Raw genomic sequence first — 288,358 nt, forward strand, 5'->3', positions numbered from 1 at the left:
TACATTATCAATGGTACGTCGATATTTGTGGTGTATATTTAAAGTTCATATTTTTTACAGAGAGAAGGTGAAAATTGTGGCAACCCTACAAATCTTTTCTGCCTAAGTGCGTGACGCTGCACGACGCCGACCGTTATGTTATTGGTTGAAATGCCGGCTCCTCAGATTGTGAGGCATCTGATTGGTCGTCTGGAGCTGTGGGGGTATCTAATTGGTCGGGTGTAGCTAGGGGGTATCTGATTGGTCGGATGGAGCAATGGGGGCGTGTCGCCATGCGGATGGTGTAGCCGGAGAGACGCCGCGGCTGTTTGTTATTGAAAGAAAATCGTTTTTATGTGGCGATATTCCTACTTAGCACACGAAAAAAATTATTTATATGTTTTAATAATTTGTTAACTTATTTAGACTTTATTAGCATGTAATTACGTAGCTTTTAACAGCTTTCAATGTTTAGGTTCTAGTTACAACTCTGAGTTAAAGGTCTAACGTTAGGCCTTGAGCAGGCGCCGGTGGTCGATTTTAACAATAGCCGAGGAACAGTCTCTTAGAAGCGGACACACTTCCTCCATGAGACGAGCCCCCAGAAACTTACCTCCATTGAAGCAGTAAACAAACAAAAGAAACAGAAACTACAGGAACCCTGCCCGGATGGTGCCCGGCGTTTGAAGCGTTTTGGACAGTTCCTGATTGTTTTTCTGGGCTAAACAATAGAAAATGTCTAACGGTGCAGCGGGAAGCGGGGGCTTAACCTGGGTGGTAAGTCGTATACGATTACTAACGTAGTAATTCATGTGTTATTACACAAAGGCATCGCATATTACGTATTACAACCGGTTTGTGTCCGCATACATGTGCTTTAGCGTTTTGGCTGCAAGATTAATTTAGCTCAACACGAATGAGCTCACAGAGACTCATCCTCATCTCTCTATTATTCATTCAGTGCTCAATATATAGCATCTGTATTTTAATACTGCACTTTAATCTTCATTTTGTGTATTAAAATGATGCTTTTTGAAGCTCTTCATGGTGATGTGGAGGAAAGCTCTTTTGTGTTGATTCTCATCAGCTGTGAACGAGACTTTCCACTGATTTCAACTTTTTCCTCTTTATTAGAGTCAAACTCACAGATTTGATGTTTAACAGACACAGACCATTGCTTTATTACAGCCAAAAGCCCAAGATGCTTAACCCGGGACAGGGTGGAAGGGTTTATATGAGTCTGATCTGTATTTAAAACCACTCAAAGCCACAACAAAAGAGCAGCCCATACATGTTAATTATGAGAACTGGCCAGTACTAATGCTTTGTTACACATTAGTAACTGGATTTGCTAGTTTCACTTGTTTGTTGTATATATATATATATATATATATACGCCAGAAAGACACTTATAAAGACAGAAAGACACATTATACAGACACACTTCCAGGATTTACAGAGAGTATCCATTTTGCACGTCATATACTCAAAACGGTTGTAATGCAGCTATAAATCTAGATGATTCACCAAATATTTCGGTCACCCTCTTTGTCTGTAAAATAATTACAACATTAAAGGAAGCAAAAAGTTGATTTGATAGCCGCAGACAAGTTTAACAAAGTTGCATGTATGGATGTATCTAACAACAGACCCTCTTTGACAAGAACAATGGTGCGAAAAAAGAGGAAGTGAACGGCCGGGGAGATGCAGGGAAGAGCGAGGCGGTCAAGAAAGAAAGCTCAAAGAAGATGTCAGTGGAGAGGATCTACCAGAAGAAGACGCAGCTCGAGCACATCCTCCTCCGTCCAGACACCTACATCGGCTCGGTGGAGTCCGTCACTCAGGTGAGACAGAAGGTTTGAGCAGGACTGAGATTAGAGACACTGACTCTGACATTCAGGAAAATGTGAATCCAACCTGTTAATGTGAAAATCATCTGTAGTAGAGTCAATGTTGTAAACTGACTGATTTCTGACTCCTTAAAAGCCTCACTCTTTTCATTTCTTTACTTAACACTTGTTTGTATGTTTTGTAGCAAATGTGGGTTTTTGATGAAGAAATCGGAATGAACTTGAGGGAGATCACGTTTGTCCCTGGATTATATAAAATCTTTGACGAGATCCTTGGTAAGAATACTTTTATGTTCCTTTCAGTGACTTTGACAGACTTTATCAATCATAATTGCTTTGTAATTTATTTTATTTCATTGTACAGTATTATTTATTAAACTTCGATTTGTAGCAGACATGATTGGATTTTTGCAGTATGTTAAAGATATTTGCAAAGATTCATATTATAGATATTAAATAAATATTATGCAATATTTAAAAAATCGCAGTGGTTTTAAATAAAAGTAATTTTTATTGCTTTAAAAAATATTATAAATAATAAAATCTGCCTTCATTTAAAATATTGGTAGTGCTTTAGATTAGGGAACACATATCCACTATTAACTAAGAGTTTTTCCTCAATAAACACCTAATTTGCTGCTTATTGGTAGTAAGTCTGGTAGTTGTTGCAGAAGGTTTGTTTAGGCATTAGGTAGGGTTAATTCATCTAGAACATGGTCATGCAGAATAAGGCTTTATAAGTATTAATAAACAGCCAATATGCTAGTACTATGCATGCTAATAAGCAACTAGTTAGTAGTGAACAGTGTAAGTATAAGTTCCATACCATAATATCTCTTTTTACCATTCATTTTGTGGAAAATTGCTGTATTTGCTGTAGTCATGTAAAAAACTTTTGAGAGAATTATGAATTTTATTGCTGATAAATGCAGTTTTGTTTTTAATAGAAGAGTTCCGTAAAACTATCATCGTAACAAGCGATGGCACCAAAATCACTAGCACTAAAAATGTAGTTGTCATCGCTTGTTATAGTGGTAGTTTTATTGGTAAATCTGCTATTTTCAAAAATGATATCTGAATAATAAATATCTGTGATATGTCATGCTCTAACATCTGATTTTCTGTCCCATCAGTAAATGGAGCTGATAACAAACAGAGAGACAAAAACATGACCACCATCAAAATCACCATTGACCCGTGAGTGCTGCTTTAAAAGTCAGAGCAATGTATTTTATGTGAAATATGTAACATAACAATGTATTTCACAATATAGTTGTTTTTGTTCATTTTTATCTTTGTTATTAAAAATAAGGACAAAGATACAAACAACAAACAGGACTAATACAATTTAAGAAAAAAATAATGAAATCTACAGCACTTTAAGCACAAGAAGTGTTTATTTGCAAAAACAGATAGCTCTCATGTAAAAATCATGTTTTTTATTATGTTATCATGTTTTTATTGTATTTTGTGTTAGTTAGCTGTATTTTGTAGTTATTTTTTAAACTAATCTAAATAACCCAACTGCAGTTTGATTGAGATGAATTGGAATGCACAACGAAAAAACACGATTTTTTAAAATGTATAAAATTCTCAAACGTTATCTGTTTTTGCAAATAAACTCTTAATATACATACTTCTTTCTCTTTGGGTTGTAATGTCCTGTCCTGTCTGTTTTAATAGAGAGTCCAACACCATCTCTGTGTGGAATAATGGGAAGGGAATTCCTGTGGTGGAACACAAGGATGAGAAGATGTTTGTGCCTGCGATGATCTTTGGACATCTCCTCACCTCTAGCAACTATGATGACAATGAAAAGAAAGTCACAGGTAATGCATGCACTTTAATTAAATACTGCAATTATGTAATGGTGCATCTTCAGAAACTTCCCTGTGATGGAGTTAGTTTTTGTAGGTAGTGTTTTGCTAATTTTCTGCTCATTATTGAATTTGTTGTCTAAAGCCCCTTTCACACTGCACGCTGGTCCTGGAAAACTGACAGAGTGCCTTCTATGTGAACGCAAACACGTCCTGGGATTAATTCCAGGATCGATCCTGGGTTGGGGACCTAGTAACATTGCCGGGTTCAGTCCCGGAACGAGCTCTGTGTGAACAAAAGCCAGAACCAATGCCGTAAAGGCTGATGACGCGCGTTATCATGCGACTCTTACCGGGTGTTTTGAAGGCAGATCAAAGATCACACGATGAAAAATGGGCAAACTGGAATGAAATGTCACGTGTCTTTATGGGATCTTTGCGCGTTGTGTGTGAACGCACGCACAGATTCCGGAAAATCACTGGCAGTGTGAAGGAACCAAAATCAAACGATCCCGGGGTGATTCCCGGAACACATTACCTGTGTATTTTCCGGAATCTCTGTGTGAAAGAGGCTTTAGTCACAGAATGGGCAAGCAGTATTTTATGCGATCATGATTTCTGCCTTTCATAGGTAAAAAATAGTATGTAGTATTAGTGTGCTAGCGAACCAAAAATATTGCAAAATATATTGGTGTATATGCCTTACATTGGCATTTTAAGCCTTGTTAAATCTTGATTTTTGCAGTTGTGGCTCAGTCTGTGCAGACAACATATTGTCAACACGAGTCAGTACAAAATGGACTCTTTTCACAAAACTGATGACGCATTTCAATGTAAATCCTCGAAAGTTTTTAATATTTTGATATTTATATTTTTGATATATTTTGGCCAGATTTGGCCAGCATAGACCCTGCTTTGATCTATGCTGTTTCAGATGATGCATGAGGATTTACATTTACATTTAGTCATTTAGCAGACACTTTTATCCAAAGCGACGTACAAATTAGCACAATAGAAGCAATCAAAACCAACACAAGAGCAAGAATATGCAAGTGCTATGACAAATCTCGGTTAGCCTAACTGTCACGAATCTGGTCCATGCTCTCCCGGTTAACCACCACCAGAGGTCACCCGTTCACCACATTGACTTTCACTCACAACACACTGGACTCCATTTCCCACAATGCATTGCACAGATCACAGCTGTCACCATTCACACATCACACACACCTGATGCTCATTTCACAATCACTCACTTTCTATTTAAGCCTGGGACTTGCTCTTGCTCAGGGCCGAGTATTGTCTGCATTTAGTGCTCTCCTAGCGCTAGCTGCTTTACCGTGCCTTCCGTGTTTCTGTAATTGTTAGCGTTTATCACTCATTCAGCGATAGCAACTTTACAGAGCCATTCTTATTGTCTTGTCTTATAGTCTCCTGCCTATTTCTGACCATGTTTTATAATAAAGCCTGGCATATGGATCCGCACGTCTCACGTCTCGTCAGCCCCGTAACACTAACGCAGTACACGTAGGAAGGTGTTTTTTTTTTATAATAAATAAAAAGAAAACAAGTAGTAGAATAGAAAAAGAACAGAGAAAGCTAGTGTTAGAGGCCTTTTTTTAAATAACAAAGAAAACAAATAGATAAAATAGAATTAGAATAGAGAGTGCTAGAGTTAGAAGGTCAAAAAAAGTTTACTGCAGAGTTAGACACTCCTAACTGATTAAGCAAAAATTTGGGGGGCTCCGTAGTACAACTAGGGCTGCAACTGACGATTATTTTGATAATCAATTAGTTGGCCGATTATTTTTTAGATGAATCCAGGGGTAGGCAACCTGGAGTGCCCGATGTCCTGCAGAGTTCAGCTCCAACCCTGAAAAAACCTCACCTGCCTGTAGGCCAAGTAATTCTGAAGACCTTGATTAGCTTGTTCAGGTGTGTTTGCTTAGGGGTGGAGCTAAACTCTACAGGACAGCGGCTCTCCAGGACCGATGTTGCCTACCCCTGGATTAATTGATTAATCGGATAAAAGAAGATAAAAAAACAACAACACACTATTGCACATTCTGCCCAGTGTCCTTCAGACAAACGTGCCAACTGAAAGCTATGATAACACAGTACTTAACAATTTATTAGACCACCTGTCATAATAAAGAGAAAACAAATATTTTCGGAATCTGTCAAAACATTTTTTTATCTAAAAATGTTATTGTCATTTATTTGGGTGTGGGCGGAGCTAAAGAGTGATGAGCACTTGCGTCGATCGCCAACAAAACAGAGACTTTTGACGCCGTTTCACTTACCGTCTGCAGTTCTGAATCATGACCGGGATCTTTTATAGCTGGGACTGCTTCATCTTTCAGTATTAAACGATTTGCAAATCCATCGTCGAACTGGGCCTTGCTTATAAAATGTTCGTCAACAAACACCTTTGAGAAACTCCATTGCTGCCCCGAAAAAACAAACTGTATCCACTGTTCACGTAACGGTGGGTTCTTTAGGGAAGCTGAACAAGGTTATCTTTCCCTCACAACCAACAACACACTTCTTTAGAGACATTCTTCCTGAGCGAGTCCCGTGCAGTGCAGCCAAATGAAACGCATTGATGAGCGCGCTCTCATTCTCTCTCTGGTCGATTTCTTTTCTTCCGGGAGAAATGCCCATATAAGGAGTTCCACCGTCGTTTACGTCAGCAAGAAAAAAACTCTTTATTATGAGTGTTTACTTTATTATGAGTCCATTGCGGACAATGAAATGGAGTACTGCCTGACAAAAGGTTATTATTGTGGAAAATAAGCGAATGCCTATGCCATTTTGTAGCTAGTTGTGAATGTCTTTCAACATCCCTCCATGTGGAGATGAGATGGGTTAAAATGGGACCAAACCGAGATTTACACTGCCTAAGCGGAACTCCCGAAAAAACAAGATGCTTCAATTTATACGGCTAAACGATAGATTCCTCAATTGCTCTCCAAGACACAGAAGCGTCAGGATCAAACCAAACTGATAAAGGGTGGACGGAAAAGGCTTGAGCATACAGTCTAAAATTAGGGAAAGAAAGGCCTCCATGTAATCTACATCATTGTAAGGTAGTCAGTTTAATACGAGGACGTTTCCCATCCCATATATACCGTGAAACACATGCATCTAGTTTATTCCAGTAGCTAACTGGTGGAGCGAGAGGAATCATGGAAGAAAAGAAATTAGAAAATTAATTTTAATCACTGATATACGGTCCTGAAAAGAAGTAGGAAGACGAGACCAATTTCCAATTTTCCCTGAGGATACTTTGGATAGAATACCATTATAGTTTTTTGAGACGATTTCCTGCAGGGAAGGAAAAACATCTATCCCCAAGTACTTAAAGTTTTGAACCAATGGAATAGATATAGAAAGGGACGTGGAATCAATTTTAGAATTGAGGGGAAGTAAACATGACTTACTCCAATCAATTTTAAACTAGGGATGCACGATATGAAAAATTTTAACCGATACCGATAACTGTTAATTAAGTCCTTCTCATGGCCGATACAATAAGTTCATATTTTTATATTATAATTTTCATAAAATCTGCAGTTTGTGCACCCAGGAGAATACAAAATCTAAGATTCACTGATTAAACTGATATTTTAGTAGCTCTGGCCTAACTATAGCAAACATAAGGCACCACAATACTTTGTAACAGAAATGGTTTAACAGAATTATGACAAAACTATGGTTTATCTGCAATTAACAACTCATTAACAACAAATTTATATTCAAATATTTCATGCATAAAGAAATGCATCTATTCAACGTTTTTAGTGCACGAGGATGAGAAAGTTATATAGTCTTTAAGCAGTGTTGGGAGTAAGGCAGTAACGTATTACTTTTTGCTGTAACGCAGTAGTGTAAGGCATTACTAATCAATTTTCAGTAATATTTTGCTCAGTACATGTTCAGTAACGCTTGTGTTACAACACACTTTTAGCCCCAATTTTTTTATATTTAATTTAAAGTCGGGTTCCTACTTTTTTACGTCCCTAGGGCCGGGCTTCGGGCCAATTTTAACATCATAGTTCAGACGCGGCCGGGCCTCGGGCCTGTTTTAGGCTTCTCCTTATCTTTATATTTTAGACATCCATCAATTATTGATGAAAAAATTGCCGCGCTGGTGGAAAAAACATGAGTCCGTGCTGCCTACACTCAATAAAGCAAAAGCCCCAGCAAAAGTAATTACCATGAATGTGTCCGGGGGGAAATAGTAAGGATTCACCATCTCCTCGTTAGACGCGCCTTTAGAGAGAAGTGAATCTTCACGGATAACGATTATATTAAATAGTTTTTGTTTTCGTTTTTATTTATTTCGTTAAGTAGCAATTTAAAGCTTTCTTTAGATATATTTATCATGTCTGTGAGGCATGTATTTCAGTTCATTTTTGTGAACGAACGACAGTCGCGCATCACAGATCACATTTGATTTATCACCTGAGTCGAGCTGACTGACAAGAGTGAGGTGAAAAAGACAAGACGATGGCAGAAGAGTTTCAAAACGAAATGTAAAAGCGCCTGCTTTAAAAATATTTTTGGATTTTGAAAAGCCTGTTGACCTGCCATTTATCTAAGGTGATATTGGAAGGTCTATTTATTTATTAAATATTCGTTTCTCATTTAGCCTATTTGGTTCCACAGTATTTGCTGATTTTTATTTTATTTAAACTGTGATATTTTTCCCATTATTTTACATCAAGGTGTATGCAGTCCGTGCCTCAAAACTTTCCATCTCACTAATAAACACTCTACGTTTTATAAATATTTGTTCCTCAGTCCTGGGAAAAACTGATTTTAAGTTTTGTATAGGCCTACCATGCATATTTAAAATTTGTAAGTTATCTGTTATTTTATATTAGGCATATAGCATGGTGCATTTTTATTCGTTTTGTTAATAAAAGTTAGCTATATGTTCTATGTTGTATTTTGTAATTGATGCCGAATTGCCGTTAATTTAAAAGTGAAAATAAAATACGCACGGTGCTTTTACAAGCTATTTAAGCAAAGGAAAGTGAGAAAACTCAAGCGAACTAAAAACAAACAACTGCTTGACACCGAATTGCCACTAATTTAAAAGTGAAAATAAAACGCGCACAGAGCTTACAAGCTATTTAAAACTGAAGGAAAGCGAGGAAAAGAGAGAAGACGCAAACGACGTCCACCCCCCCCCCCATCCACCGAGGTGATACCGGTAAGGTGTTGACACACGTCGATTAACCAGTGGGAAAATTTCCTCACTGTCACAACCCTACTTGATGCCTTTTTTCCTCCTTTCGGAATCCTTGTTGAACACGCGCTGGAAATAGCAATGGCATTGTCCTCCTCTGCCACCGAGAAAAACTTCCAGACCGGCGAAGGCATGTTCGCAAATGATGACGTAATGAGCACAACACATGCTGAGAGTCACTGCAGTTTAAAGCTGCTGATGAGTACCTCGATGTATAAAGAATGGGTTAGAGCGAGCAGCACCTGTGAGAACAGTGGCTGCTGGATTAACATACAGAACTTTTATCATATTTATGAAACTCAATCCCAGACCCAGATGCTGTAGAATCGCCCATAAATAGTTCCATTCTAGCTTGTCGAAAGCTTTCATCACATCTAGAGATAATACTGCGCAAGGGGAGGACAAACTATTATTTGAATTAATAATATGATATAACCTGTGTAAATTATCCGAAGCTGAGCGAGATTTAATGAATCCTGTTTGGTCATGATGAACTAGCCTATTCATAAATTTCTCTAGACGACGAGATAGTACTTTAGCATACAATTTAACATCAGTCCCTATCAAAGAAAGTGGCCGGTAAATAGAACAGGAAGTCGGATCTTTATCTTTTTTTAACAAGAGAGAAATAACAGCTATATTAATAGATGGGTGAAATGAGCCTCGAGTAACTGAAAAAATTATTATATCTAAGGGTGCTTTCGCACCTGCCTCGTTTAGTTCACTAGAGTTCGTTTTCCCTTTTGGTGCAATTCGTTTGGGCAGGTGAGAAAGTAGCAATCGCACTCGGGTGCGCACCAAAAGCAGACCAAACAAGCGTACTGAGACCTCCTTGAAGAGCGGTTCGTTTGTGGTGAGAACGCGATCCGACCTTAAACAGACCCAACCGCAAAAAGAACTGTGCATTTTTGGACTAAACCAGCTGCCGTAGTCAGCTGCGCTGTGCATTATAGGATGAGGAAGTGTTTGTTGACAGTTTGCAGTTTAGCATGGCAGGTCGCGGACAAACTTGGGGTTGTGAGGAGGTGCGGAGCCTCAAAATAGCAGTGTGCTGTCTGCTGCATTTTACCCTGTCTTTGTTTACTTCCGGGAGCACCGTTGGAATTTTCCCGCACGCTCTTTCTGACCAATCGAAAAGCAGTTTATGATAAGCAGGAATGCGTTCAAAGACACATCTAGCCAACAAGTGAAGCGGATGTTGTCACGTGACTGCATTTTGGTTTGTTTCAGCTGGTTCGGACCAGAGCAAACAGTGTGGTGTGAAAAGGAACCAAAACGGCTAAAAATAGCTACAATGTATATTTTTTTGCCTTTGGTCCGGACCAAATGAACCGAACTACAGATGTGAAAGCACCCTAATATGAGGGGACCTAAATCCGACCAAAAGTAGCATGCAATTAGATTGGAATGCCATCTATGCCTGGGGAAGAAGTATATCAGCAGAAGACGCATATAGGTTAGAGTAAAAAGAGTGAAAGGCGATATTAATGTCTTCTGGGTCTGTCAAAATGAGCCCAGATTGGGATTTCACTGCTGAAATATTAGCAAACTTTTCATTGTTGCGTAATCTTAATCTAAAAGGTGGCTTGGTCTACTCCCTTGAAAATAATAATTCTGCCTGCATCTTTGGATCAAGAATTCTGCCCTGGATCTCAGTAATGAATTGAGTTCGGACCTAACCGCCATGATTTTACTGAGTTTATTGTCTGACAAACAATGCTGGTTATCTCTAGTCAGATTCTGGAGCTGTGATTCCAGTTCAACTATCTTTTTGTGTCGGTTTTTCTGAAGGAAAGAGGCATATGAAATTGAGTTATTCCTTATAAATCCTTTAACTGCATTCCAAAGTGTTCGAGGATCATCCACTGAACCTTGGTTAATTTCAATAAACTCAGCTAATTTATTTCTGAATTGACTGCAAAAATTTTAATCCTGTAACAATTTAGGGTTAAATCGCCATCTAGTGGCACAAAATGGCCGAGGGATCAAAGATAATCTGCACAAATTTCCATCATGATCCGATAAAGATAAGGAACAGATATCGGCATCACAAACAGCTGAAGATAAGAGCTTAGCAGAAGGATTTAATAAACACCAACTATCCACCAAGAGGATGAGGTTACACATTGCTGAAGTTTGTTAGAACACAAAGCTTGAGAGTGTGCTTCCTTTGGTCCAGATCTATCAGGGGACAGGGGTGTCCAAACTACAGCCCGCAGGCCATCTGCGGCCCACTATCACTCCTGTGGCGGCCCATGAGAGATTAAAAAAAAAAATGATACGAATCTGCAGAGGTGGGCAAACTACGGGTGTCTTCATCCAGCCGTGAGGCAGTTGTTCCAATATGCAATATCAGTACAATCCAATAGATGGCGCTGTAGCCTGTAGTGCAGTATATAACCCCTGATTTACACCATCCCGCCGCTCCGACTTGGCTACCGGAGCTGATCGCGCCCACTCCAGTAAATCCGCGGCATGTTTCAGAAGCGGCTCTCAGCGCGGCTTCGCCAAAGATAGGTGCCTATTTTTGATGGACGCCGCGTTCTAGCCGCACAGCAAATACAAAGTAAAAAGTCAAAATAGCTATATACAGTACACTAAAAAACTGGCACAATTGTAAATAAGTTACATGTTTTAAAAATGTGAAAGTGTTCATTTGTTTTGAAAAATGCCTTGTATTGGAACTGTTTTAAAAATGCTTAAGACTTTCCAGTATCAAAACAAATGCCAGTGTTAGCCTCCTGCTCACGGGTGCTGTAATTTTGTGGGGAAAACATGGAAATAATTTGTCGTTTTATCTTGCAAAGATATGATTTCTTCTTCTGTTTTCCACACACATTTTTATGAAAATGGATATAGTACTGTTTTTCTGGATTATACATTGCGTTTTTTCATCTGAAACGTGCTGCGATTTCCAAGGCGACTTATATAAAGCAATCAAGGTCAAGCGCAAAGCAACCACATTAGGATTGGTGACGAATGAGAATAGGCAAGTGAGTTTGTTTTGAGTTTGTATTGTGCATTTTCCAGCAGCCACGCCGCTCGTTTCAGTTACATTTACATTTAGTCTTACAATTGGGGAATACAAAAAGCGATTCATCTTGAAGAGGCAATCAGACAGAGGAAGTGCTCGTAACACCAAGTCTCAGTCATTGTTCAAATAAGTACAAACTATTAAGCGAGGGAGAGAAAGATAGAGGGAAAGAGTGAGTTTTTTTTTTTTTTTTGAGGATGAAGTCAAGTACTGTCGAAAGAGATGAGTTTTCAGTTGTTGCTTGAAGATTGACAGGGATCTGGCATTCCGGATAAGGGTGGGAAGATTATTCCACCAGCCAGGAATGGTGAACGAGAATGTTCTGGAGAGTGATTTTGAGCCTCTCTGTGATGGTACCACAAGGCATCGCTTACTAGCAGATCTCAGACTTCTGGAGGGGATGTAGGTTCGTAATAGTGAGTGGAAGTAGGAGGGTGCTGAGCCTGTGGTAGTTCTGTATGCAAGCATCAGTGTCTTGAACTTGATGCGAGCTGCCACTGGTAGCCAGTGCAAGGAGAGGAAGAGAGGTGTAACATGCGCTCTTTTGGGCTCGTTGAAGATCAGTCGTGCCGCTGCATTCTGAATCATTTGTAGAGGTTTGATTGTGTTTGATGGCAGACCAGCCAGAAGAGCATTGCAGTAGTCCAGTCTAGAAACGACAAGGGCCTGGACAAGAAGTTGCGCAGCATGCTCTGTCAGAAAGGGCCTGATCTTTCTGATGTTGTGTAGTGCAAACCTGCAGGATCGAGCAGTCTTTGCAATGTGCTCTTTGAAGGTCAGCTGGTCATCAAAGATTACACCAAGATTTTTGACCGAAGTTGATGAGGTAATCATTGATGAGCCTAACTGAATCGTGAAGTCAAGCTGTAGAGTCGGAGTGGCAGGGAAGACAAGAAGTTCCGTCTTTGCCAGGTTGAGCTGTAGGTGATGTTCTTTCATCCATGCCGAGATGTCCGCCAGGCAGCCTGAGATCCGCGCAGCTACCATTGGGTCATCTGGTTGAAAAGAGAGATAGAGCTGTGTGTCATCGGCGTAGCAGTGATAGGAGAAGCCATGTGCATGTATGATGGGACCCAGGACCCAGCGATGTAGTGTATGTGGAGAAGAGGAGGGGTCCAAGAACCGATCCCTGAGGAACTCCAGTGACCAGTTGATGTGCTCCCCTCCCCAGGCCACCCTGAAGGATCTACCGGTGAGATAGGATTCAAACCAGCGAAGTGGAATCCCAGTGATGCCCAGTGATGAGAGGGTAGACAGGAGAATCTGATGATTGACAGTGTCAAAAGCAGCAGAAAGATCCAGCAGAATGAGGACTGATGATTTGGAATCGGCCTTTGCAATTCGCAGGGCTTCAGTGACTGAGAGTAGCGCAGTCTCTGTTGAATGGCCACTCCTGAAACCTGACTGTTTAACATCCAGTTTGTTGTACTGTGAAAGAAACCGTGAAAGAAACCGTGAGAGCTGGTTGAAGACAACTCGTTCGAGTGTTTTCCCTACGAATGGAAGGAGAGAGACAGGTCTGTAGTTTTCTAAAAGAGAAGTGTTTAATGTAGGTTTCTTGATCAGTGGGGTTACCCGAGCCTGCTTGAATGCTGTGGGGAAGATGCCTGTGAGGAGAGATGTGTTGATAATGTGTGTGAGTGCCGGTAAGAGTGTGGGAGAGATTGTTTGGAGAAGGTGTGAGGGGATTGGGTCGAGAGGACATGTTGTAGGATGGAGAGGAGAAGTTTGGATACTTCTGCCTCGGTGAGGGGACAGAAGGAGAAGATGGGAGTTAGAGCAGTGGATGTGGTTGATTGGAGGTCCTGTGGAGTTGAGAACTGGTTAATGATTGTTCTAGTTTTGTCTGTGAAAAAAGAGGCAAAGTCGTCAGCAGTTATCGAAGTGGTGGGAGGTGGAGGAGGGGGACACAGGAGAGAATGAAATGTTCTGAAGAGATTACGCATGTCTGGAGCGCTGTTGATCTTGTTGTGGAAATGTGAGGATTTGGCAGTGTGGACTTCAGTAGAGAAAGATGAAAGCAAAGACTGATACCTACTCAGGTCCGACGGATCGTTTGATTTGCGCCATTGTCTCTCTGCCACTCTGAGTTTGGTCCGATTCTCACGAAGAACATCGGATAACCAGGGGTTATAAGGGGCAGCCCGTGCTGGCCTGGAGGAGAGAGGACAGATGTCGTCTAGACAAGAGGTTAAGGTAGAGCATAAAGTGTCAGTAGCTGCATTCACATCCAGAGAAGAGAAATGGGTAGGCGAGGGAAGAGAGGAGGATACTACAAAGGAAAGAAGGGAGGGGGAAAGGGAGCGTAGGTTGCGTCTGAAAGTAACCGGTAAGGGAGATGGTGGCACCTGGGTAGCAAAATGTAAAGTAAATGTAATGAAGAAATTGCCAGAGATATGTAGTGGTTGTACCAGAATGTTATCTGTAGAACAATTGCGTGTGTAAATTAAGTCGAGTTGGTTGCCTGATTTGTGCGTGCTAGTAGTGGTGAGGCGTTTGAGATCAAATGAAGCTAGGAGTGAATGGAAGTCTGTAGCATAAGGCCTGTCTAGGTGAATGTTGACATCGCCGAAGACTAAGAGTGGAGTGCCATCCTCCATGAAAGAGGACAGCAGTCCGTCCAGCTCATCTAGGAAGGTTGGTAGAATTTGGACAGGGGGACGGTAGATTACCACAATCTGGAGTCTTATAGGAGCTGTTACAGTAACGGCATGAGATTCAAAGGAGTTGAGATTGCCTAGGGGAGAGTGGGTAGAGTATTTCCAATTGTTAGAAATGAGCAAACCAGTGCCCCCACCCCGGCCAACTTGCCTAGGGGTGTGAGAGAGAGCAACTGGGGTTGCTGAGTCTTCTGGACGAATCCAGGTCTCAGTCAAGCCCAGGATGCTGAGTGTGGAAAGTAAGGAAAAAGCAGAAATGAAGTTGGCTTTGTTGACAGCTGACTGGCAATTCCAAAGACCTACAGAGAAAGAAAGAGGTGCAGTGGAAGATGTAGAGATAGGGCGCAGGTTAGCAGGGTTACGTAACCTTCTGCGTGTGTTTTTAAAGCGAGGTTGAGAGAGAACCGGAATGGTTTGGAAACATGATAGACGTGGAAGGATAGAGGATAGGAAAGTGTGAGGGAAGATAAAAACGATACTTAAGTGTGTGCTCGGTGTCGTTGCTCGGTCAAAGTCCCGCAGGAAAAAGTCGTCTGTCTTTACACTCGTTGGTCTTCACACGAGGAGGCTGAACGCTTCCGCGTCAGCGCTCTGACATCAAATAAATACAGTCTAAGAAACTAGAGTGAAAACAGCTGTGGCCGGCTTCTGATCAGCCCAGCCAATAAGGTAGGACTGCTAATAGCTCAAGACAAAACTAACACTTTGCACAATCACACAGGCTCGTTCTCAGCTGAGGCGCAAATTATTCTAATTACCAGTAAGTGCAATCAAACATAAAAACCCCAACGAAAATGCAGAGTAGAAATAGGTAGGAAACAAACTATTCCTTCCTAGCAGCAAGTAAATAATTTAAACAGAACTGCGACCAAGTTATTCAAAACACTTACGCGAGCTGCCGTTCATCTCTTCTGGTGACTAATCGGCCAGTTTTGCTTTAAATATTTAAAGGCTGGGCATTTATAATATATGTTTATGGTGAATGCCACTATAATTTGTGTTTGTTTTTTACTTATTTTCGTTCTTTTTTCTATTCTGAACACTGCTCAATTTAAAGGATTTTTTGTGGAGTGTAGGGAATATAAATACATGTTTCTAATGTTTGCAAACATTTCGTTTATTTTACATTATTTCTGAATTAAATGATAAAATATATCTTATACATCAATCGACTTGTCATAAAGTGCTCATAAAAATAGGTAGAGATGGTACAAGAATAGAACTGCCATGTATTGTATGAGTCAAAAAGTTTGCCCACCCCTGATCTAGGATATGCGACATTACAGAATTTGTATCTGCACCCAATACAATTTCAAAATGTGAAAACTTCAAGAGATAGGTTGACAAAACAGAGAAAAAAGTAGGGTCAGGAGTACAAGGGGCATAAACTGAAAGAAAACAATATTCCTATTCTCCACTATTGTTTTTATATGTGTTACTCTACCATCTGTATCACAACCTTTATCTAAAATAGTAATATTTAAAGTCATTGATAATATTAGGACACCCTTGGTTTTAGTATCCAAACATGAGTGAGATACCGCTTCATAAAACTTATTATTACACCTGTGTATATCCTCATCTTTCAAATGGGATTCTTGAACTAACACTATATCAATCTTTCTTCTTCGCAAAAAATCCAGAAAACCTGTACGTTTGTGAGGGCCATTTAGCCCATTAATATTACAACTCAGAATATTAAGGTCAGTCATAGGTGTCAAACAGAATTACTGCATAATAGGACAAAATACAAGTGTGAGAATAAAACCAGTTGAGTCTACCATTAAACCCCCCCCCCCCCACCCTCCCCGTTACCATTCAAAAAAACAAACACATTCCCATGAACTATGGCAGATCAAACCAAGAACAAACCTTGATCTGCCAGCACCTCTTAATATGGTCCGTGGCGTCAACAAAAACCTGCACATTACTGAAGCACCAACATTTGACCCCATAGTCACATATTGACTAGGTAGTATCTCTATTTAAAACAAGATAAATAAAAAATATATATATAATTATTTAAACTTGATTTAGTTACTGACTGTTTTCAATCAATTTTAAATTTTCAGTCAGTGGAAGTTAAAAGCAGCGTGTTTTTATACAGTATATATATATATATATATATATATATATATATACTGTATATAAACACCTTCCTATGTGTACTGTATTAGGCTAACCGAGACTTGTCATAGCACTTGCATATTATTTGCTCATTTGTTTGTTTTGATTGCTTCTATTTTCCTCATTTGTAAGTCGCTTTGCAAAAAGTGTCTGCTAAATGACTAAATAGAAATGGAAATGTTTTGGTTTTGCTAGCTCTGCATTCACAAGCTGTTGACAGTGTCAATAAGAGATTTATTCTACAGTGTAGACAGGACATTGATTATTTCAGGATTGTTTGTGAGAGTGCATATGGTCTCAAACAATCACGTGAAACTGTAAACCTGCAGTGAGTGAATTTAAGTGATAATAACAGATTAAAAGTGTTCTAAATTACAGTGTTTCTTGCTTTCTGTGTATAATTTATTCACAGTTTAAATAACTTAAAACTCCACAGTTTAAATAATAAGCTTTTGTTTTTTATATTTTTAAGAGGAATTTGTAGTTGAATGTTTAGGTACTGTCTTAATACTTTTATGTGTTCAACTGCAATAATGTTATGAATATTGTAGCTGCATAAAGAATATGACACACAGTTGCATCTTACAAATTAATTTTCTTAATTGCCATTAATAATCAAGATTACAGTATCAAGAGAAATAATCAACAGTTATGATTTGGTCATAATTAGATGCGTTTGTGCTGTTTGTTCAACTGAAGTGTTGAAATTAATTTAACGCATTAATCTGGTGTTCATCAGGCGGCAGGAATGGATATGGCGCAAAACTGTGTAACATATTCAGCACAAAGTTTACAGTGGAGACAGCCTGCAAAGAGTATAAACGGAGCTTCAAACAGGTACAGCCATTTCTTGAATTTGTAATACAGGAAATCTGTGTTGGCTGTCATAAAACAGCAGCTATCTTGATGTCTTATACATTTACCTAAAGTTTTTCTCGTCCCAATTCTTCCAAAGACATGGCAGGACAACATGGGAAAGACCAGTGAGGCGAAGATCAAGTACTTTGATGGTGAAGACTTCACATGTGTCACGTTCCAGCCTGATCTGGCCAAATTCAAGATGGAGAAACTGGACAAGGACATTGTGGCTCTGCTCACACGCAGGGCGTATGATGTGGCTGGCTCTTGTAAGGGCGTTAAAGTCATGCTCAACGGAAAGAAACTACCTGTAAGTCACCTGACATTTCCATATATAAAAAAAAAAAGCTTATGTGCTTTCTTGACAACAATGTGGCAAGATTCTTCTTTAAAGGGGTCATGACATGGATTTTATTTATTAATATGTTCCTTGAGGTTTACTTATAATGTTAATAAAGTTTTTTGCACAAAAAACCCCAAATAAATATGTGGGAAAAAAATTATTATTTTCAACCCTAATTCTGACCGTCTCTCTAAAACGACCTGTTTTAAGGGGCGGGTCCTTTAAGGCTTCTCAGTAATTGGCCACTGTTATGGTTGGCTAACATCATTGCATAAGAAACAGTATCAACGCCTCCTCGCTATTGCGTGTTTTGACAACATAATCAAAATATGATGGTAATTTCCAGACAAAGCAATATGAAATCATTTACTTACGGTTGAATCAGTCAGATCTAGTACCGCTTCATCTTTCAACAAATGTTTCTTTGTGAACTCTCCATGACACTGTGCCTCGTTTACAAAACAAAATCCTCCGATCAATCCTCTGACATGATCTGGGATGCCATTGAAAATAAACTATCCACTTGTTCCTTACCCTGGGATCCTTCTGATGTCTGTACAAAGACGCGAACGTTAATATAAATGTAAATACGCAAACATAAACCAAACGTGTCAAAACGTTCTTTCACTCCATTTGTTTTCTGAGGGTTATCACATAAATGCTTTTTTATTGATAATGAGGACATTTAAGTTATGAAACTTGCAGGATGTATTAAGCATACAAAGACCTCTTCTGCATCAAAAGATCAAGGGAAATTTGGTTTCTCATGTCATGACCCCTTTAAATCTAATAGACAGAAACGTTTTAGACAGCCGTCTCCCTCATGAGCATCTGCGTTTGTGTCTCGTGCTGCAGGTGACTGGTTTCCGCAGTTATGTGGATCTGTATGTGAAGGATAAACTGGATGAGACGGGCGTTGCTCTGAAGGTGGTGAATGAGATGGTGAATGAGCGCTGGGAAGTGTGTCTCACCATGAGTGAGAAGGGCTTCCAGCAAATCAGCTTCGTCAACAGCATTGCCACCACCAAGGTTTCTGAAACACTGTTACTTATTAGTGAAATTAGAGATAGCAGTTGTGCTTTAAAGGGGTTGAATTTAAAGGTGTAACTTTTAGAGGGTTGTAACACTAAACCGTAAAAACGATCAAATTGCATGCCCTGCTATAGTCTTCTCAGCACTTCTGCTGCACTTGTGATTTCTGATTACTGCTCTGGTGTTACGATGCTTCTTTTAAAGTCATGTGATACTCATGAGCTGTGTGATATGTTAGGGAGGAAGACATGTTGACTATGTTGTGGACCAGATAGTGTCGAAACTGATTGAAGTGGTCAAGAAGAAGAACAAAGCTGGAGTCACTGTGAAACCATTCCAGGTGTATATTCACAGTTCAACACACTGATATGATAAAATATCTGTCCAGACACTTGAATGTTTGGTTCTTTGGTCTCTTAATAGATCTAAGAGAATCTTTTTAATTTCAGGTTAAAAACCATGTGTGGGTATTTGTGAATGCCCTGATCGAGAACCCAACCTTTGATTCCCAGACCAAGGAGAACATGACTCTGCAGACCAAAAGCTTTGGCTCCAAATGTGTTCTGTCTGAGAAATTCGTCAGAGCTGTAAGTGTGTGATGATCTCCTATCATGATTCTGACACATAGCTTACATTAAATGTAGCACTTATTGTAACAATAAAACTTTGCTCTTAATGTATCACCTTTTAATTTAGAGTTCCTCTCATCATTAAGAGCTTCTGGCTTTATAGACATAACAAAAACAGTTGCATGCTTTGAATCAACATGAATCTGAAGCTGTGACCAGTGAATTGTGTATGAGAAAACAAGTAAATAAAAACAATGTCAGTTCTGATTTAATGCTGACTTTAATATGTGTTTAATATGTGTGGGATGTCTGATTGATTTGTCCCATCGTAGGCTACAAACTGTGGTATTGTGGAGAGCATTCTGAACTGGGTGAAGTTTAAGGCCCAGATACAGCTAAACAAGAAATGCTCCTCTGTCAAACACAGCAAGATTAAAGGGATCCCCAAACTAGATGACGCCAATGATGCTGGTAAGTCCATGACAGATAAAACACTGTCACATCTGTATCAGCAGATCTCAAAGATCATGGTCTGCTCGTTAGGGTGAGTGGGTGATATGGACCAAAAATCATCTGTATTTTGTTTTAGGCTGAATGGCAATATACGGTATACATCTCAGTATATTTTATGAAGTGATTTCTTTTTATAAGGCACACAATAAAACCAAGCTTGAGAAGCATGGTTAAAAGACTTTTCAAGCTGTAAAAACTTCACGGTTGGATTTTGAGCAGTCCAAAAACTGTAATAAATGTTAAAAGAGATTTGAGGTATTTCCATATTTGGATGCAATCTCTTTCCTCCTTAATAGTTTAACTAGGGCTTCAACTTACTGTTTATTTTGATAATCTGTTGATTATTTATTTGCTAAATGGACTAATGCAATGCGATTTTTATTTCAATTATCTGAATGTTTGCTAGTGTTATTTGAATGTTTGGTTAAATTTTGTATGTAGAAATTTTGTTATAGAACATATAATATCTTGCATAAAGAATATTATGCCTTTTTGACTTGTTCACACCAAGCCGAGTGAAAAAACGAGACTGTTTGACTTTTGAAGTGTTTCTTTTGAAGTACTCTGTGTCAAGCAAGTGTCATAAATGGAAAGTTGCAACAGCTATCAGTCACATATCAGCTCATAGCAAATTAAATACTGACATCAACATAAGAATATTATTAAAATAGAAAAAATACAAATAAATCAGCATCTTGATAAGCAAATGGCATATTATATGTACCATGTGAAAATTTGCCAAACATTTGTGTCGGTGTGAAAACATTCATGTCTTTTACGTTAATGTGAAAAAATCTTCATTTGGTATTTGCAGTTTTATTTTAGCAGCTTCTGTGTTTGGCAGATGAATACTTACTGTAAACATGAAAAAGCTGTTTGAAAAGCTTGATTGATCCGTGAGTAACTGTCTCTCTGTCGTGCAGGGGGGAAACACTCCTCAGAGTGCACTCTGATCCTGACTGAGGGAGACTCAGCCAAGTCCCTGGCTGTGTCTGGTTTAGGAGTGATCGGGAGAGATCGATATGGAGTGTTTCCACTCAGAGGAAAGATCCTCAACGTGAGGGAGGCCACACACAAACAGGTGAGCTCCAGGAACCTTGACACGGAAAGATAAACCATAATAAAAAATTACATTAGGGAGATAGATGTTGCACCACATTATGTAAACTTTGGTAATGCTGCCCTCTTGTTCATTGATCGGCTAACAGCCATGTTATGCTCACATGTTCTGATAATAATAGCTTTCTAGGACTAAACAATATTTGGATAACTAGTAAAAAATAAATAAAAATCTTTTAAAAATCTTTTAATAGCCCTACTGTTAGACATACCTGAAAAACGAAAAAGCAATTTATTTCATTTGTATCATTATTAGGCTAATTATTTGTGCTATCATTAATAATTTGTTCATTTGTTCTTATTTTATTACTGACTGCTTACTTGTCATTTTGTATTCAATTCAAAGTTTGAAATCATCTTGCAACAAAATTACTTCACTGTAAAATCAGAAATACACAGAGTGAGCAAAAATTTGTGAGATTATAATGGTAATTAAACAATGTGTACATATGAATAAAAGTCTACATTTAAATCTGTCATATAAATTAGTCTCTTATTAGACCATTGATGGACAAAAAATGTAATAATATTAAAAATATCTATATGACAGTATATTCTGCAGTTCTTCCCTGCTGTACCGAATAGCTATACTTTTCAAGGTTAGAAATTCAAGTATTGTGACAAAATACATTTAGTAGGGTGCCACAAATTTGTTAAAATTTCCAAAGGATGCCGCGACTGAAAAAAATGTTGAGAAACACTGCTTTAATCTATGTAACCACTGAAGTATTAATTATTTAAATTGCTAAACTGGCATCATGTGTTTTGTGTGTGTGTATGTTACTGTATGTTTTAATGGTGCAGTGATGTTAAACGTATTTAAATAAAGAAGAAGGAAAAAAGGAAGAAAAAAAAATGTAGAGCAGAGGATGAATATTGACAGGATTTTAAAATGTCTCATCGTTAAATCGTTTCGGTTCAGCGTGCATGCTCTGAACAAGTGCGACACTGTTTTACCCAGAACTTCTGTGTGTGTAACATTATTTGAAACTCCATGTTTCCCCCTCTAGAATGGGACAATACTGTTTATACTTTGATATTTAATAAAAAAAGAAAATAAAAAAGTTTTTTCATCCCACTGTACCAAAAAATATTTAATTAGTTAGAAATTGCTTTTTGAGAATACAAATGGTATAAAATAATAATTTTTTGTGTTGACCTCGTTTCGATTGTAGATCATGGAGAACGCAGAAATCAACAACATCATTAAAATTGTGGGTCTCCAGTACAAGAAGAGCTACGACGACCCAGACTCCCTGAAGAGCTTACGCTACGGAAAGATTATGATCATGACCGATCAGGTGCGATTAACTGCTTTAGTTTGTCTTCATCTGACTATTTTGTCTTTTCTATCCATTAAGTATGCAGAGATGTTCCCTATACCTGTATGCATCATTTCTATTTGTGTACTATCAGGATCAAGATGGCTCTCACATCAAGGGTCTTCTCATTAACTTCTTCCATCACAACTGGCCATCTCTGCTCAAGCACACCTTCCTGGAGGAGTTCATCACACCCATTGTAAAGGTATAATCATCCAGTAAAGAAAATGTTCTGTTCATCAGTGCTGCCGCAGGTTTTTTAACTTGTTTCTGAAATTTTCTCTTTAGGTCAGTAAGAATAAACAGGAATTATCATTCTACAGCATCCCAGAATTTGACGAATGGAAGAAGCACACAGAAAACTATAAAACGTGGCACATAAAGTACTACAAAGGTTTGTTTTCTGCTTACTACTCACTTGAAACGGTTTCCATCTAAAAACAAGCAGCATTCATGACTATATGTTTACTGCATATTTGTCAGGTTTGGGTACCAGTACAAGCAAAGAAGCAAAGGAATATTTTGCTGAGATGGAGAGACATCGAATTATGTTCAAGTACAATGGCACTGAAGATGACGCAGCCATCACACTGGTTAGTTGGTCACTACTGGTCTTGTTTGTACTGCTTCTGGTGCAACATTACTTTTATTCAGATATTACTTTGACATATTGGGTAACATTGTGTATGAACTCTTGCTCAGGCCTTCAGTAAGAAGAAAACGGATGACAGGAAAGAGTGGCTGACTAATTTTATGGAGGACAGACGGCAGAGGAGGATGCATGGGCTGCCTGAGGTACAGCTCTCAATTACACAGCAATGAAAGAGAAATGTTTCTTAAAGGTCCCATGAGATCGAAATTGAAGTTAGAATCAATATGTTAGTCTTAAGGTTATCTGTATGCCAGTGTGCTCCAAAACTGTGACAAAATTCGCATTTAGAAGATATAAGCATTCAAAGTCTGCTACGATTTTTTGGACGTCACATGGTACTGCATCTTTTCATCAAACTTTCGGTCCAATCAAATGCTCTCTAGAATTGAAGGCGGGCTGCTTGATATGTCCTGCCCTGTCTTCCTGTTTCAGTTAAAATGACGTCAACACATAGAATAACGCTGCGTGTTTCAAAGCATTTCAGGGGACCTTTAATGTGAACATATCACTTTTAAAGCAGAAATAGTGAAGCTAAGTACTACCCTGCATCTTGGGTACTGTTTGAATGCCCCCTTTAAATCTGAATGGATTTCTATCTGTGAATGATTCACTGTACAATCTAAACAAGGGTCCTGGAGGGACTGTGTCCTGCAGAGTTTAGTTCCGTCCCTAAACAGACACACCAGCCTATAGTTTTACTTGTAAACTACCTGTAAACTACTTTAAAAAATGAGTAACACTAGTGTTCTCTATTCTGGTTTTGTTCTATCGACTTGTTCTTTTTTTTTATTATAAAAAATTACCCACTAATACTAGCATTATCTTATTCTTTTTTATTATTTCGACTTATTTTCTTTTTATTTATTTAAAACAAATAAAAGAACATCTAACACTAGTAGTGTTCTCTATACTTTTTCTATTCTATCTACTAAAACCTTGTTATGTGTCTTGCATTAGACTAACAAAAACTTGTCACAGCATTTACATATTATTGCTCTTTTGTAGGTTTAATTGCTTGTATTGCTTTGGATAAAAGCGTCTGCTGAATGACTAAATGTAAACTTTCAGGAAATTCTGAAGAAATTCTAAAATCTGCTGAACATTGACCTTTAGATGCAAACTCCTCACCTTTAGGTGACAACTTACTTTTTGAGATCAAAATAGGTTACCTATGAGATTTGCTTGGATCCAATGAGAAAGTGTTTTTATTTTTTTGGGGGGGGGTCTTACAAGGGTACTTATAGGAGTAAATAAAGAACTGGGGCCGGTTGTTGACTGGTCATAACTTTTTATATTCAGTTATGAAAAGGTAGACTGGTCTTATTTGTATTGGAAAAGTAAGACTGATAACCACTTGGCATCTGCTAGTAAGTTTTGTATAGTATTTTCTTTACTCTTTACTAAACTATGTCTAAAAAGGGTAATATTTGATGTATTTGAGGTATGAGATGTGGGAACAGTGAAGAGAGAGAGGGCAAACATTTTGCATTTTAGATCAGCATTGCCATTTAATCAGCCAATATTGTCTTAAATAGAACTGCATAGCACTTCATCTTTTATAACATGGGATTTTGACCAAATGTATTCAATCTTGATTTTTGTAAAATGTTATTTCTTTAAAAAAAAATTTAGTGAAAAAAGTTTTTCATATAAGGTAATAAAACATATCTTAAAGTAACTACAAATGAGCATGTAAAACAAATATCTTTAAAACAATTTCATGTGGAGCAGGCCCCCGGTTCTCACTTTTCCCCCCTTACCTGTTTGCATCACTGCTCTTAAAAGATGTTAGCATTGTTATTTCAGGAAACGGAAAAATGGATGTTGTAAAATAACATTTGTGTAAAATAACAAATGTTAATCACAGAAATTAACTTAAACTTTGTGTCACGACTGTTTGAGGTTCTTTTAAACATTCACAGTTTGTCTTAACCAACTTGTGTTTCCTTTAAACTGAATTTTTATTTATTTTCTTTCTTCTTCTTACTGTCAAGTGTGAGTGACCACTTTAATAATTAATGATTGTCTGATCATTCATTGTGCACGTCTTTGTTGTCTCATCACAGCAATTCCTATATGGCACATCAACACGATACCTGTCCTACAATGACTTCATCAATAAAGAACTCATCCTCTTCTCCAATTCTGACAATGAGCGTTCGATCCCATCGCTTGTTGATGGTGTGTAATCTTTAGTTATGTTTTTACATGTTGAAACATGTTGAACTGCGTTTCTCTTCGTCCTGATTATGTTTGACTGGAATGATATTGATGTAGATTAGCTGCTTGTCTGTGGTTTAGCTGGGCTTCTGTACTTAATGTCTGCTTTCATCTGATGTATGCAGGTATGAAGCCAGGTGCGAGGAAGGTGTTGTTCACCTGTATGAAGAGGAATGATAAAAGGGAAGTCAAGGTGGCCCAGCTGGCTGGATCCGTGGCTGAGATGTCTGCATACCATCACGGCGAAGTTTGTAGCAAACTTTTCTTTGCCTTTCTGCTTTTATTCATTCTTGGTTCTTACTGATGTAGCGATTTACAGTGGTTTTCTTGATGCATTGATTAACGATAAATCATATGCAATAACAGTCAGGAATCAAAAGCCATGATTCGATTTATTTATTTGAAAATGTTCAATTATAATAATTATAATACATTTATTGAAAAACAAATATATATGAAATTGAACAGAATGAATGATTTATGACAAAAAATTTTATGTTTTCTGCAGCAAGCCCTGATGATGACTATCGTGAATTTGGCCCAGAACTTTGTGGGCAGCAACAATATCAACATCCTTCAGCCTCTCGGTCAGTTTGGTACCCGTATCAACGGCGGCAAAGATGCTGCCAGCCCTCGTTACATCTTCACTATGCTTAGGTAATGTTTTAATTGTTTTGTGCCATACCTCCAAACAATGTGCAGTAGGCTATTCTATACATTATGTGCAAAAAAAGGTTAAAATATTGGCATTACATTCTAAACCAAAAAATCAATTGATAATTTTAAAGCAAAAGTGAACAGCTCTCAGCCTCACCCTGCTCATCACATCATATTTAATGTCTAACAAGATAAATTATAGTAAAATGTGTATTTTAGTCATAATTACTGTGCTCTTATTCTGTTGCGCTGGTGTGCTTCAAGAAGACTCGCTTACTGTCACGACGAGCCTTTATGCAAAATGGAAATAATCATGTGACATTCTAACATGTAGATAAGGCTGTTAAATGTTATGTGTTGAGTTTCATACACTTTAAACTACACATGTATCTGTCTCCATTCATTGTCAATTATGTTCATTAACAGTTTATTTTATTGATTAGTTGTGGCAGCCCTAATGCTTTTAATACATACGGTATAATTTCATTCATCACATAGTTTGACGTTAATCCTAGTAACTATATTTTGCTTAATAACTTTATTTATTTTTTAACTTTATCTGAATGGTCTTTATCTAAAGAAATCAGTTTTTATCTTTTCTTACAGTCCTCTGGCCAAACTGCTGTTTCCTGCTGTGGACTCCAGCCTGCTGAAGTTTCTGTATGATGACAACCAGAAGGTGGAGCCAGAGTGGTACATACCCATAATTCCCATGGTACTGGTGAACGGAGCTGAGGGTATCGGGACCGGTTGGGCCTGCAAGATCCCCAACTATGACCCGCGAGAAATCGTCAACAACATTAACCGTATGCTCAACCACCAGGACCCTCTTCCCATGGTAAGACCTCATCCTTGCTCTTGTCCTGACCTCTGCATGTTTACCAGGCATGTGACGGAAAAACATATTTATAACATGATATCTGCAGAAACTTTAATGTTGATATCCACCTTATTTTTGGATACTTGTTTTCAGATTTTTTAACTTGAATGTGCAAGGCTTAAGATGTCCATTGCGTTTTGTTATTTTAACTGTTCAAAAACAGTACGTTATTCTTGTTAATATTGCAAACTTTATAAAACTTAAGGGTTTATGTAAATTTCAGGGTTTGTGATGTCACCAAAGCTCGTTGTAGTCCCCACCAGCCGTTTGTTGTAGGCCTTAAAAAGCTACTTCTGTAAAAGAAAATATCTCTCTTTGCATTGAACTTTGAGTGTCATAACTTTGCAGATTCACATTTACATTTAGCAGATGCTTTTATCCAAAGCGACTTAAAAATGAGGACAATGGAAGCAATCGAAATCAACAAAAGAGCAATGATACTCAAGTGCTATGACAAGTCTCAGTTAGCCTAACACAGTACACTTAGCAAGTTTTTTAATTTTTTATTATATAATAAATAAAAAGAAATAATAAAATAGAATAGAAAAAGAATAGAGCAAGCTAGTGTTACAGGCCATTTTTGCTTTTGTTAATTGTATAATAAAACAAATAGGTCACTTGTAAAAAACAAATGGATAGAATACAAAAAGATTAGAAAAGCTAGTGCTAGTTTTAAAAAGAAAACAAGCAGTTTGTAAATGAATAGAGTGCAAGTTTAAAAGGGACAAGTTTTTTGTTTTTGTTTTTAAGAATAGAATTAGACTAGAGATTGCTAGAGTTAGAGGGTTAAATAAAGATGGAAGAGATGTGTTTTTAGCCGTTTCTTGAAGATGGCTAAGGACTGCTGGGATTGAGTTGGGCAGGTCATTCCACCAGGAGGGAACATTTAATTTAAAAGTCCATGAAAGTGATTTTGTGCCTCTTTGGGATGTTGTTTATGCTCAAACAGCAACATTACACACTAACTTGAGTTGTCAGAAGTTGTGAATGATACCAAAATAGCGAACCGTACCGTACCACTTTTTTGGTACCCTTCTGTTGGGGTACTTAGCACAGCAAAGGGTACCAAAAGGGTGGAGCTAAACTCACTGCAGAAGTTGATTGGTTGACTAGAATCATCACTTTTGCGTGATACAAGGGGATAAAGCTTCTCCTTCACTCGTTCCACTCTGCTGTCCACGAGTGTTGGGCTTATTTACATCAGAGTGCGCAAATATACAAAAAACGGTGTATTCTATAATTTTATATTTCCACACAGACAATTAGAGCCCTGCATTTCGGCCCGGGCCCGATGGGCCCCGACTTTTTTACGCCTCTAGGGCCGGGCTTCGGGCCAATTTTCACATCATAGTTCAGACGCGGGCCAGGCCTCAGGCCTGTTTTGGGTTTCTCCTTATTTTATATTGTAGACATCCATCGATTAGTGATGAAAAAAATTTCTGCGCTGTTGGAAACAACAGGAGACCGTGCCGTGACTGAGAGCAGCTCGATGGTGTTTAGTGTCCCGCAGCAGCAGCAGGTGCTCAAGTGACTTCAGCGCAGCAGAATAGTTCTGCGTTCAAATGCATGCAATAGGCTAAAGCTTGCTGCAAAACCCCAGCAAACATAACCATGAATGTGTCTGCGGGAAATAGTAAGGAGATATTTGAACTATTTACTAATAAACTAATGTTTTCTGAGTCTGTGTCGCAAGGATGAAGTTGCTGATCCTGACTCGCCGTCTCCTCATTAGACGCGCCTTTAGAGAGAAATATGCATCTTTATTGATTAAGATTATAATAATAGAGTTAGATTATAATAATAGAGTTTTCGATTTTTTTTTATTTTGTTAAGTAATAATTTAAAGCTTTCTATAGATATATTTATCATGTCTGTGAGGCATGTATTCGCTCAGCTTCGGTTCATTTTTGTGAATCGCTCCTGTTCAAGACGGCAAAAAGCACATCATGTTTGTTTTCTTTGTTTTATAAAAGAACTACCTTTTGTTGGTATTGTGAGTGCACACAAATACAAGTAGACCCTTTACAGGTCCCAATGATGTATTACTCTTACCTTTATCAAAAAAAAAAAAATGACGGCAAAAATCCAAAGCTGGTGCCTTCATGTCCTGCTTTAGCTTCCACTCGCAGGTTTAACGTTTAAACATTGTTATATACTTGAACTGTTTTAGTATATCTATAGATTTTATTTTAGGCAAGTCGTGATGATATGAGAAGGCTAAATTGATCAAACATAGGCTATGATCAGCTCATGCCGCTGGCCGCTTGGTCGTTACTTTAAAAAAACAAAAACTTATAGGCTATTTAATGAACAAAAATGCTCCAAACGTTTTTCTAAATTAACTTAATAAAAAAACAAAACGAAATATAATAATTTTGCCATTACACACAAAACTGAACTATTTTAATAGCCGAAACAGTAGTATAAACTGTTTTAGGAGAAGGGGGAAAAAAGACGGGCTCGGGTCGGACTCGGGCCGGTAATTCTGATAAGCTGTCGGACGTGGGCCGGGCTAGGGCCTGAGCGTCTCGGGCTAGGGCCTAAATTTGAGGCCTGTGCAGGGCTCTACAGACAATAGCCGTGTCTTAACGTTCTTGTCTGTTCTTGTGGACTTGTGAAACGTCATTGCCCAAAAACCCGCATCATTTTCAAAATATTACTCATTCTGTCATGGAATGTAGTTTTAAGAGTTTTTCAGGCGAGAATGTAGTTGTTTAAAACTCAAATCTGCGGTTTATTTATAAAGATATAGCGCCTATTTGGATAATTTGCTTCGCCGATTTCGGAGCTCCAGGCGCTCAGTGCTCATGTATCCGCCTCGAGCAGCCTTAGCTCGGCTAGTCCTTCTGACATTTGCCGCTGGTTCTGATGTCTCTGCAGTGATTAAACATGAGATACAATTCATTTTGGGTATATTTATCAGGCATTCGTGGTCTCATGAATCTATTATTTGTTCCTGGTCATATCATTTTGGCTGAGCACAAAGTTATGATTATGATTTGAAATTTCGTAGCCTAATGGAAAGTCGTGGCCTAATGGTTAGAGAGTCGGACTCATAATCCAAAGGTTGTGGGTTCGAGTCTCGGGCCGGCAGGGATTGTAGGTGGGGGTAGTGAATGTCCAGCGCTCTCTCCACCCTCAATACCACGACTGAGGTGCCCTTGAGCAAGGCACCGAACCCCCAACTGCTCCCCGGGCGCCGCAGCATAAATGCTGCCCACTGCTCCGGGTGTGTGTTCACGGTGTGTGTGTGTGTTCACTGCTGTGTGTGTGTGTGTGTTCACTGCTGTGTGTGTGTGTGTTCATTGCTGTGTGTGTGTGTGTGTGTGTGTGTTCACTGCTGTGTGTGTGTGTGTGTTCACTGCTGTGTGTGTGTGTGTTCACGGTGTGTGTGTGTGTTCACTGCTCTGTGTGTGTGTGTGTGTGTTCACGGTGTGTGTGTGTGTTCACTGCTGTGTGTGTGCACGTTGGATGGGTTAAATGCAGAGCACGAATTCCGAGTATGGGTCACCATACTTGCCAGTATGTCACTTCACCACTTCACTTCACCTTCACTTCATTTTGGCTGAGCACAAAGTTATGATTAACTTTATATATTTATTTTGAAATTTACTGTACAGCACTGACTTTGTAGCATACGTTTGACTTAATTGTTTGCTTTTGTCTTTATTTCCTCTTATATAAGCCCCTTCTACTTTGTACTTACTTTTGTAATGGCTATTATTGTTCATTGTCGCGCTTTATCGTCGATCGCTACTTTCCAGCATACACCACGCCTATCAATCTGGGTGTTCGGTCCCGTACCGTACTGTACTGTACTGCACTGTACTGACCCGTACCGCTCGGTGCAAACAAGCCATTTGTTCTGTTAAATTTACTTGTTCTATTGCTCGTAATTAGTTTCTTTGTTCTTCTTTTATTACTGTTTACTTTTCTTTTTCATTAAGCTTAAGAGCTTTTTACTTATTTTTTTCTTTCCTTTTTATTTAGCCATATCACCCGCCCCTACTTTACAGTATTTTGTATAATACCTGTATGTTCATTACTGACACGTCTAATGTTGAACAATTCAGATGCTATTTTTATAAGAGGAATTTGGCCTAATTTGCAGAGCTATTGATAATTAATAGCTATTAGTAGCCTAATTGATAATTAAAAGGTATTGATAATTTTTGATAACTATTGATTTCGCAAAATAAATGTTTGGGAAAGGTTTACACAATTTTTGAAATGTCTCTGCAACAGACAGGTGCAAGTGCCATTCTGTCTGTGTTGTTATTATAGTAAAACTAAAGGAAGTTAAAACGTTAAGCAGCCAGTGTTTTCCATTTTTAGCGTGTTTGTTTCTTGAGACCTTATCTAGGAGTGATATTAACAGCTGCTACTAGTGCTTATGGAAACATCTGATACCATATCTTTGGATGGATGGAGGGATCTTCAAACTCAGAATCAGAATTCTCTGCATCTCTTCATGTTTTTGTTAGCTGCCCAGGTACAAGAACTTCAAAGGTGCCATTCATGAGCTGGGACAGAACCAATATTTGGTCAGCGGAGAAGTGTCTGTCCTGGACAAAAATACCATTGAGATTATTGAACTTCCTGTTCGCACCTGGACTCAGGTAAGATCACTTGTAGAAGTCTTGATTTTATAAAGCTGGATCTCTTTACTGGAACGCTGGTGATCTTTTTTCTCTTCCAGGCATATAAGGAGTCGGTTCTGGAGCCCATGCTCCAAGGAACAGATAAAACTCCTCCTCTGATCAGCGACTATAAGGAATACCACACCGATACCACAGTGAAGTTTGTGGTGCGCATGACAGAGGAGAAGCTTGCACAAGCAGAGGCGGCCGGTCTGCACAAGGTCTTCAAACTGCAGTCGCCCCTCACCTGCAACTCAATGGTACGAACCTCCCCTCCTGAAGCTCCCGAATCAAGCTATTGAGATTTCACACCTCGATTAATAATAAGGCCAGAAACAATCTGAGGAAACATAAACCACTGCGGAGTAGCCCAGTACCTGTGTGACTCGTCATATACATAAACAGAGCGAAGTAGCTGTAGCTACAGAACAACCGCTAGAGTGCCAAAAGCGTACCTTTTAAAGGGATAGTTCACCCAAAAATGGAAATTCTGTCATTAATTACTCACCCTCATGTCGTTCCAAACCCGTAAGACCTTCATTCATCTTCGGAACACAAATTAAAATATTTTTGATGCATTCCGGGAGCTCTCTGACCCTCTATAGACAGCAAGGGTCCTAACGTGATCAAGGTCCAGAAAAGTAACAAGGATATCGTTAAAATAATCCACGTGACATCAGTGGTTCAACCGTAATTTTACAAAGCTGCGAGAATACTTTTTGTGCGCAAAGAAGACAATAATAACGACTTTATTCAACAATTCGTCTCCACTGCGTCACCCTATAGCGCCATTTCGTGGCCTAATGGTTAGAGATTCGGACTCGTAATCCAAAGGTTGCGGGTTTGAGTCTCCGGCCGGCAGGGATTGTAGGTGGAGGGAGTGAATGTCCAGTACTCTCTCCACCCTCAATACCACGACTGAGGTGCCCTTGAGCAAGGCACCGAACCCCCAACTGCTCCCCGGGTGCCGCAGCATAAATGGCTGCCCACTGCTCCGGGTGTGTGTTCACAGTGTGTGTGTGTGTTCACTGCTGTGTGTGTGTGTGTGTTCACTGCTGTGTGTGTGCACGTTGGATGGGTTAAATGCAGAGCACGAATTCCGAGTATGGGTCACCATACTTGGCCGTACGTCACTTTCATTTTGGGAGAGTATCACATACGTAAACAAAGTATGCAACGTATAAACGCGTACGGTGCTGCTGACACAGACGTTGTTTACAGCATACTTCGTAAAATTACGGTTGACCCACTGATGTCACATGGATTATTTTAACGATATCCTTGCTATATTTCTGAGCCTTGATCGTGTAAGGATCCTTGCTGTCTATGGAGCGTCAGAGAGCTCTCGGAGTTCATCAATAATATCTTAATTTCTATTCCGAAGATGAACAAATGTCTTATGGGTTTGGAACGATGTAGGTGAGTAATTAATGACAGAATTTTCATTTTTGGGTGAACTATCCCTTTAATCAGAATCAGAAAGAGCTTTATTGCCAAGTGTGTTTGCACACACAAGGAATTGTCTTGGTGTTAGGAGCATCCAGTGCAGAAAGTACAAACATATAATTAAGGTGATAAAGAACACTAATAATGAAGAGAATAGACAATAATTAAGAATAACAATAGTAATAAAGAATAAAAATATACAGAAAAGAGACATGACCATAGACAGAACTGTGAATGTGCATGTGTCCTATGTACAGATGAAGGTTTGATGAGTTATTTACAGATGTACAGTACCGGGGTGTGTTATGTGTTGTTCAGGTGGGATACGGCCTGGGGGAAAAAACTGTTCTTGTGTCTGGCTGTTCTGGTGCTCAGTGATCTGTAGCGCCGGCCAGAGGGCAACAGTACAAAGAGAGAGTGAGCTGGGTGTGAGGGGTCCAGAGTGACTTTCTTAGCCCTTTTCCTCACTCTGGAGGTGTAAAGTTCTTGGAGGCTGGGCAGAGGGGCACCGATAATCCTCTCAGCAGTCCTAACTGTCCGTTGTAGTCTTCTGATGTCTGTTTTGGTAGCTGAACCAAACCAAACAGTTATAGAAGAACATAGGACAGACTCGATGATTGCAGAGTAGAACTGTTTCAGCAGCTCCTGAGGCAGGTTGAACTTCCTTAGCTGGCGGAGGAAATACAGCCTCTGCTGGGCCTTTTTCGCAATAGAGTCAATGTGATTGTCCCACTTCAGGTCCTGGGAGATGGTGGTGCCCAGGAATCTGAATGACTCTACTGAAGTCACAGTGCTGTTCATGATGGTGAGTGGGGGGAGAGCAGGGGGGTTTCTCCTGAAGTCCACTATCATCTCCACAGTTTTGAGCGTGTTAAGCTCCAGGCTATAATAATCTAGGCTCCAGGTTGTTAAGACTGCACCAGACAGCCAGCTGCTCAACCTTATGTCTGTAAGCAGACTCGTCACCGTCCTTGATGAGGCCTATGACTGTAGTGTCGTCCGCAAACTTCAAATGCACGCAATAGGCTAAAGCTTGCTGCAAAACCCCAGCAAACATAACCATGAATGTGTCTGCGGGAAATAGTAAGGAGATATTTGATATTTTTGTGAATCACTCCTGTTCAAGACGGCAAAATCATGTTTGTTTTCTTTGTTTTATAAAAGAACTACCTTTTGTTGGTATTGTGAGTGCACACAAATACAAGTAGACCCTTTACAGGTCCGAATGATGTATTACTCTTACCTTTATCAAAAAATTAAAAAATGACATCGTAGGCTATTAAAAAAAAATCCAAAGCTGGTGCCTCCATGTCCTGCAGAGCGCGCTTTAGCTTCCACTCTCCGCACAAACTTAGATATAGCGCACATTATTATTATAGCGCAGGTTTAATGTTTAAACATTGTTATATGCTTGAACTGTTTTAGTATAGCTATAGATTTTATTTTAGGCAAGTCGTGATGATATGAGAAGGCTAAATTGATCAAACATAGGCTATGATCAGCTCATGCCGCTGGCCGCTTGGTCGTTACTTAAAAAAACTAAAACTTATAGGCTATTTAACGAACAAAAATGCTCCCAACGTTTTTCTAAATTAACTTAATAAAAAAACAAAACGAAATATAATAATTTTGCCATTACACACTAAACTATTTTAATAGCCGAAACAGTAGTATAAACTGTTTTAGGAGAAGGGGGAAAAAAGACGGGCTCGGGTTGGACTCGGGCCGGCAATTCTGATAAGCTGTCGGACGTGGGCTGGGCTAGGGCCTGAGCGTCTCGGGCCAGGGCCTGGCTAGGGCCTAAATTTGAGGCCCGGGCAGGGCTCTACTGTAGGCAAACTGAAGAGGATCCAGCAAGGGTTTAGTGATGTCCTATAGGTAGGCCAGGACCAGTCTCTCAAGTGACTTCATGACCACAGACGTGAGTGCGACAGGTCTGTAGTCATTAAGTCCAGTGATTTTGGGCTTTTTGGGGACGGGAATGATGGTGGAGCGTTTGAAGCAGCAGGGAACTTCACACAGCTCCAGAGATCTGTTGAAGATTTGTGTAAAGATGGGGGCCAATTGGTCAGCACAGACTTTTAGACAGGCAGGTGAAATACCGTCTGGTCCTGAAGCTTTCCTAGATTTCTGTTTTCTGAAGACCCGGTTCACATCCTCTACACAGACTTTAAACGCAGGTAGAATGGTGGGGGAGGGAGTAAGGGGGGTTGCAGGGGGGGAAGGTGAATGTGTGAAGTGCAGATCAGAGCGGGTGCTGGGTGTCAGTCTGGCCTTTTCAAATCTGCAGTAAAACACATTGAGATCGTCAGCCAGTTGTTGATTCTCCACAGACTGTGGGGGTGGTGTCTTGTACATGGTGATGTTCCTCAGACCAGTCCATACCGACGCCGGATCGTTTTTTGCTGAAAGTTCTTTTTTCAACTTCTCAGAGTTAAAGATGGCACCATGTGGCCATGAGAGCTAAAAGTTCTCCTAGTGCAGGTTTTAATGGACACAAACTTAAGTAAGCAAACCAAATTTGCAAATGAGCAAAAGGGCTGGTAAAATCACTCTGGACCCCTCACATCCAGCACACTCCCTCTTTGAACTGTTACCGTCTGGTCGACGCTACAGAGCTCTGAGCACCAGAACGACCAGACACAGGAACAGTTTCTTCCCTCAGGCAATACATCTCATGAACATTTGACAATAAACGTGGAACACACAACTCTATTATACATTATTTATTCACCACACATTCACACATTCAAATTTGCACATATCAGACCTGTACATACATAATTGTCTGTATTATATGTTGTGTTTTTGCTGCTTTGTACATTGACTATTTGTATATTATTCTTTTATTATCTGTGTCCTGCCCTGTTGCTGTCTTTCTGTTGCACTCTGGAGCTTCTGTCACTATAACAAATTCCTCATATGTGTAAACATACTTGGCCAATAAAGCTCATTCTGATTCTGATATAGAAATAAACCAACACTAAGCGATGTGCATGTAAGAAGAATACTACCACATTAGGGATGTATTAAGCATTTTTGTCATTTTTCCCTTTTGAGTACTCAGTAGGTCTAAACACAAAAGCTTTAACAGCATTGTATTACAATAGTGTTGACACTATTGACAGCTTAGCGCTGTACAACTTGCACTTTATTTTCATCTACTTTATCAAATGATTCCTGACATCGCTGCATGTTTTCAAAGCCATGACGAAAAATTCTTTTAAAATGCTATCCACCAAATAATGATAAAACAAATGGAAAACTCTGCTAGATTATTAATAGCGTGTTATCCGTGTATCGCTGTGGTTTGTTGTGAAACTAGTAATGTGATTTCTGTTTGCCTCACACTTTTCTTATCTGGTCTGTAGGTGCTGTTTGATCACATGGGCTGTCTGAAGCGCTATGAGTCCGTGCAGGATATCTTGAAGGAGTTCTTTGAGCTGCGCTTGCACTATTATAAACTGAGGAAGGACTGGCTGGTGGGTAGTCTGGGCGCTGAGGCAGCCAAACTCTCCAACCAGGCACGATTTGTGCTAGAGAAGATTGAAGGAAAAATATCAATCGGTGAGATGTTTATCCATATGTCTGTCAGTTCTTTTTCGCCTGCATCCTCTTCTGCAGAGGTGGGTAGAGTACGCAAAAACTGTACTCAAGTAAAAGAAATAGTCTAAATTGTTACTTGAGTAAGAGTAAAAAAGTATTGGATAAAAAAACTACTCAAGTAGTTAGTTACTAGTTACTTTGGATCATATACTGTATATCTATAGTCTATTTTTGTTTAGATATATAGATACATTTATGTAATGAGTGTGAGTGTGTGTGTGTGTCTGTCTGTCTGTCTGTCTGTCTGTCTAGCTATCTATATATATATACACACACACACACACACTTGTTCAAATTTGTAAGGTTTTTTTAAATTTTTTAAATGTAATTTATTTCAGTGATGCAAATCAGAATTTTCATCAGCCTTTACCCCAGTCTTCAGAGTCACATAATCCTTCAGAAATCATGTTGATTTATTATCAGTGCTGCTCTGTTTAGCTTTCTATTCATCAAAGAATACTGAACAAAATCTCACAGGTTCCAAAAAAGATTACGCAGCAAATGGGTAATAAAATTATTACCAACACTGGTAATAAATCAATATATTAGAATGATTTCAGAAGGATCATATGACTCCGAAAACTGGAGTAACAGCTGATGAAATTTCTGATTTGCATGCATCACTGAATAAAATTATATTTCAAAGTATATTAATTATGTATTATAGCCTATAAAACCTCTGACACGGAAAAGAGTGAAAACTCCTCACATGACCGCTACCGAACGTCTGAACATAACAAAACAAATGGACATTGACGGATCTTCTTCCGTCTGTTCTGCAAAATGTAAACAAATGTAGCATATTCTGCAAGCGTAAATATTGTGAAAATATCAATATGAATTGTGTCTAGACAAAGGCATTCCTCCTGGAACAGGTCGCGTGCCGCTGCGCTCAACGCTCTTGATGTTCTTAAACTCTGTACAACTCTGAGTGAGAACCTCTTCAGATTCAGAGACTCAGCGCGTGCGGCAGGGAATGGAACGAATCATTCAAACTGATTCTCCAACCGATTCACTGGTTTACCAGCTGGTTTGATCAAGACTTTGAACAGAATCGACTCAAAAGAATGAATCATTCGTGAATGGGCATCTCTCATTGCCCAGAGAAAAGTAGACGGCGCGTTTGGAATAAACCGAAGCATTTTTAACTTGTATTGCATTAAGATACAGTAACGAGAGGAGAGTCGCCCACAGTAACGAAGTAAAAGTACAGTTTTTTCACTAAAAATGTACTTGAGTAAGAGTAAAAGTACTCATTTTTAAATATACTCTAAAAGTATTAGTTACCCAAAAAAATTCCTCAAGTAAATGTAACTCGTTACTACCCTCTTCTGAAATATGTTTTTTCTCGTCTCTGGTTGGTAAATCTGAATCTGTACTTCAGTCTAACTGCTAATAACGGCCTTACTGCAGAGGACAAATTAATGAAGATCCATTTAAAATCACTTTAAAATAATAATAATAATAAACGTGCACTCAGTGTGTTTTAATGGTTTGTATTAATTTACCAGAGAACAAGTCAAAAAGAGATTTGATCCGAATGCTGGTGCAAAGAGGATACGAATCCGACCCCATTGCAGCCTGGAACAAAGCCCAGGAGAAGGTATGTGAGGAAACACTGATGGTAGATACAGCTTTGTGTATGTATGCATCTGTTAGAGGTCAGCTCATGGCTTAAGATAAAGTCTATGCATTAGGACCAAACCCACTAAAATAAAAAAATAAAATAATGCACGGCATAGAAAATTATGGTTTACAAAAAAAAACCATATGCTATTTTTTCAGTAAAATTATTAACTGTACTTCATAATGCACTTTCAGAAAATTTAATATCTCTACATAATGTTTAACTTTATTCCTGTTATACTTATTATTTATTCTTATCATTTATTATCTTTATTCATTAATTTCTTTTAAATTTGAAAAGGTTATTAAAAAATGGAACATGGAATACACACTATCTTTAAATCTATCCAAGAAATGTTTGACATTAAAAAAAAAAGGTTGACGATATGATCTGATGTTGTTCTGCCAAACTACTTCTTTTGTTTACTAAATGCCTCTAAATTGTGCATGCAGTCAGTGGACAGTCACGTGCGGGTCTAGGTGAAAGTATAGACAGTGCTTTAGATATGAACAATCCTGAGCCTGACCATTAGTGATGTGATGGCTTTTTTGTCATTTTTTTATATTTACAGTATTATAGTAAGCTGGATGATATAGTTTCTAGTGTCTGTAATGCTTGAACTTTTACTGACTGTTATTATCTTGCTGGTTCTCTCTGTTTGGTCGGATGATGGTGATGTTAGTCTTTGGAGGAAGAGGATGGCGATGGTAACGACAGTGACAGCTCAGTGGACTCTGACTCTTCCTCTGGGCCGAATTTTAACTACATTCTGAACATGCCTCTGTGGTGTCTGACCAAGGAGAAGGTCGAGGAACTCCTCAAGCAGAGAGACCTTAAGGTACTTTTATCTACAGCCATCAGTGTTACATTCAATGTTTCATATCAGCTTTATATTGTAAGGGATAATCCACGGTTTGCTGTGCATTAAACACGATGTGGAGGCAAAGAACCACCCGACACGAAGCGGTTGTGATTTATCACACTTATATTTATATTGTGCCTGTCTGTCGAGCCCACCCCTATTCTATCTATTCTTCTGAAATCATATAATAGCTTTGTGTGAGGAAAAGACCACATTTTAAGTTGTTATTAATTAAACAGGGTTTCCGCGGGGCATTGAAAAGCATAAAACATTATTAAATGGATTTTGTGAAAATTAAGGTCTTAAATAGCATTAAAAGTCATTTTAGATGGTTTTGAAAAAAACTTTTTAATGTTGCGCCTTCATAATTACTAACTTTTTATTTGCTGTCACAAAATGTGTATATGTATGTCATTAAAAAAATTCAAAATGGCATTAAAAAGTATTGTGATAGCAAAATTGTCTTGATATTATCATGGTCACATGACGATATGAAACGATAGGTCTTCCAGGCAAAAAGTGTAGTTTTTAAAATATATTTTGGGCCATTATGCTTTGGCACAATATCTGTCAAACGAACTAAAACTGAAAGCACAATATGGCTTAATCCCTTCATCAAGTCTGTTTTTGCTGTTTTAAAGAGAAGCGCATTGTTCATGCGATCAGCTCGTTCACACTGAATGACTGCAGTGAACTCGTTTATTGCACTTGCTGTGAGTTTAGCGCGTGTTTAGGAACACTACGGCCATCAGTTATGCTTTATTTGCAGGGGGAGATGATTACAGCATTTTACTAGATTTGTAGTGAAATGTGTTTTTTGTTTTTGTAAGCCTGTTTTCACCGAAGCTGGGCTTTTCCGTCAAAATAAAAACTTAAAAGTGCAGTATGAATTGCTGACAGCTAGCGGATAAAATGCAGTCCAAATTCAAAATATCTCTTTGAAGTGTTGAAGTTAGGAAAGAAGTATTGTAATTTCCCTACTGTAGTGTACAGCAAAAAAACAAAAACAACAACTATGAAATATTCGTTTTTATTTATTTTACAGTGCAATTGTTTTACAATATATGGCTACTGCTGTCATTATTATTATTATTATTATTATTATATTCTAATTAGTTTGTCTTCCTAAAACACCAGTGTGAATGTAATTTAGACTGAGACAGTATATCACAAATAAAAAGAGGGTTGAGTCCACTTTTAAGTTCAGGTACAAGTCAATTCACTGACTTTTTTCTGACTTAAGTTTTCTTAGTTAAGAACATGGGTTGAACTCTTAATTTTGAACGCTCAAAGTGCATTAGATAGAATAATTTAACTTTTAAAATGTAAAAAATTTTTTTTTCTTTTATACACAAAATATATAAATACATATCACAATAAATATCGTATCGTGGACTTCATATCGTATTGTGAGATTTTGATATTGTTACATCCCTATTAAAGAGTCATTAAAGCATTAAATTAGATTTGATGATACCGTCACAAACCCTGTTAAAAATCATGTGGTGAGCTATTTGCTTGAACAGCAGCGGGGTAAGAATCTTCAGTCTTAAAGGGCATATTGCAGGTTAGAGACTCCAGTGAGTCAATGTATAGAAAAATACTATAGGAACTAGATTTTCTTTAAAATATACGTTAAAATACGCTATTAAGGCTTCTGGAGTCGTTTTTGTGAGAGAATTTTACTTCCGCATCTGAAACGCGCCAAAACCGGAAGTGACGCATCAAAAGGGAGAGCGGTCCATTTAAACCACAGGAAAACAATGGATCCAATGACAGTTCGGACGCTGAGGAAATTTTAAATGTGTATTTACACTCGTATGACGGACCACAGATAAAATGATGAGCCTGCTGTGCAGCCAAGAGAGCAGGACAGGCCAGGATTAGACAGAACAACGGTCAGAGAAGACAAATTGAGTTGATGTGAGGAGAACAGGGCAGGTGTTTGGTGAGAGATCAGTGTTAGCTTACAGATATACACACTTTAGCTAATGTAATCAGGCAATAGCAATGCTAGTATTGATACTACCAGTAATAGAAACTAATAAGTGTTGATCAGGCGTGTCACACTCGTTAATATCCCACACTAACGTTACGTGATAGTGGTTTCTTATCACCGCAGGAGAGAGAGATAAACACGTTTTTGATTCATAGGTGCTTGTGTGGGAAATACGAGGAAAGCATAGACCTCTCCAGGCCAGCAGACACGTCGTAGGGCAGAAATCATTTATTACTCTAAGATAAATACTTGTATACATGCATAAATACATTGTTAAAGATTTTAATATTAAAACACAATCAATAATGACAGAATACAGACAAGTTGTCCGCTGGGCCTATGGTGCATGTGTTGTGTCAGCCATTAGAAGATAGTTTACAGAGGAAGGAGGACTTTATAAAGGTTTTGAATGGCCCCATTTTGTTGACAATCAATAAAAAATAAATCACAATCAAGCAGATCTGCATTTATGGTTAATTCAATTCAGTTTTATTTATACAGCACTAAATCATAAATATTATTTCATAGCACTGTTAATACCCAACTCAAAACACAACATTTCAACTGTTAATATATATATATATATATATATATATGTAGATGTACCAAACATATACTACCAAAAGAAATACCATCTGACCCGTTTAAAAACATTTAACAATCTTTCAGTCTGGGTATCACACTAATGTGATGTTAAAGTGTGTTAAATGGTGAAGGCTGTGCTAGATATACACCAACAGCCTCATCATGTTGATCCTCTGACTGGAGGGATCTGGAGAGAGGAGCAGGTGTAGTGGACATGACTGGAGGGATCTGGAGAGAGGAGCAGGTGTAGTGGACATGACTGGAGGGATCTGGAGAGAGGAGCAGGTGTAGTGGACATGACTGGAGGGATCTGGAGAGAGGAGCAGGTGTAGTGGACATGACTGGAGAGATCTGGAAAGAGGAGCAGGTGTAGTGGACATGACTGGAGAGATCTGGAGAGAGGAGCAGGTGTAGTGGACATGACTGGAGAGATCTGGAGAGAGGAGCAGGTGTAGTGGACATGACTGTAGGGATCTGGAGAGAGGAGCAGGTGTAGTGGACATGACTGGAGGGATCTGGAGAGAGGAGCAGGTGTAGTGGACATGACTGGAGGGATCTGGAGAGAGGAGCAGGTGTAGTGGACATGACTGGAGAGATCTGGAGAGAGGAGCAGGTGTAGTGGACATGACTGTAGGGATCTGGAGAGAGGAGCAGGTGTAGTGGACATGACTGGAGGGATCTGGAGAGAGGAGCAGGTGTAGTGGACATGACTGGAGGGATCTGGAGAGAGGAGCAGGTGTAGTGGACATGACTGGAGGGATCTGGAGAGAGGAGCAGGTGTAGTGGACATGACTGGAGAGATCTGGAGAGAGGAGCAGGTGTAGTGGACATGACTGTAGGGATCTGGAGAGAGGAGCAGGTGTAGTGGACATGACTGTAGGGATCTGGAGAGAGGAGCAGGTGTAGTGGACATGACTGTAGGGATTTGGAGAGAGGAGCAGGTGTAGTGGACATGACTGTAGGGATCTGGAGAGAGGAGCAGGTGTAGTGGACATGACTGGAGGGATCTGGTGAGAGGAGCAGGTGTAGTGGACATGACTGGAGAGATCTGGAGAGAGGAGCAGGTGTAGTGGACATGACTGTAGGGATCTGGAGAGAGGAGCAGGTGTAGTGGACATGACTGGAGGGATCTGGAGAGAGGAGCAGGTGTAGTGGACATGACTGGAGGGATCTGGGAAGAGGAGCAGGTATAGTGGACATGACTGGAGGGATCTGGAAAGAGGAGCAGGTATAGTGGACATGACTGTAGGGATCTGGAGAGAGGAACAGGTGTAGTGCACATGACAGTGCTGTGTTCTCCTGGAGCCTGTGGTGACCTGCAGTATTCCTCTCTCAGACGGCATATGCTGGGAGAAGCAAACACAATTTAGATCACATTCACTGCTGCCCATGCTTTTCCACTTGGCCTCCATCACATCTGTTAAGTTACACACCACCGCGGTGTTTGAAGCAGATGCATTAGTGAAGTCCAGTCTCTTCAGCTGCACAAACACACTGAGGCCCGGAAGATACCGTCCTATTTCTTGTTAGGAAACCTGTGGACTCGATGTCCTGACAGGCTGGAGTTTGATTGGAGACAATGATAAATTGAAATAAAAATAACTACCGAACTACCGACTCGCGCGCTCAAAGCAGAGTGCGGCACACGACTCCCTTATGTGACGTAATATGACGCGATGTTGAAAAAAATAGGTTTTTGAGAACTGTCAAGGAAAGCCTCACTTTTTTATCTAAATTTGTGCCCTCGCGTCTTGTAAAACATTTAACGGTTCAAAAGGTTATATATTAATTTGAAAAAAAAAATTAACCTGCAATATGCACTTTAACTGTGAGTGTTGCTCTTCAATGTTTTATATAGAAAGCAGAGCTGAATGAACTCCAGAGGAAGAATTCAGAAGGTCTGTGGAGGGAAGATCTGGCCGTCTTCATCGAGGAGCTGGATGTGAGTCTCAGCTTTAGGATCAGGTTGAGTCGAGATGCGTGTGATGAAATGTGTGAGAGTTTTCTCTCTGTCTTTCTTCCAGCGTGTGGAGGAGCTGGAGAAGGAGAGTGTGAACTCTGGGAAGGCCGTGAAGCTGGTGAAAGGGAAGGTGGGCAAACCTAAAGTGAAGAAGATGCATCTGGAGGAAACTCTGCCCTCTCCGTTTGGCCGCAGGATAGAGCCACAGGTCACACTCGCTATGAAAGCCGACGCCTCCAAGAAACTCAGCAAGAAGAAGAAGGTAATGATGAGTAAATCTATATCTGTCAACAAAAAAAATTATGTTATGATTTTACCTGTGGTTATCATGATAATGTTGGTGTAAGCCAACACCATTCACATTGCAGGGGTTACAAACAATATTCCCTCTAAGCTGCGATTGTGCATGGCTGCGCAGAAGAAATAATATACCGCGCACAGGACAAACGTAGTGCAAACCACTATAGAGTTGGTGTTGTTATAGAGTTAGAGCCGGTGAATGCGGTTTACAGGTTTCATAGAAAGAGAATGATGTGCGCCAAAGGTGTCGCTGTAGAAATCAAATGCTTTAATGGTTGCAGACGAAATAGCTCAAGACAAGATCCAGCGCAATCGCAATGATGAAATAAAACATCATGTTTTAAAGAAGAGTGGCTTCAAATAATTGACCTCAAAAAGGGAATTCATGAGCAATATCTGCTTCATTTTTTTATATTATATTATATTATATTATATTATATTATAATGAATTGTTTCGTTCTGCATGATATAAAAAAAGAAAAGAAAAGATGTTTAATATAATGTCTTGGTAGCAGCTCTGCAGTGTTAATTTAATCTTGAGACGAAAATGCTTAATAGTCTTAGTCACATTTTAGTCATTTGAGTCTTTCATAGTTTTAGTCTAGTTTTAATCGACAAAAAGTCATTGCATTTTTGTTAACTTTTAGTCATACTTTTAGTCAAACTGCAGTTACCAACATTTATTTTGGTAGCTATTTTATATGTAGTATTCAAACAAAAATAGTCATCAATACTTCTCTCTTTAGACCAAAACAATTAAGCTTAGTTATGAGAAATTTGAATCAAGGTTTGAATTTGGAAAAACTGGCATTTTTCAGATACAGTAGGTTTACTTAACAAGTATACATTTATTTAACATCTTTTGTTGGTTAACATTTATGACAGATAATTAGGAATGCTGTCGATTTAAGATGGAAGGTATGTATGTAATAGCCTACTGACATACATTCAGTTTTCACCCACCTGTTTAGCTCACTTAAACCATAACGGACTGCATTTCCGTGAGATACTCTACATGAGAGACATGTGGACTGCTGTGTGTGTATTTGAGCGCTGAGAACTGATCGCGCGCTGTATGAGAACTGAAGAAGTGGAGCGTGCGCGAGAGAGAGCACTTCTATCAGCGCGTTTCCACCTATCGCACCTTCACTAACTTTAAGTTAATCGACAATGAATTGTGACTCCCGGGAAAAACGGGACGTCTGGTCACCCACTCCCTAACCCTTCGGGTGCTGAGGCCATTGTTTCAGATCGCTAGTTCGCGTTTTGGTAGCCTATCCGTCCACCGCGGCTGCCATGCAAACGCACCTTATCCAATGACAGAGACGCACATTTTGAAAGACAAGGCAGTTAACTTAGCCTATAGGATGTATTTTGAATGTCCGGTAGTCCTCAAATAACATTTTAGTCCCGTCTCGTCTTGTTAACAAAGACGCGCATAAATTTCGTCATAGTTTTTATCATCAGATATTAGTTTTAGCTCGTCAACGTCTTGTCTTAGTCACAGAAAAAATGTTCGTTGACGAATATTTTTCGTTGTCGTCTTCGTCAACGAAATTAACACTGCAGCACTGTAAAAATGTTTTCTCAGGTAACCTAAAATGTGCATCATTTAGTTACATCAAGGGTCAAATCAAATATAAATAGCTCATTAAAGTTAAAAGTTGCACACTTTTTTGCGCGCGCTGTACAGGTCTGGTATAAAGAATGTTTTTGCTCAGGTGGCCGAAATGTCCGCCCAATAGAGAAAAGTTTTGCTCAGCAAGAAAAAAAAATAGAGGGAACATTGGTTACAAACCTACATTTATTAAGAACTGAATTGCTCCTGACATCATAACAAGTGAATCTGACTTCAGTGAACATTACGAGTCATCTGGAGTCTCTCTGTACATTCAGTGCAAATGAAATGCTTTATTTAAGTCAGGAATTTCCCCAGCTTATTAAAAGTGTGAGCGAGCTACATGTCCTTCAGATGTCAAAGTGCTCATTCTGAAATCTGAATACAGATTTATGTTTTGTCTTTAAGTGGTGTGCATACAACTTAATTCACCTTGTACTGTTATACTCTGTGGTTATGTAATTGCATAATATAGTTTTTATTAGGACAGTAAATTATTTTAAATAATTCAACAGTGGTTTGATTAACAGCATGTATTTCAAAGTTAATGCCATGACTTAAACATTTAATTAAACAACATATATACAAATGACACTTAATTCCTTGGCAAACTGTAATGCAAATAAAAAGCCTACGAATTTGTGCTGTCATGCCTGCAGCCCTTTAATTATTATTTCTCGTATTCTCCAAGAGTCCAAAGAGGATTCGCAATTTAGTCAGAAACATATTGCTGGTTGTAAATGGACTCACTGAAAAAAATGCTTTTCTTAATGTTTTGTCTTGTTTCCAGCCAAAATATAAAACAATTCTTAAATCAAGTAAAAATTATTGTCTTGTTTTCAGAAAAAAACGTCAAAATTAAGCGAGTTTTTGCTTAGAACAAGCAAAATAATCTGCCAATGGGGTAAGCAAAATAATCTTATTTCAAACAGAAAACAAGATTATTTTGCTTGTCTCACTTAATTTTGACTTGTTTTTTCTGAAAACAAGACAATAATTTTTTACTTGTCTAGAAAATCCTTCTTGATTTAAGAATTATTTAGATATTTTGGCTGGAAACAAGACAAAAAGTCTTAGTAAGAAAGGTATTTTTTACAGTGTATCACTTATCCTGTGCAAATTAACAGTAAATATTACAGTTCATTACACTTCACATCTGTTTTACGTAGCACTACATCTATTTGGTGCAACAGGTGCAATTCTATGCAGGACTTAAGGTGCATTTTATATCCAGACCAGTCTTATAACTGGTGTATGTCCAGCTGGTGCAGAACTCTTTTACATTTTTTCTTAATAACTATGAGTTTTTTACATTTACAGACATTGTTATCGTTAATGTAAGTAAAGTTACGTCAGCACCTCAACTCACACTCACTCTGTGCTTTACTGTCAAATAAACTAAAGTGAGACAAATTAGTATTATTAATAATAACTGCACTTATTTGTGAAAAACAATAGTAATATTGCTATTGTTATTAGTTTATTTAATAGTCTGGAGCCCTATATCAATTATACCTTATAGGCTGAAGCACAGCTAATAAATGTCAAGTCTGTGCATGTCTAAAGATGTGTTTGTGTTTGTGTTCCTGTCAGGTTGAGATAGACGCTGCCTTGAAGCTGGAGTTTGATGAGGACAGCGTGCTGGGCTCCAATGAAGGAGAGAATTCCCTCATTTCTCCATCCGGCCTTCCCAATCCAGGAGCCAAACCCAAAGCTCCTCGGGTGAAGAGAGAGAAGAAGGAACCTGGTAACAATAAATACTGGCACTCTATTTAAAGCTGCAGTCCTTAACTTTTTTTGGTTAAAAATGATCCAAAATCAATATTTGAGGAAGTACATAACCAGCCAGTGTTCGAAACTATCGCCTTACTTTAGCCCGATTCACAACGGTTATCTTATAATAATGTTTTCTAATTTGAGTGGTACGGGTAGGTTTTCGTGGGAAATCCGAGCATGGCACTGCATCATTACGTCACGTCTGTAAACATAGAGAAGTTTTCCCGGCTAGTAGGCTATCACATGTGAGGATGCTGCAGGTGACGCTTCGTTTATAGTCTTTTCTCACAGCAGCTGGAATAATTAGATTTATCATTTTGATGGCGGGTTGTAATCCAGAAAGGATCATGTGATCATGAAACACATGTGAATGAAATTATATTCCAGTTTTAAATGTGCTGATTACAGATAACCTGGGATTACACAAGATTTGTATTTTAAAGAAAACCAGTTCAAAGGGAGCATAATTTGCTTTTTGGGTTAAAATAATTTCTTAATATGAAATTCGAATGGAATGACAATTAGAGATTAGACTGTACAGAAATTGAAATCTACATGCTAATACACACTATACTCAGTCACGCAATGCTGATATTGTTAACATTAATAATTTGAGATCAAAGTATAACAATAATAATACTTTGCACGGTTTGGTGTGATATGAGCTAACCGATCTTTAGATTTAATCACTATTGGTAGCACGATTTATGGTAATGCTTTTTCCTCAGTTGGTCGTAACAAATGTGGCAGACTTGTTCAGATGCAATATACAGTGAACATTCTTATTTGGGTCATATATTCCAAGACATAGGCTAGAATCTGTGATTGTGAAGTACAGTGACTATCCACACAGTCCGCAGTGACTGACAGCTACACATTCACCTCAAAACATTAGATTCATCCGCGCTGGAGCCGTGCCGGAGCACATCCCACGCAAACAAGATAATTCCACACACAGCTGCAATTCCAGGTTTTAAAACAGAGATGGCGACAAAGAGGCAAAACTTACAGCAATAACTTCAGTTTATTTTTAAATGTGGCTTTCGTTTTTAATATTTTTGTATTTGTAATATAATCTTTCAGGTGCTCCAAGACAAAGGAAGCCAGCAGCTCCTAAAGGTCCAGCTAAGAAAGTGAAGAAGAGGAATCCATGGTCAGATGATGAAGTTGATGATCAGTCTGACAACGAGCTGGATGAAAGTGAACCTATTATTCCCAGAGACACCTCGTCCAGGAGAGCCTCAGGTGTGTGTGTGCTTCTGTACTGCTAATGTTTTTGTCATTTAAGTCAGGCCTTGGTGATATGACGGTTCATGTCATGTAGGCCTGTACAGAATATGTTTTATTTCAGCGTATATATTTGCATGGCTATCAGTGGGCTGGACTGTTATATACACATGAAGGGTGATTGAAAAAACATTTTGTGTCAACTCAACCAGATACATCTCTAGTTTCAACATTATTTGTTCTTCAGAGCCACATTTGGATGTGTACAATTTAACGAATTACTCCTGGAGCCGTATTGAGATTCCCACATCTCTGGAACTGAACCATAAAGGGCCTTAAAAATTAAGATGCCAAAAGGAAAGTTTGTTAAGAAAGACCCAATATCTAAAAGGGCATTAAGATATCTTTAAAGGGTAACTAAACCCCTGTTCAGAGCCTAACTCCACCCACTGGCAATATTTGAAAAATGCTAGAAAAGTGGGCAGAGCCCAGCAGAGACAGAGGGGACGTGGTGAGCTCGCGCAGGGGCGTGGTTAGTAAGTGCCATCATACATCACAGGGGTATGCAACGTCCAATAGGAAAATTCAACTGCAGTAGCCACCGTTCAACCTGAAGAGGCCAGCACTCAAACGTTTTTACACCATATATTGTAGAATTAAAAAACATTATAACCAAATGTCAAAACATTTACTCGAATCAATGCACAGCACTAATAAAGACACAGTCTTACAGATCATTAACTCAAAAAAGTTGTTTTAGGGTTTAGTTACCCTTTAATACTTCTTGAGTTATGGGCATGCAACTTTGGAAAAACAAAAACTTGAAAAGTGCTGTTTCCCAATTTTTGAATAGCCACTAATGGCACATAATGCAACAAAGACAGCTAAAGTCAAAAGATTTTACTACCAATCTCTGTGTGAAAGTAACATTAATGATGCTGCAATCTTTCTGAAGTCATTTTTAGACCCCTGTAATTTGACTCTTAATCTCAGGTGAAAATGGCTTTTTTGACCCCCCTCTACAAAATAGTGGATTACTCAGTAAATATTCATCCACGACATTTAATATTTTGGCTTTCATCACTATACATGTTTATCTTTCTTCAGAACAAATATTAGCAAAATCAAAAATTTGAGTGGAATGACCCATTCAACATCTATGGAAGAAGTAATTGACCAGCTCCTGAAATATTATATTGAATTTTTGAAAATAGTGCAGAGGTGGTAGTGTATATGTGAACACATTAACTTACTCGTGTCGTGTTAAAATGGCGCTCCACAAATGTATAGCCTGAAATGTGTTGTGTTGTTTCACAGCTGTGAAGGCCAAGTACACCTTTGACTTCTCTGAGGAGGAAGAGGAAGAGGAGGATGGTGATGAAGAACAGGAGAATGATGCTCCAGCATCACCAGTTCGCTCCAGTAAAGACACAGAGCAACACAACGACGATGAAGATGATGATGACGAGGACGTCATTTTCCCGCCAAAAACTACATTTACTAATTTGTACGTTGTGTCTATATATTCACTTTTGGGTGAATCTCAAAAAAAAGCCTGTCACAAACATTTTTTTCAAAGAAAATTGCTTTTTTTTGTGTGTAAACAAAATAGGACCATTACGAGCTTTGCATTGTGACATTATTTTCATGACAAGTAAACACATTTCTTTTTACTGTAATGCAAAAAAAAACCTTCATAATCAAATCTGTACTGTAAAAATTCAACTCATTGTCAAATTTCTATAGTGCTTCATACAATACAGATTGTTTACTTTTACAATTTAAATTTGACTATATTTTAAGGTGTCCTTGTTACAGTGTAATTATACATTTAAGTACTGAGTAATATTAATTAACTACATGCACTTACTATATGGTTAGGGTTAGGATTAGGGTTTGGCTCAGAGTTACTTGCATGTAATTATGCATCATTTATTGTTATTACATAGATGGAACGTGTTACAAGGACACCTTAAAATAAAGTTTTACCCATTTATATATTAGTTGAACTACCTTTATGCTGATTTAAATATAAATGTAATTGTATTGAACAAATGTAGTTTTACAATAACGATAGGCTAACAGGAATTTGAGAATAATGACAATGGTATGTTTTTGATAGGTTTTGGGAGATCCACCCATTTAGTGAAACTATGCATTTACTCTTATGCTGAAGGTGACAATCAAATATGAATGCAGCTCATTTCAGTTTTAATGAATTCATTTTCAGGTCCACTTCACCAGCGAAGAAAAGGGATCCAGAGACGGTGTTGTCGTCTAAAGCTGTCTTTGCTGACAAGAGCAGTGATGACGGTATGTGTCCGGTGGAGGTTTATCGTGTCTCTACCAACAATGAACTAAACTAAACATGTGTTAATAATGTGTGTTTGTTCATCAGATGTGAAGTCAGACAGCGATGACGACAGGGGTCCAGTGTTCTCATCATACTCCAGCGGTTCTGCTTTTGACAAACCTCCAGCTAAAAAAGGTACTGTTGTAGTAATGCTGAAAAGTCAACATGAACTCCAAATTGAACTTTTTACTTCATTTATGTGTGTTTTAAACAACTCATCAGTGCCAAAGAAAAATGTTACAAGTACTCACTATTGCAATAACAATGAATTATGCATAATTACATGCATGTCCAAAATACATGCAAAGCCAAACCCGGTAACACTTTATTTTAAGTTGTCCATAATACAGAGTAATTACCTAGTTACGTACTTAGTAGTAGTCATTGTACTTACATGAAACAAAATGTACTTACCATGTAACTAAGTTATGGAACAGCCTGTACTTACAGTTTGTAATTATGTAGACCTGTAATAAGCAGCAACTGTTACACATACTGTATATAACAGACCGAGTCTGTTACACAGCTACTTATGTCACCAAAATATTGTTAAATATGTGTTGCAGACTTTATACAACGTAATTATAAATGTAAGTACACATACATAAGCTACTTAAAATAAAGTGTATCAAGATAGTACTTAAGTGTACTTCATGTGTATCTATACTGTACACCTTATCCAGCTGCACCTTAGTTTGATTTAACCCACACAGCTAAACTACATGTAATACGTTTCTAATTACATTATAATTACATAATATTACACAGGCATAAGCTACTTAAAATAAAGTGTATCAAGATTGTACTTAAGTGTACAAGTAGCTGTGTAACAGACTAGGCCTATTATATATGTGTAACAGTTGCTGCTTATTACAGGTCTACATAATTACAAACTGTAAGTACAGGCTGTTCCATAACTTAGTTACATAAGTACATGTTGTTTAATGTAAGTACAACTGCTACTACTAAGCACTTAACTAGGTAATTACTCTTTATTTTAAGGTGTCCATAATACAGTGTTACCCCAAACCCTAATCCTAAATCTAACCATAGAGTAAGTACATGTAGTTAATTAATATTACTCAGTATGTAAATGTATAATTACACTGTAAAAGTTCGTCCTATCAGTATCTCATCAAAATGTAATAACTTATGGAATGATTGCATTTTCTGAAATGAAGTCTTGTCTTCTAAAATAATTTCACAATCCACAGAATCACAGTAACAGCACAAGCACTATGTACAAGCCAGTCGATTCCTGATGGAGAAAATCTGTGGCCGGTTGCATAAACTGCTTAGACTCGTCTTAAAATGTAGACACCTCATTTTTATTTTTAAAGACTGGTCATAACTTTTAAAGTCAGTTACATAAAAATGTAGATTGATCTAATTTGCATCTGAGAAGTAAGACTGATAACCACTTGGTTAACTGCCAGTTAGTTAAACTAGTCCTTAAGGCACAGTCTTAACATGGCGACTATGTTTATGCAACTGGCCCCTGGTCTCACCCAACATTTTTTTTTTATTCAACATACTTTACTAGCATGTTTGTACAGTGGCCATGTAGCTCACTAGCTCAGATCTTAACGAGTACATGTGAATAGCTCATTTCCAGTCTGTTGAAATCATGTTGTTGTGTTGCTCCAGCTAAGAAACCTGCAGACACAGCACCTAAACAGAGGAAAGCTCCAGCAAAAGCCAAGAAGCCTGAAACCGCTCGCTGGGACTCGGACTCAGACACAGGCACTAAAAAAGCACCAGCAGCACCGAAAGGGGGCGGCAAAGGCCGAGGCAGGAAGAGGAAGCAGTCGAGCTCAGAGGAGGATGAGTATAGTCCTGTGAAGAAGCCTGGAAAGACTGCCACTAGCAGGGTGAGTGATTTATGCTCTACTGAAAACACTAGAAGCTACGTCTGTGTAACTCGGATAATATAATCCATTTCAAATCATTTGTTTGAATATGTTTATTATAAAGAAATTAAGGGTGGGAAAAAATATTATTAAATTAATATTTGCCATTTAATTTTTTTTAACATTTTGATTTAAAAAATGTAATTTTCCTGAAGTTACAGTATAGAATCATATATGACCCTGGACCACAAAACAAGTCATAAGGGTCCATTTGTTTTAAATTGAAATTTGTACATTATCTGAAAGCTGAATAAATAATAGTTTCATTAATGTATGGTTTGTTATGAGAACAATATTTGGCCGAGATACAACTATTTGAAAATCAGGAATCTGAGGGTGCAAAAAAGAAAATTAAATATTGAGAAAATCACCTTTAAAGTTGTCCAAATGAGCAATGCAGATTATTAAGCAAAAATTATGTTTTGATATATTTACGGTAGGAAATTTACTAAATATCTTCATGGAACATGATCTAATATCCTAATGATTTTGTGCCATAAAAATAGTTTTTTATAATTTTGTCCCATACAATGTATTGTTGTCTATTGCTACAAATATACCTGTGCTACTGATGACTGCTTTTGTGCTGCAGGGTCACAGATAATCTGTACAATTGCTCATAGTTGTTTCCACATTAATTTGGAAAGTAAATTTATGGTTACAACTTTTAATGTTAAGTGTGCTTATTCACGATAAATTACAGAAATTTGTATGATTATTTGTTTAATCAGTTGACAGCCCTGAAAATAATAATGCAAAACCCTTTGACCCATTATTGAAACGAATGGAATAGGAAATATGGTTTTATTACATCCATTAAAACACAGCACAAATGTTTGGATTTGGTAACATGCTTAGTATTAGTTACAATGGCTTTTCATGTGAATAAACTCTTATAGTTCACATGGATCTACTTTAAATACTTTGCATGATTAGTTTTTTATTAAAGCATTTAGAGTCAAAAAGTCAGATTTTTAATTGATCTTCACTTGTAATGAGAACTATGCTAATAAAAGGCAGATGAACTTTTGTCCTGCAGAGAGCGCCAGCGGTCAGGCGATTGTTATACTTTACAGCACAATATTAAAATTAAATCCAGGCTTGTGCTCAAACCAGTAGCAGGTAAAGCCTCAAAATAACAGCAATACCGCAATATTTTCGAAACTATAGGACTGTGATGCACATTGGTTTTTGCACACTGTTACTCCAGTAAGAACTGTGTTTGTGACTAAATGTCTAAATATATCAATTCTAGAGCTTGCAGTTAGCCATGAGGAGAAGTGCAGTGTCTTACAATGTTGTGTGTGTGTGTGTGTGTGTGTGTTGACATGTAGAAACCAAAGAAGGCAGCGTCTGACGATGAAGATGATGACGATGCAGGCATGAACAGCTTCAGCCGTCTGGACTCGGGCAGAGATCGGTCCGGTCGAGCCAAGAAGGAAGTCAAATACTTTGTAGAATCTGATAACGACGATGATGACGATATGTTTGACTAGAAAACACACACAAACACACACACTCTCTCTCAGTCCAGAAGAATGCTTGTTGAAGAACAGGTTCACTGTCCTCTGCCCAGCAGAATTTTGTACATTTTACCCTCCGTTTTATTTTTTCTTCACTTGTGATGTTGAATTCTTTCTACTGTGTAGCTGTTTTACTCTTTTTATTATTGTTATTGCTATATAATTATTATTATTGGTATTATTGTTATGATGCATTGACAATGTTGTTTTTTATCATTAAATTGTATTTGTCCTGAGCAGCTTTTAGAAGTTTAGACTGCTGTGCTTTAGCACATTTTAATGGTTCAGAGTTAGAGACGACTTACCTTTTTGAGACGACTTGGAAATAAACATGAAATGTAAATTATTTGTTGGTCTTCAAAACTTTTTTCAGCATTTCAGTGGTGTTGGTTTCAAGACAAGTTTAGCTTTGTGACATGCTGTTTATTTCCACGTCAGCTGTTGACGGTTAAATGGTGTTTTCAATAACAAACTTACACGATTAAATATGAATTGTGTACAGTTAGATCCAATTGATCAACTCCTAACAGGAAAGTGTAAGCCAAGGACATAAGGGCATTTTATATGGATAATACTCTAGTGACGCATAACCAGAAATCTGCATAGGAAAGTTCTCCAAAGACACAAAAACATTGCTTTAGACATCTTCAACCTTCTGTTTTTTTGTTTTTTTTTCTGAAGAGAAGAATTGAACAAAAACAGCATATAAATTTGTAATGTGTGAAATGACTAAACCCAGTATATACAGTATATATATATACACACACACACACACACACACACACACACACACATACATAAAAGAAATGCAGAGTATGGAAAACTAATTGTATTTCCAGATTTTTTACAGTAGAAAATTAAGAATCTAATGAAAATAAATGTATCATACAGCTCTTGTGATTCTTTAGTGATTGTTAAACACGACTGAATGACTTCAAGGTGCACTTTTTAATCATGCAAAATGCAGGTTATAAGCATTTTGAGTTTCTTCTCATGATATTCGTATTACATAGCCTCAAAGACATTTGCAAAAATATAAAATGTACAAACTTTTGTGTGTGTTAAATTGAAACCATTCAATTTAGAATATAGGACAGTGCACACTGAGCCATCGTGTGGTTCCTTGGCCGCCACAGAGTATGCATTAAAGAAACCCAACGCTTTGAAATATGACATACTGCCCTGACGAAAGCCAAGTTTTGAACACTTGAACTTTGTTTATTATTAGATCCTCGATTCATTTTTGGCAAATAGGACACTGCACACAGCCGTATTATGACATCAGCCCATTTCATGTCATGGTTTCTGTGCCGCCACAGAGGATGTGTTAAATTGTACATTAAGCCTTGACATTAGAGGTACTACCCTTAAGAATCTTAATTCTCTATTACAGTTTTTTACGATTGCTTACACAATAAAATGAAAAATAACACACAGTTAGTGAAACCTTACACTCAAGGAACACCTCAGCCCAAATATGCACAACAATAAGCACATTCTCAGCCTCACACTTTTTGCAAAACATTACACATTGTATTGCAAAACACTAAACACACTTCTCTACATTAGACACAGAAATCAAACATAATGTCACTTCTTTGCCATTTCAAGGCACTGCTTTCCAAAATACTCCACATATGAACCGATTGATCAAACGCGGCCGTCAGGTGTGCAGACACTTAGGTGCTTAACTGTAAACCCAACAATCAGGTGTAAGCACTAGGAAAAGGCAACAGGTGAATTTGTGTATTCAACATAAATGAAAGGCAGTGTTGCAGTAAGAGGAAGAGGAATACTGGAAGAAGAAATATCTTTGGCCACAGAGCTGTTTTGAATGTCCCGGGTCAACATGGTGGTAACATCACTTTATGTGCTGCGATCACGCAGAATGGGGTCCTCATGACAAAATAGCTCCTTACAACACCGACCACATCACGTTTTTAGACAGACTACAGTAGGTATCTGTTTCCATTATTCCAGTACCTCCAACGACACTCACCCTTCCTTTCCTTTTCCACCTTCTGCATGGCAGTGGAAGGTTTATGACCTCTGACCCTATTGAAGCTATGGAGGAGGCCTGTGACCTAATATAACAGATGCAGGGTCTGTGTAAGTCACCATTCAAGAAGATTCTTTGCCTGGACATTGCCTGTAATGTGGATGAAGTGGCCATATCCAGCTATACGAAGAGATGATGAGAAGGTGTTTTTGTCTCGACAAATGTTTATGTGCTATATTGTAATTAGAATATGTTCTGATTTTCAGCCTAATTGCAATGATGTACTGAAGGATTTTACAATGCGGTGAGAAATAAATACTTTCATCAGTGTGCAACACTGGTCTCGTGTATTGTTTGGTCAATTCATGTTCTTTAACAGTATCTAAAAAAAAAAAAAAAATTCAAACCCAGACTGTATCATTAGAAAGGTAGAAATGTTACAAGTGTTTAATATTGAGCACAGCAGTGTGTAAGTGGTTCAAACAGAATCCGACTGTATGAACCATGTGTGTATCATACGGTACTGAAACTGGGTTTTGTTAAATTATTGTAAAGTTTTGAAAGAAGTGTTTAATTTTGCAAAAGATCTGAGATGGTGTGCTACTTGTGTGTGTAGATGTGTGAACTGTGTGTAGTGTTTTGACAAAATGAGCCTTGTTTTGAAAATCGTGCCTAAGCAATCGTACAAAACTGTAATTCATGTGCATCCACGCGCTTGTTTTATTCATAGTAAGATGGCAAATAGGTTATTTTTAAGCATGCAAAAAAATCAATGAAAAAAATCCTAAGAAAATAAAATATTTACAGCTGACTGAACTATATACCAAATATAAAGCTGAAAATAATGCTATATGAACCATTATGTTAAAATGGTCTGAAAATCTACTGAGAGGTTTGGAAATTTTGAATGGAAAATGTGTAGGAACCCCATATGCTTGCATCCTCGCCGTGGGCCATTTATATACTAGTGACCATCCAAATACCTCCCCAAAACATTTTAAAATAAATACATTTTTATTGTTTTGCCAGAAGGGTTCATGTAAAGGCAATGGTAAACATGAACAAAAGCATCGTTAATGTCCAAACAAGACAGAAGCAAAACAGAGGAATTTACAAATGGTTACAAACACTTGTGGTTCTGAGAAATACATTGTTCTTGAATTGTCATTATCCAAACTCCTCGAGTCCACAGGTTTTAAAAACAAGCAGATGATTTCATGCTTCAAGATGATTCCAAGAGCTGCTTCTTTTATTTATTTACTCGAATTGTTGAAGGATTGTTCCATCAGAGGATAAATTAGGCCTTGGAGTCAAGAGTGTTTGACTGCCAGTTGACTGGGCTTCAATGAAAGTCTTGATGATTTGAACATTTCCCATCTGAAATGTGTAGTGTATGTTGGTTTTGATATTTCTGCTCTTTCACTGGGTTCAGAGCTCATGTCAGCTCATAAAGAGATCTAAAATCATTCAAACTGGATGATAATTGACTGCTATAATTGCATCGCTTGTTTCTCTGTACAAAGGCCAGCAAAACAAATGCGGTAAAAACTGTATCGCATACAGTATGAACGATGTTTCCTGTTATTAAAGGATAGAAAATAACACATAAGCACACTGGTGCATGTCTGCCATGACACATGACAAGCTTAGAACAAGATCACATTCAGCTTAAAGCATTATTGAACAATCCAGATGAGATGGCCGGACCCTCTGCGATCGAGCCGGTCCATGCGAGGTAATTTTAACAAAGAAAAACAAGACACATTTGATAACCCTTGTTTCCGAATGAGATTTTTAAAAGCAAGTTTTAAACTTGGATTCTGAAAATCTCTCGTGACAGTTATGCTAGATATATTCTAACTCAATCAAACACAATGTTAACTAGTTTTGCAAAAATCGGTTGTCTGTTGCATTTTTTTCTGTGTAGCAAAGCATAATGTTTACATAATTGAAAGGATACAGCTTCCATAGAGTTCAATGAGTGCAGATTGTAGACGTGAGAGGGAATCGTGGGTGGCGTGGGTTTTAATAAAGACATTCATGAGCTGTTTCATTTGTTAACTTCAAAGACACATGCTGCTCCAACAAAAACAAAGCACTTTCCCTCAATTTCTTTTTAAGACACGAGACATAGCACAACATTCGTGCTTTCTAATCTACATGTAGTGAAAATGAAAGAAAAAGAAAAAAAAAGATAAATACTGCATATCATCTAGAGGTTTGTCATTCTGATATGTTTTCAGAGCAGATGCGTAGTGAGACAGTATGAGGAGGTGAATGTGTTCACATAAAACGGTCAGTTCACCCACAAATGAAAATTCTGTCATCATTTACCTTTTGAGACTTACGTAATATACAAATCTCACGTCAATCCAAAACCGTTTGATGTATTTCCCTCCATGGAACGCAAACGGAATGTTCATGCTGAAAATTCTATGTCCTTGAAATGACATGAGGACGAGTAAATAGCAGATTTTTCATTTTTGGTGAACTGTCCCTTTAAGAACAAAAGTAAACAAAGACGTATCTGACCCTACGGGAATAAATGATTAGATACATGATTACAGTTTAGTTCCAAGTTAGAATTTACAAAATTACACACAATTACCCACCCATACAAGGAACATAAATGGATAGCAATTCATGAAAAATAATATGACAGTAACATCTGTCTCCTGTACTCTCAGGAGGGCAGTTTATAAGTGCAATGAGAGTTTAAAAACTAAAACGTCTTTATGCAGACAAGCTGCTTTACAAGCAGACAAACAGCCGGCACTTGAAGCCTTTATATTTCACTCTAGCATTGGATTTGATCAGTAATCAGCCAAAGACAGTGTCCCGTCGTGAAGACGGTAATCCAGTAAGAGGTATTTTACTCAGGATCAGTTTAAATGAAGCTCTTCAGAGCTACAGCTTACTGATCAGAGCTGAAGGCCATCATATCACCCTGTCAAAGAAAAAAACTTGTTTTAGTTGAAAAAATAATAATATCTGTACACAAAAACAAAGTTCCCTAATGAGTGCACGCAGAGATGAATGTCCAATGTGCTCGCTGCAGAGCAACTGGCTTGTCAGTCGCTCTGTACAAAATTGCAAAGTCCCGTTGAGTTACTGCAAAAAAAGATGCAATATGTAAAAGAGTTTGATAATTCTGGTCACTTGGTCCTGAATCAGTGTACGTTTGAGAGAACCATTCTCACTGATATCAAAAAATCACTCTCATATCAGCATATGATTATCAATTTGACCCAGACGGGACAGATAGTTTTACTGCTTTAAATTCTCTTCAAATGAAAGGTTTGTCATTTTTACTCTTCCTCATGTCATTTAACCCTGTGTGACTCTGAAGAAAGTACTTGTTGCTCTGTTCTACACAGTGAACAGGGACTGAGGCTGCAGAAGATCACCATAAATGTAGCACAGAAGTAGTTCTTGCTATTTTCCAAGTCTTCTGATGATAGCTTTGTGATCGAAACTGAATGAAACTATAGTGCTGCAGGGATAATGTCATTTTGTAGGCTAACTTTGTAAGCTAGTTTGGTGTGTGTGTATATACCGCCGTTCAAAAGTTTGGGATCAGTACGATTTTTCATGTTTTTTAATGGAGTCTCTTATGCGCATCAAGGCTGTATCTATTTGATCAAAGATACAGAAAAAACAGAAATATTGTGAAATATTATTGCCATTTTTAATATTGGTTTCCTATTTTAATATACTTAAAATTCAGCTTTGATCACAGAAATAAATGACATTTTAAAGTATATTAAAATAGAAAACAGTTATTTTAAATTGCAATAATATTTCACAAAATTACTCTTTTTTTCTTCATTTTGGATGAAATGGATACAGCCTTGATGAGCATAAGAAACTTTGGAATGGCAGTTTATAAATATGTATGCATATATACAGTGGATGGAGTTTGACAACTGAGCAACAGTTTGAGAGCAACACGAGGGTGAGTAGACAGAGCGTGGTTGAAGTCAATTACTAAAGCCTTCTTTCGTATGAAGGCCTGAAATCAGATTACTGATCATCACACCCTACACAGAGAAGTGAACATAGAGATTGATTTTTTAAAAATCTGAATCGAAACAGCTTTAAATATACAAACCAATGTAAAATATTAGAGTTCCATACAGTCTATATGCAAAAACATTCTATATAAGTGTATTTTAAAGGACTTCGGCTCCTTTATAAATGAGCATGTTAGACAATGTAAAAAGCACCAACAAATGCATCATAGAAACATACAATGATATGTACAATGAATGCATCGGCTTGAATGAAAGAGAAAGTGTGGAAATCAATTAATAAAAAGTAACAGCTTATCATGCACATGAAGAAATCCATACAGGAGACCTGAGGAGCTTCACATCTGTCACAGGTGGGACACACACACACACACACACACACACATGAACTGCAGGGTGTGTGTGATTCTTCCAAGCTGTTTTGATTGTACACCAGCCATCGTCTATTCTTAAAGCAGAAATCCAGCTTACTGGAGAGGTCCAGTCTCTCAGTCTGAGGCTTCCTGAGCCGCTTGGGCTCTAGGGCTCCTCGCTGGAGGAGGTGGCTCCATCTGTGGGCTCCGGGGAGGGGGCCGAGGCTTTGGGCACCGTGGAGCTGCTGCTGTTTTTGTCCGAGCCGCTGCGCTCTGAGGAGCTCTGTCCATCCTGACCCTCCGAGTTCTCCAGCATCTCCTGGATGAGAGGAGGCATTGATCCCGGGATCTCCATCTTCAGAGAGATCACTCGCTCTGCACCTGCAGGAGACAGTCACTGTCAGCTCCATCTGTTTTTTTTTTTACAAATTTAAATATCATTCTATAACATGCATTTATGTAGGATCCCTGCAATTTTGTGTTCAATCCAGTTTTGCTGTAATATTAGTTTTTTAAAAAATATTAGCACATAGAGGTGCCAACACTGCAAAAAATGCTTTTCTTGGATTTTTTTTTCTTGTTCCAGCCAAAATCAAGAAGGTAAGCAAAATAATCTTGTTTTCTGTTTGTAAATAAGATTATTTTGCTTACCCCATTGGCAGATTATTTTGCTTGTTTCAAGCAAAAACTCACTTAATTTTGACATGTTTTTCTGAAAACAAGACAATAATTTTTTACATGTCTAGAAAATATTTTTTTTTTTAGAATTTTTAGATACTTTGGCTGAAAACAAGACAAAAACAGTAAGTAAGAAAAGCATTCTTTGCAGTGAATGAGGTGAATGAGAAAGAACATTGTCACATTCCAAGGTAAGAAAGGCAATAAGGAATAAAGAAGGAGCTTCGGAAGGAATAATGATCAATTTTATAATAGCTACTATTCTGAAATTAATTATCCTGCGGCTGACTCTGGAGGGCGAAGACTTTAAAATGAGACACAGCTTCAGTCTTAAGTAATTATGTTTACACTTGCTTGAAGAAAAAAATTATAATTATAAAGGAATTATAAAATTATAACTGCCACATGAAAAAACAAAAACAAAAAAAACCAACAGATTTTAGCACAAAGAAAAACAGCATTTTCAACTTTGATATATTTTGAATGCAAAAAATTTGAAATATTAATGCTATTGGATAATATTTTTTAATTATAAAAAATGTAATATTTTTTATAATTAAAAAACATTATCCAATAGCATTAATATTTCATTTTTTTTGCATTCAAAATGCAAAATGATATTATTATATAATTTTGCATGGTTATATTATAATCCATATATTATAATCCATTATAATAATTAAATTTTAAGGCACAGCCACCACAAAATCAGACGTCATCACCTCTTTTTAATTTGAGATCATTCTGAGGTTAAATGCAGATTTAAAACCATAACAAGAAATATTTTAATAGCTACTGTTTTTGAAATCAAATATTTGCATAGCTACGACAGGAAAAAACAGTTAATCTAAAAAAAAAAAAAAAAGCATTAAACTTAAACCTACCAAATAGGAAATAATACAGTTATCGAAATATGTGTCCTAAACTCTTGAAACATTGGTGTCTCATATTTTAAAGGAGTCACAGCAATTTATTAAATAAATCTGTATGTGGGTATGTGTGAAAAAAATTCAGAAGTAATAATAATAATAATAATTCATTACATTTATATAGCGCTTTTCTAAGCACTCAAAGCGCTCTACATTGTGAGGGGTGGTGTCTCCTCGTCCACCACCAGTGTGCAGCATCCACCTGGATGATGCGACGGCAGCCATAGTGCGCCAGAACGCCCACCACACACCAGCTTACTGGTGGAGAGGAGACAAGTAACTCCCTTTGTAATCATTAACATTTAATAAGTAACTGTAATTTAACTGATTACAATTACATTTGTTTTGTAATTAAATTGCGTAATATTGTTACATGTAACTTCCCAATGCTGGAAACAACTATACTGTCACAACAAATTTAGGATTAGGGGTCAGGGATTAAGAATCATCCCAATTCTAATCAGCCATTCACCCGTATTTTATAAAACACATCTTTGGATTCGAGAGATGCTGGTCCTCTATTGTCTATGCCAGTTACTTTAAAAGTTCAGTAGTCACTGAAGACCCTGAAGTTACTACACATCAGTGTTGACCTAATGAAGAATCAGTGTTCATGCTGACCTTTAGCACTGATACTGCGCAGGTCTGTGATCTTCATCAGGGTCTTGGGGAACATGTGTGGTTTGCTAGGTCTGCGCTTTCGCACGTAGATTTTCAGAGCCTCTAGCAGGGGCTCCTGGAGCTGGTCCACTTTTGAAGGCTCTTCCAAATCCTGACGATCTACAGAGACGGCATATGATCGGAGACATTATAAATGAATAAGATATCACAAACAGTCCAGCCCTCAGAGTGCTGTTGAACAGAATATGAACCCTCTAAATGTGCCATGCTCAGTGAGGAAGGGCAGTGTTATCACTCTCACTTTCTGTTAGGGGTGTAACGGTACACAAACATGATGGCTTTGACGTCACGTTTCGGTATGGTTTCGGTACAGCAGGGGAAAAACTAAATATAAAATTATTATAATTTTTTTTTTTTAATTAAACAAATTGATCTTTCTTTAAATAAATTTAATTATAATTAACATTTTCTTAGCTTCTCATCTTATGTTCTAAACTATAGGGAGCCCTTTTACATTACTATAAGGTTACAATTAACAACCCCAAACATGTAAACATGTAAATTGCACATAATGCAGTTTTTAAAATAACTTCTAAATTATATTTTTTATTTGTTGTTGAAATATATTAATTTACACAGTGCCTGTCATAACCTGTTTCATAACAGATTTATTTAAACATGCACTAAATAATTAAGACATCACTAACAGGTTAAGTAAAATATAATATGAATATATAGTCTAATATTCCCCCGAAATGCTCTTTGTTTCAAATGCTTTTTGTTTGTGACGAGTTGAAACACTAATGACTTGCCTGATGTAAATGAAATGCTACTGTGACGTTTTGTTTTATTGACGCCTTTCCACAGTTGAAACACTGATTGAGTGATTACATGACATGTTCATTCATGTTTATTTCATGTTAAAACTAGTGGTAAAGAGGAAGGGATGATTGTGCCTCCACAGGCGTTTACACAGCGATCGTTGCGGGACATCAAAGAGCATCAAAATGGCATTTATTGTTTGAATTTCCTTGATTTAACATAAATTAAAAGATGAGACTTTGTTTCCTATCAAAAGTAACAATAATATATAAACGGAAGATTCCAGTAAAATTCCACTCGTGCAGTGATTAAAACAATGCTGCATTTGCTTGGTACACATGCGTACTAAACCGAAAAACACATACCAAAAATTTTCGGTACAAATACGTAGGGGCGCCGCTATTGTTTGTGGCCCCCTGACCAGCATATTTACTCGGGTAGAAATATGTGCACCATTACACCCCTACTTTCTGCACTAGTTCTACTAGGCTATTTGAAATAATATGCAGTATGTAAGGTGTTCAATAAACAGTTGATTTCTCCATGCATTTTGCAAACCAAGTAGTAGGTTATCTGGGTATTCTGAACTACAATGACATAAGAAGTTAAAACTTTTGTGGTTGCATCTAATATAAATGACAACAACAACAAAAAAACTTCACTCAAACTAACTGAAAGACATTTGTAGTAGTGCAGGGGTGTCCAAATTCAGTCCTAGAGGGCCACTGTCCTGCAGAGTTTAGCTCCAATTTGCCTCAACACACCTGTCTGGATGTTTCTATTATGCCTTGTAAGACATTGATTAGCAGTTTCTGGTGTGTTTTATTGGGGCTGGAGCTAAACTCTACAGGACAGTGGCCCTCCAGGAGTAGGGTTGAACACCCCTGTACTGGTGCTTCTAATGCCAATCTAAATAGGGATTGGCAATCTATGACATGTGTACTAACATTGGCACAGGGAGGGTTAATCACAGGCATGCCGATCTAAATTCATTCCTCATAGTCATACTGCCTGTTTCATTGAGAATCGAATTGTGCAAGTCAACAAAAGTGCACAGCTCTGACAAACTGTTTGTGCAATTAAGGCAACTAAGGTGATCAAGGCAGCAGAGCCAAGCTTTAAATGTGAATCAAACAAATTAAGCTAGTTTTGCAGCAGTTGCCCTGTGAGATTTAGTGAATGACAGCTCAGTCTGTTCTGCATAGTTGTTGCTCTTAAAGCAACTGTATGTTTTTTTTTTTTTTTTTACCTTGAAATATCAGTTTCAAAAACATTCTGATGCCACACTGACTTCTAATAAGGACGTCTATGTTTACAACAGTGAATTCCACTCAAGTCACAAAAATCACATAAATACTCAAAACAGTACATTCCCAAAATCGCAATGACTGTGATGCCCAACATACATACAACAGGGGGGAGGGTCACATTAGAAATCTGGGCTTCTTAAGGCTAAAAGTAGGGAGAAACTCTTAAAAATAATGAGATCATTTTATAATTTTAGGGATGGGATAATTTTAACCTAAATGTTTGCTCTAAGAAAAGCATTTTAGTGTTAAAGCCAGCTCCTAAATCTGTGAAAAGTTAGGGGTAGTCAAAAGAACACCTAAACCACAAAGACCAAATCATAAACAATCCTAAAATGCCTGTTGCCCGTAATCTGCCTTGGAGTGTAAACATTTTACAATAATTCCTTTTAATTTAATTCTGTACAAATTGGGCAAGAACTAACAGCTGTTCCCTATCAGTCGGTCACTCCGAGTCACGTCGGTGACTGACGAATTGGGATCTCGCTTAGAGAAACCAATCCACTTCGAGTGTAACTAAACGCGCCAATGCACATTGGCATGTGATTATTGCATCCAGCTGCCGCTAATCACAGCATGAGTATAAGTAGGCAGCAGGTGCAGCGCATATTCAGCTTTTCGCTTTGGAGCCGAGCGGTTATATTGTTCTGCTCCTGTCTTCTGCTGACGAGTGAATTCAACGAGTTAAGCACGCTCTTTGGGAGACTCTCGTGCTGGCAGTACGGCGCTTCAGCGGTGGTGGTTCTTCCTGTGTCGAGTGGATTGCACACATCAGGTTGCACTACCCTGATTGTGTTGCAAGCGGCCATCTCCCCTGTGCGCTTCAGCACACATTTCTCTAAAAGAGCATTCACGGGTGCGTCTTTTTAAAAACGACGTTGCGTCTGGCAAACTCGACGTTACGTCTTTGTAAAGACGAGTTGGGTCTTGCTACAGACAACGTGTCACCCGTGCGTTTCTGGATGCGGTCGTTCCCTGGTGCCGGGTGATGGTCATGATCGCTGCCTCACATGCCTGGGCAGTAAGCATGCTGAGGTGGCGTTTGTGGATGAGGCATCTTCTCATGGTGGGTAGATGATCGTCTTGGAGTTGCGGGCCAGGTGCTGTCCTTTTTGCAGCAGGGGTTGGAGCGAAGGCTGTCTCCCTCCACCCTTAAAGTCTATGTGGCTGCGATTGTTGCCAACTACGACCCTGTGGAAGGGTAAGCATGACTTGGTCATCAGGTTCCTTAGGGCGGCAAGAAGGTTAAATCCTCCACGGCCCCCCTCTATACCCCCTTGGGACCTGTCTGTAGTGCTCAAAGCACTACAACAGGGCCCATTTGAGCCTTTGCAGACAGTTGAGCTGCAGTTTCTTTCAATGAAGACTCAATAATTGCTCCTGCTTGCATTGGCCTCCATCAAGAGGGTAGGGGACCTGCACGCATTTTCGGTCGACGACTCGTGCCTAGAGTTTGGGCCGGCTGACTCCCAGGTAATCTTGAGGCCCCGGCCTGGCTATGTGCCCAAGGTTCCCACTACTCCCTTCAGGGACCAGGCGGTGAGCCTGCAAGCGCTGCTCTCAGAGGAGGCAGACCCAGCCCTGGCATTGCTTTGTCCCATCCGAGCATTAAGATGCTACGTTGACAGGACGCGAAGCTTCAGGACCTCAGACCAGCTCTTTATCTGTCACAGAGGTCGGCAGAAGGGGAATGCCGTCTCCAAGCAGAGGATGACATTACCCTGGCTTATCAGGCACAGGGTGTGCCCTGCCCATTCAGGTTGAGAGCCCACTCTACTAGAAGTGTTGCATCTTCCTGGGCGTTGGCTCGAGGCACCTCGCTGGCAGATATTTGTAGAGCTGCGGGCTGGGCGACCGCTAACACGTTCGCTAGGTTCTATAGCCTGCGTGCGGAACCGGTTTCCTCCTGTGTTCTCACCTCAAACGGATAGAAGCACTGAGAGGCTCCGGTTTCGGGTCGGCTTGCTAAAACTGCTCCAGAGAGTCCGTACGGTAGACCCTGTCGAGCTCCTCCATTCCCTCGGCGGTCAGACGGAGCGGAGCGTCTGACGCTAGGCCCTTGCTCGATGAATCCGTGAGAACCGGTAGAGGGCTGGGTTCCATATGTAAGGCCTAATTGGATCCCATATGTGTAAAGTCCACGGTATAGCCTGAGAGCCCGTGTTTCCCCAGCAGATGTTCTGCCATTGTTCAAGAGGCTTCTATCTCCTCTAAATTTTCCATTTGCGCCTAAACGGTTGATTCATATGCGTAAGTGCTTCTGAACCTCCTTCGGGAAGGGTGGGCTTCTGCAGCGTCCGGTTCCAAGTGGAACGGGTACGTTTTCCCAGTGCTATCCAGTCTTACTGAGTGGGTAGTGCCGTAGCAACAGTAACTGGTCTTCTGTGCTAAGCCCTTACCTGCGCCAAAAAATAGGGGCGCAGGAGGCTTCCACAGGACACTGGAAGGGGCAGTATCCGTCTCGGTTACGTATGTAACCCTCATTCCCTGAAGGAGGGAATGGAGACGTCACGTCCTGTCGCCACGGCTGCTGTACCACCGCTGAGCGGCCGGGTCACCGGCTCGGCTCCTCAGCGAAAACCTGAATATGCGCTGCACCTGCTGCCTACTTATACTCACGCTGTGATTAGCGGCAATAATCGCATGCCAATGTGCATTGGCTCGTTTAGTTACACTCGAAGTGGATTGGTCTCTCTAAGCGAGATCCCAATTCGTCGGTCGCCGACGTGACGTCTCCGTTCCCTCCTTCAGGGAACGAGGGTTAATCCGTGTATCATTCGTCCTTTCCATTTTCAATTGATAAATGAAAATCAAAAAATGAAAATCTGATTGTTTTTTTTGTTATTTGATTTTGAATCAGAAACGAAAAATGAAAACTGTCTTGTATTTCATATTTTAAAATTTCGTTTTGGATCAAAAATACAAAATTGAAAAGGGTCCACACAACAGAATCTGTTTTTAATATTTAATTGCTGGGTTGTGCGTCACCCGGAAATTTTTCTGCGAGCAAATAGGCGGGCTTGTGTACCCCCTGGCAGTTTTTCTGTTATTGTATTACGCTATAATTGTTAATAAAGCTTAAAAAAAAGAAAAAAAGTTAGCGACACTATGGCAGCGCTGGAGCCACACTCCACATTAATCATGGAGTTGTTCAAAACCGGTATGACACACGCTGAAATTTCCTGCACACTGAAGCAGATGAATATCGTAGACTGCTCGGAAAGAAGCGTCAGAAGATTTTGTGCTGGACACGACCTAAAGAGAAAACGACTTTTGTCAGACACAGCATTAGAGAGGATTTTGGCTGGGTCGATTTACGAAGTAAGTGTATATTTCGATTCCCACCGCTTATTTAGCAAATATTTCCATTAATAATGTGACAATTCCGTGACAGACTGGACCATCGTATGGCCGGAAGTTCATGACTGGCTATCTGGCATCAATAGGGCTTCATGCAGGAGAAGGTCGGGTCGGAAGATTCCTGAAGGAGCTCCATCAGCCATACCATGAATTCCGGCGTCAGGTAGGATGACTAGTAGGTAATACATGTCAATATATTATGTTAAGCTGATTAAAAGCACTAATTTTAGCTACGACACATCCCTTGCTAGTTAGTTCATGCTATGAATAAACCCATTTTTTTTAACATTTCTGTACAGAACTTTACTGCTGCTTTTCACATATTTGAAAGAAATATTTATTGCTACAATAAACACAGCCAGGTCAGAGGTCAGGGAGGGTCTGACAGGTGAAAAGCTGAGAAAAAATATCTGTGGAATAAGTATGACATGCAGACATGTAAGAGGCTGACAATTACCTGAAAATATAGGTCCTGTGGATAATTTTACACAATTACAAAATTGGTGTCATTTTTAAAAAGATTTCTATTTAATGAAAAATTAGCCTTATTAAATTAACTTATGAAAGTTTTTTTTTTCTTCTGGGGCCTGAAATAGAGGAATTATGGTCAATATTGATAATTAAACAATATTTAGCTGAATGTGTTTTTGTGCTGGCACCTTGGCTGAGTTAGGTCTGTCATGGATAAATAAATATGACAATAAAACTGCCAGTAGGTGGCAGCAAGTCCCTGTTTTAATAAATGACTGAATCATTCATATCAAATGATTTGTTCAAAATGGCTGATTCAATAGAAAGGAAACAAGTCAATGGACCATTGAATCACTGGCTCACTCGATTCGTTCAAAAACTGATTCATTCACCATGCTGTTATATAAAACTAATAGTATATTAGTGCTTGCGGCCTCGTGCACTTGTGCTGATATACAGAAAAGTACATTGCTTGTGCAATGAATATAAAAACGTAAAAAACTCATACATTGGTATTTTTTGTTTCATTGCTGAAATTATAAGGACATTCTAACCAGGGCTCGAATTGAGTGGGGATGCGGGGGGATGGCATCCCTCTGGTGGAAAAAAATGACAAAAAGCATCCCCTTCTGTAAAACCATAATACACTAAATTATTAATTTTGTGTATTATGTAAAACTTAACATGCACATGAAATGTAAAAATGTTCTACTTATGATCATTTATGAACTAAATAACGGCGATTTGCCAATCAGAACTTGGTAATGTAACAAGCTGCGCACAAGCAGAAGCAATATCGTAATGTTTCGCACAAAATGGTTAAAGCGCAACTTTTGAAGTTTTTTAAGACAACAGAAGGTATGATTTTTCCTTGATTAGAATTTAAAGACATTCTCCTGACATAATGTATGTGTGACTGTGAGGGACCGAGAGACGATAGGAGAACTGATATTGTCCAATTTTGATATAATGGGCGATATATTGTATCACCAAAAATGATTGAGGTCATGTGCATATATTGTGCAATAAGTCGATATATTGATTATTGTGATAGGCCTATCTGCTGTGGTGTGTGTGCAGGAGCATCACCTCCAGAGATGAGGCAGATGGCAGACAGCAGTCCCGTCTCCGTGTCGTCCATCTCGATGGGCAGGAGCTGGTTGGCGAAGGTGAACACCAGCTCTGTCAGCGGGCCGAAGCCAGCGTTGTGCATCTGTGTGCGGTTCAGTGTGAGACCGTCAGAGAACGTCATTGTGTCCTGGCCAGGGGTGTAACGTGTGCAGATACGCAGTATCTAGAGAGTAAGCATCAAATCACTGTAACAATAGACCAGACTACCTATTATAGATCAGCTTCACTTCTCTTTATGACAAATAATTTGGGGGAAACTGACCCAAGATGAGCATCACCTTTCTGAGACACTGAAAGCTGAAAGTGTGTAGACATGAGTATAAGAGAGAAATGTTTGTGATGAAAAGCAATAGCCACAAATCAAAAATTAGATCTATGGCTGGATGAAACGGACCGAAAATGTTGGATTATTTTTGGGCTGAATACTAATACATGATATACATCTCTGCTCTTTTTTTTATAGTGGGCTAAATGTTTATTTGTCTTTTTATAAGTCACACCATAGGTACATGATGTTTGACATTTTGAAGTCTTTGCAGCGCGGTTGAAGCAGCGGCACAAAGTTGAACAAATTCTTGGCGATGCAGTTTGGTGCTGCTGGAAATGTAAATCTGTAGTACTTCCACTTTTGGATGCAACCTGTTTATGAAATAATTTGTTGATTATTTCATCAATGAATCAATTAATATCATAATAATAACAAATATCATGCCACATCCTGCCTAAATGTTGTGCTCTAAACAATATTCAAATGGAAAGCATTTGCACAGGAATCTTGTTTTTTTTTGTGGTGAATAGCCAATGGTATAGTGCTTGTTTGTTGTGTGGCATAAATGGATATTCTCCATTTTTAAGTCTACTAACTGCTAAGAAATCTGGACCTAATGAAAAATAAAAAAGATGAACATGCTGATGCAGTACTTCAGACCTACATTTATGTCTGGAGGAGGACCATTTACATCAAAATGTTATTCGATTCACATACTTTATAGCAAATAAACTGCTTAATCATCCATTTTCAGTGAGATTTACTAAATATATAGTGTTTGTGCATCTGCCATTGTGCATTTAACTACAATAATGCCCAACAGATGTCTGTGGGTGAGTAATTCACTTCTTGATTTGCTTTGTAAAAATTACTTTGTGTTGATTAAATATTGTTATGGTGCATTATTATCAATGTGTTTATTGCTAAGTTTAGCATGGCAAAAACAGACATAGGGCAGAGCTTACAAGTAATTCATGACAACCTCACAGAGTGAGGTCAACAATGTCAAAAGTCTGTAAAAGTCATATATGAACTCGAACAATTGACTTGTTATTGTTCTTAAGGAATTGTACGAGAAACATCTGACATAAAGTTACAAGAAACATAACTGAGAACTCCATTAAATCACCTCGGCTGTGAAACAACAACACCTGAGCAATACAATTTACTTCTGCGTGTGTATATGTATAATAAGAGTGCATATCAAGTCACTATTATTTGTATAGCGCTTTTAACAATACAAATTATGTCAAAGCATATGGTATGTGTGTGGTTCTACAGCACAAACTGTGGCTTGCTGACAGTGATTGGCAGCACTGTCAAGAAGATGAAACAGAATAAAACATGACTGCTGCTGACAGCAGGCTGCTCTCTCTCTATACACTACACACACACACACACACACACACGCACACACACACACAGAGGCGCGTTTGATCCTCCTCCTCATAACGGTGAGCTGCTATCACAGGACACACACTCTGACCTTTGGAGCTGGAATCAGTGTGTGTGTGTGTGTTTTGAGACAGACAGACAGACAAAGTATAAGACTTCACTGTCTTTAAAGGGGTCATACTGTATAAGTTTGTTTTTCACTGATGTTCACCTATAATGTCAGTCAAGGTTGTATGCACCAAAAACATTTATAAAACAATTTATAGAGATATTTGTTCAGTCTATTTCATTTCCACAACAATTACTGCATGGCTACTTATCAAATAAATAAATAAAAAAGGACAGGAAATATTTAGTTGGAATTATTTAGAATATGTTACTGTACATGCGTTGTAATGTATCGTGTGAGATAAAGATGGAGAGACAAGAATGGCAAAACTGCAGTGTTTATGTGAACAGTATGTTTTGTTTTCCTTGTACATCAAACTCCTATTTCAAGAAAAAGTAATTGTGTGTGTTAGATGAAGGTCTATCAATCGGTTGTTGGTCTATCTATTTTTTCTCTCTCTCTCTTGTTGTCTCTGTCATCTCCAGCTCGCTGAGTGTCGACCGCTCTCGTTCTGTCTCATTACTGCAGGAAAGACAACTCGGCTCTCACACAAACAACAAAGAAATATCTGAAACTAAATACAAAGTACAGTGTAACCGTGGAAGTTTACTGAGAAAACTAGAGCTGAAATACTACTGTACATCATATTATTATAGGACAAAACATGAGCAGACTGACCCACTGAAACCATGATCCGAGCTCAAACTGTACCATTCATTTATGAATTAGCCTAATAGAAAACAATTAATCAAACAGACTGACATCAATAATTCATCTAAACTAATCTTACAAGACAACCAGTGACAACTCTTCACAAGAACGCTTCATCCTCTTACTTGTTAAATATTCATTAGATAAGTCACATTTTTGCAACCCACTATTTTCAATAGGAGTCATCCATTGCCTACATGTCAATTAGTAGTTTATTTAAGCAGATCAGTCTATTCCTGCTTTTGGTTTTCATTGCAGCAAATGAAGGAAATCCTGATTGTTTTGCAAAGATATGAGGTGCTAAACGGCAAAAGAAATGAATAAATAGGAACTACAACATTTGCATCACTATCATCTATTGAAAAAGGATTGAGATTCCAAAGTAAGAAGAAAAGAAAGCCTGCATTAGATGACAAATGCTAAAATAATTCTGTTCATGTTCAGTTTGCCACCTTTACAAAAGTATAAATCATTTTTGAAGCCTTTTCTCCAATATGACAGGAAAGAAAATCCAAACATTCAATTGCAGGTGTTTACTGTATTCATTAAATTCACCCATTCAAGAAAAAAAACCTCAAGCAAATATTTACATTTTCATTTTAAAAGGAAGTAATTAAAGAAAAGTTCCCTTTCAGTCGGTCACTCCGAGTCACGTCGGGTGACTGACGAATTGGGATCTTGCTTAGAGAGACCAATCCACTTCGAGTGTAACTAAATGAGCAAATGCACATTTGCATGCGATTGTTGCATCCAGCTGCCGCTGATCACAATGTGAGTATAAGTAGGCAGCAGGTGCAACGCATATTCAGCTTTTCGCTTCAGAGCAGAGTGGCTCCTCACTTCTGTTGACGAGTGAATTCAATGAGTTGAGCAGGCTCTTCGGAAGACTCTCGTGCTGGTGGTACAGCGCTACAGCGGCGGTGGTTCTTACCGTGTCAAGTGGATTACACACATCAGGTTGCACTACCCCGTTTGTGTTGCAGGCGACCATCTCCCCTGTGCGCTTAAGCACACTAAAAGAGCTTTTTCCCTAAAAGAGCATTCACGGGTGTGTCTTTTTAAAGATGATGTTGCATCTGGCAAAGTCGACGTTGCGTCTTTGTAAAGACGAGTTGGGTCTTGCTACAGACGACGTGTCACCTGTGCGTTTCTGGATGCGGTCGTTACCTGGCGCCAGGTGATGGTCACGATCGCTGCCTCATGTGCCTGGGCAGTAAGCATGCTGGGGTGGTGTTCGTGGATGAGTCATCTTCTCATTGTGGGAATGCTCCGTTACCTCGACAAAGGGACGGAGCTCTGCTGCCTCTGCCTCGATCTGGTTCTCCTTCTGTCTGCAGACAGATGAGGACTACTTCAGGTGGTGGCACGGGTGGTCTGAGGATTACAGTGGTGGCAAACCCTCCAAGGAACCAACCCTCGAGGGACCATCGCTCCTCTTGCGCTCCGAAACCAGTTGAGCTGCCAGTGGAACGTGCTGGGCCCTCTACAAGGGTGTAAAGAATGAGCCCTTATTTTAATTGAGCTTTTAGGGAATCTATTCTTAAGATTCGATATTGATATTTACATGATTAATCGATATTAATCAAAACGTCCAACTTATACCTTGTTAACGATACCTCATTAACGACTTTTCCAGCAAGCGTTAAAATCAGTACGTTATCTCTTAACAATTCAGTTTTATTACCGTGGCCACAATAATAACACAGAATTGATTAGGTAATTTTGAGCATAGGTAACGCAATCTTTGGCAAATAGTTTAAGACTTGAAAATCACATAGCACCAGACAAAGATTTCTTAATAAATCAAAGTTTATTTGCTACTCTACACACTACTAAGCTAAATAACACCAAACAGATTACGTACACACAAACACACACATTGCAGGCAATGAATTGTTTTGATCTGAAGAGAGTTTAAGGTTCTAATGCTCGTTTTCAAGAATGCTCTAACTTCAACCTGAGGGAGTCACAAGCAAGGAACTTTACTATCTTTACTCTTAAAGATGAATGCAACCAGTTTCCAGCAGAATTAAGGAGATTTATTTGATATTACTTGCTTTAAGTTGAGTTTCCGTTCCTTTCCTGGTCGAGGGAACCCCGGGTGCAGATTGGCTGCTGAAATCGCTGTTGTGTGATGTCACTGGGAATGCCCTCTTGCGATTGGTTGGTTTCTCTGTGACGTGATTACGCTCTTAGGAAGTCTGTTTCAGTTATTACGGTTTCAGATGTTAAAGTTTCTTTAGAGGTTTGACTAAGTCTTGATAGTTATTCAATGCTCGGCCAGATGTTAATGGCTGGGAGCGCTTTGGCGATGAGGAGCCGAAGTTTCACCAGGTCAGCGCGCGAGCAAGCAAAAGAGAGCCACACACCAAAGTTGGGTGTCTGTCTTTAACGGGCTGATTTCAGTCTGCCCCTTTTGCTGTTTGATCCAATCACAAGTGTTTCTGTAGGGTGGAGCTCCCCCCCACACGGTTCAGTTTTCCGTGCATAAATTCTTTGCTGCATTATTTAATAAAATAAAGAGCATATCCTAGTAGATTCCTATAAGTGTTTTAATAATACATTATGATGAAAAAGGTAAATTATCATCAGAGGTGGGTAGAGTACCCAAAAACTGTACTCAAGTAAAAGTAAAAGTACTTCTAGAAATATTTACTCAAGTAAAAGTAAAAGTAATAGTCTGAATAGTTACTTGAGTAAGAGTAAAAAAGTATCGGATAAAAAAACTACTCAAGTAGTTAGTTACTAGTTACTTTGGATCATATAGGTACTGAATATAGACTATTTTTATTTAGATATATAGATTAAATTTATGTAATGTGTGTGTACACACACACACTGCCGTTCAATATATATATATATATATATTTTAATGTAATTTATTTCAGTGCAAATCAGAATTTTCATCAGCCTTTACCCCAGTCTTCAGAGTCACATAATCCTTCAGAAATCATGTTGATTTATTATCAGTGCTGCTCTTTTTAGCTTTCTATTCATCAAAGAATACTGAACAAAATCTCACAGGTTCCAAAAAATATTAAACAGCAAAATTGTTTCCAACACTGGTAATAAATCGATATATTATAATGATTTCTGAAGGATCATATGACTCCGAAAACTGGAGTAACAGCTGATGAAAATTCTGATTTGCATCACTGAATTAAATTATATTTTAAAGTAAATTAATTATGTATTATCCTATAACCTATGACACTGAAACCTCTGAAAACACCTCACATGACTGCTCTGAACATAACAAAACAAATGCATATTGACGGATCTTCTGTTCTGCAAAATGTAAACAAATGTAGCCTGTATTTTTGCAAGCGTAAATATAGTAAAAATATGAATATTAATTGTGTCTAGAACAGGCCGCGCGCCGCTGCGCAGAGCTAACGCGGGTTCCGCGGGTGTTCATTTCATACTCTGTGACAGCTTATTTAATGTATAAATTATACATTGTATTTAATGTAAGGTACCTGTACAACAAACTGGTAATGTCATAGTGGTATCGTGGCCTATACCTGTGGAACAGTAGACAGCACACACGGTGTTCATCTAATAAAGATCTTTATATAGCTCTAGCAAACAAGCCTTTGCAGATTTGCTTTCAACTGACTGTAGATCCAAAGCCACGTCTTCAGCGCTCTTGATGTTCTTAAACTCTCTGTTATCTGAGTGAGAACCGCTTCAGAGACTCAGCGCGTGCCGCAGGGAACTGAACGAATCATTCAAACTGATTCGCGAACCGATTCACTGGTTTGCCAACAGGTTTGATAAAGCCTTTAAACAGAATCGACTCAAAAGAATGAATCATTCGCGAATGGGCATCGTTCATTGCCCAGAGAAAAGTAGACGGCGCGTTTGGAATAAACTGAAGCATTTTTAACTTGGATTGCATTAAGATACAGTAACGAGAGGAGAGTCGCCCACAGTAACGAAGTAAAAGTACAGTTTTTTCTCTAAAAATATACTTGAGTAAGAGTAAAAGTACCCATTTTAAAATATACTCTAAAAGTATTAGTTACCCAAAAAATGTACTCAAGTAAATATAACGAAGTAAATGTAACTCGTTACTTCCCACCTCTGATTTTCATCTACACCAAATTATTGCTGACGCAACTAGCTTTCATTCGAAATCAAACACCAAGTATTTTGCATACCCAAAGTACATATATCAATTTGATCTATTACAAGGTTAAGGCATAGATTAAACGATCCTAAATTCTAAATGATCACACCAAGCATGTGAAACTAAACAATAGTGATCGAGAAAAATTAGACATCAAAAAATTACAACAGTACCATAGATTCCAATAAGACAGCAAGCTTAATTTAATGAAATACAACCTGAATATATATTGTAAATATATTGTATATATTGCTTTTGAGTATATTGCTTTAATAGTAGGAACAATTATAATTTGTTCTTTTTGGAATCTTTAAGCAAAAGACTTGAGTCTCTTTGTCTGTTAATAAGAAGAAAAGGCACATTTCCTTTGGAATGTGAGGAGGAGAGTTGTCCAGGGGTCATGAGTGTCCCGTTGGGCATGTATCTGTGAGACTTCAACGCCCAGTCTCATCATAAAACATCTCTCCTGGTTGACACAATCATTGAATTTATGCGTTAATGGTCAGGAGATATCAGGGGGGGTCTGTGCTGGAGCCTTTCCAGATGCCAAGGTCTTCGTCCTGTTTCTGGTTGAATTATGATTAAGTGATAAGAAACAACTGTGAAATCCTGTTTTAAATACGTTCCAGATTTTTCCACACACATATCCTTTGTTTTAGGGGTCTCGTGAGACGTTAAGGAGAGCAGAGCAGGATGCTTGGGCGCGGTGCTGGTCGTTAATTAATTTTACGGCCACAGATAGTGAAAAGAGCAAATTTCTCCGGAATGTGCTGTCCTGTTAATAGTTGTGTGTGTGTGTTCTTGTTTCGACAAAGTTCTACAAGGGGCATACCAGCAGTATCCTTGGCGCTCCTCCCGGCGACCGGATGTCGATCACTGCATCGGAGGGTGAGCCGGAGCTTTCTGGGGAAGAAGATTCGGCTGCGCTGCTGTTCCGGCAGTAGCAATGCCTGAGTTGAATCCAGAAATAATGGCTATGATTTCCCGGGCCGCTCTCCACCATGTCCCGGGCTCTCGAGGTTGGATGACTGGTTTCTCAGGGTAGCTTGCACTGGTTCTCAGCACCCTGCCCCGGTGCTTCTCTTCCCAGAGGTGCATGGGGAGCTTACCAGGTCGTGGACGGCACCTTTTACTGCCAGAACCTGACCTGCTAGCTCCTCCTCCCTCACCACCCTCGATGGTGGTGCAGCTAGGGCGTATACGGGGGTCCTACCGGTGGAACGGTCGGTTGCGATGCAGTTGTGTCCTAATACTGCCTTCACCTTGCCTCCTCTTCCAGGCCTGTAGGTACTCTTCTGGTCTGTCCAGCGATGCTTATGTGGCCTGTGGAGAAGCTGCCTCCACCTTACGCTACGGCGTTACCGCAGGTTCTTCAGGCTAAAAAAACTGAAGGACATGCACGGGGTTCGTCACGATCCGGAAGTTCTGAAAGAGCTTCGTGCCACTACTGACCTCATGCTACGAGCGACGAAGGTCACTACTTGGTCTCTGGGTCGTGTGATGTCCACACTTGTTGTCCAGGAGCGTCACCTCTGGCTGTGTCTGGTCGACATGGGGATGCTGACAAAGTTTGGTTCCTCAAGGTCCCTGTGTTCTAGACTGGCTTCTTCGGCGACACAGTCGAGAACATGTCCCAGCAGTTCTCGGCTGCACAGGAGCAGACTGAGGAGATCCAACACATCCTGCTGCCATCTGCAGCAGCCTCCAGAAGTGGTGCCGTTGAGCTGGGTGTAGGCAGGCCGCCCCGTCCGTTCTGGCCCCGTCAAACCTGGTGGTGAGTGGGAGAGCAAGAGGCTCTCTGGGACAGGCGACCCAGAGAGAGAGAGGACTGCTTCGGGAGATGGTGGATGCATCTCTCCCTCCCCCGGAGGAGGACCGGGTGGAGAATAATTTGTTTAAAAAAAATCTCGGCAAGAAGCGGTTGTCTCTGCCTCTGGGTCCCAAGAGGGTATGGAGAGTCACAGACAGTCCACACTCATCCCCCTCTCTCGCCAGCAGGCAGCAGTGGGCGGTTCGAGAGCGTCATCAAAGGCCCTACTCACGCAACCTCTGCCAAACTGTGGAACCAGGTAAGCGTTGCACCGCACACTCAGACCCCTCTTTGGTCCGCCATGGGCCGGGCCCCTGCGTTCCACCTCGCTGCCCCACCGTGGGTAAGTCGGTGGTCCTGCTAGTCCCGCTTGTACGGTGTCTAGGTGCCTGGTAGCGCTACTCAGCCCGTCTCGATGGTTCCTGTGGACCATCTGACTCGGCTATGCGATTCAGTTCGCCCGGCGTCCTCCCAAGTTCAGGGGCATCCACCTTACAGCAGTGAAGGCAGCAGATGCTCATGTCTTGTGTGGGGAGATCACTGTCCTACTGGCGAATGACATGGTCCCTCCAGCCGATATGAAGACAGGGTTTTACAAACCTTACTTCATTGTGCCCAAGAAAGGTGGTGGGTTGAGACCAATCTTGGATCTGCGTGTCTTGAACCGGGTCCTTCACAAGGTTCCGTTCAAGATGCTCACGCAGAAATGCATCTTCGGGTGCGTCCGTCCCAGAGATTGGTTTGCAGCGATCGACCTGAAGGACGCGTACTTCCATGTGACGATCCTTCCACACCACAGGCCATTCCTGCGGATTGCGTTCGAAGGACAGGCATATCAGTACAAGGTCCTGCCCTTCGGGCTGTCCCTGTCGCCCCGTGTCTTCACGAAAGTTGCGGCGGCAGCCCTTGTTCCCCTGAGAGAACAGGGCATTCGCATTCTCAACTACCTCGATGACTGGCTCATACTGGCTCAGTCTCAGGACCAGTTGTGCGAACACAGGGACCTGGTGCTCTGGCACCTCGGCCAGTTGGGCCTTCGGGTCAACTGGGAAAAGAGCAAACTCTCCCCGACGCAGAGGATCTCTTTTCTCAGTATGAAGTTGGATTCGGTCGATCAGACAGCACACCTCACGCAGGAACGTGCTCAGTCGGTGTTGAACTGCTTGAATACGTTCAAGAGCAGGACGGGGCTTATGGCCGCTGCAGCGGCAGTCACACCGCTGGGGCTGCTTCATATGAGACCGCTTCAACACTGGTTTCATGGCCGAGTCCCGAGGTGGGTGGGGCAACGCGGCACTCACCGGGTCAGAGTCACACCGGCCTGCCGCCAAACCTTCACCCCGTGGTCAGACCTCTCGTTTCTCCGGGCAGGAGTGCCCCTGGAACAGGTCAAGTCACTGCACAGGCTCATCAATTGCCTAGAGTTGCTGGCAGTACGCCTGGCCTTGAACCGTCTCAAGACGCACTTACGAGGCAAGCACGTACTGGTCCGCATGGACAACAATGCGACCTTTGCATATATCAACCGACAAGGTGGTCTACGCTTCCATCGCATGTCGCAACTCGCCCGCCACCTCCTCCTCTGGAGGTCGCTTCGTGCCATTCACATTCTGGGCTTGCTCAACCAGGCAGCCAACGAGCTGTCACGAGCTGTGCTCCTTGGAGAGTGGAGACTCCATCCCCAGACGGTCCAGCTGATTGAAGAAGTTTCAGACTCACTCAGGTAGACCTGTTTGCTTCTCTTGAGACCTCTCATTGCCAGTTGTTTTACTCCTTGCCCGAGGGAACACTCTGTACGGACGCACTGGCACACAGCTGGCCGCGGGGCCTTCGCAAGTATGCGTTTCCCCCAGTGAGCCTTCTCGCACAGACACAGATCAGGGAGGACGAGGAGCAGGTCCTGCTCGTGGCACGGTACTGGCCCCCTCGGACTGGGTTCCCAGAACTAATGCTCCTTGAGACAGCCCCTCCTTGGCAGATTCCTCTGAGGAAGGATCTACTGACTCAGAGACGGGGCACCTTATGGCACCCATGTCCAGACCTCTGGAAACTTCATGTCTGGTCTCTGGATGGGACGCGGAGGTTCTAGATGACCTACCCCAAGAGGTAGTTGACACCATCATTATAAGACATGCTTACGCCTTGAAGCGGAACCTGTTCGTCGAATGGTGCTCTTCTCACCGAGAAGACCCCCTGAAGTGCCCGATCAAAGTCATGCTGTCCTTTTTGCAGCAAGGGCTGGAGCGAAGGCTGTCTCCCTCCACCCTTAAAGTCTATGTGGCTGCGATTGCTGCCAACCACGACCCCGTGAAAGGGAAGTCTTTGGGGAAGCATGACTTGGTCATCAGGTTCCTTAGGGGGCGAGAAGGTTAAATCCTCCACGGCCTACCCTCTTGGGACCTGTCGCTAGAGCTTAGAGCACTACAGCAGGGCCCATTTGAGCCTTTGCAGACAGTTTAGCTGAAGTTTCTTTCAATGAAGACTCTGCTCCTGCTTGCATTGATTTCCATCAAGAGGGTAGGGGGCCTGCATGCAATTTCAGTCGACGATTCATGCCTAGAGTTTGGGCCAGCTGACTCCCATATAACCCTGTGGCCCCGGCCCGGCTATGTGCCCAAGGTTCCCACTACTTCCTTCAGGGATCAGGTGGGGAGCCTGCAAGCGCTGCCTTCGGTGCCTTGCTCAAGGGTCTCACCTCCGTCATGGTATTGAGGGTGGAGAGAGTGTTGGTTATTCACTCCCCGCCTACAATCCCTGCCAGACCTGAGACTCAAACCCACGACCTTCGGGTTACAAGTCCGACTCTCTAGCCACACACGCACGCAGATACATACACACTCACACACACGCGCATACATACATGCACACACGCACACACACGCACTTACCAATATGTCGAGGCAGGCGGCTTTGAGCAGTGTGATCTGATCGGCGATTGTGAGTCCAGTGAAACCAGGAACTCGTTTGGCAAATTCCACGATTTTAATAATGCACTTAGTGGCCAGTTCACTGAACTTGTCCCAGAGACCCAGATCCAGACGCACGCGGTGATCCGCACTGGAGTTCTGCAGAAGACACACACACACAGAGTTAAAACTAAATCTTCTGTCTAAACATGCATCACTTCAAAACATACATGTTTATGGGTTGTGGTTGTCAATGTCTTTGGCTAAGACCTAGAATCCTCAAAAGATACTCAATACTCTAAGATGAGCTACAGATTGAGTAAGGCACGACTGACTCTGAGGAGCGTCTGCTTTGAGAGCAGCTGATGCTAATGTGTTTGTTTTCCAAGAGTTTACATTAAACAGCCCATCTGTTTCAGATCAGCAGTCTCACTCCTCCAGACCTCCCATGTTCACACAGCAGTAACATCAACAGAAAGAGAGGCAGAGGAATAATGCTCTTGAGCACTTAAACATTTATTGTTTGCAATGTTATTATTACTTACAATTGTTACAGTAGAAAAAAACACAAAAATATTTAATTAAATAACAAGAATTGTGGTGAGAAATGCCCCATGCCACCAATATATATTATTTATTTATTTTTTTGTGACCGAAATGTGTTTTAATTATATGGCAAATAGTGAAGCTCAATTAAATATATTTTAGAAATAGAATATATTTAGTTTAAATATTTAGTTTCAACCCTCATATATCAAAATGTTTTGCAAAATGTATTTCAGGGGCAATAAAATACATTTCCAATCTTATAGTAGCCTACATTAAGAGTAAATGCAAATGTGGAAGGAATATATTTTAATAGAATTTTATTCAAATGTGTTATATGTTCATGCATATTACAGACAACAAATAAAGTTTTTCTTCAAATGTGACATACATTTCTTGGATTGAAATATATAGCACAAAATATATATTTTTATTTATACATATATATTTATATTTTCAATATGAATGAATGAATGAGGCATTTATATAGCACTTTCATTGTGCATTGCTGTACACCCAAAGCATTTTATAGTCATATGAGGGGATATTCAAAAATATACAAAAAATATATTGGTAGAACATTTGTTGCAAATATATTTTGAAGCATATTTTAACTATATTTAAACTCATGTTTAAAATATTTATTTGAACACACACACACACACACATATATATATATATATATATATATATATATATACAGTATCTCACAGAAGTGAGTTCACCCCTCACATTTTTGTAAATATTTTTTTTAATCTTTTCATGTGACAACACTGAAGAAATGACACTTTGCGACAATGTAAAGTAGTGAGTGTACAGCTTGTATAACAGTGTAAATTTGCTGTCCCCTCAAAATAACTCAACACACAGCCATTAATGTCTAAACCGCTGGCCACACAACTGAGTACGCCCCTAAGTGAAAATGTCCAAATTGGGCCCAATTAGCCATTTTCTCTCCCCGGTGTCATGTGACTAGTTAGTGTTACAAGGTCTCAGGTGTGAATGGGAAGCAGGTGTGTTAAATTTGGTCTCACTCTCTCATACTGGCCACTGGAAGTTCAACATGGCACCTCATGGCAAATAACTCTCTGAGGATCTGGAAAAAACAATTGTTGCTCTACATAAAGATGGTGTAGGCTATATGAAGATTGCCAAGACCCTGAAACTGAGCTGCAGCACGTTGGCCAAGACCATACAGCGGTTTAACAGGACAGGTTCCACTCAGAACAGGCCTCGCCATGGTCGACCAAAGAAGTTGAGTGCACGTGCTCAGTGTCATATCCAGAGGTTGTGTTTGGGAAAAAGACGTATGCCAAAATTGCTGCAGAGGTTGAAGGGGTGGGGGGTCAGCCTGTCAGTGCTCAGACTATACGCCGCACACTGCATCAAATTGGTCTGCATGGCTGTCGTCCAAGAAGGAAGCCTCTTCTAAAGATGATGCACAATAAAGACCGCAAACAGTTTGCTGAAGACAAGCAGACTAAGGACATGGATTACTGCAACCATGTCTTGTGGTCTGATGAGACTAAGATAAACTTATTTGTTTCAAATAAGGTGAGGAGTACAAAGACAAATGTGTCTTGCCTACAGTCAAGCATGGTGGTGGGAGTGTCATGGTCTGGGGCTGCATGAGTGCTGCAGGCACTGGGGAGCTACAGTTCACTGAGGGAACCATGAATGCCAACATGTACTACTGTGACATACTGAAGCACAGACTGCGCCGCAGGGCAGTATTCCAACATGATAACGACCCCAAACACACCTCCAAGACGACCGCTGCCTTGCTAAAGAAGCTGAGGGTAAAGGAGATAGACTGCCAAGCATGTCTCCAGACCTAAACCCTATTGAGCATCTGTGGGGCATTCTCAAACAGAAGGTGGAGGAGCGCAAGGTCTCTAACATCCACCAGCTCCAGTGAAGAAGAGGACTCCAGTGGCAACCTGTAAAGCTCTGGTGAACTCCATGCCCAAGAGGGTTAAGGCAGTGCTGGAAAATAATGCTGGCCACACAAAATATTGACACTTTGGGCCCAATTTGGACATTTTCACTTAGGAGTGTACTCACTTTTGTGGGCAGCGGTTTAGACATTAATGGCTTTGTGTTGAGTTATTTTGAGTGGACAGCAAATTTACACTGTTATACAAGCTGTACACTCACTACTTTAAATTGTAGCAAAGTATAATTTCTTCATTGTTGTCAAATGAAAAATATAATAAAATATTTACAAAAATGTGAGGGGTGTACTCACTTCTGTGAGATACTGTATATATATATATATATATATATCTGTATATATAGAAGTAATATATAATTCTATTTTAATTTGTTCTTTTATTTCTTTTCTTTTCTTTTCTTTTATTATAATTATAATTTTTTATTTTATTATAATTTTTTTTTTGCATATTCATTCTTGCTCTTTGTATACTTTCCCCTTTATTATTACTCTAAAGCAATTTTTCTGAGTTGTGTGTATAATTAAGCAAGTAGTTATCAGTTAAGGGCAAATGGAAAATATACCATGTTCATTTGATAGAATGACAAATTACAGAGTTTTGTTTGTTGTGTTTGGACAAATGGTTCATAAATGTTTGTGATTTGTGTAAAACCTTTTTTCAGATATTTTAAAGTATTGGTTGGTTGTATTAACGATTGTGAAAACATTTGAGAGTTTTGTGCACATCGTTTTGAGAAAATTATTTGCATGTTTTGTAATTTGTATGAAATGAATGAAAACGTACAATCTGTTTAGGACAATTACAAAGTGTTCAGCTCACTGTGTTAACTGTTCTGAGAACAGTGACCTGAGTTTGAGAAATGTGTCAAATCGATTGAGAAAAACTGTAAATTGCACATAAACTAGCATTCTAAATAAACAGTCATGGCCAAAAATATTGGCAAATATTATCAAAGAAAGCTGTGAAAATTAATCTGCATTGTTAATATAAAATTTAAAATTCACAAAAATCTAACCTTTCATTGGATAATAAGAATTTAAAATGGGGGCAAATATCATTATGAAATAAATGTTTTTTCTCAAACACACATTGGACACAATTATTGGCACCCCTAGAAATTAAAAAAATATCTAGTTTAATTTAGTAAAATATCTCTGAAGTATATTCCCATTCATATGCACAATTCTGAGCACTCCAGGGTGATTATTAACATGAAATTATCCAGCAATGGCTTCCTGTTTCACAGAAATATAAATAGGAGGGAAAACAAAGCCCAAATTCCCTTAATTCATTTATACTGCTGTATTTTTGATGTTGTGGGCCTATATTTCTGCTGGAGGTCCTGGACATCTTGTTTAGACACATGGCATCATGGATTCTATCAAATACCAACAGATAAAAAATTCAATAAGTGACTGACTCTGTAAGAAATCATATAATGGGCCATGTTTGGATCTTCCAACCGGACAATAATCCAAACACAAACCTCAAAAACAACACAAAAATGGGTCACTGAGCACAAAAGCAAGCTTCTGCTATGGCCATTCCAGTCCTCTGACCTGAACCCTGTAGAAAATGAGTGAGGTGAACTGAAGAGAAGAAGCACCAACATGGAATCTGAAGGATCTGGAGTGATTCTGGATGAAGGAATGGTCTCTGATCTCTTGTCAGGTGTTCTCTAACCTCATCAGGCATTATAGGAGAAAATTTAGAGCTGTTAAACTGGCAAATGGAGGATTCAAAAAGTATTGAATAAAAGGGTGCTGTTAATTGTGGCCAATGTGTATTAGAGAAAAAACATTTATTTCATAATGATATTTCCCGCCCATTTTAAATTGTTATTATACAATGAAAGGTTAGATTTTTGTGAATTTTTTAAATAAAAGTATTAACAATGCAGATAAAATTTCACAGCCTTCTTTGATCATATTTACCAATGGTGCCGATATTTTTGGCCATGACTTTATTTGAAAAATCATATGATGTTTAAAATGATCGCTTTCTGTCAATTCTGAGATATCCCAAAAAGAAATAGCCAGGATCATTCCTGCTGGCCCCGGGTTCGATTCTGTCACTAGCCTTATTCATCAAAGAGAATGGTTTCCTATGGTCTGGACTGAAAGCCGCAGGCTGTGAGATGCTCTGCGTGGATCTATTGTCTCGGGCTCAGATCAGTAAATATGATCTCTGCTTCAGAGAAAAGCACATCACAGCTGCCATTAAATCACTCTAAGAGAGTGGCGGCACATTTCGCTGAGAGACCTCACCAATGATTGGCAAACTAACCGCAGAAAGACAAGTGGCCAGACTTTGATATTAAACCTACTTGTCTTCTTCCTCCCCGGGGCAAAGTCGACGCTGTTTGATTTCCCTTCCAATCTCAGTCAATTACTACACGGTCATAATTCAATAGAACCAAACAAGGAAGTGGCCAGGGAATTCTAATTTCATTTAGCTACATTTATCCTAACAAATTAGACAACTTGCGACATTAGAAAATAAGCTGGCGATGTTAGAACGAGCGCAGCGGCATCGATCACACAAACCGTGCTAACAATGATGTAAAAGAGCACATGCTGCCTATGCAGCTAATATCCAGTCATCTCAAAACCACCTCCTTGAACCGAAGGCCACATATCAGCACTGTTTTATTTTATCTTTAAAGCTGCCAGGGTCATTTCTCATAATCATCACTGTCAATAAAGCATTATTCATTGTAGGATGGAAGCGCAGCTATATCTCTCTCACCCGCCTGTGAACTCCTCAATCACTGAAGGACGAGATTTGAATATTTTACGGCATAATTGGAGCTTTGACCTAATCTGAGAGAGCGCGGCTTCTTTTCTGTTGCTTACTAAAAGCATGTCGGGAACCAGTCATGTGTAATAATGAGGAACTTCTCTCAGACTGAGAGTGAGGATAATTAGCCCTGATCCAGATTTAAGCCGTGTTTAAACACTCCTCGCTGCTGTTCAGGCAAACATCACCGCTAAGCGTGGCATATCTGTGCTTAAAGTTAGAAAAGGAAAGATATAATCATCCATAGCTTTTATCAATGCAAAATGACAGAAAATCATGCCAGCAGAAATTACTTCCTAAGCTAACATACGCAGGGCTTAACATTAACTTTTTTTTCATAAAATTTTGTTGCTAAGGAAATTACGTTTTATATGATTAAATTTACTGCATACTGAAATTGACTTAAATTGATTTCGAGGTTATTTTTTGTCTGTATAAATGGCAGTTTTATTACTAACCTTATTAAATGTTTGTGTCATCTTTCATATCAAATTCTTACTTTTATTAATAATTTCAGTTATTATAATTAGACACTATAGGTTAATGGCATTTAGATGCATTTACACAGAGAGCTTAATGATTTTGAAATGCATTAACAATGCAAAGTTACATCTGCATAAATGTTATGAGCCTAAGTATTTTTTTAAATATACAAATATAAAATGTTTGAAAAAAATTCAATGATAGGCTACTTTTACATTTGAAAATAAATCACCAGTAGGTGGCAGCACGTGTCTGTCTTAAAGAGTGAGTCATTGAGTCATTAATATAAACTATTTGTTTTAGACGGCTGATTCGTTCTAGAATGAAGCAAGTGCCTGTCTTTATGACTGGGTTATTTAATCATTAATCATTCAGTAAGGAAAGGTGCGTTGCTCAGAGATGCGCAGCTGTGCTGTGATCTTTGTTTGGAACTGTTTTTGTTAACCAAATCGAGCAAAAACAGTCAACATTGACAACGTGTCTAAAATGTAGGTCATTTAATATTAACTACTCGTTTGAACTCTTGCATAAAACAAATGTCTAATATTTAACCGGTTTTAAGGAAAAATGCACTTTCTTGGTCATGTCATGTTGCGTAACTAGGCTATATTTTATGTTATAAATATAAAAACTACCTTTTTTAGTAGTTTTAGTAGTTAGTAGTATGTTTCTTCTGTGTGCCGCTGTGTTCATTTGTTTTGATTTCTCTTTCACTTGCCCCTTCAAACAAACACTTGTCTTAATGTTGAGCTCTGTTAAAGTACATAAAATTCAGCCCGCCAAAGTGGGAGTGACTGTGTAAGACACCACTGCTGAAATCCACCCGCTTTTGGAGGGTTGGAGGTGTTAATGTCAAGCTCTGAACATACATACACTATATTGCCAAAAGTATTGGGACTTGCCAGCGGCCAAGAGACTGCGGTTGGAAGACGCAATGCCGCTCCATGCATCTCTGGCCAGTCCCTCTGGGGACAAGGGGAGTTCTGCTGTGGTCAGTCAGAATGCGGTGCTTTCTGTGTTATCCAGCTCGACCCCCCCCCCCCCTCCGCTGCACCACCCTGTACATCGATTGTTCCTTTGGTGCCACTTGTATGGAGTTTGGGGGTGTGGCTTGCGCTGCCCAACCCATCCCGCTGGGTCATTCGCACAATCCGACTCGGCTATGCGATTCCGTTCACCAGGCAACCTCCCAAATTCAGCGGTGTTCGAAACTTCGGTGGCAGTCCGAGACACACCTGTCTTGCACGAGGAGATTGCTATCCTCCTGGCAAAGGATGCAATCGGGCCGGTCCCTCCAGCCGAGAAGAAGTAGGGGTTACTTCATCGTACCCAAGACAGGTGCTCAATCGTGCAGCCGATGTGCTCTCACGACAGCTCACATTCCCGGAGAATGGCGACTCCATCCCGAGACAATCCGACTGTTCTGGAGTCAATTTGGGGAAGCTTGGGTAAACCTGGTTGCCTCCCATGAGTCCTCCCACAGCCAGTTGTATGACTCCCTGACCGAGGCCTCCTCGGCATGGACGCACTGGCGCACAGCTGGCCTTCCCCCAATGAGCCTTCACTCACAGACACTGTGCAAGTTCAGGGAGGACGAGGAACAGGTCCTGCCGGTTGCGCCGTTTGGCCCATCCAGACCTGGTTTTCGGAACTCATGCTCCTCGTGACAGCCCCTCCTGGCGCATCGCTCTGGGGTCCGGCACCATCTAGCACTCGCATCCAGATCTTGGAACCTCCATGTGTGGTTCCTGGATGAGATGCGGCAGACTTGAGTGTTTTGTCCACCGGCAGTGGAAGGCACTTTCACTCAGGCCAAATCCCTCTCTACGAGGCGAGCTCTTGCCTTGGAGTGGAGTCTGTTAGCGATCTGGTGTTCTTCTCGCCGAGAAGACCCCTGAAGATTCACGATTGGAGTAGTGCTTTCTTTCCCGCAAGAAAGGTTGGACTGTAGGCTGTCCCCCTCCACCTTCAAAACATATGTGGCTGCTATCGCAGCGCATCACGATGCAGTGAAAGCTACATTTTCAGCATCATTACTCCAGTCTTCAGTGTCACATGATCCTTCAGAAATCATTCTTATATGCTGATTTATTATCAATGTTGGAAACAGCTTTCTATACACTCCCGTCTCCCAGGCTGCATTGTTTGGCGACACTGTCAAGAACTGTGCCCAGCAGTTCTCAGTTCTCAGCAGTACAGAAGCAGACTGGGGCCAACACATCTTGCCCCGGCGTGATGCACCGTCTGCCACCGCTCCGTCGCGGGCCAGCCCCCAGACTGCTCGTCGCTGTGGGCTGCTCTGCCCCGTGCTGAATCATCACCTAGGCAGGCGCGTCGAGCCTCTTGCAGGAAAGCGGCTCTGACACGGGCAACCCGGAGATGTGGGAAGCTGCTCTTTCTCAGGAGACGGCAAGGACAGCACCACTCCTTCCCCCAGAGGAGGTTCGGGTGGAGAATCATTTATTCTGTTCTGCTGCTGGCTCAAGGGCCAGCGGTAACCACATAGTCAAAGAAAGAGCAATTTCCTTTTCCTCCGGGTTCTCAGGCTCACGGGCTGACAGTGTGCGATGCACTGCCTCCTCACTCTCGCCCATGACGCCACACTCTTGCCACTCTTACCAAGAGACTGCGGTTGGAAGACGCAATGCCTCTCCATGCATCTCTGGCCAGTCCCTCTGGGGACAAGGGGAGTTCTGCTGTGGTCAGTCAGAATGCGGTGCTTTCTGTGTTATCCAGCTCGACCCCCCCCCCCCCCCCCCCGCTGCACCACCCTGTACATCGATTGTTCCTTTGGTGCCACTTGTATGGAGTTTGGGGGTGTGGCTTGCGCTGCCCAACCCATCCCGCTGGGTCATTCGCACAATCCGACTCGGCTATGCGATTCAGTTCACCAGGCAACCTCCCAAATTCAGCGGTGTTCGAAACTTCGGTGGCAGTCCGAGACGCACCTGTCTTGCACGAGGAGATTGCTGTCCTCCTGGCAAAGGATGCAATCGGGCCGGTCCCTCCAGCCGAGAAGAAGTAGGGGTTACTTCATCGTACCCAAGACAGGTGCTCAATCGTGCAGCCGATGTGCTCTCACGACAGCTCACATTCCCGGAGAATGGCAACTCCATCCCGAGACAATCCGACTGTTCTGGAGTCAATTTGGGGAAGCTTGGGTAAACCTGGTTGCCTCCCATGAGTCCTCCCACAGCCAGTTGTATGACTCCTTGACCGAGGCCCCCTCGGCATGGAAGCACTGGCGCACAGCTGGCCTTCCCCCAATGAGCCTTCACTCACAGACACTGTGCAAGTTCAGGGAGGACGAGGAACAGGTCCTGCCGGTTGCGCCGTTTGGCCCATCCAGACCTGGTTTTCGGAACTCATGCTCCTCGTGACAGCCCCTCCTGGCGCATCGCTCTGGGGTCCGGCACCATCTAGCACTCGCATCCAGATCTTGGAACCTCCATGTGTGGTTCCTGGATGAGATGCGGCAGACTTGAGTGTTTTGTCCACCGGCAGTGGAAGGCACTTTCACTCAGGCCAAATCCCTCTCTACGAGGCGAGCTCTTGCCTTGGAGTGGAGTCTGTTAGCGATCTGGTGTTCTTCTCGCCGAGAAGACCCCTGAAGATTCACGATTGGAGTAGTGCTTTCTTTCCCGCAAGAAAGGTTGGACTGTAGGCTGTCCCCCTCCACCTTCAAAACATATGTGGCTGCTATCGCAGTGCATCACGATGCAGTGAAAGCTACATTTTCAGCATCATTACTCCAGTCTTCAGTGTCACATGTTCCTTCAGAAATCATTCTTATATGCTGATTTATTATCAATGTTGGAAACAGTTGTGCTGCTTTATATATTTTTTGGAACCTGTGATACTTTTTCAGGATTTGTTTTGATGAATAAAAAGGTTAAAAGAACAGCATTTATTCAAAATATAAATCTTTTCTAACAATATAATCTTTATTATCACTTAGTATGAATTTAACACGTCCTTACTGAATAAAGGTTTTCACTTCTTTAAAAAAAAGGTTTTTATTTGAAATAAATGATGCGCAGAAGAGACACTACAAACCTTACTGATCCCAAACTTCTGAACGGCAGTGTATACACATTTATCTGGAGTGCATGATCTCAGATTGTTTATTGGTATATACCTTCCAAATAACACGTTATATTACAGATGGACCTTAAAGTCAACAAAGGTATTAAAGAAAAGAACATTTGGATATCTCAATTGCACATTTAACAAAAAAGTGGCCCACTTCACACAATATATACCTTGCAGTTGGATGCCACCAGAAAGTTCTCTAGAATCAGGAATGCAATCACTTCTGAAGCTCTTTCTCATGAGATATGTTCATTATTAGATAACATTGTCAGTCAGATGGCTGGGTTTTATTCAGGTAAGCATTTCAAAAAAGGATAGAGATTTTAACCCCATTCTTATTCCTATACAATGTTAGGATTAGGGGTAATGCTAAAGTGCTAGTAGACTCTTACCTGGAGATGTAACTCTATTGGAATCGTCTCCTTATTTTTGCAGAGTCTCATTTTTGCTGTTATTTGATCAGCTGCTGCTGAGGCTTCCCTTGCATTTTTGCATGGCTCTACCGAGTCATAGCTGTAGCTGCATCTCTTCTGTGAATTATGCACAGTTGTCAGAGTTTTCTGTCATCCAGAATGTGCTAGACAAGAAAAAGGCTGAGTGCCGAGCCACTGCGGTGTATATTTATCATAATTTGGCCACCATTACTGCTTGACTTTGTTTTTATATGCTCTCAGCTTACCAGACTGAAGAAGCAGATTTTCATTATAACTATCCATATCCATGCTAAGACCTGCCTGCAGAATTCAGTTATCTACATGACCAGCGTTTTTATTCTTGGACCAACAGCATTTACTCTTTTGCGTGTGTGTGTGTGTTTGTACATCTCTCTCTTCACCTGACTGTACAACCAACACTCATCACTCCAGTTATAGTCCTGCTGTTCTGTGATGTTTCACCGCACTGACCTTTTTTTCTCAGATTCAAATCCCTGCTGACAGCAGTTCGGCTTCAACATTTCTCACTATATCATCATAACTTTATCACACTCTTGGGGTGTGTAGTGAAGCCAATATCTGTAGCAATGCCAATTTTATTGTATCTGTGTCTGTATTTAAAGAAAAACAGATATGGGTGGGGCTTTAAACAAAAATTTGTCAAAACTACTGTAAATTTTTAAAATAAAAAAGTAAATTTTAAAAATAAATGTTAAATGTTCCATTCATAGTTTTCACATAACAAATATGCCTTGTATAATTCATAAAATGGTTATTTTTTATTATTCAACTTCTGTAAATGCCTTACAATTATAACAATAATACTGAATTGTAAATACAAGGAAAACATTTTTTAGTAGAGTACATGGGTGTCATTTGTATGCGGGACGTTCCACCACCACTTTTTGCCAAATTGCACAGAAAAGCATACCCAATCCCTCATACTTCATAGCTTAAATCATACATGTAACATGCAATACATTTGTGCCAGACTTGTTCTGTTATGTACAGAACAGGACATCTAATTACTGTACATATTTGGGTTGGTATAGATGCATGTATTTAGGTTGATTAAGCAATATTAATTAATATTTTGACTTGATTAAAGCCAGTTAGATGTTAAGTTGCTATTAATGTTAATTTTTCAGGGCAACCTACATTGCACGCTGATTTCCTATAAGGGCTGTGCAGAAAAGCTCACTTGAAACTTCACTTGAAATCAGGTAGAAATAGCTCTCTAAGGTAACAATCCCAGGTAACAACATTTTGTGGTGTGTATCAGGGGCGTCAATAAATCAGGGACGGTTCCTCCAAGGAGGCAAGACAGGCAGTGTCTCCTCAAAAAATTGGATGAGAAAATAATAGACATTACAAAAATAAAACAACGCAAATATTACTAAATATGACATTAAAATCATAACATCACACATTTTTATAATGTAACACTGTCCAACAGCGACACTCACAGCTAAAGTTGCCTTGCAAGTTACAGAGGAGGCATTGACTTTCTACAGAGACCCCTTAGTGTGTGACTTTTCTGGAGGCTCATTGAGATGAATGGGGGAAAATCAAGTGAGAGGAGGCAATGCCTCCATCGCGCTATAACAACTCACCTGCTTAGATATCACTGTTCACGCTTTGTGCCACGTCAAAATATATTGACGCTTTGTGTCACGTCAAAATAAAACTTGAAATGGCCTGAAAACGTGATGATTGCGTTTTTAGTGAGCATTCAGCTTGATGAAATGAAAGATGTATCTTCGTGTCTGTAACTGTTTTGATGACGATGACCCGAAAATAAGTTGACTATTAAAAAGAACAGCTGAACATCAGTTCACAAATAAAAAATATTGGTAACACTTTACAATAAGGTGTCATTTGTTAACATTAGTTAGTGTTAACTAACATGAACAAACAATGAACATTAGCTACAGTAGCTATTTATTAAACGTTAGGTAATAAAAATACAGTTGTTCATTGTTAGTTAATGTTAATTCACAGTGCATTAACTAATGTTAAATAACACAACTTTTGATTTTAATAATGCATTAGTAAATGTAGAAATGAATATGAACTAATATTACTAACATTAAATACTGTAGAAATATTGTTCATTCTTTGTTTATGTAACTAAAGTAGTTAACTAATGTTAACTAATGATACCTTATTGTTTTATTTATTTATTTAGTCATTTAGCAGACGCTTTTATCCAAAGCGACTTACAAATGAGGACATAAGAAGTAATCAAAACCAACAAAAGAGCAACAACGTGCAAGTGCTATTACAAGTCTTGGTTAGCCTAACACAGTACAGATAATTATTAGATTATTAATTATTACAGATATTATTGTAAAGTGTTTCCAAAATATTGTTCAAATTGTTACCGCCTATAGTTATTATTCTGGAATAAATGTAAAAAAAATGCACAAAAACACTACAAAATGTAATAATAATAATAATAATATACACAGTGTATATATATATATATATATATATATATATATACTGAACACAATTATAAACGCAACACTTTTGTTTTTGCCCCCATTTTTCATGAGCTGAACTCAAAGATCTAAGATTTTTTCTATGTACACAAAAGGCCTATTTCCCTCAAATATTGTTCACAAATCTGTCTAAATCTGTGTTAGTGAGCACCTCTACTTTGCCGAGATAATCCATCCGCCTCACAGGTCTGGCATATCAAGATGCTGATTAGACAGCATGATTATTGCACAGGTGTGCCTTAATAAATAAAAGGCTACTCTAAAATGTGCAGTTTTACTGTATTGGGGGGGTCGGAGGGGTCCGAAAACCAGTCAGTATCTGGTGTGACCACCATTTTCCTCACGCAATGCAACACATCTTTCACATAGAGTTGATCCAGAGCATCCCAAACATGCTCAATGGATGACATGTCCGGTGAGTATGCTGGCCGTGCAAGAACTGGGATGTTTTCAGCTTCCAGGAATTGTGTACAGATCCTTGCAACATGGGGCCGTGCATTATAATGCTGCAACATGAGGTGATGGTCGTGGATGAATGGCACAACAATGGGCCTCAGGATCTCGTCACGGTATCTCTGTGCATTCAAAACGCCATCAATAAAATGCACCTGTGTTCATTGTCCATAACATACGCCTGCTCATACCATAACCCTACCGCCACCATGGGCCACTCGATCCACAACATTGACATCAGCAAACCGCTCAAACAGAAACAGGCCTTTTGTGTACATAGGAAAAGTCTTAGATCTTTGAATTCAGCTCATGAAAAATGGGGGCAAAAACAAAATTGTTGCATTTATAATTTTGTTCAGTGTATATATTAGGGGTGTAACGATACTGTCACGAACTGTCACGGTACAGACATCACGGTCACGAACTTTCACGGTACAGACATATCGGTTCGGTGCATGAGGCCTTACAACGAATACAGGCAATTCACCATCAATTCAGAAGGGGGCGCCTGCAGTAATGCAACGCTGTTTGATAACCGCCAGCAGAAGAACAGCGAATGCGCACTTGACAACAAAGCCCACAAGACAATGACCGTGTTCTGATTCTGAATGCGTCTCTCATATAGACTGACAAAGGAATATACTTTAAAGGCTTGGACACTCAACTGTTTGCGAATTGGAGCTTTGTGCTCGTGTATCCTACCTCTCTCATTTGGCACAAGTCCAAATATTACATATTATTTCCATATTTGCGATGTATCTGAGTGCAAAACTATTATTTATTATTTAAATAATAGGCTTTTTACTTCAGTCACGTTCCAACGGTGACACAGGCACGCGCGCTGATGTTTGTATTTTATATTATATATATATATATATATACAGTGGTGTGAAAAAGTGTTGGACCCCTTCCTGATTTTTTATTTTTTTGCATGTTTGTCACACTTTAATGTTTCAGATCATCAAACAAATTTAAATATTAATAACACAAGTAAACACAACATTCCTGTCACTACACGTATTCGCTGATTTGTGACTGTGTGTTTTGAGTTTGAGCTCCATCAAGTTGATTCTTTATCGTCTATTTTCTATCTTTCTATCTTTTAACAATTTTACACTATCATTTTCGTTTCTATAACGTGTGAATATATCCCCTATAGCATTCTAAAACAAAACCAATCACAGCGCCTTGTTATCACTAGTTTTATTTTGATTTCTCGAGTCTGCTATTAGCTTAAAAGCTGTTAGCATCGGCAGCGTGGCTGCCGCTAATCTCGCTTACATTGCTAATACTCTATTCACACACATTACCATTGTTTCACTGTTACTTGCTTAAATGGCGGATTTGTGTCTACCTTTGAGTGCAGGTGAGGACACATTCGAGCTGCATTCGGTGCAGCTGGTGCTGGAGGCCGTGGAGAAGCAGATCCGTGACCTGGTGGAGAAGTAGGCCCAGTTGAGAGAGCGGAGAGCCGTGCTGGAAACATCCCGCGCTGACGCTCACAAGTCCGGGGTAAGTATACAGCACGCTACTAACACTCCCACCACCTCTACTCCATGTGTTTTTCTGCACAGACCCTGTGCACCCAGGACTAGGGATGGGTATCGTTAAGGTTTTAACGGTATTACTACTCTTACCGATACTGCTTATCGATCCGGTACTTTAACGGTATTCTTATCGGTACTTTTTGTTTTACTTTGTTTCTTTGTTCATATTCTTACAGTATCTTATCTTATGTATATAAAACACTAAAAATGCCTGCACTTCATCAATTTGTAAATGCACCAGTGTGCAGGTATTTTTAGTGTTTTATATACATAAGATAAGATACAGTAACAACATGAACAAAGAAACAAAGTAAAACAAACTGACAAATACAATAAAACAAACACACAAACGAAATGAAATAAACAGTGCTTTCATTTTTCCATGAAGGTCTACTAATATTAATGTTCAGGTAAGTAATAACTACAAAATAAATCTAAAAGTAATCAGATGTAAATGAGCACTGCATAGTTTTCACTGTATGTACTGATAGATTTATGTTTATTAAAGCTATAACGTTGTTCAGATTAAGAGCTGTGGGTGATTTTCTCTTTGCATTTGGTTCTTTGATTAACATTGATGGCTCAAGCTCCAGTCTGACACTTTAAGACAATATACTGACACGCAACGCATTTTTTGGCATATTTTTGTGTGTTATTTCGACGCGCCCGAAGCTCAAAGTGTACTTTGCTTGTCCGTTTTGGAGCACGCCGCCGCGCAGGCACACGCGCGCACACACATTTCAGCCTGGGGAACAGCATCACTTGTGCAGATTGTACTTTCAACATTTTACTATCAAATATGTCCTGCAATGTAGCAACAGTAAAGACGGCATTTTATAACAATTACTTTGAGCTGATTCAGATGTTAAGTTTTGGTTCGGAGGAACGAATCCGCGCTGCTATGAAGGGAAGGAAGTTGTGCTAGAAGAAATGCGGCTATAATCCTTGGAAGCCAAAATCGAAAAAAAAAAAAATACTTAGCTTAATATAACAGCCACAGGCCTAAAGTGTGAGCAGATGTTTGAATAGTTGGTTCTCTCTTCTATCATAATGAAACAGGACTTTCATGTTGCGTGTGCTGAAGCTCCTCCGCGTGAGCGCGATCTCGCTTCTGAATTGCGAATAGCAAAAATGCATCATAGACAAATGTTTGAATATTATTGCACATAAAAACAGCTGGCGACATTATATATATATATATATATATATATATATAGAGAGAGAGAGAGAGAGAGAGAGAGAGCAACAATAAATGTATATGTGTTTTCTTAATTTCTCCAATACCGACAGAAGTACCGAATAACGTCAGAGCTTATCGATACTTCGGTCTTTCATAATTTAGCCCCGAGACCGATTTAATACCGAGTTTCGGTACCCATCCCTACCCAGGACGCGATCTTCCCAGATGTCCTTCACTCCAGCGCCGGGACGCCACGGATCCTGGGTGCACCAGCAGCGGAAGACGCGAGCCAGGCCCCGGGCGACGGCCTCTCCGCCTCCGGTCTTCGAGATCTCCACCCGGAACCGCTTCGCTCCCCTCCTTGAGATGGAACGCGACGCTGTGATCGTCGGAGACTCCATCGTCCGGCACGTCCGTGCTACGTTAGCTGAAGGTAAAGTGCACACTTTAGTGTTTCCCCGGTGCTCGTGTTCTCGATGTTTCTGCGCAGATACCCGTGATCCTGAAGGGCGACGAGAGCATCGGTGCTGTCATGCTGTACGCGGGGGTTAACAACACCAAGCTGCGGCAGACGGAGACACTGAAGAGGGACTTCAGGAGCCTGATCGAGACGGTACACAGCACATCGCCCGCGACAACGATCATTGTGTCAGGACCGCTTCCCATGTATCGACGAGGACACGAAAGGTTCAGTAGACTTTTTGCTTTAAACCAATGGTTATTGTCATGGTGTAAAGAACAGAAACTGCTCTTTGTTAATAATTGGAATATTTTCTGGGAGCGTCCTAGGCTTTTCCGTGCTGATGGCCTGCACCCCAGCAGAGTCTGAGCGGAACTCCTGTCGGACAACATCTCCAGGACGCTACGCTCCATATGACTAGTAAGCCATTTCTCAAATAACTACTATTATGACTTTTGTTCTACCCACTTAAAAGATAGAAGTACTTGCGTTGTCCAATCTATACAGACTGTGTCTGTTCCCCGAATAGCGAGGTCAAAATATAAATTTAATGCAGGATCTAGAAAAAATCTGATCGTGATTAAACCAGAAAAACACACAATAAATGAACAAAAACAATTTTTAAAGCTTGGGCTCCTAAACATTAGATCACTCGCACCCAAAGCAGTTATTGTAAATGAAATGATCACAGATAATAATTTTGATGTACTCTGCCTGAATGAAACCTGGCTTAAACCAAATGAATATTTTGGTCTAAATGAGTTTACTCCACCAAGCTACTGTTATAAACATGAGCCCCGTCAGACTGGTCGTGGTAGCGGTGTTGTAACAATATATAGTGATATTCTCAATGTTACTCAGAAAACAGGATACAGGAGGTTTAACTCATTCGAACTACTTCTGCTTAATGTTACACTGTTAGATATGCAAAGGAAATCTCTCCTATCTCTTGCTCTGGCTACTGTGTATAGACCGCCAGGGCCATATACAGAGGGCCATATACAGATTTCCTAAAAGAATTTGCAGATTTCCTCTCAGATTTATCAATGTTGATAAAGTGCTAATTGTCGGAGATTTTAACATTCACGTTGATAATACAAATGATGCGTTAGGACATGCGTTTACTGACCTAATAAACTCTTTTGGAGTCAAGTAAAATGTCACCGGGCCCACTCATCGTTTTAATCATACGCTAGATTTAATTATATTGCATGGAATTGATCTTACCGATATAGATATCGTACCTCAAAGTGATGATGTTACTGATCATTTCCTTGTATCGTGCATGCTGCGTATTACTGATATTAGTTATATGGCTCCGCGTTATCGTCCGGGCAGAACTATTGTTCCAGCCACCAAAGACAGATTCACAAATAACCTTCCTGATTTATCTCAACTGCTCTGTGTCCCCATAAATACACATGAACTAGACGAAATGACTAGCAACATGGGCACTATCTTCTCTAATACATTAGAAGCTGTTGCCCCCTCAAATTGAAAAAGGTTAGAGAAAAACGTACTGCGCCATGGTACAACAGTTATACCCATTCTCTCAAGAAAGAAACTCGTAATCTTGAGCGCAAATGGAGAAAAACTAACTTAGAAGTTTTTAGAATTGCGTGGAAAAACAGTATATCCAGCTATAAACAGGCTCTAAAAGCTGCCAGGGCAAAGCATATCCGCAAACTCATAGATAATAACCAAAACAATCCAAGGTTCTTATTTAGCACAGTGGCTAGATTAACAAATAAACACATGCCACCTGATCTAAATATTCCCTCACAGTTCAACAGTAATGACTTTATGAATTTCTTTACTGATAAGACAGATAACATCAGAAATACAATATCAAATGTAGATTCTACTGCGTCTAGTATTTCAGTTTCATTCATCGCACCCAAAGAAAAACTGCAGTGCTTTACAACTATAGGACAGGAAGAGCTAAATAAACTTATCAGTGCATCTAAACCAACAACGTGTTTATTAGATCCTGTACCCACTAAACTACTGAACGAGTTGTTACCTGCAGCAGAAGAACCGCTTCTCAATATTATTAACTCATCGTTATATTTAGGTCACGTCCCAAAATTGTCACGAGTCCGGGCTCGGCAGTTCTTCCCTGTCGCCACCAGAGGTCACCATCTCCCTTCCTCCCGGACTCATCTACGTAATCACATACACCTGCCACATCACATACACCTGCTTAACCACACACACCTGTACACTTAACACTCCCAGCTGTTCTCCGTTTGCCACAGACTATATAGTCTCCCCTTTCCCACCACTCTGCCTGGTTCGTTAATTGTAATTTGTGATTTGCAAATGCGTGGTTGTGTTTAATTTCTTGTGTTTTGCTCTGGGATACATGCACTGTATTGCCGTCTGGTATCCCAGATCTTTTCTGTTTAGTTTTTTGCCGTGTTGGCTTGTTGTTTTTTGAAATTAAAGAGCACTTCCCTGCACTTGGACCCTGACCTCATCTTTTCGCGGCGCTTCTTCGCCGTGCCGTGACAGAACGAACCAGCAGACATGGGTCCAGCAGGGAAGCTCCTCAATATCCGCCAGGGAGACCGGAGCATGGAGGAATGCGCCAGGGATTTTATTGGAGTGGCTCGGCGGGTGGATATGGAGAAGACCTGCCTCATGGTCTTCTTTTACGGAGGCCTGGCCGAGCCCTTCAAGTCCCTGGTGCCATACTGGGACCCCGAGGAGTCGCTGGAGGACTACATTGACCTGGCTCTGCAGGTGAGCGGCTCAGCCTTCAGGGTGGAGTTAGCTGCGGAGCCTGTTCACCGTTCTCCCGAGGCGGCAATCCGGGGGGCGGCGGAGGCATCGGTGGCCGCGCCCTGTGCCTCGCACCCGCTTCTGGAGCATCCTGGGCTGATGCACAGCGTGCAGGATCCCCCACTGATGTCGGTGCGAGCAGCGTGGTCTGCTCGTGGTCTTTCCAGGGTGGCGGTGCCCGCTCTCAAGGCTTCCGAGGCGGCGGTGCACGCTCACAAGGCTTCCGAAGCGGCGGTGCACGCTCACAAGGCTTCCGAAGCGGTGGTGCCTGCTCACAACCCTTCGGAAGGGGCGGTGCACGCTCACAAGGCTTCCGAGGCGCCGGTGCCCGCTCACAAGGCTTTTGAAGCGGCGGTGCCCGCTCACGATCCTCTCGAGGCGGCGGTGCACGCTCACAAGGCTTCCGAGGCGGCGGTGCCCGCTCACAGGACTTCCAAGGCGGCGGTGTCCACTCGCAGGGCTTCCGAGGCGGCGGTGCCCGCTCGCAAGGTTTCCGAGGCGGCGGTGCCCGCTCGCAAGGTTTCCGAGGCGGCGGTGCCCGCTCGCAAGGCTTCCGAAGCGGCGGTGCCCGCTCACGATCCTCTCGAGGCAGCGGTGCACGCTCACAAGGCTTCCGAAGCGGTGGTGCCTGCTCACAACCCTTCGGAAGGGGCGGTGCACGCTCACAAGGCTTCCGAGGCGCCGGTGCCCGCTCACAAGGCTTTTGAAGCGGCGGTGCCCGCTCACGATCCTCTCGAGGCGGCGGTGCACGCTCACAAGGCTTCCGAGGCTGCAGTGCACACTAACAAGGCTTCCCAGACGGCGGTGTCCGCTCACAAGGCTTCCGAAGCGGCGGTGCCCGCTCACGATCCTCTCGAGGCGGCGGTGCACGTTCACAAGGCTTCCGAAGCGGCAGTGCCCGCTCACGATCCTCTCGAGGCGGCAGTGCCCTCTCACAAGGCTTCCGAGGCGGCGGTGCCTGCTCACGACCCTTCGGAAGGGGCGGTGCACGCTCACAAGGCTTCCGAGGCGCCGGTGCCCGCTCACAAGGCTTTTGAAGCGGCGGTGCCCGCTCACGATCCTCTCGAGGCGGCGGTGCACGCTCACAAGGCTTACGAGGCGGCAGTGCACGCTCACAAGTCTTCCCAGACGGCGGTGTCCGCTCACAAGGCTTCCGAAGCGGCGGTGCCTGCTCACGATCCTCTCGAGGCGGCGGTGCACGCTCACAAGGCTTCCGAAGCGGCGGTGCCCGCTCACGAGCCTCTCGAGGCGGCGGTGCCCGCTCACAGGGCTTCCGAGGCGGCGGCGGCGGTGCCCGCTCACAGGGCTTCCGAGGCAGCGGTGCCCGCTCACAAGGCTTCCGAGGCGGCGGTGCCTGCTCACAGGACTTCCGAGGCGGCGGTGTCCACTCGCAGGGCTTCCGAGGCGGCGGTGCCCGCTCGCAAGGTTTCCGAGGCGGCGGTGCCCGCTCGCAAGGTTTCCGAGGCGGCGGTGCCCGCTTGCAAGGCTTCCGAAGCGGCGGTGCCCGCTCACGATCCTCTCGAGGCCGCGGTGCACGCTCACAAGGCTTCCCAGACGGCAGTGCACGCTCACAAGGCTTCCCAGACGGCGGTATCCGCTCACAAGGCTTCCGAAGCGGCGGTGCCCGCTCACGATCCTCTCGAGGCGGCGGTGCACGCTCACAAGGCTTCCGAAGCGGCGGTGCCCGCTCACGATCCTCTCGAGGCGGCGGTGCCCTCTCACAAGGCTTCCGAGGCGGCGGTGCCCGCTCACAAGTCTTCCGAGGCGGCGGTGCCCGCTCACAAGGTTTCCGAGGCGGCGGTGCCTGCTCACAAGGCTTCCGAAGCGGCGATGCCCGCTCACGATCCTCTCGAGGCGGCGGTGCCCGCTCACAGGGCTTCCGAGGCGGCGGCGGCGGTCCCCGCTCACAGGGCTTCCGTCTCTGCCTCCGTCTCACAAGGCTTCCGAGGCGGCGGTGCACGCCCACAAGGCTTCCGAGGCGGCGGTGCACGCCCACAAGGCTTCCGAGGCGGCGGTGTGCGCCCACAAGGCTTCCGAGGCAGCAGTGTCCGCATGCGAGCTTCCCCGGATGAATCCACCGTGTCCGCCCTGGCCTCCTGTTCTGCCGGCGCCATCCTGGCACCCGTGTCTGCCTCCGTCTCTGGGCCCTCTTCCGCTGCACGTGCCTGGCCCACCATCCCTCCCCCTGTTCCACCTCCCTCCGGACTATTGGGGGTGTTGGTGGAACGTCTGGAAGCCGCTCCTTAAGGGAGGGGTCATTTCACGAGTCCAGGCTCGGCAGTTCTTCCCTGTCGCCACCAGAGGTCACCATCTCCCTTCCTCCCGGACTCATCTACGTAACCACATACACCTGCCACATCACATACACCTGCTTAACCACACACACCTGTACACTTAACACTCCCAGCTGTTCTCCGTTTGCCACAGACTATATAGTCTCCCCTTTCCCACCACTCTGCCTGGTTCGTTAATTGTAATTTGTGATTTGCAAATGCGTGGTTGTTTCATTTCTTGTGCTTTGCTCTGGTCTGGGATACATGCACTGTATTGCCGTCTGGTATCCCAGATCTTTTCTGTTTAGTTTTTTGCCGTGTTGGCTTGTTGTTTTTTTAAATTAAAGAGCACTTCCCTGCACTTGGACCCTGACCTCATCTTTTCGCGGCGCTTCTTCGCCGTGCCATGACAAAAATCATTTAAGCTGGTGGTTATTAAGCCTCTTATTAAGAAACCACAACTAGATTCTAACGAACTGGCAAATTACAGACCCATTTCAAATCTTCCGTTTATGTCTAAAATTTTAGAAAAAGTTGTGTCTGCTCAATTGTGTTCCTACTTGCAAAAAAAATTATCTCTATGAAGGATTTCAGTCAGGTTTCAGGCCTCACCATAGCATAGAAACTGCACTTGTTAAAATTACAAATGACTTGCTTCTTGCTTCAGACCAAGGCTGTATCTCATTGCTAGTATTACTTGATCTTAGTGCTGCGTTCGAGACTATAGACCATGACACACTCATAGATCGATTACAAAACTATACTGGTATTCAAGGGCAGGCTTTAAGATGGTTTAGATCCTACCTGTCCGATCGCTACCACTTTGTTCATTTAAATGGGGAGTCATCTCAATTATGACCAGTAAAGTATGGAGTACCACAAGGATCTGTCCTAGGTCTTCTGCTATTTTCAATATACATGTTACCTCTTGGTAATATTATTAGAAAATACGGGATTAGTTTTCATTGTTATGCTGATGATACTCAACTATATATCTCAACAAGACCAGATGAAACTTCTCAACTATCTAAGCTAATAGACTGTGTAAAATTTTTTTTTGGATAATTGGATGACCAATAATTTCCTCCTATTAAATTCAGATAAGACAGAGATATTACTTATTGGACCAAAAAACAGTACACAGAATCTCTTGGAATACAATTTGCAACTAGACGGATGCGCCGTCAGATCCTCTGAAGTCAAAAATCTGGGTGTTATATTAGACAGCAACTTGTCCTTTGAAAATCATATTTCCCAAGTTACAAAAACAGCATTCTTCCATCTTAGAAACATTGCCAAGCTTCGAAACATGCTACCTGTTTCTGATGCAGAAAAGCTAGTTCATGCATTCGTGACCTCTAGACTGGACTATTGTAATGCACTGCTAGTTGGTTGTCCTGCATCTTCAATAAACAAGTTACAGATAGTCCAAAATGCAGCGGCTAGAGTTCTTACCAGGTCAAGAAAATATGATCATATTACCCCAATTTTACAGTCTCTGCACTGGCTACCTATTAAGTTCTGTATCATTTACAAAATATTATTACTTGCCTATTAGGCCCTAAATGGTTTAGCTCCTGCGTACCTAACTCGTCTTCTACCACGCTATAATCCAACCCGCTCCCTAAGGTCGCAAAACTCTGTTTTATTGGTAGTACCTAGGATAGCAAAGTCCACTAAAGGAGGTAGAGCTTTTTCACATTTGGCTCCCAAATTCTGGAATAGCCTTCCTGATAACGTTCGGGGTTCAGACACTCTCTCTGTTTAAATCTAGATTAAAGACACATCTCTTTAGCCAAGCATTCACATAATGCATCTTATAATCTTGTACTGCAGTTATATCTGATCAAATGTACATTTGTATTATTCTTTAGCTTGGGTTGAACAAATCATTTTTGCTAATTATGTCTCTATTTGTTTCTCTGTTTCTGCCTCGGGATTAACATCCTGTTATTAAAAGACGAGTGTTTGTGTATGTTAACACAAACCATGATTACCCACAATCCACTGCAGCCGCTGAACTCCTGTTCAGAGCTCAGTTAATGGAGCAGTCATGTCAATCTGAGTCACCTCACACTGAACGAATGCTATATTTACACACACTGCAGCTGCCAGCCATCTCCACATGGAGCATACACCTGCTCAATCTCATCTGAAGTGGCTGTCATTCAGACTATTCTCCCCTACATCTAGTGTTTACATGTCAGGGACTTTGCAGAACTATCTGAGACAGGATCTACATGTCAGTCTGAATTACAATATCAAGTTCTCACAAGTGAAATGAGGGATTAATTATTATTTTTTTTAATTATACAAGTGATAAATCATAGTGAAATGGGGTGGGGGTGGGGAAATAACCCATGACATTTCACTTTCAAAACAATCCTGCAAAATTTAAAATAGTTGGTTACACTTTATTTCGATAGTCCACTTTAGACATTCTAATAACCATAAGTAACTTTGTAACTACATGTCAACTAATTCTCATTAATTTGCAACTACATGTCTACTAACTCTCAGTAGGGTAGGTTTAGGGTTAGTAGAATAAGTTGACATATACTTGCAAAGTTTATCATACTCTGTATGTTGCATGTTGTGGACCCATCAGAATAAAGTGTTAGAAGATATTAAGCAGACAGTCTACTGATTCTCTAATGACTGCTAGTCGACATGTAGTTGCAAAGTTACTTACTGTTAGTAGAATGTCTAAAGTGGACTATCGAAATAAAGTGTTACCAAATATTTTGGTATTTGAAATATTACATGGTGGAAGACTGTAGAAAATATTGGCACCAATAGTTATTGTAAAACATTTCTATGTTGTGCTGCTCAAAGCATATTTGTTATATGTGGTCAATGCTGAGTCTGAATATTTGTAAATACTATATTTTTATAAATATTTGTTGAGAGTGTTTCTTCTCCTTACATACCCCTATTTTTCTTTGCATTATTATGTCAATTCCAGCACCCCTCTGCACTATTCATAACAAAAGCATTATTGTATACGAGACCCGTGTGAGCTTATCACGTCCCCTTTGACCCTGACCCTCATGATAGTGTGACTTTAGCACTGAAATACGTTTCGGGCCGCTGTACAAATTCTTTAAGTTAGTGAGTGAGAGTGACTCACCGTGGTGTACTTGCCCAGCTGGCAGAGTGAGGGAAACGTCTCTTGGTGAGCTTTCCGTATCTTCTCGATGATGGTCTCTAGTTCTACTGTCAGCACATAACTCTCGGCCAACTCCTGCTTTGGAATCTCTTTTTTTTTCTTATTCCTGTCATTCCGGACAGCTGAAAATGCAAAACAAAATCAAGGGAGGTCACTAATACTTTTTGGTCTGTTTATATTTCAGTGATAATATTCATTCATATATATATATATATACAGAGTTGAACCAAAAATTATTCAGACACCAGATATAATTCAGATTTTTTTTTTTTTAACTAAACTGTGACATATTATACCCCAAAAAATCTTCATACAGTGAGTAGTAAAATTTATATAAATTTGGGACCAAAATTATTCAGACCTAACCATGTTTTGCTTAAGTGTTTTTTTTTTTATTGTTAATGCAAACTTTTTACAGCACAGACTGAACAAAATGAAGCATTGCTAGGTAATTGGTTGACCTAAAGCGGTATTATTTAATTGTGTACTTAAATTTAATAGCTGACAGCTATCCAACCAAATTCATAACATACCTTTCTATCAAAGTTATCTGACATTATCAAGATGAATTTCTTCTGACACAGTTTAACTCTGAGTTCTTGTCATATTTTATTACCATTTTCTAAACTATAACAAATAAACTGTGATAATGTGAGAAATGTTGAAGGTGTCTGTGGTGAGTGGGGCGGGGCCGAGAGCCGTGGGAACGGAGCGAGGTCGGTGGAGTTAATGATAATGAGCGACACCTGCGACACTCACCGGTCTCGAGTCCCACGGAGGAGCTCCGGAAGGATAAAAGGAGGAGTGACGACAGTGGAAGACGAGAGAGGACCAGGCCTGGATTTTATTTTGTGTTTTGTGTGCGGCAGTCGTCCGTGAGGGGCTGCCGCTTTACTTTCGTGTTTGTTTATTTTGTTATTAAATTCTTTAAATGTTTGCCGGTTCCCGCCTCCTTCTTCCCGACCTACGAACGTTGTTACATTGTCTGATTAAATTTTGGTTTGACTATATGTATATACTGTATATAAAGCAATTCTACAACCAACTAACTTGATGATTTCTTCAGATGTGGCCATAATGAGGTATCATAACTATGCTGCCTACTGCATATTTTGCCCATATGTCTTTATGCCAGCAGTATACTTATGATACTTTATTAAAATGCTGCCTAGGATGTTGCTAGCTAGATTTATGGAAAAGAGCTAAAATGTATAAAATAAGATACACAGTACACAAATTATTTTATTAAAATGCCTCACCTTTATTAATAGGGCAAACTTTCAGCAAAAGTTTTGTTTTATTTATTATTATTATTATTATTATTATTATTATGTAGTCATTTAGCAGACGCTTTTATCAGAATCAGAATCAGCTTTATTGCCAGGTACGTTTGCACATACAAGGAATTTGTTTTAGTGACAGTAGCTCCACAGTGCGACAGAATGACAGCAACAGCACAGGATACAGATTGTAAAAAAAAATTAATAAATAAAATAAAAATAAAATATATAAGGTACATATATACAAAAATGTAAAATGTGCCAAATAGCACAAACACAATATACAAAATAGACAATTCAGTATGTTAGGTGCAAATTTGAAATGTAATAAATATGTGTGTAAAATAAACATAAAAATATGATAGTGTTGTGTGTTTCATGTTTATTGTTAAGAGTTCAAGTGTTCATGAGATGGATTGCCTGAGGGAAGAAACTGTTCCTATGTCTGGTCGTTCTGGTGCTCAGAGCTCTGTAGCGTCGACCAGACGGCAACAGTTCAAAGAGGGAGTGTGCTTGGTGTGAGGGGTCCAGAGTGATTTTACCAGCCCTTTTGCTCACTCTGGATAAGAACAGTACTTGGAGAGTACCATTGTACCAATGATTCGCTCAGCAGTCCGGACTACCCTCTGTAGTCTTCTGAGGTCAGATTTGGTAGCTGAGCTGAACCAGACAGTTATTAAAGTGCAGAGGATGGATTCAATGATGGCAGAGTAGAACTGTTTCAGCAAGTCCTGTGGCAGATTGAACTTCCTCAGCTGGCGAAGGAAGTACAACCTCTGCTGGGCCTTTTTCACAATAGAGTCAATGTGAATGTCCCACTTCAGGTCCAGAGAAATTGTGGTGCCCAGGAATCTGAATGACTCCACTGCAGCCACAGTGCTGTTCATGATGGTGAGTGGGAGGAGAGCAGGGGGGTTTCTCCTGAAGTCCACGATCATCTCCACAGTTTTGAGCATGTTGAGCTCCAGGTTGTTAAGACTGCACCAGACAGCCAGCTCCTTAACCTACTGTCTGTAAGCAGACTCGTCACCATCCTGAATGAGGCCGATCAGTGTGATGTCGTCTGCAAACTTCAGGAGCTTGACAGAGGTGTCTTTAGATGTGCAGTCATTGGTGTAGAGGGAGAAGAGCATTGGGGAGAGAACGCTGCCCTGAGGAGCTCTAGTGCTGATGGTGCGGGTGCTGGATGAAAATTTTCCCAGCCTCACTAGCTGCTGCTGTCAGACGGAGGTGGGGACGGACAGCTGAGTTAGTTTGGGCAGGAGGAGGTCTGGAATGATAGTGTTAAAGGTCGAGCTGAAGTCCATAAACAGGATCCTCACATGAGTCCCTGGTCTGTCTAGGTGTTGCAGTGTGTAATGAAGTCCCATGTTGACTGCATTATCCACAGACCTGTTTGCTCTGTAGGCAAACTGCAGGGGGTCCAGTGATGTCCTTCAGATAAACCAAAACCAGTTTTTCAAATGACTTCATGACCACAGACGTTAGAGCCACAGGTCTGTAGTCGTTAAGTCCTGTAATCTTGGGTTTCTTTGGGATTATGGTGGAGTATTTGAAGCATGAGGGGACTTCACACAGTTCCAGTGATCTGTTGAAGATCTGTGTGAAGATGGGGGCCAGCTGGTCAGCACAGCATTTCAGACAGGCTGGTGTCACACCGTCTGGGCCTGGTGCCTTCCTTCTCTTGTTCTTTTTGAAGACCTGGAGCACGTCATCTTCTCTTATCTGCAGTTCAGGTTTGGGGGAGAGGGGGGTTGCAGGAGGTGTGAATGGTGTTTTTTCAAACCTACAATAGAACTCATTAAGATCGTCTACCAGTTGTTGATTCTCCACAGTGCTGGGGGATGGTGTCTTGTAATTGGTGATGTCTTTCAGACCTTTCCACACTGAAGCCGTGTCACTGGAAGAGAATTGGATCCTTAACTTATCGAAATAATTCCTCTTTGCCACTCTGATCTCCTTTTCCAGTGTGTATTTGGCCTGTTTATACAAGACTCTGTCCCCATTCCTGTAAGCATCTTCTTTGGCCTGACAGAGCGGTCTGAGTTTAGCAGTGAACCATGGTTTGTCGTTGTTATAATTTAGATGAGTCCTGGTAGGAATGCACATATCCTCACAGAAACTGATATAGGATGTTACAGTCTCTGTGAGCTCATCCAGATCATCAGCAGCTTCAAAAACACTTCAATCAGTAAGGTTGAGACAGGCTTGTAAAACCCGCTCTGTCTCATTAGTCCATCTCTTTACAGTCCTTAATACAGGTTTAACCGATTTAAGTTTTTGCCTGTAGATTGGAATAAGATGAACCAAACAGTGATCAGAGAGTCCTAAAGCTGCTCGTGGAACAGAATGATATGTTTTCCTTTATCGCTGTGTAACAGTGATCCAATATATTACTGTCTCTGGTGGGACATGTAAAATGCTGTCTGTATTTTGGCAGTTCGCGGGAGAGATTTGCTTTATTAAAGTCCCCGAGAATGATTTAAAACAGATAAAGAAGAATGATAAATTTATTTATAATAATAATAATGATATTTAGTTATTCATTGAAGACTCAATGAAAATCTACACCTACTGTACATGGGAAATGACAGTATATGAAACATGAGCATTACAGGGATTTAAAAGAGAAAAATAAACTCTTCAGTAATAGTTGTCAACCTCACTATTGTTATACTGTGTCAGCACATAGTCACATAATATCAGCAATGGAACATTCTTGCAGAATCGAACAGAAATGGTCTGCGCAGTTATAAATATGCTTCAATCCAAAGACTTCAGTAGGCTGATCCCCACTTCAAAAGAAGCATCTCTGTCAATGAAAGTGCAGCGTTTGGTCACGTCACATCATATTAGAGGCGTATTATGAGACAGCCTTGATCTAGCCGAGGCGTTAAAGCTTCTATCTGTTAACACTGTGTATAAATTCAATGCCACGCCAGAAACAGTGCAAGTGAATGTTGTTGGACTGTAGCGGGATATTCAGTCAGTGTTGGAAAGGTTACTTTGGAAAAGTAATAGGATACAGATTACAAGTTACCCCATTTAAAATATAATAGGTAGTGTAACTATTTCAATTACTTTATTGTAATTGATTACTTTACTTTTTGATTGCTTTTCCAAATTTCTAATGAATGTTGTCAATTGTTAATCATTCTGAAACATTTAAAGCAGGCAGGGTTAACATTACAGTAGGACTCAACACTGATTACTGTCAGACTTCTCAAAATCCTTCTTCGCTTGAATTAAAATTATAATAATTTAATTTTAAAGCACAGCCACCATGAAATCAGAAACCATTCTGAAATTAAATACAGATTTAAAATCAAAACAAGAAATAGTTTAATAGCTATGGTACTTTTTTAAATCGAATCTTTGCATAGCTATGACAAGAATCACTGGCATCTAACAATGCCTTGGAAAAAACAGTTAATCTTAAAAAACAAAGCACATACATCAACCCTATTCTGTCCTATTCTCTGTCCTAAACTCCTGAAACATTGGTGTCTCATATTTTAAAGCAGTCAATGCAATTTGGAAAATAAATCAATCAAATCTGTATGTGTGAAAATATTCAGATGTAACCCACTTTGTATTCTTTAACATTTTCACAAGTAACTGTAATTTAATTACACATTTTGTCTCTGTAACAAATTTTGTAATTAAATTACGTAATTCTGTTACATGTAACTAGTTAATCCCCAACACTGTTTACAGTGATGTTGCCCATATTTCCTTAGTACTGGGTCAATTCAAGTTCAACAATTCAACTGTGCCATGGGAAAACTGATGTACCCCTAATGTGTATAACAATTATTGTCCCTTAAACATTTTTTAAAAAATTATACCTTTTTTAAAGAACAAATGGCTTTTAATGAGAATGACGTATAGCACAAATATTGTATTCATACTCCTCTAACATATCCAATACTGTAGCGTTCTTTTGCGCTAAACCAAAGACTCCTACAGCAATATGGGAACGTAACAAATACTGTGGCTTCCATCCCGTCGGCACAGCATCAAACCGCATCTGCAGATGTATGTCAAGGTCGATGAAGCACACTGCTCTATTATTCAGCTACAAGCTGGAGCCCAGTCATCGGCCAGCATTATTAATACAGAAGAGGCTGATGAAGTTCGCACTGCTGCATGAGATCATTAAGGAGAAAACACCTGGTGTTGTGGAGGGCCATCTGGGGACCGTCCTGTTTCATTAAGCCTCGGAGGGGCTCATCTTTGAAGCTGCTCTCTGCAGGAGAGGAGTCTCAGACAATACCCCCAATCAAGGCAAAGATCTTTATCAACAACGCCAACCCTAAATCAGACCTCTGCAAACAATCCCGATGAAATTCAAAGCAAGTTCGGTTGGTCGCTGTTGTTACTGCAGTCCCCCAGAGAGACTGTAGCAGCCATGGCTGATAATGAAACCGATACCAATTTTCTCATACATATGCACTAGCAAAATGCACATCCTTTTCATATTTAAAAAGCAAAGGTCCTTAAAAAGATTTTTATTAGATGAGATTTATTTATAAGGGCTCTAACAAGTACTGACCTAATTAAAACAAATTATTCAAATGGTCCTTTAAATAGGAAGATCGTTGCATTGTTAAAAGTATAAAAAAAGTGCAGACTCATATAATTGTATACAGTGGATTCGGAAAGTATTCAGACCCTTCATTTTTAGGTTATATTGCAGCCTTCTGCTAAAATGCTTTCAATTATTATTATTATTATTATTTATTTTATTTTTTTTGTCTACACTCCATACTCCACTCCAAAACCAGACTTTAAGAAAGAAACTGACACTGGAAAATGTATTAAACTTCTTTGCAATGACATTTTAACATTTAACTCCACTGATCTATAGTAGAGAACTTGATTGCTCATAACATCATAACAAGTGAAGATCATCTGATTTTAATTAGTAAACTTGGTAACACTTTATTTTATGGGCCAATTCTCACTATTAAAAACCATATGAATTTTGCTTCAATAAACTCCTAATTAGCTTCTTATTGATAGTTAGTAAGGTAGTTGTTAAGTTTAGCTATTGGGTAGGATAAGGGAATATGGTCATGCAGAATATGTGTTGTATAAGAACTAATAAACAGTACTAATATTATGTTCATAATAGGCATGCTAATAAGCAACTAGATAAGAGTGAGAATTGGCCCCTATACTAAAGTGGGTTACACTTTATTTTAAGGTGTCCTTGTTACTGTCACGGTGCACACACGAGGGAGGAACCAGGAACACGCAGACGAGGATATAAACTCAAATAACACTTTACTGACATCAAAGCAGGGCAAGACAAGGCAAGGCAAGGCAGGGTAAGACACAGACATCCAACACCGGGGATAACGAGTAGACCAGACGAAGTTTAACTGAACAGACAGGACTAATATACACACGCAAATCATAGATAATGAGACGAACACGGCTAGACAAGAATTAACTAATGATATGACAGGAAACAAACCAAATATGGGCACAAGAGGCAGGAACACATGACACACACACCACAGTTCCCTGACAGTTCATTCTACATTTAAGTATTGAGTAATATTAATTAACTACATGTACTTACTATTGTCAGACCTCTGTTGTGTGTGTCTTGTGTTTCCACATGCTCCCTGTGTTTCCGTGCCCATATTTGGTTTGTTTCCTGTCCTTGTCTGATGTGATTAGTAGTTTATTCTGTTCCAGGTGTGTTTGAGTTAATTATCCTGTGTAGTTATAGTCCTGTCTGTTCTGTGTTATTTCGTCTGGTCTACTCGTTACCCCCGGTGTTTGATGTCTGTGAGTTTGCCTTGTCCTGCCCTGTCTCCAGTAAAGTCTGTTATTTGAGTTACATCCTCATCTCCGTGTTCCTCGTTCCTCCCTGCTGTGTGCACCGTGACAACTATATGGTTAGGGTTAGGATTAAGGTTTGGTTTAGGGTTACTTGCATGTAATTATGCATAATTTATTGTTATTATAACAGTATGTACATGTAACGAGTAACAAGGACACCTTAAAATAAAATGTTACCCTAAAGTGTTAATGTAAACTTGACATAACAAGTCACCGTTTGTCATTCATATTTATTATAGTAGTGAACACCAGATCAGAAGATGTGTGAGACTCCTCAACACATGTATTAAAAATGTCAAAGTGTTTACTGAACTTGCTTACTCCACTTACTTACCCTTAAACATACCCAGGTATGTCACATCATAGGTGCCGATTTATGTTTCTGCCGGTGGGTGCTCAACCACCCACCAAACGTAAAGTAAAAAAAAATATATATATTATTTATAACACATTTTCACCGCAAGAGCAACAAAATTTGCAACAAATGTAATATTTTCTAATATTTAATTCTCATTACTCAGTATTAATTATACTGGGTGTTAGTTTTTTTTATAGAGTTTACTCCGTTGGATGGTGCATTTACTACAAACAAAATATTATAATAATATTTTTATTTATTATTATAATAATATATATAATTATTTATTTAGTAACAAAATATATTTTGGTCAAATTTATTTTTATTTTTTTATGACCACTTAGCCTGCTCGAATCATGCCCTCAGTTTTTTTTGTGTGTTCACATACCAATTGCCATGAAAGTCACAGGGTTTCGTACCATTCTGGTGAAGCTATGATTTTTGAAAATTCAAAATGTTAAATTCTCCAGTCAGAAATAACCGAAGACCGCACAATGGTTAACTGAAAATGGAGTGTTTAATCTTGTCATTTTACATTACTGACACACTATTTTTCTATTTTGATATTGGAAAGTTGCTTTGACACAATCTGTATTGATAAAGGTGACTTGACTTGACCAAATAGGCCTGTTTACAGTAAGCACTTATTAGCGCGTACACAGGACAAAGTTTGAGGGCAGACACATAATATCTGAGCGAGTGCAGAGCTATGATCACTATATAACGTTATATGGGAGAACAAGCCTGCTGCAAGTCGAGAGATTCATGCTGGCACCCTCTCGTATTACAATAATGAACTCTCAACATTTGCCATTAAAATAACTCCAAAACTACCTCAAATGAATACCCCCCAGGATGGAGACGGTCTGTGTGATGAAAACTGGAATCTGGACAGGAAGTTTGAATTTAAGCATCTTTGCTTCCATCTGGACATTCCATTTGATGAGACGTCATGGGGAGGGGAAAACTCTCTCTTCATTAATTGTTTTTTTTTAGTTGTATGATTTTGTTATTGCTTTACATTCATCTATATTTATTCCTGGGTTGACGTTTGTTTATTTATTTGATCTTGTTTTAATTTTGTAATGTCATATGTTAGGTGTGAAGTGTTTGTCTCCCCTCTTGTGTTATGATGGGCCTGTCCTTTCCTTTAAAAGCTGATGCTTTGTTCCCTGTGTTAGGTCAGTTTGGTTCTGTTAGTTTGCTTTGAATGTTTGTTGTTTTGACCTCATTATTTCCCTTATGTTAATTTATGTTAACTGATCGTTTGTTTGGGTTCAATTAAACCTTCATTTGGAATCTTCATATCCCACAAGTTGAGATCTTTAACCACCTTACCACAGCATTTCTTCTAGGTTCAGCTGTTATTTCTGATTATTCTGATATTTGTCTTTCTCTTTCACCTGGTGTCATGGTGTCCTTCAGAGCACAATCGTGTGTGTTGTGGTATTATTAATGAGACATGACCAGCACACTCTCTCACTCTAGCAGTGCGGCTGGCCATCTGTGCATGTCCAGTATTGTGGTGACCTTACAGATGCAGCAGCAAATAACTGCAATATTTCTGAAACCCAGAATGCATTGCTGTGGAGAGTTGAGTGTCATGTTTATGTTCTGTTCCATTTGACTCTTATTTTAATATGTATTTCTATTTCCTTTAGGCTCTGGGTTTCCACTGTTTAGTCTCTCTGTTTCGCTCTCTTGTTTAGTTGGCTCATTTTCCTGTGTATTTAATTCCTTGTGTTTTCAGTTCAGTTTGTTTGTTTTGTTTCCCTTTATTAAAGTTAAACGGCTGCAGACAGATCCTTTTCTCACTTTGTTTGAACCCGCTGTGACACTGAGGTCCAAGCAAGGTTATTACATTTTTTAATTAGTCTTATTTTAATACCATTTCAGGATTACTCTACATTGGAATGTAGCTTTAGTCAGTTTTAATTGTTTAGTTGTGGTAATTATGGTGAAGAAGTCAGTCGAGGATTGCGTGCAGCCAGTGCGACTGATCAAGCATCGGTGTAATGATGATGGTGGTCGGGGAAAGATAAAGCGCTGGCCATCTCCTCATGGATCTAAACGCGAACAGCTGGAGTTCTGCTGCTCAAGTGCTCTGTGTATCAGTCTATCTTTCAGCTGTGAAATGCTACAGATAATCTCAGTGAGGTCATTACAGGCTCTTGACGGCTGCTAATACTAGCGGTGTAAATCTGCAGCCTGTCTCCAAGACAGAGAGAGTAAAATAACAAGGTGGGAGGGAGATTATGAGCTAATGGCTTGACTGTTACTCAGCTTCAGAAGTGTCTCGCTCCTTGACAGTTATACAGTCTTACAGGCCTATTCACATCAAGAGAGGTGCAGCAATGTGAATCTCCAATAAAAATGATGATGATTAATTCAACTAAATTAATGAAAAACATTACTACATAATTTATAACTATATGGATGTGCCTGAAGCTGAATCCAGTACCTTATTCAGAAAGGCACGGAGAATATTTCAAAATGATTTCATACTAACGAACAGAAAACCAACAAGCCACAGCATGAATGCAATGAATACTGTTTATTCTGTTTATAATCTCTTCAAAATGTGTTAATAAGAGCAATGTGTTGTTGACCATTTAGACACTATGCGTTTTGTTTTACTGATGTATAAAACAGCAAAGTAGTTCAGAAATATAATGTTTAGCTTGTTTTAAAATGTAGCTACAAATCCAGTGTTGCTTCACACAAAATAAGTATTGCAGTGCAATTCCATTAATCAAAATGAATAACCGTGATTACAATTTCAAGGGAACATTATTGATAATTTAGGTGAAGTTTTGGTACAATAATTTGGTGCTTAAAATATTTCATTTGAATGAACTTAATACATCTGCTAAGATCGACTTATTCATTTTGCACACTGTCAATGCAACATATTTGTTTTTAACAAAGAGCTTTTTTATTCTCTTTTCCAATGCACAGCAAACAAAACTTGCAAATCCAAAAAGAGTCGTGTTTAGGTCATGTGCCGGAGATGCTGCTGTTGCATAAAACTACGACTTGGTGGCACTATTTTGCTAAGTGACAGTGAATAGCAGAGGAATAAGAATAAACATGAGAATAATACTAAAAAAAATGGTATATCACCATCCTGATATGCAAATAGAATATTATACTACTTTGTGTATGTGCTCTGTCTACTTTTACTGTCAAAGTGTGAAATTGTATTTTTTTTCAGCCAGTCTGCCATATTTTTTCATGCAAAAATTTGAATTTTTGTATCCAATTTTTGTGTTGGTACGACCAGGCCTTAAATTCAACAGCTTCAGTGAGACTACAAACGGTAAGTTAAAGAGCAAAAAATGGAGGGCCAACCGTGATATTGCTGCATTTGTCACTCTTTTGTTCAGAAGAAGAGCGTGAAATAGAATCACCTCTTTTTCCTGCAGCAAATGGAGTGTGAAGTCGACTTGAACCATAAGCGCTGATGCAATCAAACAATGGTAATAATGTGTAAAATGCAAAGAGCTTCAGATGGTTTGAACGGCGGTGTTTGGAATCTAAAGCAATAATGCGTACAACATGCCACGGTGGTACATTTGCGGTGCGACTCCTGAAAGAAGTGAATCACTGAAGTCCTGCTGAGCTGCAACATTTTAATCCTGTTTTTGCCCATTTTTCAACTGAACACATACATTAATTAAATACCCAATCAATGGGACAATGATGCATCTCTAAGAAATCATCACAGACAGATTATTTTGAGGAACTCACTGCATGGAGTGTATTATTCAGGTTCAAATAATCACTTTTATTTATTTTTTCATAACCTCAGAGCACAATTATTGCACAAATTTTGCACTTTTGTTATGTTCTTAGTTATGTTAAATGGTTAAATGATTGGAGGAATATTTTTTAAATTTAACCAATCTATTGACTTTGTTGCAATGGTTTTGAGTGGGACCTTGAGCTTTGCTTCAAACCATCCATCACAATTTAACATGAATAACTAAAATACCTCTAGGAACTCTAGAGGAGACTGATGTGGTCTTATTCTCAGGAGTAACATTTGAAAAGCAAGAGATGTCTTCCATTTTAAAGATATCTCAGTTGTTGTTTTTATATTTTAATGTCACAATGAGACAGTTCCCAATTAGGATTACATAGCTGTTTTTAAGACCTATTTATAATAAATGCACAAATAAAATATTGGTTTCATTGGTGAGTCATATGGAATACGGGACAGTGCACAAAACAGAGCTATCAATATATCTCATCTCTAGGGCTGCCCCGACTAAAGATTTTTCTAGTAGTCAACTAATCACATATTTATATTTATTTAAATAATTACCTCATGGAGCAGTTGCTAACAATTGGTCCATCATGGACACAGATTTTTTTTTTTCTTCCCGTGGCTAACCAATTTATTTTATTATTTTATTCAACTAAGATTATTTTGTCAGAGATGAGTAGGGCAGCCCTACAAAACTGCTGAAACTTCGCATTAGTTGATTTATACTGGGTATAAAAAGGCCAAACAATTAAAGCCCTGATATGAATCTGCCATGATATTGCTCATTGTGATTCAGTGACCAAAACTAATATACACAATTTTAAGGGATAGTTCACCCAAAAATGACAGTTCTGTCATTAATCACTCACCCTCGTGTTGTTTCAAACTTGTAAGACATTTGTTTATCTTCACAAATTACACAAATTAGGATATTGTTGATGAAATCTGAGAGCTTTCTGACCCTCCATAGACAGCAACGCAACTAAAACGCTACTTTCATGAACATGAGGCAGAGACAGGGAAGAGAAGCAATTGTTGTATAAAGTCATTATATTTGTTTTCTTTGCGCACAAACAGTATTCTCGTAGTTTCGTAAAATTACAGTTGAACCACTGGTGTCAAATGAACTATTTTAACGATGTCCTTACTACTGTTTTGGCCTTTGAATGTTTCAGTTGTGTTGCTGTCTATGGAGGGTCAGAAAACTATTTAATCTTAATTTGTATTCCGAAGATGAATGAAGGTCTTTCAGGGTTGGAACGACATGAGCGTGAGTAAATAATGACAGAATTTTCAGTTTTGGGTGAACTATCCCTTTAAAAGCTTATAGACAGGCGTGTAAAGATGTATCTGTTCACAGGACAAAATCCTTAGCTGGAGCATATGTGTGTGTGTAGGATGAAGGTTTATAACACTCACACTCTTTGGACATCCCCACAGCGAAGCACTTCTGCAGCCGGCAGTATTGACAGCGATTCCGAGTCACCTTGTTGATAATGCAGTTCTTCTCCCTGTGGCATGTGTACACCATGTTCTTCTGGATACTTCTGCGGAAAAAACCCTGTGGAGAGAGATCATCTTAATTTTGCAATCCAGAACTTGTTATGGGTCTCCCCTTTTGAAAATCTGGTTGATAAAGGAAGCTAGATAGGATGCACACCAGCATTCAGCATACAGTGGTTACCAGCACTGCTGGTCTTTTTAACAGCACATGTCTCACAATGTAAAGTATTTTACATTGGCTGTAGCTTTCAATTTATGGTTTTTGAGTATTTCTAATGAACTGGTCTCCATTTGTCTCCATTTCCATTTGACGTGAAGCAGATTAAATTCATGCTGGTCAGACGAAGTCTGAAAGAGACACATATAGGATTACTCAATAAACCCTGTTCTTTGTTACAATTGCTTTGTCTCATGCTTTCAAATCTTTCACGGCTTCCTCTGTCAACCTCTTGGCTGACAATCCTGGATATGAGACAAAATACAGTTGTCACGGTTCATAGAATCACTGTCTCAGCCTGTTTGTCTGTTTTGGTGTGTGTGTGTGGTTGAGTGGGTGTGGCCAGCTCGTGATTACGGGCTGAGCGGCTCCGGCTGTTACTCATCACTGGGGACTATTTAAGATCGGCTAACGCATCTCTCACTGTCAGATCCTCAGAGTTTCACTGTGTTCCTGTGTTGCTTCTCGTTGTTCCTGGAGTGTTCCTGTTTCTGTCCTGTCTTCGGAGGATTCTACAGCTGGACTGGCTGCCCATTGCGTCCCTGCGTCAGTCTCCAATCTACGCTGTGCACGAGCTTCGTGGCTTATTGTGACTCTGTTCTTCCCTATAATAAACTGTGATTATCCACTATTGAATCCTTCAATTGATTTCCCCACCGCCTGTTTCCCCAGCTCCTCTTAACATCACGACTCAACGTGAGCCGCGGCTGCCGACACGAGGGACATACAACGGTGAGCCCAATCTATGTCGAGCTTTTCTCGTAAAATGCTCAGTTTTTTTCTCTGCAGCCGCAGACTTTCCCCACGGAGGAGTCCAAGGTGGCGTTAGTTCTCACCTTGCTGTCTGGAAAGGCAGCTTTATGGGGAATGGCGGTGTGGGAGAATCGTCATTCATTCTGGAGAGATGAAGAGGGTCTTCGATCGCGCGATAGTTGGACGTGAGGCGGTGCGCAGACTGGCTGATCTCCGTCAGGGTGAAAGATCTGTCTCTGATTTCTCCATCGAGTTCCGAACACTGGGGGCCGAGTGCAAGTGGAACGAGGAGGCGCAGTGGGACATGTTCCTGCATGGGTTGGATGACCGAGTTCAGAGGGAGATATCCGTGGTGGAGTTGCCCACGGGCTTGGATGAACTGATTGACTTAGCTCTTCGTGTAGATTCGTGGTTGCAACAACGTAACCAGCGAGCTCTACGTCAACTGTTACCAGTATTTCCCGATGATTCTCCTGTTGAATCTGGACGCACGGTCAACCAATTGTCCAGCAGCAAACCCATGCAGGTTGGTAGAGCTCGGCTTTCCCGGGAGGAGAGAGAGCGTCGACGAGTTAGAGGGTTGTGTTTATACTGTGGTGTGTCGGGGCACTTCTTGGCAGGGTGACCGGTAAAAGCACAAGCCCGACAGTAGGACTGAGGTTACTGTCGGGTGGGGTATCATTCAACCAATCCTCAACCACCACGCTTCTCTCGGTAAGACTGCAATGGGGTGAATCTAACGTGCCCATGGAGTATCTCGACCTGAAGGAAGTGTTCAGTAAGTCCAGAGCTGCTTCTCTTCCTCCTCATCGTCCCTATGACTGTGCCATAGATCTAGTTCCAGGTACTTCTCCGCCTAAGGGCAGGTTATACTCGCTTTCGCTTCCTGAAAGGGAGGCCATGGAGAAATATATTTTCTCCATGGGTTCATTGAACCCTTCATTCGGGTTCATTCGCCCTTCTTCTCCAGCGGGGGCAGGATTTTTCTTTGTCGCGAAGAAGGATGGCTCTCTGCGACCTTGTATTGATTACCGGGGCTTGAACAACATCACGGTAAAGAATATATATCCTTTGCCATTGATGTCTTCTGCGTTCGAGAGGTTGCAGGGAGCATCTGTCTTCATCAAATTAGATTTACGTAACGCCTATCATTTGGTTCGCATAAGGGAGGGAGATGAGTGGAAAACTGCCTTTAATACCCCCAGGGGGCACTTTGAGTATCGGGTCATGCCATTTGGGTTATCCAACTGTCCCGCAGTTTTCCAAGCACTCGTCAATGACGTGATGAGAGACATGGTAGATCAGTTCATATGTTTACCTGGATGACATATTGATTTTTTTCTTCGTCTCTCCAGGAACACGTGCAGCACGTCAGGCGAGTGCTCCAGAGGCTGCTTGAGAATGGGCTTTTTGTCAAGGCGGAGAAGTGCGCGTTTCATGCACAGTCGGTTCCCTTTTTAGGGTACATTGTTTCGGTTGAGGGGGTTCGCATGGACCCTGATAAGGTTAAGGCTGTGGTGGATTGGCCAACCCCTGACTCCCGTAAGGCCCTGCAGAGGTTTCTGGGGTTCGCCAATTTCTACCGACGTTTCATTCGTAATTTCAGCCAAGTAGCCGCTCCTCTGACGACCTTGACCTCCCCCAAGACGACGTTCAGGTGGTCCAGTGCAGCTGAGGTTGCATTTGCCAAACTGAAACGCCGCTTCGTTTTGGCGCCCATTCTTATCGGTCCTGATCCCACACGTCAGTTTGTGGTGGAGGTCGACAGTCAGAGGTGGGGGTAGGCGCGGTGCTGTCACAGCGAGCTTCCTCAGACGATAAAGTGCATCCCTGCGCGTTTTTTCTCTCGCCGATTGTCCTCTGCCGAACGTAACTATGACATTAGTAAAGGAGAGTTGTTGGCGGTGAAGTTAGTGTTGGAGGAATGGCGCTACTGGTTAGAGGGGTCGGGGGTACCTTTTGTCGTTTGGACCGATCATAAGAACTTGGAATACATCAGATCCGCTAAACGTCTCAACTCCAGGCAGGCTCGGTGGGCACTTTTTTTCGGTCGTTTTGATTTTTCACTGTCGTACCGCCCGTGCTCCAAGAACGTCGAACCCCATGCTCTGTCTTGTATTTTTGATTTTTCCGAACGCCCGTCGTCTTCCGAGTGCATACTACCTGAGAGACTTTTCGTCTCTACGCTCACATGGGAGATCGAATCGAAGGTTCGCAGAGCCTTAGAGGGGATCACCCCTCCGCCTGGATGCCCACCGAATCGGTTATTCGTGCCGGAGGGGTTACGGTCCAACGTTATTCAGTGGGGCCATGGTTCCAATGTGGCTTGCCATCCTGGAATTGGACACACTAGGTCCCTTCGAGACCCTAGTCCCACATTGCGCTAGATTTCGTGACAGCCCTCCCGCCCTCCCTGGGCAAGACGGTCGTTTTGACTGTAGTGGACCGATTCTCGAAGGCGGCTCATTTCATCGCCTTACCCAAATTACCGTCTGCTAAGGAGACAGCGGTTACTGTCATTGATCACATCTTTCGCATTCATGGCCTCCCGGTGGACGTGGTTTCCGACAGGGGACCCCAGTTTGTATCCAAATTTTGGAAAGAGTTTTGTCGTTTGCTGGGGGCGACTGTTAGTCTGTCCTCTGGTTTTCACCCTCAGAGCAACGGCCAGACAGAGCGGGCTAACCAGGATCTTGAGAGAGTGTTGCGATGTTTGGTTGCGCAGAATCCCACTTCCTGGTGTCAACAACTCTCGTGGGTTGAGTACACACATAACTCGTTACCAGTGTCATCCACGGGCCTCTCGCCATTTGAGTGTAGTCTAGGGTACCAGCCACCTATTTTTCCTAGTCTGGAATCCGAAGTCGCGGTTCCCTCTGCCCACGCCTTCGTCCAGAGGTGCCGTCGCACCTGGATAAGAGCCGAGAGACTCTTCTCCGGGTGGGAGCGCGCACTAAGGCTCAGGCCGATCGCCACCGGTCGAAGCCTCCCGTATACGTCATTGGTCAAAAAGTGTGGCTTTCTTCTAAGAACATTCCACTCTGTTCTGTCTGTAATAAACTTGCTCCTAAATTCATTGGCCCGTTCCCTGTCACCAAGATCCTTAGTCCGGTGGCAGTCCGCCTTAAACTTCCTCCAGCGTACAGGAGAGTTGTGTTTCATGTTTCAAAAATAAAACCCGTATTTTGTTCACCCCTTAATCCGCCTACCCCGGTTCCTCCACCGCCGCGTCTCGTAGACGGGGAACCAACGTATTCGGTCAATCGTATTCTGGACTCGAGGCGGAGGGGACACGGATTCCAGTATTTGGTGGACTGGGAAGGTTACTGTCCGGAGGAGAGAAGTTGGGTTCCGGCCAGGGTCATACTGGATCACTCCCTTATTGACAATTACAATCTACAGGTAAGGAGGAGGGGTACTGTCACGGTTCATAGAATCACTGTCTCAGCCTGCTTGTCTGTTTTGGTGTGTATGTGTGGTTGAGTGGGTGTGGCCAGCTCGTGATTACGGGCTGAGCGGCTCCAGTTGTTACTCATCACTGGGGACTATTTAAGATCAGCTAATGCATCTCTCACTGTCAGACCCTCAGAGCTTCATGGCTTATTGTGACTCTGTTCTTCCCTATAATAAACTGTGATTATCCGCTATTGAATCCTTCTCTTGATTTCATGACAACAGTATGCACTTATTTTGGATGCAAGACAAAATGGCAATGGGATCTAGTAAAGTGACCAGATCCAACAGGTCATTGTATCACCTCAGAACATCCAGGTTAAACCAGTGGACTGTTTTTATGCTACTTTACTCCACATTTTGGAATTTAAAACTTTTCGACCCCATTGATTATTACTATATGGATAAAAAACACCTAAAAGGTTAATCAAATATCGTCTTTGTGTTTCATAGAGGAAAGAAAAGTATAAATATTCAGATAGGCATGAGGTTGAATAAATGAACTCTACATGCATAATCGCAGAAGATTACAGATTGAAACAACGATTTCAAACATAACTCATATGGCCTAATTAAAATAACTAATTAAAAACGGTTTTGATGATTTTGGCAGAGCAATTTGTAGCAGGTCCCTCTTATTGGTCTTGACACAATAAAATCATAACATAGAGAATTAAATATTAGGAAGTATCTAAGTTTTTAGTGAAAATTAATTTGTTATTGCTCTGTGATCAGTACTATTCAGATGATGATCAGTCATGAGAGTGTTCAAACCCTGTGGTTGATGTGTATGCATGTGTGTGCTTCTACGCAAGACAGAATTTCTATTTGCCTTTCTGATGGGGCCTTGCACGTTCATTAGGGTAGAAAGCATGATGGATAATATATTAAACTCTGGAGAATATCGCTCAAAGATCACTCACTCCGATGCTACAGGGGTCCCCTGCTTTACTTCATATAGAAACACTGACATAATCTCCCATCTCTCTGCATTATTCAGCTGGCTAAGAGATTATTCAGTTATTTATGGTGATGTCAGCTCAAAGCATTCCCATGCATGTATCTGTATCTCATTGATGGATGAGATGATTGGCTGTTTATTGTGATGTTCAGCTGGCGTGCTGAGCCCAAGGCTGCTGTGACTTTACCCCTGTGCAGTCAGTTGGTTTCTAAGGTCAAACAGTCTGTGCGTGTTGCACTGCCCTTGAAACAAAGAAAATGTGGTGGTGAGCATGTATTTGTGTGTATAAGATTTACCTGAGAGACAAAACTGCTCAAGATTTTGGTAACACTTTAGAATAGGGAATACTTATTCACTTTTAACTACGACTTTTTCCTCAATAAATTCCTAATTTGCTGCTTATTAATAGTTAGTAAGGTAGTTGTTACGTTTAGGTATTGGGTAGGATTAGGGATGTAGAATAAAGTAATGTAGAATAAGGCATTAATATGTGCTTAATTAGTACTAATAAATGGCTAATATTCTAGTAATATGCATGCTAATATGCAACTAGTTAAGAGACCCTAAAATAAAGTGTTACCTAGACCTTTTTTTAAAGAAATTAATCTTGAGCCTAAAGTAAATATATACTGACATATATTTCACATATAAGCATGAAGCTCATTATTAGTAGTGTTTGTTAAGGCATGTGTCACTATTTACATGTTTAGTTACAATTTACTGTAATTAAATTACAGTTACTTATGAAAATTGTATTGATTTCTTTACAAAATTGCACTGATACCCCTTTTCTACCAAGGCAGTTCCATTGCTGGTTCGGAGCCAGAGCCTAGTTTCAAACCGGTTCTTTGTCTTTCGACACCCAAAGCACCAGCTCCGAACCAGGAAAAGCGGTTCGTAAGTAGCACCAAAACATTGCTGGGCTAGAAGGAAGAACCGCTTGCGTCAGGGGCTGGGGCGGGGTTACCGTGACCAACAAGATGAGAGAAACTTTGGACCACCATATTTGAAATAGCAGCTAAACATGAACACGTTGGATTCGCCGGGTTTGGATGCCGATGTAGGTTCGCAAAGCCATGAACATCAATAACAACGCAACGTCCGCCATTGTTGATAGTTTGTTTAGGCTTGTTCGGGATGGATCAGCGCAGCGCGGACTGGTCGGTGCGAGGTATCGGGGTGCTGCGGGAGCGACTGGAAATCAGATGGCTCTTTATGCTTTTGGATCGCTGTCGCGGTGCTTTAGTGTGTTGTGTGCCGATCCATCGATCTGTCTGCAATGCCAATGCACCTCGAACAAGTGAAGTGACATGCTGCCAAGTATGGTGACCCATACTCGGAATTCGTGCTCTGCATTTAACCCATCCAACGTGCACACACACAGCAGTGAACACACACACACACCGTGAACACACACCCGGAGCAGTGGGCAGCCATTTATGCTGCGGCGCCCGGGGAGCAGTTGGGGGTTCGGTGCCTTGCTCAAGGGCACCTCAGTCGTGGTATTGAGGGTGGAGAGAGCGATGGACATTCACTCCCCCCACCTACAATCCCTGCCGGCCCGAGACTCGAACCCGCAACCTTTGGATTACGAGTCCAACTCTCTAACCATTAAGCCATGACTTCCCCAGGTGCTCGACAAGTGTTTGGCGCTGCCGCGCTAGTGAAACGAAACATGAAATGTATTCAGTGATGTAAGACCTTGCTCTGTATTGGTTCTCTAGCCTGTGGAAAAGCAACCGGTTCTTAAAGGGCTCGCCAGTCGAATCAACTAAGAACCGGCTATAGCACTGGCTCTGAACTAGCACCTGGTTCCTGCTCGTGGAAAGGGGGTATGATTGCAATTCAAGTGATGAAAGATTTTGAGAAGTCTGACAGTAATCAGTGTTGAGTACTACTGTTAGTTTAACCCTGAAATGTTTCAAAATTATTAACAGTTTGTTACAAATTTAGAAAAGTAATCAAATGTAATTAGTTACATTAATAAAGTAATTGAAATATTTACTCTACTTATTAGATTTTAAATAGAGTTACTTGTAATCTGTAACCTATTACATTTCCAGAGTTATCTTCCCAACGCCGACTATTACTTTTGCTTATATAATTTAAAATTCTAATCTTCCGTATTCAATTAATCTTGGACCACTTGTGCTACATAGTGTACATGAATGATACCTCAAATATAATTCGGGTGGACTCTTTTGACTCGAGCCTATAAACAATTAAGTAGCAATCACCCACAATACCAGAGCAGCCATGAAGCAATGCTGTGGCAACTAAAGCCCTATTCGCACGGGATTAGTATTACCTGGTGACCTCCAGTCATTTGTAATAATTGCAGAGGTTGTCTGTGATCTTAATCCCGTGCGAATCGGCCATGTCTGTAATTTGTAAAGTAAAAATTGCCCCGCAAATGACCTACCATATTTCGCCGAACACCGAGGTCCTGTGATAATATTAGTCCCATGCGAATCGGCATCTCTGTGATTTGACCAGAATTTGGCGGGTCGTATATAATTTTTCAAGGTTTTTGTTTTCTGTGCGCCTTTTTATCCATCTTTCGCAAAGAATGGAGTTGCGTTGGAGTGTTTGATAGTATTTTGGTTGCTGTCATATCGCTACACCATACAATTTGCAGAAAGAGAAAGCTGAAAAGGTTTAATGTGTTACAAATAAATCAAGCATAAAGCTTGAGATATTATTTAAACCTGGTGAAATGTAAATGACATGGGGCACAAAACTATATTAGTTTATTTTTTTTATTTTTTTTTTATTAATTTAATTGGACCATAGAACGGGATTCTCAAAGCCTTGACATCCAGGTATCCGGGAGATAAGTCAGTAATTTCGGGGGGGGAGTAATTTTAAAACCACATATGGTCCCCAGATAATACCAATCCCGTGCGAATAGGGTTTAAGGCTGGGTAAAATATGTTCCCTATCTGTGTCAGTTACTCAACATTATTTCGATGTAGTGACACAAGGGGGTTTCCCTTGTGATCCCCAAACACCTCTGATGGTTGGTACATATGATCACTGATAGAGAATAGCCATACAAAATGTTGCAGTTCTGACTTTCTTCCTTTTTTATTGAGAAACATGCACAAGGAAAGTCCCGACCTAGCTCTTATGCAGGAGCTGTGTGCGGTGTCCGATCTCACCTTATGCCCAATGAAGGTCACAGTGCAGGCACTCGGTTGGGTGATGCCCACTTTAGTGGTTCAGGAATACCATTTATTGCTCAGTCTTGGGAAAATAAGGGTTGCCATTCCTATGTGGGCCTATTTGGTGACACTCTGGAGGACTTTTGCTCAGTAGTTTTCAGTGGTGAAGAAACAGACGGTGACAAGCTTCAGACCACTGAGGTCCTGCACCTCATCTGCACACCGTTGAGGTCCTCCACCTATGGCTGTTGCACTGGCTCTGCACAGCCCTGGCTGGCTGCCCAGCCCCAACGGAAGGCTCCCCACAGGAAGGTGAAGCCTCCTTCACTGCCAGCCTGGTGCTAAGAACCCCAGATGTGCTTTAAAGCATTCCTGGGTCACACACACAATCAGCACAGACTGCACTCACAGTCAGGTAAGTGTGATGCATCACACCTCAGCTGTCACAAACCCATCCCATTGCAGGCTCAGAGCAAGGTATGTGTCTCAAAGCCTTTACATCCACAACCACAAGATCTTCCTGACCTGGTGGCACCTCTGCTCTGCCTCACTGTGATACACCGTGATCCAACACTGGTAAGTCATTCAAACAAAAACGGTTGATCCCTTGGTGCCCCTCATGCAAAGTTTGGGTGTGAGGTTAACGCTTTCCAATCCATCAACCTGGCTCATCAGAAAAATTTGACTCTTCTACGTGATTCAGTGATTCAGTTCACCAGGAGCCCACCCAGGCGAAGACGTGTCTGCCCTGCATACGAAGATCACAGTTTTTCTGGCAAAGGGTGGGATAGAGCTTGTCCCACTTCCCTGTATGGTTTTCCCTGACCGAATCTCGACACATATGCCCTGGCACACAGCTGGTCCCAGGGACTGCACAAATACACATTTCGCCTAGTGGGTCTGATTGCACAGACGCTATGCAAGATCTTGAAGGTTACACCTTACTGGCCCACCCAGACTTGCGTTTTCAGAGGTCATGCACCTCTAGAAAGCCTCACCTTGGCCAATCCCCCTCAGGAACAATCTTCTTTCTCAGGGGCAGGGCACAATCTGGCACCCTCACACAGACCTCTGGAACCTCCACATCTGGCCCACCTAAGTGGGCTATCACCAGCAGTGATAAACACCATCACTCAAGTCAAAGCAATCTCTATGAGGTAGCTGTATGCTTTGAAGTGAGTTGGTGCTCTTCCCAAAGCAAAGACCCACAGAGATGCACTATCAGTATGGTGATTTCTTTTCTGAAAGAAAGGCTGGAGGTGTGGTTATCCCTCTCCACCTTGAAGGTGTATATGACCGCTAAAAGCTGCACATCACCATGCAATCAGAAAGCACAACTGATTTTTAGGTTCCTCAGAGGTGCAATGAGATTCAATCCTCTCATGCCTTATTCCCTTCTTGGGAGCTCTCTTTGGTGCTGGTCTCTTTTTGAGCCCTTCGAGTCAGCCGTGTTCATCTCTATTAAGAGGGTTGGAGACCTACAAGTGCTCTCTGTTAGCGACGTGTGCCTTGAATTCAGCCCCAAATACTCTCATTTTGTCCTGAGAACCTTGGCCAGCTATGTGCCCACCTTTTTAGAAATCAAGTGGTGAACTTGCAAGTACTTCCTCGTGACAAGGCAGACCCAGCCCTATCCTTAGTATGTCCAGTGTGTGCTCGCTCACTTGGAGTGAAAGCATACTCCACTATAGGTTTGTATCTTCCTGGGCACTAGCAAATGTGCCTTTCTACACCCAATAAATTCACAAGACTTTCACAAAATCTGAATTGCTCCATTTTTTTCTTGAGTATTAATGGGTGCAAATAGGTAATTTTCGGGCAACTGGTTGGGAGTTTTCATTGCATTTAGTTCCTTTCCCCTCCCTGATATGATTAATGTACGCTTTTCCATCCATGTGAGTTCTCCATGTCCGGCAAACCCTGGACCCCTTACTATTCTCCAGCACTCATCAGTAGTCAATTTGGGAGAGGAATTTTGCTACCAGCCCATTACTCATGTTATTCCCCTTTTCAGATGAGCCGTTGTCCTTGAGTTAATTGCTTCATATGTGCTGATTCCCTAACAGTACTGTCAATTGATGCATTTTCCACTGTTCAGTTTCTTTGCAGGTAAACTCTCTGTCTTCCTCTGGGCAGAGTATTACTCTACCACCACTCACTGTGGCTGCAGTGCTTCCCCCTTCTCAGGCAGGCCTCCACAGTGTTCTGAAAAAAAGGCAGCTAGAACAACCTCTTGTAAATATGGTATTTTACTGCTCCCCTGTGGTGTTGGGACTATGCCAATTTGTTTGGTGTGGTGGGAGCTGTTACGACATGGCTGTTGTGCATTTGTTATTAGACATGCAGTGGCCTGCCTGCATCTGCACTGCCAAACCTCATAACAGTTCAGCTGGTTATGGCAGTTAGTATAGCGACCCCTAGTGTCACTCCATCGATATAACGTTGAGTCGTGGCCTAATGGTTAGAGAGTCGGACTCATAATCCAAAGGTTGCGGGTTTGAGTCTCGGGCCGGCAGGGATTGTAGGTGGGGGGAGTGAATGTCCAGCGCTCTCTCCACCCTCAATACCACGACTGAGGTGCCCTTGAGCAAGGCACCGAACCCACCCAACTGCTCCCCGGGCGCCGCAGCAGAAATGGCTGCCCACTGCTCCGGGTGTGTGTTCACAGTGTGTGTGTGTTCACGTTCGATGGGTTAAATGCAGAGCACGAATTCCGAGTATGGGTCACCATATTGGCAGTATGTCACTTCATTTCACTTCATAAGTAACATCTTTGGTTACTACTGTATTCTCCTTTCCCTAATGGAGGGAATGAAACCTCCTTCAACAACACTGAACTACCCACTGGGGGCTTCTCACCAAAAAGCCGAACGAGTGGAGCAAGCTGCCTCCTTTTATTGGCATGCAAATTCCACTCCCCAATTCTCATTAGGCTTTCTGAACCATTAGTGTTGTTTGGGGCTCCTAAGGGCAACCTCTAGTGTCATTACATCGACACAACGTCTCACTCCCTCCATCAGGGAATGGAAGTTACAATAGTAACCAAGAAGGTTTTTTTTTCTTTTGATAAATCAAGATCATTTTAAATATCTCAATATAGATTCTTAAAATCCTGGGATGAATCTTTTATTCTATGACAGTATTTTTTTTTTTAGATGTGATGCTGAATCTATGCCACTCAATTTTTTTTTTACTTGATTCTAAAGTCCAAACTGAATTGAATGAGAAAAGGTGTGTACTGTAAAAAAAAAAAAAAAAAAAAAAAGAAAGATTACTACACTAATCCCTCGAGGCTAAAGGGACCCCCCTGCTGTAGAGAAGATGTCAGATTATGTTGAACTGTGTGTCCTGCTTCTTTGATAACTGGCTGCTCACCTGGCTGAAGGTTGCTTCTGTAGACTTTTCTGTTCTCAGATGATTTACAACAGGTGGCATGTAAACGGCACAGATTAATGGACAAGATAATGTCAGATCTGTCTGTGTGTGAGAGGATCTTTGATGATTGTCCAGCTCTCTGTAGTGATATGGAGATAAGTGCTGGTTTACTTCACATGGTTTATCCATCCTTAACAAAAGCGGCTAACAAAAACTGAGTACTATACCGGAGGAGCTCTCTCAATGTAAACTGTGTCTTAACTAGGATCATTATCTTCCATCTTGTTATCTTAATGGGGTACAGATAGTGTGTCTGGGCTTCTCATTTACAGATTAAAAAACGAAAGTGCCGCTCATCAATTATTTACCTCCCACCCCACCCCACCCCACTTCTCTTCTCCATTCCGTCCCGCTTGCTCTGGCGTTTTGTGTTGTCTGAGCATTCAGTACGGGCCCAGGAGAGGATCACCTTTCACTCCTAATCGCACAGACATCTTATCATGGGTAACGAAAATAGAGAGGACACAGGAGACCAGAGAGGGAGAGAGAGACACTGAGAAAAAAGAAAACAGAAGTACACAGAAGGAAACAATAATGTTTGAACATATTTTCATGTTCAATAGAAGATGAAAATATGAGTGGTGCAAAATTCTATCCTGTCAGCAATAACCTGTCCATGGGCTTTTCTGAGTACTAAGTGCCGGCGATGCAGTGTTGCAAAAACCGAAAACTAAATAAAAAAAAAACGAAATTGTTTCAAATTTTTTGTAAATAAGATAATATAAAGATATTGCTGGCCCTAAACTGCAACCTAGTTTATCAACTTTCTAAAGTGTCAAATTAAGTGGAAAAGACAAGTCCAAAAACGCTTAAAATAGCTGGATCGCTGTGCCTGCACACTCACTCACAGCTCTTTCAAAAAGACTCTCAGCGTCTCGCAGCGATCATTTTCATACCACGGATGCTAAACATTCTTGCAAACTGTCTAAACTGAATTATACATGTCATGCAGACTTTCATATAAAGAGTTTAACAGCAAATTAGTAATTCAGAGAACAAATTTTATTTTTGAACATGAGAAATTTACAGAGGTCCGGACCTCGGTGACCTCATTGCTGGCTACGGGTCTGACTACAGTGTAAGAAAAAAATCCTGGTACTGGTAATTTTCTGTCAGGACATTTTCTGTTAAGTTCATGTACATTTTCTTTAACCCTTAAACGCAACACAATACAATTTAAAATATAAACGCCTGCAAAATGCAAAACAAAAACATTCCTGTCATTTTGAGTACTTTCAAAATATTTTGGCAATGCAAGGCTGATCAGGCCCCCTTGCTGCTCTGGGCCCCTCCCTCTCTCTGGACCCTTAGGGGCCATTCACACAGAACGCGTCTTTGTGTCTAAAAACGCAAAGGAATGTTTTTTAAAAAGCGCAGTGTAGAATGCAAGTGTAGAACGGTTTTGAGACGCGCTTTTGAGACGTGATGCAATAACGACAATGGAATAACAGCATAATGGAAATAGGCAAACAGCAGAATTGATAGATATGAATTTTCACATGGAAAATAATCGCTTGAAGAAATGTTATATAATTCAGGGTATCCGGACACAGCCACTATGAGCGCTTCCTCCGCCATGTTGCCGTCAAATAAAACAGCTGTCTTACCAACTTGCTACTGCAGGGCTTGCAAAATCGCTAGCCCGACGTCCCGGGGCCATTGTGTTTTCCAGTCGGGCTACCAAAATGTATCACTGCCCTGCCCGACAGGCTATCTTAAATGCAGGGCTCCTGCGGGTCCTTAAAAAACTCTCAATTTACTTGTATAAAATTTAAGGCCATAAAAAGTTTTAAATATGTTAAATATTAAGAAAAGTGTTAATTACAAATTCAAGAGGTCTACATTTGGGAACAGAAAGACAAGAATCGCGATACAGCTGGATTAAACATCAAAAGGCAATGCTGTCATTGAATAAATATGAGCGCTGCACATTTCAAAGTCAAACCACGGCGCAGATGTCTTTGTGAATGTGTCTCTGAAGGGAACCGTCTGTCCTCAGAAACATGTCGTTGGCATTTTCATTTAATCTTGCCTATAATGCCTGATAAATCAGCGTTTATGAGCGCAGTGCTGCTTTGTGTACAACCATTAATATTTATGTTTTAAATTAATATAATAATATGTTTTACCTGTCCCTTTTCATAAAAATGGTTTAAAAGCTGAAATGCCACTTTATAAGATTTTTTTTGTGTGTGTGAAAACTTGTATCTAAACTGTAAATCATGTCATTTTATGGCCTAAAATGTTACCATAGACATTGTCCAACCCCACTCATACAATGTTCATTTTACTTGTGCAGCTCTTAAAAAAGGTTCATAAATTGCCTTAAATTGATTTTTTTAAATTCTGCAGATACCCTGTAAATAGTTAAATAAAATTCTTTCATTGATATTTGTGTATTGAACATGTTTTTGATTGACATTTAGACTTATCTGATTTTCTATATTTAAAAAATATATATATTTTTTTTATTTGGGCTTGTTAAATTAATTTCCGGGGCTACCAAAATCTGAAGAGTACCTGCCTGAAGGGTTACCAGGGATTTTGAAATTTTGTACTGTAAACAGAAGCTTGCAACGTTTGCCCCGCCTCCGAGTTCTTCTGATTGGTCCACTGCTTTGGAACTGACATTGATGAGCAGCGCTGCGTGTAAAATTAGAAATTATTTTAACTTGACATGGCGTCTTAAAATCACGGCTCTCATGTGCGAGGCACTTCAAAACCCTTCCAAGAACATAAAACCACAAAAGATAGAGTAAGAACTGGATAGCTGTAGTCGAACAGAACCATTTTAATGGCCTAATAGACTAGAGACTGTAGGTTACACCTCCCTTGTGCTCAACATCTCTTGCTGAGCACAAGGGAGGTCTCTAAGCAGCAAAGCACTGAGCTCTTATCTCATTCTTGGAGATGGTGAGCAACACAGATGGCTTGAGTAATTCTACACCCCTCACAGCTCTTAAAAAAATGCTAATGCACTGTGGCAGCCTCGTGTGCCAGTTTATAAGCATAAGATAACTGTCTCATTTTAACTTGTCAACATTTAATCTTAACTGAGAAATCAATTTAGTCTCCTTAGCTATAAAAAAGTAACCTCTTAGTAGTAACATTTCCCTTGTTTCCATAAATGAGCATTAGCCTGATTAAATGGCAGGTCTACAGGGGTCTAAACCTCACATCCTAGGCAGGAGATATCAGTGACAGACCCTAAAGACCTCCAGTGTCCCTCACTGTAAGAAAGGTTCACAAACAGCCCCGTCAGACCGAATTACACAGCAACCAGAACCAAAATCTCTGGACGTTTTAAAGAAGCCATTTACTGCTGAAGTTCAGGGAACAATGGCGTAACATGAAACCACTTGATACTGTGTCCGTACAGCTGGATGACATGGCATTAAAGTTTGATGAAACTGAAGCAGATCGGTGGGAAAGCCTGGGTCGTAAGTGTGTGTAAGGCTTGGCACTTTACAAAGAGAGATATGGATCTGAAACAGTGCCAAATGTCTGGTCTCACATACACAGGCATGATCACACAAACAGTCAGCCACACGATCATTATCATTACTGACAAATAACTATCACGTAAAATTACAGGGCATGATCTATATAATATTCAAAGCTAATTCACTGTATCAGTCTGACAAACAAGTTCAAACAAGACAGACTTGTAAGTAAGGATAATGTAAACTCACACCAATTATTACACGGATGTTTTAAAATCTTACCAGCATATTTTCTTAAAGTATTCTTAAAGTATTCTTAAATAAACAAAATAATCCAAATAATCCAACAATATACAAAACAACTGTATACAAAGTGAAAGTAGCATAAATACTGTAATTCTCTGATTTTATTTTACATGTATTTAAAAATGAGCTGCAAGATGCAAAGAACCAATTATATTGGTAAGAAACAAGAAATGTGTGTGTGATGCAAGGGGCGTGAACGTATAGTGCTAGTAGCGGGTATGCTATGATTGACCAATCAGAATCAGGTATTCCAGAGAACTATAATTGTGACTTTGTGACACTGGCCTAATTTTGGCCTGCTTTCCCTTTAATTGGACAGGAAATAGGAATCAAAGGGAAATTACCTGAGCTGGATTCGGATTTAAGTGAACTTAATGCATGACACATGCATGCACATACCTGCTGAGCCACCTCTCAAATAAATATTTGTGATTTAATAATCTTATAATAGCCCACCTGTCATCAACCCACATTTCTTCAAGTTCTCCTTTTACTCTCAGATTACATGAGATGAAACATAATGGATCTCCAAAACAAAACCAGAGGGAGCACCTCAAATAAAGACATGCACTCCACAAATCTGTGATGAAGAAAGTGTCTAGGGAGGAGCTACACTCTCGAATCTAATCTTTCAACCTACATGTTATTTCTTTATTCATCAGCGTGAGCTGTTTCTCTCTCAAATCTACAGCAAATAGTATGTTAATTGAGCTACTTCTCTCATCCCATTGCAAAAAAGAAGTTTATTAGTATAAAAATATTAATATTAATATTAAAAATAAGTATATTTTTAGTCTTCATTTTATGTACTTATCAGAGATTATACTGTACATATTTACAAATGTCAAAAATAAAATGTACTTGCAAATATATATTTTTTTAACAATCAGTTGGACACATTTTGCCAAGCAATTGCAAAAAATTGTAGATTGTTTATAATTTGAAGCAGTGTGTAAGCAGAGTTCATTTACTTTGAAATAAGTTATTTAAATCCCATCCTTTTGCAGTTTATTAATCATTACTTTTATGACAACAGGACTATATCATAACTGTAATTTTACTTTAATTAATTGTGTACACTTTAGCGGGATTTCGAAGACAATAGAAGTAAATATAAAAATTGCAAAGAGATGTTCCCAAGTCTTGAGTGGGACAAAAACACTCTTAATTTAACCTAATAACTTAATCACAATTAACATGAAATTAAGCGCCCAGAAAACTTCACATTTAGTTTGCACTTACGTTGCAAGTATATTCTTTCCAAGTGCATCCCTTCCATACAAGTAATCTTTTTAAAAAGTATGCTAGACTGCTTTTCCCCCCGAATGTTTGTGGACAGTAATATAAAAGAGCTCACACCTCATGCCCAAAACACAAACCTTTTCAAACAAATAGGATTACAGGGATAATCAAATGTATCTATTTTCAAGTGTCAGTTGCTGATGCAGGAGGACACCTCTGGTGTCTCTAAAACCAATCCTTATTTCAGACTCACTTTCTTTGATGGTCAAGTGAAGCTGTGGAAGTTCAAAGACGGTGACTTCTTCTATATCTGTTCTCTGAGTCTCTAAGATATGGAGACCTCAGCTCTAGAAAGTTTCCTGTCCCAGAATCAGAGATGGGGCATCCAGAAACTATGCACTTCTCACATCTTAAATAAAGAGATTAATCCTGCAATGCCTCAGGTACATTCCAAATTGAATACTAAACCACTATGCTGTTTTGTAGTATAAATAGTGAGAGTTCACACTGAAAATTCAAAGAAAAAGTGTACTTCAAATACCTGCATGATATGCTTATTTAAACAAACTGTTATATTCTGGATACTTTTTGCACTCAGTGTTTGCAGCTTTCATAAAGAGACTTAATAGTTGTATTGTGTGAGATTTGTATGGTGACGCAGACATAATATTTGTTCCACTCAATTATGTCGTAATAACCAGAGATGGAAAGTAACGAATTACATTTACTCGCGTTACTGTAATTGAGTAGCTTTTTTGTGTACTTCTACTTTTTAAAGTAATTTTCAAAATTTTTAATTTTACTTTCACTTAAGTATATTTTGTTTGAAGTATTGTACTTCGCTACATTTTAAAACATATTCATTACTCAGTAAAAAAAAAAAAACATCGCTCCCTGGAAACTACTGCAGGAAATAATGGGCAGGAGAACAAACTGGCGCTAAAATCAGAAGAAAGATGCAGACGGACAGACAGGCGTTAGTGGTGCAGACACAGCTGAAAACCAAACCCCATCGTATTCTGCTGAAGTTGAACTCGAAGGAAATGAAATGAACCCCTGGCCATGTTTATGCTCTATTATGCAGTGTAAGCTGTGTTTGCCTAGGGAGACCAAACTAGCAGCTTATAAAATCTCGACATCAACTCTTCACAAGCATGTAGAGGTAAATACTTGCTTTGGCAGTGCTTTGGCAGTTTAGCAAAAGGTTTTGCACAAATTAGCCAAAAAGACAGTGGTGCAGGGTGTGCGATATCGTCTGCGATAATATCGTAATTGTTGTTTTAACGATGTGCGATTTGACATTATCAGTATTTAGCCAAAAACCAGTATTTAGTGTGTGAAGTCTAGAAGAAAAAAAAAAGTTTTTTTATGGAAAAGGCAGATTGCTAAATTACGCCCCGCTCAGATGACAGCTGCGTCACGCTTTCAGGAGGGAGCGCCAAATTCAAATAAACTATATTCCGCTTTTCTGAGACTTTTTTCCGTGGACGGTCTCATTCTGTTTGTAAAACTGTATGCTACAGCACCGCGTTGTTTTTTTACCACCAAGATGCTGTTTTTGAGCGTAATTTATTCCATAACGGATGGAAACAATAACTCTCCCGAAGAAATTAAATGTAAACAAAGGAATATTCATCCTTATTACAACGTTATTGTTTCGCTGGACTAAAAGTGCTCGCTGGGATGTTGTTGTGTGGAACCTTACCTCTCTAACTAAACTGGGATTTCAGCAGTGGGACGTGTTTGTGGCTCGTTATTACAATGAATCTGGTACGTAGTGCTTTTTTATTAAGCATGTTTTGATGTGTACTGCTTACACAAATGTAGCAAATACATTCCTTATAAGCTTTCCATCGGAAAACAGCGATCTGTCGTCGATGCTTGAGGCTTAGACCTTCAGAATGATATATAGTTTGTCAAGATTAACTTTGTCCCGTTTCATTTATTCTATTAGAAAACAATGACACATGCAAACAAAGAGCGTTCAGTGCGCCGTCACTCTGGCAAACGTTAACAGTTAAATGTATTTTAATGTAATAGTTTTAATTGTAGCGGCATGTTTATTAGGATTAATCTCCAATCTATCTACAATATAGTAGTGATGGGAAGTTCGGATCATTTTACCGACTCGGACCTTTGAGTCTTCATTCAAAAAAATGAACAGACCATTTTTATTTCTAGGAAAATGCTTATTACACATATTTTGATCATTTTATGATAATTCTTAAATATGATCCAACATACAAAAAATAGTTTTACTTTATAGTAGCCTATTTGATATGTACTGATCCGGCAAGTGGTCACGCGACAAAAGAACGAACGACTCAAACCCGAGACTCGATATAGACGAACTAATCAATTCTCTTTCCGGCTCAGGCTGCATTGGTTAAGCGTATGGGGCTGTCACGTGATGAACGAACGACTCAAACCCGAGACTCGATATAGACGAACTAATCAATTCTCTTTCCGGCTCAGGCTGCATTGGTTAAGCGTATGGGGCTGTCACGTGATGAACGAACGACTCAAACCCGAGACTCGATCAAGAACTAATCAATTCTCTTTCCGGCTCAGGCTGCATTGGTTAAGCGTATGGGGCTGTCACGTGATGAACGAACGACTCAAACCCGAGACTCGATATAGACGAACTAATCAATTCTCTTTCCGGCTCACGCTGCATTAGTTAAGCGTATGGGGCTGTCACGTGATGAACGAACGACTCAAACCCGAGACTCGATATAGACGAACTAATCAATTCTCTTTCCGGCTCAGGCTGTGTTGGTTAAGCGTATGGGGCTGTCACGTGATGAACGAACGACTCAAACCCGAGACTCGATATAGACAAACTAATCAATTCTCTTTCCGGCTCAGGCTGCATTGGTTAAGCGTATGGGGCTGTCACGTGATGAACGAACGACTCAAACCCGAGACTCGATATAGACGAACTAATCAATTCTCTTTCCGGCTCACGCTGCATTAGTTAAGCGTATGGGGCTGTCACGTGATGAACGAACGACTCAAACTCGAGACTCGATATAGACGAACTAATCAATTCTCTTTCCGGCTCAGGCTGTGTTGGTTAAGCGTATGGGGCTGTCACGTGATGAACGAACGCCTCAAGCCCGAGACTCGATATAGACGAACTAATCAATTCTCTTTCCGGCTCATGCTGCATTGGTTAAGCGTATGGGGCTGTCACGTGAAGAACGAACGACTCAAACCCGAGACTCGATATAGACAAACTAATCAATTCTCTTTCCGGCTCAGGCTGCATTGGTTAAGCGTATGGGGCTGTCACGTGATGAACGAACGACTCAAACCCGAGACTCGATATAGACAAACTAATCAATTCTCTTTCCGGCTCAGGCTGCATTGGTTAAGCGTATGGGGCTGTCACGTGAAGAACGAACGACTCAAACCCAAGAATGCTGTGCAATGCGCATGCGTGACTGAACGAATCACTCCCCGAGACGACTCGTTCTTCCCGAGTCACATTAAAGATTCGTTCAAAATGAACGAATCGTTCAAGAACGACCCATCACTACAATATAGTTGTTACGGGGTTGACGAGACGTGATGATCCATTCGCAAGGCTTTATTAGCAAACATGGTCGTGATACAGGCAGGGTCAGACAGGGGCAAACAGGTATGGCAAGGGCAAGACACAAGAGCAATCCTAGAGCAAGCGTGGGTCGACGATCGGCGTACAATATCCAGACAGGGCAAGGCAGAGAGAATCATCCAGGAACATGGGCAGGAATCAAAAAACAGTAAAACTAACTAGGAAAACAGGGAAACGCTTTGTAATGTAGCTAGGCTAGACAATACTCGGCAGTGAGCAAGAGCAAGTCCCAGGCTTAAATAGTGAGTGGGTGATGGTGAAATGATAATCAGGTGTGGGCGAGATAGTGAACAGCTGTGCATGTCGTCAGTGCATTGGGTTGTGGGAAATGGAGTCCAATGTGTTGTGAGTGAAAAAGTCAATGTGGTGAACGGGTGACCTCTAGTGGTGGTCATATATTTACAGACCTAAAGGCCACTTCTGCATTGGGGATCAGTGAATCTTGTTGACATTGATTTAATTTGATTCGGTTACAGTCCTACAGTATCTTATTATTCTAACTGAATTTATTGATTAAATGTCAGTATTTGACATAAAAGATGATGCATCTAATAGGCATAAATAATAGACATAATAAAGGTAAAAATTGCTGCTGATATCAATTTAAGGAGGCAAATATAGTTTGGTGCTAATTTCACTCTGTGGGAACAATAACATGCACTCTTTACACTTATAGAAGAAGGACGCTGCTATTGATGCTTTCATTACATGACATACTTGAGGCTCTTAATTGAATAAGGTAATGCATAAATTCTCCACGCACATTAGCTCATGAAGGTCAAGGAGAACAGTGTATAAAATTCCTTAAAGTATATTAAAGTGTAATGCAGAATTTTAATGGCCACATCAATAAGATAATTAAAAGTGCAAGCATTATAATGCAGACTGTGCTTCTATGATGAGGCAAAAATTGTGAACAACATTCTCCTGAAAGCTGCACAGTTTAAGTTACACTGCAATTTAAAAAAAAATGCTGTTTGCTGGTTGGTATTACAAATCAATTAAAAGGCATATTTCTCTGAACTATACAATTCCTTGTGAAAAAGATGTTTAAATGTTTAGTGGATTGTACTGTTGTTTAACAACATGCCAATTGAAAAAAAGCAACAGCAAACTTTTAGTAAACAAAAACTCCATAAACTCCATTTTGAAAGTTGTTACTTTGACTTCATTCAATATTACGGAGTTATCATACTTTTCACTTTAAAATGCTGATCCAAGTAATTAGTAAATGCTTTTGAAGGGTTTGGTAATACTTGCGTCATTACTAGTTGGTTACCATGACCCTCACTTTAGAATTAATTATAAATTATGCATTATTCACATTAATTATGAACCTGTGTGCAGTACCTCTTAGTTGTTCTCCGGGAGATATGAAAAAAATAGTAGTTACTGATTAGCTATTGGTGAACTACCACTTTCAACTGAGCGCTATAACTTATTACTAGTATTACTTAATAATACTTACTAATTCAGTAATTTCTTGTTAGTTAATAGTAGTTACTAGAATGTTAAAAGCGCATTAGTCATTTGTAGTTACTGATTAATGATGGAACTATTCTAAAGTGTTACCAAGACTGTTTATATGGTAAGCTTTTGTTGTTGTGTTTGAGCACCACACCACCAGATTAAAATATATCTTAATGTCATTTCTACTGAAATCTGTTTGTCATGTATTTGGAATAGGGCTGAACGATATATCGTTATCGTATCTATATCGAGATATGAACTTTCAAGATATTACTATCGAAAAAAGCAACGATATAGACGATATAGATTTCCCCTCTCCGCGCTCGCCCCGCCCTGCATACAACTCTGGCAGTCGCACAACGAACATCAGTTTTACGAGTGCCCTTGAATGCACCGCTGAGGTCCCTATTCGACCGCACACTTGTATGGTATAGCTCTGGAAATTCAGACACACAGAGAATCAGCTGTTCATCCATTTTGAGTTCGGCGCTTGTTTGGATGCCCCGTTTCTATTGGCCGCGCGGGGAAACGTCACAAAGCGCAGCGGCAAAAGTTGAACTATTTAGAACTTTGACCGCGGCGCGCGCGCAAGCTCGCCGCTGGTGCGCTCCGCTGCGCGTGCGCTTTGGTCGGCGCAGCAACTAACCGCCCTCGCGCAGCGCAAGCCATTGAAATGAATGGGTTTCATAGCGCAGCGCATGCCGCGTCCTGTGTGAAAGGGCCTTTACGCCGTACGAGTCGACGTCCACCAGTGAGTTCTTAAAAATAAAACTACACTTTCCAAATTTTTTTGTATTATGATGTTTTTATTTTTCTGAGAAATGCTTGGTTTTCACCGAACCCGTAGTCATATCGTATCGTATCGATATCGAGATATCTGGCATGAAAATCGAGATATGAAATTTTGTCCATATCGTTCAGCCCTAATTTGGAATTATACATTTGTAATGATGAAGTTGCAATTTAGTACATTTAACATATATTAGCTTTACATGTAATATTGACACACACAATATTGCAAAATTGCAAACATGTATTTTACATGTGCTTTAGTACGCTAGTCAACATACTAACAACATACTTGTTTTATTAAAACATAATGACTTTAAAATGTACTTTAATTTAAAAACTATTTTAACAGTATTGCAAAGTGCACTTTTCAAAGGTATACTTAAAGCGTGGCCTTTTATTTCAGTAATATTATATTACCTGCAAGTACTTTTCAACTACAAGTGTACATTCAATACAATTAAGCACACTCCTTTTTCATAAGAGATTAGAAAAAAACATTTGATTTTGTTTTGTCAATGCATTTCAAAATGATCTGAAAACATGGAAATAAAGGTACATTTAAAGGTAATCATTAATTCAAAGTAGTTTGAAAGTAGGGCTGTGAAAAAAAAAATCCTCACAATTATGATATGGCCTTGTAGTCATAAAAGCAATGATTAATAAACGGCAAAGGCTGTGATTTAATTGAATGAACATGGAATCTGCCGTTTCAAAGTGAATGAGCTGTGCTCTCTTCTCTCTTCTGTGTTTTCAGTATGTACTCAATCCACACAAACTCCAGAAGATATGTTTTGCTTTAAAACCACAGTATGGTTTGCCTATAATTTGGACTGTGAACACAATGCACATCCAGGTAAAAGAAAGAGATGCCAGCAATTCATCCTCGATTCAAAGTGTTAATCTCTCAAAGTTTTTGAAAACTTGTGAGGGACAGCAAGTTTAACGCAAGAGAAAGACAGAGGACACATGTCAGAAAGATGCCAATGTCAAAAAGGATTACAGAGTCAAAGCAACCAGACCGCAGCAAGTCTGGCGCCTTTACTTGGCTTTGCTTGAGATGTGTCTTTTCTGTATGCATATGCATACACGTATGCTCAGCCATATGTTTCCTCACTATGTTACCAATTCAAATCAGATCTCCAACCCAATATCAAACAAAGCATGCTCATGGCAAATGATGCAAATGAGCAGAAGAGAGCCACATGCATCAATTGTGTCTTTGGGCTCACAATCTTCTTGGCTTTATGTATGTGAATCACCAGGCACAGAATTAGAAATCAGATACATTATGGGCCAAAAATATGAGTAGTTAAAAGTAATTAAAAAATAATAGACACAATTTGCCACAATAAGAACAGTTTACAGCAAGAACACTTAGTTGACTTACTGAGCAGTCAAAATGACAAAAATGCACATCCCTCTTTAAAAAAAAAGACACTTATATTGAAAAGACATGCTTGCATGTGCAGTGCTTCATAAAACAGAAGTGCATGGTATATTTAACACTTCTGTTATTTATTTAAAACAGTAACCTTGGAGAGTTACATTATATCTTATTGTCTATATATTCGCTGCAGGCTTCAAATCTAGTGCATCCACTCCATTATGTAGTAGTGTGTCTGTGATATTCACATGTGGTTATATTTCTGTGCCTTTATGACTGTATATCCAGACCACACCAGCATCCAAATGCAACAAATGAAAGTTTCCCATGTCAGAAACACATTCATACATGGCACAATTACCTTTCTTTCTTTTTTTGACAGCAGTAAAACATTGCTCTTTACATATACTTGAAATGCGTGTGGTTCTGACACTTTTTTCCCCATGAGGAAAACGGTTTATAAATCATACTAAATAAAATATATATTTTTAAATGTAAAAATGCAGTGTTTTCTATGAGGTTTTAGGGGTAGGGTTACAGGATACAGTTAGTACAGTATAAAATCATTTTGACTATGGAAAGCCATAAAACATAAAAACCTAACATATATATGTGGGTGTGATTTTATACCCTGTGGCTATAGAGCACCCTTGACTGCCTATTATTCCATGAAGTTCATCCTCAGAACAAGTTCCTTACAATGGCGCAGTGCCCAGAGGGACATATACTGTATATGACACTGAAAGATCCTATAATCGTTATTCTAATCCTTTGAAGCTGTTAATGTCACCCATTCAAAGTCAATATGGCCTAGATATGCTATTTATCTTCTCCTTCTTTCTTGTCACATGGCACAGAATGACTGTGAATATGGCTATGTAGTCTAATAAGTCTAATAACTGCTTACATTAATAATTTTCTCAAGTAACTAACAATTATTTTGATAAATCTATATCTACTGATTATCCGCTTGTCCTACTGAAGCATCCTGGGTAGCCAGTCCATCACAGGATCAAGTCACCCTTATTTATGTAGTGCTTTATAAAATACAGATGCATCAATGCAGCTTTACAGTGTTAAACAGGAAAATAAATATGCAATCCTGCTTCAAAGCAGTTCAACAATCTGCTTTAAATGAGCTCAACAGTCAATTTTCCAGTAAAAGTCAGTTTACAAATGGTCATGATCAGATTACAGTAACCTTTTTTTTACGGATTACATGATCACCAAACAATTTTGGGTGCAATGCGAAGTTTGTTACGGTGGCCGAGAGAGCTCAACGCGCTGCAAATGAAAAAGCACATGCAAATAAAAGAAACATCTGCAAATTAAGAAAACATTTTTATCAATTTGACAACACGCGCTGCAAAAACTCACAACACAAGCAAAAACAGAAACAGGCAAGTAGCACAGACCACAACAAAATTAATTAAAGTGACGGACATGGCTGAGACATATTTATCAATGTTTGCTCTGAAAAGTGCATATTCATTTTAGTTTATTTTAACATCGTGATCATACGATTCCTTAGTTGATGGGGTTTTTTTTGTGGGGGGTGGGGGGGGGGGGGGTATTATTGGCCTAAATAAGTTGATGAAATATACAATTGCTGTAACTGTGAAAGGTTATGTAAGCTGGCCAACTTACTTTTACAGCTTCCCTTACAAAAATTAACTGTAGCCTATGGTAGTAAAATTATTTTAATTAATTAATAAATACATTTATATTATAAAAAAATAATTAAAAACAAAAAGTGGTTACTATAGTTCAACCATGGTAACCATGCACAAATTAACCATGGATTTACTACACTAACCATAGTTTTACCATGGTATTTGTACAACTGTGGTTATACAAATGTTAATCAATATGTCAAAAAAAAATCTTGGATTACCTTGGATTTTGGTAATTTTGGATTGCCTTGTTTGCAACTGTTTGCTGGTACTGAACCCTGCCTGTCTGACCACTTTTTGGAATAAAGCCTGCATTTGGATCCACACCTCAGTTGTCACGACTCCACGTTACAGAATCACCAGCCACACCCGGATCCAGCACCTTTATTTAATACTCAGACCAGTCATGGACCCAGTCATCAGCTTTGCCGCGGTAATCGGTCCCTCGAGGACCACATTCAAGACTTTTTGGACATTATACATAATTTCCCAGACTGTGTTCATAGATTTATTTTGCCATGGACTAAATGAACCGTTAAGATCTGTGATCATGCGCAGTGGTCCTCAAGGGTCGCTAAGTGAATTTTTTTACTTTGCTGGCTCCTCGCTGGCTCCTTCACTGGCTCCTCATTTACTGTGGGAGTTGCTGAGGAGTCAGGGTGACTTGTAACATCTTGTCCAAGAACTATGGATGAAAAATAGCCTTTGGCTAATTCTGATACATTTACAGGAATGTTTTATTAATGTACAATGTCCCTGTCAACTAAATAAATAAAGTTCACAGAATGACTGCCAGCCCAGAGACTTTTTGTAAGATGGTTACTAGCTCAGAGACTACCCACGTCATGGCCACTGTTCCAGAGTCTCGTCCCGTCAAGGCTGCCGTTCCAAAGTCTTATCCCAGCATGGCTGCTGTATCAGAGTCTTGTTCCGTCATGGCTGCCGTTCCAAAGCCTGCTCACGTCAAGCCTGCCAAGCCAGAGCCTGCTCACATCAAACCTCAGCTGATTTTCCTGAGTCAAGTCACAGCTGATCTTCCTGAGTCAAGTCAAGTCACAGCTGATCAGATCAAGTCACAGCTGATCTTCCTGAGTCTTGTCATGTTACAGCTGTCATCCCAGAGTCACATCAGGTTACAGCCGATCGTCCAGAGTCTCGTCAGGTTACAGCTGATCGTCCAGAGTCTCATCACATCACATTTGTCATCCCAGAGTGACGTCAGGTCACAGCTTTTCTTCCAAAATCTTGTCATATCCTGTCTGTTGTATCCAGATCTTCGAGGTCAGTTCTTCATTATCCCAGACTGGCATCCAGCATCCGCTGGTGTCCACAGGCACAGCTGGTATCCCCAAACCCGCTCACTCTAGCCCTCCTGTTCCTCAACTGATTCCCCTGTCTGTAGTGCTTCCCATAATGGGGATCGCTTTATGGTGTGGTTGGGCCACACACAAAACCACAGTTCCCGAGTTTAGCCTAGAGAGGGTTTCTGTTCCTGAGTTTAGCCCAGAGATTATTCCAGTCCCTGACCACAGCCCAATGTCTGTCTCCACCCCCGATTTTAGTCCTGTGATGGCTCCAGACTCTGAAAGTTGTCTAATGCTGACTTTAGCTCCTGAGCACAGTACTAAGATGGCTCTAGTCCCAGAATCTGTTTCAGAATCTGCTCTATGCCCCGAACCCATTCCCGAGCCTCCTCTATTCGGGAGTTTGTCCCAGAGCCCACTCCAGAGTCTGCCCCAGTCCCAGAGTCTGCTCCAGGTCCCCCTGAGGTGGCAACTTCCATTGCAGAACCTCCCCAAGGTGGTGATGTCTGCTCTAGCTCCTCCCGAGACAGCAGCGGCACTTTTCCACATGATCCCATCACGGACACTATTTTTGAACTCTCCCTGTTTTCTGATGCCTCTGGTATGGCTGCAAGTGCCATTCTCTGTGTTTACTGAAGCTCCTGTTGCTACAGCTGCAGAACCTCCAGAGGAGGTGTTCACTTCGGTCTAAGGGTGTTTTGGGGGCCTGGAGAAGTTTTGACATGCCCTGAAATGTGTGCTTTTCCCAGTTGCTTATAAACATATAAATGGCTAAAGTCTAATAACACTGTAAACAGCACAAACTGAGCTACAATAATATGTGAGCAGCATTTATGTACATGATTGTGTTTTTGAGAAGCAACGTTTATGCTTGGTTAGTGAAAATCTAAAATTTAGAAGTCACTGAAATAAGGCCATAAAAACATACAGAAAATTTGTTCACAAGACTTTTGAGAACTGGATCGTCTAGAGTTTTTGCTTCAAAATTATATGAAAATCATCTTGTTTGTCTATGCGAGAGGGCGTGAACTATCCTGGATAATGCTGTGATTCTCACCTGAGAAGAGAAAGGCCCGCATAATGAGCTACATAATTAGCCATTCAGGCAGGTGTGTGACTCCGAGGGAAGAGTTACAAGAATGTTAGGACAAAATAAATGTATATATTTTTTGTTTGTAGTTTATTAAGAATATATTTAGCTATCACACAAAATAACTTGAGATTATTAGGATCAATCGAAGCTGACTTTTTAGCATCATTACTCCAGTCACAAGATCCTTCAGAAATCATTCTAATATTCAGATTTTCTGCTCTCAAAATATATATATATTATTATTATTATTATTATTATGTTGAAAAGAGCTGAGAATATTTTTTCAGGTTATTTTGATGAATAGAAAGTTCAGAAGAACAGCATTGTTTGTACTGATACTGATCTGAACACTGAGAATTAAACAGTAACACACCTTTGTGCCAAACATTCATTCATATTGTTAACACTCAAACTAACGTTACTTTTATATCTTGTGGCTTTATATGTTATAAAATATTAAACAAACATCCTGGCGTTCTGAGACATTTAGACAATGAAATGCATTTAGACACTTGATTTCATTCACGTAGTCAGGAATTATAGTTTGGGAAAAGTCTAACTAGTAAAATGTGTACAAGTTATGTCACAATAACACAATAACAACAGATGCAAGTAATCTTAGGCTACTCATCAGAGTGATATTCTTCACTGGATCCAGCATCGCGTTGTGAGGTAAATTCTGTGTTATTTCTCTCAGCGCGTATTTCTTTCAGAAACAAAAAGTAATGTTAACCGGGATGAACTTGTTTCTTTACACGGAGGCGATGTGGGCATTTACATTCACGGGCCTCACATGGATATTTGAATCTGAAAAGCATGATCGGCGCGTGGGCGTGACCGCATTAGATATAATGAGTTGAGGCGGGAAAACAGGACACCGCGCTGGTTTCATACGGATTGCTTTATCACCGAATAGTTGTTTTAGACGTGACTTGCTTCATTTAAAAGTAGACATTTCAAGCTTTCTATACATATATTTCACATGTATTTGAGGCGAGTATTCGCTGAGATTCATGTTGTTTTATTTACGTGTCTGTGAAGAGAGGTGACAGAGACAATCAAATAAGGTGACAGAGACAATCAAATAAACACCCTGTTTATTTGATTAATTTTAGAAAAGCACATTGTTTTGTTGTTATTATAACTATACAGAAATAAAAGTAGACCCTTTGCAGTTTCAAATGATACCTTATTCTTATCTGTACGATCAAAACTGACAGAGTATTTTTAGTTCTTTTCACGTTCATAAAGAATATAGGAGACAGCCGGACCGGTGCGGGCTTCGACCCCAGGGGGTTAAGGACAGGGATGTCCATTTATGAATTCTTAATCTGTCCTGATGAAGACCGTGGACCATGGAGACCGTCAGTGAATTCATCTCGGCCTTAGAAGCCAATCCTGAACTCAGCCCTGCCTGTTATTGTCACAAAGACCGTCTTTGAACTCTTAGTCTGTCATGACGCAGTCATGGAGACCACCTGTGTATTCTCAGTCAGGCCTGTTGCAGTCTGTGAGACTGTTCATGAACTCCCAGTCCTTCCTGTCATAGTCACAAAAACCCCCTCTGAATTCATTAAATGCCCTGTCCCGGCCAAAGAGGCCTCTCCCGAACTCTCTCTTTGCCCTGCCCTGGTCAATAAGGCAGATCCCGAACTCCCTGTTTGCCCTGTCATGACCAAGAAGGTCGTTTCTGAACCCTTTGTCCTGTCATGGCTATGGAGGCCGTCTGTGAACTCTCTGCCTGTCCTGGCCAAGAAGGCCGATTCCAAGCTCTTTGTTGTTCTGTAATGACCACGGAGGTTGTTTCTGAACTCTTTGGCTGTCCAACCATAGTCAAAAAGACTGCCCCAGAACTCTCTGCTCGCCTTATTATGGTCAAAGATGCCATTTCTGAGCTGTCTGCAGGTCCTGTAATGGAAGCAGAGGCTGTTATTAACCTCTCTGTGTACTTTTTCCCAGTTTTTTTCCGCCAGCTCTTCCTCAGTCCCTCCTTCCCTCCCTATGGTCTGTTCCTGATAAGGAGTGTCTGGAAGCCGCTCCTTAGGGGGCGGGAGGCTCTGTCACGATCTCTAGCTGGAGTGCCCATGAGCTCTGCTAGAGGACACTCCATCCCGTACCTTTGCCATTCACCCTGGACTACATTCCCCACAATCCTTTGCCGGACTCATCATCTATTGCATCACCTGTCTCTCATCAGATCTCATTATCAATTCACAGCTGTCTCACATTAGAAGGACTTTAAAAGATGCACACAACTCGAACACTTCACTGGTGATTGATAGCCTGTAATGTTTCCTAGTTTCCTTGCTAAGTGTTTTTGATCTTGGACTGTTTCCTTGTTTTTGATTGCTTGCTGCCTGCCTTGACCATTGCCTGTTTATTGGATTACTTTTTTGGATTACCTTGTTTGCTACTGTTTGCTGGTACTGAACCCTGCCTGTCTGACCACATTTTGGAATAAAGCCTGCATTTGGATCCACACCTCAATTGTCACGACTCAACATTACACATCGCCCATTATAAATAAACTAACATAATCTAAATAAAGATGCAAAATACATTTATTTACATGTATTTACGAATCGAGATATTTCATGATATATTTAACACGTTTGGGAATATTTTGAATCAAAAGGGAAAAATAAATAAACATAAGCCTATAACAATAATACAGTGGTATCGTGGCAGCTGTGTGTCACATGACAAGCATGACAAGGCCCCCCCCCCTTCACTCGTGCCCCCTCAAAAAAATTAGTGCAAGACACCCCTGATACTACAATACAAAATTATTTGTCAAATAAATGAAACATGATGAAACCTCTAAAGATTGCAGTGATACATGACATGGTGAAAAATGACTGAATGAACAATACTGAAAGTAGGCTAAGGTGAAGTTTAAAAGTGTGCCCCCTAAAACCACAAGTGGCACCTTTACTTACTTTTACATCTCTTTAAGGAAAATTGAAAAACAATAAATCTCTTGAGGTTTATTCTCTGTCCTGAGACTCCTATCAAGTTTATAGTTTGTATTTTGTTTAGTCCCTCCAGGATTTCAGGATTTTTTTCATGATTTTTCCGATGGCTGATTTTGTTAAGGTAATTTCCAGAAATTAGCGAAAAATTAGCATTTTTTAAAATAAGGATAGCACATTTACCATATTATAAATTGTGTTAGATGCACAACAGTCATACATGAAACAAAGAACAAACAAATTCATAAAATTTGTTTATTTTAAAAAGAAGGACAAATATGGGCAACATAAAGATAAACAGTGTTTAATTTAGTTGTTTCATTAATATTAACAACAATAAAGTAGACCTACAGTAAAGCAAGGATCCAATACTGACACACGTCCCAAACAGTGTTTCCCCAAAACAGTTTGTTCACTTAAGACATAGCTAATTTAATTTACATGAATACTCGCCAAGATGGACATTTTGGTAAGTGTGCACAGCAAGTGCACAAAACAGAAATCTGCAGTCAGTCTGCCAGACTGAATTGAGTTCTCTTTTATGGTATACTGCACTTTTATTAGCTCTTTTTATTACAATTAACCTGTTAACGTATACCAGAGCAACAGCGCACTGAAGCGTTTTTTTCCCCACTAGTTTAATGTTTATGAATGAATTTAACGTGAAAGAATATCATTAATCTTGGCAAACTATATATCATTCTGAAGGTCTAAGCCTCAAGCATCGACGACAGATTGCTGTTTTTCGATGGAAAGCTTATAAGGAATGTATTTGCTACATTTGTGTAAGCAGTACACATCAAAACAGAATAAAAAAGCCCTACGTACCTTTATCATTGTAATAACGAGCCACAAACGTGCCCACTGCTGAAAGCCCAGTTTAGTTAGAGAGGTAAGGGTCCACACAACAACATCCCAGCGAGCACTTTTAGTCCAGCGAAACAATAACGTTGTAATAAGGATGAATATTCCTTTGTTTACGTTTCATTTCTTCGGGAGAGTTATTGTTCGCGTCCGTTATGGAATAAATTACACTCAAAAACAGCGTCTTGGTGGTAAAAAAACAGCACGGTGTTGTAGCATACAGTTTTACAAACAGAATGAGACCGTCCACGGAAAAAAAAGTCTCAGAAAAAAGGAATATAGATTATTTGAATTTGGCGCTCCCTCCTGAAAGCGTGACGCACGCTGTGACGCAGCTGTCATCTGAGCGGGGCGTAACTTAGCGATCTGCTTTTTACATAAAAAAACTGTTTTTTTTTCTTCTACATTTTTTATATGTGTGTGTGTGTATTGTGTGGGGAATGTGGCCGTATCTGCATGATTATAATATGTATGGACGCACATCAGCGTGTTTATTACCGACTCTATGACGGCTATCATTGTGATTCATTGATCAGCTATTATTGATTATATGGCCCATCTGTATGATTATCATCTGAATGGAAGCACATCAGCGTGTGTTTACTGACTGTATGACCATGTCTGCCAATATCAGTTTATGTCTGGCAATCAGAATACTTCAGTATACATACTATATACAAAGCAATTTTTTTCTATTTTTTTTCCTTTTTTATTGCTCAAATTATTTTTGTATTTTTTAGTGCTCAAATAAATCTGTCTATTATTTTATAATTGAAAAACTATGCAGGAATATGTATAATGACTAAAATAGTTTGTATAATTCTGCAATCCATTTGGTGGTTATTTTTCCTCAAACAGGGGGGTGGGGGGACTATAAATAGTTTCAGAAAAAATATTGCAGGAATCTCATTTTTCATGGTTATCTTCTTCAAATTTGAAATATAAACTCATGAGACATGTGGCTTTCGATCCATTACTTTTCTGGATTGCTCCAGGACTTATTTCATGTATTTGTATATGAAATAAAAAAACATTCAGTGTGGAAAAATATTTTTCAAGGCACGTCAGTGCCTATAACTTTTTTTCTTTTTGAGCATTATCAACTCTGGATGATAGATAGTAAAGCCCAGAGTGTCTTCTTTCCAAAGATACCTAATTTGTTTGTGTAGCACACTTTGTCACGAACTGTTACCATTTTAACACTAGAAGTCCCAGAAATTTGTAACCCTCCTTTAGCCAAGTGGATGCTAACTGGCTAGTCTTTTGGCTATCATTAGCATCAATTCATGTGTAAATGTGGTCATTACCTGAGCAATCTGCAAGGGGGTTGGGGGTGTGTGTGTGAATGGTTACTGGTGGCTTGTTTGTATGTGTGGGGGAGGGAGGGCTGCTAAAAGCAGAGAACTTGATTGATCATGTCTCACATTGGCATTGCCAAGTCAGCAGTCTTCTCCATTATTGTTGTTTCAGCGAAGAGATACCCAGAATGTATACTGTAGGGATGGTCATTATTTGAAACTCAAATGTAAATATTCTAATATTTTGAGATACTGATTTTTGACTTTCATCAGCTGTAAGCTATAATCAAAAAAAAAAAAAAAAAAAAAACTTTTGAAATGTTTTACTTTACATGCAATGAATCTAAAACATATGAAAGTTTAACTTTTTGAAATAACTTACAAGAAAAAATGAACTTTTTCACAACATTCTAATTTATTGAGATGCACCTGTATATTTAACCGTGGTAATATTTTAATCCCGGTTTGTACTAAACTCATCTGGTGGGTTTGCTGCCAAAAAGCTCTTTTTTCAGTTTCTTCTGACCATAGAAGTCAGTGCCATTTGAAGTTCCAATCGTGTCTGACTACTGAATTTGTTGGAGTTTGTTTTTGGATGAGTGAGGAGAATTTTCCTTGAAACCCTCCCGAACATGTAGGTGCTGTAGGGGATGTTTAAATATTTTTTTTAGGTTTCTGACCCAAAGAATCAACTAATCTTTACAATTTTACAGCTGTGTCCTCTTCCAGGCAGATTTTTAACATCTTTAGTTGATTGGAAAGAATTTTTAAGAATAAAACTAATTTCTTATTCTGCACATCAGAATTATATTCTTAGGTTTTACTCCTTGTGATGGATGATTAAGGGAATTTGGCCTTTGTGTTCCTCATAGTTATAATCCTGTGGAACAGGAAGTCATGGCTGGACGATTTCATACTCTTAGTCACCCTGGTGTGCTAAAAAATATAAATATGAATGGGTATATATATGCACATACAAGTACATATATAGCTACATATACGCGTGTGTGTGTTATATTACACAATTCAAGATAAGGGGGCAGGGAGGGCTGCTAAAAGCAGAGAACTTGATTGACCATGTCTCACATCGGTGTCACTTGCGCATAAACTTCTTAGCCGGAAAACCACCATCCTCGGCACAGTCAACAAGATTCGCCGGGAAATCCCTCAATCCGCTAGACACACAGATCGCAATGAATTCACCACTCAGGTATGTTGCAGGTCTTTTGTGGTTCTATGTTTATGTGTTTCTAATTTTTAGAATCAACACCGCCAAGTGTGTCATTGTGTCATTGTGTGTAAAAGTGCTATGAAAATAACAATTTATCTTATTTATTAGGTGTTTTCAACCACTGCTGCTACGCTGACGGTGTTTGCACCCAAACGGAAGAAGACCGTCTACATTCTTAGCAGCATGCACAGCGTGATTCAGACTGATAATACCACCAAAAGGAAGCCAAACACTGTCACCCTTTACAACACCACAAAGTGCGGCGTGTTCTTTTTAATATTATTTGTAAATATGTGTACAAATGGTTGGTTTCTTTTTTATTTTATTTTGTCCTGTTTTTATCAATAAATCTCAGCAACAAAGGAAAAAAAAACATGTGTGTTGATTTCTCCCTAAGATGGCTGTGAAACACAAGTTTCCTTGAAGTGGCTCAGCATGGCCCCACATTGTTTACATAACAAAAGCAACTGTTCACAGCTGATTAAGGATATTAGCCTAAAGCCTTCCAGCCCATCGGCTGTCCGGCGGGTTTTATAGGTAGAAAAGCCAAATGGCTGCTCTCTGGGACTTCTAGTGTTAATTTAGGTAGGTTATTTTCACCTGTGAGGCCCACAATGGGGGGGCGAAGGTTAACAGGTTAAGCATGTAATACTTTTTATTTTGTTGTTAATCCATGTTTCTTTATCACTCTATCGTGTTAATAACTTCAAACAGTGGCCTACTGTAGGGCTACAACGATTCGTCGACGTTGTCGACAAAAATCGATAATAGAAATAGTCGACAATGAATTTCATTGTCGATGTTGTCGCCAGACATGTTTTTTCCGACCGAGTGAGGCATCTCTCTTCATTACAATCTCTGCCGAGAGTCGCACATGCGCATTAGCTTCTCTGCTGAGCGATAACATACAGAAATGGCGGCGTCCAACACAGCAGCTGCGCGTACCAAAACATCTAAAGTTTGGGAGCATTTTAGCCTGGATACGGCGAATAAAAAGATTACCTGCATGGTTTGCAAAGCAGTCCTTGCGTATCACGGCAGCACCTCGGTGATGCACGAACATTTAAAGAGAAAGCACGTCGGACAGTTGAATGAAACGGAGTTTGACTTGCCTCTGTAAGATTTAAATAACATGGAAGCCAATACGTTTTGTTTTGGATGTACATTGTACATTTTATAAGCATATTTTCGCTTTAAAAAAAAAAGAAGGATTTAACGTTATGCCCGACTGTGCCTGACAAAAGTATTTTAAATTAAATGCATGCAGTCTGAAGAAGAGAGCCACCATGGACCCCTTTCTGCAAAAGAAGCAGACGTGCACCCCACAACAGGCGAATGCCCTCACTGAGTCAGTATTGCAGATGCTGATCTATGATATGAGGCCGCTCTCCATGGTCGATGGTGCTGGGTTTCAACAAATGATAGCCCAGTTCAATCCAGACTACATCCTGCCATCCAGAACCCATTTCACCCACTTGATGGAGCAGAAATACAGTACAACGTTTCTGAAGGTAATTGTTTAGAATGCACACACAGTCAGACATATTTCATACAAAAAAAATAAAATCACAAATTTAATTTAAAAGCAATTTTATATATAAATATATCTATTTTATATATAAATATAAATATATCTATAAATATATCTAACCCTAACCCTAAGTACCCCCTTCTTTCTTGTGTTTACTATCATTTTCCACAGAATTAAAGCAATCTCATGCTAAATTTTAGAAAAATTTAATAATTATTCGATTAGTCGACTAATCGTTTCAATAGTCGGTGACTAGTCGACTATTAAAATAGTCGTTAGTTGCAGCCCTAGCCTACTGCTCACTGAAATCTGTGCAGATATAGGCTACACAGGCCTTGATATAAACAAAATCTCTGTTGAGTTGACATACATCGTCATATCACCCAGCCATATAAAACAATAATCAGTTTTGCTTACTTTATTTTACTCGTGTCCAGTGGTCGTCATATACCTCAGACACTGTTAACTTATCTGCTTGCGTTTGATTCCACAGACAGGTCCATATGTAACAGATGTTTGCTCCTGCTGCAATGGTATGGCCAACAGTAGAATGTCTTTTGTCATCCGTATTTTATTACAAGATCTACAAAAACATTTACCTCCACTCTGGTGTAATACATTAGGAAATTGCTTTGCATGGCGGTTAGGTGAGAAAGTTTCGCTTTCACTTTGTTTCACACTGACCCCTCACTGACTTCTGTATCCTTGTGAAAATAATGCATTCCAACTTTTAATAAAAATTCAGTTAGATAATTACAAATTAGTTGTTTTTTTGAAACCTTAATATTTGCGGTAACACTTTATTTTAGGGTCTCTTAACTAGTTGCTTATTAGCATGCATATTACTAGAATATTAGCCATTTATTAGTACTAAATAAGCACATATTAATGCCTTATTCTACATGACTTTATTCTACATCCCTAATCCTACCCAATACCTAAACTTAACAACTACCTTACTAACTATTAATAAGCAGCAAATTTATTGAGGGAAAAGTCATAATTAATAGTGAATAAGTGTTCCCTATTCTAATGTGTTACCATATTGGCTTGGAAATAAGGATCGCAAAAAACAAACAAACAAACAAAAAAATTAATTTTGTTGATTTTGATTTGGAATTAGCGAACAACTGGAGGGACTGTCAGTTGTATTTACATTTTTTTTTGTTTCCTTCATGATGTTCATTTGTTTCCTTGGTTACAGATTACCCTTACCTTGTTTCAAGTTTTGTTCCTTGTTATCCTGCATATTTATAGCCCTTTGCTTTCAGCTTATGTCTAAATGCGTTTTGGTTTAGTGCCGCTTGTGTTTGTAGGACACAAGAGTGAGTTTGTGGTGTGATATGAGAGACAGCGTCAAGGTAAGTGTATTTATATAGCACGTTTCATACCCAATGGTAATTCAAGGTGCTTTACATTAAAATTTTATATATATATAAATTTTATTATATATATACATATATACGTGTGTACATTTGTGTACAATTTTGTATAAAAGTACATCTAATATGTACTGCATTCCAAACGGCAGAAAGGAACGTATATCTACAGTAAAACACTGAAATAACAGCAGATGGAAGCACACACTGTCAAGCAATGCTCACGTGTCTCACAGCGCAAATTCTGTGCAATGAACCCTGCCGCGATTCTCTCTAGCGTGCACACGTGGCATATGAGGAAAAAAAATACCAAGCTCAGAATCAATTCAAATGAAATGTTCAGAATCATTGAAGAGAGAATCGTGATGCATCGGAGAATCAATTTTTTCTCCCACCCCAACTACAGTATAAAAGCTACTGTCGGTTAACTGAGATTTGACGGAGGAACCTGCGCCTCAGTTGGACTCCTATCATGTCAAGTGTGATAAATATTTACAGTTTTATAGGCATCACCTTCTTTGATTTGTTACTATTTGATCCCAGTTATATTCACGAATAGAATATGGACTTGATTTCCACTGCATGTATTCAAGCTTCTATTTTAAGTCAATATTATTATTTGTATAGAGATTTTAACAATGCAAAATTAAGCTGCTGTGTGAGAAGGAAAATATTGAGATTCACACCTGTCAATCCCAATCACTGACTCTGAATGTGTGAATGTAGAATATGAATGCATTGAGATATCTGCAAGAACCCGTGAAACCCGAATTAATCCTCCAGATGACATTAAAGAAGATCATTTAGCTTAGGCTGAAATTCTACAGCACTCACTGTAAATAATTCAAAACAAATGGGGTTGAACCTTATTTTGTTTAGAAGGTAGACCTGGGGCCAGGGGACTAGAATGTACAGGGGAGAAAACCTCAATATTAAATTGAATGGCTTCAATTTGGTGGGATGAAGGGATGAATAGCATGTTTACCTTGCAGCCTTCACAGGCACTGACACCATAGTGGTACCCCGAGGACTTGTCCTCGCAGACGAAGCAGGGTTTGTAGACACGAGGAGGGGCTAGAGGTGATGGAGGACTGGGGACCAATTCCTCTGAACTGGTGCTCTGAGTCTCAATGGCTGTAGGGGCAGAAAGAGACGAGAAACATAACTAATGATGATTGAGATGAAAAACCACTGACTTCAGATGAACTTAAGACTTGCGAACAGTTGTCTTGAGACTTGATTTAGCTATCAAGCAATGAATACATACAATGAAAACAGCAGGAATACAACAAGAAAAGTGCTCAACCTCTATGTAACCAATACCTGTTTGTCTTTGGGAAGTACAGTATGTCACATAAGCACACCAGAAAACTGAATATTGTAAATGCTAAATTTAGTTGACTTGGATCTGAAAAAAAAGCATTGATACCTAGTTTAAACTCTACCTTGAAAGACTTTAGTCTAATATACAGCTCTACCAAAACCCAATGAACAACATCAACCTAACTGCTTTCTAAGGCAGCGTGCTAACTTAAATAATTATGCTTAATTTTCATAAGTGACTGACTTGGAATGATCTCCACAGACACTCAAACTTGCCTTCAACATAAAGGATACATGCAATGCAGCCTCAGAATTCGGACAAAATGAAGCATTTTAGAATGACATGAATTCACGCCCAAAAGATAGCTAGCATAACAGGAATTTTAAACTGGCTGCATAATGATGTAAAATGCATGCATTTGGTTGTCTTTCTGTTTTCGCCTGGTCTTGTCTACATTTCATCAGATGGTTAATCACAAAATTAGATCATGCTGGCTTAATTGAATTGAGTCGGCTTACTCAATGTGCACTAGTATACATCAAGTTTATTACAAGTATATTAAAAAAAAAACTACTTGTAGATAATATAATATTAATAAAATAAAAGGCCACTTAAGTGCACTTAAGAGAACATTTTCAAGACTGTTTCTGAACACACTTAAGTATTCTTTAAAAAATGCAATTACCTGAACTACCTGATTGTAATTTTAACTGTAGTGTTATAGTAGTATGCAGACATTACATTTAAATTCTTTTTAAATGTAATCAATTGCAACTTAATCATTACAAATGTGTAATAACAAATGCAGTTTTCAACAGAAATTAAATACATTTATTTAAATGTTTATTGTTTATTAAAATATTTTACAGCAATACTTACCAACGTAGTTGTTATTGTTGCTACAGCACATGTAAAAAGTATTCAGGCCCTTTCAGTTTTGTTCATATTGTATTTTGTAACCTTATATTTTGACTCCCCAAAGATGTTTTTACGTGGGTAAAAAAAACTTGCTCTAAAATTCAGCTAAATTGCATTTAATATGAATTTAAGTAATATATTTTCATTCAATTTGCATTTAAGTGCCTGAAAACATTACATTCAGTTTGCACTTAAGTATATGCTTTAGTATTTCTGTAATAAAATACTAGTTTACGTTTGCTACAGTGTACTCATAGTTTTCAAGTATCTTGAGTCAACCACACACCAGCAGTCCATGTAGTCAGTATCAATGGATCAGCCGACAGCGTCAGTAGTCATGTACTGTGCTTCACTACATGCAGATCAGCTGATCAGATTACAGCACTTCACACAGTCAAATCAATTAACTCCGTTATCTCATTCACTTGCTTCTATCCATCACAAATTATATTTCTCCCTGCATGTTTCTAACCCAAATCATCCCAATTCAAAATCCCTCAACAAATAAATTCCTCAGTGATTTCTGGCTGAAAGTATGGCCGAGTGGTACATAGCTGAAAATGGTATACAGCTAAAAGATGTATTTCAATATTTTTCAGCCTTTTGACAATATCTAATAGATATTTTAATATTCATGTATTTGCTCAGAAATGGGGTTTCAGTCATATATACTACAGTATAACAATAGCCTGAGCTAAATTTTAAAAGTCACAGTGAAGAATCTTGCACTGTCAATGCAATACCTGTATTGAATTTTTTGAGCATTATTAACATAGCTCAAAATATTACAGCATAAGTTTGCAACATTAAGCATAACAAAAAAGAAGGGGTCAGAATATGTTTTGAGTGAATATTTTCAGAATAAGCTAAGTTTTGCTACTAAAACATTTTATTAAACATATAACAAATAGCATCCCACGATTCAAAATGATTTACACATTTATAAGCAACAAAATCATTGCAAATACACTATAAATATTTCATATATTGCCCATCCGTAGCTGACAGCTATGTTTCTGAATGATTAAAGTTGGTTTATAAGAAAAGATAGACAGATTTTGATCTGTCGTAACTTGATGGAATCATAGCTCACGGTTGATAGCCACAAATCAAACAGCAGGCTTCTAAACAGTGCTCTGTCTCTATGATCCAAAGCAACAAGACTTGCTCGAATTGATTTTTTAACGCACTTCTGAGCACATCAGTTTAGTAAACAACATTACTGAGGACAAACGACTGTCTTGTTTGAGAGAGTAACAGGATAAAGAGACTATGCTTATTTTCAGTGGATGAGATTGAATGCTCAAGCAAAGAACGCTGTGTTGTGTTTGTGTGTGCAGAATAACAAAGGTACGTTATTGAAGCTGAATTAGCCTCAGGCTTAAGATGGTTAATTTTCCAAGAGGCCTTGACCAGGTATGTGTTTGCATTTGATTCAACAGGTTAGGGTTATGAAGCTCTTTTATTTTAAAATGCTCTTTATACTTCTTTGGGAAAACCGATGCCTTTGGAGATAATAAAAAGTCTTGTATAAGTGTTTGTTTGGATTTTTTACAGGTTTCAAACTTAAATAAAACTTTCTATTTTTTTGTTAACAACTTTTTATAAAATTTTCTTCCTGAAACAGCAGTAACAAATAAACAACAACTGTGCAAATTCAGAACCCACAATAAAATAATTTTCACATGGATTCCAGAAAGGATGAAACAACATCAAACGCTGAATGACACAAACGTACAGTTTCCATACTAGTTCCATGCACACGAGAAGTTGAGAGTTCCATCGAGGCTATTTCCACCAAACACACAGTCCAGGTTCGTCAGTCCATTGTGTGAGGAGGACTCCAATGGTTGACAAGCATTTTTTTTGCTGCTGTGAGAACAGTAAACAACTTTGTTTGGACGGACAAGGTGAAGTCCCAAAAGTCATTCATGAAAAAATAGCGAAGTCAAACATATCTCAATACCCAACAAATATAACAGGTCCATTATAAATAAGCATTCCATTAGTACATAAATGGAATGCTTATTTATTCAGATTTCAGATGATGTATAAATCTCAATTTCGAAAAATGTACCCTTATGACTGGTTTTGTGGTCCAGAGTCACATATGTTATATGTGCAGCAGCAGTATTTCTTACATGCTCACAGCAGCATGTTGAGGATGTATTGGCAGTAGCAAGTCTCAGTACTTGCTCTGCAGCAGCAGCAACAGTGCAGCAGATCTATTCCGCCAAGACCAAACACATTAAAGTCCTCATGAAATGAAAATGTACACTATTTACTTTGTTAGCACACATTGCTAGTCTTGAGGTGAACAATTAATGCAAGTTAATCCACTTAAAAAAACTGTTTGTCTTGGTAGTCTTTATTGAAAATCTGAACATTTACTTTCGCTCTGGAATGGCATTCCATCTCTTTGATGGTTTGATGACTTGGGCAAAATATCCTTAACCACGCCCCTCCAACCATTGGTTTGCTACGAGCGAGAGATGGAGAGGAGGAGTGCTAAAATAAAAACCCTGCCCTCAATATTCAGTTTCAGTTAGAAATACATCACAATACTGAAATAAAATTTGTTTCACACGGACTTATATAAGCTTATTTTATGATGATTTTATTTTTATTTATTCATTAATTGGTCATTATTTAAGGTTAGCAACTCTGTTTGTGTGCCTGTATATATGCTCATGGAAGAATAAATAAATAAAATTATGACAGTGCCTTGTATTTTCTCAGACTATGCTTTGTCGGGGACTTTTGATACAAGAAATCCATTATTCTCCATTATTACATCAAACTCAATAAATAATAATAATAATAATAATAATAATAATTAAAAAGAATTTGACCAGAAATGGAACAGACAGCAATCAGATCTCCAGCAACACATTTCCAGACTTCTCACAAGTCCAGATTAACAGGATAGATAAATCCGGCTGCAGTCTCTGTTTAAGCACACATTGATTGTGTACAGCTGAAGTCTCTCTCTGAGTGCTTGATCTTGTTGTTTGGACAGACGAATGACTCTTATTGATCTCATATCTCACTCATGCACCTCCCCAGCGACGCTCCTGTGAGGGAAGCCTGATTAAATTACTGAAGGTAGCTTGACATTTGTTTTCATTTGAGTCAAGACTATTAGTGTTGCGGCTTGTGGTTTCCATCTGGAGAAGAGAGTCACTGGTAATATCCATGTCAGTGCTCGCAATATTTGCTAATCTGCTTTAATCATTGAAGACCACCTCGCCACTGATGTGCCATCTACTTGTTGTAACAGGGACTGAGAGAGACTTTCTTAAAATGTTTAATAGTTACAATTAAACAATCACAATTAAATTAAGAGAGCAATTACACAAGACAGCTGTTAGTCCACAATCAAAATGGCAGTTTTTGGCACAAATCATCCCAAACATAAGAACATGAATGCAGAGGTGCGCATCCATCCATCCATCTTAACCCGGAGACACACTGCACGATTTTAGCAGTCATATAAGATCATTGCATGTCACACTGCACGACATCGATCTAATAAACTTGGCTACGACGTGTGTAGACTGTACGATAATGACACCTACTGACTTGTACGCTACGACGCGCGTTTCTATAGAATAATAAAACGTCATCAGCATGTGTTAGTGGTAAACAAAAAGAGCATGATAAATCACACTTTAGCAGTTGTAGTATTCATGGAAGCGGCAAAAGTGGAAGAGGCAAAAGAGGAAGGAATAAGAGCTTGAGGTAAGCAGCTTTATGTTTTAACACCATGTTGCGTTGATTTCATGTTGAATTTTTATCGCTTGGTCAGTAAACGTGGATTGTAGCAGCAAACACACATGGTCATGCTGTATCGTAGGCTATCTTTGGTTGCAAGACTGTGACAATGGTCGTCTTTGAACCTTTCTCATTGTACGACACAGGACCCTTGATCACAGGAATCACCACAATTGTTTCACGATGCCAATCTTTCGTCTGGGACAGCCGAAAATCTTGCAGTGTGTTTCGGGCTTCTGCACACACAGAAAGGCCTCAGCCAAGACCCAAACTAGGGACCTTCCTGCTGTGAGACGACTAGACATGTGCCTGTATTCGGTAATTCAAAATAGATGAATTCGAGAATAATTATTACAAATTATTCAGAATTTTGAATTCTTTTTAAGAATATTTTTCCCATCAACTGGTCACAAAGCACAGCACCACTGTATGATGCGTCATGTGCACTCTGATGTAAACAAGCACGGATGAGAAGCACATGGCGGAGCGTGTGAGAGATGCTCTGGATGAAAGCACATTCACTCTCTGACAGCAGGCAGATGGCGCTAAACAGCAGAAATGCAGCCGTTACCCCAGAAACCCCATAAATAAAGCAGCTACTTTCTGTTTCTGAAATGTGTTTATATGATTTAAATAGCCATTCAGATTTCTGTATTCATCACGACTTAATAAGCTATTTATTTTCAAACTTTTCACATTTTAATCTAGACTACAACATGCCCTAGATATTGTTTAAAAGCGTTTTGATTGGCTATTGATCACACTTTACATTAGGGCTTCAATAGTTAACATAAACTGCCAATGAAATATTCTTCTAAACATTCATTAATCTTAGGTAATTCCAATATTTAATAACACGTTGTTAAAATCAAACGTTGCAACTGTGCTATTTAATGATCTAACATGAACTAAGAGTTGTATTTTTTAACAAAGATTGAATAACTTCCGTAGCAAATGTAGCTATTGCTCATTGTTAATGTTAATGCATTAACTAAGGTTAACTAATGACATCTTATTGTAAAGTGATACCTATTGGTCTTTATAATTCTTTTGCACTTTAATATGTGTACATTTTTTTTTTACTCTATACATTTTTTGTGTATTGCTTTACTGTATTTAAATATTCAGTCATTTTTGTTTTAAGAAAAAGTTATTAAACCTGTTATACTATATTATGACAACACTTCATTGCAACTAAATTTCAATATCGTGATAATAACGTATGCTGTGATAAAAGCATTAGCAATTAATCGCAACATGAAAATTTGATACCGGCATATCCCTAGAGACGACACTGAGCCACCGCCTTACGGCAGCACATTTATAACAAAATAATAATTGTAACACTGTAGGCAAAAACACCATTCTTCCATTTTAACACTAGGTTATTACACCAGAGAGAAGAAGAAAGATGACATCTGCAGAATATAAATGATCATTCTTACATTTCACTCATTACTGTTTATTTGAAACGCAACGCAGAGACGAGAGGCCCAGGCCACCTGCGGACACATGAGGCACATAAAGGCTTTTCCATTTACTCTTTCTGGTGGCAGGCTGCATTCACCACATGAGGTGCATAGGAACCTCTCTCCATTTTCTGGGCGATTAAATCTCATCGAAGTGGCCGGATGACTTCCCGCATGCTAACATGCACAGAGCAGCCAGTAGATGAGTAAAGGACAATGACAGACAGGCCAGAAAGAGGGCAGCAGAAACGGTGAGCTGTGCTGTTAGAGAAAGTCTCATGGCTTGTCTCACTGAACTCTTACCCTCTGGCTGAACCCACTACAGGGTCAAACAGGAAACTCTCACACCCATTCCAGACTATTCACTCAATGGGTGGAAAACAAACTGAAAACAGCACTGCTGATGCACACAGTCAACCCAGAGACAGGTCTGACTAGTCGACTGCCACAAAAAGAGAAAGAGAGAGAATGGGAATGAGCACAACAGTTATGAAGGAATGTGCACAGGATCCTACCAATCCTGAAGGGATTCCCAAATGGGAATTACAGCATAATACAAAACAAAACCTAGTTCAATCCTGAAAAGATTTCTGGTACAATTCTCATTAGGATAAAATGCTTCTGCAGGACATTGAAAGGAATTTAAAAACTTAAAACTACCATAGTTAAAGCAAGTTATGTTAATGCTATCGGCCACACTTTGTTTAACGGTGTCCTTGTTACACGTTACATGTACTTACTATCATAATAACAATTAATTATGCATAATTACATGCAAGTAACCCTAAAACAAACATCATCCTAACCCTAAATATATAGTAGGTACATGTAGTTATTTAATATTACTCAGTACTTAAATGTATAATTACACTGCAACAAGTACACCTTAAAATAAAGTGCAACCATGCCATCTATTATATTTTACTTTTAATACTATTTACTATCTTTTTTTAAAATAGTATTATAGGACTATTACTAATTTATTAATTGTACTAGTATACTACTACTAGTATAGTACTAGTAAAATAACACTATTATTTTTATTAACTATCAAGAGTGAAATGTCCAGATTAATAGTGTTATTTTTATTCTTATACTTTTATTAAGTAATTCATTATTTTCAATGTGCATGTATCAAGAAATTAGGCAGGCCTCAGGGTAAAAATGCCACTAAAAGTAACATAGTAACCACATATTCCACATTAATCTGGTGACAATGCATTAAACATTAGCATCAAAAGTGTAAATAAGTCTAGGAACAATCACAGTGTTTGTTAGTACATCTTTGTGTGTGTCTTCTGAAATGCGCCTCTGTAATTATGCCTCTTTTGTTCTGTAAGCCAAACAAACAAAAGCAAATGTTTCATTAGTGGTAACTCACCAGAGAACATGAGCTACTTAATAAAACTGAATGCAAAAAAAATAAAAATAAACACAGGATAGCCACATGGAACAAAGAAAATGGAGAGAGAGAGAGCGGGACGATGAGAGGAGCGACAGGCATTTCCTGTTCGTCCCTGAGAGAATGTTCCTAAAGTCTGAACTCTTTATACAATTATGTGATCATAGCTTAAACAACGCAGCTATTCTCCCAAATATATTTAGTAATGTTTGTTCAATATTTGAACTAATTGAAAATAAAAGTACAGTTTGTGTTATCAGGTGTCTGGTGAGGGTGTGCTGTTACTTCTCTTTATCTGGTGAACAATAAGACCACAGACTGAACTGAAGGAAGGTGTAAGCTGTATCTAGAGACCAGAATATCACAGAGACTTTATGGAGGGTCATTAAGTAACGCTCTTGAAACTGCTCACAACAAGCATTTTGTTTTGCATGTGCAAACAAAAAAATCTAGTTTTTGATTACAGTCCTATATATGTTTAAGCTCTACTTTAGTACGTTTAACCACATACATACAAACACATGCACTTGAAATATTTAACCCTGGGTCATTCTAAACCCTGGGTAAACGTAGTCCTGGGTTATCTTGCTTCACATCAGGGTTAACATTTAATCCTGGCATTCATAAACTGGGTTCACACTGTACATTCCTAAACCCAGGGTTAATGATCTTATTTGCATGTTTGTCAGTGTCATTGATTGGGCAAATGCAGCATGCAACCTGTTTGTGGCTCTAGCAGCACACATCCTCGTATTATAGGCTATTGCTGACTGTAATATAAATTGACATTTCAGTGGACTACTAAGGTAAAAATGAAACAGGCTCTTCTTCACTCCTGACATGCTTTTCTTGACCATTTAACATGTTTCCACTGAAACAACTGTTTATACAACATGCAGTGTTTCCATGACTGTCCACAGCATGGTGTGACACAAGCACAACATGACACAAACTATAGCACAAAGATGGATCCTGCTGGAAAACAGAGACCGTAAAACAAAACAAAAACATGGAAAAAAAATGATGAATGATGCAAACAGAGAGATGTGGAAGGTTTCGTTTGAATCTTTTAAAAGCTGTTTGAAACCATGTGCAGCTAGGCTGCATAGAGCAGAGAGAGACAATCTTGGCTTACTATAAATAAGACCTTGCAGGATTATTCTGCAAATAGGTAGTTGACATTTTAATAACTCTGGTATATAAATATTAGTATTTAAAAAAAAAAAATAATAATATTTACACCGCAGGGTGAACTGCCTAAAAGCTAACATGTGATGCGAAAGTGTCAAATATATATATATATAAACATATATACAGTCAAACCAATAATTATTCAGACACCAGATACAATTTTTGATATTTTTTTACTAGTGGGTGTAGGACACTATAGTTCATATATGTAAGTGAGGACAGTAAAATAAAAAAAGTGAACTGTGACATATTATACCCAAACTTTCTTCATACATTGGACTTTCCAGTAAAAATGATACAAATTTGGGACCAAAAATTATTCAGACACTTTGACCTGACCATGTTTTGCTAAAGTGTTTTTTTCTTTAACTGAATAAAATTAAGCATCGCTTGGTAATTGGAAAAACCTAAATTGGTATTATCTAATTTTGTACTTAAATTTAACAGCTGAATATTTTTGGGTTGATTGTAATCCATAACATACCTTTCTATAAAAGTTATCTGACATGATCAAGATGAATTTGTTCTGACACAGTTTAACTCTGAGTTCTTGTCATATTTTATTACCATTATTTTCGAAACTATAATGAATAAACTGTGATTATGTGAGAAATGTTGAAGGTGTCTGAATAAATTTTGGTTTGACTATATGCATACATATATTTATATATATATATATATATATACACACTGCAAGTGCTGTTTGCACACATATCCTCTTTAAGCTAGACTATTTGATGTACCGAGTCATGTCTGTAGCATAAATGGTGTACCTAAGTTTTATTCGTTTAAAGGGGTTTGTTCCAATCACTAACCCTCAGTATGAGCGATCGTAATCATCTATATATAACATGCAGCTTCATCCCATTTCAAAGTTGTTTTAGAGCTTTTTTATTCCCGCCATACAGGCGTCAGATCACAGACGCACAAAATTAGCTTGCCGTGCACACTGTGCCAATGGCCTTTCAAGTCTGCCTGTGAAGCGCTAAAGAGAGAGAAAGACAGCGAGCGAGTGAGCAGTGGTCGTAATTAGCACATATCACACTAGCGTAATAGAGGGAGGTGTATAAATATCTTGCTCTAATCTCTCCAAATGCCTCTTATGATGTTTTCACATGCTGAGGCTAAAGGTTTCAAACATAGCTAGCAGCTCTGATGACAGACCAGTGTTCTGGGAATACTGTCCTTTGGAGCCCAGAGTAAATTTGTGAACTGCCTAAATTATATTGGAGAGGTTTCCCAAATCTGGTTGACTTGAACACAGAGAAGGATTTGGACTAGGTTATGACAAATAAACGGAGTCCACATCTCAAAATTCACTATAGGCAAGATCCCAGGACTGTCCCAAACAGCATTTTATTGTTTATTTTTTTGTCAGTTGCTAAATGTTATTAATTCATTTATTTTGTCATTTGCTATGTTATTACACAATACAGTAAAAACTGGCTGACAAGTGGTGTATATAGTGACTAGGATGATATTTGCCAATTTTGAAAATAACCACAAACATTGTTAGAAAATATATAGATTCAAAACTATTTTGTTGCTTTGGTGAAATATCTTTTTTTTCATTACAATAGTACTGTATATAGGAAGATGTATTTGTTTTATTAGTTATTTAGTTTAATTTTTAATTTTTTGTGTCTAGTTACACATGTACAGGTTGTGACAAAACACATGCTGTTATCACAACAATATGCACATAATGGAAAAAACTAAGTATTGTAGAAAATTCCCCAGAATTGCCCAGTAATTCTCAGAGGGTGAAAAAAAATGCAACACATTCTTTACATGAAAAAAGTGGAAAGACATACTGTTCACAAGAAGCAAGATGCAGTTACAGATACTGCATGCTAAATATACTGTAACATCAAATCACAATAACAGGTTTTACATAAACTGCAGTAATAGTCAGCAACAAAATATTGTTGTAATATTGAATCTGCAAATCCCCTAGAGAATAATGCACAAATGGATCATGCAATTGTTTTGAAATATTTATATATGTCATGTAAATTAAAAATGTTTTCAATTTCTGTACATATCACATTGTATAATTGTACATTATCAACCACTGAAAAATCCATATCAGTCTATGCCATGAAACCACTATTAACTAGTTAATGTATATATCACTACTCAGCACTTATAGAGACCAACTAATAACCCTGGTTTTTTAATCAGTAATTTCTCAAAGATTTTTTCCTTATTTTAGGCACTGAGCATCATGTAGATAGAGAACACTATTATATAATATTTCTCATATTTGCAACATATGATCCGAGAGGGCAGCTGTATTTAGTAAACTCACATTTTTCATGTCTGTAATTAATTCGGTAAAGGTTTCCATTATTCAAAATTAATTGAAATAACTTTAAAATGGAATTTAAAATATGAGATATTACCATGAAAAATATACAATTACAAAAGGGGGGGCTCATCCTCGTTATCTTTGCACCAATTCATTCTCGTTCTCAATTCATTGCACCACAAGCTGTTTTATCAGAGCGATTTACCAATACACACTAATGATGATCATTTTCTAATTCACTGAGATGCAAATGAACACATTTGGGTTGTGTGATTACTAAAGAATCTGTTGGACTACAGAAAATAATTGAATTACTCGTAGCTGCTGAACCAAATATATAAGACATAATGATGTGTGAAAATGCTGCCAGTTTCCATCGCCTGATACCAATTTTGTTTTATTCAACTGAAGCTGCATTTTAACCTTAGTCAAGATCAAGCAGGTCTGGGGAAAGTTCAAGACAGAGCTCAAGAAGACTATATAATGCGAGTCATCCAGTAAATCAAATGCTCTTCAGTCACATTGAGTGAATGGATTGCGGTAATCGCCCCAGTACAGCATGAACACAGGCATCTCAGAGAGCTTGAGTGGTCTGTTGACACCGTCAGGCGGCTGCCGTCCGATAAGTGCCACTTTGCTTTGATTTATGTCCACTGAGCAAATATAGCCAGGGAAATGACACTCAGTGTGCACTCAGTGCTATCTTCATGAGGGTCATTAGGATGTAAAAATAAATAATGCTTTTGACGGTAAAGGACCAAACAGACATTTGGATGTGCTTTCACAATAAATGAGTGCTCAAGCAAGCTCAGATTTAAAAAAAAAAAATGTAATGAAGTTAGTAGTGTTTGAAAAGTCGGTTTCAGGGGTCTTTTCTGTGTATATCTGTGTGCAGGTTGGGGCCGGTGGGTGTCAAAGTCATGAATGTTTACAGAGCACATTCCTAAAGCTGCTGCACAGACCATAAATCACAGAGAGGAAACAAGTTCCTCACTGTGCAGATATGTAGTGTACGGCTGCAACTAAAAATCAATATGATGTTTTTGGACATCCTAGACATCTTCCAGGTATATATACCTTTTGTTACACACCATCAAGCAATTTGGACTTGCTACAGAACCCAAACTTGGAGAAAGTGAGAAGCTTTATGACATGTACATGTTGAATTTAATAACATTCTGCTATAAATAATATCTGATATTTAATTCTTCATTAGCCCTTTACTGATCAGACATTAGCTGATCACTAAAATGTTTGGTAACACTCCACTGAACAGCGTCCATGCTAAAAACATTATGGTAACACTTTATTTTAATGTGTCTTTGTTACACGTTACATGTACTTACTATTATAATAACAATAAATTATGCATAATTACATGCAAGTAACCCTAAACATATAGTAAGTACATGTAGTTAATTAATATTACTCTGTACTTAAAAGTATAATTACACTGTAACAAGGACACCTTAAAATAAAGTGTAGCTGTAATTACTATAGTAAAAACAATAACATGCAATTACAAGCAGTCATAACTCCACCTACAGTAATATAAAGCATGACCTCAAAACGTACTGTAGCAGCGTAACTGCAATACCATGGCACTTTTATAAATACTGTGCTTTTGAATGAAGACCGTATTAATGACCGTAGTAATGTATGGTATATGTACCTCGAATAATACTACTTTTTACTGTTTTCAGTAATAGTGTCATTTATCATCATAACTTGTATAATTGAAACATAATTTGTCAGGTGTGTATTTGTGTATAGAGCAAACCCTGACAAAAATTATTACCATGGTGTATTGATGGTATCAGATGGCAGTATCATGGTAGATACTGATATTGTATATACTCTACAAGTTACTGATTGATTACCATACTTTAAAGAATTCCATATGACATGTCTAAAACATAGCATTAGATGGCAAGTGATCAACAAAACATGGTATTACTATGGTGCAGTGATTGTATCAGATACCATACTCTAGAATAATACCACTGAACTACATTGGTACACAACATTACCATGGCACTTTTTGGCACTGCTATTTAATATGAATAATTGTAAATGGGAAATAAAGGCGGATTTATCATGAATGAAGCGTTATGCACATGAATCATTGTAATAAGGGAATAAAAGTGTAGACCTACAGTGTTTGGTGCGTCGGTGCTGCCAGCTGAAGCACGCTTTGAGCGCTTTCTCCTGTAACATACATGACGAAGAACTGGACGAGTAAAACTCCAGCATGTGTCCCGATAACACATCCATACAGTCAAACATCATGCACTTTATTTCGCTGAAGAATAAAAGAATAAAATATCAGTCGGGTTGTCCTTCATTTGTTCACAGAAACTCCATCAACTCTTGGCACGCGCGGATCTCTCTCCGTTTCCGTACAGTCTCCAGACATCAAGCGATCCATCCCGATCCTCACTGGCGAGTTTCAGAGTAAAAACGATTGCTAAACGGATATAAATACGGTTCCGCTCGGTGTTGTGTCCCGTTCCGGTTAGCGACAGCGCTTCTCTATAATAAGGGATGATTTTGTAAATATGTCGCGTTTAAACGCGCAATGACGGATTTGGTCTCCTGCCTGCGTGCAGCTCATTTCCTACTAGTTCATTCCTACACAATGAAAGATTGAGTTGCCCAATATATGCGAGTGAACTTTCTGTGAACCCTTCCGAGGCTGCTAACCTTCAAATGACCCACACCAGTGTGACATCACCAGCATTCACACACACACACACACACACACACACACACTCAGACAGAGAGAGAGACAGCTCTGCAACGCAGTAGAGGCTGAGAGCAAAAACACAGCTCAACACAACTTTTCCATCGAAAGAATATTCCCTTCACATTAATATTTTCCTGAGTTACAACTTCACTGTAGTTAGGCTAAGAGAGCATATAAAATGAGTTTAAAAGTAGTAGCTTACACTTAAACTTACATAAAAAGACTTGTTACAGAAATAATATTATTTAAAAGAACATACAAAAAGGCAAGCCTACTTAGTATGTAAAATACAGTATTAAAAGAGTAATGCCTCCAGACATTTAATTGCATGTTAATTATAATTACGTTAAATTGTTTTATAGTTTAAATGTATATTTTTATTTAAAGTGCATATTGCAGGTTAATTTGTTTTTTCAAATGAATATATAACCTTGTATGAAAATACCACATGAACCGTTAAATGTTTTACAAGACGCGAGGGCACAAATTTAGATAAAAAAGTGAGGCTTTCCTTGACAGTTCTCAAAAACAGCTTTTTTTCAACATCGCGTCATATTACGTCACATAAGGGAGTCGTGTGCCGCACTCTGCTTTGAGCGCGCACGAGTCAGTGTGTTTTCGGTAGTTATTTTTATTTCAATTTATCATTGTCATGGTACATTATTGTGTTTGTGGAGATTGCACAAACTCCAGCCTGTCAGGACATCGAGTCCACAGGTTTCCTAACAAGAAATAGGACGGTCTTCCGGGCCTTGGTGCGTTTGTGCAGCTGAAGAGTCGGGACTTCACTAATCTGCTTCAAGCACCGCGGAGGTGTGTAACTTAACAGATGTGATGAGGCCAAGTGGAAAAGCATGGCCAGCAGTGAATGTGATCTAAACTTGTGTTTGCTTCTCCCAGCATATGCCGTCTGAGAGAGGAATACTGCAGGTCACCACAGGCTCCACAAGAACACAGCACTGTCATGTCCACTACACCTGCTCCTCTTTCCAGATCCCTCCAGTCATGTCCACTATACCTGCTCCTCTTTCCAGATCCCTCCAGTCATGTCCACTATACCTGCTCCTCTTCCCAGATTCCTCCAGTCATGTCCACTATACCTGCTCCTCTTTCCAGATCCCTCCAGTCATGTCCACTACACCTGCTCCTCTCTCCAGATCCCTCCAGTCATGTCCACTACACCTGCTCCTCTTTCCAGATCCCTCCAGTCATGTCCACTATACCTGCTCCTCTTCCCAGATCCCTCCAGTCATGTCCTCGTCTCCGTGTTCCTTGTTCCTCCCTACTGTGTGCACCGTGACATAAATAGAGTTACTTGTAATTGAGAATCAAAATTATTCAGACCGTTTTAATATTAAAATCTTTAACAATGTATTTATACATACAAGTATTTATCTTAGAGTAATAAATGATTTCTGCCCTACAACGTGTCTGCTGGCCTGGAGAGGTCTATGCTTTCCTCGCATTTCCCACACAAGCACCTATGAATCAGAAACGTGTTTATCTCTCTCTCCTGCGGTGATAAGAAACCACTATCACGTAACGTTAGTGTGGGATATTAATGAGTGTGACACGCCTGATCAACACTTATTAGTTTCTATTACTGGTAGTATCAATACTAGCATTGCTATTGCCTGATTACATTAGCTAAAGTGTGTATATCTGTTATCTAACACTGATCTCTCACCAAACACCTGCCCTGTTCTCCTCACATCAACTCAATTTGTCTTCTCTGACCGTTGTTCTGTCTAATCCTGGCCTGTCCTGCTCTCTTGGCTGCATAACAGGTTCATGGTTTTGTCTGTGGTCCGTCATACGAGTGTAAATACACATTTAAAATTTCCTCAGCATCCGAACTGTCATAGCAATCCATTGTTTTCCTGTGGTTTAAATGGACCGCTCTCCCTTTAGATGCGTCACTTTCGGTTTTGGCGCGTTTCAGATGCGGAAGTAAAATTCTCTCACAAAAACGACTCCAGAAGCCTTAATAGCGTATTTTAGTGAAGTGACATTCAGCCAAGTATGGTGACCCATACTCGGAATTCGTGCTCTGCATTTAACCCATCCAACGTGCACACACACAGCAGTGAACACACACACACCGTGAACACACACCCGGAGCAGTGGGCAGCCATTTTATGCTGCAGCGCCCGGGGAGCAGTTGGGGATTCGGTGCCTTGCTCAAGTCGTGGTCTTGACTTGAGTCTCTAACCTCAGTCGTGGTCTTGAGGGTGGAGAGAGCGCTGGACATTCACTCCCCCCACCTACAATTCCTGCCAGCCGGAGACTCGAACCCGCAACCTTTGGATCACGAGTCCAACTCTCTAACCATTAGGCCACGACTTCCCCCAAAAATTCAGGGGAGAGCGCGAACGCAGTCCCCCATTACCATAAATTTTAAAGTATATTTTAAAGAAAATCTAGTTCCTACAGTATTTTTCTATACAAAAATTTTTCTATTTTTCTTGACTCACTGGAGTCTCTAACCTGCAATATGCCCTTTTAATATAAATATGTGCAGTAACCTTATTTATTTGTTAACACCCTACATCCTAGTCCATCCCTATATCTTATTCTATTCAATTTGTATTCTATTCGGTCTATAGCACACCTGTACATACAATTTATTTTATTTTTCAATTAATTTGTCAGTTCTTTTGTTTATTTAGGTTATATACATATGTGTATTTTTATCCTCATTTTATTTTTTTATTATCTGTATGTTGTTGTCTCTGTGTACTGGAAGATTGTGACACTAAAACAACTTGTATGTGCAAACATACTTGGCAATAAACCTCTTTCTGACTTCTGATATTTATATATTAATATATATTATTGCATTTTGACACTTTTTAGGACGTGAATCCATCTTTATATGTAACTTCATATGTACTGCTATTGTCTGTTAGGTATTTAGAGTAAACTAATATATATTTTAATGTCACTTCTTTAAGAGTACACTTAAGCAGCTTTTTATTTAATTGACATTATACAATCTGAATTCCGGAAATGTTAGGACGTTTTTAAATTTGAATAAAATGAAAACTGAAAGACTTTCAAATCACATGATCCAATATTTTATTCACAATAGAACATAACAAATGTTTAAACGGAGAAATCTTGCACTTTTATCCACTAAATGAGCTCATTTTAAATTTGATGCCTGCTATAGGTCTCAAAAAAAGTTGTCACGGGGGCAACAAAGGGCTGAAAAAGCATGACATTTTTAAAAGATTCAGTTGGGAGAACATCTAGCAACTAATTAAGTTAATTGACATCAGGTCTTTATCATGATTAGCTATAAAAGGGATGTCTTAGAGAGGCAGAATCTCTAAGAAGTAAAGATGGGCAGAGGCTCTTCAATATTTGAAAGAGTGCGTAAACAGTTTGTGGAATACTTTAAAAACAACATTCCTCAACGTCAAATTGCAAAGGCTTTGCAAATCTCATCATCTACAGTGCATAACATCATCAAAAGATTCAGAGAATGTGGAGAAATCTCTGTGCTTAAGGGACAAGGCCGAAAACCTTTGTTGGATGCCTTGTTGGAGGTCTTTGGGCCCTCAGATGACACTGTATCACTAATCGGTATGATTCTGTCACTGACATTACTAAATGGGCCCAGGAATACTCCCAGAAACCACTGTCGGTAAACACAATCTGCTGTGCCATCTACAGATGCCAACTAAAGCTCTATCATGCAAAAAGGAAGCCATATGTGAACATGGTCCAGAAACGCAGTCTTGTCCTGTGGGCCAAGGCTCATTTAAAATGGACTGTTTCAAAGTGGAAAAGTGTTCTATGGTCAGATGAGTCCAAACTTGACATTCTTGTTGGAAATCACGAACGCCGTGTCCCCCGGACTAAAAATGAGGGAGACCTTCCAGCGTGTTATCAGCAGCGTTCAGTTCAAAAGCCAGCATCTCTGATGATATGGGGGTGCATAAGTGCATACGGTATGGGCAGCTTGAATGTTTTGGAAGGCACTATGAATGCTGAAAGGTTTTAGAGCAACATATGCGCCCCTCCAGACGACGTCTATTTCAGCAGGACGATGCAAAACCAGCTATTACAAGAGCATAGCTTCGTAGTAGAATAGTCCGGGTGCTGAATTGGCCTGCCTGCAGTCCAGCTCTTTCACCTATAGAAAACATTTGACGCATCATTAAATGAAAAATACGTAGAAGACGACCATGAACTCTTTAGCAGCTGGAAACATACGTATATCAGGCAAGAATGGGACCAAATTCCAACACCAAAACTCCAGAAACTCATAACCTCGATGCCCAGACGTCTTCAAACTGTTTTGAAAAGAAGAGGAGATGCTACACCATGGTAAACATTCCCCCGTCCCAACTATTTTGAGACCTGTAGCAGGCATCAAATTTGAAATGAGCTCTCATTTTGTGCATAAAATTTCTCAGTTTAAACATTTGTTATCTATGTTCTACTGTGAGTAAAATATTGGCTCATGTGATTTGAAAATCCTTTTAGGCTTCATTTTATTCAAATTTAAAAAACGTCCCAACAAGCAGAGAATAAAGAAGAGTAGAACAGATGTAAAGAATGTAAGAAAAGAGTAGAACAACAAAAGTACACTAGCTCACAAAGGCAAAATGTTGTAAACAGTGGGTCAACAATTTTTAAACATCAAAATTTCATTGATTTGATATTTGTTTTGACATTTTTTTGGACCCCAGGAATAGTTGAGCTGAACTTTTGTCACAGGACAAATCAATCTAAAGAAATCCTGATTATGGTCACTCAATGTAAAGCCTTACATAGCCTTACATTTTCTTGATGCACAACAAATTGTAAGGAGCACACACATTGCTTTTATTTTTATTATTATTTGGCAGTATTATTTATTAGTTTTATATGATATATAAAAAAATTGTCATATAAAATCTTCTATATATAGTCACTTTTAGCTTGCTCACTGAGGTTAGTAAGGCTCTGTTCTCAGCTTGTATATATTGTGAATAAAATTAGAGTAAGTTGCAATTACTGCACATTTCTGCAAAATTATATTATGCTGCTTCTTGCACTTCTGAGATACTTCCAAAATGAATTGTCCAGTGGCACTAAAAATGCTTTCAGTTTTATCTGAAACAGATAAATGTGATTCTAGCAAAGATTTATAAAGCTGTTTTGCATAATGCGGCATAATGCGTGTGAGCGGTGCTTTCCCTATACAATCCCTATCAAATCTTAAACCTTATCCTGTTAAGAGAGACATTAAGCTGTGAAGCCAAATAGACTGTGAAAAGTAAAATTGTGCAGTTTACCTTAACAGTTTCTGCGAGTTCTGACATTTAAAAATGACTTTTGTTGCTGCAGACACAATATACTCAGTCATATGGAGCATATAGCTTGAATAAAACCACTTCATTTAGGGTTCGCACATTTCAGTTCAGTTCTTTAATTACAGTTACTAATTACTTCATCAATGTAGTATTTAAATTACTTTACTAATTACTCTGTCTGAAAAGTAACTTAGTTACTCAATAAGCAACTTAATTATTCAAATCGCTAATTAGGCTACATCTTAAAATCCATATAAACCTTAATAGAAATTAAACTCTTTATTCTTTCAATTTGAGTCAAACTGTCATGAATCTGGTCTATAAACTTCCATTAACTCACCACCAGAGGACACTCGCTCACCACATGGACTCTTGCACCACACTAACTGTTGCATGCCACCTCAGACTACAATTCCCATCATCCATTACTCTGACGACACACAGCTGATTGCACTGATCACACACCCTACATAAACCATGGACTTCCTCTTCCTCTCTGCCGAGTATTGTGTTGCGTTTATCACTCCCCTAGTGTTAGCTGCCTTACCAAGCCATTCTGTGTTTTTCTGTTAAGTTCCAGTATTGTTCTGCATTTATAACTCTCCTAGTTTTAGCTGCGATATGGAACCCACTTTGTTGTCATAGTCTTGCCTTGTGTGTTTTTCTATTGTTTTGATTCTTGCAAATCAGTCCATTCAAGGTCAGTCCTTCAGTATCCCAATCTGGTATGCAGTGTGAGGGATTCACCACTGGTGTCTGCACATGCAGCTGGTATCCCCAAACCAGCTCACTTTAACCCCCCTGTTCCTGCACTAATTTCCCTGTCTGAAGCGCTTCCCATGATGAGGATCACTTTATGTTGCATTTGGGCTGCGTACACCACATCGGAACTGTCCCAGGCGATGGCACCCACTGCAGATTCTCCAGAGGTGGCGGCACATGCTGCAGAACCTCCCGGAGTGGTGGTGCTCGCTTCAGCTCATTGTATGGTGGTGGCGCCCAGCAATGTACTCTCAGCCTGTCATGTCACAGTCAAAGGAGCCGTTGATGAGCACTATACCTGTCCGGTTACTGAACTCTACCTGTTTCCTGATGTTACCACTGTAGAACCTCCAGAGGTGTCAGTGGTACCCTCCTATGAACCCTCGTCCTGTTCTGTATGGTTATGGAGGCCGTTTATGAATCCTCGTCCTGCCCTGTCACTGCTATGGAGGCCGTCTATGAATCCTCGTCCTGCCCTGTCACGGCTATGGAGGCCGCCTATGAATCCTCGTCCTGGCCTGTCATGGCTATGGAGGCCGTCTATGAATCCTCATCTTGCCCTGTCACGGCTATGGAGGCCGTCTATGAACCCTTGCCCTGCCCTGTCACGGCTATGGAGGCCGTCTGTGAATCCTTGTCCTGCCCTGTATTGGCTATAGAGACCATCTGTGAACTCTTGCCTTCCTTTGAACTGGCCACGGAGACCATTTATGAACCTTCTTTTGCCCATGTCACAGCCTATAAACTCTTGTCCTGCCCTGAGTCAGCCGAGTAGGCTGGTTGTGAATTACCAGTCCCATCAGTCACAACTGAGGGGGTTATGGGTGAACTTCCTGACTGTTGCGTTGCACCTCTAGGGGCCGTTTGTGAACTCTTAACCCTGCCTGTCATGAACTCAGAAACTATAAATGCACCCCATATCTGTGCTGTTAACCTTATCACTGCCGTGGAATCCTTAAATGAACTTGTGTTCCCTGCCTCGGTCCTTGAGGCCACATATGTTCTGCGTGTGTCTCAGTTTCCCCTAGGTCCCAGTCTTTGCCAGGGGTCTCTGCTCCACCGTGGTGGTTTTCTGCTCTGCCTGGTGGGCTCCAGTCCCATCGGCTCCAGTTCTGTCGACTCCGCCCTGACTTCCTGCTGTACCAACTCTGCCTCGGTCCACGGCTACTCCACTTCCACGTGGACCTGGCCCTCCCCTTGTTCCACCTCCGTTCCACCACCCTCCTGGATTGTATAGGAGCGTCTGGAAGCCACACCTGGGTGGGGGGCTATGTCATGAATCTGGTCTATGAACTTCCGTTAACTCGCCACCAGAGGTCACTCGCTCACCACATGGACTCTTGCACCACACTAACTGTTGCACGCTACTTCAGACTAATATTCCCATCATCCGTTGCACTGACGACACACAGCTGATTGCACTGATCACACACCCTATATAAATCATGGACTTCCTCTTCCTCTCTACAGAGTATTGTATTGCGTTTATCGCTCCCCTAGTGTTAGCTGCCTTACCGAGCCATTATGTGTTTTTCTGTTTAGTTCCAGTATTGTTCTGCATTTATAACTCTCCTAGTTTTAGCTGCGATACAGAACCCACATTGTTGTCATAGTCTTGCCTTGTGTGTTTTTCTAGTGTTTTGATTCTTGCCCGCGTTTCCTGGATTTACCCCTTTGCCTTGCCGTTTGGACTCTGTTTGCACCTCTCTTGGACTACTGTTTGTATACCTGGATTATATCTCTACCTTGCCCTGTTGGATATTGTTCGCCGATCGTCGACTCTCGCTAGCCCTAGGATTGCTCTGTGTCTTGCCCGTACCATATCTGTTTGCCGTTGTTTGACCCTGCCTGTTTATTGACTATGTTTATAAATAAAAGCTCGCACTTGGATCCGCACGTCTCACGTATCGTTCGCCCTGTTACACAAACATAGAATAGTTTAGCCTTTTCTTTAAAACAACTGTAATACTTAAACTTTTTTTATGTAACCTTCTTTGGATGACAAATAGAAATACTCAGTTTGGCAAGATGTTCAGGAAAAGCCCAACTAGTAAAATCCGTACAGATTTATGGAAAAATAACACGTTAACCAATAAGAATAAATGACAGAAATGATCTACTCTGCTGAATAAAGCCATGTCAGATCGCACTGTTCTTATGAGGTAGATTCCTGATAGTAGGTCTTCTTTCAAAAATGATGAAAATTAGATGAATTAAATATTTTTGCTATCTAGGTGAAGGCATTTGCGCGCAGGTGACTACATATAATGAGCTCAGATACGGGAAAGACTGTACTTCAGTTTCATACAGATTACATAATCAGATAAAATTAGTTTTCGATTTGAATTCGTTCATTTAAAAGTAGACACTTCAGGCTTTCAGATACAGGAAAGACTGTACCTCGCTTTAGTTTCATACGGATTACATAATCAGGAATATTCATTTTCGATTTGAATTTGTTCATTTAAACATAGAAATGTCAAGCTTTCAGATACGGAAAAGTCTGGTCTCGCTTTACTTTCATAGGGATTACATAATTAGAAATATCAGTTCTTGATTGGAATTCGTTCATTTAAATGTAGACACTTCAAGCTTTTTAGATTCTATTGATTTTAGTCTTATGTGTATCTGAGTATTTAAGGTTTCTCTGTGAATCAGGAAAATCTGAAAGTGAACACGCTGGCGTGCAGAAGGTTAAAGCCGCTGCATTCAATTTTATCTTTAGACGGTAAATTTAGATTTCAAATTCAATATTGATTTTAGAACTGTTGAAATCATTTACTGTATGTAATGCAAGTACTTTATAAGTAACTGTAATTAAATTACCTAAAAATGAACAGTAATTCCTTATTTTACTTTTTCAGTGGATAAGTAATTTAATTACAGTAATGCATTACTTAGTAACGAGTTACACCCGACACTGGTCCCATTCAGCATTTTAGCTTTCAGAAGGTCGCGAGTGTCCTCGATGCACACTGAGCTGAAAGCAGACAGTCAAAGCAGCATTACATTACGAAAGTGTGGACTCGAGGGTTTAGGGTCCAATTTGGGACGGGGCCTCAGTACGATTATTACATAGCCTACCTGCCTATATATCCAACTCAGTTTAGTACTAAAATAGTTTAGAAACTCTAAATATTTGTTGCAAATTTCTGCACACATTTACAAGTTAATTTAGAATTATGATAAATGTAGGATTTAGGATCTATAGAGTTATGTTTTTTTTTCAAGTGGATATTATGGTGGAGCAATAACCCCATCTGTAGCCACGGCTACCATCACTACCTATAAGCAGGCTTATTATAGTTAACTGAAACTAAAACCATAAAAAAAAAAAATGATACATGAAATAGAATAAATGTTAACTGAAATAATAAAATAAAATATTACAAAAAGTCTTAAACGTATTTTATTCAGACAGTTCCCAAGGAAACATTTGTCACTGTCATTTAGTTGAACTAAAATAAACTAAAATAACTAAAACAATAATAAATATATACATGAAATGATTATATATTGTATAATACAGTATACAGACATATATAAACTAATAAAAAATTACAAAAACGCACAAAACAATTACTAAAACTTTACTAACAAACATTTAACTAAAAGCAGAAAATAAGTCAAACTATTATTAAAAACTATAACAGCAACTCATTGACGAAATAACATGTCTTTGATGTCTTTCTAAGCAACCTAATGAATAATCTGCAAGTGATTCTTGGCATCATTGCTCATGGTTTTTGACAACCGACAGAAATACCAATGAGGTATTTATAAGAAAAATGATCTTAATTCAAAGGCACGGTTTCTCACGGTTAACCACCAGATCCTCCTGTCAAGCCTATTGCCAAAAGGACATCTCAGGAACCGCACTCCAGTGGTTTGAGTCTTACCTATTAGGTACTTCAAGGTATCTTGGACAGGAGAGGTGTCCAAGTCGCAACATCTAGCTACTGGGGTGCCTCAGGGCTCAGTTCTTGGACCACTTCTCTTCTCTGTTTACATGGCATCACTAGGTTTTATCATTCAGAAACATGGTTTTTCATATCACTGCTATGCTGATGACACTCAACTCTACCTCTCATTCCATCCTGATGATCCAACGATAGCTGCTCGCTTCTCAGCTTGTCTAACAGACATTTCTTGCTGGATGAAGGACCATCACCTTCAACTTAACCTTGCCAAGACAGAGGTGCTTGTGGTTCCAACAAACCCATCGTTTTATCTCAATTCCACCATTCATGTAAGCACATCAACCATAACTCCTTCAAAAACAGCCAGAAACCTTGAAGTTATGATTGATGATCAGCTGACTTTCTCAGACCACATTGCTAAAACTGCCGGTCCTGCAGATTTGCTTTATTTAACAACAAGAAGATCAAGCCCTTTCTTTCGGAACATGCTTCACAACTCCTTGTTCAAGCTCTTGTTCTGTCCAGGCTGGACTATTGCAATGCTCTCTTTGCAGGTCTTCCAGCCAGTTCTACAGTTTTAGAATGTTAAAAACCTATAGGGGGAAAAACAAACAAACAAAATGAATAATAATAATTATCTAACACCCCTACCCACCCCCACAAAAGCAGGATGGTAGTAATCTCACACAGCTCTGACAGTGTGTGCACACATCTATGTGTAGCCATTCATTCACATTTGAACAGAGTGGACAGTGAAATTGCTGTAAATACAGAGTGATAAGGAACAAAAAAAAATCAAACCTGCTTTAAAACCCAGCAACACAACTGTAGCTATATAACTTTACAATAGCAACACTGCTTTAACAAAAAAGCAAAACAGCAAGACTTATTTGACATCAAAACAAATTTGTTAAAAAATGCTGTATTCGCTCTCGCGGTACTTTGTTGTCACACACAGAACGGTCTGTGCAGTGTTGCTTCAAGTCAAACAACTATTCTGTTTTATTAGGAGACGCACAACAGTTCTTCTGTGGCTTTATATTTTCACGTACACAATTTAGAAAAATCACACAATATTGTGTGTAATATATACTACAATATTAATTTATTATTATTTAATTGTTGTAAATAAATATCACATTTGCAACTGGTCAGTGTTAAAAAAATGCTGGGAAATCACTTCAAGCCCTACAAGAGTGATTACTGATAAACTGTCTGAAAAAAAGAAAGTCACGTTTTAGAGAAGAAAAAAATCACCCACTGACTTTCAAAGCTGCTACATAGTAATGAGTTTCTACTTCGAGGACCTTGATAAAAATGTAGCGGAGTGAAAAGTACAATATTTGTCTTTCAAGTATAGTGAAGTTAAAGTCATAAGTTTCCAGAAAAAAATAATACTCAAGTCAAGTCAAGTCAAGTCACCTTTATTTATATAGCGCTTTTAACAATGCAGATTGTGTCAAAGCACTTAACAGTATGAAATTGGAGGATAGAGTGTCAGTAATGTTTAATAATAAGTTTAAACACTCAATTTTCAGTCAAAGGCATTTCATTATTGAATTCATAGATGTCATTGTCTAGCTCAGTTTAGTTTAAATAGTATCTGTGAAATCAAATTGACGATAATCGCTAGAAATTAAGTGTCCCCAACTGAGCAACCAGAGGCGACAGCGGCAAGGAACCAAAACTCCCTCTGTGACAGAATGGAGAAGAAAAAACACCTTGGAAGAAACCAGGCTCAGTCGGGGGGCCTTTTCTCCTCTGGCCAGGGAATTATTGTTTATCGATTGTTTACTTATTGTTTTAATTAAAATTTTAAATGTATACATGTATTATATTTCTATTTTTACATTGTTGCAATTTCTAACAATAATAGTATAATGTAGATCGGTATTTTATTATATTTTTATTTATTTATTTTATTTTAAGTTTTATTGTATTTTAAGTTGAGGTCTTCACTGGGGATATGTAAAGTACAAGTAAAGTACAGATACTTAAGTAAATGTACTTAGTTGCTGTCTGCTTCTGCTAAAAACACATATCTTCCATCTTTATTTGACCCTCTAACTCTAGCACTCTCTTTTCTAATTTTATTCTTAAAAAAACAACATAAAAATAAAACTAGCTTTTCTATTATTTTATCTATTTGTTCTCTTTTTATTTATTATACAATTAACAAAAGTAAAAAAAGCCTCTAACACTAGCTTGCTATATTTTTTTTCTATTCTATATGCTTTTCTTTTTATTTATTATCTAATTTACAAAAAAAAAAAAAAAACCTTGCTACGTGTACTGCATTAAGCTAATTGAGACTTGTTATAGCACTTGCATATCATTGCTCTTTTGTTGATTTTGATTGCTTCCATTGTCCTCATTTGTAAGTCGCTTTGGATAAAAGCATTTGCTAAATGACTAAATCTGTTTAAATCTGTGTTAGTGAGCACTTATCCTTTGCCGAGATAATCCATCCACCTCACAGGTGTGGCATATCAAGATGCTGATTAGACAGCATGATTATTGCACAGGTGTGCCTTAGGCTGGCCACAATAAAAGGCCACTCTAAAATGTGCAGTTTTACTGTATTGGAGGGGTTCAAAAACCAGTCAGTATCTGATGTGACCACCATTTTCCTCACGCAGTGCAACAAATCTCTTTCACATAAAGTTGTTCAGGTTGTCCACTCCTCTTCAATGGCTGTACGAAGTTGCTGGATATTGGCAGGAACTGGAACACGCTGTCGTATACGCCGATCCAGAGCATCCCAAACATGCTCAATGGGTGACATGTCCGGTGAATATGCTGGCCATGCAAGAACTGGGATGTTTTCAGCTTCCAGGAATTGTGTACAGATCCTTGCAACATGGGGCCGTGCATTATCATGCTGCAACATGAGGTGATGGTCGTGGATGAATGGCAAACAATGGGCCTCAGGATCTCGTCACGGTATCTCTGTGCATTCAAAATCAATAAAATGCACCTGTGTTCGTTGTCCATAACATACGCCCGCCCATACCATAACCCCACCGCCACCATGGGCCACTTGATCCACAACGTTGACATCAGCAAATCGCTCACCCACACAACGCCATACATGCTGTCTGCCATCTGCCCTGTACAGTGAAAACTGGGATTCATCCGTGAAGACAACACCTCTCCAAAGTGCCAGAAGCCATCGAATGTGAGCATTTGCTCACTCAAGTCGGTTACGACGACGAACTGGAGTCAGGTCGAGACCCCGATGAGGACGACGAGCATGCAGATGAGCTTCCCTGAGATGGTTTCTGACAGTTTGTGTAGAAATTCTTTGGTTATGCAAACCGATTGTTGCAGCAGCTGTCCGGGCGGCTGGTCTCAGACGATCTTGGAGGTGAAGATGCTGGATGTGGAGGTCCTGGGCTGGTGTGGTTACACGTGGTTTGCGGTTGTGAGGCCGATTGGATGTACTGCCAAATTCTCTGAAACGCCTTTGGAGACGGCTTATGGTAGAGAAATGAACATTCAATTCATGGGCAACAGCTCTGGTAGACATTCCTGCAGTCAGCATGCCAATTGCACATTCCCTCAAAACTTGCGACATTTGTGGCATTGTACTGTGTGATAAAACTGCACATTTTAGAATGGCCTTTTATTGTGACCAGCCTAAGGCACATCTGTGCAATAATCATGCTGTCTAATCAGCATCTTGATATGCCACGCCTGTGAGGTGGATGGATTATCTCAACAAAGGAGAAGTGCTCACTAACACAGATTTAGACAGATTTGTGAAAAATATTTGAGAGAAATAGGCCTTTTGTGTACATAGAAAAAGTCTTAGATCTTTGAGTTCAGCTCATGAAAAATGGGGGCAAAAACAAAAGTGTTGTGTTTATAATTTTGTTCAGTGTAAGTTAACATTCCAAATGGAACTTATATGAAACTGATTGTTGTACCTTTTATTATTTATGTGAATGTGAACAAAGTACTGTATACTTTGACTTAGGTATGTACTGTGTCCATACAATGATGTGTCGGATGGTAATACCATAGTACTTTCATATACCATGGCACTAATTTACTATTCAAAGACCCAAATATTTATATACAGTAGGATTCAAATAACTTCAACAAATACCATGCCTCTACCATGCTACATGTTAAAAGCCAAAGTATTGCCCTGGTATTGTTTCTGTTAGTGTGTTGGTAGTCATAGATCCTCTTGAGCTTTATGAATAATAGAACAAGTCAGTACACTGCCCACAAACCAATACCCCACCCGCACCTGTCCGCGGGTCCCCGACCCCCTGCGTCCCGCTCGCGGTAACACTAACCCTCCACACAGGTAATCAATCCGCCTCGACATGCACCTGTAATTAGAAGGTGATAATGAATGTGTCCATCAAGATAAGGCATTTTTTGGCATTGTTGCCCAGCACCAGCTTGTTTGCTCTGCCAAGAGTTTCTGGAGTGGAACAGATGTGTTGCTGGATTGTGTTTCTATATTCCACAGCCTGTTTGAATAGTTAGAATTAGTTGGAATTTGCATAAACTCTAATGAGATTAGAGAGTGGAGGAGAAGATTTTAAATAAAAAATTTGAGAATCAATTTAAATTTAATCTGTTCCTTGCACAAAGCTATCCTATGGTTTCATAACTCTTGAAATATGACACAGAAGTCATCTGGAGTACTTTAATGATACTTTTATGAGACTCTTCTGGAGCGTGTCAGCTCCTGGAACAATATGCTTTTATTGCATAACAGCATGAACATTTCTATTTTTTTTTTTTAGGAAATAAAAATAGCATGCTGCAAGAATATCTTTCTTAAAACTTACCTTTTTTGCCTAATTTCAAAATAACTATTATTGAGCAATAGGTAATTCCCCAAACCAGCTAGTTAAAGTCACTAGAAACTTTTAGGCAAGCGTACTGGAACTGGTTGAAGTTAAAATCTGCAGGACGTTGGCCCTAAAGGATCATTGGACACCCAATCACACATTACAGGGCTCCTTATAGAGCAACCATACAGTATACAGCCTGTATACATTTTTCTGTGTTTTTTTATTAATTCTAAATTATGTACTTGTGTTAGGGTCAGTGATCTTCTTGTGTCTGTAAATAGACTTAATGGTTATTTAACTGATAATGTGTGACCACAGCTGGTGAGATTTCTTTCATCAGAGAGATGCTCTTGAGGCTTTGTACAGATTGCTCTCCTCTACAGAAACACAAGCATAAAAAATGGTTTTGTCTCTTTCATTCTGTGAAAAGTGTTCAGCCATATCTATGGTTATAGCTGTATTTGAAGGAAAAGTATATACAATTCATATAAAGATCATGATATAATAGAATATAATAGAACAGAATATATATGGTGATTAAATTAAACAAAAAAGACAAAGATGATCATAAGGTAAGACGTGGCTATATTGTTATTGTTTGTTGTTCATTCATATAGCATCCTTCAGATGCATCACGTGTATATCACAATGTGGGCTTGGTGTATTTAGAGATGAATTGCGTTGTTTGCTGTTGCAGCACATAATGATAGGGAATGTATAAATGAGGAATGGACAGGTGCATCTCAAGAAATTTGAATATCGTGAAAAAGTTTTTTTTAGATTTCAAAAAGTGAAACTTTCATATATTATAGATGTAAAGTAAAACATTTCAAAAGTTTTTTTTATTTTGATGATTAGAGCTTACAGCTCACGAAAGTCAAAAATCCAGTATCTCAAACTATTAGAATATTTCCTAAGATCAATCAAAAAAGGAAAACAGAAAAGTTCAAGTTCTTTAAAGTATGTTAATTTATGCACTCAACACTTGGTCGGGGCTTATTTAGCACAAACTCCAGCATCAGTAAGGTGTGGCATGGAAGCGATCAGTCTGTAGATCAGCACCATTGAGCTTTCAGCTCGTCTGTATTGTTGGATTGACTGTTTCTCATCTTTCTCCTGAAAATATCCCATAGATTCCATACGTGGTTCAGGTCAGGCATGTTGGGTGGTCAATCACGCACAGCAATATCATAGTCAGCAAACCACTTGGAAGTGGTTTTGGCACTGTGGGCAGGTGCTAAAGTCCTGCTGGAAAAGGAAAGCAGCATCTCCATAAAGTGCTCCAAAATCTCCTGGTAGATGTCACGGATCCGGAAGAGAGATGAGGTGAGGACTCAAGTGCAGGAAAATGGTGGGTCTTTTAATAAAATGAAACAAAAACTGAACAAAAACCACCCCGAGGGGGAAAAACAGGCAGGCAGAGAACTGCAACACATGTATGCATACCCACACACGACATTACGCATCCGACATGAAGTGACGAAACAGCACAGGACTGCAGACACCAGGAGAATAAATGGGGAGACAAACGAGGAGGACACAGGTGAAGTCACTGAACAATAATGAGATAACAAGGAGGGCGGGGTCAGACAATAGACAGGAAAGCACATGGCACAAACCACAAACAACAAGCCATGTGCTCAAACAAATACACAGTGACATTTGGTGGCCAATAAGGGCACAACAGCAGGACATGACACAACCCCCTCTCTAAGGAGCAGATTCCAGATGCTCCACAGTAAAACTGAAATCAAAAATGTCTGGGAGGGAGGTGGGCCAGAGGTGGATCAGGGGGAGGGATGGTGGGCCAGGCCCGTGTAGCGGCAGAGGGCCTGGAGACACCTCTGTGCCAGGGTGGTCCCGGCAGAGCAGGAGGCCAAGGCGGGGCAGGCAGAGCAGGAGGATCGTGAGCAGACACTGCCGCTGCCTCGGAAGCGTTGTGAGCGTGCACCGCCGCCTCGGAAGCCTTGTGATAGTGCACCGCCGCCTCGGAAGCCTTGTGAGCGTGCACCGCCCCTTCAGGAGGATCGTGAGCGGGCACCGCTGCCTCGGAAGCCTTGTGAGCGGGCACCGCTGCCTCGGATGCCTTGTGAGTGTGTACCACCGCCTCGGAAGCCTTGTGAGCGTGCACCGCCCCTTCAGGAGGATCGTGAGCGGGCACCGCCACCTCGGAAGCCTTGTGAGCGTGCACCGCCCCTTCAGGAGGATCGTGAGCGGGCACCGCCGCCTCGGAAGCCTTGTGAGCGGGCACCGCCGCCTCGGAAGCCTTGTGCGCGGGCACCGCCCCTTCAGGAGGATCGTGAGCGGGCACCGACGCCTCGGAAGCCTTGTGAGCGTGCACCGCCGCTTCAGGAGGATCGTGAGCGGGCACCGACGCCTCGGAAGCCTTGTGAGCGTGCACCGCCGCCTCGGAAGCCTTGTGAGCGGGCACCGCCACCTCGGAAGCCTTGTGCGCGGGCACGCCGCCTCGGAAGCCTTGTGCGCGGGCACCACCGCCTCGGAAAGACCATGAGAAGACCACGCTGCTCGCACCGACATCAGCGGGGGATCCTGCACACTGTGCATCAGCCTGAGACGCTCTGTCACCGGACGCAAATAACTGGGAGCGGCAGACGAGGTCTCTGACACCCCTTGGTTCGCAGCCTTGTCGGCCATCACTGGGGGCGCTGCAGCTTCTGCGAGCACTGCCTGAGGCACACCAGCCACCCTATCTGTGAAACGTGCCAAGCACTCAACAAACTCACCAAACGTCAGGTGGTCCAGCCCCCTCATCCTCCACCTGTTGAGGGGCTCCTCAAGGGCACTATTAAAGAGGTCCTTGAGGGCTGCATCATTGTACCCCAGACCCTCTGCTGCACCACCGAACCTCAGGGCAAACTTCCTCACGTCAGTACCCTGCTGACGGAGGGAGCTCAGGGCCTGAAACTGGAGGATGCGTTGGTAGAGGGGGCTGCTGACGTTAGAGGCTGGTGGATTGTGTGAGCCCATTTTCCACTAAGTCCTCATTTTGTTGTTTGTGGTTTGTTTCGTTCTGTCTCGAATCCGGAAGAGAGATGAGGCGAGGACTCAAGTGCAGGAAAATGGTGGGTCTTTTAATAATAAAATTAAACAAAAACTGAACAAAAACAACCCCGAGGGGGAAAAAAGGCAGGCAGAGAACTGCAACACATCTACGCATACCCACACACGACATTACGCATCCGACATGAAGTGACGAAACAGCACAGGACTGCAGACACAAGGAGAATAAATGGGGAGACAAACGAGGAGGACACAGGTGAAGTCACTGAACAATAATGAGATAACAAGGAGGGCGGTGTCAGACAATAGACAGGAAAGCAGATGGCACAAACCACAAACAACAAGCCATGTGCTCAAACAAACACACAGTGACATCTGGTGGCCAATCTGGGCACACCAGCAGGACGTGACAGTAGAAGGCTGCATTGACTTTGGACTTGATAAAACACAATGGACCAACACCAGCAGACGTCACGGTACCCCAAATCATCACTGACTTCGCAAACTTCCCACTGGACTTCAAGCAGCTTGGATTCTGTGCCTCTCTTGGATTCTGTGCCTCTCGTCTTCTTCCAGACTCCATACCTTGATTTCCAAATTAAATGCAAAATGTACTTTTATCTGAAAAGAGGACCACTGAGCAACCGTCCAGTTCTTTTTCTCTTTAGCCCAGGTGCTTCTGACGTTGTTTCTGTTTCAGAAGTGGCTTGGCAGCCCTTTTCCTGAAGACATCTGAGCTTGGTGACTCTTGATCCACTGACTTGTGAAGCTCCTTGTGAAGCTCTCCCAAGTGTTTGACTCGGCTTTGCTTAACAGTATAGTCATCCCTATTGCTTGTGCACCTTTTCCAACCCAATTTCTTCCTTCCAGTCAACTTTGCATTTAATATGCTTTGATACAGCACTCTGTGAACAGCCTGTCTGTCACTTACCCGCTTTGTGGAGGGTTTCAATGATTGTTTTCTGGACCATTACCAAGTCAGCAGTCTTCCCCATTATTGTGGTTTCAAAGAACAAGAGATGCCCGGAATTTATACTGTAGGCATGGTCATTTAATGAAACTCAAATGTAAATATTCTAATATTTTGAGATAATGGATTTTTGACTTTCATGAGCTGTAAACTCTAATTATCAAAATTAAAAAAACAAAACAAAAAACTTTTGAAATGTTTTCCTTTACATATAATGAAACTAAAATATATGAAAGTTTAACTTTTTGAAATGTTACAATAAAAAAAAAAACTTTTTCATTATATTCTAATTTTTTGAGATGCACCTGTATAGAAAAATATGAGGCTAAGAACGTAAATCAGCAATGCCATAACAAAATGATATTTTTCATGAGACTGTCTTGAAGTCCAAGTCAGGTCTCGAGTCTGTTGTTCACAAGTCCAGGTCAAGTCACAAGTCATTTTTTTTGACAACTTACATGCGACTCAAGTCCAAGTCGCAGACTCAAGTTTCCAGCTCTGAATTAAACCTTCATTTAGTCAAGTCAAGTCACTATTATTTGTATAGCGCTTTTAACAATGCAAATTGTGTCAAAGCAGCTGTACATCAGCCTGATATAAAGCTGGATGGCTTTACATCAGCTTTACAGTATTTAGACGGGGAAATAGTATGTCGAAATAGTGTCATTTTCCCAGGTCTGTGCATGCAACAAGTGGGCGGGCAATATGTTAATGTTTCATATAGACATCAACATGAAACGGCTTGGGATTCGTTTTAAAAATGACTCGTTTCAATGATTCAGAGTCGACTCTTTCTTTTGAGAGAGAATAACTTTATACACAGTGCACTTTCAGATTTAAAAGTTTGCAGGATGTTTTCATTCCCTTAGAGCTGTGTTACACACTGCATGAAAGGTCATTTTCAAAAATCCATAAGAGGGGCACTTTAAATTTAAATGATAACTAAAATTCTAAAATATTTTCATAGAGGATAAGCTTTTCAAGAACCGAAGTAAAAAGCATCTAATCGTGATAAATTTGATTCAAAGAACACTGATGGGAGCATATTTCTACATTATACATATTTATGGGAGATAATTTCTACATTATTTCTCTTTGTGTATGCTTTGTGTCTGTCTAAGACCTCGCGGTCTAAAATTCTGCATTCCAAATAACTAAAACAAGTTATTGGCATTTCGACCCTGTGACACATTTTCCTTTCCTGTCTGACTCAGCAGAAGCTTTTTAAACTGTCGCACTCGCACGCAATGAACATCTGGTTTGAGTTTATCAAATGGGCTGCATCAGAATTTCTTCACAAGCCACATAATCTGTCTCTCTCTCTCTTTCTTTTTTTTCTTTCTTTCTTTTTGTTAGTCTGTATGCCTCTTCTTTCTTTCTTTCTTTCTTTCTTTCTTTCTTTCTTTCTTTCTTTCTTTCTTTCTTTCTTTCTTTCTCTTTATTTATTTATGTCTGTCTGTCTCTTTCTTTCTTTCTTTCTTTCTTTCTTTCTTTCTTTCTTTCTTTCTTTCTTTCTTTCTTTCTTTCTTTCTTTCTTTCTTTCTCTTTTCTGTCTGTCTCTTTATTTCTTTATGCCTGTCTGTCTCTTTCTTTCTTTCTTTCTTTTTGTCTGTCTGTCCGTCATTCTTTCTTTCTTTCTTTCTTTCTTTCTTTCTTTCTTTCTTTCTTTCTTTCGTTCTTTTTCTTTCTCTTTTTCTTTGTCTTTTTCTGTCTTTCTTGTCATATACAGTCTTTTGAACAGGATATTTTTAATGACTTGCCATCACTTTACTGTAAGATGACTGGGTCCCACTTCATATAACGTGGCCTTAAATACCATGTACTTTCATTTAAATTAATAATTTACATGTAAATTACATACATGTTTTTACACTGTACTTATATTTAAAAAAAAAATACTTATATGTAATTACATCTGTAATTATTTTCTGTAACTACATGTATAACTACACTGTTGACCCATCCCTTACATCTTAACCCACCCTTAAACCTGCCCAATAGCAATAGCAATAGATAGCAATATCTATAGCAACAGAAGTGTTTTGCAATACAATATGACCACAATAAGTACATAGTAGTTAAGGCCACCTAATATAAAGTGTGACTGATGACTGTAAATCTCCCTAAAACAATGCAAACCATTCAAATTTGTCTGGCAACATATCATCAATAAATGACAACATCAAACTGTAAAACATAAACATTTAATCAATTACATTGTTATAACAACATAATTTAACCAAATCATTTAATAATAAAAAATAAACTACAGTAATTGGTTTACTTTTTCAATTAGACTAGACTTCTTAACTGTACTAAGAACAGTCAGATTCACAACATCATGAAATCAGCTGAGCAGAAGTTGCCAGGTGTTCAGTAGGAGCCCAATTACAGACTAGCAGGCAGTAAACGGTACTCATTTGCTGCAAGAAACTTTAAGCACCTCGTATGATGGCTCCCGCACGAGATGTAGATGCTGTAATTACACTTTAGTATAAGTGTCTTTATAAGATGTGTGTGTTTGTGTACACTCAGCGGCCATACACAGATGGCCAAATGCACAAGTAAGGTGCAATTTGTCCTTGCTATATACAAATCTGATGGTCTACAGTAAATGTGGTCTATGCATTACCCTATATTAAAAATGTAATTGCCATTCAACAAAGGTGACATATTATCATCATCACACACATACATCCTCTGGATATATGAAGATATACTGTAAGTTAATATAACGTAAAACACCCATAACAATTCCCTGTACCTCTGTAAACATGTCTAAAACCCGTCTCAAGACATTTGTTTGATAGCAATATTTTCAGTATTTCTCAGAGGTCGGATTTCAAATATAATTTGTTCGATGGAGTGGTGCTTCATATAACATTATCCAAAGAAACAAGTGTTAATGATAAATCCCATGTGATGCTTGTACTGGCTACAGTATACAGGCCACCAGGGCACCATACAGACTTTATTAAAGAATTAGCTGATTTTCTATCTGAGTTAGTGCTTGATGCAGATAAAGTCCTAATTACTGGTGATTTTAATATTCATGTTGATAATGAAAATGATTAGTTGGGATCAGCATTTATAGACATTCTAAACTCTATTGGTGTTAAACACATTACCCAGCAGCATAGTAGTAATGACTTTATGAACTACTTTACTTCCAAGATTGAAACTATTAGAGATAAAATTGTAACCATGCAGCTGTCAGCCACAGTATCGCATCAGATAGTGCACTATAGATCCCCTGAGAAACAATTCTGCTCATTGTCTTCTATTGGAAATTAAGAATTGTATAAACTTGTTAAGTCATCTAAACCCTAGACCCTGTTCCATCTAAGCTCCTAAAAGAGGTACTTCCAGAAGTAATAGATCCTCTTCTGAATATTATTATGTCATCATTGTCATTAGGATATGTCCCAAAAACCTTCAAACTGGCTGTTATTAAGCCTCTCATTAAAAAAACACAACTTGACCCCAAAGAATTAAATAATTACAGACAGATCTCGAATCTCCCTTTTCTGTCAAAGATATTAGAAATGGTTGTATCATCACAACTATGTTCCTTCTTAGAGGAAAATGATGTATGTGAGGATTTCCAGTCAGGTTTTAGACCATATCATAGTACTGAGACTGCACTCATTACAGTTACAAACGACCTGCTTTTATCATCTGATTGTGGTTGTATCTCTCTATTAGTGCTACTGGATCTTAGCGCCGAGCTTGACACTATCGAGCACAAAATTCTTTTAAATAGACTAGAAAATGATGTTGGCATTAGTGGAAGTGCACTGGCATGGTTCAAATCGTACTTATCTGACCGCCATCAATTTGTGGCAGTAAATTAAGAGGTATCATACCAATATCAAGTGCAGTATGGAGTACCTCAAGGCTCAGAACTTGGCCCCTTACTTTTCACACTTTACATGTTACCCTTGGGAGATGTCATTAGGAAACATGGTGTTAGCTTTCACTGTTATGCTGATGATACCCAGCTCTATATTTCTTCGCGACCTGATGAAACTTACCAATTTGCAAAACTAACAGAATGTATAGTTGATATCAAAAACTGGATGACAAGCAATTTCTTACTGCTAAATTCTAAAAAAGAGAGGTGTCAATTATTGGACCAAAAACCTTTGCATGTAATAACCTAGATCACTGTCTAATACTTGATGGCTGCTCTGTAAATTCTTTGTCATCAGTTAGGAACCTAGGTGCACTTTTTGATAGCAATCTTTCCTTCGAAAAACATATTTCTAGCATTTTTAAAACTACATTTTTCCATCTTAAAAATATATCTAAATTACAACCTATGCTCTCAATGTCAAATGCAGAAACATTAATTCATACGTTCATGACCTCGAGGCTAGATTATTGTAATGCTTTATTGGGTAGTTGCTCTGCACGTTTAATAAACAAACTCCAGCTGGTTCAAAATGCAGCAGCTAGAGTTCTTACTAGAACCAGGAAGTATGACCACATTAGCCCGCTTCTGTCAACACTGCACTGGCTCCCTATTAAACATCGTATACATTTTAAGATCTTGCTAGTTACCTACAAAGCCCTGAATGGTTTGACACCTCAGTATTTGAGTGAGCTCTTATCGTATTATAGTCCTTCACGTCAGCTGCGATCTCAAAACTCTGGCCATTTGATAATACCTAGAATATCAAAATCAACTGCAGGCGGGAGATCGTTTTCCTATTTAGCGCTCAAACTCTGGAACAATCTACCTAACACTGTTCGGGAAGCAGACACACTCTGTCAGTTTAAATCTAGATTAAAGACCCATCTCTTTAACCTGGCTTACACATAATGCACTATCGCATTTCAAATCCGTTAAAGGATTGTTAGGCTACATTAATTAAGTCAACCAGAACCAGGAACACTTCCCAAAACACCCGATGTACTTGTTACATCATTAGAAGAATAGCATCTATGCTAATATTAGTCTGTTTCTTTCTTATTCCAAGGCCACCGTAGCCACCCAGATCCAGACTTTATCCAGATCAGATGGTCACTGCAGCCAACCAGATCTAGTCCGTATCCAGATCAGATGGTGGATCAGCACCTAGAGATGACCTCTACAGCCAGGACACCTAGATGAGCCCCAGAAACTGATCCCCAGTGAAGACCCTGTCTCCAAGACGGCCATCGGGACAAGATCACAGGAACCAGATGAGTCCTTTGCACAATCTGACTCTGCTTTAGTCTAGATTTAAACTACTGATTTTGTCAGTAATGCTTCAAGTACCTCGGTGTAAACATCTCTGAGAACCTGACTTGGACTACACACATCCAAACACAGGTTAAGAAAGCCAGGCAAAGACTGTACCATCTACGCCAGCTGAGGAAATTCAGGGTCTCACCAACAATCCTGAAAACTTTCTATTCAGGGACCATAGAAAGTGTATTGACTCAGTGCATCTCAGTGTGGTATGGAAACAGCTCCAATCAGGACTGCAAAGCACTACAGAGAGTTGTGCGCTTAGCTGAGCGCATCTCAGGGTCTGCTCTCCCCTCTCTGCAGGACATCTACCTCAAACGCTGCAAAAATAGAGCTGTTAAAATCATCAAGGACTCTAATCACCCTGGTAACCATCTATTCACTCAGCTTCCATCTGGTAAGCGCTTCCGTAGCCTGATGGCAAAAACTGAGAGACTTAGGAGGAGCTTCTTCCCCCAGGCCATCAGGCTCCTAAACTCTAACTCTGTGTCATAACATCACTTGACTCCATGTTAACATCACTATATCAATAAGCTATTCATAATTTTTCTACCTCATATGCTGCCATTTAAATACCCTGTACAACTTTTTTGCACATTCTTTTGCACATTCCTGTTATATTACTATTTATGTCAACAACATACTGACCTGCACATTTATATTTATATATTTTTATCTTTTATTTTATTCTTTTTATTTTTTTCTACTTTTCTTTTTCTTAATATTTGTCTATACAATTGCACTGTCCTTGGAGCGGACCTGACCTACATTTCACTGCTGGTTATACTCTGTATAATTGTGTATGTGACGAATAAAAATCTTGAATCTTGAATCTTGTCTGGCCAGAGGAGAATGACACTATTTCAACAAACTATGTCCCCGTCTAAATACTGTAAATCTGATATAAAGCCACCCAGCTTTATATCAAGCTGATGTTAGAAGCGCTATATAAATAATAGTGATTTGACTACTTGTCAGGGTTCTGTCGTGTGTGTCATGTGTTCCTGCCCCTTGTGTCCATATTTGGTTTGTTTCCTGTCCTTGTTAAGTGTCATCATTAGTTAATTCTTGTCTAGCCGTGTCCGTCTCGTTATCTATGATTTACCTGTGTATTTATAGTCCTGTCAGTTCAGTTAGATTTCGTCTGGTCTACTCGTTATCCCCGTGTTCCTGTTGATGTCTACCTTGCCTTGTCCTGCCCTGATGTCATGATTAAAGTCTGTTATTTGAAGTTATATCCTCGTCTGCGTGTTCCTGGTTCCTCCCTCGTGTGTGCACCGTGACACTACTGTGCTACTTTGTAAGGACCATTGGACCATTGTGTGTTATTCATTATTATTATTTTTTTTTAAATCTCCTTCTCTGAAATGTATTCTCTTTTCTTTGTGTGTGTGTGTGTGTGTGTTTTATTGTATTCTATTATTATGAACTTGTACAGCATTTTGGTACACTTTGTGGCTTTTAAGTTGCTTTATAGATAAATTTTGAAAGTTTGTATATGTATATTTGTGTGATGATTTTTCTAAAATGGTATATGTAATGATCATCTATTTAATTTATACACATACATTTATGAAAACATATATACAAAAATTATGAATGCTCATTTTATTATTATTTTTTTTATCATACATGACTTTTAAATTTACATCGATAATATCAACATAAACTGACAAATACTCTATGTACATGATATATATTTTCAATATATTGGCCAATAATATTTTATATTTAGTTTTGAAATAACTTGGAATGTTATGTGGACTACAATGTCTCCAAGTGTCATTGCTTGCTATGTGAATAATGAGCATTAGCATAAGTAAATAATGACAGAAGTTTCATTATTCCTAACAGTATATTGCAGAGAGTAAACAAGGAACACCAGTTTATCCTCCTATCAAAACATAATTTCATAACATAATTACTGTAGGAACTGACCATTTTCTGAGTGCTCATAATTAGTTAATTAATGCTAACTCTCTCTTTTATAAAGAAGAGCTCATAAAGAGAGTCTGTTCTCTCTCTGTCTCTCTCTAATGGACAAACGTAGCAGTCTAATTCAATCAGCCGCCCACAGGCAGTCAGTGCTGGATAACTACATCAGCGTTAAGGATCTTGATTTTATCAGAATTATAGAAAATGACAAGTGAACTTAACATGAACCAGAGAGTCCGGGTGGAATCCCAGTATTGGCATTTCTTAATCTACCCGGGTTGGTACAGGAAAATCAATAGTTTTCTGCACCAGCACGCACTCCATCACTGCTGCTGTTCCCTCTCGCGCTGCCCATCTCTCCGATCCCAGAATGAAAGAGATGATGCTAAAATATAAAGCCAAAATGAAAAGATGACTGCTGTGTAGCTCCCTTAATGAAGAGAAAAGAAGACACACCTTAATTCTGCAATAAGTGAAGACAACACAACATGTGCGCAAACATTTTCTTTTCTCAAATATAATTCCTTTAATTGTGACCCTGGACCACAAAACCAGTCATAAGGGTATTTTTTTTTTAATTTAGATTTATACATCATCTGAAAGGTGAATAAATAAGCTTTCCATTGATGTATGGTTTGTTAGGATTTGGCTTAGATACCACTATTTGAAAATCTGGAATCTGAAGATGAAAAAAAATCTAAATATAGAGAAAATCACCTTTAAAGTTGCCCAAATGAAGTCCTTAGCAATGCATATTATTTATCAGAAATTAAGTTTTGATATATTTACGGAAGGAAATTTACAAAATATCTTCATGGAACATTATCTTTACTTAATATCCTAATGATTTTTGGCATAAAAGAAAAATCGGTAATTTTGACCCATACATTGTATTTTTGGCTAGTGCTACAAATATACCTGTGCAACTTATTTTGGTTGTTGCTCCAGGGTCACAATCGTCTTTTATGTTGGATTTCGTTCTCTCCTCTTCTGTTCTTTGTTTCCCTTCTCCTCTCTCCTCACTTCCTTAAATGTTCAATGACTCCAACTATTTCATATTTTCATCTGACTGTCTCTAAATTTTCTTTTGTTTTTCAAAGGCACCCCATCCGAGCTCCATATCACCTCCAAATGTCTCTCTTTCTCTCTCCCAACCCCCACATTTCTTTTATTCTCCCCCATCCCCCAACAGCAGTGCTTTTGTTTCTCACATCACAAAATATAAACAAAGAAATATTCACCCGCTCAATACAACACAAACACTCAAGCTCTGTAAAACATCAGCACAAGTAAGTGCAGTGCTCTCTGTTCCTTTCTTGACTCTTGTAGGTTACAGCAGCAACCCGGCAAATCTGTTGTTAGTGCCGCCTGGACTGGTGTGGGTCAGACCTGTGTGTGTGTGTGTGTGTGTGTGCGCGCGTCAACATGGGTTGACTATGTTATCTGATGACAGGAGATGATCTATAGCATGTAAGTTAATGCTCAGAATCTGACAGACGTGGAGTAAAGGAGACCTTCACTGGGCATTTCAAGTCAGAGTAAAATTATTATATATATATATATATTTTTATCTGATTCTTAACCTATAACCCCCAATTCTAAATATGTATGATTATGACCTGTTCTCACTGCCAATGCAACAAAAACTGAAGCATGACCAAGCCTTACGTGTCACAATTAAGACCTCTTGGGGCCACTATATTAACTAGGAACTAATTGCTTTCAAATGCTTTTCTAACCAATTCTCAACAGTTTATAACATGTAACAGGTAGATTAAGTGAAAATGTATTGCAAAAACTGACCAAAAACACTTGTAAATGTAAATGTAAATGTATTACCAGCAATTTGTAGTGCATTCCATGTCTTCTAAAGCCATACAAAATCTGTATATAAAGAAGAGATTTGTATCTGCTTCTTATGTCCAGTACTTAATGCTGAGAAATGGTTAGGTTTAGGTGTAGAGGTAGGGCAGAGCTACTAGGGCTACTTCTACATTAATCCAGATTCATTTGAAAGCTGAGTTTTCATTTTAAAACGCGTTTTCAAGTATTTTCCAAAAGTTTCTCATCTGCACTGAAACATCAGAAAACGTTAAAATCGCCCTGAGTAAAACCTCATAAAAGTTCACCAAGATGGAACAGACAGAACAGACATACTGTAATAAGTTTTCATGCAATTCTTCTGACAGGATCATTTTATTTGAGGGAATATCTCATCATTCACTGACATGTCGTGCTCACTCATGATTGATCTAAAACTGAACTGCCCTCATGTTTTGGCGCAGGACAGCAATTCTGAGTAAATTTTCTGTCATCTTTTTAGCACTGTAATATGAAGAGTGTACAAAGTAAAATATCTTTAGCAACAAGGTAATAGCACATAACAGGCACAATTTATCAAAAGCCTCTGTTTTCACAGTCCACACTACAACGCGAAAACAGTGTTTTCCAATTTATCCTCTTTGAAGAGCTTTTTCAAAAAGCTCTGTTTTGCTTGACAAAAATGCCATCTCAATGTGGACGGAAGGCCAAAATGGAGAGAAGAAGATGTGTTTTCAAACGAAAAGGTATTAGTGTGGACAAGGCCTGAGGAGGGAGAAGAGGCAAACGCCGGCTCACACACTGGTTCAGATTCGCTAATGGGCCTCTGGCTTTAGCTCCGGCTTGTGGTGGACATGGGCTCTGGCTTGAAATATGTGGTGGGTGTCCCTGATGGTTGGCTGGGCTCTGGGAATGGGTCTGGTGTTGTTCCTCTGCTGGGTACACATGAATAGGGCTCCACAGCTCACAAGCATCCACTACTGCGTGAAGCTCACTCAAAAATCTTTCTAGTTCAGGAAAAGTGTGGGGCACCCCAGATCTAAGAAGTCCCTCATCTGATCCTGTTCCTGGCAGAGCAGATGGACAGTTTGTAAGTACACAGTAGTGAATCTTCTTTGGGTTCGGTGTTCTGTTACAGTCCAACACAGACAACGCAAAATAATTTTAAAGGCTTTAAGTAACCAGGGGAGCATGTAGGAGAATACATAAGGAAACTGCACTTCAATATTGTCTGAAGACAGAACTCAAACAGGAAAACCGGCAAAACCAAACCAAACAGAATGAAACACAAGAGATCATCACAATTAGGTGAACTTTATAAAACAAGCACTAATATTCAACAAAATTAGGTTCCAAGTAGTCTTGTTGCATGAACTCAACTTAGGATTTACAGTGCTCACTTTTTTTTAAACTATTTCTATCTCTGGATCAATAATAGATAAAGTAACTGGCAGTATTGTGTCAAAAATGTAAGTTACTCAATATTGTTTACTGAATACTTATATGCAATGTCACATGCTGTTGGTCTGAATACTTGCATGACTGTTATTACCTATGACTAAATCACATTAAATTTGGAACATTAGCATTCTTGTTCATATATAATATCAAAGAAACTGAGACAGGCTAAATCCAGAAGAACTATGGCAACGTCTCCATGATGCTTCAAGAAAACTACCTGCAAAGCTCCTGAGAAACTCTGCTCAAGTGCACCGAGGACAAAAGCTGCTTTAAACGCAAAGGATGCTCACACCAAATGTTGAGTTAATTTACCTAATAGAAGTTAATTGATAAAAAAAAAATTATTTATGACATTATTTTTGACAGCATCCTCATTTTACAGCATTTTTACACTAGTGCCTGTTTCTTCATGTCACTCCGGACAGACTGGATGATGATCAGATCATATCTCTGCGTGGAACACTGGCTGTTTCAGAAAAAAATCTCACTGGATTATTACAATTAATGGCAAAATGAATGTTTGGAAATGTAAACTGATATTTCCTACTGACACACTACAGCAAAAGATAGAAATAACTGACTAACAACCAATTTTTAGCTGCTGAAAAGTTACTATTACTATTACTAAATTACTAGTGTTCTAATAATTTTGGCTACCACTATGGATGTATATATATATATACCTGGACTTGGGCAAAACAGAGGTGGGTTGGGTAACACATCTCTTATTTGTATGTTTGTGTGTTTTGCTTCAAATAGTCTCCTTGACCTCAGCGTTGCTCTTCTTCACCATCATCATTCACAGAGTTTCAGACTGTGTTCCTCTGAAACTCAGCCATTTATCAGTGTGTGCAGACCCTCATGTTACGGAAGCTTTCTAAATAGCATTAAGATGTTTTTGTGAGGAGCTTCTCTTATCACCAACCTATTTTCCGTGCTGTCTTTTCAGAGACATACCAAATCCAGGAAAACAGACTTCAGAGACACTCTAACCACATTAAATCCTTTTATATCCCACAGAAACATGCACACAGTGTACAAGTGCCCTGAGAGAGATGCTTGCGTCAGCATTGTAGAAATTAAATGCATTATGTTTTCCCCATATTCAGCCTGCCTTATCTGCTCTGCTGCATATATATTTTTAAATTCCATTCATGGTAAAACAGTTAAATCCACAATCCAAAAATGTTTCTCACATGTAGAATTAATCAACCTTGCAACATGCAGACTTGCAAACTAGCACTAACTGTGAGCAAAACATTGTCAAACAATAAAGAATATTGGCCTTGGGTGACATTTGCTATTTTTTGCGTCACTATGTTATTAGCCTGCCATCAAACGTCTCGGTTACATAGGTAACCCTCGTTCCCTGAAGGAGGGAACGGAGACGTACGTCGAACGTGACCGACTGAATGGGAACTAGAGGAGCAGAAGATCACTCTTTGTGGGACACTACACTACACAAATTCAGTGCTAAGCACTATTGAATATTTTTAAGTAATACTGTCTTTTGCATTGCTTTTTTTCTAAACTATGCAGTGCAGAAATTATGCCAACTCTGCAAACATAGATGGTAAAGTTACAGATTTAGGTGTGCTTGCTAAAACCATGTCAGATTCATTATTCATCATATGAAATCAAAATGGACAATTCGATTCCAAAAAAGTTGGGACACTGTACAAATTACGAATAAAAAAAGAATGCAATAATTTACAAATCTCATAAACTTATATTTTATTCACAATAGAATATAGATAACATATCAAATGTTGAAAGTGAGACATTTTGAAATGTCATGCCAAATATTGGCTCATTTTGGATTTCATGAGAGCTACACATTCCAAAAAAGTTGGGACAGGTAGCAATAAGAGGCCGGAAAAGTTAAATGTACATATAAGGAACAGCTGGAGGACCAATTTGCAACTTATTAGGTCAATTGGCAACATGATTGGGTATAAAAAGAGCCTCTCAGAGTGGCAGTGTCTCTCAGAAGTCAAGATGGCAAGAGGATCACCAATTCCCCCAATGCTGCGGCGAAAAATAGTGGAGCAATATCAGAAAGGAGTTTCTCAGAGAAAAATTGCAAAGAGTTTGAAGTTATCATCATCTACAGTGCATAATATCATCCAAAGATTCAGAGAATCTGGAACAATCTCAGTGCGTAAGGGTCAAGGCCGGAAAACCATAGTGGATGCCCGTGATCTTCGGGCCCTTAGACGGCACAGCATCACATACAGGAATGCTACTGCAATGGAAATCACAACATGGGCTCAGGAATACTTCCAGAAAACATTGTCGGTGAACACAATCCACCGTGCCATTCGCCGTTGCCGGCTAAAACTCTATAGGTAAAAAAAGAAGCAATATCTAAACATGATCCAGAAGCGCAGGCGTTTTCTCTGGGCCAAGGCTTATTTGAAATGGACTGTAGCAAAGTGGAAAACTGTTCTGTGGTCAGACGAATCAAAATTTGAAGTTCTTTTTGGAAAATTGGGACGCCATGTCATCCGGACTAAAGAGGACAAGGACAACCCAAGTTGTTATCAGCGCTCAGTTCAGAAGCCTGCATCTCTGATGGTATGGGGTTGCATGATCGCGTGTGGCATGGGCAGCTTACACATCTGGAAAGGCACCATCAATGCTGAAAGGTATATCCAAGTTCTAGAACAACATATGCTCCCATCCAGACGTTGTCTCTTTCAGGGAAGACCTTGCATTTTCCAACATGACAATGCCAGACCACATACTGCATCAATTACAACATTATGGCTGCGTAGAAGGAGGATCCGGGTACTGAAATGGCCAGCCTGCAGTCCAGATCTTTCACCCATAGAAAACATTTGGCGCATCATAAAGAGGAAGACCAAAGACCTAAGACAGTTGAGCAACTAGAAGCCTGTATTAGACAAGAATGGGACAACATTCCTATTCCTAAACTTGAGCAACTTGTCTCCTCAGTCCCCAGACGTTTGCAGACTGTTATAAAAAGAAGAGGCGATGCCACACAGTGGTAAACATGGCCTTGTCCCAACTTTTTTGAGATGTGTTGATGCCATGAAATTTAAAATAAACTTATTTTTCCCTTAAAATTATACATTTTCTCAGTTTAAACATTTGATATGTCATCTATGTTGTATTCTGAATAAAATATTGAAATTTGAAACTTCCACATCATTGCATTCTGTTTTTATTCACAATTTGTACAGTGTCCCAACTTTTTTGGAATCGGGTTTGTACATTTACATTTATGCATTTGGTAGATGCTTTTATCCAAAGCAACTTACAATGCAAGGCACGCATTTTGTCAGTCCTTGCTTTCTCTGGGAGCTGAACCCATAACCTTGGCATTGCAAGCATCTTGCTCTACATTTTGAGTGTTTTGCAGCATTTATTATAAATGATTTATCCATGCACATCATTTATTTGTTTATTTATTTTTAATATTTGTGCCCTCGTAATTGTAAAAACATCTAACATTTGCATGAGCTCTCTGAAAGTGTGTCATTCGTTAGCAGGAGCAAAGGTGTTCTCAGTTTACACTGAGAAAAAAATGATTAACTGAATTTACTAAATGTTTTAAAGGTAAGTTGTTGCAATCAATTTATTTTTGCTACAATTAAAGAAATAAATTTAGTTGACTAACTTAAATTTTTTATTTTTTTTTAAATGTAGCTAAAATAAAATCTTTGCAACCACTTAACTTAAAAAAAAATTAGTATCTTTTGTTTCAGTGTACAGTAAAGGTGCGCTCTGTTCAGACTCCACAGGGTGTTTCACAATCTTAAGTGAGACTCCAGTCTGAAGGCAGTGTACATATTCAGTGTGAAGCAAAGTCCCTTTAAGGCAAGTCATTTCACTATGCAGCCTTCTTTAAAATGCCTTTCGGGCGGCTATGCAAGTACAGTTCCTATCTCTTTGAATGGGGAATCCATCAAATTCTCCAAAGCTGTGTAACAAACTTACAATTAAATTTCCTATTTGAAATCACCAATCAAATCTGACAACACCTATCTCATAAATGTTGTTTCTTATGCTGAAATAGTGTTAAAAGAGCTTATTTTTCAGGCTATAGACCAGCCAATGCGAATGTGCAATCCTAAGCGCATGTGTGAGGATACTGACTGCTTCTATGGCTCTTTTACTGAGAAGGTGGGACTAATCTGCCATATTGCATGTTACACTTTCTCTCATTCATAAGGAATATGAGTGCATGTCTTTGTACACCTAAAGTATTTGGTTTAAAGACTGAACACATGAACGCATTTTATCAAGTGACATGAACTTCAATGGATATACCATGCTCAAGTAATAGGGAGGAGTTAACACTGTCATAGGGACCCTGTCAATAAAACCACAGATTTAGACCATTATAAACTACAATTATACATTGCAACACTGAAACTTCACTCACTCCAAAAACTCTCAGACAACAAAACCACAAACAGAAGAGAGAGAATGCAGACACCCATGCAATGAGGATGTAACAAGTAAATTGGGATGCAAATGACATTTCATATTGACATTTTATTTGCAAAAACAATACAATCTGCTGAATATTAAATGACACACTCACACATCCTGTGCTCTCTCTCTCTCTCTCTCTCTCTCTCTCTCTCTCACACACGCATACACACACTAAAATTCAAAGAATGTATCCAAAATGAGAACCTACAGAGAGCGTTTGACAGCAGATGAAAGTCGGATAAGATACAGCAAGGTCATTGAGGGGTGAGACTGACAGGTACAGCTCAACTCCACCAGACAGCCTGATGCAGGTATGAAAATAACAAGTACTCAGCTCCAGCGCACAGGAGACTGTTTCGACAGCCTGACAGCATCTGCAGAAGACTGCAGGATACATGTCAGAGGTGAAGAATCGCTCTGTCTGCCATAATTCACTGGACACTAGAACTGAAACCATAAAGCAGAGTGCAGAGAGTAACTTGTTACATTCATTTACATTATCATGGGCTGATAATGTCATGTTTTGCATTCAAGTTGTTTTGATTGGAAGAAAATGGATGCATTCAAATTGATTTTTCTCTTTTCATTGACTCACAAAGGCAGGCAGGGATTTTTTTGTGCTAGTACAACAAAATAAAGGATCTAATATTTTATATGCTTTTAGCTATTTTTCAACAGCACTACACAAAAGAGTGTATAAAATACAAAAATAGTTCTGCATAAGCATATGTCAACAGGTTATGTTGGTATAGGCTACATTCAGCTCTAAAACCCAGTAAATTATGCTGCCTTTTAAGTAGGGCTGGACCAGAATATTCGATAATTTGAATATTCGTTCGGTGGGTTGGCATTCGATTTAAAATTTTGAGATTCGAATATTCTTTTTTTTCTTCTTTTTTTTTTAACACCTGGCATTCCCTCGAAACGGTTCTCATTAGCGCTTGAATATGAATCGCCCATGAGTGAATATCATGATTCAGTTCGTCTGGAAGAAAAGACAAAAATGCCGAAGACCTCAGCTGTGTGGGAGCACTTTAAATTGAGTGAGGCAAGACAAAGGCAGTGTGCCAAATATGCGATTTGAAACTGGCCCAACAGTTAACATTACCACAACAGCACATCAACTTTGAAAAATCGAATGAGTTCTGTAAGTAGTACGCCTATAATATATTGTTGGTGTAAAAAAAAACATCTGCTTTTAGCCGCCATGTTAATCAGTAATTTTACACATGATAAAAATGTGCACTTAATTTGCTTGGAAAACACTTATAAATCAGAGGTGGAAAGTAACAAATAAACATTTACTTGCGTTACTGTAATTGAGTAGCTTTTTTGAGTACTTCTACTGTTTATAGTAATTTTTAAAATATGTAATTTTACTTTTACTTAAGTATATTTTGTTTGAAGTATTGTACTTCGCTACATTTTAAAACACTTTAATTACTGAGTAAAAAAAAAAAATCACTCCCTGGAAACTACTGCAGTAAATAACGGGCAGGAGAACAAACTGGTGCTAAAATCACAAGAAAGATGCAGACGGACAGACAGGCATTAGTGGTGCAGACACAGCTGAAAACCAAACCCCATCGTATTCTGCTGAAGTTGAACTCGAAGGAAATGAAATGAACCCCTGGCCATGTTTATGCTCTATTATGCAGTGTAAGCTGTGTTTGCCTAGGGAGACCAAACTAGCAGCTTATAAAATCTCGACATCAACTCTTCTCAAGCATGTAGAGGTAAATACTTGCATTGTTGCATTGGTGGATAAAATGAAGCTTTGGCAGTTTAGCAAAAGGTTTTGCACAAATTAGCCAAAAAGACAGTAGTGCAGGGTGTGCGATATATATCGTCTGCGTTAATATCATAATTGTTGTTTTAATGATGTGCGATTTTACATTATCAGTATTTAGCCAAAAACCAAACAAAACACTCCTACAGTATGCCGTGAAGTCTAGATTAGACTTCTTGTTCTTTCACTGCGTGATTCAGTCTGTTAAAAGGCATTTAAAATGATCACAAAATATAGGGGCAGAAAATGTATTTTTATATAATTTCATATAGTAAATCAATATCACACGAAGAGTGCCGTTTTTCTCCAAAAATCAGCATGATTACATATAGATATTTTGTTTTTTACAACAGTTCAATAAACAAGAAGTTAATTAAGAGACTTGCGTTTTAGACACCATATTTCCTGTTTTTGCTCTATTTCGACAACAAAAATAATCCCAAACACAGCCACAGCACTGTTTTGCGTCTGAATGAATCAACTGTTTAAATTATTTGGTTCAGTCGCAATGACTCACTTATTAACAGTGACTTGGTGACACCTACTGGCGATTTTAATTTCACATTTAAAGTATCTTTAGATTTTTTTTTATAATTTCAAATGAGTATTCAATATTTTATGTCTTATATATCAAAACGTTATTTCTGCGTTTGTAACTGCAGGTTAAATGCATTCATGTCCTGCATTAAACAGAGTGTAAATACGTCTAAATGCCACTTCAGATGAAGCTTCTGTGTTTCCTCTGCATTGCAAAGATTAATTTTGTTGATACTGATTTAATTTGCCTGGTAACAGCCCAAATGTCTTATTATTCTAAATAACTCATTCCTTTAATTAAAAACAACTAGTTTGAGATTTATAGGCCTATCCCAGGGGTGTCAAACTCAGTTCCTGGAGAGCCGCAGCCCTGCTGAGTTTAGTTCCAACCCTGCTCCAACACACATACCATGTAGTTTTCAAATAAGCCTAAATGATTAGATTAGCTGGATCAGATGTGTTTAGTTAGGATTATATCTATACTGTGTAGGGCTGTGGCCCTCCAGGAGCTGAGTTTGACACCCTTGGCTTATCCCAGTTTTGCCTCCCTCCCGCTGCTAAAAAGGAACTAAGTAATTTTTATTCTGAGTATTTTTTAAGTGAGCTACTTTTTACTTTTACTTGAATAGACTGGTACTTTTACTTGTACTTAAGTCAAATTTAATTTATGTAATGGTACTTTTACTTGAGTAAAATATTTTCGTACTCTTTCCACCTCTGTCATATATATACTTATATGAAAATACTCATAAAAAATTAATTTAATTTAAACTGTTTGTTAATTAAAATGCGTGTTGCTGTTATTGAAAGTATGCTACCTTGTTCTTTATTTATTACAGTTCGTTGAACTTCATTCATTTATTTTTCGTTTTTCTTTTATTTAAATAGCCTATCCTTTACGGTGTCAGTAATTACTGTACTGCTAATTTCTGATTTGGGAGTGATTTGTTTGTTCGAAAAATGTTAGGCTGCCTTATTAAAAGTATTGCTCTTTACAGACCTGTGCGTTTTGTATCACTAGTGCAGTGTCCGTTTTCGGAGCATAGCCTATAAGCCCTGCCCGCATGAGGCGCCGCTTGCTGTTCTGTAGTTTATTAAAAGTTTATTCATTCTGAACAGACACAGAGATTCTTGCCTTTATTAGAGATAATTATTTTTATAAGCTTATTCATAGTTTGTAAAGTAGTTGTTAAGTTTATGTATTGGGTAGGATTAGGGATGTAGAATATGCTCATGAAGAATATGTGCTTTGTTAAACAGCCAATATGTTATTAATAGGAATGCTAATAAACAACTAGTTAATAGTGATAATGGGTCCCTATTATAAAATCTTACAAAATTCCTGTGTTTGCAAAAACATTGTGTCTACACGGATACATCCTTTGCAGACTATGCTAAATGTATGAAAACGAATGCTCCCTTTCCCTATTTTCGGAGGTAGTACAAGCATGTGCAGTACATCAGAAATACAATACCGCATATGAACAGAGGCAACTCAGTGCATCCATATTTGCTGAATGTGACATTTGAATATGGTGACCTTGCTACTGTATAGGTGGCTATAAAAACAGTATGTGAAAAGAGTGGTATGTCCGAATTTGCAGTTTCATAAAACAGTAGTGAAAAGTACCCTTTCAATCTACCTGTAGCCCATGAAGAGCAGTATTCATGTGGTGCTGAATTGCTTCCTTTGTAGCCAGAAGACAGTAAAGCAACTCACTAGATTTTGGAAGCTATAGTGTCATCTTTATGCATCTGACTTCACTTAATTCATTAAACCGGCGTGAATGTAATGTTTATTTGTGATTGATTAGAACTGTAAGAGCGCAACTCTAGAGCACAGCCTCGATCAATATAATGAAGAATACAAAGAGAGATCAGCTTCTGATACATAAAAAGACATTGTTATCTCTTCAGATTTGTTTTCCTTTTATTCTGACTCATTTGATAATGCTGCTAGTGTTTGATCAACAGCCTTTAGCATTGCCGGCATTTCTATCCATGTATACTTTCCCCTAGAGATGTCTAAGAAAAATCCACATTCATGCATGATTGTCTATGTATTCATAATCATATCATAACAGCTGTTGAATCACACATACAGTGCATTCAGAAAGTATTCAGACTCTTTCTTGTTTTTCCGAAATGTTTATGTAGCAGCCTTATGACAAGATGCTTTCATTTTTTTCACATCAATCTACACTCTTCATCCCATAAACATAAACATGGAATTGTGAACTTTGCAGATGTCTAAATTAACTTAAATATCACACTGAATACGTATTAAGACCCTTACCTCAGGTCCCCCTGCATGTTTTCATTAACTGTATCTCTGTATTTGTTGCATTCAGCCTTCCCAGTTCCCCAGTCCCTGCCACTAAAATCACCCCTAACAGCATGATACCACCACCACAATGCTTCAATGTTGGAATGGTATTTTGCAGGTGATGATCTGTGCCTTGTTTCCTCATTCATGATGCTTGGAATTGAGGTTCATCAGACCAGATAATCTAAGAGTCCTTTAGGTGTTTTTTTTTTTTTTTTTAAGCAAGTTTCATGTGTCATGCATTGACGAGAGGCTTCCATTTGGCCACTCTGCCATAAAGCATTCAGATCAGTGAAGTGTTGCTGTGATGGTTGTCCTTCTGCGAGTTTCGCCTATCTCCACACATCTCTGGAGCACAATCAGGTGCTTGGTCTCTTCTTTTATCAAAGCCCTTCTCCCAAACTTCTCAAATTTAATATTTATGGAGACCACTCTGCTCTTAAGAAATTTAAATGAAGCAGATTTTTTTTTTTGTAGCTTTTCCCAGATCTGTGCCTTGACGCAATCTGCTGGGTTTTCTTTTGGCCTTATGGCTTGATTTTTGCTCTCAAATGTATTTATAGCTCTTACGGGTTTATGTCTTTCCAAATCATGTCCAATCAACTGAATTTGCCAGATTTATTTCAAACAATCCATAGGAAACTTCTCAAATATGATCCAGAGAAAGAGGATGCACTTGAGCTAAATTCAAATGTCATAGCAAAGGGTCTGAAGATATTAAAGTACATTACATAAGTGTATGAAAAAGTGATATTTAAGTGATATTAAGTGATATTCTTTTTAATATCTGTTATTATTATGGAGAATGAAGTGTAAATGATGTAAAAAAATAGTGCATTTTAGCATAAGGCTGCAGCATATGAAAAAATAAAATAGAATACACTGCATAAATAAAGCAGTTATCTAATTGAGTCTGTATTTGCAAAATATATAATTACTGACATGTAAAAACATAGTTGCGCAGACAGAGTGACGACATCTGATCAAACAGATAAAACCTTGGAAGCACAAAGTCAAAGCATGCATCTCATAGGCTTTCAGTATAGCATTCGTAACCCAACAATCCTTGTAGCAAGGCCAATTAAGCAAACAAACAACTTATCAGTATTTCATCACCAGCTAATGTCAGTATAAATCCTTAAAGTTTTAAAGGCATGGTCACATTTATCATTGTTCAGTGAATTTTCACAGCTGAAATCCAGTTATTTCAATGCAATTTGCAACTCAAAAGACAGCGGAAAGACAAAAAGTGAAAGGACAGAGGAAGCCAAGTTAAGGACTCACTGACTGGAATTCACCAATTGTCTTAAGCCAAGACATAAGACAGTGTCTCCCCAAAGAGATGCTTATAACACAGACATGCTCAGCAGCAAAAACCATGATTTACACTTTAAGTGAGCCCAACAGAAACATGCTCTTGTAGAAAATGCAACATTGAACCTACAGGGCAGTGAACTGGATTCACACCATGCTGCACAAAGAAATAAAGAAACCCCACTTCAAAGCATGGAGGCACAACAGACAGGGCAACCAAGAGATAGCGGACCTTGTCCTTCTGAACTCTTCATGAATCGAGACACGTCCCCTGTGTTCTGTAAACCAAATATGTGGAACACAAGCGAGACAAAGCATGTGCAATGGATCTGTTACTGATTAAAAACACCGTGCAGCGGAACTCGTTGAACAGAATCTGGAGACCAGCATATACTCTTCTGTGGTTTTCAGTGCATTTCTATGGGGGGCCTGACCTCCATTTCTGGGCCAACACATCAGGAATGGCCCTCAGCAGGACCCAGGCTGAGAAGCCTTAGCTGTCAACCTTAGGTCAGTGTGCATGGGAGGGCACATATAGCGAATTTGCAGGCCTCGATCCTTGGAAGAAAGCACCAAGGTTGCTGCATCACTCTTCTGGTCCTCTAAGGCATGTCACAGAGAGGAAGAACAAAAATGGTTCACAAAGGGAATAAACTGAAACTCATCAAGTAAGCGAACTCTATTCTAATTCTATTCTTAAAAAAAACAACAACGATTGCGCAATAAGGCGATTGCGCAATGCATGTACGGTTGCAGTCAGAAAAGCTAAAGCTGAACATTTTCTTTTAGAAACATCTCACAACCTAAACAATCCATCAAAATTTTGGAAAAGTGTTAAATCATTAACTGAAAATAATAAAGGTATAGAACTTCCATCATGTATTATTAAGGGCTCTGATACAATCATTGATAAAGTAAATATGCTTAATTGTTTTAATGAACACTTTATTGCTTCTGGTTTTTTGTTTGATTCAGTTAATGGTGCTCATGTGAACCCTTCGACTGTTCAGTCAGAGAGCTTAGTGTCTAGTCAATCTTTCAACTTTTCACCAATTGCAATCTTAGAGGTGTGCAAAGCCCTTAAATCTTTAGATGTTTCGAATTCGGCAGGTCCGGATAATTTAGAACCTTACTTTTTAAAGCTAGCAGCTGATTTTATTGCCCCACCTCTGACTTATATTTTTAACCTTTCACTTGACTTAAATGAAATTCCACTTATATGGAAATCAGCTTTTGTTTATCCTCTGTTTAAAGGCGGAGATCCTACACACCTAAATAATTACCGGCCCATATCCAAGTTGTCAGTCTTGGCCAAAGTCCTTGAAACATTGGTCAACAATCAATTAAAAGAATTTCTATCTGTTAATAATACCCTGTCTGATTTTCAATCCGGTTTTAGAAAACAACATAGTACAACTACGGCAGCCCTAAAGGTAATAAATGATTTTATTGAATCTGTTGATAACAAGAAACATTGTGCAGCCTTATTCATCGATCTATCAAAAGCATTTGATACTGTTGATCACACTTTACTGATACAACGACTTGTCAGCATTGGATTATCTAAGCATACGATCGGTTGGTTTAATAATTATCTTTCAAACAGAACTCATTGTGTACAGGCAGAAGGTTTTATCTCTGGTTCACTCAATGTCACCAAAGGTGTGCCACAGGGGTCAGTCCTGGGACCACTCCTATTTACTCTATATATAAATAATATTGATCATAATGTTCATAATGTAAAGTTTCATTATTACGCTGATGATACAGTCATATATAGTTCAGCATCCACATCCAATCGGGCTCTCTCTCAGTTACAGCTTGCATTTGATATTGTTCAGCGTAACTTATTTGAATTAAAGTTAGTTTTAAATGTTGATAAAACCAAATTCATGTTGTTTTCTAAATCCAAATCAATCCCTCATAATAATCTTCTGCCTATTACTGCGTCCCAAGGTTCAGAAATTGAATTTGTGTCTCAGTATAGGTATCTGGGGATTTTAATTGATGACGCTCTCTCCTTTGGCCCTCATGTCCAGCAACTGGTGAAAAGATTGAAAGTAAAATTGGGTTTTTACTTTAGAATTAAATCCTGTCTTTCCTTTGAGGCAAAAAAGAGGCTTGTTGCAGCGACCTTTCTGTCTGTATTGGACTACGGTGGTTATATATATGCATGCATCTTCACAGTGTTTATATGCTTTAGACACTGTTTATCATGCTGCACTGAGGTTCATAACAAATCTTAAAACCCTCACTCATCATTGTGTACTGTATGCTCGGGTTGGCTGGTCTGCTTTGTCCATTCGAAGACAAAAACACTGGCATGTTTTTATTTACAAATCTATTCTCGGTTTACTTCCTTCATATCTTTGTACTTACATTTGTAAAAAGTATGCTTGTAGCTACAGCCTCCGGTCACAGGAATTATTTTTACTGTCTGTTCCAGTGGCACGTACAGAATTTGGGAAAAAGGCATTTAAATTTGCTGCTCCCTCTGCCTGGAATTGTTTACAAAGTACATTGAAACTGAAGAAACTGGTTTCGTTGGACACTTTTAAAGTACTTTTAAATGATTTAGAGAAGGAAACATCGGGTTGTAGATGTTTTAGCTAGCTATGTAGTGATTTGAAATTTGATTGGATTTGCTTGTGTGTGTATATGTGTATGTATTGTTGGATGTTTGTTAAATTCAAACGTGCTGTGTCTGTCAGTCTTGGCCAGGACGCTCTTGTAAAAGAGATTCTTAATCTCAATGTGCTTTTTTTTCCTGGTAAAATAAAGGATATAAAAATAATAAAAATAAACGACAACTAACACTAGCTTTTCTAATCTTTTTGTATTCTATCTGTTTTCTTTTTATTTATTATACAATTAACAAAAGCAAAAAAGGCCTCTAACACGAGCTTGCTCTATTCTTTTTCTATTCTATCTGTATTCCTTTGTTTCCATTAGTCGTGGCCTAATGGATAGAGAGTCGGACTTCTAACCCAAAGGTCGTGGGTTTGAGTCTCAGGTCCGGCAGGGATTGTAGGTGGGGGAGTGAATAACCAACACACTCTCCACCCTCAATACCACGACTGAGGTGAGACCCTTGAGTAAGGCACCGAACCCCCAACTGGTCCCTGGGTGCCGCAGCATTGGCTGCCCACTGCTCCACAGCATTGGCTGTCCACTGCTCCACGGCTGTGTGTACACTTGGATGGGTTAAATGCAGAGCACAAATTCTGAGTATGGGTCGCCACACACCACTTCCCTTTCCCTTTATAATTTAATGCATCCTTGCTGGTTATTATACAATTAAAAAACAACAACCTTGCTACGTGTACTCATTTGTAAATCACTTTGGATTAAAAGCGTCTGCTAAATGACTAAATGTAAATGTAAAATGTATTTGAAATCCATTTATTTCATGCTACGTACAGTATACTACAAATACATTGACATATTTATGTACTTAAAAAAACACCCTGAAACCTTTTAGTATACTAAACTGGTATACTTAAAGTCTGCTAAATTGGAACAACTAATTTTGTACTTAATGCACTTTAATTGTTTGGAAGTGGTGTTGTAGTCCAACCAAATATATAATGCAGTATATCTGATTGTGCTAAAGTTGAACTAATACAAGTAAGCTTCAGATACACTTTAAATATATTGTATTTAAAAGACCGACATTATTCAAAGATTAAATTATTAAGCCTAAAATGCTTATGTCATGCTTAGTCAACCAAACCCACCATCGAATAACTGATTGTGATAGATATGCCAATATCTGTGTGAAAATCCTCTGCTATGTGTCTGGATCTGGGTTATTTAGAGAAAAAAAAAAAAAGATTTATAATGAGAGCATCTCATATGTACTTTAGTTTGATCTCCTTTTCCCTGTATATACATGTTACACTCCACACTAACACCACACTACACATCTTAATTAGATTCTTTTGCAAACATGCTGTGACAACTAGTTCTCACTAGTTTAGAGAATAAAATACCCAATGCAAACATCCCAATACACTATTGAGCTGAATGTCAAGCAGCGACAGTAATCATTTCACAATCATTGTGGTGAATACAGCGCTGGTTAAGACTGGCCACATTAGATCCCCAACTGTAATTATAAGAGTTAGATCTCTAAAAGCAGTAAATTGCACTTCTAGATTGAGTGACTTTATCAATAATTGATCTGTCCTTCACTGCAGAAATGCCTCATTGAGAAGAGAAAGGGAGTGCCATAAAATTAACTATGCCAGTCTTAGTGGTTTTTTAACTGTTACACTTGAGTTGTGTTCACAATTTCTTTTCCTTACTCCCTTGTTTCTTCTTTATTTTACGCCAGGGTGATTATCTAGAAATGATACCATTTGTGCCCTGTTTGTGTAAACCAAATCAGATCTTCTGACAGAATTAACTTTGTTTAGTTTGAATTGCTGTCTAAAATGTTTGAAATTCAAATTTGAGAGAAATATGAGTGACCACTTTTCTAAAGACTGAAATAGGAGCGTCCCTCTATGGCAGACCTCCCATGTCTATGGGCCTGTTTATTATAGTCCTGGCACTTGGGTCTGATGGTGGGAAAGCAGTAACACTAATGGCAAATTTCCAAACACATGGGACATGCAATCATTTCTTAAGAATGACCCACCTGCTACAGTATATCTGTGGCCAAGTGCATATTGTAAAGATTCAGGAGTGACCACCGCATTTAAATAAGGGAGTGAATCCCCTAAATTATCGTTTTGTGTGTGTATGGAAGAGAACTCCCTCTCAAAATTTTTATGATTGACACCATTGTAACTATACTAGCATTGTTTTGCCATCTCATGTGTTTGGTATCCATTGTTTTTGATGAAAGTAACATTACAGCCACCCAAGTCTTGTTCAGTGATTTTAACTAAACGACTGCCAACAAAGCCATTGTGTTTTGTTTATGTTTGGAAGGCTGCTTCACAGAGCAAGCTCTTGAAGGGTTGCCATGTCCACTTATTACAAGTGACACATATTAATGATCTTTGGGCTTGTTTATGCTCGGCTCAGTTCATAAAGTGATCCATTTTAAGGAGATAATAAAGTAGGCAGGTGCAGGATGCAATATTTTGTTATATGGCTTATTTCCAAGATAACGCGTTTGGATTTAAAGGGATAGTTCACCCCAAAATAAACATTCTGTCAGTGATTGCTCACCCTCATGACGTTCCAAACCCGTAAAACATTCGTTCATCTTCAGAACACAAATTAAGATATTTTTACACAACTTGTATGACTTGGAGGAGAATAATTGTTGAATAAAGTCGTTATATTCTTGTAGCTTCATAAAATCATGGTTGAACCACTAATGCCACAAAAAATATTTTACCGATGTCCTTCACTTAATTTCCAGTGATATCGTTGACTTGATTGCACAAATAGAATTGAACTGAGCTGGACGATGACATCACTGAATTCAATGATGAACTGCCTTTAACTGAAAATGGAGTGTTTACTATTGTCCTTTTGCATTAACGATACACTATTTTCCTATCTGATACTGAAAATCTGTTTTGTTAAAAGTGCTATATAAATAAAGGTGACTTGACTTGACTTATTACGTTTCTGGGCCTGGGAACATTTCAGTTGCATTGTTGCCTATGCAGGGTCAGAAAAATATCTTAATCTGTGTTCTGAAGATGAGCGAAGGTCTCATGGATTTGGAACGACGTGAGAGTGAGTAATTAATGACAGAATTTTTAGATAGACTATCCTTTTAAAGTGCTCCTATTATGGATTTTTAAAAGTTACCTTTCATGCAGTGTGTAACAGCTCTAAGCGAATGAAAACATCCTGCAAAGTTTTAAATCTGAAAGTGCACCGTGTATATAGTTATTGTCTCTCAAAAGAAAGAGTCGACTTTGAATCACTGAAACGAATCCCAAGCCATTTCATGTTGAAGTCAACAGGAAACATTAGCATATTGCCTGCCCACTTGTTGGTCTTTTCGCGTTGGTCTGAATGAAAATGCTAATTCATTCTTTGCCACTAGGTGCCTCATTTGGAAATAACTGTTTCCCCGGTAACGCTGTACACAAAGCAGCACTGTGCTCACAAACACTGCTTTATCAGGCATTACAGCCATGATGAAATGAAAATGAGAGCAATTAGACCAATCACCGCAGATTAGCGTCATGCAAAGGAGGGGTTTGGAAAAATTAATCATTGAGCAAATCGTTTGGGAGTCGTTGAGCAAGTAAGGTAAAAATAAATGCATAAGACATAAGACAGAGTTCACATAAGACATAAGTGTTTTTGGACTTTGCATGCATATTAACCTGTTGTTGGGGTCTCCCAATACCAAAATATGAACCTTTCATTACGCATAATAGGGGCACTTTAAGTTTATTATAGGCTTGTTCTTATTTGCCCTTTTTTCATAGCAAGATCTGGCAACATCAATGAGTCAAGAACTCTGATACGCATTTAAAAATGTCATTAACAACTAGTTGTTGAATTCGGTTCCCTACTTACTACAGAATTTCTGCAAATGCGGTTGTCACTACATGATTTTTTTAGACGTCAGTTTAGTTTCAGAATACGATTGTCACTCCTGTAAATTACTGGACTGTGTGTATACAGAACAGGATTAGTTCACCAAAAAGTAAACTGACAACCAAATTTAGCGGAAGTGTGTACATGGCCTGTATGTCTTGCGGTCCTGCAGTCTAAACTGTACACATCAGAGAGGCAGGAGGTTCTCCAAAGCCTGCAGACATTCAGGCACTCATCCAAGATGAGACGAACACCATACGCCGCACACACTAATAATGCACAAGGCTAAGACAGTTACAATGCTAATGAGTTGTAATATGAGAGTAATGAGCCATCGAGCAGTGAGTCAATCCTCTAATATAGAACTTCCCTTTCCTTGAAGGACTCTTACAAGAAGGTTGTCAAAATGCTGTAATACTCTGCTCAGGTGCTTGCACACAGGGTTGGATGTTTGTGAATGATGGTAGATCATGCACTGAATGTGGCCAGTCTTACCCACAGGAGATGGGCTTCCTCCACTGTTGGGGGTGTTACGAGTCTGCGTTGGGGAGGGCAGGTTCAGGGAGCTGATGACTGACGGGAACAGGAAGGGATAAACTCCTGCTCTGTAGCGCCTCATCTGGATGAGCGTGGAACTGCAGCTGGAAGCCAGGGTTCGGCTCACCGTCTTCATTCCTCAGGGAGGATGAAGGTCAATTAGAGGTGAGAGAAAGGGTCAGGGTTCATTCTCTTCAAGGCAGATGCGATGTATTTCCTCATCTCCATCGGAGAAAACCTCCAGAAGGCTCTTAGCGTGCCAGGGGGCAGAACTGCATGATATTCTCCTCCAAAGTACACCAATCACAGCACATGACTGGGCCTGCTGTCACACAGTGGCATTGCTTCTAGTAGTATATTAATCTGAAACACATCAAGATTTCTGGTCAAAATTTGAAGGTAATATTTGATTGACCTATTAAGGTTCTTAAAAAGTGAAGTGTGTCATTTCTGCTGCACTAAACAGAATATTCACATACACGTTCAGTCCCATCTACTGTCTATCATTGTTCAGAAAATCAGGCCATTCTCCTTCTAGACAACCAAAATTAAGATAAAACAGATAACCATAAACATAGCTGACCATAATACACAGTGAAAAAAAAGATTATATTTTATAAAAAGTTTCTCAAAATATATTTATGGTTTGGTTTAAACATTGAAATTTTAAAGATTAATTAAATATGTATGTATATATATAATATTTTTATTTTTTTTAAAGACAAAAACATTCAAACAAACTAAAAATGTTATTTATTACAAAGACCATACAAAAATAAAATAAAATATAAAGTAGGTTGGGTTTGCATGATATAATCAGACATTCACTTGAGTAAATTAATCATTTACATGAGTAAATTGGGGAGAGAGTGTTTAGTAGCCCTGCTCCAAAGCTATGGAACAATGTTTCACAATCTCTGTGAAACGTCAGACTTTTCAGACCTTTTAGACCAAATGCAGTTGAAAACTTACCTTTTCTCACTATGTTACTCTAATGTGTCTGTCCTTTAATTATATAATTATATAATTCTATAACCTTTATATTTGTTCTTTTTTGTTTTGTCCTGTCTTTGCTTTAGTTCTGGTCTCTCTGACTTTGCAATGCTATTCTACTGTATGCTAACTGTTTTTTGCTGTATGATAGTTTAATGTTTCTTGTAAAGCGACATTGAGGTCTAGAAAGGTGCAACATAAACCATGTATTCAGGCCAGCTTGTTTTACTAGCAAAATGAACCTCATAAATTATCCCTGGGTCTTGGCAAAGGCAATACTACTTGTAATGTGCCTGAAAGAGCATCTGTGCCCAACGGAAATGAAACTAAATGAAAGCCTATGCAGGAAATATGTCCACTCACTAATGTTAATGTTCTCCAATCCCTCATTCATCTGAAATGTTACCCACAACTGTAAATGGATTTTGAGATCAATGTTCCAGCATGCATGTGCTTCATTTAATGTTCGCTTACGCTTGAAAGATTGATAATCTGGATTTCATCATACACTGGTGTACACATGAGAGATCTGATATAGAATGAAACAAGTTAACATCAGACAAGAAAGAGTGAGTTACTTGTTAATTAGTAGATCCAAAGCAACTTGCTGTACAGTAATTTAGGCTCACTGGAATTACAGTACCAAGACTGCTATGCTTTTGGGTGCAAAATTGACAGAGTTCTTTCAGAACATCTACACATTCTACATTTATTCTACAGGTTCTCTCAGACATCTTCACATTTACCTCTTTCTGGGATTGAACTATCTTCATATATATATATATATATATATATATATATATATATATATATAGTGATTGGTACAGTAAATGACAATGATTCCCCCTCTATGTTTGCACAGACATTTCATATCCTACTTTCCAAACCAATTCCTAATGATCTCAGATAGTAAAGGAATGCAAAACAACATGAACCTAAACTCTAGCTATCATCAGCATCAGTGGCATGCTGTCCATTGCTCATCCTCAGGTCATCCAAGATATAGGTGACTTTTTTCTTCAGTAGTACAGTAAAGAATATTTTTAGATGGTCCTTGGTGATTCATAAAATGCAAGTCAGCAGTTGCCCATTTTTGAGAACAACAACAACAACAACAACAAAAAACATAACAAGGAACACAAAATTAATAACACTTGTTATTATATTGAGGTCTTACGAAGCGAAAAAATCGGTCTGTGTAAGAAACTAAACATTTGAATGAACTGGTTCAATACACTAGTTTGTTTATGTAATCAAATAATGACATAATGTCTATGCAATGATATTATTAAAGCACCCAATAATGATGTAAAATGTGGATCTTAATCAACTCAATTAACATTTTTCATAAAAATGAGAAACCATAAAAACTTTAATTTTGCCCATTTAGGTGCTTGGTTCACGCATAGTCACATCACTAGTTAACCTGTCTTTAGGCCGAGTCTGAACTGTTCCTCAGTTCACTGACTGAGTTCAAAAAAGATGCAGCAGCACAAGTAGAAATATTATTAAGGGCAAGGTATATGCAATTTCCTTAAATGTGGCATAACAAACATGCAATAATGTTTATGCACAATCCTGCAGCCTAGGGTGTCTGTGAGTACATTAACAACAACTGAGGACAAATATAATGGACAAACTATGTGAGTGGTGCTCTGTGACAGTAGCTGGACATTGCTGAGTGCAATGTGAAAACTATGTGTTCTAATTATTATACTTACAAGAAATCATTTTCCTCTGGGACTATATTTTTACCCCTCAAGGATACCACTGTTGAACCACTGAAGGGTGTTCAAGCAGTTGGGCCCTGGTTCCTCTTTCAAAGGGGATGTCTTCTCCTGTGCTGTCATGCTGCTGAAGAGGTTTGCGATTGTAGCTCTATGTAGCTTCGCTTTTCTGTTGAATCTCTATCTTACTTTCACTCTCGCAGTTCCATTCGTGTTTCTATTCGCGCCTATTATTGTTTTCTGTTTTTCTCGCTCCGTCTTTCACAAGTTCATCAAACAACAGTGGTAAGCGAATCATTCTTCAATCACGGTGAGTAATGGCTTCTTCTCCTGCTATTGTTGTTTGCACTGTTTGCCACATGTACAGTTCATCTCTCTCTGTCGGCGATGAGGGATTCACATGTGATAAATGCAGGGAAATAGTTAGGCTGACAGAGAAGATTTCAGAATTAGAGACACGCATCCAAACTTTAGTTGAGGACAGTAAGAATGTGAGGGCTGTAGATACTGCTTTGGATGCAACTAGCTCAGGGAGTCCTCTACATTGTTCGGTTCTGGTAGAGGCCGTGAAGCAGGGCATCTTGGTGACTGTGAGCACCCTAGTTGCGGGTCAAAACACCCCTCTTCCGTTCCGATCAAAACATCAAACAGGTTCTCCCCACTCAGTGATGCACCTTCTGAGAAACCTGATGAAAGTGCTCTAGTTATCGGTGATTCTATTGTACGGAACATGAAAATAGAGACACCAGCCACCATAGTCCAATGCTTACCGGGAGCCACAGCGCCTGACATCTTGGCAAATTTAAAAGTGCTGGCTAATGCTAAATGTAAATTCAGTAAGATTGTTTTTCACATCGGCGCTAATGATGTTCGACTTCGCCAGTCGGAGATCAGTAAAAATAATGTTAAAGAGGTGTGTGAACGTGCAAGTACGATGTCAGACACTGTAATATACTCTGGTCCGCTCCCTGCTTACTGGGGTGATGAGATACATAGCAGACTGTTGTCACTCAATGGCTGGATGTGTAAGTGGTGCCCACAGAATAACATAGGTTTTATAGACAATTGGAAGAATTTTTGGGGCAGACCTGACCTGTTGAAAAGAGATGGTCTTCATCCCTCTTGGGGTGGTGCCGCTCTTCTCTCTAGAAATATGGCACATAGTCTTAGAGTTTGTACTTGACTAACTGGGGCCCAGGTCAGGAAGCAGGCAGACTGGCTAAACCGACCGTCTGCTAGCCGCCTCACGTCACAGAAGTGAGTTAATTCTCAGCACATAGAGACTCTTTCACCTAGATATCACACTATAGAGACTGTGTCTGTTCCCCGACTAGAAAATACAGTAAAAAACAACCAAACCAAAGTAAGAGTAACAATTTAATTGATGTTCAACAAATAAAAAACAGATATAATACAGATAAACAAATGATAAAGCTTGGCTTATTGAATATTAGATCCCTTTCTACAAAATCACTTTTTGTAAATGATATGATCACTGACCATAAACTAGATGTGCTTTGTTTGACAGAAACCTGGATGAAACCAGATGACTACATTACTTTAAACAAGTCTACCCCGAAGATTACAGTTACAAACATGAACCGTGTCCAAAAGGTAAAGGGGGAGGTGTTGCTACAATTTATAGCAATATTTTCAGTATTTCTCAGAGGTCTGGTTTCAAGTATAATTTGTTCGAAGTAATGGTGCTTCATATAACGTTATCCAAAGAAACAAGTGTTATTGTTAAATCCCCTGTGATGTTTGTACTGGCTACTATATACAGGCCACCAGGGCACCATACAGACTATTAAAGAATTTGCTGGTGATTTTAATATCCATGTTGATAATGAAAGAGATTCGTTGGGATCAGCATTTATAGACATTCTAAACTCCATTGGTGTTAAACAACATGTTTCAGGACCAACTCATTGTCGAAATCATACTCTAGATTTAATACTGTCATATGGAATTGATGTCAGTGGCGTTGAAATATTGCAGCAGAGCGATGATTTCTCAGATCATTATCTAGTTTCGTGTATATTCCATATAGCTAAAGTTGTAAAACCAACTCCTTGTTACAAATATGGTAGAACCATCACTTCTACCACAAAGGACTGCTTTATGAATAATCTTCCTGACTTATCTCAATTCCTCAGCATATCCAATAGCTCAGAACAACTTGATGATGTAACAGAAACTATTGACTCTCACTTTTCTAGCACTTTAGATATGATTGCTCCTTCTAAGGAAGATTAAGGAAAAGAGTCCAACACCGTGGTATAATGAGCACACTCGGGCCCTAAAGAGAGCAGCCCAGAAAATGGAGCACAGCTGGAGAAAACAAATTAGAGGTATTTCGTATTGCTTGGCGGGAAAGTACCCTATCCTACAGAAAAGCATTAAAAACTGCTAGATCTGCTTACTTTACGTCTCTTTTAGAAGAAAACAAACACAACCCCAATTATTTATTTAATACAGTGGCTAAATTAACAAAAAATATAACATCAGCAGGTGCAGACATTACCCAGCAGCACAGTAGTAATGACTTTATGAACTACTTTACTTCCAAGATCGAAACTATTAGAGATAAAATTGTAACCATGCAGCTGTCAGCCACAGTATCGCATCAGATCCCCTGAGGAACAATTCCACTCATTTTATTTTTTTTAACTAACAAAGTGTTGTTGTTGTTTTTGTGTGGTTGTTGTGTATTGTTGCTGCTTTGATTCCAAGACAAATTTCATGTAAAGGACAATAAAGTATAACTCTAACTCTATTCTCTTCTATTGGAAGTTAAGAATTGTATAAACTTGTTAAGGTATCTTAGTGCCGCGTTTGACACTATCGACCACAACATTCTTTTAAATAGACTAGAAAATTATGTTGGCATTAGAGGAAGTGCACTGGCATGGTTCAAATCGTACTTACCTGATCGCCATCAAATTGTGGCAGTAAATGAAGATGTATCATACCAATCACAAGTGCAGTATGGAGTACCTCAAGGCTCAGAACTTGGCCCCTTACTTTTCACACTTTACATGTTACCCTTCGGAGATATCATTAGGAAATATGGTGTTAGCTTTCACTGTTATGCTGATGATACCCAGCTCTATATTTCTTCGCGACCTGATGAAACTTACCAATTTGCAAAACTAACGGAATGTATAGTTGATATCAAAAACTGGATGACTAGCAAGTTCTTACTGCTAAATTGTGAAAAAACAGAGGTGTTATTTATTAGACCAAAAACTTTGCATGTAATAACCTAGATCACTGTCTAATACTTGATGGCTGCTCTGTAAATTCTTTGTCATCAGTTAGGAACCTAGGCATACTTTTTGACTGCAATCTTTCCTTTGAAAAACATGTTTCTAGCATTTTTAATACTGCATTTTTCCATTTTAAAAATATATCTAAATTACCACCTATGCTCTCAATGTCAAATGCAGAAACATTAATTCATGCATTCATGACCTCAAGGCTAGATTATTGTAATGCTTTATTGGGTAGTTGCTCTGCACGTTTAATAAACAAACTCCAGCTGGTTCAAAATGCAGCAGCTAGAGTTCTTACTAGAATCAGGAAGCATGACCACATTAGCCCGCTTCTGTCAACACTGCACTGGCTCCCTATTAAACATCGTATACATTTTAAGATCTTGCTAGTTACCTACAAAGCCCTGAATGGTTTGGCACCTTAGTATTTGAGTGAGCTCTTATCACATTATAGTCCTTCACGTCCGCTGCGATCTCAAAACTCTGGCCATTTGATAATACCTAGAATATCAAAATCAACTGCGGACGGGAGATTGTTTTCCCAAACTCTGGAACAATCTACCTAACACTATTCGGGAAGCAGACACACTTTCAGTTTAAATCTAGATTAAAGACCCATCTCTTTAACCTGGCTTACACATAATACACTATAGCATTTCTATAATTCAAATCCGTTAAAGGATTGTTAGGCTGCATTAATTAGGTCAACCGGAACCAGGAACACTTCCCAAAACACCTGATGTACTTGTTACATTGTTAGAAGATTGGCATCTACGCTAATATTAGTCTGTTTCTTTCTTATTCCGAGGTCACTGCAGCCACCCGGATCCAGTCCGTATCCAGATCAGATGGTGGATCAGCATCTAGAGATGACCTCTACAGCCAGGACACCTAGATGAGCCCCAGAGACTGATGCCCAGTGAAGACCCTGTCTCCAAGATGGCCATCGGGACCACAGGAACCAGATGAGTCCTTGGCACAATCTGATTCTGCTTTAGCCTAGATTTAAACTGCTGATTTTGTCTGGCCAGAGGAGAATGGCACTATTTCGATAAACTATTTCCCCATCTAAATACTGTAAAGGTGATATAACGCCACCCAGCTTTATACCAAGCTGATGTAAAGCTGCTCTGACACAATTTGCATTGTTAAAAGCACTATACAAATAATATTGACTTGACTTGACTCCAGCAAAGAGACACGACAAATGAAAAGGGAGGAGAGGTAACTGATGCTGGCTCGGCCGTGATACTAAATCCTGTTTAACAGAGTTATAAACTGTGTCAGGATAATAGCAGCCATAATGCACTAATCTGCAGTTAGGGTGCAGTTAAAGTGATGTGTAACCACACTTCATAATTAACAGCCCCTAGATAATACCCCAGTCTAACGGCGCAGAGACAGTGAGACAGGCTTTGCTCTTCAGTATTCAATGCATGTCCCCTGTGCACCACTTCTGTAATAATGTTTCTGCCCTTGGTTAAACAAATCACAATCATATTACAAAGAATATTTCCAAACCAAACCCTTTTAATCAGAGGTTATTATAGTTTTCTAATTGTATTTAATTTTAATAGTATTTTAAAATTTTACAATTAATTTAAGTTTTATTTAGATAATATCATCATAAGTATTTTTGGTAAACACTTTACTTAAAGCCTTTATGTATAATGCATTTAAAGGGTAATGCAATACAACTATTTTTATAATGGATTATACATAAAGGCTTTAAGTAAAGTGTTACCGTATTCTTTTTTTAAAATGTATATATATTAGTAATATAGCTAACAATTATTGTTACCTATAATTATATTATAGGAATCAACTGCATGTTGAATCTCAGACACTGTGGACCAAACAAACACACACACACACACACACACATACACACACGCACAAACAAACAAACATGGTAAACACTAATTGCCATGCCAACAACACAGAGCCAAATCAGAGCCTATGGAGAGAGTATGGTTTAATTTTCACCTTAGTTTTAGTTTTATTATATGATGATATAATACCCTTTTTCAAAAACAGTAGAGTGAATACAATACCCATAAATGACAGCAATTTACACCTCCATCTCCTCTGCATGTTTATGGGTGACTGTGTGTAACTGCATGTGAAATACATGTGTAGTTGTCATTTGAACCTTGAGGAGCTGATAAGAGGCACTCGACTCGGTGAAGTAATTCCCAGCGGGCGACTAGGAGAGTGAATGAGTTAAGTGAGTGGAACAGAGTTTGATTTTTCTCTCAAATGCTGCAGACATGAACATTTTCATATTTGCTATATCCAATCACCTCACATGAAGCGTTGAGAGCTGCTATGTGAAGGGAATGCATGATACAAGAAATGCCTTGGAGAAAGAGACAACGAGAGAGAGAGAGAGAGAGAGAGAGAGAGAGCACTCTCTTCTTTGACATGGTTGTGTTAACCAGTGCTGATAAGAGAACAGCTACAAGCTCATGCCTACTATCTGAGTGTCTGCCAAATACTCTAAATCAAGATAGGAGGGAGGAAGGGGTTTAGCGTGAGGTGAAATTGAGTTTGTGTGAATAAATAAACCCATTTAGCTCCACAACAAACAGTCATATTTCACATTACTGACACTTATTTACCATTATTTCTTTAACGATTCCCAAAATAAACTCAAATTTCACAACCATCTTATAAACGGCAATCTAACAATATCTGCCTTTCAGACGTGCAGTTGTGTAACTTCAGGAAAAATAAAAGCAGACACAGGGTCTTTTGCTCAGAAGAGACTTGTGCAAAAGTGCTCTCCATTGAATCTAATATAGGTGAATATAAGACATGAATTCAGGGCAGAGAGCTCTGAAATACAGTTCACTAATCACACTGAAGAACGCAATTAGATTTTGAGAATGCAATTGGGTTTTGGCATTGTTGGGATAACTTTCTGAGTCTGGTTTGCAATTGCAACACAAGTCATTAGCTAAGAGTTAGAGCTGTTTAGGGGATGAGGAGGAAGATGGGTGAAATACATTAACTGGTAAATGTGTAATTATGGCCCAGGCCTCCTCTGCTGTCATGCCTCTCTTGTATTTCTCTAAGGGGCTCTTTACATGGGTGCAACAGGTATGTTTACTGCCCTCTCCCATGCCTTAAATGAACAGGCACAGTCGCTTTATAACTCTAAAGTCCCTCAAAGACATATTTCTCCTATGTTTGAAAAACACACCAATTACTGGAAGAAAACTACCACACCAAAATTTGGCTAAGGCATCCAGCGAGTGCTCTGGGAACATGAAACAGCTCATGCTACCTTTGGAGGATGCAACTTGAATAACTTTTTCTTGGGAATTTGTGACGTAAAGAGGTGTGGTTGTGACCGCCATTTTCCATGGTCTTCTGGTTACCACAAGTGGTCCAGGCCTGTTTACAGCCAATCTTCAACCTTCTAAGGGTTTTTATACCTCTTCTAAGACTATGTAGAAAATGGTTAAAAAAAAAGACCAATTAAACTGCAATGTCTGTCTGGCCGCAGAGTTTTCTAATGCATCCAGTGACAGTGTTGTGGAGAACAAGTGAGATGGCTAATGCATCTCAAGTGACTATTTCCTGGATCTTGTAACGTTAAGGGTCTGTGCTGAGGCCTTTCTTTTGCTTAAACTTTCAGCTACCATCCACAGCCCTATTTTGATTTATCCTAAATGTCATAAATAGAGGCTTCAAGGGAGAACTGGAGTCAGGACTTGTGCTTGGCTGCAGGTTAGGGCCATTGCAAAGATAATGAGAAAAGTGTTTGGGACCATGGACGTAACCAGGGTATGAAAATTAGTGAGATCTTGGGTGGGGTGTTAAGAATTGTGATATAATAACACCTACAAATTCATCTTGGTGGGACATTGTTAAATTAGACCTTATTTATTGCAGCAAAATGTGTTAATGCTTTACTGTAGGCTAGGGGTGGATACTTTTTCCTGCCCCGCAAAAATAGCGAAATAAGTTCTAATCTTTTGTTTTGGAAATACCATAAAGATCTCGCTATCCCTAAACTGCAACTTCCCAGTTCATGAACTTTTTAAAGTATCACATTTAAGTGGATAAACAAGTACAAAGGGTCTTATAATGACTGGATCTGGCAACATGATGTAGTGCTGTGCCGTGCCCTCTCTCATAGCTCTCTCTCAAGCCTTGTTCACTTCTTCGTTTGCAGCAACAAAAATGGTTCTCCATCATTTTCACACCACGGTCACTATACAATCTAGGCAAACTGTCTAAACTAAATTTGACATGCAGACACTCATAGGAGAAGTTTTAAATGGCTAATTAGTCATTCAGAGAACTTTGAACTTTATTTTTGAATTTAACCTCACAGCTGGCTTCTGCCATGCTTGGGACATCAAGCGATGGCCTATAAACCAACTATAAGTGCACCATTTACATGCTTTACTGAAATGGGATAGAAGTGAGATGCCTCAGCTAAAATTGTAATTGAACTGAGTGATATGCCAATGATATTGATGTATACTTAAACTTTACAGCATACCAACAAAGTTATTGTTTATAATATAATTTAAAAATTTTCGGCATCTTGTATCCAGTAGCACACATTAGCTTGGAATGACTCTGTGAAAAAGCATTCTAATCCTGCAGCCTTATAATATCTACCGTTAAAATTGTCATCTTTACATAAATATCACACAGAAATGGCTAGACCATGGTTTTAATCGGTCTTGTACTACTGACTATGTTTAAAAACAGGGTCTGTGCATGTAATTACAGTAGTCCAACTTCAAGGTTACCACACTCATGGAATTCCTGGAAGTATTATGAAATTTTAAAATTGTGATTTTCAGGTAAATGGAAAATTATAAAATTATAAAATTTCATGGAAATTATGTTTTCAATTTAGAGTTGAAATTTAGAGTGAAATCTACATTTTTCAGTAATTTCTTACAGTAATTTTTGGCCACATAATCAGAATAAAGCCTCGTGAAATCCTGAAATCATTTTGGGATTATAAACTCAATCCTGTCAAGTGAGTATACCCTTAATGACTTGACCCTTTTTACTACACACAAAGATACAGACAGCCTGAAAACAGCCAGTTAAACTGCCTGACGTTATATTTATTGACAAATTCATCAGACAAAGCCAGGATTCGGCGTCAGGTTGACTAAGATTAATTGCTAATTTAACATAGAGATCAATTACAAAATCATTTTAGCTTCATCACAGCAACGAGACAAACAGCAGGGAAGATTATAAAGTAATAAACAACCATTATATGTGAAAAATACGATATCTGCAGTACTATCAGTCTGTGGTGCCCCAGCAGTATATTATGGATATCTAAGCATGAATATAGTGTTTACTCAGGGCAGGGAGCATAATTACAGTAAAACAGAACAGAACACCATATCTTGCTATTGTTATCTGCACTGACAATAGTGAGAAATCTCATCATTATCACACTATGAGTGACAAACCACTGTCCCACATAAGGCTCTTCAAACAACAGACATGCCCTAACAGCTCCAACATCTGAATAACGGTCCAGAAGCATCAGCATAAGCTACATCTGAGGCACAAAAATAATGAGAAGAGATGAAGAGAGTTTCATTTGAGTTCAGAGTTGCACTCTGGATGTGTTCAGGAGTATGAAATGGGAAACAGATTTCCCTTGTGAACACTGATGATTAGATCAAGACAAATGTGGGGAGGTTTAATGCAGGCAGGGAGAATAGTTCAGGGGAGATTGGGGACTGTTATAATAACAAGAGAGATTGCAGTTATTTTAAGATCCTGGGAGGTAGCTGGCTTCTTTTGGAGAAAAGAAATAAAGACAGAAACAGAGAGGGAGAGTCATGCTTTTATTACAGAGTGAAGGCCAAAGAGATTTTAAACACACAATTAACCTCACTTGTTAAGGAAATAGAAAGGGAAAGCAGTCAGGAAATACAATGATAAGACACTAACACATTTAGGACAAGATACATTATGATAATAGATACAGATTCAGGATTCTGTCAACTAAAACTGGGACATGCAAAAAAAGCAGAAGAAAAGTATAATTACTGTTTTATTCTGTTTTCTAATCAAGAGATTAATTGCAATTTTTTCAACAGTAAAAAAATGTATCTATCTATATCTATAGACCGTGAGGGGACATGTGGAAACGTGATATTAACTCGTGTGAACGTTTTGTCGAGGTAACGACAACCATTTCTTGTGGCCATGACTTCTTATGTTGAGGGAACGACATATATTTATTGTGGCCACGAGTTTAATACGTAAACAAACCTGCGTGACCATAGTAACCCGGTAATATATTGATAAAACATTTTTATTAACATTTAATATTTCATTTATTATAATTATAATTATTATTATTGTTATTGTTTTAATATTTTTATGTTTACTGTTATGCTTATTTCCCCTTTCAATTTGTGTATCGCTTTACCTAATTAACATTCTGTATAATTAGGTTATGCTATTATTTGCTACCATATATTTATAAAATACTGTAAAAGCCTGACAATTATGCCAATACATTTTTGACTTTAGGATTATGCCTGTGTGTGATGATAATTGAGCGTGTTGTGTTTTCATTTACAAATGAAACTAATAGACACTATAGTATTTATAAAAATAGTCTATTAATTAGTCGAAATAAAATGAAATATGTTAAATTTAAACTGCATTCCAGTAAAAATTCCAGTCAGCTTAAAGCTTTATTGGCATGTCGAGCATTTACAGTAGGCTGTTATTTACAAAACTATTCGGAATGTTAAGTGAAGACATCGCAATGACGGGAAAAAACTAATATAAATGAATATAAAAATATAACCGCTAATAGGCTAATAATAATAATAATAATAATAATATCCTAATAATAATAATAATAATAGACGATCAGTTAATGGACTTGTGGAATTGATAAAAATGTTTATGATTAATATAATAATTTCTTAATTCAAATGAAATGTTAATAAACACATCTCTGATAATCCCGGGTTGCTATGGTCACGCAGGTTTGTTTATGCATTAATCTTGTGGCCACGTGCAAAATATGTGGTTTCCTCAACATAAGAAGTCATGGCCACGAGAAATGTCGTTACCTCGACAAAACAATCTCGTGGCCATAACATATTATCATGTTCCCACGAATTAATATGTCGTGGCCACGAGAAAATTAAGTGATCTGAACATGTCCCCTCATGGTCACCGTAAATCTACATAGTTTTGTGAAAACTTTATTTAGCGTGTTTACCCTCAACACTGTCAATTTATGCAGTGGGGTTGTAAGATCATCAGTGACCTAATGTCAGTGAGTCTCAGGCCCCGTCCACACGAAGACGGGTTTCTCTGTATACGCATACATTTTTTACCGTATAGGCGTTTCGTCCACACGAAACCGGCGTTTTCGAAGAGTGAAACCGATCATTTTTGAAACCGGGTCCCAGGGTGGATAAATTTGAAAACGCCGGTCTCATGTTTTCGTGTGGACGGCGAATCCGTATATTTTCTGAAACGATGACGTCATCAGCCCACGTCTCGCCCCTAATCAGACACCGCTACGTCACATAACAGCGACAACAACAACAATGTCAGACTACGTGCCTGTGTTCGTGCTGCAGAACCTACTGAGCTCATTGGTTTTATTAAAGCAAAATCTTCTGCTTTGTGTGTTAGTTTATATTCAGCGCGCAAGGTTTACGCACATTGTCCAAGTCTTCTTCTCTGTTTTTTGTGTATCTCTGTGGCAGAATTACAGCACCACATATTGGTCTGGCATGTGTACTACATCGTTTTCAGTCGGTTTCAGTGATTCCGTGTGGATGCAGATATTTCCTGAGACGACTCCGTGTTTACGGAATTTGAGGCAAAAAAAAAGATCGGATACGGAGAAACCCGTCTTCGTGTGGACGTAGCCTCAGTCACCGCAGTCATCAGCCACCACTTACCCACGATCTCAGTCACCTGTGTTCTAATCACCTGCACCTGCCGAACTCCGAATCAAGCCACCTACAAAACCACACTCCACGCACTCACTGATAGTCCGGTCTACCGTTCACTACAGGAAACAAACCAGACCCAATCTACTAACCTTTGTGCTCTTGTACCCAGATATTTCTACGTGTCTCCACTGCTCCTGATCTCCACCGCTCCCTGGATTCCTCTTTGTGCCTGCCATTCCTTCCCCGGCACCGTCTAGCCTGCCTCCCTGCCCTCAGTTCCCCGGTTCTGATCTCACGTAGCCCCTGGACTCTCTCATCCGATCTCATTAATAAAGTCACTTGTTGTCCTAACCCTTTGTGTCTCCTAGCCTGTGTCCTGACACCTAAAGGAGTCTCAAACAAAAACTTGGAATATTATGGCTAAAATGTCACTAAGATTATCTTCTTGATTACTGAACTTGTATAAAATCAATATTTTACAATTGTGCTGAGACTAGGAAAAAGTGCTCTTGCTTGAGTGATATTGTTTAACTATATCATGTTATGAATAGTAAAAAAAAACAAATACTTACATTTTTACACCAATTCAAAACCTTGAATTTTGGGGGTAATTATGTTAATTTTAGTGGAATTTCTACCCCAAGCCCCAGGTTATTTCCGACCAGTAGCAATGTCATATCAGTGACATTTTTGTGACATTAAACCCAACCATATATTATGTTTTGAGCACTTCTATTTAATAATGTGTATTACAAAATGTGACGCTTCACAAAGCTCCTGGAATGTGTCTATATGCATTTGGTGATGATATTGCTGTTTTTGTCTGCTTAGTGAAAAGTATAATACAGTAATATTGGCCTAATGGTTAGAGAGTCGGACTCGTAATCCAAAGGTTGTGGGTTCGAGTCTCAGGCCGGCAGGGATTGTAAGTGGAGGGAGTGAATGTCCAGCGCTCTCGCCACCCTCAATACCACCAAACCCCCAACTGCTCCGCAGCATAAATGGCTGCCCACTGCTCTGTGTGTGTGTTCACTGCTGTGTGTGTGCACACGTTGGATGGGTTAAATGCAGAGCACGAATTCCGATTATAGGTCACCATACTTGGCAGTATGTCACTTCTTCACTTCACAATTATACAGAGTATAACCAGCAGTGAAATGTAGGTTCACTGCTGGTTATACTCCCCTATTCTGTATTTAGATGTGGAGAGATCTGTGGTAGGATATAAATAATCCAATTTAGGGTGAGATCTACGGAACAGGACAAAGCAATCCCATAAAAGCACCGAAGAGAGTGGAAAGTTCTGCGGGTGCCCTATATACAATACTGACACAGTGCATCCTCCACGAACAGTTAATATATTATAAACAAATTGTGTCTAAAGTTATATTAAACTGTCTACTAAAAACATGTACAATAATCAAAATGCTCACACCATGAGCAAAAAAGTGCACATTTACGGTATTTATACATATTTATGTATAAATTCTGAATAGCAAAACACGGTTACTGTGATATGTCAGGACTTTTTTTTTTTCAGTTGTAAAATCATATAATAGACCTGTAGCTGTGCAGAGACCTTGTGCTTTATACTGGGCCATGGACTCGAGCCAAGCACAATTTAACTTTATTTCTCTCTCCTGTTTAGTTGGGTATCTCTCCCTATATCTCTCTTTTCTGACACTTTAGCCCAATGTTCTTGAGCCTACATCCATCTAATGCGGCCTACCTCAGTGCTCAGACCATTTAGGGCCAAGACTTCATGTTTATGTGCAGTCAGCGATGTTTGAGCATGTTGAACTGAATGTGATGTGTCTGTGTGGTAGGAGGTTGATTTTTACCCTGGTGCAACTGTTTACAAAAAAACTTAACAAAACCTTATGGAAAGTTTTACAAAAGCATCAGCATTTACCTCTTTGCATAGTAGTGTGTGTGTGTGTGCGTGAAAAGCCACTGTCTGAATCCAAAGCCTCATTTTCATTAACTCCAATAAAGAATTCAAAACTGACGATGAAGGTGATTCCCCTTCAGGAACTCAAGCTGCGTCAAGACACTTTGGGAACACTTTCAGCGTGACCGCGCTCTGAACCACGTATGAAATCTGTCTAATGGATGGGCGAGACGACATGGGCCGATGACGTAATCGACCAGGAAGCTTAAAAGCACGTGCAGTGGAACCGGTGTCAGCTTTCTGTCATTCAGCAAGCGCTCCGTGTGTGTGTGTGTGTCTGCTGCTATTTGTTGTGAATCTTATTTAGTGTTGTCTGTTCCACATAAAATAAGCTACCACAATGTCAAAAAGCACTTCTAAAACAAAACACTTGGGTGAGAGCAGATCACATTACAGGCTCCAAACATTACATCACTGCTGGGGATACACACAGTCTGTGTGTGGTCTGCCTGGGAGCGAAGCATGCAGAGTGTCTGCCACTGCGTGCACTACGCTCCCGGAAGGCTCTCTTTGCCGAGGGAGCCTTCATTAGCATTTCCCGCGGTGCTGGTTAGCGGCTACACTCATGGGGTTCGCAGTTGGATCTGGTGGAGGGAATGGAGACGGGTGAGTCCCTATCTTCTTCCTCACCCGCCAGATCCAGCGGCTGCTTTCTGTAATTGGGAGCTCGCTCTGTGGTTTCTTCCCCCATGGGAACATGGCTCGACGGTTCATCTTCCTCCGAGGAGGCTGACGTGGTGAGCGTCGATGAGGATTCGCCCCCAGTTGCCCCAGTATGAGGCAGAGGAGACGTTTTTCCTCTGCTTTCTCAAGAATTCCAGTTCTTTATGAATGAACAAGTCCTAAACATAACTTTAATTGCCCCAGTATGAGGATCTGCTGGAGGTGTTAACTCGTGCTGTGGCCAAGCTTAATATCGACTGGCCCGCCGAGAAATGGGCTGAACCGCAGATAATCAGGCTAGATGAATGCTTTCTGCGCTTTAAGCCGCCACCTCCACGCCGGAGCCTGCCGTTTTTCCCCAACCTCCACACTGAGGTATCATGGTTGTGGGCTAAACCAGTTTCAGCTCGCCTCTTCATCCCCGCCTCTGACTACTGTGGCAATGTGGCGGACGCTCGTGAGCTATCTTTCCCCCTAAGTGGTGTTGTCTTTAAAGGCTCCGACCTTTCCCTCCAAGCCGCTGCACACAACATCAGCGCTGGTGGGCAAGGAGCACGTGGCTGCAGGTCAGGCTGGTGTGTGTCTGCACACCATGGCAGTGTTACAGGCGCACCAAGCCGACCTGCTCAAAGAGCTAGATGAGGGCGAGGAGCTAAGTTCTGATAACATTACTGAGCTCCGCAGAACCTCTGTTCTGTCTCTCCGCGCCACCAAGGAGACCGCCCGTGCTATCGGCAAGTCCATGGCAGCGATGGTGATGGTGGAGAGGATGCCCCGCTTGTGCCTTCTGGCCTGTTCAGCTACACCGTCAACTTCGTCGTCGACAGGTACCAGGAGGCCCGTAAACAAGTGGCGGCATTCCAGCGGTTCCTCCCTCGCCATACTCTACCTCAGGGGGCTGCTGGGCGAGAGCAGCCCTCGCCGCGTACCAGCTCCTCATACAGGGAGGCTCAAAAAAGGAGCTTCGAAGCCTAAGTCGGATTTACGGACGTCCTGCAGGCTAAGAAGTCCGTGGCCGAGAAGCCCTGATGCTTTTAGGCCCAGGACTTACGAGGGCAGGCCCCTCTGGGGAAGAGCGGGGTACACCGCATTACACGTTGCCCATCTCTCCTCAGTGCCCTCAGGAGATCGGTCTGCCAACCCTGCCAGTGTTCCAAGATGCAGCGTGCGCTTCTCTCAGTCTCTTACTCCCGGAAACGTAGCGGAGCTGAGAGGCTCGCCACCCTTTCAGGGGTCTCTGGAGCAGCTGGTTCGGCCATCTCCTGCCAGTCCTCCACTTCAGGGCACCGAGCTAGCAGCTCTAAGCATACCAGAGGCGACTTAGCAGACTATTGGCAGCGTGGAAACTACTGCCAGATGTGTCTCCACGGGTCCTGCGCACTGTAGAAGCAGTTCAGTTTTTTGTCGCCACTCTCAACGGGGTCTCCGATCGCCAGAGCTCTGCTTGGACAACATTTGTGAGTGGTAGGGTCTAGGTGAGTCTCTTTATAAGATATCCAGTGTGTGGATTGTAGTTGGCCTCCTCTCGATCTAGAGAGTTGGCATGCTGAGGCCTCCGCTCCAAGAGCTCGACTGTTTCGATGCCCTAGCTGTGCTCCATCCACACTAGGCTGGAATTTTGAAAGTCTGGCGACATGGGCACCTCGTTCTCGACGCAACTCGAGTTCCTGAAAGGGAACATCTCAGGTTACGCATGTAACCATGGTTCCCCAAAGGGAATGAGACACTGCGTCTCAGGGCCATACTTCCGGCATCCCTGCGAGCGATTGCTTCACACTTAAAAGCTGACACCGGTTCCACCGCACGTGCTTTTAAGCTTCCGGGTCGATTGCGTCACCCGCCCGTGACGTCTCACCCATCCATTGGACAGATTACACACGTGGTTCAGAGCGCGGTCACACTGACAGCGTTCACAAAACATCTCGATGCAGCATCTCGTTCCTTTTGTGGAACCATGGTTACATGCGTAACCTGAAACGTTTTTCCTCTGCTTTCTCAAGAATTCCAGTTCTTTATGAATGAACAAGTCTGTGGTAAAGCGAGCACCACCAGCTCGCTTGGGGGACGTAACAAGTGTCCGTAAAGATGTTAAAAAAAATGATGGCTCACCCACAACAGCACTTTTGTGCACAGTGTAATTTATTTACAGTGCCTTAAATGTACAGTCCTCAGTGAAGTATTTACGGGTGCATAGCATAATAAAGCAAAACCCAAAAGTAACAAAGAAACAACAAAAGAGAAAAATAAACAGGAAAAATCCAATATCTGTATATACAGGTAACACGTATCCACAATATACAAGGCTGGTGGGGTGGTTCGCTTGAGGCACCGCTATTGCCCTCTCGTTACGACTTGGTAAAACAAGTCCCCTCTTTAACTCCAGTCCCCCTTTTATAAGACAGGCTCCTCCCCATTCTAGGATCATTCCATTGACAGGTAAATATTATAGTTTAAAACCCAAGTACTTCATATACTTTCCATAATTATGCCCATCATTCAACAACAACTCATACTCTCCACGTGTAATTCATAAATAAAAATAATCTTCATCAATTAATCCAGTTAACCCTTAATTTCGACATATCGACATTCGACATATAGTGGGTGATGCTATTATCAGAAACATCAACAGCAGGACTACAACAACATACTGCCTTCCTCAAGCAAATGTCTCTGATGTGAACAAAGAACTTCGGAGCATTCTGATGAAGCACAAGACTGCAAATCGAGTCATCATCCATGTGGGGAAGAATGATATTCGGAAGGAGCAGTCAGAACTCCTTAAGAAGGATTTCAGTGAACTCTTTGAAACGCTTCAAAGTCTTGAAGTTCAGTCGTTCATCAGTGGACCACTCCCAGCAAGGGGAACTAACATGTTCTCACGGTTGCTTGGGCTGAATACATGGCTACAAAGAACCTGCAGTATAAAAGGAGTCAACTTCATCGACAACTTCAACATTTTCTGGGGCCACAGACAACTGTTTAAACTAGATGGCCTCCACCCAAACAGACTCGGTGCAAGAGTGCTTAAGGACAATATCTATTTCTCCCTCCGTCATCCTTCAGCGGTGTGTGCCAATCTACTCGGCCTAAATGGCACACACACACCTGGACAGTATATGAGTGACCACAGGACTTCATGTCAGCTTCTGAGTCAACATGATAACACCACGCAGCCACAACAAGCACTGCTCATGGACATCCCAGCTGAGCCCTGCCCACAGAGCTCATCACATGCAGACTGTGACGTACTACAACAGCTCCAAGACTCAGCACCCAAGGACGACTTTCTGGAAAACAGCCAGGGAAGCCAGGAGAACATCTCACAGCCAGCGGAAACACCAGAGCCAGAGCCCTGCTCACCAGACACATTATCACTCTCTCCAGAATCTCCACTTCTAAGCTTCTCACAGAAAATGGAGGAACTGGTGTATGCTGGGACCAAACTCTCACACTCTTTCGCTTCAAGCCCCCAGATATCAACTAAAAAACGGCGGGCCCCACAACCACCAAAGACTGCAGGCCCAGCTCACCCTCCTCCTCCTGCGAGAGCTCTCCGGCCGCTGCCACAACGTCAGGGCCCAAACCCCTCTCCATCTGGTGTAGGTGAACCAAAAACAACTGATAACAGCTCTCAGTGATATGTGTCGGGTCCCCGCTATATTAGCCACAACATTCACAAATGTTTACAGAACAAGCGGGAACCCAGTGTGCCTGTAGCCTCCTCTATTTCTGTTTTATTAAGCAATAGAAAGTCTAAGGCCTTCTCAAGCCGTACGGCTGACCCATCTAACCTGCGGCCTATAATGCATCAATCTAAGATTGCTGTAGAGACAAAATGTAAATCCATCAAGTTAGCATTTTTAAACATTCGCTCACTTAAAAATAAATCATTTCTGATCAACGATTTAATAACCACAAACAACCTGGATTTTATGTTTTTAAATGAAACATGGTTAGAAGACAGCTGCAGTGCAACAGTCCTTCATGAAACAGCCCCTCCTAACTTTAATTTTATAAGTGTCTGCAGGACTGTTAGGAGAGGTGGAGGTGTAGCTGCTCTGTTTAAAGATGTTTATCAGTGCACGCAAATGTCATTTGGTCAGTATTCATCTTTTGAATACCTAGGTATTGTGCTGAAAGGTGCTCCACACACCCTGTTTATCATTATTTACAGGCCTCCAAAATATTCTCCAGCCTTTGCTGATGATTTCACTGAACTGTTATCAATGATTTCCTCAGAGTTTGACTGTTTTGCTATTGCAGGGGATTTTAATATTCACATAGATAATTCAGAAATCAAAACTACAAAAGAAATTATAACTGTTTTAAACACTTTTGACCTGAGTCAGCATGTGCACGGACCAACACACAATCGTGGACACACCCTAGATTTACTCATCAGTAGAGGTCTAAACATCTCATCCATTGTAATCAAGGATGTAGCACTATCTGATCACTTCTGTATTTTCTTTGATATATTGATCTCGGTCACCACTGAATCTAGATCTGTCTCTATCAGAAAGAGATGCATTAACGAGAACACTAGTGCGCTATTTATGGAGGCAATATCATTAACACCAAGCATTTCTGCAGACTCTGTTGATCTTCTCCTGGAGTCATTTAACTCAAAAATTAAGAATGTTATTGATGATATTGCCCCGATAAAGGTCAGCTTGAAGACGGGGAAACAGAAATCAATTTGGAGAAAATCAACAGCAGTTCAGAGCATGAAAAGACAATGCAGAAAAGCTGAGCGGATGTGGCGGAAGACGAAACTCGAAATTCACTATAGCATCTATAAAGACAGCCTTCATGCTTTCAATGTGGAACTAGCCACAGCTAGACAGGCTTTCTTTTCAAACCTTATAAACAGTAACTTAAACAACACCCGCACTCTTTTTGCGACTGTTGAGAGACTGACAAACCCCCCAAGTCAGATTCCCAGTGAAATGCTCTCAGACAGCAAATGCAATGAGTTTGCTTCCTTCTTTTCTGAGAAGATCAATAATATCAGAAAGGAGATTGGCACATCCTCAAGTTATGCAGAGGTCGCACAGATTCGACCGCAATTTCAAAAAGAAGTGACAATGTGTGTTTTTAAAGAAATTGATAACAAAATTTTGGAAGAAATAGTACAGCACCTTAAATCTTCAACCTGCTATCTTGACACACTTCAAACATCCTTTTTCAAAAATGTGCTTAACTGTTTAGAAGCGGATCTCTTAGAAGTGGTGAACGCCTCACTTCTTTCTGGGACTTTTCCAAACTCCCTTAAAACTGCAGTTGTTAAGCCCCTTCTGAAGAAGCGCAATCTTGATAACACCATCTTGAGCAACTATAGACCCATATCAAATCTTCCTTTTATAGGTAAGATTATTGAAAAGGTAGTTTTTAATCATCTGAACAACTACTTAAAGTCAAATGGATACCTGGACAATTTTCAATCTGGTTTCCGAGCACATCACAGCACAGAGACAGCACTCATTAAGATAATAAATGATATTCGCGTCAATTCTGATTCTGGCAAAATATCAGTGCTGGTACTACTAGATCTTAGTGCTGCGTTTGACACTGTCGATCATAACATACTTTTAGAGAGACTGGAAAACTGGGTCGGGCTTTCTGGGATGGCACTCAAATGGTTCAGGTCATACTTAGAAGGGAGAGGTTATCATGTGAGTATAGCAGAGCATAAGTCTAAGTGGACGGCCATGACATGTGGAGTCCCACAAGGCTCAATTCTTGCACCGCTCTTGTTTAACCTGTATATGCTCCCACTAAGTCAGATAATGAGGAAGAACCAAATTGCCTATCACAGCTATGCTGATGATACCCAGATTTACCTAGCCTTATCTCCAAATGACTACAGCCCCATTGACTCCCTCTGCCAATGCATTGATGAAATTAACAGTTGGATGTGCCAGAACTTTCTTCAGTTAAACAAGGAGAAAACTGAAGTCATTGCATTTGGAAACAAAGATGAAGTTCTCAAGGTGAATGCATACCTTGACTCTAGGGGTCAAACAACGAAAAATCAAGTCAGAAATCTTGGGGTGATTCTGGAGACAGACCTTAGTTTCAGTAGTCATGTCAAAGCAATAACTAAACAGCATACTATCATCTCAAAAATATTGCAAGAATTAGATGTTTTGTTTCCAGTCAAGACTTGGAGAAACTTGTTCATGCCTTTATCACCAGCAGGGTGGATTACTGTAATGGTCTCCTCACCGGCCTTCCCAAGAAGACCATTAGACAACTGCAGCTCATCCAGAACGCTGCTGCCAGGATTCTGACTAGAACCAGAAAATCTGAGCATATCACACCAGTCCTCAGGTCCTTACACTGGCTTCCAGTTACATTTAGGATTGATTTTAAAGTACTTTTACTCGTTTATAAGTCACTCAATGGCCTAGGACCTAAATATATTGCTGATATGCTCACTGAATATAAACCAAACAGACCACTCAGATCATTAGGATCGAGTCAGTTAGAAATACCAAGGGTTCACACAAAACAAGGGGAGTCTGCGTTCAGCTATTATGCGGCCCGCAGTTGGAACCAGCTTCCAGAAGAGATCAGATGTGCTAAAATATTAGCCACATTTAAATCAAGACTCAAAACTCATCTGTTTAACTGTGCATTTGTTGAATGAGCACTGTGCTATATGTCCGAACTGACTGCAATATATTTTATGTATAATCATTTTCTTTAAATTTATCTTAAATCATTTTCTATATCATTTTAAAATTCCTTGTTTTTATCATTCTTATTTCCATGTTTTTATTGATTTTAATGTCTATTTCACTTTCTTTTATGTAAAGCACTTTGAATTACCACTGTGTATGAAATGTGCTATATAAATAAACTTGCCTTGCCTTGCCTTGCCTTGCCTATCGACATACACAAAACCCCCTACTAATGCCAAACAGTGGTTTCGCTCAAATCCGCCTGCTGTGCGCCGGCGCGGCACAGTCAGTGACGTCATAACTGCTCGCCGCCCGTTCGCTCTGTTTGGCCGGACTAACATACACTGACGCAAACAAACACATAACAAAGATGAAACCTCATACATAATGCCGTGTGTATGCGTGACATGCCCAGAAATGCATAAACTGATGGAAAGGGGGGGGAAAATGTTCAACCTGTCCATGTGTCGTCGGATCGCGTGTGCACCCGCTTCTCCGACAACAGAAACAGCAGGAAGGGATGAAAGTGGAGAGTGAATGAGGTATGTGTGTGTGTGTGCCAGTGCCGCTTCCCCAGCAGTGACAATTATGTTGCCCTTGTCACATCACCTCCCTCCCCTCCATGCCGCGTACTGACCGGGAACCTGGACAGGTAGTCGGCGACTACATTCAGCCTGCCAGGTCGATGCCGTACCTTGAAGTGGTAAGGTTGAAGGGCCAAATACCACCTTGTGATTCTGGCATTGTGATCTTTCATTGAATGAATCCACGTCAGAGCTCGATGGTCAGTCTCAAGGTCAAACTCTCGTCCAAGGAGGTAGTAACGTAAACTATCAAGGGCCCACTTGATGGCGAGACACTCTTTTTCTATAGCTGAGTATCGGGTTTCTCTCGGTAACAGCTTGCGGCTAAGGAAGATGACTGGTTTCTCCTCTCCTTCACTTCCCTGAGCAAGAACTGCCCCAATCCCTGTCGCAGAAGCATCCACCTGCACCAGAAATCGCTGGAAGAAGTTTGGACTTTGCAGGACTGGGCTGGAACACATCTTTTCTTTCAACGTATTGAACGCGGCTTCACAGTCTCCAGTCCACGGTATTGGATTATTTACCGTCTTGCTCAATAGGTTAGTCAGGGGTATTGCAATGGAGGCAAAATTTGGTATAAACCTCCTGTACCAGCCCACCAAGCCCAAGAAAGACCTCACTTCCTTCTTTGACTTGGGCCGCTTCCCCAGCAGTGACAATTATGTTGCCCTTGTCACAAAGTCCTAAACATAACTTTAAAAAAAGTTTCCACAACTATTAACTTTGAAATCCACTATATGCAAAATTGATTGATAATTGCTGAACACTTTCAATTAGTAGTCAACCGCTTTCAGATAACAGAACAAACCTGACAAAAAGGAACACTAATCACATTTACTGTGACTTCAAACAAACAAACAAACACATACATTAATAAATTAATACACTAAACAGATGTTTTATCCTTAAATTCTAAAGGAAAATTAAATGTACACACACTCATAATTCCCCATGTTCTGACCACAAACACAAACAATTACTAAGGTGCAAAGAATTATGGGTCTCCACCTCCCCCACACTTCACCAATGAGCATGTTCACGAAAAGGTGCAATAGTATGAGGTTCGAATTCTTAGTCTTTAGTAGGGATGGGTATCGTTAAGGTTTTAACGGTATTACTACTCTTATCGATACTGCTTATCGATCCGGTACTTTAACGGTATTCTTATCGGTACTTTTTGTTTTACTTAGTTTCTTTGTTCATATTCTTACAGTCTCTTATCTTATGTATATAAAACACTAAAAATGCCTGCACTTCATCAATTTGTAAATGCACCAGTGTGCAGGTATTTTTAGTGTTTTATATACATAAGATAAGATACAGTAACAACATGAACAAAGAAACAAAGTAAAACAAACTGACAAATACAATAAAACAAACACACAAACGAAATGAAAAACAGTGCTTTCATTTTTCCATGAAGGTCTACTAATATTAATGTTCAGGTAAGTAATAGTTACAAAAGTAATCAAATGTAATGAGCACTGCATAGTTTTCACTGTATGTACTGATAGATTTATGTTTATTAAAGCTATAACGTTGTTCAGATTAAGAGCTGTGGGTGATTTTCTCTTTGCATTTTGTTCTTTGATAAACATTGATGGCTCAAGCTCCAGTCTGAAACTTTAAGACAATATACTGACACGCATCGGACTTTCTCCCAACTGTTCTCGTCCACTTAAAACATAAAAGTGAAGACATATTTTGACATATTTTTGTGTGTTATTTCGACGCGCCCGAAGCTCAAAGTGTGCTTGTCCGTTTTGGAGCACGCCGCCGCGCAGGCACACGCGCGCACACACGTTTGAGCCTGGGGAACAGCAGGCTGAAATGTGTGTACTTTCAACGTTGTACTTTCAACGTTTTACTATCAAATATGTCCTGCAATGTAGCAACAGTAAAGACGGCATTTTATAACAATCACTGATTGAGCTGATTCGGAGGAACGAATCCGCGCCGCTATGAAGGGAAGGGAGTTGTGCTAGAAGAAATGTGGCTATAATCCTTGGAATCCAAAATCGAAAAAAATATAAAAATACTTAGCTTAATATAACAGCCACAGGCCTAAAGTGTGAGCAGATGTTTGAATAGTTGGTTCTCTCTTCTATCATAATTAAACAGGACTTTCATGTTGCGTGTGCTGAAGCTCCGCGTGAGCGCGATCTGGCTTCTGAATTGCGCATAGCAAAAATGCATCATAGACAAATGTTTAAATATTATTGCACATAAAAACAGCTGGCGACATATATATATATATATATATATATATATATATATATATATATATAGAGAGAGAGAGAGAGAGAGAGAGAGAGAGAGAGAGAGACAGAGAGATAGAGAGAGAGAAAGAGAGAAACAATAAATGTATGTGTGTTTTCTTAATTTCTCCAATACCGACAGAAGTACCGATAACGTCAGAGCTTATCGATACTCCGGTCTTTCATAATTTAGCCCCGAGACCGATTTAATACCGAGTTTCGGTACCCATCCCTAGTCTTTAGCTTTAAAAGCTATAAGACCAAATTCAAACTGTTCACTTTACAGGTGAATAATATTAAAGGGCTCATGAACTGAGAAATCAAAATTCCCTTGATCTTTTGACATTGTACTATAAAAACATCTTGTAAGTTTCAGAACTCAAAACTTTGTCATTAGTCTAAAAACAGTTTATATTGAAGCCAGTCGGCCAAAAACAACAGCTTGTAGAATGTTCTACTCTATGATGCAATAGTGTGGATAAGCACCGCCTCCAAAGAAGAAAATCAACGCCTGCTTCTACATCACTGCCTGTTTAGCCCCGCCCACCGATTCTAGTTTACAAGAGAGGAGAAATTGCGGGTCTACACAGAAACCAAACAATAAAGATGGTCTGAAGAAAAGACTCTGTATTAGTGCCAAGTTCTTTGCATTGCCTTCCTTCTGATCTTAACGTTAGGAAAGAGTGGATGAACCTTTTTTTTAATGAAGTGACCGCGTCAGTAAGAACTTGCTCCTTTGTTCACTTCATTTTACTGCGGATTTGTTTACAAACAAGTCACAATTCGACTCTGGATTTTATGAAAGATTGAAACTAAAAGACGATGATGTGCCAAATATATTGGATCCGACAGTAATGTCGCAACATACAAGTGTGAGTAAATGTTTTCATCACGTAATCACCATTGCTTTTTCTGTTATTACAGATTGTTTAATATGAGTATTTATGCATTTTTAATCTAAATCAATGCAGAATCCATCTGTGAAGGAAGTAGGCTGTCAAACATGCACAACTATTAGCCAATCATAGCAGTGGGCATTTACTTCTGAGTCTACAATCCGCCACATCTATTCAAAGTGTTCTGATGAGGGGGTCAAAACATAGGACAGAAAATAACATATTACTTCTAAATTAATTAATTAATTTGCACCTTAGTAATTGTTTGTGTTTGTGGGCAAAAAATGGGGAATTATGAGTGTGTGTACATTTAATTTTCCTTTAGAATTTAAGCAATTCTGAGAGTTGCTGAAATCGCGTTTGGTCTCATACTGTATCGCGTATCTTGTCAGTGTGTGCACTTGCTTGGCCATTTTTAGTGATTAATAGGAAAGTGGGTTCAAGCGCCAGCAGAAGGCAGTGTAATGAAATCGTCTTTAAGAGAAGCAGTCTATCAGCGGAAGTTAAAATCAGCTCGTAAGTGTATTTACTTGTCTCAGTGTTTAGCGCAGTTGCCGTTGCTAGGAAACGCTTATTTTGTTTACTATGTTGAGAGTTGCTGAAATCACGTTTGGTCTCATACTGTATCGCGTATCTTGTCAGTGTGTGCACTTGCTTGGCCATTTTTAGTGATTAATAGGAAAGTGGGTTCAGCTGAATTGTAGTAGTGATTTGTTAGATAGGTATAAAAAAGGTTATTATACCGCAGCATCCCTCGTGTGAAGCACTCTTAGTGTGAAGACCAAAGAGTGTAAAGACCATCGACTCTACCGTGCGACTCCACCGGGCTAGGACACCGGCAAAGGATATAAGTATTGCTTTTTATTTTTATTTTATTATTTTTTTTCCTGTATATGTTTACTATTGAAATGTTGTTGTTGTATGCATTTGTCAATTTTATTTCATTTCTGTATTTTCTTAAATGGGTGTGTACAGAGTATTTACAGAGTGTTAACTTTTAGTTTTAGTTACTTTTTCTTATTTGTAAGTCGCTTTGGATAAAAGCATCTGCTGACTAAAAGTAAGTAAGTAAAGTAAATTATGTTTTTTGAAATATTGATAACATTATAAGGGAACAACAGGGAACAGTACAAAATAATTTAAAAAAGGCAGTTCATGACCCCTTTAATATATAATATATGTAATATATTTACATATTTACATTCCTGGGCAAGGTGGAGGTGTTGTGTTTTTGTACACCTGAGAATCAATGAACAAACTGAGCTCCTCAGTAGCCTGTCCTTTCTACCTTCACCATCACCATCATCACTCTCAACTGATATGAATGCTTTACATGAGTGACTTACAATATGAGCTTATGGTGAAAGTGTTCCAGAAGGTTTAAAAGCAAAAATGTGTATTATTTGAGCTGTACAAAGGACAACTGTCCTTTTGAGGTTGGACAACATTTCTTAGTGAACTTCGGGTTATGCATTACAATTCCAATGGATAGAGCTCCATTAAAAAGTGCTTTATGGATAATTACATAACATGCCTACTTGGTATGCTCGCATGGATATCATGTGCAAAGGATTAGTGTACTGTATGCAATGGGCATGCTGTAAAACATGAAGGACGACTTGAAAATGAATTTATTTCCTTTAACAATTTAGCCAACAATTTAGTCAAGCGTTTGAGGTGCTTTAGTGGGCCCACTGCAAAAAGCTGTTCAACAATGCAGATGGAACCCAGATATTCTCCAGCAATGACTGCAGGTTAAAACCATCACACAAAGTTTCTATTTTTCTCTCCAAATCCTTCTTTCCCCTTCCATACTTAGAGTCGCAACACCATCTGTACCCCCACTCTCAAACACATGCACATACTGGAACAGCACAAAAATAGACCTTCCATCCACAATGTAGTCATATTGTTTTCAAATAGGATTTGGACCATGTAGAAAAGAGTGCTAGTTATCTGCCTCTACCAGCTATGAGTGTCTGGCAAACTGCCAAGAAAAACACAAGTGTCTCCCAACCTTTAGATCACTGCTGGCATTAAAAAAAGAAAAAAAAAAAAATGCTAATGACTTGGACTGCTGCATAAAAGTGCACACTTGAATAATAATAAAAAAAAATCACTCCCTCATTAGGTCAGAGATACTTTTGCTTAATGTTGCAAAAATAGAGCTATTTCCTTGGATGAGCATGTAGAATTTGTATTAATAGATGTAATAAGTAAGAGAGAAGAAAATCATTGATCTCTAAATCCTTCATGACTCCACTAAAAGCTCCCCACATCAAATCTTTGATATATCTCTCTTATCAACAACAGTGTAAACCTTCATCCTTACATTCATTAATTCTCATTCTTCCATCCTCTTTATTAGTTACAACTGTTTATCTCTCCTTTTTCATCTGGCCATAGTAAACTGCTGTGTAATTTTAGATTTGCTGAATGTATGTGGAAATTACCTAAGCCAATTTACACAGAACAGTAAATTTCCAGAAATACCCACATACTCCACGGACATATACAGGAGTCCGTGAAGTTTCATGGACATATACAGCTGAGACAGTGCTGGTTGTGAGGACTGGTGGCTGTCAGACCTTTCATATGTTAATGACCAACACTTAAGGAGGGGGTTGAGCCAGGGAAGTTTCACAAAACAGCCTCAAAATAGTTTGAATATTATTGAAACAATATTTAAATGACCAGGACAATGCTCTCTGCGGCCAGCAGATTTAAACTCAGTTTGTTAATGCAAAACATACTCAAATGACTTTTGAACAAGGGAAACTTCACACAAGAATTGGTGCCATGACGCAGATGGGAGTGAAGTTCAGGAGGGTGAGTGTAATGGAGACCAGCTAGTAAAAGCTCACACTCACCCCCCTAAAGAAGCTATCATTGTGCTAAAGTGTACACAAGCATTACTTTTTAAATAAAGCAATATATAGTATTAATGGTGTTCAGACAATCATCAACCTAACCACAGGCTCTATGCATCTGGATTATTTTTTGAAGAATTTTTGATTTGTCCACATTGTTGAGGTTTTCATGATGCTTGTTTATATCTAAATGTGTCTCACCTTTTACACAAATGGCTGTAGCCTTTTTGGAAGATGTATTTTCTCTTACAAGTGATATTTCTCTCAAAACTTTTATTCATTAACACTTCAAAATTGAGACAATTACAAAACTACAGGATAATGCAGTCATTTGACCACTATTAAAACATACAGCTCGATTGGCATTTTCATTTTATCTTTCAATCCATAAATGTTCTTTGAAAACATTATTGCAATTGTTAAAAGAGAAAAAAAAATCAAGGTTAAAGAGACCAAATAATGCACTAAACTAAACACTGATCACCATGATGGTGATAACGGAATATTTTCAAGATCAGCATCTAAACCTCTGTTAATTATCAATAAGAACTTTTGTACACATATGAAATAAATAAAGTCAAACTGGTTAGCAATAAAAGAAGCTAGTAATTCTGTTGGTGGAGTTGTTTAATCATCCTCTGCTGAGATCTTGAGCGTTTCAATGTTCCCCTTCAGGAACTCGAGCTGCGGCGAAGCGCTATGCGCTCCAGCGTGACCGCGCTCTGAATCACATGTGTAATCTGTCCAATGGATGGGCGAGACGTCACAGGTGGGTGACGTAATCGGCCAGGAAGCATAAAAACACATGCGGTGGAACCGGCGTCAGCTTTTTGTCATTCAGCAACTGCTACTCTCTGTGTGTGTGTGTCTGTCGATCTGTGTTGTGAGTCTTATTTAGTGTTGTTTGTCCCTCACAATCACTTGAAATGAGCTCCCCAATGTCTAAAAGTGCAAGCACTTGGGCGAGAGCAGATCGCATTACAGGCTGTATGTCCCTCACTGCTGGGGATACACACAGTCCGTGTGTGGTCTGCTTGAGAGCAGAGTAAGCTCTCAAGGGAGTTCTTACCCCTCTGAGTGAGAGCTCACTGTTGCCGAGGCGACGCGTGCATTATGTCATTCTCATTCATATTATGAATCCTTTTCATATCAGACCGTGTTTACTCGTCTGCTTGTTTTTCTGCATTTAATTTTGAGGAATTAAATGATGTATTTCATCTAACTAGGAGAAGTTAGATGTGTATATATGTGCATATATATATATATATATATTTATATACATACATGTGTTTATAGGAGCCTCTTGGGACATTTCTAGAGTGAGAGCATGATGCTTTATCTCTCTTCCTCTGAGGAGGTTGAGGTGGTCAGCAGGGGCTACTGGGCGGAGCAGCCCCAACCGTGTTCCAGCTCCTCATTTAGGGAGTGTCGCTTCTTGTACTCCCCGTAATATTCAGAGTCAGAGTGGTGCTCCTGGGCCGAAGGCTCCTAGAAGAAGGCGGATCTGCGGACCGTCATTCTCGCTGGATAGTCTTCGGCTATAACATCCTGCTGCCCATGGCCCAGGACTTCGGAGGACCGGCCCCTCTGGGGAAGAGTGGTGTACACTGCGGTACACGGTACTCGTCTCTCCTCAGTGCCCTCAAGAGATCGGACTGCCAACCCTGCCATGTACGGTGTTCCAGGGTGCAGCAATCTCCAGCGAGCACACATCTCAGTTTCTTCCGCCCGGAAACGTAGCGGAGCTGAGATACTCACCACCCCTTCGGGCGTCTCTAGAGCAGCTAGTTCGGCTTTCTCCTGCCGGGGTGCCGTTCCAGGATACCGAGCTAACCACTCTGATTACACCAGAGGCCAGTCTTCAGAGACTGGTTCCATTAGTAGGCACCTGGTGGTGTGGGAGCCCCTGCCAAGCGCGTCTCATTGGGTCCTGCCTTGCAGGCTCTGGTTCTACCAGTCGCCATCCTTCCCACTCACAGGAAGTCCCTGAGGTTTGCTTTTGGGGGAAAAGCTTACAATATCGAGTTCTTCCCGTTGGCCTTGAACTCTCACCCTGCATTTTTACATCAACGATTGGTTGATTCTAGCTCAATCGGAGCAACTGGCAATTCGACATCGAGTTGTCGTTCTCGCGCAAATGAAAGAGCTGGGGTTGAGACTGAATGCCAAGAAAAGTGTGCTTTCTCTAGTACAGAGAACCACTTATCTAGGCATGGTGTGGGATTCGATCGCGATGAAGGCACGCATGTCCCCTGCTCGGATCGATTCGATACTCACGTCAGTCAAGAGAGTGAGAGAAGGCCAGTCACTCACTGTCAAGCAGTTAAAAAAAAACAAAAAAAAAACTGCTGGGTCTGATGGCAGCTGCGTCCAACGTGATACCTCTTGGCCTGCTGTACATGAGACCCCTACAGTGGTGGCTTAGAACCAAGGGGTTTTCCCTGTGTTTCGAGCACTGAAACACTTCTCCCAGACCTAAGAGATCACCATGTGTTGGTGCGCAATGGGAGCAGACATCCTGTCTGCCATCCCGGGGAATGGATGCTTTACCCCCAGGTGGTGAAGCAGATATGGAAAGTGTTTGGCCAGGCACAGGTGTACCTCTTTGTGACTCAGGAGACATCGCAATGTCCCCTCTGGTTCTCTCTGACTCCTCCAGCTCCACTGGGACTGGATGCTATGGTGCAGACTTGGCCGAGGCCTCGTCTGTACACTTTTTTCCCGATTGCTCTGCTCCCGGGAGTTCTGGCGAGAGTGCGCCGGGATGAGGTCAGTCTACTACTGATAGCACCGTTCTGGCCGGGCCGAGTATGGTTCTCGGACCTGATTTCTCTTCTCTCCTTGACGGAATCCATGGGAGATTCCCGTCAGGAGGGATCTCCTCTCACAGGCGGGGGGCACTGTCGTCCACCCTCGCCTGGAGCTGTGGAAGCTGTGGGTGTGGCCTCTGAGGGGGCACAGCTCATAGCTTCAGATCTCTCAACCAAGGTTGCTGAGACCATACTCCAATCCAGAGCTCCCTCTATGAGGAAACTGTACACCCTGAAGTGGAAGCTCTTCACTTCATGGTGCTGAGGTTGCCAGCTCGACCCAGCCAACTGCCCGATTGGTACAGTTCTGGAGTTCGTGCAGGCCTGTTCCTCCGCAGGGTTAACCCACTCCACCCTGAGGGTCTACGTGGCGGCTTCCGGGCTACTGCGCCCTTCTCTGTGGCCTCTCAGTGGGTACGCACCCCCTAGTTACATGTTTCCTCCAGAGGCTGAGGTCTCCGGCCAGAGAGCCTTTGCTGTGTGGTGGAACAGGATGCTTTTCCATAGCCTCGAGTCCTCTGCTCTCTCCCTTCTTGGGGATCAAGACTCAGAAGTTGGCCTTTGGGACGCAGGCCCCGGCCACTTTAGCCACTCATGGCCCTTTTTTCTCTCGCTCTAGCTGTGCTCCTTCCACACTGGGCAGGGATTTGGAAGTCCAGCGGCGTGGGCATGTCGTTCCCATAGTGCTTTGACGCAGCGTTTCATGGTTCCCCGAAGGGAATGAGACGCTGCGTCTCGGGGCCATACTTCCGGCATCCCTGCGAGCAGTTGCTTCATTTCCATTGTAGTTTCAGTTTTTGATGTTTCTCTTTCCTTCAATGATTCTGCTTGTTGACAGCAGGTGTTTAGAAGTTTGACAGAATGTTTCGGGAACATGATGCTAACCTTTAAATAATGTTCTATAAACATTAAGGAAACTGGACACTTTCATGTTCTTTGAATGTTACAAATCAGCATTCCTAGAATGTTGAGCTGTTAAAACTTAAGCTAAAAGAATATTTCAGGAACATCATAGTAACCTTAAAAATTGTTGTACCGACATCAAGAAAACTGGACATTTTTCTTTTAACATTTAAAAAACTTTTAACATTTCCATAACCACACAGAAAGATTTAAAAATGTCCTTAGAACAAAAATTAATTAGCTTGCAACTCTTGAGGGGACAGACTGAGGTCTTTGTGAGCGATTACCGCTCAGAATGCTCCTCTCTAGTCGGGTGCTCGTTGAGGAGAGCACCAAGGCTTGCGGTCCTCGTGGTTCGGGTTCAGCTTCTGCCGATGCAGAGCAGAAACTCAGATTGTGGGGATCACAGATGGATTTAGTAGAGGGGTTAGAGATCAGAGATCTGAAACATGTCCTCTAGTTTATTCTGCTCTGAGTGAGGACAAAGTACTGCATCTTATCTAGCTCTGAAGACATGGACATGCTTAGCATCAAGGCAAGGAAGATCAAGGACTCACCACCTCACTCCCCTACGTACAAGGAGCTAGTGGAGGTTATAATTCATTCCATGGCCAAGTTAAACATTGACTGGCCGGCCAAGAGCCAGAAAGCCCATCAGAAAAGTAAGCTGGATGAGTGCTTCCTGCCTAGCACAGCGTAGCCTCCTTCACAGGCCTCCAGTTTTTTCCGGATCTCCATACTGAAGGGATCGTGGAAGAAATCATATTCTTCCCGTGTCTTCAGCCCCAGCCAAGTCTTCAGCCAAGTATGTGCAGAACAATCAGGCCATGCAGAAAAACGTTGCCCTTAGTTGGTAAGGCATGCACACAATGCTTCATATAATGGCCTTCTTGCAGGCATATCAAGTCAACCTGCTAAAAGACCTTGAAGAAGGCGAGGATATGGGCCCGGGCACTATTAAAGAGCGTAGCCAGGTCAGAGAGAATGGGGATCGGGGCAGCACTCTCAGCCAAAGTCTTCTGGGAATAGGGCGGATATGTTGACCATCAGTATTTCAAGAAGGCTTTGGCTAAGAGGTCCTGTTGCCATTGGCGTCAGGCCTATGAAGACAGGCCTCTCCTGGAGGAACTGATTCACACCTCATTATACCCTGTCCCTGAAGACCTACCTTCCTGCAGAGTTCAGCTCCAACCCTGATCAAACACAACTGAACCACCCTATTTATGATCTGAAGGAGCACAATTTATAGACAATTGGACAAGTTTTTGGGGCAGACCTGACCGGTTGAGAAGAGATGGTGTTCAACCATCCTGGGGTGGTGCCGCTCTTCTCTCTAGAAATATGGCACATAGTCTTAGAGTTCGTACTTGACTAACTGGGGTCCAGGTCAGCAAGCAGACAGACTGGCTAAACCGACTGTCTGCTAGCCGCCTCATGTCACAGAAGTCAGTTAATTCTCAGCACATAGAGACTCTTTCACCTAGATATCACACTATAGAGACTGTGTCTGTTCCCCGAACTAGAAAATGCAGAAAACATCCAAACCAAATTAAGAGTAACAATCTAATTGATGTTCAACAAATAAAAAATGCTTACATTACAGAGAAACAATTTATAAAACTTGGTATTTATTCAATATAGTGGCTAAATTAACGAAAAATAAAGGAAAGGGAAGTGGTGTGTGGCCAAGTATGGTGACCCATACTCAGAATTTGTGCTCTGCATTTAACCCACCCAAGTGTACACACAGTAGTGAACATACACCCGGAGCAGTGGGCAGCCAATGCTGCAGCATCCGGGGAGCAGTTGGGGGTTCGGTGCCTTGCTCAAGGGTCTCACCTCAGTCGTGGTATTGAGGGTGGAGAGAGTGTTGGTTATTCACTCCCCCACCTACAATCCCTGCTGGACCTGAGACTCGAACCCACGACCTTCAGGTTACAAGTCCAACTCTCTATCCATTAGGCCACAACTGCCCCGTAAAGCATCAGCAGGTGTTGGCATTCCCCAAGAGCACAGCAGTAATGACTTTATGAACTACTGTACTTCCAAGATCGATACTATCAGAGATAAAATTGTAATCACGCAGCCGTCAGCTACAGTATCGCATCAGATGCACTATAGATCCCCTGAGGAACAATTCCACTCATTCTCTACTATAGGAGAGGAAGAATTGTATACACTTGTTAAATCATCTAAACCAACAACATGTATGTTAGACCCTATTCCATCTAAACTACTAAAAGAGCTGCTTCCAGAAGTCATAGATCCTCTTTTGGCTATTATTAATTTGCCATTGTCATTAGGATATGTCCCCAAACCTTCAAATTGGCTGTAATTAAGCCTCTCATTAAAACACCACAACTTGACCCCAAAGATCTAGTTAATTACAAACCGATCTCAAATCTCCCTTTTTTGTCAAAGATACTAGAAAAGGTAGTATCCTCACAATTACATTCCTTCTTAGAAAAAAATGGTATCTGTGAGGAATTCCAGTCAGGATTTAGACCGTATCATAGTACTGAGACTGCTCTCATTAGAGTTACAAATGACCTGCTTCTATCATCTGATCGTGGTTGTATCTCTTTATTAGTGCAACTGGATCTTAGCGCTGCGTTCGACACTATCGACCACAACATTCTTTGAATAGACTAGAACACTTTGTTGGCATTAGTGGAAGTGCCTTAGCATGGTTCAAATTGTACTTATCTGACCGCCATCAATTCGTAGCAGTGAATGAAGAGGTATCATATCGATCACAAGTGCAGTATGGAGTACCTCAAGGCTCAGTACTAGGGCCGTTACTGTTCACGCTTTACATGTTACCCTTGGGAGATATTATCAGGAGACATGGTGTTAGCTTTCACTGTTATGCTGATGATACTCAGCTCTATATTTCTTCACGGCCCGGTGAAACACAGCAAATTGAGAAACTAACGGAATGCATAGTCGATATAAAAAACTGGATGACGAGTAATTTCTTACTGCTAAATTCTGAAAAAACATAAGTGTTAATTATCGGACCTAAAAACCCCACATGTAATAACCTAGAACACTGTCTAACACTTGACGGCTGCTCTGTCATTTCTTCTTCATCAGTTAGGAACCTAGGTGTGCTGTTTGATAGCAATCTTTCATTTGAAAGCCATGTTTCTAGCATCTGTAAAACTGTGTTTTTCCATCTCAAAAGCATATCTAAATTGCGACCTATGCTCTCAACGTCAAATGCAGAAATGCTAATTCATGCGTTTATGACCTCAAGGTTAGACTATTGCAATGCTTTATTGGGTGGTTGTTCTGCACGCTTGATCAACAAACTACAGCTGGTCCAAAATGCAGCAGCTAGAGTTCTTACTAAAACCAGGAAGTATGACCATATTAGCCCGGTTCTGCCAACACTGCACTGGCTCCCTATCAAACATCGTATAGATTTTAAAATCTTGTTAACTACTTATAAAGCCCTGAATGGCTTAGCTCCTCAGTACCTGAGCGAGCTCTTATCACATTATAGTCCTCCACATCCACTGTGTTCTCAAAACTCCGGCCGTTTGATAATACCTAGAATATCAAAATCAACTGCGGGCGGCAGATCCTTTTCCTATTTAGCGCCCAAACTCTGGAACAATCTACCTAACGCTGTTCGGTAGGCAGACACACCCTGTCAGTTTAAATCTAGATTAAAGACACATTTCTTTAACCTGGCTTATACATAACACACTAATACGCTTCTATTATTCAAATCCATTAAAGGATTGTTAGGCTGCATTGATTAGATCAACCGGAACTGGGAACACTCCCCATAACACACAATGTACTCGTTACATCGTAAGAAGAATGGCATCTACGCTAATATTTGTCTGTTTCTTTCTTATTCTGTTTCTCAGTCCGTGTCAGATGGTGGATCGGCGCTAGGAGATGATGTCTCCCTGATCGTCGGCGGAGGCCGGGACACCTGGATGAGCCCCGGGGACATATCCCCAGTGAAGACCTCGACTTAAATGCAATACAACTAAAACTTAAAATAAAATAAATTAACAAAAAATATTATAAAATACCTAATTACATAATACTATTATTGTTAGAAATTTCAACAATATAAAATAGAAATAAATACATTTATACATTTAAAATTTTAATTAAAACAATAAGTAAACAATAAATAAACAATTATCTCCTGGCCAGAGGAGAACTGGTCCCCCAACTGATCCTGGTTTCTCCCAAGATTTTTTTTTTCTCCATTCTGTCACAGAGGGAGTTTTGGTTCCTTGCCGCTGTCACCTCTGGCTTGCTCAGTTGGGGACACTTAATTTCTAGTGATTATAGTCAATTTGTTTTAGCAGATACTATTTAAACTAAACTGATCTAGACAATGACAACTCTGAACTCAATAATGAAATGCCTGAACTGAAAATTTAGTGTTTAATCTTATTTTTATACATTACTGACCCTATCTTCCAATTTGATACTGTTAAGTGCTTTGACACAATCTGTATTGTTAAAAGCGCTATATAAATAAAGGTGACTTGACTTGACTTGATAATTACAGACAGGTGTGTTTGATCAGGGTTGGAACTGAACTCTGCAGGAAGGTAGATCTAAAGGAACAGGGTTGGGAATCCCCAATTTGTCTAAATGGGTTCTGCTAAGAAGGATGAGCCAGATGAATCACATATTAAGAACACACAAGTTCAAAATGTTAACTTGGGTCTTATCATAAGACAAATCTGGTTTGTTTGGTTGGTCATGAGTAAAGTAAAATAAACTGGATGGATGTTCTGAGTGATTCCAGTCCACAATCTGACTTGACTATTTTCCTGTTTAACACTGTAAAGCTGCTTTGACAATCTGTATTGTATAAAGTGCTATATAAATAAAGGTGACATGACTTTACTTAATAGATCACAAGGATGCATACTTCCATATATCCATCCTTCCACAACACATTTCTTCCTTAAGTTCCTGAGCTTCGCTTTTGGGGAAGAAGCATATCAGTATCAGGTTCTGGTTGGGGTTAAGGCTGCACATCAGCTCTCTTCAACATTACATCAACATTAGCTCTCTTGCCGCGCTCTCTTAGTACTCTCGTCCCTCTCACCGCGTGCTGCTCTTTGAACGTGCTCTGGCCCACGTGCCATAATGAGAAGGAAAACAACTTAGTCTTGTTACATCATTTTATTTTTATTCTTTTACTTTAGTTTCTTTTCTTTCCGTGGAGTTTCATGTTCTAAATGTAAGTTTGCTACAAAGTCCAGCTCCGACTGCACTCGCTTCAAACTTCGAGTAGACCCAACTCCGCATCCTCAGCCAACGCCCAAGACCTCACTTCAAAGACTACTGAACTTCCAGCCAATCAGACACTTCGGGGAACCCCCTGTCTGCAACGAGGACACAATCCCGTTACACAGGCAAAGCAAGCAACACACCTCCAGGTTCTAACTGAATCAGGTGCAGTTAATATGAATTTTAGCCTCATTGAGACATTCAAAGCGAGGGTTAAATAAGTGATTGATGGTTGTTCAGGTCTATGCAATTGAACATATTGCTGTAAACTTGGGATTTCACATTTCCATTCTCTTAAACTCATCCTTTCCTCACTTTCTCTCTTCCTGCAACATGTGAATGTGTGAATGCTTGTGTTCATGTGTTAGATTAGTTTATGTCTTAGGTTTATATAAATAAAATCTGATTTATATTGAAAGAGAAGTATCTTGTGTTTTCTGCTCATAAGTTAATGTCTTAATCTGCCGATCTTGTTACAATGCTGTTTAATAGTGTTTTCACTATATTTGGATTTTAATATCCAGTACAGAGTTTGTTCAGTGAATCGCCGTAACACTGATTCTGTTCAATTCCCTATAAAATCATAAATGATTCCCTTTGAGCTAAATTAAACTATTTCTTTAAATTACATATTAATATAAAATGTAATACCCCTACACATTTGTGGAGTCTGCGTCTGTAACAGAAGACCGGACCAACACGAAGGTCACGATGAGCAGCCCGGATCCGTATCAGGAGCTCGTGGACCACCTCCGACGAGTTCTTGCCCCAGGATCACTGCCAGCACCACCGATCACCCCGTCACCGGAACCGCGGCTTCTTCTCCGCCCATGATCTATAGTCCCATGGCCAGACCAGCGGCCTTCTCTGGTGTGGCGGAGGAGTGCAACGGGTTCCTATTACAATGCTCACTGAATCTAAGGATGCAACCGCATCTGTATCCGTCTGAAAATTCTAAGATCGCATTTATTGTGTCACTTCTCTCTGGCAAGGCCTTACAGTGGGCTGAAACTCTCTTTTCTCAGTCGAGCCCAGTAACCCAATCCTATCAGAGTTTCACCACCCACATTCGAGAAGTTTTTGGGCAAGTAGAAGGAGACCCATCCATTAGCGATCGGCTCTACCATCTCCGGCTGGCGGCGGCCAGTGGATGGAATGAGAGAACCCTTCTCACCACCTTCCGTCAAGGTCTAGAGCCCAGATTGCGGTTGCAGCTGGCAAATGTGGATGACTCCTGTGGGATAGAGAGATTCATTCAGCAAGCCATTCGTGTTTCATCCAGTTTCACCGACCAACCATCGTCAGCCCGTTGTACTCCTCCCTTGGGCCAACCAGGGGTCAGTCTTCCTCCAGAACCCAACCCTGAACCAATGCAAACGGATCGTACTCACCTTACCCATCACGAGCGGCAGAGGCGACTGCAAGAAGGGCTTTGCCTGTACTGTGAAAAGGGTGGGCATATTCGAGCAGCCTGCCCCGTTCGCCCACCACAGCTCTTGGTGAGTGCCATTCAACCTATCTCTCAGAATATGAAGCCACTCACAGCTGAAGTATTGCTTACTGCCTTCGATGTCTCCCTTCCAGTGCAAGCCCTTCTTGACTCCGGTTCTGCCGGCAACTTTATCTCCGGTAGCCTCTGCCACCAACTCAAGCTCCCGACAGTCACCAACCAAACCGTTTACCAGATCCATGCGATAACCGGAAAGCCCATTGGGCGAACCAACATCCGATACAGTGCTGGACCGGTTCAAATCAAGATTGGTCAATTCCATGAAGAAAATATCAGCCTGTTGGTTCTGGAGGGAGCGCACACTGACATCGTCCTCGGACGCCGCTGGTTTGTACAACATGAGCCCCACATCTATTGGTGCACTGGGGAGGTACTGAAGTGGAGCATCCACTGTTTCCCAAACTGCTTCCCAAACCTCCCGAAACCACTCAACCAAGTCTGTTCCAAGATCCCCGTGAATTCCATCACCGTAGAAAGTCCAGTCGAGAAACAATCTGTTGAAATTCCAACCTGCTATGCCCCCTTCAGTGACGTATTTAGCCTGGAGAAAGCCTCAAATCTACCTCCTCATCAGCCATGGGACTGTACGATCGATCTATTGCCAGGTGAGCCAGTGCCCAAGGGTAAAATTTACCCACTCTCACTTCCAGAGCAGAAGGCCATGGAGGAGTATATCGACGAGGCTTTAAAGCAAGGATACATCCGTCCGTCCACTTCCCCTGCTGCTTCGAGCTTTTTCTTCGTGGCCAAGAAGGACGGAGGCTTGCGGTCTTGCATAGACTACCGGGCTCTTAACCAGATCACAGTCAAATTCCGTTATCCCCTTCCTCTCGTCCCAGCTGCATTAGAACATCTCCGAGGTGCCACCATCTTCACCAAACTGGACCGCCGCAGCGCGTATAACCTCATCCGGATACGTGAGGGGGACGAATGGAAGACAGCCTTCGTGACACTCACCGGGCATTATGAATATCTGGTCATGCCGTACGGCCTTGTCAACGCCCCCCCCGTATTCCAGGACTTCATGCACGAGGTGCTCCGGGAGTATTTCCATAGGTTCGTGCTAGTTTACATCGATGACATCCTCATCTACTCCCGGAGCTTGGCTGAACATCGCCGCCACGTTGCGGAGGTCCTCCAGCAACTCAGGAAGTTTCATCTGTTCCTCAAGGCCGAGAAATGCTCTTTCCATCAACCATCCGTGCACTTCCTGGGTTACATAATTGACAGTGGTGGCATCCGAATGGACGAGGGGAAGGTGGAGGCCATCCGAACCTGGCCGGTTCCCTCCACAATCAAAGAACTCCAGAGATTCCTAGGTTTTGCCAATTTCTACCGAAGATTCATCCAGGATTACAGCACCATCACAAGTTCCCTCACCAACCTGCTCAGGAATAGGCCCAAGTCTCTGTCCTGGACCCCAGCTGCCACGGAGGTTTTCGAGACATTGAAGGACGCCTTCATCCACACTCCTATCCTCGTGCATCCTGATCCCCAGAAACCTTTCATTGTGGAGGTTGACGCCTCCACATCTATTGGTGCACTGGGGAGGTACTGAAGTGGGGCATCCACTGTTTCCCAAACTGCTTCCCAAACTTCTGGAGTAGGAGCCGTGTTATCTCAGCAGCAGGGGAACCCAGCCAAACTCCATCCATGTGCCTTCTTTTCAAAGAAGTTCAATATCGAAGAAGTTATGATATCGGCAATCGGGATCTCTTGGCCATCAAACTCGCCCTAGAGGAATGGAGGCATTGGCTAGAGGGCGCCCAACATCCTTTCACCGTGCTGACAGACCATAAAAACCTGCAATATCTGAAGGAGGCCAAACGACTCAATCCCCGTCAGGCACATTGGGCCCTCTTCTTCACCCGGTTCAACTTCTCCATATCATACCGTCCTGAATCCCGTAATACCAAAGCCGATGCCCTGTCCCATTTACACGCCACCGAAGAATTCGATGAAGTTCCTGAGTCAATCATCTTGGAGAAGATCTACACCTGCCCCATCCAGTGGACCGAAGAACCCGCCACACCTGCCAATGCCTCTACCGCCACTCCGCCGGGCTGTCCCCCTGGTAAACAGTACGTTCCCAGATTACAACGCATCTCCGTCATCCGCTCTGCTCACGACTCTCTGGGCACTGGCCACCCAGGGGCCAACAGTACCCTCTCGCTTTTGAAAGATCGCTACTGGTGGCCCAGCATGGCCAGGGACATGAGAAGGTTCGTTCAGGGATGCGCGGAGTGCGCCATATCCAAGCGCCCTCGCCACTTACCAGCAGGCAAACTCCTCCCGCTTCCTGTTCCCAACCGTCCATGGTCACATCTAGGAGTGGATTTTGTTACAGACCTACCAGATTCGGTCGGAAACACTTGCATCCTGGTAATTGTGGATCGATTCTCCAAGTCCTGTCGATTGCTTGCTCTGAAGGGTCTGCCTACCGCCATGGAGTCAGCGGAGCTGCTCTTCAACCATGTATTTTGGCATTCCCGAAGACATTGTTTCTGATCGTGGTCCTCAGTTTGTTTCTAGAGTCTGGAAAGGCTTCTTCAAACTTCTACCACCCACAGACTAACGGGCAGATGGAGAGGAAGATTCAGGAAATTGTCTGCTTCCTGCGAACCTTCTGCCACAGCCACCAGGACTCCTGGAACCAGTTTATTGGCTGGGCCAAGTACGCCCAGAACTCCCTGCGTCAAGCTGCCACTGGACTCACTCCCTTCCAGTGTGTCCTCGGCTACCAGCCACCACTATTCCCCTGGTCTGGAGAACCTTCTGAAGTGCCTGCAGTGGATTACTGGTTCCAGAAGAGTGAGAGGGTCTGGGACAATGCTCACCATCAGCTCCAGCGAGCAGTACGCAGGCGCAAGATGACAGCAGACCTTCGTAGATCCGAGGCCCCACAATACCAACCAGGACAGAAGGTCTGGCTGTCAACAAGGGACTTCAAGCTGCGCCTGCCCTGCAGAAAGCTAAGTCCCAGATATGTTGGCCCCTTCACCATCAGTAAGCAAGTCAACCCAGTCACGTTTCAGTTGCAGTTGCCCCCACACTACCGCATTAACCCTACCTTTCACGTATCTCTCCTGAAACCTTACCACCCACCTGTTTCTCCTTCCACAGAGCTTGGTCCGAGTGAGGAACCCCCTCTCCTGTTAATCCTGGAGGACGGAGCGGTGTACAAGGTGAAGGAGATCCTGGATTCCCGGCGGCCCGGTGGCCGCTTGGAATACCTCGTAGATTGGGAGGACTACGGCCCAGAGGAGAGATCATGGATCCCCAGAGATGACATCCTGGACCCAACGCTACTGGAGGAATTCCATGCGGCCCATCCTGACCATCCAGCTCCCAGAGGAAGAGGTAGGCCACCACGACGTCTGGGCATTTGGCCCTCTGGAGCGGGCCGTGGAGAGGGGGGTAATGTCACAGATCGGCCAGGCTCCCCATCCAGCCAATCACAACGAGCACCCTCACCGGAATACTAATCAGCACACCTGCACGTCATCTGCACCTCATTAAGACACCCCATATAACCACACACCTCACAACAGCCTAATGTCCGGTCTCGTTTGTATGAAGTGGACTCCCAAGAGTTATCTCTGTGATTTACCTGTGATATACCTACCTGTGAACTTACCTCTTGTGTCTCCTCCATGTGTTATCTCCATCCGTGTCCTGGATCCCAGTCTGTCCTTCCTGGAAGCTTCCCCCCAAAGCATTGAGGTGTGTGGTTCCCATCTGTCCACGAGCTCCTGTTAGAATACACCACAGTTCTGTGAGAAATCCCATCGCATCATTATCCATCCCTGCACCAGCCTTCATCATTACATTCTTCTGTCTCTGCTCATCTGCCTTAAAATAAACATTACCTGTTTTTGTATCCCGTGTGTGGAGTCTGCGTCTGTAACAATGACGACTTCAGCAGCCAATTAGCAGCCTCAGAGGTTTCCCAACCAGGAAAAGGAAACGCAACCGGAGATCAGCTGTCAACTCAGCTTGAACGTGCAAGTAAAACAAATCTCCATTTTTGCTGGAAACTGCTGAATTGATCTGTATGCAGTCAAAGATAGCCAAATCTCTGTTTGTGATCTTCCTCCGGTTGAATTTACGAAATAGCAAAAGAGTGCTAGACTTAAACTTTCTTCAAATTGCAATAACTAATTTCCTGAACGTTTGTATGTGTGTGTGTGTGTGTGTGTGTTTATTTAGCTTAGTTATGTATCGTAGAGTAACAGTTAGCAAATAAACTTGTTTAATTTATAAAGAATCCTTGTCTTGTGTTGTGTAATTTTCAAGTCTAAACATCTGCCAAAGATCTTGTTTGCCTTGCTCAAAATTGATAAATTACTATATTTTGTTTGTTTTTATCGCTGGCCACGAAGTAAGATAAACAAAATTGTTAAGATATACTGATTTTAACATTTGCTGGACGAATCGTTAATAATGTATAAATTATAAGTTTTGAATTAAAATCAATTCAATCAAATCAACCCAAGTCTTTAAGACTTGATTCCCTAAAAGCTGAAATAATAAGTTCAATTTATTACACTGAGAAAATATGTTCAAATATACAGCTAGGTGGTATTTATTAAACAACTCACATCATTTATCTTTCCTCATTCAGTAATTTCCCTTTCATCAAATCATGAGAAATTATTTAAAAACAACAACAACAAAATTTATTCACAGTTGTAATGATCCTGAGACCAGTTGGAAGAATAAAAAATTATGAAAATAATTTAATAAAGCCATCAATCCAAACGAGAGGAATGTGAAGTCAAAGTTCAGGCTTAAGTGATACAAACAGGCACAAAATAGCAAACAAATCCAAGGTAGTAATCCAGTAACTTCATGAAAATCAGTCAATACACATGAAATCTAAACAATAATTGAAAATGCTTTATAAAGCAGGTGAGAACCGGCAATTCTTTTGGTGTTAACATGCCTTTTTTACTGAAAAAAAACATGAAATAATTATATAGGAAACATGAAGTTGACATGATGGTTTATATTCCAGTGATAGCACCCTCTGGCAGCAGTAGGAACAATTCACGGATTGAGATGTCACTGAATATCCCCACCTAGGAACACCTCCATGTGTTATTTTACTAGGGTGACCTCTGGGTCTACATGCTTGAAGATCTGGATGGTCACAGTGAAAATCACTGATAAGTGATAAGTGAAGAATATCCTTGGATGCTATCTATCACTCCTCAGGGCCATATCCCTCCCAATTCATCAGGCACTGCATCTGATTAACTCTTCTTCAAGTATCTAGGATCTTGCAAACTAGGTAGGCAGGAGATCCATCGATTTTCAGGGGTCATGGTGTTATCAACTCTGCAGTCTCAGTTCCAGATGTAGTATGGGCATGTTTCGACAAGGACACATGAAATGAAATTAGCAGGAAAGTCTGCAGGTCACAGGATTTACTTGTCTTGTAAGGTCCTGCATACCTTGGTAGGCAGCCACGGATCTTGAATGGTAGCCTAGACCTAGACTAATACTGTACATGGTTGGTATGCAACTGTGAAATTGAACCTGGTGTAAGAGAGAGCCCAACGGGCTTGCCTTGGGTTTAGTCTCTTGACATTTTTTAAATATTCAAGGTTCTTATGATCTTTGATCACATGGAAAGGATTAAGAGCTCCCTCCAGCCAGTGTCTTCTTCTCCTAAGTAGCCTTGATCCATGTCAACTTATTTGGCTTTCCTTTAGTAGTGAAGAGGTGATTGTTGATAGAAGATAATTCTAAGAAGCACTGGAGTTCCTTGACAGTTGTGGGGGTTGGCCAGTCTTTAACCTCCTTGATCTTGTATTTATCCATTTCTACTCCAAGATGACTGATTATATACCACAGGAATGAAAAAACACAAGGCTTGCACGTTCTGCATTATCAGCACCATAAAAGGCCATCTGCATCTGCAGATGAAAGCCTGTGAGAGTGTGTGTATAAGGATGTGAAGTGACATACATACATACTGCCAAGTATGGTGACCCATACTCGGAATTCGTGCTCTGCATTTAACCCATCCAACGTGCACACACACAGCAGTGAACACACACACACCGTGAACACACACCCGGAGCAGTGGGCAGCCATTTATGCTGCGGCGCCCGGGGAGCAATTGGGGGTTCGGTGCCTTGCTCAAGGGCACCTCAGTCGTGGTATTGAGGGTGGAGAGAGCGCTGGACATTCCCTCCCCCCACCTACAATCCCTGCCGACCCGAGACTCGAACCCGCAACCTTTGGATTACAAGTCCAACTCTCTAACCATTAGGCCACGACTTCCCTTACGGATGAATAAGGATGAATGAAGTGTTGAAGTGAATGAATGTGAAGTGTCATTTAGGAACTGTGCGTCTCCGTGTCCTCATTTTTTGAACAAGGAACATGATTTGTGTGTAAGGTGTTTCAGTGTAGCACACGTGATAAGAATTCAAAGGCGTTTTTGAAAAAGTGCTCTGTGAGAACCTTAATATGAGAACACTTCTCTCCCATTTACCTTTCTTCTATTAGTGCAAAGAAAATTGGATAAGCACTTTCTGATGGGTTCTGGCATGCAATCTTCTCATAGGCAGCTTCCCTTTTCCAGGATCTCCATAGATGGATGAAGCCAAGGGGTTAATGCCAAAGGAAGTGAAAGAACGTCATTAGGCCACTGGTTTAGCTTTTCAAGCCACCAAGCAAACAGCCAGTTTCATTAGCTGTCCAATGGCAGTTATGATGGCCACGGAGAAGCACCTGCGGTTGAACCTAACTAATCTTAAAGATAAGAAGTACTTCCAGTTGAATTCACAAATCTTGCAGTCAGGGCTTGTTCACAACCACTGTTTAGGTTTGCATGCCACACCTTGCTTTGGGCACAGAGCAGGCTGCTCTCACTGAAAGTGACGAGGAGCGATCTACTGTCTCAGGAGCGGTGCACAATGTGGCATCCAGAGAAGTGGAAAATTTGGATTTGGCCACTGAACAAGAACCAATTTTAGATTCTGGTCTCTTGACTGAGGTTTTCCCATGCTCATTCCAGTGGGTAGAACAATCCATTTGTTATGTCCACTGCAAACCCCTGAAATTTACTTAGATTGCACTGGCAAGTGGTGTAAATCTAATCAGTTTATTTGTTTTGGTGAAAGCCACAAAGGGCTAGCTGTAACAAAGCAAAGAATATCTCACTGGGTGAGAGACGCTATCTTTAAGGCCTACGAGACAATTGGTGTTGTTTCGTCTCTATGTGTCAGAGCTTACTCTACAAGGAGTGTGACTCCTTCTGTTCAGAGGAGTCTCTCTGGATGACATATGTGTTGTGCCAGGCTGGAGCTCTCCACACACTTTTATCATATTTTATAGTGTACACATAAAATATCTCAACCCCAGGGTCTCAGGTCCTTTAAATTTGAGACCACACGCAGAGCATAGCCGCCTCTTAAGGTTGTCTGAAGGCACATCTCTAGAGGACTTTTTGTATAGTGACAGGCTGTGCCTCTATGCACACCTTTACCAGAATCAACCAAGGGTTAGATCCTGGGAAACTCAATGAATGAGGTTAACTGCTGCTCCAGAGTCTATTAATACTGTAACAGTGTAAGTCTGGTACAGCACTATTGTTGCTTTCGTCAATGAAAATTATGACTAAATATCGTCGTCAACAAACCTTTATCACGTGAAGAAAATGAGACGAGACGCAACGTAAATGCTGGTCATGTGACGATGACTATAATTAAATGTATAATGCAATATTGTTGATGAATAAAAACGAGACTAAATGTTGTTTACAAAATAAAAACTACGCTAAAATGTCTCTTCATTTTCGTTGACCAAAATGAGACTAAACGAAATGTTATAACATTATTTCGTCTCGTTTAGTCGTGTTATTATTGTTATTTTGCAGTATTTCTGTTTCTTGCGTCTCACTTCAGGGTGACGTCACTTCACCTCAAGCTCCACTCGCGGCATTATTTAGAAGACGACAACAAAGTTAAGTCTGACACAGAGAAAAGGACCGATGGTCGGCCAGCCGGGGTTTGTCTTTGGGAGATGTTTGTGTACTTCTAACATGTTTGGTTGGTAAAATAAATGTTGTAAATTCAAATCAGGGCATCTTCCGTGTCTGGAATGGATGTATTCTTGAGTCTATAAGGTAACAATAATATAATAAGATAACCTTGTTTGAAATGAGTTTTCCTAAAATAAAATTTTGGTTTTGTCTATACTACTAGGTACTTATACTATATTGACTGGGTTAAATAGAATTGTATTACTAAAAAGACACTAAAATAAAATTTTCATCGACTAAAACTAGACTAAAATGTCATCAGTTTTCGTCGACTAAAACTAGATGAAAATACCCATGGATAATTCTGACTAAAATAAGACGAAAATGCTCAGACTTTTAGTTGACTGAAACTTGACTAGACTAAAAATAGTATGAACGTGACTAAAACTAATAAAAACTAAAATGACAGCTTCACACACTTCACACTTTGCAAGCATGCAAAGTTTCATGGATATTGGAACATAGCTGGTGATACAACAGTGAAAAAGGCCTCTAAAACACAGTATTGCTATAGTAAATGACCTCAAATTGCAATAAAATGTTCATAATATTCACTTATACACTATATTTTCATATCATACGATAGATCTCCTCATTCTGAACAACCTCTGGGACCAATGCTGTCAATCAAACTGTTCATTAAATATTTGAGATTGTTTAAAAAAAAAACCCTACTTGAACTAATGAAGTAGACATGGTTTTTAAAATCAACATAAATAAAATCAGTGCAGTACTATTCTCTAGACTCTTTAATAATTAATTAATATACTAGTTAAATAATTTAATGTCAGTGTGTGTGTATGTATGTTGTGTGTCTGTGAGCCTATTCTCCATTTTGGATGTGTTTAACTGTCAGCCATACATCCAGGTTGGCCAAGACCATCTTAAGTGCTTGAACCCCAGTAATCGCTGCTTGCAGCTATATTTATTATTATTATTATCAATATTTAAAACAGCTGAGGACATTTTTTCAGGATTCGTTGATGAATAGAAATATGGGGTCAGTATACAGTGCCCTCCAAAAGTATTGGAACAGTAAAGACAAAATTGCTCTGTTGGCTGTGGAGTCAAGACATTTACAAATATGATTAAAAGATGAATATGAGACAAAACTACAGAATGTCACATTTTATTATTGTGTGATTCAACACATAGATGTTTTACCAGCTAAGAAGTTCAGCACTTTTAGAGTTTTAGAGTTTTATCCCTCTGATGGGAGCATAAGTATTGGAACAGTTGCCTCACAGGTCTTTCTAAGTGATCAGCTGTGTCCTGTTTCAATAATTCTTCAGATATTAAAAGCAGGGAATGTGTTTTATCAGTTATATCCATTACTTCTGTATTCTGAATCTTGTATTCGATGATGACACACAAATCAGGATGAAGATGAGGGAGCTGAATCAGAGAAAATCAAGCAATTTGGATGCTAAAAGAAAAGAGGAAGTCAGTTAGAGCTATAGCAAAAATAAAGGACATGGAGAAATCAAGAGTTTGGAAACCACCACAGACACCAGCAACCAACAACGACCTGATCGGCTGAGAAAACAACAGTAGTTGATGACATACAAATCATAAAAGCGGTGAAAACGAACCATAAAAGACGTGTCTGTAAAATCACCAACAAATTCCAGAAAGCTGGGGTGATGCTCTGACAATATAATTTCCTCAGGAGACTTTGAAACAGAATTACAGATGCTACACAGCAAGATGCAAACCTCTGACCAGCACCAAAATAGAAAGGCGAGATTAGAGTTTGCAAAAAAGCACAAAGGTGAGCCAGAAGAGTTTTGGAACTGTGTTTATGGACCGATGAGACAAAGATGAACCTTTATCTAAGTGATGGGAAAGCAAGGATGTGGAGCAAAAAGGGAACTGCAATGATCCCAAGCATACAGCCTCATTTTTAAAGCATGGTGGAGGTGGTGTCATGGCATGGGTATGCATGGCTGCCTCTGGAACAGGCCCTCTCAACTTTACTGATGACTTAATGTCTAATGACAGTAGCAGAATGAATTTGGAAGGGTACCAAACCATCCTGCCTACCAATATTCAAGAAAATGCCACCAGATTCATTGGGAAGTGCTTCATATTGCATCAGGACAATGACCCAAAACACCCTGCCAGTTCAGTCAAGGAATTTATAAGAGCAAAGAAATGGAAAGTCTTATATTGCCCAAGTCAATCTCCAGATTTAAATCCGATTGAACATGAATTTCACCAGCTGGAGAGGAGAGTAAAGACAGAAACTCCCCAAAATAAGCAACAATTGGGATTGGCTGCATTAAAGGCTGGGGAAAGTCTTTCAAAGGATGAGAGCAAGAGTCTGGTGATGTCTATGGGTCACAGACTCACTGCTGTGATTGTGTGCAAGGGATAATAGCTTTTAATCTTTTATATCTGCCTTATGTTCAGCTGTCCCAATACTTATGCTCACATCAGTGAGTGGGATGAACTCTAAAAGTGCTGTTCTTTTTATTTGTTAAAGCATGTATGTGCTGAAACAACTAATAATAAAATGTGACATTCTGTAGTTTTGTCTCATATTTATCTTTTAATCATATTTGCAAATGTCTTGACTCCACAGCCAACAGAGCAATTTTGTCTTTACTGTTCCAATACTTATGGAGGGCACAGTATACAGTATATATATTGGAAAGAAATTATATAAATTAATACTATTATTTAGCTTTAAATTGATCAAAAATGATGATAAAGACATTTATAATGTTACAAAAGACTTCTATTTCAGTTAAATGAAAAAAAAAACCTGAAAACAATTTTACTCAGCTGTTTTCAATATAATACTAATAATAAATGACTTGGGGAAGTCGTGGCCTAATGGTTAGAGAGTCGGACTCGTAATCCGTGTATTCACTGCTGTGTGTGTGTATGCACGTTGGATGGGTTAAATGCAGAGCACGAATTCCGAGTATGGGTCACCATACTTGGCAGTATGTCACTTCATTCCAAATGTCTTTGAGCAGCAAATCAGAATATTAGAATTATTTCTGAAGGATCATGTGACTGGAGTAATGATGCTAAAAATTCAGCTTTGAAATCACAGGAATAAATACAATTTTTAAATATGTTCAAATAGAATATAAATTTTACAATAAATTGTAAAATATATTTCAGAATTTTACTGTTTTTGCTGTACTTTGGATCAAATAAATGCAGGCTTGGTGAGCAGAAGAGACTTCTTTGATTTTTTTTTTTTTTAATCTTACTGTTCAAAAACTTTTGACTAGTAGTGTACAATTAAATGAGAAGACAGCACACTCTGTAATAATTTCAGACTTTATTGTAGATGTTTTGACAGAGTGGGCTCTCCCTCACTGTGAGCCTGCTTCGGCCTCATTTTCAATTGAAGTATAAGTATTAGAAATTAAATTGTATATTATACAGCATAAATCTATGTTATATACTAATAAATAGCTCATTTAGAACATTTATATTACCTTTTTTAACTATTATAGCCCTATTAATATGGTTTTAATAAAATATTATAAATGTGTTATGAACTAAGATCACTAATCTTAAGTGATCTTAGTGACACTAAGTGATTATAATGGGAAATATACTTAATAGCAAGAATTAAAGTGTGACAAACTGCTAAATATTATATATGATGATTTACCTGCTGGCTTGCTGGAGCTTTGAATTCGTCTTTGCAATGTTGAACTGCCTTTAGCAGCCTCTTTTTGCTCTTTCTCTCTCTTTCTCATTCATCTTTTTTGTGAAAGCATTTGTTTTTTCTACAAAGTGTGCCAACAACAGAAAATTGTGTGTTCTTTTTATTAGATCTAATCGAGTACAATATTTTGATTATACATTCTAATTCTAACAACGTGGATATTTTGTTCAAGTTGTTAAGAGTTTTAGAAGACTGAGAGCAAATCATTACCAACAGAAATACAAAACAAACTTCCAAATTACTAATTCAGCGGATCAACTACTCACAGTAATGTGGATTGTAATGCATCTTGAAATGCAGATTTTGAGTGGGAAAACACGGAGCGGATTCGCGGAATCAGCGGATCTTTAGCAGAGTGGTTACTGTACACTTTGAGCTGGGGTGATAGCGGGGGGTTTGGGGTTGGTGAGAGGGGCACCCCAGCCGACGAGAACAGAGGGGCAGTGGCTCTAGCCACCGGGCCACCCCCCTGTGCACGGCCCTGCTCATCTATCTAATAAAGCACCTGCTAATAAGGCACTTGTATAACTCTACATTTGAGTCCTCACCTCTGTCCCCGCATTGTACCTGATACTAAGGCCCAATCCTAATTCTATTTTATACCCCTTCACCTACCCCTACCCCCATGCCTGCCCCTTCCCCTTTTCCCTTGAAACAGAGTGTCAAGGAGTAGGGGTAAACATATTCCTCTAAGAAATGGGACACCACTACTAGACCGTCACACGTCATCATACTTCATCTAGCTTCCATGGTCTGTCTGAATACTGGTGTGCATTAGAGCCATTAAATATTAATGCGCTGCTTCTATTGACACACACCCACAAAAATCCCTGTTTTTGAAGTAAACTCAGTCATTGTAGAGAGAGACACACAGACGCACATAATCACACATGCAACATTCATCTCTCTCTCAAAATGGCCATATCGAAAAAAAGTTTAGCGATTTCTAATTATTGGGGGACTAGCCCCCCTCAATGTCTATGTTGGTTACATGAAACATGAAAATAATTTGTAGGACTATCGTGCAGTCAGTTAATGGTTTAACGTTAGCAAACCTTAGTGATTTTTTGGCAAAAAATTCTTTGAATAACATTACTGTAAATATGAAGACAAGATTGCATATAACATAAAACAAATGATTACTAAAAATGCTTACATTTATGGTGTTCGCTCAGGCAGCCATATTGCCGCTGTAGCCGGTGTTGAAATAATACTCATACTCCTTTGTTTGAAGTGTGGTCCAGAAAAATCTTCGTTTGAAGGGCTATCTGGCCCTTTCCCCTACCCCTCCAACCAAAAGAGAATCGAGACGCCCCTTCCCCTTCACGTGAACGGGGTAGAAATGGGATTGGGCCTAAGATTATGTTGAGACTGCAGGCAAATCAGATTTTTTCTCTAATCAGATATTTTCAGGCAGACTGTCTGCACTATTAATTGCAGGTGATCCAATTTGTGTGTGTTTGCATGGGTTGCTTTGGTTACAACACAGACGTGTTTAACACAGCCAAAAAAATAGTGTTGCATCATCTCAATCTCCAAATAAGCATCCTGTCGAGTCAAAACTCAGATGAGACTGGTATATATTTTGATGTTCTGTGCTGTAGTCACAGCAAGCAGATTTGGCTTTATTTACATACTGTATTAATACTTTATTAATACTAGTATTAATCACCAGTTTTGATGTTTTGATGTTTTGTTGTATGTTGCGTTAAGAGTGACGCAAAAGACCATTTGAAATCAGATTTTGGAATCCAGAGCAAGAGTTCGTTATCTTGTTTCTTTATGTATTTAAACTATCAGTTTAGTTCCTTGTCCAGTATTGTCTTTGCTTTTGTGTCAAGCTGTTGTGTTGTTTTTCTCCTATGGAACATTTTAATGTTGGACTACCATCTTTGTTTACGTTAATAAAGTTACAACAGCTGCTACGATTGATTACATGATTGATTACATCTACGGTGCCCGGGACAGGCCGTCTTCGGTTCACTTAGTTTTGTCGTGGCCACGTCATACACTGTAAAAAGTGAACATGTGCAGTTGTTGCTCTAAGGAGGTATTTCTATTTGATATTACATACAATTCTAGTTTTGTTGTTGGACGTTATTTAAATTTGAATCCATTACATTAACACAACATACAATTTCCAATAAAACTCAGAATTAAGACAGTCAAAATACACACACCTGCTCCATGCTGATTAGTGAATCTTGGTTCAATGAGAAATTCTGATTTGAAGTTATTATATATTGTAAGTTCCAGCAAAGTGAAAATTACAATTGACAGTGCTACTTTTCAGCACAATGGTAACTACTGTAAAAAAAACTAAAAAAAATAAAAACTTGACAGTCACATGACTGGCAGTAACAAAACATTAAACACTAAAAGACCTCTTTCTCATTTATTACAATCCAGTCTGACTTTATTTCTTTCATTCTAAACTTCTTATTGAGAATGACCTGAGGCTTAGATGTTGATGCTTTATTGAAAATAATCAAGAAGTCACATTTGTGGAGATAAGTGTTTAGCTGGGCTCTTAATCCTTGAATATTTAACATTCGTTTTTTTCTGACTGCTGCAACTGTGTGTTTATAAAATACATTTGTTACAGAAAAAGTTGTGAGAGAAACTCTGATCAGATGATCTTGATAAATTACTGACGATGACTTAGTGTAGTATTCAGATTCACAGATCATGTCAGGCGAATGTCTGAGAATGTTAACTGTTAGTCTTGTGATGCTATGACATTCAGATATTGTGATTTTTGATTTCATTATATGTGTTTTGAGCTGTGTCCTTTTTGACAAAGATCAAGAATCAGCGCATTAATCTCAACAATGGTGACAAACAATGCAAACCTTTTATTGTGACTTTAGTAGCTTGTTCTGTGATGTTCAGAGTTTACTGTCACCATTGTTGAGGTTCATATGCAGATTCATGATGTCTGTGAGTCAGTCCGTACAATTTCTGCATAATGATTTAAAAACTTACACAATTTCAAAGTAGGACACCACTTCACAATGTGAAACTAATAAACCTAAATAACACACTCCAGATGTGAACTATGATCACTACTTGAAGATAAAATCATCATCTCATTAAGTTTTCTCAAGTACTTTCAACTGCATCAAAAGTACTTTATGAACGCACATTTACAGTAACCAGAGAAAAACTAATGTTAAAAAGTCAAGGATCAAGAGCCCAACTAAAGCAAACGCTGATCTCCACAACGGTGACTTCAACCTTTATATTTGTCAATAAAACATCAACATTTTCACTTATTAAGTAATTTTACCTAACTGGAGAAATCAAGTTATATCTACTAACAGTTATGCTTCTGTAAAACTTGTTTTTTCAGGTTGGTTGAATTCAGTTATAATCAGTAAATCATTTATTTCATTTAAACAAAACCAGTTATTGTAGATGTTATCAGTTGACATGCAATTTCTAAGTTGAACCGACGAAACCCTTGAGCAAGGCACTGAACCCCCCAACTGCTCCCCGGGTGCCGCAGCAATGGCTGCCCACTGCTCTGGGTGTATGTTCACTACTGTGTGTACACTTGGATGGGTTAAATGCAGAGCACAAATTCTGAGTATGGGCCACACACCACTTCCCCCCTTTTCCCTTTCCTTGTTAGGGAAATGGACACGCACAGCTAGCAAAATTGTGGGATGGATAAAAATGTTTTCTTGTAGGCCTATTTTATTTTATGTACGTTATGTAACATTTAGCCTATTTGTGATAAACTTAATTGGAATGCTGGTTACATTGCGTGCAATTGCCTACAGTCTGGTAGCCTATGGTCAATATAATAATTAAATTATGTAACAATTTCTATAATAATTAATATAATAATTTCTTAATTATATGTCGTTCCCTCAACATAAGAAGTTGTGGCCACGAGAAATGGATGTCATTCCCTCAACATAAGGAGTCGTGGCCACGAGAAATGGATGTCGTTCCCTCAACACAAGAAGTCGAGGCCACGAGAAATGGATGTTGTTCCCTCAACAAAGTATCTCGAGGCCTCGACATAAGGATTTTGTTACCTCAAAAAAACGATCTCGTGGCCACGACTTATGTCATGTTCCCACGAGTTAATATGACGTTCCTACGAATTAATATCTAGTGGCCACGACGTATTATCCCTTTCCCACGAGTTAATATGCCGTAGTCACAACAAAGCTAAGTGATCCGAAGATGGCCCCTCCAGAGCACCGTATATATTCACCTCACCTCTTCCTTGCGTTTGCCTTGCCTGCACATGACAATTTATTGCATGAAACCATACCTATGAATTGCACTTAATAATAGGAATACAACTCACAGAAATCAGTAATTTTGCTGAAATAGGTTAATTTGTTTTGGTGGCTGTAGTGGTGTTATTAAAGGGATAGTTCACCCAAAAATGTATTCTCATAGATTTGTAAAATTACAGTTGAACCACTGATGTCACATGGACAATTTTACCGATGTCATTGCTATGTTTATGGACCTAGGAACATTTCAGTTGTGTTGCTGTCTATGCAGGGTCAGAGAGCTCTCGAATTTCATCAAAAATATCTTAATTTGTGTTCCGAAGATGAATGAAGATCTTTTGGGTTTGGAATGACATGAGGGTGAGGAATTAATGACAGAATTTAAATTTTTGAGTTAACTATCCCTTTAAAGCATAAGCAGTTTAACCACGTGGCAACCTCTCTCTCTCTCTTCAAACCAACGTGGAAGTGACTAAAATGGCAATTCATCGACTGGCCGCTAGAAACTGGCTCCAAAAGGGAGGTTTTGGCCTATATAGGTAATTTTGCCCTTCATGACAACTGTGACAGGGATGAATTTTTTTATAACTCATCCGTTTAAATTATATTAAGCCTTAAAGTTCTGCATAATTAAGGGCGTGGCCACTTGAGTGACAGGTGGATTGCCGCTCTGCCCTACACAAGGCAAAAGACCTTAACTCGCTGGAGTGTGAAACTGAGAAAAATTGCTTTAAATATTTAATATGTCCAGAAAAACTAATTATAGTTAGGACACTGGAAATCTGGCATTTAGATGTTTTAATGAAAATAATCTCAAACTTGGTTTTTACTGCTATTTTGAAGTTATTGTACTCTGCCTTCGCATTATCTGCAAAAAGTGAGATGTCGCGCCAAGGCAAAAGGCAGTAACTACCACGTTATATACAATATTTGGGCGCTGATCACCATTTATAGAATCATTATAGTAACATCTAAAATCTAGTGATCATTGGCTATCTCATAGGCTATAACATATAGTAATGTGATTAAATTTTTTTCTGACTGTAACAACCAGACAAAAAGTTAAATGTGGGTGGATACCATTTTGCAACCAATTTATTTGCTATGTTCGCTAACATTAAAAGGATGCAAGACATACTTAGCCAATAACAATTGGCTAAGTATGTCTTGCATCCTTTTAATGTTAGCGAACATAGCAAATAAATTGTTTGCAAAATGGTATCCACCCATCGAATTGAAAGAAAAATAGGCTAACCTATAAAAATGACTTGTGGATTGGTGTGAACGCCAGCAGGAATAATGCTCAGTATGATTGTGAATTAAACATTTCCGATGTCTAATTGTCCAGTAAATGTCCAGTTGTCTAATTTGTTTGTCTAATGAAGTTGCCGACAGATATATGAAAAAACACAAGTTACACTGTAATTTAAATGCGGCAGACTTTAATGGACAGTAAAACTAAGGCAGAATACCATATAACTCCAGGACGGCACAGTAATATTGACAAATGGCTAAACAAATGCAGAGCACCGTAACTTAATTTGAGGGTTCCCAAACAAAGTCAAAGAGCGGTAACTGATGTTATACTGTGTTCTGCCTTGGTTTCTCCTGGGCCTTCCTCCAATATACTTATACACATGATAAAGGAGTTCTTGAATATCCCAAAAATATCAATATCTCATTTTCGACCAAAAACTAAGCTATGTTTTTTTTTGTTTTTTTTTTTGTCTTTGCACAGCAGCATTGCTGTCAGTCTGGGCATGGTTTCAGCAACCAGGCACCTCAGCTTCACCCATTCCCACCTTTTTGCCCATTTTCCATTATCTGGGAGTGACGCGCTGCCAAGATAGTGGCCGTCGGCTCTGCCCACTTTAGGCTTCAAAAATGCTCTTCAGACGAGTAGGGTTGCAAAGGGGTGGAAAATTTCCAAAACTTCAAGGAAGATTCCAAAAAATCCCGGAAAGTTTCTGAAATTTACTGGAAATTTTCGAACTTTTTGCAACCCTACCTACGAGTGAAGTCACGGACACAGCGTCCATGTTTTTTTTACAGTCTATGATTTTAACAGATAACTGCAGAATGTCAGCAGCTGGCTAAAACCAAGAAGTTGTACTGAATCTATGAATGTATCCCCTTTAAAGCATTGCAAAAAAGTTGATAACTGACTGTTTATATTAATATTTTGATAAGAATTGAATTTGACCACTCACATGGGAATACATGCAGCTATAAAGAAATAAAACCTTTTATAGCCACTCGACTATCCTGTTAATATGTGTCATGAATCCGGTTCGTGGTCTTTTGTCCAACTGCCACAAGAGGTCGCCTCTCCATCTTATTGGCTCTCACACCACACAGACTGCCATATATTACCCAGGACTTCATTTCCAAGCATTCATTGCACACAAGTACACACAGCTGTCTCAATCACACGCTCGTACAATCACACTCCCTTTATAAACCATGAACTTCTTTTCACAGATTGCCGTGTATTGTTCTGTGTATAACACTCCCCAAGTGTTAACGGCCTTACTGGGCTATTCTGTGTTTATGTGTAGCGCCGAGTCTGGTTCTGCGTTTAGCACTCTCCAAGTGTTAGCTGCCTTACCGAGCCATTCTGAGTTTAGTTTATTTTGTTTATAGTTTCCTGTTTCCCACCCTTGTATCGTGGATTTACCCTTCTCTCACCATTTCGGACTCTGTGTTTACCTCGTTTGGATTATTGCTCAGGTTATTGGACTACCCCTCTTCTCAAGCCCTCTGAATATTGTTCACAGATCGAGGACCCACGCATGCCCTAGGATTACTCTTGTGTCTTGCCCGTGCCATACCCGTTTGCTGGTGTTTAGACCCTGTCTGTTATTTGACTATGTTTATTAATAAACACTTGCAAATGGATCTGCACGTCTCACGTCTCGTTCACCCCGTTACAATATGATCTCTAAGCATAATTGAAGGTAAATATATTTGTTTTTGTGTTGGTAAATATAGTGTTTTTCTTTGGAATGTAGTGAAGAAAAATTTTCCAAAGCATAATGTCATACTTTTTACTACACTACATTTCATCAACAAAAGTTGTTGTTTTTTACCTTTAATACTTAAGTACTTAAATAAATCGTTGAATTACTTTAACTTGAGTAAAAGTAAGAAAGTTATAGATTTCTAATGTAATTAAGTATTAAATTATATTTAATATGAAATATTGTGCAGTAAAAAGTACAATATTATGCTTTGGAATGTTGTGAAGTAAAGTTTTCTAAAGACAAACTCTCTACTAAAGTACTGACACTTGAGTAGTACTTTTAAAAGTATTTTTAAAGCAGAGTAAAAATACTTCACTACTTTCCGCCTCTCATCCATCCATTATGGATCAGTATGCTGAAGATTAATGCTTAGTGTTGAGTGTTTGTTTACGTTAATAGCCCTCAATATAAGCAACAATAAGTGATGCTGGTCTTTCCAGTGAAAAAGTTACAAGCAATGACAATGAACAATTGATTACAGAGAATATAAATTGACAATGGAACAATGAATCTTTTCAGGGTCCACATGGAATGCCATGTTTATATATGTTAGATAATTATCTAGATAAACACAGCTGCGATCACAAGAAACAATCACAAATATCAAAACAGTCAATGCATGTATTGGAGCGTTGATTCTCACAGAGTGATTATCCACACAGCTGACCATATAATTAGAAACAGTGCAGCTATCATACCCAAAGTTCTAAACATTGTGACTACTTTTGTGCTTTTCAGAGTTTGACTGAACAGTAATGGTTTGGACTGAGCAGTAATTACTTTTGGTACATCAATAAAATCAGTGGAAATTGCATCGCTGAGTCACAGCCATTGCAAATAACTTTGTGCTGTATTCGTTGGGTTAATTCATCTGATCTGAAAGCCTGTGCAATTAGACGAACATTGGATAGGTCAATGTGCTTTCCTTAGCAAGACTAGCCCTGCTCGATTGTGCTCATCACTGTCAATATGTGTGCCTTTGTGCCATTGTTTGTGTGTGGGTAATTCAATTATTTTTTGTAGAGAATTCTAAAATGCACTTCAGGGCCAATGGGCAGTTTTCAACATAAACATGCTCCTGAAAACTGGGCCAATACCTTCAAAAGAGATACGCTCACAAATGCTGTAACCATGGGAATACTAAAATGGAAAACGCCTCCATTACATCTGATTCCATTAGAAGAGGAACAGTACATTAAGTGATGCAGCGAGGTGAATCTGTTATGATCAAACGATGGGGCAATGCGCTTTGGAAACATCTGCGTGCACAAGCGTGAATGAGAAATGCAAAGACAGAGTCTTAATAACTGTTGTGCATTGGGTCACAGAAACGTCTGAGTGTTCCTCTGCGTGCCATCCCACTTTATGTGCTGCTTTTCTTCTCGCTGTCTCACTCTCTTTTGGAAAATGTCATGAGTGCACAATACAAACTCCAGCCCGCAGGAATAGACAGTCAGCTCAGTGCCAAAGCAAACAGAAAACAGCGGGGAGGAGATTATTATAATGCAGGAAGAGAGGAGCTCCATTCGTCAAATAAAGAGAGATTGTACACGGTAGCTAATGGAGAATAGCTGACACTCACCATGCAGCAATGCCACGTCGTGTACAATACAGCAGGAGGAATCAAGTTACGAGGCCCTTGTGGATAAAATCAAATGTAGAAGAAATAAATTTAAATCATGGGAATTAACTACTTTTTCTTATCCTTGAAATAAGTATTATGTATAACAAATTATTCTGGGTTATTTAATGTGTGTGGACAGTATCTCTGTCACAAGATGCTGGAAGAACACCAAGATCCAACATTACAGCCAAATGCATTCAGATGGCACGTTTATGTACACTAACAAAACAAACAAAAAAACCTTTTCCAGATGGCCCTTTTCCAGTGTAATTTAATGTATTCAAATAAGTCACAAGACAAGACATGTGGAAACCAATGATGTTTCACATCACTGACATCAAACCTGGCATAATGTGTCTTGAGGTGCCATGTCAGAATGTAGAAGAGCACAAATGTTATTTGAGAACTACAGTAGAGGGGACAATAAAAAAAAATAAAAAAAATAAATAAATATATATATATATATATATATATATATATATACTCTATATGTACATATATATTCTATTTAGCTTTTTTATTGCAGCATTCCTTTAATTTCACACTTATATACCACATATAGTATATACCTTAGATTTTGAACATACAGGTTCTTTTTGAGTTTGAAGTAATCTATTTACAGAATTTTAGCTATTTATTTTTAAGTAAATATATTCACTTTATATTAACTTTAATGTTAGGGTACAGTTACAGGTACAGCCATAATTTTAACAACTGCCTATTTTAATTAACGCTAATAAGATTTCTTACATCATAAACAACTTGACATGTTCTATACAATTGTTCCCTTCAGCAACAGTTATTGTTCATGTTGTGTTTTCTGTGAGAAATGAGCATGCAGAGCTCTGTGTTTGTTCAACTATTGACAACATTGCATGACCACACACAGACCATGATTTATGATATGATGAAGTAGATGAACTCATCCTGACATCACATGATAAAAAAAGTTACCAGACATGACAACAAAATCAACAACTGTGTCAATTAAGCTGACAAATGGTCAAGCAATGTAATCATTTAATTTTATGTGTCACAGTGCATGATGGGAAGGGATGAATAGAACTAACAAAGCTAACCACAACTTTTTTTGAACTCTTACTTGCTTCAAAAATAAAAATAAATAAATAAAATAATAATAATAATAATAATAATCATACAGTAAATCCTTGGTTTGTTTTTTTCACCATGAGTTGCCCTTGCGAAAAAAAAATTATTCCCTTGCAATATTTACCTACTTAACCATGTTTTGAATGTGTACTTCCAATGTGTTGTATATTTAAAAAACTGTACTTGCAGATATGTTAATGAAATAAAGGGACACTTAAATGTACTTAAGAGTATACTTTCATTGTTTCTTAACACATTTAAGTACACTTTTAAATGGTTTAAAATGTTTAACATTTGATCATTGTTTTAATTTACCTTTTCCCTTTTGTCGTGGTTAAAACAAGTACACATTCTTATGTGCTGACCAGTATACTAAAGCTCATGTAAAGTATTTGATTATAAGTTTAACTGTAATGTGATATTTGATATTAAAGTCATGTTTTCAATGTACTAAATGTAATCACAAATAAATTGCATAAATGTATATTTTAGTTTACAATAAATGCTTTCCAGAACATTCAGTAGTACACTTTAAACATTTTTCAAAGACAATATAATAATGAAAGTATTTGCACATTTACATCCTCTTTTCAAAACGGTTATACTAAAGTTCAAAACCTAATACAAAACTGAATAAGCCAGCAATTTTCTACATTTCTACAGCAACACCATACTGAAATATATTCAAAATCTAAAAAAATGAAGTACTATCCAAACAATAAGATGTAGCTGAACACCTAGGTGTCAGTCTTTCAGCTTCATTATAAAGGAGACAATCTTAGGGAATGAACATCTAAGGGAACATTTGCTGCTGTTTTACTGTTTACAATTTCAAGTTCATTCACAATACCATAATCTTTGATTGATGCACTGATGCATGTTCAATAAACACTCTGTTTGACTGGCCTACTAAATGACACATTGTGATTAATCGGCTATCACAGAAAATATCCCCTCCAACCAAATGATGGAGCAGAGCAGTGGTCACATTTGGTGACTGAGTGGTTAATCTGACTTCCTTATAATCAAGCGTCTGAAGATTAGAGGAAAGAGAAAAGCCAAAACTCAGTGGCATGAGGTACTCATTTAGAAGCATGAAAATGAGCATGACAGCAGAGCCATTGAAACATAATCTGAGAGAGACTGACAGAAAGAAAGCCAGACGAATAGAATCACAGACAGAAAGATAGATAGATAGGGAAAGAAAGAAGAAGCATCCATATTTGCGGTATGCAAATCAGAGGAGCTGATCAAAGCTCTCCTGTCCTGCTTGCACATCTTTATTCATCTTTCCAAGGTCGAGCAGGCTGCCAAACACAGCGCTGCTTAATACAGATGTTTCAGCACTCATGCTCACCATGTGCCGTTATTAACATTTCACACAACCTCTCCCTCCACGGTTCATCTCTCTCTCTCTCTCTCTCTCTCTCTCCAGCACACACAGGCTGAAGGGCTCTATTTCACACTTGTCTCGTTTCGGCACACACTGTCTCCCACACAGAGCACATGTGTTTCTCTGCGGCCTGACACAGTGTGACGCTGGACACTGAAAATAAAACATTTATTTTACGCAGTAGTGACATTTGCTCATTATCATGAAACATATGCTTCATTGGATAGGGAACAAATACCTTTGGGGTCACTGTATATTTGCAATATTCAGGTAGAATGAGACCCAGTGTGATTGGTTAAATGGAGTTCAGTGCGTTATGGAAGATGTGACTGAGAAAATTAGGTTAATAGTGTCAGAGACACCAGCATTTCTGAACACATACAGTATGTGACCCTGGCCCACAAAACCAGTCATATGGGTTATTTTTTTGAAATTGAGATTTATGCATAATCTGAAAGCTGAATAAATAAGCTTTCCATTGATGTACAGGACAATATTTGGCTGAGATACAACTATTTGAAAATCTGGAATGATCTGAGAGTGCAAACAAATCTAAATATTGAGAGAATCGCCTTTAAAGTTGTCCAAATTAAGTTCTTAGCAATGCATATTGCTAATCAATAATTATGTTTTCATGGAACACAATCTTTACTTAATATCCTAATGATTTTTGGCATGAATGAAAAATCAATCATTTTGACCCATACAATGTATTTTTGGCTATTGCTACAAATATACCCCAGCGACTTAAGACTGGTTTTGTGGTCCAGGGTGACATATCAGTGCAAATTAACTAATATTGTAACACTTGTGTCCTAATCACACACTGCATTGCCACGACACAATAAAAGGCATCTTTTCCATGATTCAGCATGTGCATGGACCCACACACAATCGTGGACACACTCTAGATTTACTCATCAGTAGAGGTCTAAACATTTCATAAATTGATATTAAGGATGTAACACTGTCTGATCACTTCTGTATTTCCTTTGATATATTGATCTCTGTTACTTCTGATCTACTGAATCTAGATCTGTCTCTGTCTGAAAGAGATGCTTTAACGAGAACACTAGTGCGCTATTTATGAAGGCTATATCTTTAACGCCAAGCATTTCTGCAGACTCTGTTGATCTTCTCCTGGATTCATTTAACTTAAAAGTTAAGAATGTTATTGATGATATTGCTCTGGTAAAGGTCAGCAAGAAGACTGGCAGACAAAAATCATCTTGGAGAAAATCAACAGCAGTTCAGAGTATGAAAAGACAATGCAGAAAAGCTGAGCAGATGTGGCGGAAGACGAAACTCGAAATTCACTATAGCATCTATAAAGACAGCCTTCATCCTTTCAATGTGGAACTAGCCACAGCTAGACAGACCTTCTTCTCAAACCTTATAAACAGTAACTTAAACAACACTCACACTCTTTTTGCTACTGCTGAGAGACTAACAACCCCCCCAAGTCAGATTCCCAGTGAAATGCTCTCTGACAGCAAATGCAATGAGTTTGCTTCCTTCTTTTCTGAGAAGATCAATAATGTCAGAAAGGCGATTGGCACATCCTCAAGTTATGCAGAGGACAGATTCGACTGAAATTTCAAAAAGAAGTGACTATGTCTATTTTTGATGCAATTGATAGCAAAATTTTGGAAGAAATAGTACAGCACCTTAAATCGTCAACCTGCTATCTTGACACACTTCCCACATCTTTTTTCAAAAGTGTGCTTAACTGTTTAGAAGCGGATCTCTTAGAAGTGGTGAACGCCTCACTTCTTTCTGGGACTTTTCCAAACTTCCTGAAAACTGCAGTTGTTAAGCCCCTTCTGAAAAAATCTTGATAATACCATGTTGAGCAACTATAGACCAATATCGAATCTTCCTTTCATAGGTAAAATTATTGAAAAGGTAGTTTTTAATCAACTGAACAACTACTTAAACTCAAATGGATACCTGGACAATTTTCAATCTGGTTTCCGAGCGCATCACAGCACAGAGAAAGCACTCATTAAGATAATAAATTATATTCACTTTCATTCTGATTCTGGCAAAATATCAGTGCTGGTACTATTAGAGCTTAGTGCTGCGTTTGACACTGTCCATCATAACATACTTCTAGAGAAACTGGAAAACTGGGTCGGGCTTTCTGGGATGCTACTCAAATGGTTCAGGTCATACTTAGAAGGGAGAGGTTAATATGTGAGTATAGGAGAGCATAAGTCTAAGTGGACGTCCATGACATGCGGAGTCCCACAAGACTCAATTCTTGCACCGCTCTTGTTTAGCCTGCAGACACGTGCAGAGGGGGGTGGGGCACCTGCCCCTTTTCCCCTTGATGCACAAAGTGCCCTTTTGTCAAGGCAAATTATTATTTTTTTTTCTGTAATTAAACGCTCTTTTGTGAAGGCCTGCCCAATCTAACTATTGGTAAAATTAATTAATAATAGTTTTAATAATAGTTTAGCCGTAAATTAAATTATCCACATGACCTTTCACCTGACGATCTCATCCGGGACGATCCATCACGTTCAGACACCTTTAGGATGCCTTCAATAACATCCGCGGCTGCCGTAAGTGGAGTTCTCAGCGGAGCGGTGTGCTAGTAAACTTAAAAATATTATTCAATTATTATTATTTACGAGAACGGCGCGAAGAGATCATGCACAACTGTTGTTTATATTGCTGTGTGTAGCCTGTGAAAACAAGGTTAGTTGCAGCAAGGGGCTACAATATTTTTGTTCAATGTTTTCCTAATGACAATTTTATGATTGGTTTTTAAAGGCTACTACAAACACCCTTTTCCCATTTTTATCACAGAATAATTCAGGAAATATATTTGATAGTTTCCACATGCGAGAGCACCCTCTGACTTCGAATATGAATGAAACATGCACTGCACGAGAGTGTTCAGCTCTCCTGATATTCATATCTCCTCATTTTGGATACGAATAAAACGTCAGGTCATGTCTCTTTTAATTTAAATCTAGATACCTCTATGTGAAAACACCTGCTCGAGTTTGAATAAAGTGCGGAGGATGAATTTACATTTGATTAAAATGAATATTAAATATTAAAAATGCAGCTAAAGTAGTTCTACACACAGCAATAAAAACAAAGGTGCTTGTTCTCTTTCGTTCTTGCTGTTTAATTGGGAAAAATTTAAAGCGTGTCGAGGAGTCTTGTCTTTTTTATGTTATCTGACTAAAAACTATTAATACTTTGAACTATTATTTTTACAGTATTTATTTAAAAAACATAGAGTGCCTTAAAAATAATTATCACAACACTGGTAAAACAGGCTTATACTGATTTTCTCGTCCTTATACTTATACTTAATTATACTTATCAATCCTGTTTTTTATAATCATTATCATTCAAAAAATGTATAAATTCAGAACAGGATTAGAATAAAATTCTATTTTAAATAAGAGAGGAATATTTTTTTCTACAACAACAACAGTAGTGTTTACAACAGCAAAACCACCATACCCTGTAAACTCAATAACAATAACAATAATAATAGTAATAAGAGGTGCAAAAAATGTCTTTAACGTTTAAACTTAAAATGGTCTTTTTTGTTCGGTGTCTCTTTTTCAAACCTGCGTCATGGCATTTGCTGCTGTATCAATACAGAAGCATCCATTTCAATACACATATCAGCAAGGAGCACAGCCCTATTAAAAGCTGTGTTCCATGTGCCCCTTTTATACTTTGAGCACCTGCCCCTCCAAAGGCCCTGTTAGCCTGTATATGCTCCCACTAAGTCAAATAATGAGAAAGAACCAAATTGCCTATCACAGCTATGCTGACGATACCCATATTTACTTAGCCTTATCTCCAAATGACTATAGCCCCATTGACTCCCTCTGCCAATGAACTGATGAAATTAAGTTGGATGTGCCAGAACTTTCTTCAGTTAAACAAGGAGAAAACTGAAGTCATTGCATTTGGAAACAAAGACGAAGTTCTCAAGGTGAATGCATACCTTGAATCTAGGGGTCAAACAACTAAAAATCAAGTCAAAAATCTTGGGGTGATTCTGGAGACAGACCTTAGTTTTAGTAGTCATGTCAAAGCAGTAACTAAATCAGCAAGAATTAGATGTTTTGTTTCCAGTCAAGACTTGGAGTAACTTGTCCATGCCTTTAACATTAATTAATTAATTCTCAGCACATAGAGACTCCTTCACCTAGATATCACACCATAGAGACTGTGTCTGTTCCCCGAAAATACAGAAAACATCCAAACCAATGTAAGAGTAACAATTTAATTGATGTTCAACAAATAAAAGACAGATATAATACAGATAAACAAATTATAAAGCTTGGCTTATTGAATATAAGATCCCTTTCTACAAAAGCACTTTTTGTAAATATGATCACTGACCATAAACTAGATGTGCTTTGTTTGACAGAAACCTGGCTAAAACCAGTTGACTACATTACTTTAAACGAGTCTACCCTCCAAGATTACAGTTACAAACATGAACCGCGTCCAAAAGGTAAAGGGGGAGGTGTTGCTACAATTTATAGCAATATTTTCAGTATTTCTCAGAGGTTGGGTTTCAAGTACAATTCGAAGTAATGGTGCTTCATATAACGTTATCCAAAGAAACGAGTGTTAGTGATAAATCCCCTGCGATTTTTGTACTGGCTACTGTATACAGGCAACCAGGACACCATACAGACTTTATTAAAGAATTTGCTGATTTACTATCTGAGGTAGTGCTGACTGCAGATAAAGTCCTAATTGCTGGTGATTTTAATATCCATGTTGATAATGAAAAAGATTAGTTGGGATCAGCATTTGTAGACATTCTAAACTCTATTGGTGTTAAACAACACGTGTCAGGACCTACTCATTGTAGAAATCATACTCTAGATTTAATACTGTCATATGGAATTGATGTCAGTGGCGTTGAAATATTGCAGCAGAGCGATGATATCTCAGATCATTATGTAGTTTCGTGTATATTCCATATAGCTAAAGCTATAAAGCCAACTCCTTGTTACAAATATGGCATAACCATCACTTCTACCACAAAAGATAGATTGCTTTATAAATAACCTTCCTGACTTATCTCAGTTCCTCAGCATATCCAATAGCTCAGAACAACTTGATGTAATAAAAACTATGGACTCTCACTTTTCTAGCACTTTAGATATGGTTGCTCCTTTACGCTTAAGGAAGATTAAGGAAAAGAGTCCAACACCGTGGTATAATGAGCACACTCGGCCCTAAAGAGAGCAGCCAGGTAAATGGAACGTAGCTGGATTAAAACTAAATTAGAGGTATTTCATATTGCTTGGCGGGAAAATACTCTCTCCTACAGGAAAGCCTTAAAAACTGCTAGAGTTGCTTACTTTACGGCTCTTTTAGAAGAAAACAAACACAACCCTAATTATTTATTCAATACAGTGGCTAAATTAACAAAACATATAACATCAGTAGGTGCAGACATTACCCAGCAGCACAGTAGTAATGACTTTATGAACTACTTTACTTCCATCAAAACTGTTAGAGATAAAATTGTAACCATGCAGCTGTCAGCCATTGTATCACACTATAGCACTATAGATCCCCTGAGGAACAATTCCATTCATTCTCTTCTATTGGAAATGAAGAATTGTATAAACTTGTTAAATCATCTAAACCAAGAACCTGTATGTTATACCCTGTTCCATCTAAGCTCCTAAAAGAGGTGCTTCCAGAAGTAATAGATCCTCGTCTGAATATTATTAACTCATCATTGTCATTAGGATATGTCCCAGAAACGTCTTAGGTTACGTATGTAACCCCAGTTCCTCGAAGGAACGAGACGCTGCGTCAGGAGACGCTTTGGTGAATGCCTACAGCGTAACCGGCTCTGAATACCAATGAAATCTGTCCAATGGATGGGAGGGAAGTCCCGGACGAGGTGACGTAATGACCAGCTGGTATAAAAGCACGTGCGGTGAAACCGGCGTCAGCTTCTAGAATGAAGCAAGCGCTGGCAGGGATGCCGGAAGTGTGGCCTTGCAACGCAGCATCTCGTTCCTTCAAGGAACTGGGGTTACATACGTAAACTAAGACGTTCCTCTTCAGGAACTCGAGCTGCGTCAGGAGACGCTTTGGGGAACGAGATACCCACGGCACCAGACTTCCAAGTCCCTGCCCTGTGTGTATCCATACGGAGCACTGCTAGTGCGAGAGAACGGAAAAACCTGGAGTGGCTCGCATGTCTAGGCCATAAAACCTGACAAAGGTCAGGGGCGTAGACCATCCCGCAGCGTTGCAGATGTCCTGGATAGGGACACCTGCGAGAAAGGCCCGGAGGCCGCCTAACTCCTCGTGGAATGAGCTCTGACTCCCATCGGCGAGGGGAGGTCAGAAGACTCATAGGCCATCTGAATGGCATCCACAATCCACCGACTGAGGGTCTGCTTGGAAGCAGGAAGACCTCTCTTAGGAGGACCGTAGCAGACAAGCAACTGGTCCGCCCTTCTCCACATGGCAGCTCTGTGGACGTATGCGTCCAGTGCTCACACTGGACACATACAATTTAGCTTTTGCTGGTCAGGCTCCCGAAAGGGAGAAGGACTAAAGGCCTGCAGTACGACAGGCTGTGGCGTGACC

The 288,358-nt window shown here is 39.7% G+C and overlaps 2 protein-coding genes across 3 annotated transcripts; one reads left to right on the forward strand and one right to left on the reverse strand.

Annotated features, from left to right (window-relative positions):
* Window positions 1–253: 253 nt before the first annotated feature.
* Window positions 254–55,214, forward strand: LOC306847262 (DNA topoisomerase 2-beta-like). Of its 2 annotated transcripts, none has more exons than XM_079381109.1 (35): window positions 254–756; window positions 1,629–1,823; window positions 2,015–2,105; window positions 2,963–3,026; window positions 3,513–3,658; window positions 17,464–17,561; window positions 17,680–17,892; window positions 18,781–18,954; window positions 19,196–19,297; window positions 19,407–19,544; window positions 19,859–19,997; window positions 20,963–21,120; window positions 22,334–22,459; window positions 22,575–22,685; window positions 22,769–22,874; window positions 22,964–23,073; window positions 23,183–23,275; window positions 25,199–25,313; window positions 25,478–25,599; window positions 25,861–26,009; window positions 26,616–26,847; window positions 31,374–31,508; window positions 31,589–31,789; window positions 36,347–36,542; window positions 38,093–38,184; window positions 38,891–39,046; window positions 43,513–43,596; window positions 43,679–43,876; window positions 47,126–47,279; window positions 48,392–48,553; window positions 49,853–50,042; window positions 50,766–50,848; window positions 50,934–51,023; window positions 52,536–52,759; window positions 54,133–55,214. In XM_079381109.1, the coding sequence occupies exons 1-35, from the start codon at window positions 715–717 to the stop codon at window positions 54,292–54,294; spliced, it is 4,851 nt and encodes a 1,616-aa protein (XP_079237235.1). In that variant the 5' UTR covers window positions 254–714; the 3' UTR covers window positions 54,295–55,214. The 2 variants fall into 2 exon arrangements, with proteins under 2 accessions (XP_079237235.1, XP_079237236.1); XM_079381110.1 differs by having other exon boundaries at window positions 1,644–1,823.
* Window positions 55,215–60,870: 5,656 nt separating this feature from the next.
* On the reverse strand, window positions 60,871–218,389 carry LOC306847267 (retinoic acid receptor beta-like; the record flags this gene model as incomplete). The annotated part of the gene is made up of 8 exons (XM_079381115.1): window positions 60,871–61,085; window positions 62,933–63,091; window positions 69,982–70,186; window positions 81,337–81,513; window positions 105,995–106,155; window positions 118,716–118,857; window positions 157,369–157,517; window positions 218,212–218,389. The coding sequence occupies 8 exons, from the start codon at window positions 218,387–218,389 to the stop codon at window positions 60,871–60,873; spliced, it is 1,386 nt and encodes a 461-aa protein (XP_079237241.1).
* Between the last annotated feature and the right edge of the window lie 69,969 nt (window positions 218,390–288,358).

Source organism: Barbus barbus, assembly GCF_936440315.1.
Source record: "Barbus barbus genome assembly, chromosome: 27".
Taxonomy (NCBI): Eukaryota; Metazoa; Chordata; class Actinopteri; order Cypriniformes; family Cyprinidae; genus Barbus; species Barbus barbus.

What these genes read in the sequence shown, in the direction of transcription:
- LOC306847262 (XM_079381109.1), top strand. Translation starts at nt 715, where the DNA reads ATGTCTAACGGTGCAGCGGGAAGCGGGGGCTTAACCTGGGTG. An exon ending in AGATGACGCCAATGATGCTG is followed by an intron (nt 19,998 to 20,962) that starts GTAAGTCCATGA and finishes TCTGTCGTGCAG; the next exon opens with GGGGGAAACACTCCTCAGAG. An exon ending in GAGAGAGAAGAAGGAACCTG is followed by an intron (nt 47,280 to 48,391) that starts GTAACAATAAAT and finishes ATAATCTTTCAG; the next exon opens with GTGCTCCAAGACAAAGGAAG.